Consider the following 203,311-nt stretch of genomic DNA (forward strand, 5'->3'; position numbering starts at 1 on the left):
CCCATCCCTGTGGCTGTGCACAGTTCTTGAAGGTAACGGGGTCCAGTCTTGCAGGCGCTGATGACCATGCATGTTCACTAAAGTAAGCAAATAATATTATTAGTTTTATATGACAGGAATGCTGCAGCAGACAGATTTTACATTTTCTTGCACCAAGCAAATTTATATGCAAAATAAAGTTAATTTGCATGTGTTACCTAGGTGGCACTTGTGTGATTCTGCTTGTCTGGTGCTCATGCCATCTCACGTTACATACAGAAGTGACTTTTTGCTGTCAACTCCCAGGCAAATCAGTTTTGAGGATTTGATACTTGTGGTAAGCAAAAGTGGTTTAGCTGGAACCCAGAACAACTGGGTTCCCCAGGTTTTACCATCTCTGGGTCCTTCTGGACAAATCAAAACCATGGCAACGGATTACTAACGATAAGATACACTGTTTTTTCCAGTGAGGTTCTGGGAAATATCATTTACAATTTTAATTTTATAGCAACAAGTGAAGAGTGAATGAAAAATGCTCTTTCACCCACCTCACAGAGATCAAGTCTTCACCTGAAGCAGTGGTAGCTGATGTCTGGCCAGCTTGTGTTTGACGATGCTCTTGTCAAGAGGCGAGAGAAGCATTCAGACTTGGCAGACTGCTCAGTCCGGGACCCTGCTAGATGGCAAATAATGAAGCCCATTAGTACCTGTTGTGGTTGTGGAGAGTTTTGAGGGAAAAGCACATTATTTCAACAGAAGCCTGAAAGGTCATTAATAAAGGAAGGTTGTTGCCAACTACTCAGAAAAAAAACCCTGTTTTTTTCAAGGGGAGAGAAGTCCTAAAACTCCAGAAAGAAAGAGATGTAACTCACATGGAATGAAGAATGGACAAGGGTCACTTGTGAGGTCACCTCTGAAACAATTGACATCAGACCTGCTTTGTATGGAGAAATATGTGTCCATATGGAATGATAAGACATTAAAAAGAAGAAATCTCCCAAGCTCCTCAAGTCACTGCAAAGGACAAAAGGAAAAGAGTGAACCCCTCTCTTCTGACAAATACTTTGTATGGATGGACAAGCTACAAGTTACCGAAGTATTTAAAACATTCAGGGCTACCAGCAGCTAACCTGGATCTCTTCAAAGGGAAGAGAAAAAGAGAACTGTGGCAATATGACAGTCTGCAAAGTGGACGATCTGCAAGTACATCACCGTCTCTGCTCTCCTCTGCAAGAGAGTCACTAACAATCAATTTATTACTGGAGGCTGGAGAGTAGACTGAACTGGCTCACACAGAGCATATCTTACTTCTAAGTAACTCTGCAGTTAGCTGAGGTGTTACAGCACACGAGGAAAACTGTGAGTATGCACCTAGAAGATGCAAGTTCTCAAACTCAGCAAAGTCAGGAATGTTCACTGGTGAGAAATGCCATGTATTTCTCTCGGCAACAACTGGTGTTGGACAGCATGGTGACAGAATAGTGCTTATTATTGCTCACTTATTCAAAATTAAATTACCCAAGGCATATTAAATCTGCATTACACCAATTTTCAATATTTGAACAAATAAGTCTTCTGCCTAGTAAGGCAGCGATCAATATGTCTTTACATTCTTCTAGAAACCTGGAGCAATTTCTCATTAGTCTGCAACAGTTTCTGGGATCATTTCTGTTCATCACAGCAGCAAAATAACCGTACAAATTAAAGTGCAGCTAGTTTATACAGAGCTTTCTTGAGTTGAGCAAGACATAGTGTCTCCACAGGGTGAGGTCATTCCACCTTTATTTTCCTTGGACTCATTTTATACCTTTCTATATTCAGATTTGAGGGCTCGAAATTCCTGTAAATCACTACTCCAACGCAGCTTAAACACACAGTAGCAGATCACAAAGTGTTTGGTCATGACTCGGTTATTTCTGGGTGCCTGTGTCTGTTTAAAAAGGACAAATTCAAAATTAGCTAACATATCTGAATTTGTTATTATCTGATCTGTCAATATAATTTTTTAAGCATTACTGATTTGAAAAAAAAAAAAAGGGAGCAGTAGATGGTGTTTATTTGGGCTTCAGTGTAAAAGTGGTTTTGCAGTCTGTGCAGTGCCAGGTTAGTTACACCTTTTTCCCTGACTAGAGTTGACATCACAAATGAAACCAGCACACAAACAAACAACAAAAAGAAAAGCTCATACTAGTTTAAAGTTTAAATATTTTCCATCTCTGTGTTTTTAACTAACCTTCGCCAAGTGAAGGACAAAAGTCAGAAGGAAAAAGTTATTTTTCAGTCTTGTAAGGTCAAGTTCTAAAAATAAGTGAAAAACACCGACACCCTCTGAAATGGTATGCTAAGTGTTTTACAATGTTTCTTATATATTTATGGCAGCTGGAAACGAAATTATAGGAAAGATGACGAGTAAGGATTTCAAAAAGCATCTCCTCCCAATACAGGATCAATAGTACCAACGGCACTCTTCACAAAGATCCCTCTACCCTGTCCTTAAATGCTTCAGTGATGGAGACTCCACAGCCACCCCAAGCTGCCTTCCAAGGCTTTGTGTTCCCACTGTTAGGAAAAGTTTCAGAGGGATGCTGTTTAAGCCCATTGCTTCTTGTCTTATTCACCACAGACTCAAAGAGCAGGTTAGTCCCTTCTCTGAAGCAGCACTGTATATTTGAAAACTTGCATTTCAACTCCGTACCTCCGTAAAAGAGCCTGGTGACGTCTGCAGCTTCCAAGTTTGTACGACCAGAGAAAGGTGGGGATGAAAACTGATCACAGTCATTGCAGACTGTCAACAGTCAGTCAGTTCCAGGAGAAATAAAAGTCTTGAAGTCTCAAATAAATCTTAATCAGTCATGATTTCTGTTAATTGTCACAACACAAACCATGACTAAGACGATACATTATCTTTTGTGGCTCAGCTGCGAGATTACCCGGGAAGTTGAACTGACGTGACACATTTATGCAACACTCATTTCTGTTTCACTCGTGAGCAGATCAGTAAGCAGCCAAATACACCCGAATTTCACGGCACAGCTTTTTTCAGCTTGCACTTATTGTGAATGCTATGGTCTAACGTTTGCAAACTCCAATGGTGCACGCTGTGAAAAGCAGCGGACACTGAAGTTTGGGGCCCAGCTGCCAGCAGAATCTTCAGTCTTGTCCTACCTTCTACTGTACGCTTCCAGAGAAAGCAAAAACCTACTTTCAAAAGTTTGCAAAACATTATTTTACAGCTTGATTATGTACAAATACTTATTTCATCCGTTGCTAAAACACAGTCTCAACAAAGAGCATTTCCAAATGATCTGTACTTGGAGCTATTTGCAGTCCTAAGGTAACAAAGCTTAGGTATTCACTAAATCGTGTAAAGCATGGCAGCAACGCTTTCTGGAAGACAGATCCACTATTTGACATAAACACCTGAAGTGATGCAAATACCACACACAAAATCCATCAGTCGGTACCTACGGACATCCCGCTCCCTCCCCGTACGCCTCACTCATGGCAGGATGCAATGCTCCATGACAGGCTGTGGGTTGTTACGTGTTTGAGGAGTTACAGCCTGCTGCTCTCTGCTTTGTGTCTCTGACTTTGAATTCCTCAGGAAAGCAAGGCACCGAAGGTCACCACAGACCTTTTATACGTACTTTTAATGTTTTTTTTTTCATTTAATCAATGGCAAACTGCAATGACAGAGAACCAAGCCTGCAAAATACGATAAATGGACACGGCTCCATTGTGTACTTTTATCATTCATTCTTGTTGTTTTCTGCCCTACCAAACATGTGACTAATGCCAGCAAAGCCATTCACATGAGCTAAAACAGAAGTCGCCCAGCGCGCTGTGGCAAGGGGCAGTGACATAACAATGGGCCACAAGCACAGCAACGGGCACGTGGTGACGGGGCTGGCTGCTGGCAGGAGCCTGCTGCCTTACGCCACAGACGGCGCAGCCTTCCTTGCAGTGAGCTGAGTCCCAGAAGGGTCAACTTTCACACTTTTTCCTCCAACACTATCAGAAATGTGGTGGCTTTTATATTTTCTGCATATGAAAGGCTGACTTTAAAGGGGACATCAGTTTTTACCCCAAACACTGGAGTTTTAGAATGCTACAAAACACAAACGCCGTAATGTTAGTGTATAAAAATAGCTGCAAAATGGTTTCTGAAAAAAGGCGCAGAGATACCTTCCAATGTCTGAGCGAGGAAACCCACAAAAAGAGAAACCAATGGGCTGAGAACACATTCAAACTCTGTTTTCTCCTCAGCTCCTAATCCTCAAACAAAAATAGTAACCAGAACCAGTACGACCCGAGTAGGGGTTTTCCAATATTTTTGCTGTTCAGTAGCCAACACAACGCACGTGCATTTAATAAGTGAGAAACATCAAACGCCTATCAAGAAATTGCCACCTTTATCGCCTCCTTTTTCTTTCTTTCTTTCTTTTTTTTTTTTTTTTTTAATTCAGTGAATGCTGGGGTAGGGGAAGAGAAAGGTGCCAGTCTGAAAATTTCTAGGTTTGTCATCAGGACAGATTCCCTGCACCTCTGGACCTGACCTAGGGAGCGACCACTAAGAGTCAGAAGCAGCTCTGGTCCCACAAGGTTTTTTCTTTGTTGGTGTCTCTAATGAGACTCCCAACAAGATAACCAACTCGTAGCAACCATGAGAGAGCTAAGTGCCCTGCCTTTCTATTGCCACATGACTCTTCTGAGGAAGGAAGAGTCCTGCTCTACGGACACGGAACGGAATTGCTGGGAAGCTAAGCAGCTCGCGCTAGGTCACACCGTGCAAGTAGATTGAAACCTGGAAGCCCAAAGCTCATGCCAGCACTGTAATAACTAAACCGTCTTTCTCTGAAGCAGGGGAATCTTCCTTCACAAATATTGGCAGGGAAAGAGACTAAAAAAACCCCACATGCACGCTCATCTAAAATAAGTGATACTACACATTGTCTGGGCAGCCTTACCACCACTGCAAGCGGCTGATCTTCCTGGAAGTGACATACTCTGCCCACATTGGCGGCGAGAATGATACACGACGACGCGGGAACTCTGAGGAGCATCAGCAAGAAAAGCTGCGCTTTCGCAAGAGAAGAAAACATCAAACAACTACAGCCCTGCAACAAATAAAAAGTGTCTAAGTGTACAGCAAGAGCGCTGCGGTTTCATCACAGATGTGATACCGAACTTCCAGGACTGGGAGGGCAGCAGGAAGCATGAAGGAGGCTAACCTGTCACCAGTGACAGCACTGGTGACAAAGCCACAACATAGGTCCAAGGTCTATCCAGAGACAGGGCTACAAGATCCCCCTGAACATTGTCCTTCATTTAAAATATGGTCCAGAACTTCCCAGTGACTTGCTGAGTTTTGATATCCTAGTTTGCTGTCTCTAGAAAGGTCGCGGTCCTGTCAAATTTCCACACTCCTGGGTCCCACACCGATAATCCTACCCCTTCCAAAATGCCTGAGACATGGTGTCAACACAGTCCTGTCTGAAGAGAACTAAGACACCTGGAACTAAAATGCTTTTTACAAAACTGAGGGCAGGAGGCCAATCGAAGGGCCCACAAATTTCCTATCGGCCCTTGTTCAGTTTTGCGTTACCTCTCATGTAAGCCTGCCAAGACAAACTATGACAAATCAGAAGCCCAAGGGGCTGAAAAGCAGCGGGATGTTCAGATCAAGAAGAGCTGTCTCCCATCCTTCCTTTCTCCTCAAGCAGCTCGCTGTGATGAGGCTTTCAGATGGGGGTGTAAAACGCTGCCAGAGCTCCTTCTCCCCACCGCCACCCTGCTCAGAACTATTCCCCAGCACATGTCGTAATCATACACCCAGAAGGGTTGTTAAAGCCTTGCAGGAAACATCTCACATTTTTTCCTTTACTATTCATGCCATTTTCTATTAGGGACAATAAAGACTTCTAACACTGGATTAAGCTCATTTGCAACAATGAGCTACTATTGCTCCAGGAGCCAGTGGGAGCTCAGACTCATTGAGGGAACTGGGAATAATTAACCGAATTGTACTGGAAAAAAGCAGAAGACTGAGGGCTGTTTTGACCAAGAGAGATGCAAACTGATGCAATGGTTAAGCCATCATGTCTTGCTGGGAATTATTGTTGGGAGTATCATTAATGCTTAGAGTATGCAGGTTTTTTCAGTAAAACTGCTTTGGCCGTGGGCTCTCTTTTTGGATTTTGCTACTAAAAGACACCTCCCAGAGCCATAATGACAATAACATAGTTTTACCGATCGCTTTCACTCGTTGCTCAGTACGCACTAAGTCACTTCCCAAAACTCTTAGGGATGGCAAACCTTAAAAACAGAAGCTCTTCTAAGCAGGCTGGTTTTTATTTTCCCCTAAACGATGTATATAATTCATCTCCGTGGTCAAACGTTCTTATTGTGTAATCCAGGGGTCTTCAGCAAGAGTATAAACAGGAATTGTCTCATTACAGAAGGGACTGGAAGTGCTCAGTGCTCTGAGATCACACAAGTAGGTGGGCAGACAGCATGTACACTTTTTAACGGTCTAGGGAGCTCTCCCAGGGAGCACTGACTGGGTGTGATCATATACCAAGGCTTACTAACTCAGAAATATCTGGCACTGACCCCCTCGCAGGCAGCACACTGAACCTGGGGGGCCCTGGAAATCTACCCTGACACGTTGCTGGAGCTGTCTGCACACCGGCGGTTTGGTAGCTGCACAGAAATGCACACGCTGTCTATGAATAATGCTGGTTCTGTACCATACAGATACAGGTATTACACAGATGAGTATTTGCTGTCCTCAAAACACTGCCTTGCACCCACAAGTTGGCACATGCCGTTAGCCTTTCGCCACGCAGCTTCAAAAAAAGATCAAGCTTCCATCGTGCCTTTCAGCAAGGAAGATCCCAAGGAACTCATACCTAACACCACCAGAACACAGACACCTCTGGGACAGAGAGCACAGCCAAATACATAACAGAGTGCAGAACAGCAGGAAAAAAAAGGGGAACATTTGGCTTGGGACTCCAGAGAAAACCTTGCTTTTTATAGAGCGCGTTAAGGAATGGTTAGCATCCATTCACAGGAGACAGAACTGTGCTTTCTATGGTCGCATCCCAAAGATCCTCAGAGAAAATCTGAACTTCACAGTTTATTCTCCCTCAGAAGTATGAAGCGGTAAGCTACCTTTCCCAACAAGCTGGACCAGCAGTTCTAATAACTGTGTTCAGACAGACCACAAAGCTGGCCTTTCTGCGCACATCTCAAGGGAACATCAAGAAATTTTCCATGCCAGAAGTTATATTAAGCAAACCTGTTCGGGTCTCCTGGATACACACAGCAAAAAGCTGTAGCTTTTTAATAAGTGTTGATTCAAGATTAATGATAGTTCTCTTGACATTTCCTCTCTTACTGACTGCAATAGGGGCCATTTTTTTTCTTCCCATTTGCTCTTTTTCACATAACCTCTACTGCTTACATTAAAAAAAAAAAAACAAACCAAACCCACACCAAAAACCAGAAGGAAGCTATCTGGTGTGATTTAACAGCTGGAAAGAAGCAAAATCAGCACCGCACAATCAGGTCTTTTCAGGACACCAGTGATCAATAGCCCACTGTTGAGGTACTCGGTAAAAATGTACTCTGCAGCCAGCTGTTTGCAGGAGACATAGCCATTTGCGCTGTCGAAAATCAGAGTTAGCTCATACGAAGAGGAAGGAAGGACAGATGGCACTGTACTAATCCCCCTCACCTCTTCACTGGCTATGGGATGCTGAAAGCCTGCGGTCAGAAGCCGCTAAACTCAACCCTTCCAAATACCGCATGGGACAGAGAAAGGGGGAAAAGATGTTGATCACTAAATGCAATACTCTTTGTCGCATCTCAGGAAGAGGCTACACACTTGAGTTCAGTTTTAATACGAGTAGTTTAACACTTGCATGCAGAAATATGACTTCTTCTTACACAAGGGAAACAGGGAAAAAAGCCTTTATGGATTACAATGGAAATTATTGAAGTGTAGGTGCCTTCTTTGATTGCAAGATGACGAGGAGATTCATGGAGGGCACAAAGTGAGAGATATAGGGAGCATCAGCAGATTGCCAAGGCTGGTCTCTAAAGTGGTCTCATTATCCATACGTAAAATGAGAATCTTGAATATGAAAAAAGAAAATGGGTTTATTATTATAGCAGAGCCTTAGTACTCCACAAAAATCATTCCTCCTCTTGCAGCGGTGGTAGAGCAGAACATCGTCTCAATCTTTTTTACTTATACCCCACTTCAACTGACTATTAACTTTAGTTACATTTCGAGCAAACATGAATGAATCTTCCTCCTGGAAACTGTCTTTTATGCTTTCATTAATTGTTCCCAAAATCTTGACCACAAAAGGATGTCAGCTCCTCAAGGACAAGCAGAGCATGACAAAGCCGGTATCTCCTAGACAGACCCCTTTGTATCATGAGGCAGTATATTCTCCAGGCTGCTGTCCCCCTCCCAGCGTTCACCTGAGGTGTTCCACAGGCTTTCTGTCAAAGATAATCACGGCTGTCACAGGAACGAAGAGACAAAGATGTTCACAGGGCCCACGCTCTGGGGGCGGGGAAGGACAGGTATCGGCCTCAGAAGCAGGAGCACTTTGTCTCTCTCAAGAGAGAGATCTCATACAATATGAAGATGAATTTTCAAACAGAAATAATAGCACGGAGCCAGGCAGCTGAGCCCCCATTCACGTTTGGTTAGATAACAACATTAAACACTCAGCTGCTCTCACTCAGAAGTATCTCCCCACTCCGGCCTGAAAACACACCGGTAACCGAAGCGTTATTCCAGTTGCAGCTTTCGCGAAGCTGAAGGGAACATCTCTGCTACCCAGTCCAGACTACTGGGATGTTATTAACAGGTGCCAGTCAAAAGAATCAATTAAAGACGCCTATTATTCTTAAAGTAAACAGTTTCATTTGCGAAACAGATTGTGGAAACAAAGAAGCCACTGGCTACTAAATGGATGCTTTTCCTGGCACACGTACTGTCAGCTCATCTTGTCATCCATCTCTTTTCACATGCACATTTTATTTTCGTAACCTTTCAGACATTACGGATTACTGGCTTTATCCGAAAATTGCGCTTCTTTGTACATCATTTATAAACTCAGAGGAAAATTCAACATCATGCAGACTAGGGGTTGGTTTGTTGGTTTTTTTTTTCACCCCTAGAGAAATGGAAAAATGGCGAGTATACAAGCTCACAAGTGGTGGGAAGCTCTCCAGAAAGATGGAGACTGGAGGCTCATCCAAACCTCCTGAGTTTTCAAGAAAATATCAGGCCAGAAATCTCACAGGAATGAACTGGCTCTGGAGATTTCTGGCAATTCCTTCTGCTGACCCCACCCGAAGCTGAAAAACAGCCACAAAAGCAAATCTAATCTTTTTCACAATATTTTTCAATACCTTAGTCTGTGTAAAGATTCAGAGTAAGTCCTTGCTTAATCTAAACTGCTCTCCCCTTCCAAAGGTTGCAAGGACACATATTTAGCCTAATTGTGACACTCACAGAATTACTTTAATTTTAATTCCACATGGAAACTAGAAGTTTGATCCTCTGTATTTTTGCAATGCTACCCTCAGCAAAGGCCAACTGCTTTTGGCCAGCACAGCGGGCAGTTTCTTCCATTAACCTTTACTGAAGCCAAAACACTTTGGGTGTAAGCGACATCGAGTTCCTGAGACAACGGTGGCCAGAGAAATACCTACCATGAGAGAAGAGTCCGAGAGCTCTCCCTAAGCTCCAGCTGCCTTGTGTCTCCTTGACATCTTTTCAGTCTTTGAATGCTTTCTGCACAAGCCATTACACTCTTCAACGCTTCTTCCAGGAAAGCACACACAATTCCAGGAACCCCACGCCTCAGGTGAATAAATAGCAATGACAAAGGCAACTTTCTACTGGCCAGGCAGGAAACAATGTTGAAACTTTGAGTCTCTATACACAAACACAGTAAAGGCTACCGCAAAGGCCAATATTCCCAAGGAAATAAAATACCAATACATGGTTTGGATAGGACATCTTCTGGAAGAGTAATGAACATGTCTAACCCTGTATACTCAGCAAAATCTGATCTCACCGCCTGAGATCATTTGCTGGCTTCAAGTCACATCTGGGAGTTACTCCTAGCACAGTGGGAAGAGACGTGGTTTCTACAGAGATCCAAGTTCCACTTCTAAATCTCTCTATAAAACAGGAGCTTTTGCTATTTAGTACTGCAGGTGCCCGCCCTTCCCTTCTTTTTTTTTTTTTCAGATGAGGTTTGTGGTGGCCTCTAGCGGAATATGGAACAAATGGTATAAAAAGGAAAAAAGGAGCAAGGCATGTGCGGCCTCCTACAAAGCTGACCAGAGCTTAAGCTATTCACAGCTGAACTCGGTGCGAATGTGTTTAAATCGCAGGTACTTGCTAGTAAAGGGCTGATCTCCATACGCTAGCCGGAGAGTGATCCGTCAATCCAGACCACCTGCAGCACCACAATGGGTCATCCTATAGAGAAAAAACCTGTAACAACACAGTTTTTAAATTATGTTTTTGCTGGTTCCTCATGTTCATCAAGTTGTCAAGCCCACAGAATAATACCCATTGTTCTGTTTCAGCCTTTCTGCTTCCTCAGTAGAGGAGGCAGATGCAGGTTATACCTGGATTTGTTTTGAGCCCCAAGAGAGCAGCTCAAGATCGGGCTGAGATCACAGCCATCATTCACGCTGTTCCAGTGCTCTAGCTAGCCCAAGATTTGGCTTTTGACTTCAAGACACATGGATTAATCATGAGTGAATACCCTATTTGACTAGAGTTCTAATACCTTCCTCTCCTCCATTTCATAGTAAGCCCTCGTACTCATAGAAAATACTGGCTTATTTATCCTGCCACTCCTCAGGATTATTCTAATATGGCTTTTCCATCATGATCTTGCATGCTTTGGACTTTCCACAAGCTCTTTATTGCACTGTGCAAGTTCTCCTGCTGTAGAAGTTCTCCTGCATGTTGGCTAGTGGCCTTGTGTTGCTCTTGATCCAAAGGAGTTCACTGCTCAATGTTTAACGTTACTTTTTTTGTTTAAATGACATCATTACTAAAGCGCTATTTAGAATTATTGCTCTCCAGACCTTCTTCCTAACCTTTCTGCAATCATCTCTTCCAGCAAAGTCACAGACTGACCTGCTGCCAAGAAGGTGGCCTAATATGTTAGTATCTCATCTGCGACTGGAACGCCACTCACTTGCCAGAACGCTTCCCACAGCCCCTTTGCTCTGTCTTCATACTATAGCTGCAATAAAGGCCGAAGGACCTCGTTCAACAACATGTCGTTCTCTTAATAACATTTGCTAACAACTACATAAAAAAGATTTCGTGTTCTGGGTTTCCTCCATGAGCCACAAGGCTCATGGATTTCTGGACCAGAATGGAGAAGCTTTTTGAAAACTTCTGTTTGATCATAAATCAAGCCTAGTAATTACCTTTTTAGTAAAAACAGCCCCAGTTCACAGTTTCCAGACTCCACAACGGGTTCATAGTGTTGTCATGGGCCTTGCTCAGGGTCCAGGAATTCCAGCAGACTCCACTTTCATTATAGCACCTGTGGTAGCTTCTGCAACGTCAATCTCAAATGGCGCCACTTAATAACTGCTGGTCTGCGTGACACTGGAGGGAACAGCATGGAAGGACTCCTTATCTCTCTATCTTTTCAGAGCTCTTCCAGTCCCTTTCCATTTATTTACTGGCTGTCACACTGGCTGCCTTCCACAGTGGGAACTTTGCCTCTGCACATGGAAAAGCCGAAAGCAAAGGCAAGCTGGGCAGTGAATTTGGAAGTGCTGTTGACAGCCTGGTTGAAGGCAGACTGGATCAGGCCCCGAGAAGGTCCCGAGGTGTTGCCATCAGGGTGCTGTGGGTCCCCGGGCAGTTCAGTGTGTCTGAAACTGGCCAGTCTGAGGAAGTATCAGCAACAAGCCCCACCAGGCTGGGGGGAGAGGATTGCTCCTCCTCTGCCCTGGCTTAGCAGCTGAGGAGCAGGCTATGAAACCGTCCCAAGCAAGGGAAAACCAATAACCCTGAGCAAAGGACCTACATGAAGCACTCCTTCACATCACTCTGATAGTGGGAAACCCTGTCTCAAGCAAGCAGGAGCAATTCCACTGGATTTTATGCCCACTGTGTTTAGGAAGTGGGTGGTATAATCAACTGAAACGCTGACTCCCAGGAGTGCTGTTAAAATCTGGGACCTCACTGTCCTCTTGATCTTTTCATATGCCGTTTGATGAAATTCCCCCAGTGGCCTGGGTACATTTCCAAGGAACTCACAACTTCTGGGAAGGCATTACAAAGCTACACTGGAAGCATTCATGACCTGTGTTCAGTACTGGCTTGGTTCCTCCTCAAATCCACAGCATTCTGCAAATAAAACATTCTTTCCACTTCAAGTAAGCTCCTCCATCCTGAAACCAGTCTGGTTCAGGCACCCAACCTCTTCTTGCCCTGCGCTCACCTCCAGACATCAGAAACACTGGGTTTCTAACGGCAGGGCTTCCATGATGGCAAAGCAACTGCAGCACCTAACACATTCGGTCTCCTGCAATTCTAGATCTGTTGTTTTTTTTTTTCCAGGCAAGAAATAAAGGAAAAGCAACTGTTAATATTACTAGTCCTACCTATAGCTGCTGCTACAGCATGGAAGTTCTTACACTCATTGTTTTCTGAACCTTTAATATTTGCAATTAAAAGACAAGGCCTAGCTGCTGAATTCTGCATCTCACATCAAAAGGAACTGAGATGTCCATGAAAAAAAACAGAGAGAGAGTACTTTTCTGGAGAGCGGAAGACTAGAAAATTAAACAATTCGTATTTCAGGAGAAGAACCATCTTGGATGCAGGTGTTCAGTCCAACAGGAATCTGAACCACTCATCTAAGTCATGTAGCCACATCATATGGCTGAACACACACTCCTACATGTGTGTTTAGATACACCCCCCAGCAAAACCCAGAGGGCAACACACCTAATTACTGGGTTGCTTACATTATTTCATTGTTAAGACAAGTGCCAAATTAACAGACTTCTCTCACAGCAGGAAGAAGGATTTACTTGGAAGGATTTACTTCATATGTAGAGAATGCAAGTCTGTTATCCACTTAAACAAAAAGCAAAGAAAAAGACAGGGTGAGACTCAAAAAACACTGTTTTTCAAATGATTTGTTCTCTTAAGACAGTCTTTACAAAAACAACCTCATATTTAACCCTGTGCATGTTACCTTCCCCAAAAGTTAAAAATGTCTGCGAAGCAGGAACACGTTCAGAAGCAAGCAAGCTGTTACCACATTAGAAGTCATGTTGCTAAAACTCAAAGTATTTATAAATCTAAATGAGACACCAGGGATAACCTGAAAATTCACCACTCTTCTGTTTTCCCCACTAAAACAGAGGGAGGAACACCAGTCCGCAAGATTCAAACACACATCAAAACCCTTTGTGAAGTACTGGATTTTACATTACACTGAAATAACCTCACTGCTGCTCCATCTGCCTGGGATAACTGCCAGAAATTAAAACAAAGAAACATGTACACTCTTTGTAGTCAATAAAGAGTTTCAAAATTTGTTTTTAAGCTCAGATACAACAGCATCTGTTTTGAAGAAGTCCCATTTAAAGAAACGTTGATGCCCCTTTAGAAACAGAGTATTTTTAACAAGTCTGCTCCTTCCAGAACTCCTACCAAACACAGATTTAATAGGTAACAGACACTCTCAAATATCTTCTTGAATATATCCATCAATTCCAGCATTTTATTTTCTTGGATATTAGAAACTATGCCTTTGTGCAAGCAATCTTTAACTTCTGTGGCCAGTTAAAGAGAAGTAGATCGCTTCACGTAATACTTTTGCAACCAAAAATCTGCAGAAAGCCAGAAGCTCTGTTCATAAAAAGATTTTTTTCCTTGAATACAGATTCTGTGCTAACGTGGCATTGTTTAGGATGAACACACACTTCAGCTCTTTTCAAGGAGTGGGAGTTACACAGGACTTTAAAACATTTTTCAAGGGAAGGATTTCAAATTTTATACTGAAATACGGTATTTTTCATTAGCATTTCACTATTAAGTTACCTTTTCACAGTTTATTAGCTTTTTCGTATCCACTTAGCTCAGACCCTGAAAGAAAACTGGTTTATAGCGTAGAGTTTGTAGCTAGTTTCATTTACTGGCTTTCACATACTGCTATTATTTTTATGTCACTCATCACCCTAATATCTGAGTACCTTCTTCACTCAAGGTTGCTGAAGAAATGTCAAGATCTTCTCCTCCTTTTCCTTCATTGTTTTAGGGTACCTGCCCGTGACTTGCTTCAGGAATACTTTTTATAGCCACAACTGAACCTGCAGGTAAGTCAATTGAAACAGAAATATTACACAACTTGCTGAAGGATAAAAGTGTTGAGATTCCCCTGGTAACGAGTAATAGCCCTTTTCGGGGAATTTTCTATACCACATTACTCGTACTCCTGAAACCAAAGCTGGGTGGCATTTACTGTTGCACTTCGATTTCTGGCACCTTAGAGAAATTCTTACGTTTACACAACAATGCTTTTCTGATATCCTTTCAGTTTGTGAAAACATTCTGTGCATTAAAGGGCTTTATAAAAACCACCGTTCAATCTAGTACCGTTTGACAGAGACCTTTTGAAGTGATGTTAAAATACCTGTCAGATACATTTAAGCATTAAGGCTGAAGTCCACAAAGCTATAATTAAAAAAAAAAAAAGTCTTTCTTTCCCCCTGACTCAGAACAGCCCTTTCTCCCAGTATTATTGTTCAGATCCCACAAAGCGGCGTGCCCAACCAGTGATGCCTCCGTCTCACCACGGCCGGAGTACGGCTTTACTGACATTAGGGCTTAATAGACTGCAGACCCTTAAACATACACGCTGCGTTGCTTTCACTCGCGGATGTTAGGGCTGTGCTTTTTAATTCCACAACAGCTAAATAAACCCTTCAATATTTACTTAAGGGGATTTTATGGTCCTCTTGTTTCATGAGGGCATTTATATGAGCTCTGATCTTACAACATTTGCATCATCAGCCATTAATTTGCAAAAATTAAATAGAAATAAACAAAACCAGCTCCGTAACCTTTTTCTCCACGTCTACTAAATGCTGCAATATTTGTTGGTCCAATAGCTAGAAATGGAACAAAAATATAGCCAGCCCAACCGCTCCCTGTCCCGACACTACCACAGACATTCCAATGGGAAAAAGCTGAGGAAAGATTATGAAGTTCTGGGAAAAGATCCATTTCAGCTATTAATGCTCATTATCACATTTTGTAAGGTCTGTAAAGCTTTTTAAAGATTATATGGGATGAAGTAAGCTATAGAAATGTTACGATCCCCGAAGATCTTCCTAAACAAAAGGAAAATGTATGTTGCTATGAACCTGTCTCAAGCTGCTCTTCTGAATTTTTTCCCAGCGCTGCGTTAGCTTTCCTTCTACGCCCCTCTTGTGGTACCCGAGCAGAACTGTAACATCTGCAATGGAACAGCTCATTCACAGCCTTCAATTTTTTTTGCTTTGTTGCTGCATTTTTGGTGCATTTTTTTTAAATTAAAAAAAAAAAATTCTTTTATTGAAATTTTGTCAGTATACAAGGGAATAGTTTTTTAAAACAATAACAACAGGTATTCTTTGCTCTTCCATTTACTAGTAGTCAGGGTAAGTAAATTAGGTAGAACTGTATGGAATTTTCATTTTAAGATTTGGGAAGAGGCAAGCAAAAGGAAAAACAGAAAGAGACTGAAAATTAAGAACTTTAAAAACAATATGAGTTATCTGAATATTAAGCAAAAAAAAAAAAAAAAAAGAAATAAAGAGATGTTAAAATGCAGATGTGAAGTGACAGCGCAGAGAAGAAAATAAAGTGATTAAATATGCATAGTAAATTTACTGATTGCATTTATTGTTCTACGAGATGTGAATGTACTGCGAACCACAGCACTGATTACACAGACACCTCCCTCAGGTGGGAAATGTGGGAGCACTCCGTGAGCGTTCTTGTCAAGAACATCTGATCTCCGCTTCATACTCATTTTTCCCTAACCTGAATTGTTTTATCCCAGGATAAAAATATACTTTTTTTTTTTTTTTTAAACCCAAGCCTATCAATTGAAGGAGCAGTTTTGCAAAGATTACTCACCCCCAGTTTGATTGGCTCTGAGCGCCTCACGTCAGGATGACACTTCCAGCGCTATCTCCATGGCTTGGAGTTTGCAGAGACCAATCAGTTCCTTCCTTTTCCTAGCAGCTTGCTTTCAGTCCTCTCCCGCGCAGCGAGTGGAGGATGTTATCAAATCCCAGCGCTAGTGTGTCTTGGAATCGAAATGAGTTTCAAGGAAGGTCCTCTGGCAAAGCTCATTATTTTGAGTCAGGACTGTGTTATTTCCACCACCACCTAAGCTGCTGGATGCACCGGTTTTACACTGACAGTCCTCAGGAGCTTTCACTATCACCTCTTCAAGATAATCACCTTAAACTCTGTAGCTCATGGAAGCAAGCAGAAAGCATCTTTTTAAAAATTAAATTCACCCGCATTTGTCCTCTTGGATAGCTTCTTATAGAGAAGTATGTCCTGCAAATGCTAGCTTCTAACCGTGCATACAAACGGCAAAGCAGCAAGGTTTTCAGAGAACGTGCTGCAGTTTCTGAAGTGTTATCTTTTAAACATTCACATCGCATGCACAACAGCAAAGATCAATGACTCAGAGCGCCATTTCTCTGCGTTGGCCAAGATCTAAAAGAGAATGCTGTCACAAAACCTGGCTTGTACAAAAAATACTGTCTAGGAGCTTTGTAGTGTAGCCTGCAGATGTGCCTCCATGTTTATCTTTAAAGGCACCGAAACAGCCCACAGAGTTTCCAGCACAAGTGAACTACAACTGAGCAATAACGAAATTCAAATGCGTCTGCTCTCTGTTGGTATAAAGGCTAATCACAGTGTCCGTTTTTAAACACGGTACCCAGCTGCCCAACGCCCACAACTAACTGCCAGTTTGATCCCGCGACTAAAGAGGGAAGTGACCCGCTGGCTTTCCACACCCGACTCGCTCCGGTGTTGGTTCTGCCTTGTGTGAGCGGGGAGGGACCGCCCTGCGGCGGGGGATCCCCCGCAGCCTTCAGCAGCACCACCCAGGGGGTGCCTCCCGGCAGGACCCAAATTCCCTTCTGGTGGGGCAGCGAGCTCAGGACCTGCATTTTCCAGCGAGTTTTTCAGACAACTTCCCGTTAAGAGCATTCTTGTTTTCTGTATTACGTAGGGGACGCAAAGAAATCCGGCAGCTTATCAAAACATTGATCAGTTTCCAAAACTTTTGAGGGTTCTGTAAACCAGCCAAACGTTGCCAGTACGTTCTGTTTATTAATAACTAAGTGTTCACACCAAGCAGCCTATCTGGTTTTATAAATTTCTTCTTCAATTCCGCTTTCATCCTCAGGTAGGATTTAATATTTTCTCAGAGTTACGCTTTTCTCTAAAACAGTAAATTTCAGTAAACTTTTATAGAACAGTAAATTTCCAGTTTATTTTAAGGAAGCACCAGTTCAGTTCATCCATGGATGCCTTCCAACTAAACCTTAGGTGGGTTTCAATTCAGTTGTGTTTCACCTTTAGGAATTGAGTCTCAACATTTAAACTGTCCTGCAATGCTGATGACCTCGTGTATGGGTACACGCTGACTTATCTCGATGTCACTGTGTTAAACTGGAGCTGATGTGACAGTCATAACTCAACAACTGATTTTCTAGTCTGCCTTTTGATTTTAGTGGCTCGTTGGATTAACCTACTTTGATCTGAATCCTGAATTAGAATACATTTAGGGTAAACTATTGGCACAGTCTATTCTTCCTAAAGCTTAAAAGTAAAGATTAATTCAAACAGTCTGTATGCAGCAGTGACGATTCCTGTATTCTCTTTACTTGTTCTTTCCCCTCCTCTGCTTTGTGCACAATATTCCTAGAAGGACGCTTCTCAGTCTTCATCTAGATCTTTTCAGCATAACAGCTGCAAATCTGGAACATGCTGTTTCAGTTCCAGGCTTTATCCTACACCAAAAGGAAGAATAAAATTAAAGTCACTTATAAAAGATACATATTTGCATATTATAGTTGAAAGCTTCAGCAGGGACGAGGGACTGAGTATCTGGCCTTTCATATCAATGCTCTTCACAACACACAGAGATTTGTTGTGTGCTAATAAAAGGCTGTTGAAATGAGGGCATGCAAATCCAAAATTTTCTGTTTATTTGTGGGTACAAACATGCACTATTCACCTTCTCTGCACAACCCAGGCACCCTCCTTGACCTCGGAGAATCTCCAGGGCCAACGCTGCTACCCCCCACCTCACAGCAACTCAGCTTCCCATCACACTGTTACATTAGGTATTACAGGTATAATGGGCATTACAGCCAGAGCAGGTATTACTGTAATGCCAGATCCTTCTTAATCGAGATGTCTGTCTCAAAACGCTTAAAGCCCCCGCCTAACTCCCCTACCCAGGCTGCGTCTCTGTGAGACCCTACACGCTCGTTTCACACAGGACCGCCATGCAGGCCGCCCACAGAACCAGCGGTTGCAGCTCCAGGCTCACAGCGGGCACGGGGGGACAGAGGGGCACGGGGGGACAGAGGGGCACGGGGGGACAGAGGGGCACAGGCCGCCTCCGGAGGGGCGATGGCCACCACAGCTCCCCTCACGCAAACCTGCTGCCGCACAGCGCCCCCACCACCACCAAGGCTGCAGCCTCCGCACGGCCCATCTGCCACCGCACGGCCCATCTGCCACCGCAGCCCCCACAAGGGCCGGTAGCCCCCACCGCCCCAGGCCCCTTCGCCACCGCAGCCGCCATCTCGGGGACCAGGCCGCCCCTGCCGCCCGCCACCGCCTCTGCAGCCCGCGCTTCCTCCTCATCTCGAGGACCTACTGGCTGGCAGAGCAGTCAGTCAGAAGCAGGCACCGCCCCCTCCCCGCGGGGCGGGGGGAGCGGGGAGCGGCCAGGTGGCTCGCGGCCCCCGCCCCCCCCCCGCCTCCGCGCGGCGCGAACCCCTTCGCGCCTTCCGCCGGAGCCCCGCCCCCTCGCCTGCCCTCCCCAGGTGTGTGCGTGCGACGTCACCCCTCCCACGCGCACGGGGCGTGCTGGCGTCGGCGGCGTCGTCCTCCCTGCGCTCCGCGTCACCGCTCCTGGCCTGGCGCGCGGCGGCGGTCGCAGCGGCCGGACGGTTCCGCTCGGCAGCGCCTCGGGGCTCGCTGCTCCTCCGGCGGCGCCCGCCCGCCGCCTCCCGCCGCCTCCCTCCGCCGTTGGCTCCGGCCGCGTGGGCCCGCCCGAGCCGCGGCGGCGGCGGGCTCGTTGGTAGCCGCTTTCGCGGGCGCGGCCTGGTGCGCGCGGCGGATCCTGCCGCTCGCGTAGCGCGGCGCCCGGGCTCCCTGAGGTGAGGCCCGGCCGACTCGGGCGAAGAGGGGAGGAGGAGGAGGAGGAAGCGGGGGTGCGCGGGGAAGCGCCGCTTCCCCTCGCCGCCGCCGCCATGAGCGTGGAGGCGTACGGCCCCAGCTCGCAGACCCTCACCTTCCTGGACACCGAGGAGGCCGAGCTGCTCGGCGCCGACACGCAGGGCTCCGAGTTCGAGTTCACCGACTTCACTCTTCCCAGCCAAACCCAAACCCCGCCCGGGCCCGGGCAGGCGGGGCCGGGACAGGGCCAGGGGCCCTCCGCAGCGGGGCAGGGGCCTCCGGGACCCATCGAAGCACAGGTGAGTCCGCGGCCGGGGTTTGGGGGGGGTGCAGGGCGGCTCCGCCACCGGAGGGGGGGGTCCGGAAGAGGCGGGCGCGCCTGGCCTGGGGCCGGCGAGGGGAAGCCCTGGGCGGGCTGCGGCGCTGGGCGCTCTGCCTTCGGCAGCGGCGGACGGGGAAGTGGGAGCCGAGCGTGGCCGCTGGGCTGGCCGGCGGAGGGGAGGCTGCCGGCTCCGGAGTGGGGCCGCACCGCGGCCCCTGGCCGGCGGCGGGGGGAGGGCCTGGCAGCCGGCAGCTTTGCTTCTGCCCTGGAAAATCCGGGAGAGCGCTGGGGGTAGAGCTGGGCGGTTTTGGCTGCGCGGCTGTGTGGTGACAGCGGTGTCGCTTTTCGGTGCGATGCCGAAGAAAGAAATCAGAAATGCTGGAAGTGGTTTCAGTTTCCTCTTTAAAACAAATACAGCTGTAGCTGGTGTTTTGTTATCAAAAGTTGAGTCGTGCAGAATTGCAGCATTACTTTAGTTTCTTTATTTTTAGAACTAAAAGCGAAATATGCTTTTAATTTTTTTTTCCATTCTTTCTACTGCGCGGTTGCTAGGCTGGTTTGTTTTGGGTTTGTATGGGAGTGACAGTCGATATAGCCTGAGATGTAAGTTCAGAGGTCTGGTTCCCTGTAACTTAAAAACGGGTGATTTCTTAAAAATAGTATGTTGATGGTTGGTACGTCCATGAAATTAAGTGAAAGTGGAAAAAAAAGAAGGAACCAGTGTTGTGTGCCCACAAGTGAAGAATTGTTGCAAATGAAGATAGTGCCTGTGGCTGTAGTAAAAATAAAAACCCTGAAGAACTCTTCTGTGTTTTTTAAAAAAATCAAACTTTTCTCCGTTTAAAGATCACAGAACATTCTGCTGAGTTTCCTTACGTCCAGATAAGTACTCGTGTAGTCCTGTTGTTAACAATTACACGATTGTAAATTGCCCACATTTTAGAGGATGAGTTTAGAGAGAGGCTGAAATGTCTCAGACGAGGCTTTATTCCTGAGCCAGTCGTACTTTGAGTGGGCTTGGTTTTTCCTTTTCCTTGCAAAGCCTGAGGTGTTGGGGTCTGTAAACAAAGAGCTGCAGGAACAGGAGTGAGCGAACTGAAGACAGGCCAGTGCGTCCGCTGAGAATCTGCACCTGTGTGGCGTGGACTGTGGCTGGCATTATCCTCTCGGAGCCGTATCGGGTTTATCCCAGGACAGATTGAATGACTTTCTTGTGCTTGGAAGTGCTCGGCGTGCTGGGCGTAGCCGCTGCCGTGTGGCTTGCTCCAGGTTCGTGCGTTTGTAAGACAGAACTAGAGATGGGACCCCGTGGGCTGTTTGTGTCCTGTTTACTAACAGCTTCTGGATTTGGGTCTGGCAAACTTTATCTGGTCTGAGCATTGAGATGTCAGAATTATTAAGTATCATGTCTGTGTACAGTCAAACTATAGATGAACTAAGTAAAAAGACAGTTTTAATACAATATTAGTTTTTAAAGCTTTAGTGGGTTGTGATCGTCCCAGAACTCACAGTAGAGAATATGTGGCTAGAAGAAGAAAAACCACCCCAAAATCAGCCTCATAAGCTAAAAGACCAGACGAGAGGATTGATTTGTCTTTTTGTCTAAACATGTTTGAAAAGCCTTTGAAGTAAAAGGAAAAAAAATAAATCTGGAGAGCACATTCAGGTGCTAGTATGTCTATAACAATCCCTCTTAGCAAGAAGGAAGGGATTTTTTTTTTTTAAACCTAGTGCTTTTATGTGTTTCCGCAAACTCTTATGGTCGTCTTGATCCTCATTTTGAGTCTAGAAATGTAATTTTTGGGAGGGTGGGGAGAAGGAATGGACCTATTGCAGCAAGAACTCTCCGCAGTGTAATAAGTGTAGTGTCCTCCTGAGCTGAAGTACAGCAAAACCCAGATCCGGGATCTGCTTGGACTTGTGTGTTTCAGCGGCCTGATGAGAGATGAGATCACATTACATGGGTTTTTTAAAGATTCCGGGGAAAACTTTGCTGCCTTCCACGAGTAATCTAAACTTGTTATGGCTTTTGGCAGGGGATGTACTAAACTTCTAAGGCCGAAAAATTGATCGCATACATTTTGCTGAATTAAACGTTGTCACTGTGATTACAATTAAAGCTACTTGAAGAAATAATGTTAAATTTGGAGCTGATAAACATTGGAGGTGTATACTCTGCTGTTTCATGTGCTGGTGTCTTTACTGTGCTAGTGTTTAAAAAGACCAGTTGAGCAATACAGAGCACCTAGTTTCTGAAGAAAATGTGATTGATTTAGCAAGTCTATAAGACTTAAACGACGGCAGCTTCCCTTCCCAATGCATATTTAACTAATAGTTTAAGAGGATGTTGTTAGAATTGATTAGTGTCCAATTGACCAAAGACAGCGAGAGGTTAGTAGCGCAGAATCAATATCTGCTGTTTACTCCTCAGAAAGCTGTATTTCTATTGTTTACATATAATTCAAATCAAACGCATGAATAGATTTTTCGAAGTACTTTAAGATAAATTCTGGTTTCTGCCTTATTTTTTCACCCTTCTGGGCAAGGACGTGGTTGTGATGCTGGGAAGCGGTGCTGTGCTGGGCACTGTGGTGGCGTTAATGTGTTAGCTAAGCTGTTTGAGTGCTTGAAGGAGGCTGGGCCAGCTGTTAGATTTCTGGTCTAGACTATGGGGGCTGGATTTAATTTCCAGTTCTGCCAAAGACTTCTTGTCTTAGCAAAATGACTTGCTCCTTGTTGCTCAGGTCCCCATCTGGAAATACAGCTTATACACTGCTTTGGGGATGAATGCTCTCAGTAATAGCCTTCTTCTTTTGAAAGGGAAAGCAAATCAGTGTAAGAGATTACAATAAGGTACAGTGAGTACTCTGCAGCTTTGATGTAAAGAATGTACGAACAACAAATAGCTGGGTTATCCATGCAGGTCCAAAAGTGTATTTTTTTTTTTTCTAGAGCACGAGGGACAATTAACTGAGTCGGGACAATGTGACTGGGTGTCCAGCGGTTGCTGAGCGCTGTTGAAGTGCGTTGCCATGATTGATTGGACTGCAGTCTTGTAACAGGAGTAATACCTGCTTAACTGCAATTATTTTTCTTGTTACAGCTTGAAACGCACTTTAAAGTAGAACTACTTAAGTGGCTGCAGCTGCATTCACCTTTGGATCAGCTGCTGGTGTGGGTGGGGTGTGTTAGCTAGCAGCACCCTGAGAAACTGGGAGGGTAATATTCTGCGACTGCTGCTGTGAGGGCTCTCTCACGTGGCTGGTAGAAGCCACTACAGAAATCTTGTCGTCTGGTTTACTTTTCTGTAACTGAGTCCCTGGACCTTTCCTGCTGTTTCTTGAGGCCAAAAGAGGAGCCAGGGAGGGACCAGTGCCTTGGTGATAGTTTTGGGGCACCTAAGTGTTCAGATTGCTGTTGCTGTTAAACTGGCTGCGCCAGAAGCTTCAGTCAACACTTTTAAAACAGAGAAACCCCCCCTCCCTTATACAACACTTGATGGTGCCAGATTTTTAATCGTATGCACATAGGCTAACATCACAGTGGGTTTTAGAACAATAGTTGACTCACTTCCTCGTTGTGTGCCTGCCAGGGCCTGGTGCTGGCTGCTGGATTTCCGAGTGACAGGTGAGATCATTCCTGCCTGCTGCCCCGCTGTCACCCGGGCACCTGCTGCAGGACTGCAAAGAGCTTGCAGTTGTTGTAGCTTCTTGTTTGCTGCCCTAAAAAAAAAAAGTTTTACAGTTTTATTAGCATTCAGCAATGCAGTTTTTATGATAACCTCCCAAAAATGTGTTAAACTTGTCAGCTGAGTGTGTAATATTGTATTATGGCTGTTTGGAACAGAGCGATAGAGGCACCGCGAACGCCTGGTATTTGTGCTCCTGAGAAATTCAGGTAAACTTAAGGCTTTGGAATTCCGCCTCCTCTGTGCCCAGTGAATAGGTTGTCTTCATATTTTGTAAAATGGCACTGTCTGTTGAAAATGCATATTTATCTTCAGACGTCTGTGGAGATGCTGTTACACGGTGAGCTGATCAGATTTGGGTTTGCCATGCTAATGGGCTGTTGCATGCTACTGCAGTTTCTTTGGGGTTTTGGTTTTGGTTTTTTTTTTTTGGCACATTCTATGCTGATGGGTCCTCTTGGCTGGAGTTTCTGTTAAAAGCCAGTGTTCAGACATCAATAAAAAGTCATACCGTTCAGACCTCGCTTCATTTGAAGGTGATGAAACAAAGCTTGTGCCATTGAGTCCAGCTCCTTACGGATGAGGGCAAATGTAAAGTGTCTGATGCTTTTTTGGAATTTAACTCTCACGGCTGGCTGTTGAACTTTAATGTGCAATACTGAAACTAGCTTGTGGGGCGTCTAAATGACACTTTCAGAGAAGTAAGCTTGTTTTCGTTTGCTTATGAGTTGTAGCTTTAAAATGCTACAGCAACTATTTTTATCAAATTTCCTTTAATAAAGATTTAGTGTTCTCACTGTGGACAGCTTTCTCATCTCTTGTCAAAGCATTAAGTAACAGATACCGGATAAACTGCGTTAAATGTCTAAGTGCAGAAGTTATTAAAATACTGCATTGACACAGGCCTTCAGTGATTCTTATGCTACGCTTACTAGCTAGTTAAAATGTTCAGAAATAAACCTCATCTTGTCTAACCCTATACCTTTAGAAACAGTTGGGGTTTTATTACACCTGATGACTTTGCTGTGAAAGGAAGCTGCCTCCGCACTCATCTCAAAGGTTTTGTAAATGTTGTGCTAATCACTGCAGTGGTCCCTTTCCCACCTTTTTCCCACCCAAAGTTGATGGTGTTTATGGTATGCTTGCCTGTTCTCAGGTTTTAGAGAGATCTTGGCTAAATGAGTCAGAATCAAGTGATTGAGTGAACAGAGTTTGGGGGGGTGGGGACCTAGCCATCTTGGGGGTTCTTGGCAGTGTTGTGTGAAGATGCTGAAGCTCCCCGTGGCTGTTAGTCTGTGGAGATGCAGCAGTGGAATTAAACCAGAGCACCTGTGAGGCCCAAGGGGCAACACCTGTGCTAGCTGTGCCAAAATCTGATTTGTGACAGTCACACTTCTTGATGCTCCTTCCTGATGGGAAGCATGCTGTACTCAGTGTTGCCAAAGAGGAGTTTTCTGCTTTGAGGAGTAGGGATTTCTGTCTTTGGCTTTATGTTTTGGAGTCTGTTTTGATTGTGAAACTTAAGCACTGACCTTGTGTTTCAGGTTAATGGACCTGATGGCATTCTGCAGAATGGAGCTGTGGATGATAATGTGGCTAAAACCAGCCAGCTTCTGGCAGAGCTGAATTTTGAAGAAGATGAAGAAGATACCTATTACACAAAGGATCTTCCTGTGCATGCTTGCAGGTAAGACCTAGTCTTTGCCCCAGGCTTACTATTTCCAGAGGGCAGGAGCACTTCTGTGTGAGTGAAGGGCGTATGCTTAGAGGGTTTCTGGCATTTGAGAGCGACATCCTCGGAGACATCTGTGTACCAGTAGGAAAATGGTGCCCTCTGCTGAGCTCCTGAGTGTGCTTACAGCTGCCGTGTCCCGTAGGTCTTTGACCTCCCTTGAGGAGCAGAAGGCTGAGCCAGCCGAGGGATGGTGGTGGTGGGAAGTGTTAAAATGCTTGTGACTCAGAATAGAAGCTGAGCTCCTGTTGGATACTTTAACCTGTGCTGGTGTTCCCCACTTTTCACTTTGCCTTTGTCATGGTTTAGCCCCACTCAGCTGAAATACCGTACAGTCTCTCACTCACTCCCCCCTCAGTGCTCCCCACAGTGGGATGGGGAGGAGAATCAGGGAAGAAAAGAAGGCAAAACTCGTGGGTTGAGGTAAAAACAGTTTAAAAGAACAGCAGAGGAAAATAAAACAGAGATGGAAAACAAACCCAGAAAATACTTAAGCACTTAATTGACAGTGTAATAGCTCGGGGTTGATCCTGATTCCTGGCTTCCTCCCGAGTGGCAGGAACCTCCCTGCATGTCACATGGTGTGGAATAGCCTTTGGCCAGTTTGGGTAAACTATCCCGGGCGTGTGCTAATGAGTAAACTATCCCAGCTGTGTCCCCCAACTGCAGGTACACCCAGCCCCAGCTCAGGTGAAAGTTATCCTAGCCGGAACCAGGACAGCCTTATTTTTGTATGCTACTAGGTAGTTTAAATCTTGTATTAGAATTTTCCTGTAAGCAAGTAGCCGATCACTTGTTTTTTCTTTTTTAATTCCAGTTACTGTGGTATCCATGACCCTGCTTGTGTGGTTTACTGTAACACCAGCAAAAAGTGGTTCTGTAACGGACGTGGAAATACATCTGGCAGGTAAATGGTCAAATGATGAAAATACAAATGGCAACGTTGTCTTAGAGTGTTTGTTTGCAAGTGGTATGGTGGCTGTGACTTATATTTTGGTGATAATCAAAGTCTAGTGACTTGAATTTGAACCTCCAGCCTCTGCTTTAGCTTTTCCGCTGTTATCAACTTAGACCTTGATCTCAGCAAAACTTGAGTCACTTCATAGAAGTTGAGCGTGTTGCTTCTTCGCCCATCCTGCAGAGCACAGTAGAACTCTTGATTTATGGATGCTTCAGAAAGCTTCTTTCAATTATCAGTAACATAAAAAGAACTTTATACACGTTTCCTATTCTTTCACATTCGTCTACCTCAAAGCATTCATGCACTGAGAAGCCATGGAAGCTGTGTTAGCAGTATCTTTGGATGAAAAAAGATCTTGCCAGTGTCTGCCACAGTGTAAATAGATTTTGTTTGCGTCTTTTAATAAGTGAGATGATATATCAAGTTAGGACTAAATCTGATTTTCCTGTTAAATAAATGTGTGTTTTCTCTGGTTTCAGCCACATTGTTAATCATCTTGTGAGAGCGAAGTGCAAAGAGGTGACTCTCCACAAGGATGGACCTCTAGGAGAGACTGTCTTGGAATGTTATAACTGTGGATGTCGTAATGTGTTTCTCCTTGGCTTTATTCCAGCTAAGGCAGACTCCGTAGTGGTTCTGCTGTGCAGGTGAGAGAATGCCTTTGTTGGCATGCTTCTGTCAAGTCTGTTGCATAACCTTATTTCTAAAGGGCAACGCTTGCTTTCATTTTATACCAAAATATGTTTTCTACTCTCATTTGCCACCACTTTTCCTTTAGACAGTCAGAGACTTCATGAGTTATATACCAGTAGATAGTGTGTTACACTGGGCAAACGTCTTAGTTCTGTAGAAAAGTATTTCTTCCAAATGAAGCAATCCTTAGTGGAAGAAAGGTGTTCTTCCCCTTTTTTTAGACTGATTTTCAGATTTGGAAGAGTAACAGATCAGTTCAGGAAATCACTCTGGAGCCCTGCTGGAGTAGTGCCTCTGTTACACAGTATCTCTTTCTGTCAGCTTGTAGAACCATTTGAAGAGGACACATCAGAAACTGTTCTCTGACAGGTTCTATCAGAAATCATGATTTTATGCTGGTATGTATTGTAATTAAATGCTGTCACTTACTACACATTTGACAGTAGATGTGTTTCTACGGAAGGAGTTCTTCTATTTATTTAAACAACAGATGACAAAATCCAGTGTGTTTTCTGATACGTGTGTACCTAATCTTAATGGACTGTAACCACTTTCAAAGGTGAGGGTCATATTTAATATTTTAGATGCTGAAATGTTCAGTTCTAGAAACACCCAAGAGATACTGCTTCCCATAACGAGCCTTCCTGCTGTTGAAATAGCAAATGCAGGAACTAAAAATTGAATTAGCCCAGCAGGCCAGGGTTGTTTTGGTTTTCCCTTTTAACTGAGATACTTGAGGAGTTTTAAGAGCGTGATAAACTTATTTTTGCACTTTGCACAATAAACTTTTACACTTGTCTAATTTAATAATTTTTTCCAATATTTTGGTTATGCAGGCAGCCATGTGCCAGTCAGAGCAGTTTAAAGGATATTAATTGGGACAGTTCGCAGTGGCAGCCTCTTATCCAAGATCGCTGTTTCCTTTCATGGCTGGTAAAGATTCCATCTGAGCAGGAGCAGTTGAGAGCACGTCAGATTACAGCTCAGCAGATCAACAAACTGGAAGAACTGTGGAAAGTACGTGCTGCTTTTCAAATACTGCTAATGTTTTACCAATTGCTAATTTTCTGGTTTTGCGAAGGAGGGACAATACTGTTTTAGCAACTGCATAAGGCAGGGAACAGATTAAATCGCATGAGGTTTAAATCTCGTGGATTTGACAAGCAATGCAACTGTGAGTTGATCGAAGGCCTCAGGATGTCATTTACTAAAGCAGGAAGGTTTCACCCTTAGGTTCTTCAGCTCCATTCAAGTTGCACTGTCATGCAATCTGAAAAAACAACTTTCCTTCCCCTATCAAGTCTTTCGCTTGTTTCTGCTTTGTGATTGCTAGCTGAGTCACAGGGAACTTGGTATTCAGTTCTTGTTTTCAAGAAATTTTTCTGTACATCCTTCGGTGCACAACAAACCTGACGGGATGTGAGTGAGCGTGACATAAGATGTCTTGGTGTAGTTTTAACAGGTTGTTATACCTTGATATAACTTCCTGTAGTAGTAGAACGTGGTATTATTGCTCCTGCTGCACAATGAGATTGTCACTTGTTTATGGTTAAAAGTTCTAAACAAAATGTTTGTGCTTTAAATTGTAGGAAAATCCATCTGCAACCCTTGAGGACTTAGAAAAGCCCGGTGTTGATGAAGAACCACAGCACGTCCTGCTTAGATATGAAGATGCTTATCAATACCAAAATATATTTGGTCCTCTGGTCAAGCTTGAGGCAGACTATGACAAGAAGCTCAAGGAGTCTCAGGTAATGTGTCTGTTTGAGGGGCCTTCTGATGGGTTCTCTGCTGTCAAACATGTGGTCACTGTTAATAGCGTGGAATGGAGACTCAAGTGAAATGTCTTTATCATAGTACTGTTACATTGCCCTAATGGCAGTAGTAATGGTGATCTTCTGATAGCAGTAAGAGGAAAGAAAAATCCTCAAATTGAGGTGTTTCAAGCTCTTTCTTAAAACGTGGGAACTTCTGTCTTTCCTGTGTTCAAAGTTTATCTTTCTAAGAACCGCGTTCTGTCATAGAACTGCAACTCGGCCACCTTTTATGTTGTTATCCTCATAACCTGCAGTTACCTTTGTCAGAGTTTCCAGTCAAACTTGAATTACATGAGGTCATGTAAGCACCTAACATGTAAAGGTGAGGGGAGAGAATAACACAGGTGGTGATTAGGCCTTTGCTTTGTTTCTCATTAAGGAACTGTATTGTAGGATAGAATTATCTTCTGCGGATGGTGTGGACTCAGTCCATAAGAGTAAATGCAGATACTGTGACAAAGGAACAGCAAGTTTTGTGTTTTCCACTGTTTTGAAGCATAGGACAGGCAGGACTGTGGTAGTTGGCAAACAGCTCTTTAAGAACATAATAGATGCCTTTTCCTTACCATTAGACCCAGGATAACATCACAGTCAGATGGGACCTGGGCTTGAACAAGAAAAGAATTGCTTATTTCACTTTGCCAAAGACTGATTCAGGTAATGACAGCTTGATTGTATGTTTTGTCTGGGGCTTTTTTTATGCCTAGTGATTAACATCAGTGTTTAAAGAACTGTGATGACCTAGCCTGGGATATAAGATAGTACTCTTGAGTTTTTTTCTGTTGGGGGGGTGGTTGATCGTTGGTGAATATTCCGAGCGTTTTTTCCTTCCTTTGTAGATATGCGTCTTATGCAAGGAGATGAGATCTGCTTGAGGTATAAAGGAGACCTGGCCCCTTTGTGGAAAGGAATTGGTCATGTTATCAAAGTTCCTGATAGTATCCTTTACTTAGTGAGCCTTCAGGAAGACTTAAAGGTTGAAGTCTCTCCAAGAAATCAGTAAATGTGTACAAAAGTAATTTTGAGATAATTTCAACTTATCATGAGGATCTGCTAAAAAAAAAAAAATAATTCAGAATTGGGGAAAATAAAATTCAAATTTTTACTATAGATTACTACTTAACAAGGTTCTACAGATTATGGTGACGAGATAGCCATTGAGCTGAGGAGCAGCGTGGGAGCGCCTGTGGAAGTTACTCATAACTTCCAAGTGGATTTTGTGTGGAAGTCTACTTCATTTGACAGGTATTGAGAAAGCACTTCGGAACTTGACAGACAGTGTGTGCGACTGTGTATATCTTTACCTTCAATGGGAATTTCTGAACTGGGAAAGTTGTGGTGTCCTGTGACACCAGCAGTCAGAAATCTCAGTATGCCCAGTGTATGTCTGTGAACACGATACCTGGTTCCCGGAGCAACAGGCCTACCTTTTACTGGAAACTGAGTTAATCTGAATGCCATCAAACTGTCATGTCTTTCTTATTTGGAAGGCATGCTTAAGGCTTGTTGCAAATACATCAAGGAGGAAATTTACTTTGTTTAATAATACTTGGAATATAAGAAGAAAAACTATTTTGTAGTTCAGCTTCCTGAATACTACTCCATCATTAAGTGCTCTTGGATTTTAGTTGGCCTTGCTAAACTTTTTAACTAGCTGAAATTTCAAGGTATTTGAGTTGACTGTGGGATCAGTATGCTTCACACACCTGTACTTAGTAAGATAGGAGTTTGTTATCCTGACAGAGAGATACTGAGAACAAATTTTCTTCAAATCTTGCACCTAAAATTACTATTGCAGGTTCTGTCAAAGGGTAGTGTTTCTCTACAGATGTTTCTGGTTATAGTACTTTGTAGTATTCGCATGGGGAGAAACAAGATCTGTGTTCTCAGAGTCTAATTTTTGTCTCTTAATTCTGTTAGTGTTCTACAGTGTTCTCTTTTTCCCAGGGTATATTTTAATTTGTGTCTGATGCCTAATTAACCTTTGTATAGGACACTTGTGGACAGCTGCATTTGAGGTCATACTGATCTATCTTTTTTTCTGTCCTTCCCTCACCTCAGAATGCAGAGTGCTTTAAAAACATTTGCTGTGGATGAGACTTCAGTGTCTGGGTACATCTATCACAAGCTGTTAGGTCATGAGGTAGAAGATGTAATTATTAAATGCCAGTTGCCAAAGCGCTTTACAGCACAAGGACTTCCTGATCTCAACCATTCTCAGGTAACCTCATCTCCTTTTTACTGTGTGCAAAGAATATGATAAAGGATTTATGAACAGAGGTTGAACAGCTTTGCAACTTTCTGTGCATCGAATGCTAAATAGCAATTAAAAAAAAAAGAAAAAAAATCTTTGTAGGTTTATGCTGTGAAGACTGTCCTGCAGCGTCCTCTGAGCCTTATTCAGGGTCCCCCTGGTACCGGAAAAACGGTGACATCGGCCACAATCGTCTATCATCTGGCCAGACAGGGCAATGGGTAAGAACTGTTCTCTCTGAATCTTTGTGTGAGGTTACTTTATTAATGGTCAACGAATGAATTTTATTTTTAAAATTAAAATAATTTCTGTTAATGAAGTAAAAAGGCTTTTTAGAAGTACATCTTTCTGAGAAGTCTTGTACTTATTTCAGAAAATATTCTTCCCCAGCATATTTTTTGGGAACATGTTGTAACACATGATTTTATTACAAATCTAGTGGAAAAATGTTTACAGCTTGAGACTTATTTTTTTGCTTAATGTTTTTCAAGGCCTGTGTTAGTCTGTGCTCCAAGTAATATAGCTGTGGATCAGTTGACTGAGAAGATCCATCAGACTGGACTGAAAGTGGTTCGTCTGTGTGCTAAAAGTCGTGAGGCAATTGACTCTCCTGTATCCTTCTTGGCATTGCACAACCAGATCAGAAACATGGATAGGTAAGAAATGGTTGAGGGGGGCAGGGGAACAAAAGAACAACTTGAGTGTTGTGATGGTCACAACGGATTACCTGTGTAGTGATGATAGCCTGTATTTGCTCGATGTGATAACCTTTTTGGTTCTATACACCTGTCATGTTTAGTTTTGCAAATTAGTTCCACTGTAATCCTACCAAGCTGTTAATTTGGCTGTAAAGCAAAATTCCTTTTTTTGCAGCATGCCAGAGCTTCAGAAACTGCAGCAACTTAAAGATGAAACTGGAGAACTGTCATCTGCTGATGAGAAACGTTACCGTGCGCTGAAACGAACAGCTGAGCGTGAATTACTTATGGTAAGGTTCTGCCAGTTCTAGCAGCTTAAATACCTCCTTTCTGCCACTTGAGAACTCAGAAGACAATTTAACTTTTGGGGGGATTTCTGGAATGGCGTTGAATCCTCTTCCATGTAGAAATCTTGTCTATTGATATCCTGCTCGATTAATTTCAGTTGCCTTTCTGTCTCAGAATGCAGATGTGATCTGTTGCACGTGTGTGGGAGCTGGTGATCCGAGACTTGCAAAAATGCAGTTCCGCTCTATTCTGATTGATGAAAGCACACAGGCTACTGAACCAGAGTGCATGGTGCCGGTTGTCCTGGGAGCAAAACAGGTAGGAACCGTGGGATTTCCTTAAAGAAAGAGCTTATAAATAGAAGAAGGAGCATCAGGCAGTAACATTCACAGTGTAGGCACATAGGGATACAAGATCCTTTCATTTCGTGGAAGATTCTTCTGCAGTATAGGTCTAAATGACTTTATTTTCTGTTAGTCCTGTAGTTTTCTGTGTCCATGGTGTAATCTTTGTGTAGAACGTGTTAGTCCTGTAGGAACAATCTAGAGAATAAGACTTTGTTCAAAAATAATCAACTGCAAAGCTAGTTGACACTGAAGGTTTATAAGCCTTAGATCTGAAGCTTATAATGAGTCAGACTGATTAGTTCCTAATATATTTTATAGTAGGATATTGGTGTTTTTTCTAGCTATTAGGCAATTTTCAGAAAATAAAAACTTAGGTATCTACAAACTTTCTTTTCCCCAGCTTATTCTTGTGGGTGACCACTGCCAGCTGGGTCCTGTTGTGATGTGTAAAAAAGCTGCCAAGGCTGGCCTGTCTCAGTCCCTCTTTGAGAGGCTCGTGGTGCTGGGGATTCGGCCGATTCGCCTGCAGGTGCAGTACCGCATGCATCCTGCGCTCAGTGCTTTTCCATCCAACATCTTCTATGAGGGCTCACTCCAGAATGGTGTCACCGCAGGTAAGCAAGACTAGTGCTTTCGCAGATTGCTTTCTTTTTCATTCAGTAAGGATCAAAGGAAGGATTCTTTAATCTAGATGAATTTTTTAATACATCCACTTAAAAAGAGAATTGCCACTGCACTTAGTTTTGAGTCTTTAAGGTGCTTTGATATGAAAATAAGTGTTCTTGCTAGTAAAGCATTGCTAACTCTTTTTACTTACTGTTTTTGTGCTCTTCAGCGGACCGTGTGAAAAAAGGTTTTGATTTCCAGTGGCCGCAGCCAGATAAGCCAATGTTTTTCTATGTTACGCAAGGACAGGAAGAAATTGCCAGCTCAGGCACTTCTTACTTGAACAGGTAAACAAATCTACACCGAGATACTTAAAAATACTTTGAGTGTAAGTTTGTATCTCAAATGTAAGGGAGATTGTTAAATGTGTCTGTTCATAATCCTGTGACATCCCTTGGAGACAGTCACAATTATTGAAGTCAAGGGAAAGTGCAAAATACAGTTCCAACTGCAAAACAAATATCTAAGCGCTTCCAAATATTTAACCATTTCTCTATCCTTCAGAATCTCGGCAATGAAATTCATAGTATTCTGTAGTTACCATGCCTTGTGCATCGCTGTGTGAATAAGGGCCTAACAGCTAAATAAACGCTTGTGTTTTTGAAGAAGTTTCCGTTTCTGTGAAGGTTGGTATCTGTGCTTCAAGTGAGCCAACCCGCAGACCTCAATGTGTTGGGTGCTGGGATACAGTGCTTCAGAGCTACTGATTCTTATGTTCTGCAGTAGTTCTTACAAAGTAATAAAATTCTGTTTCCTGTTAACAGCTGTGACAGAAATTGCTTGTGTGTTTTTTTTAATAAAAGCTGCTGTCCAGGATAGTGCAGGCTGAGCTGCGTTTCGGAGTTGATTTGCCCCAGGCTCCCTTTACAGTAAAGGAGGAGAAAAAGGCATCTCCAGGGGGAGCAGTTCAGATCTGAAGTGCATTTGAATTGTTCTGTGGAGGTGCATGTTTTCCTTCACAAGTAGCGTAAGGAGCATCGGACAGTTAAGTGCCTAATGTGTGGAATGAATTTAGGCCAGCAAGTAAGCTGACTGCAGTTGCAGCAGGAAATGCTGAGCAAGTCCCAGTTCAAAGGCAGAATTCCGGTAGCTCCTGAAGCAGAGTCCTAAGTCTTAAATTTTGGCAAAGGTGCAAGAGGGATGGGAATGTTAATTTTCTTTTTTCTGTCCTTTTTTTCTGCACATTCCAACTTCTTTTCCAAAGAGTGAGCTTTTTTTTTTGTTCCTCTTGGTCGTATGCATTTGTTCATGTGCCTGGAAGGGAAAACAGACCAACGTATGAAAAAAACCTGCTGGGGTATTTTTAATCTCGGTCTGTTTCATGAACAGCATGTGCAAGACTGAATGTGGCAAGCCAGATTGTGCACAAACAAATGGCACAATAGTTGGCTGACAGGGACATTGGCATTAAAAACATTCTATATTTAAAACTTCTAAGATAAAGGAACTGAAGAATCTGTTTGTAGAGCAGACTGGAACATTTTTAGTTATCTCTCTCGAAGTGCACGTGTACATTTAACTCTAGTAAGAAATTCAATTTCAGAATGAAGTGGATTTTGTAGTTCCAGGAAGTCTAGTTGTGTAGTTCTGAGAAGGTAAAGGTGTATGTTAAGAAGAAATTTGTGTCATTCTAAGACCTTTTCTGAGGTGTTGGCTTTTGCCTGTGTTACTCTGAGAACACCTATGTATATCTGAAGTGAAGAAGTGATAGTGGTGAATCATGTTCCTGCAAGGCTTAAGCCAAATTAATCAGAGTGCTCAAGCAACGCGGTGTAAAACTTATCCTTTTCCTGAAGTAGCCTTTCTGACAAAAGGCTAGCACAGCATGTATGTTCAAGTTTTTTAAGACCCATTAACTTGCAAAAGGTTATACGTAATGTCTTGATTCTCCTTAGATAAGCACGTCTCTCTTTCTAGGACGGAAGCTGCCAATGTGGAGAAGATAACTACAAAGCTGTTGAAAGCCGGTGCCAAACCAGATCAGATTGGCATTATTACCCCTTACGAAGGTCAGCGATCCTATCTGGTGCAGTACATGCAGTTCAGTGGCTCCTTGCATACAAAGCTCTACCAGGTACGGAGTCATTGCATGAACGAGAACTCTTGGATGCAGAGAAGCCAGAAAAGTCAAATATTGTGAAACTTCATAATGTTTTCATTTTTAGTCTGGCTACTTCGGCATCAGTCTGTGTTTATTCTGTAGTAATTTTAGAGTGCTTTAGTTGATTGTAGTTAAAATAAACCAGGGAGAAGAGTTTGGGAAGTATCAAATGCCAATGAGTGTCAGGGGAGCAGCTGGCCAGATAAAGGAGAAAACTCTATTAAGGTCTCTGAAAGGAAGGCTTCAGTGAGTCCGTCCTCTGAGGGCTCGTTGAGGCACAGAAGGGAGAGGTCATTAGTGCTCAGCTGTGGAAAAGCTTCAGTCAGCTTGTGCCTTAGATAAAAGCATCATGCCAAGAGACATGCGGGAAAGCAAGCTCCATAAATTCTGATGGTCGTACTATTTATTTGCTTGGGAGTATGTTCTCCCATCAGTGAACTCCTCTGCCAAACATGACAATTTGTTGCTACAAACAAGGCAGTTATATGTTTAATACAGTCTGTATGGCAATATTGAAAACTTGGTCAGTGTTTTCACTGAAGGGAAGACTTGGTGGAAATACTTTTGCTTTTGCCAGGAATGATCTGTCCCTCTGATTCAGGTTTCTCGGTAGCTGGGAACAGCAGTGCTAATTTGGAGCTGGTTTACTATGAGGTTTTGGAATAGCCAGAAATCTTTTTGGAAGCACACCTAGAAAAGGGATGCTTTCCACAGTGCAAATGCCAGTTTTGGGGAAATGTGAGAACCCTAAAGCGGTGAACAAAAAGTAATTTGTCCTAAACTGAGACTATCTGTTCTCCTTTAGGGAAACTATTTGTTGACCAATGGAATTACCAAATCATTTGTCATTACGAAAAATAACACTTTTGTCAAATGATGGGAACTGCTAGTGCACAGCCAACACACTTTGTAATGCCTCTTGGTGGCATAACTGTTTTGCGCTGCTTCCATGATTTACATGTTTTCCTCTGTTTCAGGAAGTGGAAATTGCGAGTGTGGATGCCTTCCAGGGGCGAGAGAAGGACTTTATTATCCTTTCTTGTGTGAGAGCAAATGAACACCAAGGAATAGGGTTTCTGAATGACCCCAGGCGTCTCAATGTAGCTCTTACAAGAGCAAGGTAAAGTCAAGTTGGGCAATTTTTAATCTGTTCTAGAAGCCTACTGTGATCTGCTAAAGCATCCATACAGTCTGACTAACAAGAGACCTATGCTTTTTTGGGTAGCAGACTCATTCCCCACTCCACCCAGTTTGAAGGATCCTGGAATGATTTCCACACTCCCTACAATTTACAAGAACAGTCTCAACTTACTCAGTGTTACCATTTGGCATCAGTAGAATCATAGAATCATAGAATGGTTAGGGTTGGAAGGGACCTTCAAAGGTCATCTAGTCCACCCCCCCTGCAAGAAGCAGGGACATCCCTGACTAGGTCAGGTTGCTCAGAGCCTCATCCAGCCTGGCCTTGAATGTTTCCAGGGATTGGGCCTCCACCACCTTTCTGGGCAACCTGTTCCAGTGTTCTATAACTCACATCGTAAAAATTTTTTCCTAATTTCTAATCTAAATCTACCCCCCTCTATTTTAAAACCATTACCTCTCGTCCTATTGCAACAGGCCCTACTGAACAGCCTCTCCCCATCTTTCCTGTAGGCCCCCTTGAGGTACTGGAAGACCGCTATCAGGTCTCCCCGGAGCCTCCTCTTCTCCAGGCTGAACAGCCCCAACTCTCTCAGCCTGTCCTCATAAGAGAGGTGCTCCAGCCCTTTTATCTTCATGGCCTCCTCTGGACCTTCTCCAACTGGTCCATGTCCTTCTTGTGCTGGGGGCTCCAGAACTGGACACAGTACTCCAGGTGGGGTCTCACCAGGGCAGAGTAGAGGGGGAGAATCACCTCCCTCGACCTGCTGGCCACGCTCCTCTTGATGCAGCCCAGGATGCCGTTGGCCTTCTGGGCCGCAAGGGCGTATTGCCGGCTCATTTTGAGCTTCTCATCCACCAGCACTCCCAAGTCCTTCTCCTCAGGGCTGCTCTCCATCCATTCCCTGCCCAGCCTCTATTTGTGCCTGGGATTGCCATGACCCATGTTCAGTGCTTGCCCTTGGCCTGATTGAACTTCATGAGGTTGGCACGGGCCCACCTCTCCAGCCTGTCCAGGTCCCTCTGGATGGCATCCCTCCCTTCCAGCGTGTCGACGGCACCACACAACTTGGTGTCGTTGGCGAACTTGCTGAGGGTGTACTCTATCCCACTGTCCATGTCGCCGACAAAGATGTTGAACAGGGCCGGGCCCAACACGGACCCCTGAGGGACGCCACTCGTGACCGGTCTCCACAGTAGTCTATAGAGGCCAGCGTGTCGTTCTCCTTTTGTTTGCAGGACAGAACTCTTCCCTTCATCTGCTTCTTTATCCCTTCCCAGCCATTTCTTACCATTTTGCTTCTCTTAAAATCGATGTGATTCCTGAGAACGGTAATGTGAGTCAACACTCTGCTGGTTGGCTTCCTTGGGTTCTGTAAGCTTTAAATTGATACAGTGTGGTTGAGTACACAGATGCGTTTGGCAGCCCCGCAAAAGGAAGCTTGTGGTTATTGAGAAACTGGCGGCAGCGATCTCCTTTCAAGTGTTTTGTCACACTACAGAAATCATCTGCTGTAAACAAAACAATTGCATGACAGTCTGCTTCTGTCAGGTGCCTGGATTTACTGCGAAAGAGTGTGACTTGGAGGCTCTTCCGATGTTAATATGTAACATGGCTTTATTTTTAGTTAATTTTGGTTTCTCTGTCTACTGTCGTACAGGTATGGAGTAATTATTGTTGGGAACCCAAAAGCACTGTCTAAACAACCACTGTGGAATCACCTGCTGAATTACTACAAGGAGCAGAAGGTTCTGGTGGAGGGACCACTGAATAATCTCCGGGAAAGCCTTATGCAGTTCAGCAAGCCACGGAAACTTGTCAATACCATCAACCCCGTAAGTTCACCTCTCCTGTCTCGGATGTTTGTGGCATGAAGCAGTTGGGGATTGATTGATCCATTATAAATGGATTGAATAAACCCACAGAGCCTTGGACACCCATGACTTTCCATTTTTGTTGCCTCGCTAATGCAGTGTGATCCGAGAATGTTGGTTCTTCAGCTGCTTCTAAGCTGAGCATTTGTAGAAAAGCCTTTTTGGTGTGCTTTTCTTTTTGGTTTGGTTTTTTTTTGGTTTTTTTTTTTGCCTTTATGTACTGCAAAATTTTGAGGAGTAACTTTTAAGGTAAAGGAGACATCAAGTAACTCTTGTGTGGAAATGGCAAGCTTATTAGGTGTGTGTACTTTTAAAATTTGCGGGTTGAGTATTAGACTTGAACATAAGTAGTCACTTGGGGGTGGAGCTTGTCAGCTGTTTAACTGGATTCTTACCCAAAATAACTTACACTGAAGTTGCAGTGCAAAGCTTTCTGTGCAAGGGCTTTAACTCCTGTAATGCTTCCAGGGTGCCCGTTTCATGACTACTGCCATGTATGATGCACGTGAGGCTATTATTCCAGGATCTGTCTATGACCGGAGCAGTCAAGGTAAAGGAAGCCATCAAAATTAACACCTCTGTAGATTCCCTCTTTTTCCAAAGTGGTCCTTGGGGTGTGGTAACTTTGAGATTTCAAACTCGAAACTGTTTATGATGTGTCTAAATTTTACTCTCTGTACATAGAAGCCCCTAGAGTTTAACTTGATGTCTGCAGAGCAAGTCAAAATTTAGAGGAAAGGCAGTGTGTGTGTGGGCGCAAGCATTGTTGGAATCTTAGAGGGTGCTGTAGAAGAGCAGCTGTGTAGAGATGAACGTGTGTTATCAGATGAGTCTCAGAAATGTTCAAGTGTGGAATAAATAATGACCTGGAAATACTGCTGTTTCTTGGCAGTGGTAGGCTTGTACTTCCAGTTTCTAGTTCTGATTTATCTTGCTTGTAAGTCCTCCCAGTACTGTTAAAAGCAGGAATAGTAATTGATTTTTAAACACTTGGGTTGCCTGAAATCATCGTGGCTTTTCCTGCCCTCCCCAGGGCGCCCATCCAACATGTACTTCCAAACCCACGACCAGATCGGGATGATCAGTGCTGGCCCCAGCCACGTCACGGCTATGAACATTCCTATCCCTTTCAACCTCGTGATGCCACCGATGCCACCCCCGGGATACTTTGGCCAGGCTAACGGACCAGCCGCAGGTACGGGGGCAAGGGTGGAACAGGACGAAAGCCGCATTTTTAGGTCTTTATAGAAGCAATTAATTCTCACATCTTTGCATGTGTAAGACTTCTCACTGTCGGTTGGGATAAATGCTTTTCCAGGACGTGGGGCGCCAAAAGGAAAGACTGGTCGCGGTGGGCGCCAGAAAAATCGTTTTGGGATTCCTGGAACAAGTCAGTCAAACCTTCCGAACAGCCAAGCAAGCCAAGACGTGGTGTCCCAGCCTTTCTCCCAGGGTCCACTGACTCAGGGGTATATCTCCATGAGTCAGCCATCGCAGATGAGCCAGCCTGGGCTCTCCCAACCAGAATTATCACAGGTAAGCGGAATTTGCTGTACAGTCTGCTCTTTTTCCTGGGTTTTATGTCTGTGATGTGTGTGCATGTGCATCCTTGTTTCCTAGTACTGAGGAAAATGGAAACTCAAACCATTTTCAATGACTCAGCCACAGCATTTCATACTCTTCCACTTGGTGCTCTAAGTACACTTGGGCATTTTACTTGGAGTGAAATGCTGCATGTGCAGACTTCCCCTCGAGCCTTAACTTGGAACTGCTTGCCTGTTCAACAGCCACCTATTGCAGAAACCTTTTGTATTTGTGGAAATGCTGCAGAATAAAAGATTAGATCTTAGAGGGGGGAAAAAAAAAATGCAACCAACCAAAAAAAAAAATCCCCAACAAACCAAAACCTCTCAGACTTTATCAGCCTTGGCTGCCAGGTATTCTGCTTTCTAAGGGAGCGCTTGGGCTTGATCATGAGTTGGAGGCTTAAACACACACTTTCATTTTCCAGGACAGTTACCTTGGTGATGAGTTTAAATCTCAGATTGACGTGGCGCTGTCACAGGACTCTACTTACCAGGGTGAACGCGCATATCAACATGGCGGAGTGACGGGACTGTCACAGTATTAGAGTGTAAGGCACCGGAGGTTTACTCCTCTGCTTCTTACTCCCTGATTTCAGTTAATGAACTCAGTGTTTGTCATGAGTGATGTGCCTAATGCAGCTGTTGTTTTTGTTTTGTTTTTTTTTTGTTGCTTTCTTGCTTTCAGGTTGAGGAAGAAGAGCTAAGCTTGTGTGGAGCTTAGTTCATCAGCATTTTATTCTGGGTAATAAAAAAATAAAATAAAATGGATACCTGTTTTCCACTGCTAAAACTGAAGCACCACTGTGTGAGAGCAACAGGAGAAAGAAACCAACCAACGGAGAGGAGAGAGAAAGGAGCGCGCGAGAGAGCCCACTGCTAGCTCACTGAGACAAGGAGACTGACCGGAGAGGAGAGAGAGCACCGAAGGACTGGCTGGCGCCTCACGGGGAAGGCAACTCACCCTGAAATGAGTGGTCAGCTGAGTCCCTGCTCCCCCAGTCAAACAAGCTCGAGAGAAGGGCCTTAAGCAGGTTTCACTTCATTCCATACTTCTCTTTGCGAGCAGGGCATTACTTTTCAGAGCAGATGGGGAGAGGAAAACCCTCATCTCAGAGTTGTTCTCGTTTTAAAGGGGTACTATATTTTAGCAGTAACTGTTTACATTTTAGCAGCAGAGTATCTTGAGAGAGAGAGAGAGTTCCTGACGAAGTGACAGTGAGCCAAGCAGAAATCCAGTGGAACATAGCTGATGCTCAACTCTGAGATGCAGGTTTTGTTGTCCAGCACTGGCTCTGAAATCCTAGTGTCATCATGTTGCCCACATTCTGAACGGGTCTTTCGTGACAAGGTGGTTTTAAAGAGATTCTGTCAAAGGAGCACTGAATTTTTAGAAGTTTGTCGCTGAATTCTTAGTGGTGGACCTGGGAGATCCTTGTTCTGAGAAACTTTAAAAGTTTAAAACGAAACTAAATTAGAGCACCAACCTTGAGAACTTTCAGTGTGATTTAAAGTTGCAGCAATCAGCCTCTTCTTCCTACATCGGATAGCAGTTAGAGTGAAAGGAGCCTGCGCGCTCGAGCAGGAGGAGGGTTTCAAAGTGTTTTCTGTATGCTTTAATTGGCTACTGTCTGGACTCTACTCTGTGAAAAACAAGCCTTTCTGTAAGATGAACTTTGCGCTTGAAAGGGGATGGGTTCCTGTGCCCTTCGGCCCTGGAGGAAAAGATGCTAACAGGCCTGCTTTACTGACCCCCTCAGATCTGGGGAAGAAGTAGTGGAAACTGGGGATTATATTGGTTTTGAAGAAAAGACTCTACGATGTTACTGAAGCAGGTTGGGAAAATGGACAAAGCAGGCAGTTGTTGGAAGGTGGCCTCTGATAGCTGGGTATAATTAGAGATAATGGGTTAGGCTTTTGTGTGGCTTCTTCGGTGACTAACGCAGATAGCTGAGAGAGTCAGGTGTTGCAAACCAAACCCGGAGCCTATTTTTCAGGTAGTGGATGCGGCTGTGCCATCGATGCTGGCTGGAGAAATAGCTGGAAGTCGGAACTGAAAACAGCACATAAGAGAAGCCATCCAATTTCTAAGTTGTACCCGTGTCTTAAGTCATATGGGAACACTGGGAGCATTTTATTTCTGTCTAAACCTTTTTAGAAACAGCGCAGAGAACTGAAAATTCCTACAGACCCATTTTTATTGGATCCCTAAATTAGACTAACCTCTACCTCCTAATTGGCAAAGATCAGTGGAGTGTGATTCACTAACCTAGGTGTTTTTAAAGGTTGCATTAAGTTAGCTTTATACTCAAAGGGCTCCAAGTGTTTCTAGTCTTTTTTTGGGGGGAACTCAAAATACCTCTCATATGAATGTACTCAAACGATGTAAACCCCACTTTTTGTACCTGGGGGAAAGCCCTTTCATTGCTGTCCTTTCTGTAGAGTGTTATCCCGCTTTCATAACCTGTATTTGCTGTAGTTTTGCAGAGTGTCTCTCCCCCAGTGCAGACCTGGCGTAGCATACCCACAAACCGTGAGGAGCGTGCACACAAACACAGAACAGGTGTTGGGAACTTTCGTTCAGTCCTGCAGCAAATGTAGTTTGAGAACTGCAAAAGAAACTTTCAGAAATGAAAACCATTCTTTTCTCATAAAAAGCCTCCAGAGTTTAGACTTCTAAAATGTGAAAGAATGGAGACACAGGCCACCTTCCTTCCTTGTAAGATGGACTGTTTTATTTATTAACATTGCCGAAGGGCTTTTTAATTTTTTTCCTTCTGTAGGCTGCGTAGTTGCATAGACTTTTCCGATAGGTTTAAGCTGTACCCCTCTGTGCAATGCAATCCATTGAGTAACGTAACCCCCTCCTCTCCCCTCACCCCCTTTATTTCACTGATGGGAATGCTTGCCTCTGCTTTGTGCTGGTTTTTTCCTTTGTAGCAGTTACTCTGAGTTTTACAAATCCAGACATCAGTGCTAGCACGGTGTTACTCTTTTTTGATTTTGTCTCAGTTTGTTTTAAACCTGTTTGTCATCAATAAAATATTAATAAACAGCTCTTGCATTCAAGGTGGCCCCTAACTTTCAATGATGAAACCATACAATGTTCATTAAAACTTAGTCTGATTGTATAAACTCCCAAGTTTATTTATTTTTTTTTTAACACAGACTAGTACAAAAGTGTGGTATGTGCATAGGGGACAGGGTAAGCAAATGACCTGTGACAGCTGGCCCCCCTCTGTCCCTGGCAGCCCGGGGCTAGCACAAGCCCTAGGGTGGTGGTCCATGCCCACGCAGGGGGAGCAGCAGGAGCGAGGGGAGGCTGGTGCTGGTGCCAGAGCTGACCAGTCCAGCCTGGATAATCCCCTCACTCCTGCTTCCCCTGCGCTGCTGTAAACAAGGGAACAGCTTTTACCTGGTACAGGGGCTCAGGCAGCAGAGCTGGGCCTGGCTCCGGGGTGGGATCGGAGGCTGCCCTCGGGCTGGCTCCGGGGCACAGGGGTGGTGTTTAGGCCTGGGCTGGGCATCAGCTCCGTGCAGCTCTTCCAGGGCTGCCTCTGCATAACCCACCCCCAGGCGTGCAGTGCTGGGGGGGGACAGGTGACAGCTGCCCTACCCACAGCTGTGCCCTTCAGGCCCTCCATCTGCCACAGCACAGGTACAAAAAAAACTAAAACTCGAATGTTTTCTTAATTCTGCCTAGCTTAAATTTGAAATAAATGGTTCCTGCTTGCTTCAGTTGAGTCCCTACTCTAAGCCCTTAAGTGCTTGAGCCGCGTTTCAGCACAGCTCTTGGTCAGCGGCTGGAGTAGAGCTGGGCGGCCCCGAAGCTCGCAAGACAGAAACAGGAAGGTGAAGACATTAGTACAGCACAACCGAAGGGCTCGAGCGACTCCAGCGTTGGTCTGCAGCTACGCAGCTCGGGGTGTTAGCAGGAACGCGGGCGCGGGGCAGGCAGCCACGGCCTCTGCACACCCCACAGTGGTTAAACCTTGTAGGTAACACGTCACCAGCCCTGACAGCACAGCAGCAGCACACACACAGACACACAGCACTGCGCTACGGTGTCAGGCTCACATGTTAAAAAAAAAAAGACCAAAAAAAAAAAAAAAATTCAAGTCTAACTCAGGTTCCTGGTCTGTTTCCCCCCTTGCCCCTAAACCAAAAGCAAAGCTGCAGGGGGGGTTGGGGCTAGCCCCCAGCCCAGGCTCAGGCAGGGCAGCTGCTCGGCCAGTACACAACATGGAGCAGCAGCAGCTTTGCCCAGGCTTCAGCCCCCACCTGCATCACGCCTGCACCCCAGGTGCTGATGGGGGGGGGGGGGGGAAGCAGCAACTCCTCCCTGGGTGATCACCGTTGCTCGGCGGGGACGGCGCAAAGCTGCCCCCCCCCGCCTCCGCTGGCTCCTGTTAGTGCCGTTCGACAGCGAGAGCACAGCCCCACGGCTGCACGGGGCTGGGTACCGCAGCCAACACCTCATAGTTAAAAAAACGCACAACACCAAAACCCACAAAAACACAACCTGAAAATAACCCTAAAATGCACACCCACGTGAACACGGTGCCGGAGGGATCGGGGCTGTAACACCGCTGCGCCTTCGGAGCTGCCATTGCCGGATGCATGGCTGCTGTCCGGCTGCAGCTGCGGTTCTGCCGCTGAGCGGGGTGAGCCTGGTCTCATCTCTGCCGATGAGGTAAATTAAATCCTGACAGTGCCGGGAGGGAACAAACTGCCACCGACCCCACTGCACCCCCCCCGCCCGCCTCCACACCCCCCCCGCGTCACCCTTCCTCTCCTCAGCCAAAGCCATCCCTCTTGCAGCACCCGGCCCCTCTGGCCCCACGCCCCAGGGGCTGCAGTTGGCTCCCCCCCCACCGCCCCTGCCCAAAACCGGCCCTGTCCCACTCCACACACAAACAGCTCAGGCCTGCGGTCCCACCGCAGCAGAGCCCGCGGGCTCCGACACGGCTGCGGGAAGGGATTCAGTCAGAGCCGCAGCCACGCAGCGCACACTGTGACACCATTCCTCTTCCCGCAGCAGGACCAGAGCCACCGCGTCACCTCCTCCCCGCACCGGGGCACCACCAGCATCCTTTCACCAACAAACCTCGTTTCTCTCCGCGCTCGGCAAGCTGCGGCGTTTAGCCAAAAAACCGAGAAGCACGCGCTCAGCCCTGCATGAGAGGCATCCGGGATTCACGGCCTGGTGCTGCCATCGCCCGTGGAGAACGGAATAGACAACCCGCACCAGAACTCCATCATCACCCCGGAACGGGCTGCTGGCTGTGGCGACAGCCGCGCGGAGGGCCCAGCACCCAGCTTTCACTAAACCACAACTCCAGCAACGCTCCGTCGGCGCCAGACCTCCTCCCCGGCTGCAGGTGAGGAGAATGGCCCAGGGGGAGCTCGGCCCCTCAACGCACCGGAACACCAGCATAGAGGGGTTGGACACACTGGGATTTATTCCATCAATCACTCCCCGCCTCAGCCGGGACCCCGCAGCGCACGCTCCCCCCGCCGCTCCGCTACCTGCAGCCGCACTCGTCCACCACCATGTCCTCGTAGTGCCGCAGCACCACGTTGTCGCTGTTATCGTAGTACAGGATGGAGATGGGGGACAGCCTGACAGGGACGCAGCAGGGCTGGGGGGTCCCCTCGGGGTCCAAGGAGTGCACCATGGTTTGCAGGATGGCGTGGTTGGTGCTGTTGAGCTCCGCTGTCAGGGGAAAGGGGCACTCGCCCAGGCAGTAATTGGCCAGGTAGCCCTGCGGGGCGATGATCCAGTTCTCCCAGCCCACGTCGCTGAAGCTGATGTAAAGCCGCCGGGGCTTGCAGAGGTTGCTCGGCGTGACGGGGGCGTAGCGAGCACTCCTCCTCCTCCTGGAAGCCTTGCACTGCTGCTGGCTGAGGGTCACCACCAGCAGAGAGGTGTCCAGGAAGGAGTCGATGCTGGCGCAGAGGCTCGGCGGTCCCCCGGGTGCCAGGGCTGGTATCCCACCTCCGCCACTCACCGAGATCTCCAGGATCAGACCCAGATTCCTGCTGTGCGTTCTCCACTCCTTCGCCACCTCGCTCAGGTTGAAGAGCAGAGACTTGTGCAGCTGGGCAAAGGACTGCTCCACCAGCAGCTTTCGGCTGCGCTCAGGGGAGGGCATCCCCCGGAGAGAGATCCGGGAGGTCTGGTAGAGCCTCAGCTCAAAAACCTGCCCCTGGCTGGAGGGGTGGTAGGAGTTGTGGCTGAACGAGATCTCCAGCTGAGCCATCGTCACGCGCTCGTCCTCCTCCAGCACGGAGAGGTTGAAGTACAGCCGCTTCCGCAGGCACAGCGGCCTCGGGGGCTGCCCGCTGTGAATGAAGTGGCCTGACAAAGAAGGAGAAACAGAGGTGGCGGTGGTCGAACCCCGTTACGCTGAGCGGGATCAGCCTCCCACTGCTCCAGTTTAAGCTCCTGGCTGCGCAGCAAGAGGAAGACGGTGGCTGACGGAGACGGGCCAGCCAAGCACGCCCGCCAGCGCTGGATCGAGACAACGAGGCTGCAGCCCTGCTGCCATCCCAGCATCTCCTCCAGATGCTACCTCACATCTTGGTGCGCGGTTTCTTGTCCCAGCTGTAAATATCTCCCCCCAGGGTGGAGGGGGGGTGTTGTGGGTGCCGGCTGTCTGGGATGGAGGGCAAAGGAGGGCAAACAGCAGCTCACAGGTCTGGTAAGCTGCCTTTTGGCCAGCCCTAGGTTTCCATTGGAAAGCCGGAATCACCAGCGGAGCGAGCTCCGTGGTGTCACGAGACCCAGAGGACACCGAGCCCACGGTTCCCACGTAACTGGGAGCGGCTCGGAGAGGCCGCAGGCTGAAGTGGCCAGACGTGCCGCATGGTCAGCCGGAGGCATGAGGACAAAAAGGAGGAGGAGGAGGAGGAGGGGGGACCAAACGGCTGAGCATCCCGTCCCCACCCAAAGCTGGGTGCTGGTCTCGCTGCACCCACAGCCCAGGCGAGGAGTCGCCTCCACCACCGCAAGCCCAGTGGGCCCAGTCAGTGGCCTGAGATCAAACCAGCATCTCCAGCCTGCTTTAGGTGACACCAGGACAGAGCCGTACGCAGCTCCCCGCCCTCACCTGCTGCTTTGCCTCATTTCTAAACCGTAAATAATTATCTACAGCATCCAGAGGGACCAGAGCTTGCACCGCAGTGACTTCTCCTGGAGAGTGGTCCTGGCCGCTGCCCCGTCCTCCCCACCTACACCCCAGAGACAAAAGGAAGGACTGGAGCCAAGTCTCCCAGCCTCCCAGAGAGCAGAGGGGATTCCGAGAGGCAGGACCCAAACCCAGCGCTCCTGTACCTTGGTCGGCGAAGACGCGGATGATGTTCCCAGGGACATTGAACTCCTCCACCCTACAGGCGTCCGCCGGGTCTTTGTTTGCAGGAGGCAGCATCTTTCTCCTCTGGAAGATCCGCCAAAGCACAGACGGCACGGGAATGGGGCTTTTTGGGCTGGGCTTGGCGCTTAAACCCAAGGATTTTAACAGCAAACTCTCCTGCAAGCGCAGCTCCGTCCCCAGAATCACGCCCAGGAGAGCCCAGGCCAGGCCGGCTCCGAAGCTGGGGAGAAGCCGCATCGCTCTGCTCGCCTTCCCGCAGACAAAGAGCCTGGGCTGGGGACCCGGGACAGGGCCGGGGGTGTTGATGGCCTGATTGGAGCCTTTGATCTGGTTAGTGCTCAATTAGCACCGAGAGATTCCCAGGATTGGGCAGAGGGTGTGAGCGGGTCCCTCCAGGCCCCCCCCTCCGGGACCTGTTAACCCTTTGAGGCCACGCTGCCCTCCTCCCTCGGAGCTCCTGCCACCTCTCCCACCATCCAGGTCCGACCACAAAGTCCTCGGTGGCAGGGAAGAGGCTGCTCCTCCCCACACAAAGCTCCAGCAAGTCCCTGCGCTGCTCCCGTTCCCGGCGGACACGCTGCCCAGATCCGTGGGGAGCTGCAGACCAGAGTCTCCTCTTCCTCCCAAACCAGCTTCCCTCCCCAGCCCCCATCACAGCACCCAACACCTCTCTCTCAGAGCCATCAACTTCCAGCACACCCAGTCTCCAAACCCCGGCCTCTCCTCCCTGCGGCGCACGCATCGCCCTGCCCGCAAGGCACGCAGCCCCAGGGCCGGCGCAAAAAGCCACCGGCACCCACCGCGCGCCACGTCCCGGCCCCAGCACACCCCACGTCGCACGCACAACGCTGGGCAGCGAGGCACCCAGCTCGACGCCGGTACCATACGATCCAGTTCACCCACACGCGTGCTGAGCGGGCACGGCCGTCACCCCAGCTCAGCACCGCTGCCCCAGCCCTGCTACAGAAAGAGCCCTGCGACATCGGTTCCTTTCGTTCTCTCCTTCCCGCAACTCCTGCTTGACAGGCAGGGAACTAAAGCACCGAGACGCGCCCCTCCGAAACCCCACAAGGCAACGAGGAGCGAGGCGGTGACGGGTCCGGCCGCGGCCCGGGACGGTCTCCATCAGCCCAAGTCACATCTCGCTCTGTTTACCAAGGGACTTTCCCCGTGGCTCACGCAATCAGCCGGGAGCTGAATCAATCCGACAGACCAACCAAGAAAAAACCCCAACAACTAACCACCCTCCGACGCCCGGAATTAACGCCCCGAACCCCCCCGGCCGGGAGGGAGCTCTGCCTCCCCGGGAGGACACGGGAGCGCGAGAGGAGAGCGACCGGACGGTGCTGGTCTGAGGGCTGTAGAATCCACAGGGCTTCCCAGCGGAGAGACGCGGAGCCAGCCCGGCCGCGGGAGCCTGCAAGGCTCAGGGCTCGCGCTGCCTGGAAAACCGACGCTGGGAGTGGAAACCGTTTGTCCTTCGCTCGAGCAAGCGGACATGGCTGGGCCAGAGCCAAGAGACCCTGAGCGAGGGACCCCGCAGGACGGGGACTGGGTTCTTAAGCAGCTCTAACACTTAACATAGGGCTTTTTAAGCACATTAAATCTCCCGGCCCTCATCCGGCAGGACAGGAGGCTGGAATAACGCTCCAGGGCCGGGCTCCCAGGCAGCCCTGCTTGTGGGAACCGTGCCGTGCCTCCGGACACGCGAGGGCAGCTCTGCGGCAGTGACGGCTCCGGCGCGCTGCATCGCCTCGCCAGTCCCTGCCTGGCAGCGAGAGAGGAGCCGGCTACGGGCTCCCCCGGCCTGGGACGGCGATGCCAACGCAGGAGAGGACGTTCCCTCCCCGGTTTGATGCGGAGTCGGAGGACCCTTCACGGGCTGCGGAGGAAGGGTTGGTGCGAGGGTCCAACAACAAAGACGGGGAAATCACCGCGGGACTGAGAACAGCCAAGGGACAGAGTGACAGGAGAGACACCAGGGGACCTAAAGCCAGCTCCAAATCCTACCTGGACCAGCAAAGCCACCAGCCTCTCACCGAGCCAGCGCGGGCTGGCTACAGAAGTCACGCCAGCGTCAGGTGAAGCCTGGTCACAGGCAAGCTCCCACGGGGGCCCAATCCTGCCAGCGCCATCGCTTCCCCGGCGCCGGGCAGCGGATGAAGGGGAATCAGGGATGAAGTTCTCCATGTGCCTCTCGTGTGCTGGGTTTGAGCGCAGGGTCCCGGGCCAGTCCCGGATCCAGCCAGGCTGCCCAGGCTGCCGCAGCCACGCTTCCCTTACAACCGCTTGTCTTTGATGAGTCCGTTCTTCAGGTGCATCCTGCGAAGGGGAACAGCAGGCAGTGAGCCCTGGGCTCCGCACAGACGCTCCCTTTCTTATTTTCACAAATCGCTACCGGGGTCACAGGATCACGGAACAGTCCGGGTTGGAAGGGATGGTAAAGCCCATCCAGTTCCAGCCCCCTGCCCCAGGCAGGCCACCTTCTGCCAGCCCCGGTCGCTCAGCGCCCCGTCCAGCCTGGCCTTGAACCCTTCCAGGGATGGGGCATCCACAGCTTCTCTGGGCAGCCTGTTCCAGCACCTCACCACCCTCACCGTAGAGAATTTCTTCCTTACGTCTGATCTAAGTCAGTCAGATTTTCCAGTTTAAAGCCAGGCCAGACCCGTCTCCACAGGCTCAGGCAGGCGATTTGTCCCCAGAGCCAGAGCTGCTCCGTGGGATGCAGCACCTTGCCAGGCTTTGTGCTCAGAGAGCACAGCCTCAAGCAGAGAGGCAGCCCTACACCGAGCGCCGGGAGGGCCTGGGTGAGGATGGCGGGACAGAAAGACGGACGGGCACACCATCCTTGGCATGGAGACACAAAGCCCTTCCTGATCCCTGCAGCAGTGTCAGGACATCCTGCTCTCCTGCTCCCCAGCCCAGCTGTGAGCCCTTCGACAGCGGCTGCAGAGCCCCGGGAGCTCTGTCGGCACCCCTTCCCCCAGCCCACGGGTGCTGTACAGGCGGTCCCCCCCCACCCACGTACCCTTCTTTCAGAGCGTTGGGCAGCTGGAGTCCAGCCTCTTTCTTCCTGGCCGCTGTGGTTTTCTTGCTGTCCTCCACATCGTACTCGCGCACATCGTTCACCTCTTGCATCTGCCCCATCAGCACCTTGGCCACGAACAGGACGATGTACTGCAGGGAGAGACACCGTCAGCCGCAAACCCCGAGGCTTCGAGCCGCTCCACCAGCCTCCCCGCTCCCCGCTGCTAAGAGGGGCCCTTCTCCGCCATCCGCAGCCCCAGGCGCAGGGCAGACCCCTCCGCGACGGCCGAAGCCCTGGGACGGGGCTGACGGCCTGCGGCAGAGGGAGGCAGCGCTCCGGTAACCACCCGTAACTGATCGCATCCCCGCAGGATGATGAACTCGGACGCTGCCCGGGCTCCAGCATGCTGGCGTGATCCCCCAAGCCCGCCCTTCCCACCCCCTCCCCAGAGCTGCGGGGGACGTGGGAGCATTCACACCCACATCAGGCTCCAGCTGCTGTTATCGCTCCGTCCCGTGGGTCCCGGGGGTGCGAGACAGCCCGAATTCCAGCACAGACGAGCCCCCAGGCACCCAGATGGGGTTTTTCCTCCCCTCCCAGCCAGCCCCCAGACTTCTGAAGCCCCCCATCCCCACCACCCCAAGGCGGGCGGCGGGCGCTGAGCGGGAGCAGCAGGGGAGGGAGAAGGCAGCGCGGGGGCTGCGGAGCTCCCCCCGCTCACCAGGAACCAGTAGATGTTCATCAGCGTGAGGATGAGGAGCAGAGCGTTGAAGAAGAAGTAGAAGGGGATGTTGGGCACCAACTGCAGGCTGGAGTAGCAAGTGGCGTAGAGCACCTTGAGGGGGAACCAGTACAGACGGAACCAGAACCTGCGGGGCAGAGGGAGTGGGGAGGGCTGAGCGGCCCGCGGGGATCCCGGCAGAGGCGCGAGACCCAGCGCAGCCCCCTGCCCCTGCAGCCCCCGCTCTCGGCGTCTGGCCTGGGCTTACAGGCCTGCGCGCCGCCGCCGAAGGGAGAAGGCGATTTCTGAGGGCAGGGAAGGCTTGGGGCCGGGGCAGAGAAAGGGCTTCCGCGGGCGGAGAGGCAGGGCTACAGCGCAGTCTCCCAGCTGGGTGCGGGACAGGAGGGGAACGCAGCTGGAAGGCTCTCAGTCCTGCGCGCCCTTGGTTTGTCACTGCTCTCCTCCCCCCAAACTGAGGGCTGTCGTTGCCACCCCTGCTCTTCAGAGCAGCCCAGAGAGGGAGAGAGGAGACAAAGCAGCGACAGCCTGACAGTTACCCATCTCTATTCTTCCTCTTTCCCCCCCACCCCGCTCCTGCCTTCCCCCACGAGGAACAGCAAGGCTGGAAGCTGGGACAGCCCCACGTCCCGCTGCCTTCTTGCGGAAGCGCTGCTTGCTGCTAAAACCCAGCCGGGGGAAAAGGGAAACGGCTCCTCCGCCCCGGGCCGTTTGTCGCGCTGCCGGCAAGGTTTCACAGGCACTTGTGTGGCGACAGACGGCAGAGCGACTACAGAAGGATTCCAAACCCAGCATGGGGCCAGGCTCTGCGGGAACCTCTTCCCAAACAGATTCCGAGAGGGTTTGTTGCCGCGCACACAACCCCACGGCGATCCGTACCCCGGGGACGGCACAAGCGGCGGGGGCGGCTGGAAGCGCGAGCGGGGCTGGGCAGGCCGACTCACCAGCTGACGCTGAAGGTGAGGCAGCCGACGTTGGAGAGGATGTCGTTGAGGCGATGGTAGACTCCCCCCCGGTGCTTGAAGTAGACGTTGAGCTTGGTGAACTCCAGCTGCACGTCGTTGACGTCGTGCAGGAAGAGCACGAGGATGCCCACGTTGTGGTACCTGCGGGAAAGGGGAGAGCGGGCACGGGGGGTGCGTGGGGCGGCGGGTCGGCGCTAGTACCCGTCACACCGGGAGCAGACTCCAAATAACCCAGACAAGCCAGCGTGGCGTGCCACGGACGGCTCACGAGCGCCGGGATTGCTGCGGCAGCACGGAGGCAGGGTTACAGAGAACCCACAGCAACCCAGCAAGAGCCCTCCCGCGTCCCACCCGCGAGCACAGCAAGGCTGCAGCGCCTGCTGCGCAGCTGCCCGAACGCGGCCCAGGCCCGTCGCAGAGGGGCAGCGCCGCAGCCGGGGGCCGCACCTGAACGCGTAGGAGAAGGCGATGAGGGTCAGCGTGACCACGTGGTGGAGAAGCATGACGACAGAGTCCTTGCGCCACGTGTCCATGTAGGCGGTGGCGTAGATGGAGTGCCCGTAGAAGCTGCACTGCAGCAGGTAGGCGATGGCGATGTCCGTGGGCACATCCATGCCCTTCTTCCAGTCTGGGGTGGGACAAAGACACCCGGGTGAACCCAGAGCCGCGGGAGCACAGAGATGGGGGAGCAAACAGCGGAGAGCGAGCGGCAGGCAGAGCCGCCCGCACAGCCCCCAGCGCCCGCCGCGCGCGCTCCCTCTCCCACATCCCAGGGAGAAGCCTCGAGTCGCTTCTCTCCCATTTAACCGCTGAGCCCCCGTTCCCTCCGCAGCAGCACGGCCTGGCCCCGCCGGCTGCGATAGCCACCAGATGACTGCAATGAGACGAGCGGAGAGCGCGTGGCGTGTCCCTTCTGCGCCCACAGCATCACAGAAAAGGCGATTCAGGGGCTCAGGCTTCCCTTCCGCTCACCCCAACTCCCGTTCCCTTGCTCAACCCAGACGTCCGACGAACCTGGGCACCCCAGCCCACACCCCCCTCTCCCCGGCTCGTACCGTAAAAGACAGAGGGCGGGTCGTGGAAGAAGGGGTAGTCGGTGAAGAAGAGCAGGTAGGCGCCATACGACCAGGACAAGGTGTAGAAAAGCAGCTTCCAGGCGCTCTCAGGCATCTTGGCAGCATCCTTGGGCTGCAGGCGGCACCACTCCCCGAACGGCTGCCAGGAGAGGGAAGAAGCGCGGTCACCCGGGGCACGGGGACAGGCCCTGCGCAGCCGGGGCAGAGCGCTCCGGACCGCTGAGAGACTCGAGCACCGCGTGCGCGCTACCAGACGGGGCAACGCCAGCACCATGATCCCCGTTTTCCCAGCCTTTCCCATTTTCCCGGCCTTTCTGCAGCTTGGCAGGGAACGAGCCGGTAACGGGCCGGTAATGGCCAGGGCACCCGGACCGCTTGCTGTCCCACACCTACCCCTGCTCATCCATGTTCCCAGCAGCTTTTCCAGTACGGAAACAGTGCTGGTTTCCCCCCGCCCCGTGGTTTGCAGCACCCCTCCCTCCGGTTGGACTCAGAACCAGGAGGCAAAGTCCCCCCAGGTACGGCCCAAGCGGGGGAAGGCAGGACGAGCCATTCCACAGGCTGCTCGCGCTCGTCAGAACGAAACTGTCTCACCGCGCGCTCCCCACGCTCCGAGGGCGACGAGCGGCACCCAGCTCTCCCGACACCCCGCAATGCTGAGAGAGCCGGGCCGCCGAGGCTGGGGACAGCCTGGAAACCCCAGCAAAAGCAAAGCCCCAGCGCTGAGCGCTCAGCTTCCCAGGCGGAACACGGAGCAGGGGACGCTGCCCCGCGCCTCGGATCGCGCGCCGCAGAGCGAGCGGCACTGCCCATCGAGCGCGCCCTCGGCTCAGCCGCGGCTCCGGGCACGGATGTTTTCTCTCTGTGGCAGCTGAGCAACACCAGGCACCGTTCCTGCTTCCCATCACAGGGGCAACGGAGCCGTGTCAGCCTAGCCCACCCCCGCGGCCCCCGGCCACGGGAAGCAGTCAACACCAGGGCGCATTGCTCGAGGTCCAGAGGGAATCGGCGCTGCCTGACATGCAGATAACACCCAAAGCACCCCAGGGAGGGACCAGATAAGCTTGAGATGAAAACAGAACACCTACAGAGTAACCGTACCCTGCCCCAGGTCAGCGCTTTCTGCCGCCGGCACTGGGCTCCCCGTGCCCCACGGCTATATTAAGGCCCCAGCTGTCCCCAGGCAGCGGCCGGCCTGGCTTTTTGCCCCTCTCCGCATCAGATTTTCATAGGATTCCACTCCAGGCATTGTCCCAGCCCAGAAGGGCTTTGTTCTAAGCTCCGAATTCCCCAGCACTGGTCGGATCCAGGAGCGCCGCAGAGCTCTGCCAAGTCGCCCGTGGTCCCCTCCGGCTGAAGAGGCCCCGCTCCAGCCTCCCCCGAGGCATCCCGCATTCGGAGCACGGCCGTCCTCGTCGGGACCGGCAACGCGCTGCTGCCAGGGCTCCTTCCAACAGGAGCCAGGGCAGGAAAACGAGGAGGAAGCTTGAAGAGGGAATAAATAATGCAGAGACAGAAAGTTCCAAGCCCAAAAAGCATGAATTATTTGTGTCTCCATACAGCGGAGCGCGGAAGCAGCTCGGATACGGGGCGAGCTCACCACGCCAGCGAGCTGCAGAGCTGCCACCCTTGCCTCCCTGGGCTGGGGCTGAATTTAGGCTGATGAGCTCAGCCTCCCGTCCCCGTTGCAGCCTCGCTGCCTGCCATCAGCCAAGCCACTTTGCTGCCTCTCCGCATCCCCTTCCCTGCCCGCAAAGCGGGGAGGACGCCGCGTTTCCGCCCCAGGCGGGCAGAGCTGATCACCATCACCGCCGCTGCAGGCACTCGCTGCTGCGACAACCGGCGTTTTACGGACACCGGGACCCACCGGGCACCACAGCAGCGCGGGAAATCGTCACCGTGAGCGCGCAGTCACGGCACGGCGGCGGCTCCCAGGCTGGAGCGAGAGCAAAAGGCAGGGAAGGGCTGCTCCGCTCCACTCGTGACTGCCAGCGCTTGGAGGGGTTTTAGCCCTCGCCAGGTGTGTGGCTGAGGTCAGGTCCTGGAGAGAGCCCTCCTCCTCCCCGAAACAGCCATGGGCACCTCAGGCTGTGCCCCCAGCGCCACAGGAACGGGAGCTGGCTCTGGAGCGGGCACAGGGGTCTCCCAGCATCTCCCAGAACGCTGACCTGCACCCGGGGCTGGGGTGAACGACCCCCGAGGAGGCCCCACCAAACCCTGGGCCGCTCGAGGAGATCACGGACCAGGCACATCTGCCCGCTCCAAGCGGGGGATGTCCTCCCGCTACCCGGCTGCCGTTCCCACGGCAACGGTGCAGAGATGCCTGTTGCTAAGGGCGACGGGTGCTGCGGCGGGAACAGCAGATCTGGCTCCGGCTGAAAGAGCCCAAGGCTCTTGGCAAGTGATGCAATGGGGCTTCGCTTAAAGGGCGGCCGGCTCTTCCTCCCCCTCCTCCTCGTCCCCCCCACGCAAGCCCTCGCAGGCACCTTCTGAGTCATGCGAGAGATGAAGCGGAGCGAGGGACGTGACTGCTCCCCCGCAGCATCGCCTGCGCAGCCCGCGGGACGGGAGGGAGCGGAGCAGCGGCTGAGAGCGTGCTGTGAGGGCGGTTTGGAGCTGGAAAGAGAAACCAAATGGAAACTGCCGCTGCCCACACCTCTGCTGAAGTGTCAAAAAAATTACTCGTAGCGAAAAGCAAACACACGCTGTCTCCCTTTCCGCAGCCTCCGGCACGAGAGGAAGGCAGCCAGGCCCCTCAAATCTACACTGGCTACCGCAGCAGCGCGCGGGTCCTTCCGGCAGCGACGGGCTGTGCGCCGCGGCTTCTCACAGAGGCACCGAATCCCCCAGCCCACCCCCATCGCCTCTGCCGCCCCCCCAGCCTCGAGACGAGGCCCCGGCCGGATCCCAGCCGTGCTGCGCCGGGCTTCTGGGCACAAAGAGTTTCCCAGAGGAGCACAAAGGAACGGCTGGCACGAAGCACCCCCAGCCCCGGGAACTGGCAGCTTTTCACCAGCTTTTCCTCAACACAGATGATGATGAGCAAGCAAAACTCCAGTTCAAAGCTTGGCCACCACCAACGGCTCATGGCCCTTCCGCAGTGGCGGCCCAGCTCCCCGCAGCCCTGCGTGCGTCCTCCCGGAGCCGCGCTGCTGCCTTTCCACCCCACGGCTCTACGTCCCCTCCATCCCAGCCCGGACGCTGCTCCTGGGCCCTGCCACCGCAGGGACGGGGCACAGAGCCTGCAGAAGGAAAGATCCAGTAAAGCGTCACTGGTAAACCCAACGGAAGGAGCCTCCTGGAGCCCGGGGACCCAAGGGCAGAGGCTGCCACCCCGCTAGGACAGGGAAACGAAGCGAGCACAGCACGAAGAGCTCAGCTGCCATCGCTCCATCCCCACACCGGCAGTGAGCCCCTCCGTGCCTCGGTTTCTCTACCCGCACAGCAGCGAGGACACCAGGAAGCTGCTTGAGGCTCTGGACAACACTTTCCAAATAAAACACAGAAAAAGGCACTGTGACATCAGCAGCAAACCAACAGACGTTAGTTCTTCCTTGCTAAGCAGTAAAATTTGCCCCAAAAAGAGAAAAGCAGGAGAAGACGCTCTCTGAAGACAAGACAGAGCCGCCCGCGGGGGCTGAACAGCCTCCCCACGCCTGCCTGCTGACACAGCGGGAGCAGCCCCCGCGCACAGACACGCCAGCGCAGCTTCGTCCCGGGGTGAAGAAAAGACCCATTGTTGTGGCTTTCTCCCCGTCAGCTCCCAGGGTTTGCGCTCCCAGCAGCGGGGCAAGCCAGCGGCGTGGCAGAGCCTTCTCCCACCCCAGCTCAGTTGGCGTCCCCCACTCTCCGCGGAGATCGTGTTGGGTGGCAGTTTTTTGTGACAGGGATAATTCCCCTCCAGTCACGTGCCCAGCACTGGAACTTGGAAAAAAACAGTCTTGACAATGCTGTAGGGTGGAGAAAAGTTGCACAAATCCCCAAAAGGGACAAGAGGGACCCCTGCTTTCCAGCTCCCGCAGCCTCCCTGGGGCTATACGCTACCGCTTGCCCCGAAACCCTGCGCTCCAGAGCGCGGTTTTCACTTCACACAACGCTTTTCCTTGCGGAGGGCACTGCAGCGTCCTACAGATTCTGACACCTCTGAGACAGCAAGCTGACGAGCGTCTGGGCCCAAACCAGAAAACGCTCACCAGCCAGCCACTGAGCACAGAGGGGACACCCGATGAACATCACCGGATTCAGAGGCGGCTTTTCTACGGAGGGGATTTTGCTCGCTCGCTCGCAGACTCAGGCTCAGCTGCTCCGGGGACTTTAACTCCCAGCAGCTCGGGGTAGTTCAGGGCTGCAAGCGTCTGCCTAGGCCTGCCGCAGCCACCCTGCATCGTCTCTGAGCACGAACCTCGGGTTCACTGCGCTACTCGGGAAAGGAGGCCGCCAGCACGGGCTGCAGGCGCCCCACCAAGCCCTTCCCGAGCTGAGCTGGTTCCATCCCAGCGGCGCTCGGCCTCGGCGCTGCCAGGCTCAGCTGCCCGCCAGGACGTTTAACCAACGCAGAGACGCTCAGGTTGCTGCTTTTTAATCAAACTCCCCAGAGCTTGGCTGCAGCCGCTCTCCAGACAGGGGACACGGCAAGGACGGCGGCTTTCAGACAGACGGAGCTCAGACGCTAACTGCGGCAGGGGGACAGGGACGCGCTCGAGGGGTGGGAACGCTTGCCTTGATCTTAATTTCCAAAGGGGGTCTGGAGCTCGGGTGAGCCGATACAATCGGCCCCTCCCGAGCATTGTTCCAGCTCGTGCACCAGAAGCCAAGCAGACAAAGAGCAGAGGCTCTCAGGCCAGAGCCCAGCGAGGGTTCACCCCTCAGGCTGTTGCAGGGATGCTGCGTCTCCAGTACCGATGATTTTGGGGTCCTGCCCTACCCAGTAATCCGCATTTGCCCAGCTACCCGTGATGCTCCCTACACCAAAACAACTCCTCTCCTGTTTGCACAAAGTGAGGATTCTGTGAAGAAGAGGCAAAGGGCCTCTAGCAAAAGAGCAGTTATCAATCATCACTGACCCAGCCATCGTAACGGGTGGAAGTCCACACCCCCAAACCCCTCCCGCCACAGGCACAGCCTTCATCACTTCCTCAGCCCGCTCGTGAGAGCGTTCGTGACAAAGATGCGGCAGGATAAACGCTGCTGTGGTCCTAGAAGAGAGCGAGGAGCCCACCTCCCGTTCTCTCCATCCCACCGACAAACCGGGGCCGTGCAGAAGCGCAGGAAGAGGAACACGGCTTAACCACGCGTGTCGCAGAGGGGCGGCCACAGCCGGAGCTCGGCGAGGTGCACTTGTGCTTCAAGGCCTCGTGGTAAGAGTCACTTCCTCTTCGGAGGCGGACAATCACAATGCAAGCGTCAAGATTTATTATTTATAAATAACACGCAGGAAAGTAGCGTTGTCCAGCCACTGGGTTCCTTTTTGTGACCACGTTTCAGTTCTTGCAGGGGACGTGAAGAGATTCACCATGAGGAAGGATGCTCTCCGACTCTGCACTGGGAAGCAGAGCCCTGGGCAGGGGAGCGCCTCCCTCCCAGGGTTAAACAGATCTTTGTTCTCCCTGTCGCTGACTTTCCTCCCATCTGAGGGGCGAAACCTTTCCCTGCTGCCGAACGACCCACTCCATCGCTGCCCATACAGGGGCCACACAATGCAGACCGATTTCTTAAATACTGCCAGACAGCCTCCAGCTTTTCCCATAGCAAAACCAGTAAGAACAAACAGAGGAAAGTTTCAGATCCGAGAGAGGGAGAGGGAGGGAGGGAGGGTTGTCTCTCCCTACAGGTACCCTTCCACCTGTCTGCTGGGAGAAAACCCAAGCCATCACAATTTCGCGCAGCATCTCGTCGCTGTAACACATGCAGATGTAACCGGCTCTGATCACCCCCCCTCGCTCTTCTGCGATTACAGGCGTGACCCATTTCTCCCAGGGAACGATGCCTCGGCACTCGTACACCTGCCGAGCATCCTCCGGGGGCACCGAGCAGGCTCTACAGCTTTTTTCCGCGCTCTGATCACCACTGGCTCTGTAAAGGTGAGCCTTACACAAGGAGGAACTGGAGCACAAAGGAAATTACCTCCAATTTGTTACGACAGATCTGGGGTTTCCTCCAGCCTCACTCATCCCAGTGCCAGCTGCCCATCAGGAGCCCCAGGCAGACAGGGGTGAGGGTAACGGAGAAAGCCAGTCCTACGCAGAAAGCCAGCGCGTCACCTTGCCTGCACGCCACTTCAGCGGCTTCCAGTGACTCCAGAGGACTCAGGCTGGAACCTTGCGCAAGGTCAAGATCCTCTCCGCATTACCGGATAAGCAAAGACGGCTCCGAACAGCAGAGGAAGAGACTCTTAAAAGGCGGGCTCGGCAGCGGATAAGGTGGAGAGAGGACAGCAGTAACTCCCGATAGCCTCATTATCTAATTATGTGATGCAAGGCAGCTGTCTTCAGCCTGTGAAGCAGCCTCTGAGGGAAGCAGCTCTCCCAGGGAACAAGGCCTGTCCCACGTAGCTGCAAAGAACCACACACGCTCTCGCAGCTGCTCGAGGCCTCGTGCCACCGTAGGGATGGGCAGGGGAGAAAAGGGTCGTCCCTGCCTCCCTGAGAGCTGAGGACTGTCCCCAACCCAAACCACCGCATCTCTGCTGCTTCTGCCTTTCCAGTCCTACAAAGGCCGTGGGAATCGCGAAGTGCACAGCGTCTCTCTAGGAAAGCAGCGTGCAAGAAATTGCCTCTGCTGGGACCGAGCCATCGGAAAGGGAAGGGAGATCTCGTTTCATTCCGTACGCTTTTCACAGCAAGAAATTAAACAGAGCTGGTCCTCGCTCTCAGGGACGTCCTGTTCATCTCATCCCTTACAGAGTACCGCATCAACGAGGGGGGGACAGGGGCCAGCAAACCCGCTGGGAGGCCGTGAGGATGGGGTGCTCGCATCCCTGCATCCCCCAGGCTCTGAAGAAGGTCAGTGCAGCACTGCGGTACAGCAGCTATCCCCGCCGCACCGGGGAGGGATATTGTTCATGCAAACCGCGGATGACACGCAGAAATGTGGTCCTCTCCTTCCCCCGCGCAAGAAATACCCTCTAGGCCCTGCCGGGCTGCAGGGACGGGAATGGGGCGGGGGGGCGAGCCCTCCGGTGCGGCGGGATGCTCGGTGCTGCGGGATGCAGCCCCGGGCGAAGCAGCGGGGGATCTCTCACGCATCACCCCCCAGCACGCAGCCCCGCGGGACGGACAAAACCGGTGCCCGGGATGGCGGAGAGGAGCCCTCCCGCTCCCCGCGGCCCCGGGATGGCGGCCCCCCCACCCCCCGCCCCGCGGCCCCGGCCGTGCCCGGTCCCTCCCCGGCCGCACGGACTGACCCGAAAGAGGCGGCGGACGGCGGCCCGGCGCAGCGCGGTCCATCCCAGGGCGCAGAGCCCGCAGAGCAGAAGCTCGCCCCAGCCCAGCTGCGCGTTCTCGGCCCAGGTCCGCCGCGCCAGCTCCCAGCCGCAGTCCCGGCAGCCCCGCACGGCCTGGGCCAGGCTGCCGTAGCCCCGCCGCAGCAGCTGCCCGTAGCCGGGCATGGGCTCGGCCGGCTGCATGGCGCTCACCGCCGCCCGCCCATGGCCCCGCCGCTGCCCGCCGGCTCCGCGCAGGCTCCGCGCGGGGCGGGACGGGGACCGGGCTCCCCCTCCCCGCCGTTACCGGGCCCCGAGAGCCGCCCCCCGCCCCCCCGCGGCCCGGCCCCTCCGGGCCGCGCTCGCCCCCGCCGCGGCGCGCACTGGGCGCTCGGTCAGCAGCGCGGCGGGGGCCGCGGCTCGTTAGCGCCGGGTAATCAGCGCGGAGCCCCCGAACGAAGCCCCGTCGCCGTTTCTCACGCAAAACCCGCAACGCTCGCCCGGCCCGGGAGCGGCGGGAGTGGCGCCCGGAGCCGGACCCGCACGCAAACACCGCGGTCTCGGTACCGGGGGGCGACAACCGACGCTGTAACGGCGGAAACCGGGTGCGCCCTTCGGGGGGCCCCGGGGGCCCCACGTTACCTTTGTGCCGTCGTCCAACAACGCAGAGCTCCCACAGGTCCCCAGGTTCAGAACGCCTCACTCACCGTTCACCCTTTCACGGGTTTTCATTTGACATTCAAACAGAAACAGCTCCCCGGGGCTTCATTTTTTCGGTACCTCTCAGCAGAAGCCTCCAAGCAGCAGAACACACACCCCTTCCACGCACAGGGACCAACAAAGCAGCCAGGTGCTTCCACCTGAGCCCCACAGCAAACTCGCACCTGCTGCGGGTAAGAAGGCTCTGCGACAACGAGAGGCACCTGGACCACGCACGCACAAAAGGTCGCCCCGGTGAAGGACCCGACCTAAGCCTTCTCCAGTAGCAGACCGCTCGCGCTCTGGCTGGCTGCTGGTTCTCAGAACAGAAACCTCGTTATGCGTGTGTTTAAAATTAAAAGCGATGCCCCCACGGTCAGGTGCAGACGGTTGGCTCACTAGGAGAGGCATGAGTTTGGGAGGAAGATTCTCCTAAAAGGCCAACGCTGACGTTGTGGTGTGGTGAGGCACGAGCGGCTCGGGCCCCAGGCTCTGGAGCAGCGCAGCAGTGTTTGCTTTCAGGCGCGGAGCAGTAAATGGGGTTCAGCTCCGCTTCAGCACACCAAAACCCCCGCAGCTGTGGGACAGTTACTACTGGAGACGGGGAATCGTCGCCATCACAGGCGCTCCTGGAGCTGAAACCCAAACCAGGCTGCGAGGGGAAGACGACGGCGTAAACGAGTTTCATCTCATTTGAAGTCATCCCCCCATCCTCAGCCGTTCTGCCTCCAGGCTCTCTGGAAGCTCTCTAATTGGGCTGGGGCAGCAACGAGAAAACACAAACCCGTTCCTCTCGGGGGTCCGAACAACGCGTCCCCCTGTTCCCACAGTGACGGCGCTGGCTCCTGCTATGCCACTTGCTTTTATTGTTTACATTTTTAAGTCAATTTATCATGGCCCATCAAGTGAAAATGGCGGCCCCGGCACACAAGCCCCTTTCACGTCGCCCTCAGACGGCTCCACAAAGGAAACATTCATTCGGGACCGGGCCGCGCATAACCCCTCATTGAAAATAGCCGCTCGCTGAACCAGCCAAGGCGCGGGACAATGAGCCCTTTCAGAGCGGCCCGGCCGAGGGGGGCACGAAGGAAACGCGCTGGACGCATTTACAGTGCAGCGCAAACCCCGCGTCTCCCCCTCCCTGAACGCAACCTGAAAGATAATTCCCATGCCGGAGCTCAGCAGGTCCCGCCGAGGCCTCCCCTCGGCCGCCGGCTCCTGGCAGCACTGACGGAACACAACCGCGACAGGTGCTGCTCCGAGGCGCCAGGCAGAGCGTGAGGCTGCAGCAAAGCACGGCCGCAGCGCGGGATCCCGTTCCGTCCCACGGCACGCCAGGTCCAGCCACCACCACCACCGCTTCCGCGGCGGCCGGCGATGAGCTCACTGCCACGCGCGCTGTGGGCCGCGCCGTGCTGGCTCCTGGACGTGAGCCGCTGCGTTTTACCACCCCAAAGGTTAAGGCCGAGCCTATTACAATGGGCTTATTCTTATTTTGGGGGAGCTTTCCCTCTCAGCAGCAGTAACCCCGGCAGCTGTGCGTGCGTCTCCCAGAGGATGCTGAAGGGAACGGAGCCATCAGTCAGACTGAAAGGAGATCTGCAACTCAGGAGTCATCCGTGCACTGAAAACCGCCCCTCGTGCTCTTCCCGCAGGAACACCCTCAGCACAGACGGCAGGGCTCGGTCCCAGGGTGCAATTACTTGAATTCCAGAAATTTCGGGGCACACAGATCCAGAAAAGGCTTTATTAGGAATGTGTAAGGTACAGTGTTGCCCACTCGATTTGCACGGTGTTTTAAACGGAGCTCAGGACCCAGGGAAGCCAGAAGACGGGCTTTGCAGCTACGCCATTCCAGCAGCCACGCCTCAGGTGCAGGTTTGGCACCGGCTGCTGGACCGCAGGACGCTGCCGCAGGGAGCGGAGCCTGGCCACGGGGCAGGGCGCGTTTTTCCGTGTTACCAGGGAGGCTCTGCGCGTCAGCCCCAGGTCCCAGGGTCCTGCAGAGCAGGGCCGGCCCGCAGCCGCCTCCTGCTCTCCTCACGCACTGGGGGCGTACTGCATGGCTAGCCGCTCAAAGTCATTCTCCTTCAAATCAGAAACAAAGCCAAAATTAGCAAATCTTGAACTTTACCGGAAACGCCATAAAACCCGCGTTAGTGGAAGGGAACGTCACTATCAAAGCTCGCTAGGGCAAAAGCAATTCTAAGAAGCAAGATCACCTGTGCCAGTTCGCAATTTTTCTCAATTTGTTCCATTTTCCCTTCGGTATTATCGTTATCCATCCCCCCCCCCAGATTCTCTCTTGCAGAAGGATGTCTCCACTATTTAAGCAGTGTCTGACGGTAACGAACTTCTGGCTCAGATGAAGAACTCGTATCTCAGGACGTTACCACATCCGGGTGCGCCCCTCCTCTGTTTAACACCTGGCCCGCGTCTCCCAGGGGACAGAAAACGTGCTGGCAAGTGATGCGGCCGAGACGCAACACGGAGCTGCCCCCCCGCACCAGTCATGCTCGCTGGTAAGGGAGCCGCTCGCCCCGCGGGACGGCGGGAGGAGGCGCGGTACGTCCGGCGTGCCCGAAGCGGCCGTACCTTGGCCTGATACTCCTTTATGAAGGGGTGGTTTTTATGGGCGTCCTTCAGCTGCGACAAATAGCGATTCGTAACCTGACGGGAGGAGACAGAGAAGCGGGAATACGCGATAACACGGGGAGCCAGCAGTTCAAAACGCCACGCTTCAACGGATTCGTACAGTGAGTGAACCTGATTCTCCCAGTGTCCCGAATGTTAGCAGCCCCAGTTAAAACCAGTAAGACCTGCGCGTACTCTGCACTTAAAAATTAGACCTTAAATAGCAGCTTCAGGAAAACATCTGTGAGAACTGAACTCAGAGCTCGGGTTTCTTTTTCTGCCCAGCCCTTCCTCTCAAGAATTGTCCACAACATCTGTATTTCCACAGACTCTTCACTGAGCACTGGAGGCGCGAGGTCCCCGCGCCCCGGAGCTGTTCCGCTGAGAACATACAAAACCACAAAGCCCACGCAAGGTTACCCGCCGCGGGAGGAATGCGCGGCCCGCCGCCAGCGGCGGAACAGGCCGACGGCACCTGCTTGCTCAGCACAAGAAGTGCAGCCTCACCTCCGGGGGTTTGCCCAGGTGCTGCGACAGGACGACCAGGTTGATCAGGGTCTCAGGATGGCCGCTGTCCTGGAAACAAGAGCAACCGCGCGACCTGAGTTCCCCCGCCCGCGACAACAACCAGCACAGCTCTGCAAGAGCTCTGCCACTCCCACAGCGCGCTTGGCTGGAAAAGGCAGAGCAGGAGAAGAGGCAGCGTGAACAGCGACCACCCGTAGCGATGCATATCCACACCCTGGTACGGCCACGGCGTTTAATGGTGAAAGCCCTCGCTGTTTCACTGCGCATCCCCGTGCCGGCTAAATCTGCCCGGCAAAACCAGAAAGCACCTTGTCCAGCGCCTCCTGAAGCGCTCCCTCCGCGTCGTCCCACTTGCTCTGCGCCATATAGCAGGCCGCCTGTCCGTTCAGCAGCAGGAGGGTGGAGGAGCATTTGTCCGCCATCTCTTGGAAGATGTAGTAGGCATCCTGCAACTTCTCACCGCCCTGCGAAGGGAGCGCACAAACACCTGCCAGTTCGCTACGTACCGCGAAGCGGCCTGCTCAGCCTCGCCACGGCTGAAGGACCAGGCCACTGAGGGAGCTCCCAGGGTTATAAGCACAGGCACGCAACGCGCCAGAAGCGACGCTAACAGCATGTTGGCACCACAGCAGGTCACTAGCAGACCACAGATGAAAGAAATGCAAAGACGTTAAATATTAAGAACCACTTAAATGATCAAAACATCCAGGTTTCCATTCAAAAAGAAAAAATAAAAGAACAACCGCCTCAAAAGAACCACTTCAGATGTCTGACATAATAAAGGCTTACGAAACGAGGTTTTATAATTAAACCAGGTACGGCCGCCTGGCTTCCCAGACAAATCCCAGCTTCAGAAGGGTTCCACGTGCAGCGGCTGCCACCAGGTAAAGGTGGGATCCTTACCGGAAGCTAAGGTCCTACGGAAAATCTAGCCGCGCGCTGTTGTAAGGCCAGGGCTCCGTGCGAGAGGTTTCCTCACAAAACCAGGCGAACGCGGAACAAAGAACTCCCAGCAGCGCAACGGGTTACCGCAAGCACAACCGCGGCCTTCGCCGAGTTTCAGGAGACGACTTGTTTGCAGTCGCCCAACTATCCGGGCTGCCCAGCGGTGTACGTTTTGGTCTGAGTCACAAATACGCTTAAAGCACAGAATTTGATTTTTTTCTGGGAGTTTATCTGCAAGGCCCGGACGCTGCTGGCGCTGCAGCTTCCCGTTTCACGCTACAGTGCTCCAGGAATTCCTGAGGTGTGGTTCAGCTCTCCCTGTGGGAGCTGACGGCTCAGGAGCACAGAGCAAAGGCTGCCAATCAAAACAACCAGGCGGTTTGTGAAGCCAGCTACCGATATTTTCTGTATACTTGAAGGAAGGGGAAAAAAACCCCAAACCGAAACCCCCCGCGTGCTTTTCTGAAAGCGCGACGTGAAAGGAGCAACCGGGAACAAGGCACGGAGCGGGGTCTCTCGGATGCGCGGGCCGGGAATCCCCCCGAAGACACTCACTATGGCCAGGTTCACCCAGGCGGTTGCCAGCTGAGTAAGAGTCGCGTCCTCGTCTTGCTCCTGCATCTTCTTCAGTTCCTTGCTGGAGAAGCAAAGTTCCTTTAGCCGCACGCAGCTCCGTTACCCCCGCAGCTTTTGCGGCTCGAAGAACAAAGCCATTCTGCAGCACACCCACCCCCCTCTGCCCGCTGCTGCTCAAGCGCCGTGCCCCGGGGAGGCTGGCTGACGAAGATTCTCTGCCGAGGCCCACCCCACCGCAGCGCCATGAAGCAGCAGAGGGACGCGGATGGACTTACCGAGCCAGATCGAGCCGGTCGAGCTTCAGGAGAATCTGTATCATCATGGCTGCGCTGCAATGAACGAGAGCAAAGTGATTCCCCCAGCCGCAGGCTGCGCCGCTCTGCGCTGTGCGCGGGAGCCTGCTGCGCAGCAGAGGGACCGCCAGCGCGCGGGGACGAGCCTCCCCGCTGCGGGGACCCAGCGGAGCCGGTGGCTCTCAGAGCAGCACCGGCGCGGGGAAGCTTGCTCCCGGCTCCCTCGCGGTACCGACACAGCGCCCGTTTCGGCGGTTCTGAATGCACAGGGATCAACGAGCCAGGGGCTTCAGTTTCAGAAGCAAGCAACAGACCCGATGCTGCAGGACCATCGCAGCACTGCGACCCCAAAGCAGGTCTCAAGGTGTTTTAGAGACAAGCTGGAGCCCGGCTGTTCCCTCGGCACTTCTCCCCAGGCAAGAGAGAGGCTTTGACAGCACAGACCCCCACGGCGCCAGCGCGAGCCGCGCTCACCACTCCAAGCTCTCCCCTTGGTGCAGAGTACGCAGAGCTGCGTCGGGATTCTTGTCGTGGAAGTAGATGGAAGCCGCCATCAGCAGGAAGGTAGTGTTGGTTACGTCGACGCTTTTGGCCATTTTCTTGTCCAAATCGGCCACAATTGCATCCCTAAGAGAGGGCGGGAATTCCCGAGTGCTGCGTTACCAAGCAAGGCAAGAAGGACCTGCCCCCACACGGTTCTGCCTTTTTGAGATTCACCGCAAAACCTGGCAGTAAAGACCACGCTGCTACAAGAAACGTTCCGCGTGGAAACGCGCTCCCTGCCAGACGAGGCTCGAGCTCCAGCCTACCATCAGACTCACCTCTGACTCTCATTTGAGAGGTATTCTGCAAACGTCCTCACCGCCTGGAGCTCAGGACTCGCGCTGGCTTTAATTTCATCCAGGACAACACCGTATTTTCTCTGTGGAAGGCAAAGAAGAAACATCTATAATTTAGTCATTTCTGAGAATATAAAAAATAATTGTCTACTTTCTAAAACCTTTCTTACCACAACAGCCACAAGAGACAGCAAATTTCTACTTTATGTCTCCGTCAAACACAGCCAGCCCTCACAGCTGGGGACGTTTCCCCAGCCAGCGTTTTAAAGACGACAAAGCGCCTCTGCAGGAGGCCTCACCGGCTCGCCCCGGCCCCGCACCCGCACCCCTGTCAGCGCGCGCCCCGCGTGCCAGGGCTGAAGGGTGAACTACTACGCAGCCGCGGAACGCTGTGCTCGCAGGGCTCGGCCTCGCAGTGCCCCGCGCTCGCAGCCTCACCTGGGCGATGTAGGCTCGGAACAGGAAAACGTCTCTCTCCACTTCCTTCTGCGGGCTGGACGGCTGAAGGGGCGACAGGAAACGCGACGGCCTCTCAGAAACGCGGACGGCAGCGGCACCGCTCCACACGCCGGGCCCCCCCGAGGAGCAACGCACAGACACACGGACAGGCTTCCACCCCAGCGTCCCCCTGCCACAGCAGGGAGGCGACGAGCACCGAGAACAGCCCGGGGCGAGGCGGGCGGGGAGCCTTCGGGCCCCGGGGAGGCAGGGCCCGGGCAGAGGCCCCGGGCAGAGGCCCCGGCCCGCGGCCCGCCCCCTCCTCCCTGCACCGCCCCTACCTTGACGCGCTGGGCCTCGTTGATGGCGGCCTGGTAGGCCCCGATGTAGAAGCTGTTCTTCACGTCGAACAGCTCGTCGGCCTCGCCGCCCTGCCCGGCCGAGCCCGCGGCCGCCCCGGACGCCATCTTGCCGCCCCCGACACGTTGCCGGAAGCAGCTGAGCCCCGGAGGCTGCTGGGAGCCGCGGTCCCCATGGAGACCTCCCACGCCAGCACGCCAGGAGGGGGCAACGTCACTCCAGCGCCGGAAGTGGCTGCCGAGCAGAGCATGCTGGGAGGGCGCCGGGCGCGGGCAGCCAATGGGGGCGCGGCGCGGGCGGTGACGCGCGGCCGGGAGCGGCGAGGGCGGGCGGGCCGCGGTCCGGTGATGGCGGCGTTCCGGGCGCTGGGGCTGGCGCCGTGGCTGGCGGAGCAGGCGCGGCAGGTGGGGCTGAGCCGGCCCACGCCCGTGCAGGCCGCCTGCATCCCGCCCGTGCTGCAGGGTGAGCGCTCCCCTCCCGGCCCCCTCCCCGCTGCCCCGGGTACCGGCCGCTCACGGTCCCCGCCCGCCCCCCCCCCCCGCAGGTCGCGACTGCCTGGGCTGCGCCAAGACCGGGAGCGGGAAGACGGCGGCCTTCGTGCTCCCGGTGCTGCAGGTGCTCTCCGAGGACCCCTACGGTATCTTCTGCCTGGTGCTGACGCCCACCAGGTGCGGAGCGGCCGCGGGACGGCCCGGAGCGGGTGACCGGTATCGGAAAGCCCCCGCCGTGGCGGCCGGTTCCCCGCTTTCAGCTCTCTCCTCCCCGGCAGGGAGCTGGCGTACCAGATCGCCGAGCAGTTCCGAGTCCTGGGGAAGCCCCTCGGCCTGAAGGACTGCGTGGTGGTGGGCGGCCTGGGTGAGTGGCGCTGCGGGGGCCCTGCGGCCCCGGCATGGCCCTGCGGCCCCAGCACGGCTGGCCTGGGCGAGGGCAAACCCCCGGGCCGGTTCTCTGTCCGCGCGGTGTCTTCGCTCCCTGCTGAGGAGCTGCTGCCCAGCGCCCGGGGCAGCAGCGGGTGGTGGAAATAAGGAGAGAGGCATTTTCCAGACCAGACCCCCGCAGCGGGTCCGTGTTCGGTCACGCGTGACTCGGCTCTGTGGTTCTTGGCGCAGACATGGTGGCGCAGGCGCTGGAGCTCTCCCGGAAACCCCACGTTGTCATCGCTACACCCGGCAGGCTGGCCGATCACCTCCGCAGTTCCAACACCTTCAGCCTTAAAAAACTGAAGTTCTTGGTGAGCCGGTTTTCCAGGGTTTTTTTTTTAAAAACGCTTTTAAGATTTTTAGCTTTGTAGGTATGCATGCAGATGACTCCTTGCTTTTCGGCTGTGCCTAGGTTTTGGACGAAGCCGACCGGTTGCTGGAGCAGGGCTGTGCTGACTTCACGGCAGACCTGGAGGTGATCCTGGAGGCTGTTCCGGCACGCAGGCAGACGCTGCTGTTCAGCGCCACGCTAACCGATACGCTGAACGAGCTGAAGAGCCTGGCCGCGAACAGACCCTTCTTCTGGGAGGCTGTGTCTGAGTAAGCCTTCCTCCGGTCCGCGGAGCAGATGAAGAATCCCGCTTCCTCTCTGTTACCTTGTCTCCTCGCTGTCTTTTATCTCTCTTGTGTTCGGTCTTCGCTTGCCCAACTGCTGCTTCTTGGTGCTTTGCCTTCCCCTCCCGACAGGGTGCGGACGGTGGATGAACTGGACCAGCGCTACTTGCTCGTCCCCGAAGCAATCAAGGACGCGTACCTTGTCCATCTAATCCAGACCTTCCAGGACGAGCACGAAGACTGGTCTATTATCATCTTCACCAAAACCTGCAAGTGAGTGGCAGTGTCCTCCTGATCGCGTCATCTGTGCGTGACCTGACATTGCTAGTTGAGATCCCGCGTTCCCACCTTGCTGGGTGTTAGGCTGGCGTGGTATTTGCTTCCTCCGTCTGTTCCGAAATTCGGTGCAGAAACACCTTTTCCTTGGAGCAGTCGCGGGGGGAGCGGGTGCGGAGCGGGCGTCCCGTCAGAGCGCTTCGGTAACGAACGGCGTTGTGGTGCCGGTAGCGTGAGGAACCCCTGACCCACCAGCTGGACATTTCCCTGTTACATTCTGGTTTTCATTATTTTTTTTTTTTATTCAAGGGACTGCCAGGTCTTGAACATGATGCTTAGGAAATACAGCTTCCGTTCTGTAGCTCTGCATTCCATGATGAAACAGGCGAGTGACGGACGGAGCTGGGAGACGGATGCCTCCAGCTGCGCCACCGAGCCCGGTGCCTGTCCAGCTCCCATGACCGCAGCGCCCCTCACACGGGCTTTTCTCTTTGCAGCGGCAACGGTTTGCGGCGTTAGCAAAGTTCAAGTCCAGCATTTTTAAGATTCTCATTGCCACTGATGTTGCTGCCAGGTAAGGGAAAACCGTGGTCTCTGCTTTGCCAAAGGTCTTAAGCCTGCTTTTTGGGCACCAGAGCCACTGCGGAGGTGAGGCTGGGTTTAGCAAGAGGAGAGCTTTAAACTCCCCGTGCTTGGGCGGGACAGGGTTGTTCACTGCCGTTGTACAACACCGCCGAGCTGTGTTTTGGAGCCCGCTCGTGTGTGACGTAGCTCCGGTCCCGACTTCTTCTGTTGCGGCAGCAGAGGCGTGTTCTGGCAGGAGAACGACTGAACGATTTCCGTGGGGCTTGGTGTGTTTCTGGGTCTGGGAGGAACGGCAGGCTGCGAGGCAGCGTTGCATGTTGTGCCTGTTGGAGAGCTGCACGAGGAGAGAGTTTGTCCTGGAACCAGCCGGAGCCAGTCAGGGCTGTGTTTGCGAGAGCAGGGGGCTCCTGGAGAGGGCAGAGGACAGGAACTTAAACTGCCGCTGTTAAAACGCTGTTTCTCAACTTCTGTTCTCTTTCCCTGCATCCCAGAGGTTTGGACATTCCTACGGTACAAGTCGTCATCAACCACAACACTCCCGGCCTGCCAAAAATCTACATTCACCGCGTTGGCCGGACAGCCCGTGCAGGTGAGCAGGGAAAGCCGCGTGCCGTTTGCGGCTGGCTCAAACTGGGACCGCGGCGCTGGGGCTGAGCCCTGAGCGGGTGCAAGCGGGCGGCGTGGCAGCTGCAGCGCCGTCTTTTCCGTCAGCGCCGGATCTGCTCCGCTCGCTGGCTCGGCGTCCTGCCTTAAGGTTGCAACGATAGCTCAGCTGGTCTGGCCTGATCTGCGCCGACGGTTACCTGATGTTTCAGAGCGAACAAGGGCCCCGCTGAGCAGCCTGCCACCAGAATGCATTGGGCTGACTCTTGGGGATGGATGGAATTTGGCATGGGTTGGTCTTCATCTCCCTCTGCTTGTCAAGACTCACGTATCGCTGTTTCCATCGTCCAGGTCGGAAGGGAATAGCGATTACGCTGGTGACGCAGTACGACATCCATCTCGTACACGCTATCGAGGAGGAAATCAGTAAGTGGAGCACCGTTGGTGCTGCTGAAATGTAGGATCGTGCGTTTTCCTTTGTGCTGGTGGCACTCGCAGCCCTGATTTCGTCAGCACAGGATGTATGATCCTGAACATCCGCATAAAAATGTTTCCTCTTCCCTCTGTGGCTGAGGCTTGGAAAAGAGCAGGAGCATGTGAATCCCCGTCAGCTTTGATTCCGCTCTTGAGCGTGCCAAGCGTGAACGTGTTTTTTCTTCCCGCTGTTTCTAGTGGAGGAGAAACAGCGTGCCGAACTCTCTCTGTAACCTTCTTACTAAGCAGCCAGCGGCTTCCTTACTCCCTGGTACTGCGTGTGCTGAGCTGGACATAAAGAACAGCTTGCTTTGCATAGGTTCAGACTTTTTTTTTTTTTTTTTTTTAGTAATTAACACATCTCGTGCTATGGGAGTTGTAGGCAGAGGGGAGGAGTTAACCCCTCGCAGTCGGGTGAAGAAGTCAGTGATCATAGCGTGTGACAACAATTCACTGGTCGTCGGTGGAGTTCCGCTGGGTTTTTACTAGCTGAGAGTCTGCCCCAGGATTTTGTAACCAACCGTGCTCTGTCAATGTCTTGCCCTGATTTAGAACTGAAGCTGCAGGAGTTCTCTGTGGAGGAGCAGGCTGTGCTCGACATCTTCACCCAAGTGAACGTCACCAGGAGGGAGTGTGAGATAGTAAGTGTGCAAACACGAGGCCCCTCTGTTCAGAGGGCTGCAGATCTTGGGCAGCTGGGTGGAACCAGGAGATTCGCTGCAGTCTGACCTGTGGCTCCGGACACGCAGCTTTGCTCCTGAGCACATCAATCAGAATTTTTTCTTTTTCTAGCGGAAGCACGTAGACCTATGCCTGGGGACGGTTGTTTTAGTTATGTTCCCTAGGTTTGCTCTGTTATTGCACGTTTTTGTGCTGCTAAGTGTTGAGGCTGGTACTTTGGGGGGGAGGTCTGCGGGCTACCAGACGCGTGCACGCTGCTGAGGTCCTGCTGACCCTTTAGGGCTGCGCTGTGTTTCTCCGTGTCGGACTCGGTGCTCGGTTACTGATTGCCCTGCTCTATTCTTGCTTTGACAGGAACTGGAGGGAACGGATTTTGACGAGAAGAAAGAAATAAATAAGCGGAAACAAATGATCCTTGAAGGAAAGGTGAGAGCTGCTGCTGTATGAACTACTTTGATCAGTAGCTGGTATAATGCCGTCGGTGTGGGAAAGGAATGACAGTTCCCCCCGCACCGCTGTGGTCTGTCCGCCTCGCTCCGCTTCGGGGTGGTGACGTTTTGTCATGCTTTGGCTGATACTAAAAAGAGCCCGGAGTAGCGTCTGGCTTCTGCAGCTTGCTCGGCCACAGGCCAGAAAGCAGCGTGGGCATCGAGGAAAGGCGGGGGGGCAGGCGCTGTCCCTAGGCACGTCACTAGCATCCTGGCGTTTGCCATTGCAGGATCCAGATCTGGAGGCAAAACGGAAAGCAGAGCTGGCCAAGATCAGGAAGAAGAACAAGCAGTGCCGTGAAAAGATCCAGCAGATGCTGCAGAAGAAAAAGCAACTGCAGCTGAAGAGGAAACTGCAGAAGAGGATGGAGCGGCGGAACAAACGGCGTGCTGCGGAGGAGAAGTAACATCCTTTGGCCTGACCTGCTTGGCTCGGGCTGCCCTGACGCTGCTGCTGCTTTGGGAATACTGGGATCTAACAGCTTTGAACGTGGACACTTCTGACCTGAAATCAGTGTTGGAGAGGATGGGGAAGGTGGGTGAGGGGAGAAGACACTTTGATAAACTGTCTCCATTATTTTTCCTTCCTGCGCAACGCTGCTGGCTTGGGCTGTTCCTGGCAGGCTGGATCAGGCTCCCGGAAGAATATCTTTCAGGAGCGTGCTTCCTTCCTCCAGCAAAGGAGAGGCCACACCTGAATTCTTGGTGATGTGAAGGGAAGTAAAGATCCTCTCTCTTCCCCCTTCATGCAGTCATTGCTCTTTCCCTTTCAAGGGCTGGTGCTTGCCACTCACACTTGTTTTTATCAACAGATTCTCCCCTGAGCCAGATTCTAAAAATACTGTGGCAAAATGAGCTCAGCCCTTCTCCGTGCCATCGCCCAGGCTTTTCTGAGGGGAGAATTCCTGGACCGTGTGGGGAGGTTGTACTCTGCGGCTGGTCCTGCGGTGCTCTTGGGATAACTCTGCTTTATATGCGTCAGTGATCCTTTTCCCTGCCGTGGCCTGCCCTGGCTGCGGCTCCAGCCCGGGCGCTGTCCGCAGGGACAGCAGAGTCCTGGTTCAGAGGCCGGGGCTGCGGGGGCTCCGTTCCCTGGTGAGCGCTCAGTTTGCAGGCCGTTTCTGGAGCCCCAGGAGTAGCATTGCCTTGTTTCTCGTGCCAGGCAAGGCGAACAGAGTGGTTTGTGTTTGGGGCTGCTCTGCAGGTTTCTGGGCCTCCCTGTGTGGCTTTGCATCACGTGTGTTTGGCACAGGGAGTGGGTGAGGCCAGAGGGGGCTGAGCTCTCCTACGAAACAGCTGTGCTCCCCACAGAGCTTAAACTGCCGGCGTTAGCTCAGGCCAGGGTTTGGCAGGCTCTGTTCCGATGCCAGGTTTGATCCACAGTGCCTTCTTTAATGTTCAGAGTCTTCTATGACTTGAGACTGAAGATCTGTTATTTCTGTCCTCTGGCTTACAAAAATAGTTTCTACCGTTAGTGCCCAAATAAATATTTATTGCAACAAGTGACTGGATGTTTGACCTTCTCCAACACATGGGGGAGTTGTGAGATCTTAGGGGCGGGGAGCAGTACTTGTGTGGGCAAACAGCCCGGAAAGAAAATCGATTTTGTTTCAAGAGATGAGCTGGGTGAGGTTTGAGGTCCTTGTGGGTGTTACATCCCCCTGTCCCTTCACGCAGCCTGAGCCCAGCTCCTTCCTGGGAGCAGGCGGTCGCTGTGGCTCCTTTGCCTGACTCGGGCGTGGTCTGTGCGCAGCGAGGTCTTGCACAGTGAAGCTGGTGCTTCCCCCGGGGAAACTCCTCCAGCCCTGCACGGCAGGGACGCCTGGTGCCCCGGTGCCCCGGGCCGTGTGGGAGCGCAGCGCTGACCCAGCGTGGGTCCAGCTGCTGCCGAGATGGGTGTGGCACCCTCTCTCGGAGATGCTCCAACCTGTTCCTCCTCGCTTTGTCCTCTTGGGTGCCCTCCAGGAAAGAAAAATCACTCAATAGCTTGTCTTGCAGCGCAGCTCGCTGTCACCAGAGGCAGCTGCTGCAGCAGCAGCAAATGGGTTTGTACCAGACCGATGCTTTCTGAACACTACATGCTCCTCCAGCTGTAGATTAAAACGACATCCTCTCTGGGACAGGCTGCTCCTGCCTTCCTGGGGAGGGGGCTGTACTGCCTTTGAGTGCCAGTTGTTCCCCCCTCCTGCAGACACGTCTTAACCCGCTGTCTGAAGTCTCTGCTTCAGCCTGGTGGGGGCTTCTCTGTTCGCCTCCTTCCACGTGTGACATGTGGGGTTTGATCAAGGCTCTTGTCTTGAAGCTTTATTCAAAATTCCTTTTAATACATCCCTTGTCTTTCTTGAGCAGCCTTCTCTGTGAGCGTAGGACACGTGCTGGAAATAAGAGCTCTCTGTGATGCTGACTAGATGTTCTTACTTCAGATAATCAGTTTTGGGAGTGGCCAAGTAGAAAAAGAGGTTGCTGTGCTAGTGGAGATGGAGAAACACGCCTTAAATTCCCAGATCAGGACCTTACATCTTGCCCAGGGTAAAAGGACATCGGTGGCATTTCTGTACGTGCTGTCAGTGCTGCCCCCCGAGCAGGATATTCCGTTCTGGGGTTTCTAAGCATTGTCGTAAACCTCGGGGATCCCCTAGGAGTGCAAGGACTTCCTTCTCGTCACAGCCTAGATTGTGTCTTGGCTGTAAAACCACCCTCCTCTGCACAGCTCTGCCTGCCAGTCCCCCAAGCAGGCGCTCGCACGCTTCCCTGTCTGTGCCGTGCTGGAGTTGGCCGGAGCACGGCTGCCTTTTTACGCCCCGCTTGTGCCTGAGCGTGCCCATGGCCTCTCGTCGTGTGCCTTCCACACGCGCTGCTCTCTCCCCTCCTTCAGCCCATGCTCCCCAGCTCTGGAGGGGGTTTCCCTGCCTGGGTTGCCATGGAAACTTCTCAATTCAGCTGCTGCTTCTCCCACCCGAACAGCGTGCAGCTGCCGAACACCACGCTGGCATGGGGGCTGTGCGCGAGGGGAGAGTCCTGCCCTCCTCATTCTCCTGTCTCACCCAGCCTTGCTGCTCCGAGGGGCTCAACAAGCAGATCCTCCTCCGCCCCCCGCCTTGCAGGGCGATTCTGCCTGACCTTTACACTGGCGGGTCTGCAGGCACGTGCCAAGGCTGGCTGGTTTGTGTGTATTTAAAGAAATATTTGTTCCTGGAGCGTTTCCCCCAACCTCTGCTCCTCTTACGGAGGAAGAAACATCTTGGAGGAGTGCTTCCCAGGAGTTCTGCAGGGAGGAGGCTGGGACCTTTCTAGGTGAGCTATACAATATTTGCTAAATCCTCCCCGCTGGCAGTTCTGCTGAGCGAGGAAAAGTGGAAGTGGGGCCAGGTTTGGTAACAGCAGTCATCTTCAGGAGCGGGCACCCCCTTCATCTGCGGATGCTGCAGGCAGGAACGCGCTGCATCTCCACAGCGACGAAAAGGCAGCTGCAGTGAAACAGTCTGGGGTAATCTCTGGGCCAGGCTTTCGCTTTCTCTCTGCTGAGACAGCAGTGCTGCATTGGAGCTCGTGTTCCAGCTCTGCTGCTGCAGGCGCAGCCGTTTCCAGCTCTGCGCTCGCAGGGAATGCGCTGGGTGCACGTGCACCGTCTCTGCGCGTTTAACACGACCGTCCCTCCATGCATTCTTCACGCTGCCCGGAATCTCACTGGTCTGGCCTGCACCGTACCAGGGAAGTTTTGGGTGCTCTTTGCAAACACGAACTCAGGTGGTTTAAAAGCCTTAAAAAGCTGCTTTACCAGCTTTTCTACCGGGAATGGCCTTTTCCCCTCCCTCTCCCGGGGCAGCGCGCGTGCAGCCCGGCGGTCCCCCTCCCCTGCCCGCTCAGGTGGTAGATGGCAGTTGGCGTGCTCTGGATGCCCTCGCTGGCTCTGGTCCTTGTTCAGAGGGAAATCTTGGCTGGGCAGCTGGATATTCAAGATTGAGCTTGAGAAAGCAGGGAGACAGCGGGGGGACAGGGCTGCCTGTCCCCAGCCCCTGCGCACGCAGCAGTCAGGCCCAGCTGGGTGCTGCTGCTGGCGGGATCCTCCTAGGTCAGTGCTCCAAGCCTCAGCATCTTCCCTTTGCGTGCAGGGCAGGACCGATCCCGAATCCCTGCAATGCTCCGTCAGAGTTCTGCTGCCCTCTCCGCTCCAGGGCTCTCCTCGCACGTCCTTTGTTGAACCTTCACCTTCCCTGCTGCACCTTAAAGCTCTTCCCTGCCAGATTTTGGTGATTAAACTCCTTGTTCGTGGCACGCCCTCCTTCAGGGCTTGCCTGCAGCTGCCTAGACATGTGGCTCCACTCTGGGCATGACATGCTTCACGCTGTGGCTCCCCTAGTTCCTCCCTGCCAGCATCAGGACTCCAAAAACGCGACAGAGGGAAGGAATACCTGGGATTTTCTTTCTTGTGTGCTACGAAAACCTCCCTGCTGGCTTTGTTTGATTCATACCCATCGCTCACTCCCTGCAGCAGCTCTGTCTCCTGGGAATGCATCCCTGTGCGTTGCTTTGGATTCCTGTCACCTCTGGGAGGGAGAGCAGCTGTCAAGGAGCAGAAGACTGAGCTCCAGCACTGCAAAGAGAAGCTCTGAGCAGAGCACTGGCCTCATCCCCATCCCTGCTCAGTACCTCCCGGTGTCATTCTTGGATTCCCAAGCCCAAACATCACAAGCTGTGCTGCTCCCACGTCGAGACCACAGGAGAGGTGGCACTCACACCGCCAATCTTGATCATGTTTTCATCTGCCCATAACAAGGTCTGGACACTAGTAACTCAGCCGGCAAGGCTACAGTGAAATGTTTTCTGTCTGTTGCCTGCTGGGACTCGAAACCCTGTTAGCACAGCATTGACGGAAACAGAAGGCAGAGACTACACACAGCATCCTCTCTCGCTTGTTGTTCTCTACCCCTCGGGAAAAATAAGCTAGCAACAGGGCGAGGAGCTAGTGCTGAGGCAGAGAGGCTGCCCTGTGCTCTCCAGAGCACAGCGTCACATACGTGCAGACTGCAGGATGGGGACCATGAGGAGGGGGTGACAATTCAGGTGTGGCAGCCTGTGCAGGTCCCAGTGAACCCCTAAGGGGACACATCCCTCGGAACAGCTGGCGCTGCAGCCAGCAGAGCCCTTCCCGCACACCACGGGGACAGAGACGATACCAGCCTCCCGCTCCTTCCCGCTTCGCAGCTTCCTACAGCTCAGCTGACAGCAGATGGGAGGAAACGCAGTTTGGTACCTGCCATTCTCACTTCCCAGGCTGGCGCCCAGCAGAGCCCAGGGAGCCGAGCAGCTGCAAGCGGTGCTTTGGCTGTCAGCTGGCCGGAGCGCGCAAGCGCGGCTCCCTTGGATTACCTGCTGCTGGAGCTGCCGCGTCTCTTGTGTCTGGAGCGCTGCTTGCTCTTACCACAAATGTCTCATTTCCAGCATCATTCCAGCTGCTGCTTTTTGGGTAGGGTGGAGGGAAGCTGACGGAGGAGGTAGCACTTGGGCAGATGATTAGTGCCGTAGCTCATGGTCTTTTCCTTGGGAGCAGAAACTGCCTTTGCACACCACAATCTAATAACGATAATAATTATAAATTACTCTGGGAAAGGGGACTGCGAACCTCACAGGGTTTTGGGGGCTTTATTATGTGTTCACGGACATTTCCCAAAACACACGTTTAATTGCCCTGCAGCGTGTGCATGTGTGCGGGGCGTTACACTCCGCGTGCTTGCCTGTGCTCTCGAGTGTAAGGAGACCATTTCTGAACTAAAAATAACCTCCCCTCTGAGTAACGGAGCAGCTGATCGCTGCAGCCCAGATGCAGGAGCTCAGAAGGGTTAGGTCACCTATTTTTCACGAGTGGTGCTATTTAATTCCCAATTCCCCCCAGGCTGGATCCTTTGGAGATTTAAAACAAAGTGCACAGTTGCTTTCCCTCCATCGAGAACTTGCTTCAGTGTGTTCTCACAAAAATATAGATATAAAAGACAATCGGTTAGGTAACTTTGACAGAAGGCTGCCTAACAACACAACACACATTACAAGGGGGATTTGCAGTGGCTTTTGGGGAAGAGAAACATTTTTACCTCATTTAAAATCACTCACAGACTTCGGGCATTAACCAGCCTGCTCTGCACTAACCTTTCTTCTCTTGGATATCCAGATGTCTTGTAGATGCTAGTAATCTAAGTCCAACAGTCCTTCAGGGAGGGTAACTATCTGCTTTGTGGAGAAGGAGGAGGAATCGAAGGCCAGAGAGGTGAGGGAGTTTCCAGTCGGTGGCAGAGCTGGTGGTGGTCTGCCACTCTGGCTGCCAGGCCAGCTCTGCGTCTGGACCGGACGTGCGTTCCTCCTCAGCCTGGAGGGTCCATAGTGGCACCCGTCAGATGGACTTTGCATGAGACACCTCCTTTTTCTGAGGCTCTGTTACTGGCACATCCTGTAAGAGCAAAGCTTCGTTTCCTCCTGCTGAGCTGGTCAGGGGGACCTTGTCTCGGGTCTGGATTCAGAGCAGAGAATCACACCTCGCTGCTGTTCACCAGAACGCCGTGCGCAAAGGGGAAGGTCGCAGGATTTTTTATTTGTTCACCCTGATCTCATATGTGAACCATTTTCCTCATGTTCCCTTTATTAATGTTCTGACTAGGCTTTCTATGAATAATTAAGATCCTAATTTGCCAGAAGAATTAGGTCTCTCAAGGCACCTGCAATCAGTAGCATCTCTCCTCCAGCAAGGAAGCTGCTGTTATTGAGTTGCTGACAGTAATTGTTACCGCGAGACAGAAGCAAACGTAAAACTGCAGCCTCGCCACACAGCGCTGGCTTTTGTAACACGGGATTTTCTCCTTTTGAAGCAAGAGAAGCATAAACTGGGAAGGGGCGAGGGTTGGGAAGTGCATGGTGGGGATGTGCCGCTGCTCGGAAACTCAACTGAAGTCCTTTTTGAATGGGGCAGATGGAATTACTGCTTTGCTGCTGACCAACCTACAGTGGGGTTGTCTCACTGCTAGCCGCAGATCGCGGGCACTGTGGCATGGCCGGTGATGAACGGGTTTTCATTAGTTCAGAAGAGGGGAAGGCTGCCACGGAAAGCGCCTCCCAGAACCATCCATCACACCGCCCTGCGAGGCCCCAGTAAGAGACTTCTAACAAATGCTGAGCACAGGACAGATCTCATCAAAAAGCCACCATTCAGATTAATCTGGCACGGAAGAGGATCGCAAGCACCAGCCGCGGGGAACAGCGTAAAGGCAAACGGCTGCTGCTGCTGGTTCCTGACAATGGGAGAGCAGAGCAGCACAGCCAGGGCTGGCGTTAGCTGGCAGAGCGACGCGCAGCACAGACACGCGAAGCACCGCTGGCCTCAGGGGAGGCTGTGCACAGGGAAACAGCGTCCCGCGCCCTGCCTGGGACCGGGCAGCTCCCATAGCAAAGCTTCCAGGCGCAGGCAGCACCACTTTTTTTGTCATGAATAAGCTGTTCAGAAAGTTCAGCGAACAGGCTGCTCCTGCTGCAGAACTGTGATTTCATAAGAGCCGAGTGGAGGAATTTGAACAATAGGACTGGATGTAATCCTTCCCCCACCAGACAGAAGTACGACTTCCAGGGGTTAGACCTCCTCAGGACATCAAGGCTGCACAGCCTCAAGAGGAGGCACCATTTCGGGACGACCAGTGCCCAGCGCCCCGCTCTTGTTGGTACCCAGCTACCCCGTGCACAGCGTGAGCTCAGCAGCACGCTCCGCACACACGACAACGAGAGAACAGACCTGGGGGGCTGGGACTGCCTCCACGGGCACCTTGTGCGCAGTCTCACCTGGGCTTTGGCTTCAGAGGGGACATGAGGATAAGCAACAGCCTAGAACTTGTGCTTTTTCATAGCATTACGGCTGTTTCGTGGCATTGTTTTTGAGTCTGGCCCTGGCTGACGTGAAGAGGCTGAACACTGTGAAACAAGGAGAGCTTCCTGCAGGAAGACCAGCTGCAGATTTCCTCCTATCTGTGATGTGTTGCGTGACTTGTAGACCTTCGCGCACTCAGACGAGGCTGTCAGTGCACCAGTTCTCCCTGCTGTAGGTCTGGTGGAGCTCTCCAGTGATGCTAGCTTGTGCTTTGAGGGCATAAAGGATGAGAAGAGCCTGAAACAGCAGACGAGCTGGGTCTCGCGCTGTACTGCTGCCTGAGCCGGGTCAGAGCAGGTCCTGGGGAGAGCGGGAGGCGGCATGGCGCTCCGCAAACCGTCGGAGCTGCTGTCGCAGCTGAGCACCACGCTGCAGCTGGCGCCTGCCTCTCCCTCACTCGGAGGGAGCCCCGCTGGGATGTGCAGCAGCGTGACTCAGGTTCTCCCTCGCACTTCTTGGGCACGGCCTGAGCCCAGGAGAGACGACTCACCCAGGCGTGGTACACACGGGGCCGGTCAGCCCCCATCAGCGACCAGTACAACACAGGCACTGGCCAAGACGCTGGGCTATGCAATGGTCACTGCCAGAATTTGAGGATCCGTACCCAGCTCCACCTCGTGGGTCCCAGCCACAGAAGAGAAATTTGAGACGGCAGTAGCACAGAATATAAAAAAACTTTTGCTCAACTTTCTTTCTCCCAGAGTCCCAAATCCCACCCTCCTCCCCCCATATCACAGCGATGGAGATGCAAACCAAACACACCCTTCTTGGAGCTGATCTCTATTTCAAAAGAAGGCTGCTCCCGTAGGAATAAAATACGAACACTGGCATGGGGTGGTAAACAAGTTCCTAGAAATTTCTGCCACCCAGTTACTTCCTTCCCGTCTTAAATATCCTGAAACAAGGATTGCTACAGTAGCTCCAGCCCCATACAGTTGTGAGAACACTTCATGCAAAAAAAAAGGAAAAAAAAAGTAAAAACCAACAAAAAAAACCCCAACCCCAAAACAGAAAAGTCCTTCCCCCGCTACGCAGGTCTGGAAATCTCGATGCTTCCCCATCCCCCTGGGAGCGGGAAGGGCTTTGCCTGGACACAACCCAGCACCGAGACACCAGCAGCGCTCCACTCCAGCAGACTCCCAGGCTGCCAGACCTCATCCTGCCCTGACTTGCAGGCCGTGGGTGGAAGCTGCGGGTTCCTCTCATGGTCACTGGGTGAGGGAAGGAGAGGCAGCCCCCGGAGCGCCACACGGCCTTTCCACAGCTCTGCTGAGGTCCAGCGGGGCGCGCGGAGGGCAGCACTCGGCACGTACCAGAGTTTCTGCAGACCTGTGAAAGGCTCTGGGGATTACTGCTGTCTTTACCTAACTTACAGCAGCAAAGAGGGCAAAAAACCAAGAAAATCCAAATCCATCAACACTCCTGTAAGGTTAACTACTTCTACACAGACACGGCTTCGTCATTCAGCACAGGGCTAAGCATGCTCCTAGGGAACTACGGGGGTGCAGCGGGCGCCGGGGGCACCACCCAACTTTTCAGGTTGCTGTGGTGCCTCCCCCAGGCCTTGCTCCATTCCTATCACAAGACAACACCTACGAGAACTCACAAGCTTCCCACAGGCCCCGCAGGGCACCGGTCCCAGCATGCTCCAAACGCCTCCTGTTCTCATTTCACCTGGCCAAGCTCGGCAAGCTGGGACCCGTACCCTTCACAAGGAATACTGCTCGGCTGACACAGAGCAGGACATCTCTGTGGACTGTTTCCCAATAAAAAAAAAAAGAAAAAAAAAGAAACCAAGAGCAACTGCGATTTGCTCCATTTAATTTCAATTAACTGCAGCCCTCAGAGGCCAGGAGAGATGCCAATCTAGCAGTCTGCTGGCGAAGCCCTCGGGGATGTCCCATTTCTCAAATGCCCCTTTCTCAACCAAGCCTCTACTCTTCTCAGCTTAACGTTTTAACAAGTCATCCAATCCCACTGCGTTAAACTAATAACAGCTTTAAAACCTGCAGTTCTTTTTCCTCTGGAGGACGTGACTGAGCAGTGCAAAGGACACAGGGGCAGGCCAGCACGCTGCTCTGCAGTGGGGACACTGCTACCTCTGGAACCTCCTGGCAGCGACCAGTGTTACTGGATCCTGTTAGAAAGACACAGTGGAGTCAGGCTGGGAAAGGGAAAAAGGAGCAGTTGTTGTCCTCAATCCGCTAGAACTTCTCCTCCCTCCCTAGCTGGGGAAACAGGCAGCTTATTTGCAAAAGGCAAGTGGTTTCCTAAAAAACTACTGAAAAAAAGGCGAAGGCTGCTCAGCCCCTTCCCCTAGAAAACTGTAAAAACGTTGGAGACACAGTGTGGAAGCAGGGAGGCTGGGAAGGCAGCACGGGGTCAGCTGCCGTCTCTAGACCGTGCCACAGCCATGGCAGGGTCCAGAGAGGCCTGGCTGGGACCTGTAGAGGATTCGGGAGCCCCGGTCCTCTCTGCCCTCCGTCTGGGTGTTCAGCAGGCAGTACGTGGCTGTGGCTGGTCTCCACGCTGTCCAGGCAGCTGCTGGTATGTTGGTGTATCCTGCCCGGACAGGCCTGCAGGCTGTTCCGTGACTGCCGTCGCTGTCAGTGACCAGTCCCAGCTCGGGCTGCCCTCCTCCGGAGGTGTCTCCTCGGAGCATGCTGCTGCTCAGTTGCTCTCTATCAGCTTGGCTAGTCCCTGCCGGATCTCGCTGAGCTCAAATATCTTCACATCCATTATCTCTGCCACCTTGGTGACCTCATTCTGGATCTTCTCCCTCTCGGCTAGGGTCTCTGCCAGTGTCTGCTCGGCCAGGTGAAGGCGCTGCTCCAGCTCTGCGTTGCGTGCCTCCAGCTCCTGCCGAAAGACACAAGCACGGTGAGGCGGCTGCCCCAGCACTGATACACGCTGCTCACAGACCACCGCCCTTATCTCCACAGAGCAGCCCTGCCAGCATCCCAGCGCCAGGCGACCCACGCCCAGCCAGCCCGGGTCTCCACCAGTTCCTTCACCGAGCGACGTCCCTATCCTGAGCCACAGCACTCCAGCGGGCACACGCATGCGAGCACACGCTCCCCAGACCCAGGCATCTCTCCACGGTTTGCAAAGGTGCTACACACGCAGATCTCCTCGCGTGCCTGTCATCTCCAGGTCTGACGGCATTTGATGTTTGGAGATGTTATGCTGCCATGAAAGCCCGTGCCTGTGTCAGGGGTGAGCTCCGCAGCAGATCTCCTCGTTCAGTAGCTCAGAGGTAAACACAGGCAGGCAGTGCCTCCAGAGACTGCACAACAGATCGTGCTTCCATCTGTGTCTTTGCCCTGCGGTGCAGAGCAGCTTGCATCCCTCCTGCCAGCCAGCCAGAGTCAGAGCTCTGTTCCTCAGCCATCCCCAGCCATGCAGCAAGCTAAGCAGGACCCCAGGATGTCACAGGACATCACGGGTCCCGCTCCAGTCACACATCAGGGATTACGGCAAGCACTGGAGGAGAGCCCATGAAGGCTGGTTTGCTATTGCCTGCTGATTGTGCCCCATGTCATATCTCCAGGAGACAGAGGGAGGGTGGAAGGAGGCAGAGACATAGGCAAGGGCCTGTTCCCATCATCCAGAGGCAGAGATAGGCATGGCAGCTCTGCGGCATTCAGTTTTCGCTTAAAGGAGAAACGGGGACAGATCCCTCTACTCCGAGCGCAGGGGTGCCCCAGATCTGCCATCCTTACCTGCAGCTTCTGCAGTGTCTCCTCACGCTCGCCCTCTGCTTCCCATCGGCCACACTTCTGGCTCTTCAGCATCTGAATCTCCTAAAACACGAGGAGGAAGAGCACTATGTCAGACCCACTCCCATCCCAGTGGGGCCAGTTTCCACCACATATCCCAGCCAAGGCCCCTTCCCTCACTCCAAGGATGACATAACCACACTCAGCTCCAAATTTTAATACCTCCCTTTCTAACCTACTGCTGCTGCACCTCCTGCCTCCCTCTGAGCACTTAGTCCCTAACCAAGAGCACCGGCTGACTGCCAGCAAGGCTCAGTGGCCGCTGCACCCTGCTGCATCCTCGCTTAAGATCAGATCCCAGCTCTTGGGGCTGAGCAGTTGGGGGAAAGCCTCTGCGTGCTCTTGCTCCAGCATTTCTCCTCTAGCCTGAGCAGGTCTGGGGAGCAAGGGAGAGATCTTTTCTCACTAAGGATCAGGAACCCCAAAACACCTCCCCTCCCCAGTCCTTGCTTCGTGGCCCCCACCCGAAGGCTCCGGCCAGCCGCCCTCTGAAGCACAGCCGCCAGAGAGCCGGCAGACGTGCAAATCGGAGAGATTCTCTCCACATCTCCCCTCCTTCACAGCCTCTGTAATTAAAAGTCTGCTTTACATTATTCATTTAGGTGCAGTGAAAGTGGGAAGCAATTCCTGCACTAGAGGCTACCCACAGCTGCAGATGGCTGGGAGGAGAAGGGTAAGACACAGCCCTGCTGCTCGTGCAGGGCTGAGGTTCTCCACTCAAGGCCGTTTGCATGGCAAACTCCCCGCACTCTACTCTCACTCAGCTTTGCTTCTCTGGGGAGAGAGACCACCGAGGGGGCTGCGCTGGCTTACGGACGCTCCTGGCTTGAACAGGCAGCTTGTGCACCAGCACAGGTCCCCTCTGCTCTCATACAAGCTGTAACGACAGGCTGTTGGTGACAGGCCCCCCAGCTTCAGGCTGCACTCTGCTTTTGGGGTGTTACCTCATCTTTAGCCTTGATCAGTAGTTCCAGCTCCTCCAGGGTTTGGCTCAGCTCTTCCTTGTTGTTTTCACTGGAGGAATCGTGAGCCCCCTGCGACTCCAGTTCTGCTACCTACACAGAAGCAAGCACAGGGAAGGTGTGCTCAGGGACACAGGAATGTCCGACACCCTGCACCCACAGTCATTCTCTGTCATGTTTTGGCTTCCTCGCAAATCCAGCCGGCCTTACAACAGGCTCCAGCCCACTCTGGGGCTGTTAGGAAAAAATCCTCTCCTGCTCTGCCTTGATCACGCACAGGAACACACTGCGGCGAAACTCGGTCCAGAGACTCTGTCTCTGCTTTCTCCCGCAGTTTAGCGCGTCCAGCAACGTCAACTGCCTCACGTCAAGCACGTGAGCCTGCAACCCAAAGCCTACACCCAGCTCCATCTGCACCCCTGCGCAGAGACTGCCCAGGACAAGGAATTTCCTGCAGCTCCACCACAGCGGATCCAGGAGGAATCACAGAACGGTTTGGGCTGGAAGGGACCTTCAAAGCCCACCCAGTCCAACCCCTCTGCAAGGAGCAGGAACATCTCCAACCAGATCAGGTTGCTCAGAGCCCGTCCAGCCTGGCCTTGAACGTCGCAAGGAAGGGTTTGCCCAAACGTATTCCCCATTCCTGAAAAATTCAGACCAGTGGCTTAGATTATTCATGAAGAGGATTCATTTTTAAAAGCCTATCAGAAGGTCTGCAGCAGCTATTTCTGGGGCCCAGCCTCTCACGGGGCCCACACTGAGCTCTACAAGCGACCATCTCAGTATCACCCAGCGATGAACTCCTGCACGCAGACAGGGTGCGGACCCTGGTGCGACACTTCCCCATGAGCAGGGGCAGCAGGGGAACACTGGCTGGATTTGGCCTCTGCCGGGGTCCACGTAAACAGGGGTTGAGGGCTGTCAGGCCCACTGCGTCATGGCTAGAATCAACCAGCTCTGGTCCCAGAATGCTCCGGTTTAGGGACAATAATCTAGATGTTTCACTGAATTACAATATCCCCAGTGGCTGCCCTTCACCCAAGGCTCACAAAACCCTCGCTCCCAGCTCCCGGCTGTGAGAACAGCCACCAAACAGCTGAGTATGCACACAGCAACAGCAGGGGAACAGCAGTGCAACCCAGCCCGCCCCAAAACCACACGTACGCATATGCACAGCCAAGATCTCTGCTCTACCTAGGGCAGGCTCCTGCTGCAGAGGAGAAAATTTGTTCTGTGCAGCTCTTTTAGAGTCTGACTGCAGCACTGAGAGCGAGCAACGGGCACAGTGAATCCTGGGGGATAGCTGTCTACTGCACAGACTGGCCACACAACAGCCATCAAGTGGAAACAGCTGTTAATTGCTGTAAATCCCTGCTGTCTTTTGGATGAGCTATCTCAAAGTGAAATGGCTTTATGCCACCTTCTCCAGGGCTCCAGAGTCCTCTCCCAGCCAAACCCCAACTGTCCTAAAACCCTTTCCCAAGTACTCTGCAGTTCTTCCCTCCCAACAAACCCCACCGTGTGACTGTCACTCCTCTGCCCAGACGCACATAGGCCTCCTCAGTCAGCCTGTGACCTCTCTGACATTACGGAGGTCAGAAGATCCTATTATTCCAGCGGAACAAGGGCTTGTTTGTGCTGCGCCACCCGGGTTTCACAATGTTGCAGCTTAGATTCAAGCTAATTATAGCAGATAGAGCAATCGTCATCCTTCCTGTCAGCAGCCAGAAGATTGCCCTGCTGCCCAGCTCAGAGCGGGCACGGGCCTTGCTCAACATTGCTGGCAGCTGGGAACGACTCCCAGGAAATCTGAAGGGAAGCTGGTACTCTGCTTTTGTGCTCTGGTTTCCTCCCTTTATCCATGGAGACTCAGCACGCTCCCAGCTCGCCCTGCAGAAAACAGGAGCTCTTGTGAGAGCTCCCTCTTTGCATGGCCTTATTCCTTGACACGTTTTCCCTGCCAGGCTCATGCAGCATCTTGGATTTCCATCCCATCTCCTGCTGACACCTGTGGAAACTGATGGGGTAACGGGGTCAAGGGCACCATCTGGCTCTGGGACAGGGCTTCCTCTGCGCTCACCCGCTGCCGCAGCGTTTCCGTCTCCTCCTGATAAGCAGCCAGCTGCTTCTTCCACTGGTCCACGTTGGCGTTGGCTTCATGGAGAGCAGCCACGAGCTTGTTGTTGTTGTCCTGGAGGCTGAAGAATTCAGCCTCCCACTGGACCTCACTCACCGAACTGTGCAAGAGAAAAAGAGGAAGTGTGCAGGAAAGTGTAAGAGAGTCTCAGCACGAAGGTTCCTCCCCCCACTGCTAACATGCACTGAAACCATGCGCTTGGAAGTGCTGGGCAGTTCCCTGTTTTCTATTTGGCTTTAATATCACTCTCCAAATTTAAATGCTTCTTCCAGTCTGAATCTGCATTTCTTTCCTTTATCCCTGGATAATATTTGACTTCGAGGCCATGTGTGCTTGCTTAAAACTGCAGAAACCACGCTGAGACTAATGGGGTGGCAGAGTGGGGGAGATACAGCTACTGTAAAGGAGCTTTGCAATGTGGGACTGTGAATCCATTTTTAAAATCTTTGTTAGATCTGAGTTCGCTTTGAGTAAAACCCTACCACCCTAGACTCAAGAGAAGGCAGCAAAAGACAATTGGTTTTGATTTAAATTCTAAGTGTTCAGCTGGGAGCTCAATGCGAACCAGAGGGCAGAATCCAGCCCAGAGTCTTTTGAACAGACAAAGAGCGGAAGCAGCAGGGACTTCGCTGGAATCATCAGGGGAATTAACACAAATGCAGCCCTGGGCCAGCTGGAAAAGTGCGAACATCTTCTGGTGTCACAAACTACTGATCTGTAGACAACTGGCATCAACTCATCCCCGCTGCGAGCACAAAGCATTCTCCTTCCCACCCCACCTGAACAGCAGACTTCACCTCCCAGCTGGAATAACTTTCTAGTGGGGAAGAGGGGAAATTGGCATGGTGGAGGGTTAGAGCAACAGTGGACATGAGGCACTACTCAGCTTCCTAAAGGGTAGCACTGGGTCAAAAGCATTTGGAATGAGGCCCCTCAGTCATTCAGGGTCGCTGCAAGCACTGGGATGACAGGGACATGCACCGAATCCTGCCAGAACACACAGTTTAGAAGCCAGAACAGACAGCATTTGTGGCAGCCTCACCCTTCTGAAAGCATCTTCTTCAGCCGCTCCTTCTCTGTTGTTATCTCCACATCAGCACTTTGGCTGCGGAATAGCTTATCTTCTCCTGGCCCATTGGAGCTGATGATGGGGCTGGGAAGGACCTGGAGGGCGAGGAAGAGGTGGTTACCACAGAGCAGCGCAGACAGGCCATGTGGCCACACGGTCTCTGGAAACTCATTTTCCCAGGGCTGGTTCTTCAGTCCCTGCGCTCCTGAGGGAAACGCTGGCTGTCTCTTAGGTAGCACTGTCTCTTAGGTAGCGCTGTGCTTCTCTACCTGGCAAAGATCCTCACGTGTGGCGCAGCAGCACCACTCATGGCACAGCGATGACTTCGGAAGCTGTGCAGATACAGGGCTTACCCTTGGATCGGCAGGTTGGTGCTTAGCTCTTCCAGCAGCTGCCCTGCTGCCCTTTCCCCATCTCCAGGCTATGCAGGGGCAGCAATCCCAGTGCACAGACGCCCAGAGCAGGCGGGCTCGCAGCTTGCACACACCAGCCATTCCCCTGCCCCGACCTCAGGTACTGAATTCTCTGGCCCTCAGCTTCCCCCTGACAAATGCCAGCAATGTCGCAGCCTGTAACGCGAGTGCCGCGGCTGGGCACAACGCTCCGAGCGGCTCGAGCTGGCTGTTTCAGGGGTTTGCTGAATTCTTAACAGGATTTTCTTGCTGGTTCTCAGAGCAGTGAAAAGACTTAACAAACTCTAAACACAGACCTGCCAGGCCACCTGGGTTCAGTGGCAAGTTCATTCTGTACCATGAATTAAGACACCAGGTGCCATTGGGGTGGTGTTTCTCAGGCTCAAGGGAGGGAAACTCTCTTATTGCTCAGGTTACTCTGACACCCACTTCCAAAAGTGTGGGAAAAGAACCTTGCAGCCGCTGCACCGAGGTACACCCTTCTCCACAGCTCCATATTCCTGCGTGCACCAGGGCTGGCACAGACAAACAATGCGTCCTTTCAGGCGAGGGGAGCCAATGGGGGTGCAGAGATGAACACGCAGGAGCCAAAGAAGACTTCACACTGTCCAGCCCCTCCAGCAGACCCCGCTGCACAGCCTCCTCTGGCAGCAGGGAAGGAGCTTGGCACTGACAGGACAAACCGAGCTATAAAAAGCCTCTCTGAGCAATGAGTCTCTGGGATCCTAAGCTGGGGGCTGCGAGACCAGGTGGCTGGTGAGCCTGCTGGGGTTGATAGCCCTCAAATGCCCATGGTAAGGACAGCCACCTGCCTTTGGAGTCGGCTGACACCTATAAATAGAGCCAGGCAGGGCCATGAGATGTACTGAACACCAGCTTCATGAAGCCTTCCAGAGAGTGACTGAGAACTGGGACCTGCAAAACACAATGCTGCCTCAGCTTTACCACAGGGTGGGGAAACTGAGGCAGGGAAGGGGCAGAAGCTTCCTGCTCTGGTCTGTTGAGGCCCTGTGAATCCAACTGAAACTGATAACAGTCGGAGATGCTCCATGCTGGTTTTTGCTTACACAATACTCTGTGATGGGGACGCTAAATGGGATGGGGATTGGCCATCTAGGGTACTAGAGGACAGAAGAGAGCTGCTGTCCTGGGATTTCCCCAGCTCTGAGCATCTGAAGCCTAAGTAAACTAACGCAGATGCAGAAAATGAGGAAGCTCCGATTTAATTTCAGGAGACAGATCTGCTCTCTGCTCACTTGCAAACAGAAACACAATTAATTATTGAAGGATGAAGCTCATGCTTGAAGCTCTACTAATGTAGACACCGGGAATCAGCAGTGGGGCAGCGGGAGAAGGGATGATGGGCTGGCGTGTGTACAGGCTGGGGAAGGCAGAAAATGCAGGACAAGATCTGCATGCCCACATGGCAGGGGACGCTGCGCGTGTCCCCGTGTCCGCATGCTGGCTGCCATGTGTCTGAGCGAGAGACGAGGCAGGCTGAACGGCAAGAGCGAGCACGGGTTCCCATCGCGGCAGTTTTAGCACTGCTGAGTCAGGTAAGAACGCACAGAGCCTTGGGTCATTTCCCTGATCCGTGTTTAACCTTCACTTCTAACCTCCTCATCCTTTCTGTTGCAAGTTGCCACCACAGCACAGGGGAGATGAACGTGTCCTGTTGTGGCACCTGATGAGTTCTGCCTGGTGGAAACAGGACAAGAGGGAGTATCTCTACTCCCAGCCTCCATCTCCTGGCCAGGGGAGCTCTCATGGCTGCAGCTGGCCACAGATCTCTGTCTTGGGCAATCAGGTAAAAGACTCTGGTCAGTAACAAAACCTTGGTTCTGCTATGAATGCTCTACTCCACTCCCTTCTTCATTTGCCACACATTAGGATGGGGCTTAGAGCAAGCAGGAGCCCAAAGCTAGGCAGATTCTCCGTTTTTGCACCCCACATGACATTTCCAGTCTCTGCAGAGCCACTGCCTCCGCCTCCCTCTCTTTTCCCTGCAGGCCAAGGTACAGTTCACGCTCCCTCCTCCTCTGCTGCCACTCCATCTGCACACAACCCAGAAAACACAGTGTCCTTCATCCTACAGCTCCCCTCCTGCTGCCAGGAGCTCTGGGAAACGCAGAGTTACCTCTGGAGTGAACTGTTTGGGAGGGCAACTTCACCACCAGCACTGAACTGCTTCACCACGGGGAAAAAAAAAGCAGGGTAGAGTTCTCCACAGCTTATCCTCTTCCCCTCCATCCTACTGCTGCTGGGGTTGGTTTAGCTACACGGGGAGAAAGGTAACAAGTGCAAGTGCAACACGTGTGAGAACGATCTCTGATGGGCTTCAGCTTTCTGGCTTGGTCTCCTGGGGGAAAGAAAATTGAATGTCTGGTTGCCATGCACACAGTTCTACCTTAGGGAGAGCTCCCAAGGGGGAAGAGTGATTTCTACTCTCATAGCAGCGCAGCTTCTCTTCCACAGTGGAAACATGATAGGAACAGAAGTCTGGGCAGGACTCCTCAGCCACCAGCTCTAAGACAGCAGTTTGTCTTTCCATGGATGCCCATGGACAGCACCATCACCTATCAGAGACACCTGGAGAAGAACCCCCCGCAGCCTCAGAAGAGGAAAAGAAATGGTTGGAAATGCCACGTGTCTTCCTTCCTATGACCTTCTGTCAGGCAACACGTACTCCTGCATGCTGTTTGCCTATTATTGTCATGCTGAGTCCAGGCAGCGCCAGCAGCTCTACAGAAAATAAAGAAATAAACCAAAAAACACTAAACCAAAAAACCCACTCCTTTAGCATGGCTTTATAAGATATCCAATGGTTTTGATAGTTTAACTGGCAAAGAGAAAGGAGCGTGAGCCTTCCCAGGAGCTCCACCCGAGCACTAATTAGTTAATCTACTTCATGTGTTTCAGCAGAGGGACCTCAGGACCACAGCTGTCACCAAAATATGAAGCTCCAACCTCAGTGAAAGGAAGCTTTCAGGGAAAAAGGGATGAAAGCAAGGGTTACTGGAGATCAGCACAGTGGCTGTTTTCCCTAGCTGCCACAGCTCTGCAGTGAGCTTTACTCATGCCTCTCTCCAAGCATTACCTGGTGAGATGTGATATTCAGGGCAGGATTGGTCAGCTCTGTTTTATCCTGGGACTTCTCCCTCGCCAGACGGGCTGCTTCCTTCACCTCCTGGAATTTCTCTGCAAACTAGAGGGCAGCAGAAAAGTCACCCTGGTGCTACATCGCAATGCGGAACGAACTAGAATTGATGCTTGGTTACTCCTCCCTTTGCAACTTCATTCAAGTTGCTTTTTAATTTCTCTCCAACGACAATAAAATTCAGGGAATAGCCCCTTCCTGCCTCTACCCACGATTCTGGCACTCAGGGCTGTAGGGTTAGCTAAATAGCGATGACAGAAATCAAGCCCAAAGTCCTAATTCAATTTACGATGCTCAAAACACTCTGAAAATATTATTTTGAAGCTCTTCCTAGCATCTTTGCATCTTGCATTAGGTGTTAGCACAGTGGGAACAGCATTACATCATGTTCCCACAGTCTTTCCTGCAGAGGCTGACCTCCCCATCAGGGTTTCAGGACATCCCCCCTGGCTAGGATCAGGTTTCTGCAGCGCCTGCAGCGTTACCTGGGAGAGATGCTGCTCTGAAGCAAAGCCCAACCCATACACCGTGTTGGCTCGGCTGTCTGCCCATTGTCCAAACTTCTGGGATGTCTTTGTGAAGGTCATGTTGGGGGTAATAGTGCTGTTGATGATTGCCTGTAGAGAGAGGCGACAATGAGTCAGAGGAAACTTCAGCCTGCTGCCCTGGGGTGCTGGTGTGGGACTGATCGCTGCAATCCCCGTGCACTCTTGGAGCTGGGGTAGAACGTCTGGCTTTTCATCTATAAGACAACAGTTCCAGCTTGTGGCCACCAAAAGTCTTTCTAGTCTGGCTACATGACATGAAGAAATCTCAATTATCTTGTCTACTGAAAAAGGGAAAAAAAAGGGGGGGGGGGGTCAGGGACAGCCTCAGTATCATCAGCTTCACTGGGCCTCCATTGCTGGAACGGAAGGTAAGAGACAGTGTCCCCGGGGACTGAACAACTTTGTTCTCCATTTTCATGGCAAGCAAGAAAAAAAAAAAAAAAAGGCTTAAACAGCAGTCAGGACTAGCTATTACAAAACACTCTCTGCTGGTTAGGGTAGCAGCAAAATAAATTGCCTGGAAAGACTGCCGAATCTCTACCACTGAAGGCCTTCAAACACAAGCCAGGAAAAAGCCTATCACGAACGGCTTAGGGACACTTAACGGCGTTTTGTGGAAGTGACTGAACAGACCACCTCTGAGGCTCCCTCAGCCTCGGTCTGTCATTTCAGTACCTCTACAGGGGCTGGTTTTAGCACAGGACAAAGGCTCTCGGAAAAAGCTTGTGTTTTGCTTGTGTGAGGGGTGAGAAGAGAGCGGAGCAGGGAGGGAGGACATCAGACCCTAGGGCACATTTTTCATCAGCAGGGATTCTAGCATCTAACACTCAATGCACCTGAGCACGGAGGCAGTGTTTTACCTTCCGTTCTCTCCGTGAAGATGCTAGAGTGCCTGCGCTGAGAACTGACCAACTCGACACCGAAAACATCAACACCAGGACTGACTTTGGCGGGAGAGAAAACCTGCTGCCGAGCTGTGTGCCGCTGTTGGGAAACGCCCCCTACCTTGGTGCCCCCCACGCTGATGATGCGGTACACATTGCGCGTGGCATCGTAGAAATAGGAGACGGTCAAGGCGTGCTTGCTGGCAGGGATCCAGTTCCGTTTGGTGGCAGGGTCGATCTGGAAAACGTGGGCCCTGGTGCTGAAGATCGGCTGCTCCCTGCAAGAGAAACGAACAGGGCTGTCAGGGCAGAGGGGAAGCGGGGCAGCGAGGGAAGCGCACCGACTTCCTGGCGTTCGAGTTGCGTTACGCGCTGCCAGCAGCACTGCTGCTATCCCCCTTCCCTCTGGGGATCCGAGACACGAGGCGCAAAGCGCTGCAGCCCCCAAGGACGCAGCATCTCTCCACCAGCAGCCCTTCCCTGAGCCTCTGTGCAGGGAGTAGCAGCTCCCTGCTGTCTGGGCTGGTGTCATCCACTGTCCCTTCTTATTAGGAGAGTCAGGACCCAAATTCTCCATCATTCCTGTGAGTTGCTTTTCCAAGACCTCCGGGCTTCTCCGTGCTCTCCCCAGAAGCCCTCCGTGTCCTTGGCAGTCTTCTAAAGCCCATTTTCAGAAGCTGGGGGACCACTGGCTGATGACTGTGTAATGTAAAAGCCTGAGGTCGTTTAGGCTTCCTACTTGAACATCAACCAGGTGGCACAATGGCAGCGGCTTTTGCTGCACACTAGTGACCTTGGTCCACAAAAATACCCTTGACACAATAAGAAAGCTACCAAGGGTGTTCAGCTACAGGTGGAGCTTTCTGCCTTCCTCTAGAGCTCCTCTGTCCTCCTCTGCAGTCTTCAGAGATTTTCAAAGACCACGGCCCGGTCACTCCAGCAATAACAGACTACGCCCTCAGGTGAGTAGAACTTATACGCACGTTCAGCCAGTGATGGACATGAAACTGGCAAGCAGAAGCGCCAACAGGACATCACAGCCTCCCGTTTGGAGCGTACCAGATGGCCCCACACAACACCGCCCGTGTGGCAGAGCTATGCTCATCGTTAGGGGCTGTATTGTTTTCAGCCTGACTTGAAGCTTTCTTTCACCATCCCTCGGCACCTTAGTGGTCAGTTCACGGCGACTCCCAGGTGTATGATTTCTGTGGTTGCTGTATTATTTGTACTTCACAGGACACCTCCGAGCTGGAGCTCTAGGGAAATGGATGGACGGAGGATGTGTTTGGGATGCGAGCACAAAAAGTGCCTTCCCCTCAGCACAGCTCTTCCTCCCTTGACGCACGCTTGGGAAGCGCATCCTGCAGCGAGAGGTCACACCACAAGATTAAAAGCAAGTCACCTAACAAAGAATTAAAGGAAACACTTCACCGCACAATGTGCAGCTGCTGCAAGAAAACACCGATCCAAGCGCTCCCTGGATTTCGTAATCAGTAATATCTGATCTGAAACACGGAGTTGAATCTCAGGCACCAGGATGTAACTTGAGCATCCTCGGAGGCAGGAAGGAATGTTTCCATGACACAACAGTCCAGGTGCGTCAGGGCTTGGGGGGCCTTCGTCTGACTTTGGTTAAAGCCCAAGGCACTGGCCACTGCCACACTCCTTACCCAAACCTAGTGCGATCTGACGGGACTGGAAACACCCCACGCCCCAGGACAGCTGCAAACAAGGCACAGTCACAATCCTGCTAGGTGCGAGCTCCCAAAACCCAGATATTTGTATTTCCTCCCCATTCCAAGTCCTCACAGCTGCAGCGAGCAGATCTTCCCATCAATCCAAAGACAACTGTACCAGGTGCTTTCTGAACCCACCACCAAAACTTAGGAAGGAAATAAACTCCTCCCTGCCACCTCCTAGTTTCCGGCCTTGTTCCCAGGTTCCAGCCCTGACGCAGATCTCTTGTGACCGCGTGAGGGTCTAAACCAGCCCCTTCTCCGCATCCTCCCTGCCTGGTTTGATTCAGCCACAGTCTGTTTTTGGAATGACATTCAATTTTTCCAGGTTCCACTAACAGATACTAAATTGTACATGGATCACAGCTTATCCTCTGAGACACAGAACCTACAGAGTCGGGAAAAAGTAATGTTTCTGGACCTTGACCCCCAAGTCCTGGGCTAATGTCGGAAAGAACAGAGGAAGGACATTACCTAGTTGTTGACATTTGTTAGTAAGAAGGGTAAGACAGACTACAGGCCAGTGGAGTTCGTATGCGTCTCTCCTCTAACAGCTTCCTTCTCAGGTCTCCTAGCTGGACTGAGGCTCCTTTTTGGTTTTGCCTCCACAGTGATTCATTTCCTAGCGATGGAAAAGTCAGCTGTTATTTATTACACAGGGCACAGACAGAGCGTTCAGCCAGGCAGCGTTTAGGGGCTTCGTTTGTCCCAAACTCATAAAGCTTGTGATTTGTAATGATTTCTCATCACTGAACAAGTTGTCTTCACTGTCACAGGAGATAATTGGGTGAGCGGTGTAACTGCAGTAAATCCCTTTGGCAGCAGGCGCCGGCTGTTGGGAGAGGGCCACAGAGGAGCCTGGAAGGCTCTAGTGTTTCCAGTCACGCACACGTGATGCCAGCTGCATGACGGAAAACCCTCCTCAGAGATCACCCCTCACACGCACGGCAGCTATTCCTGTGCTGGCTGCTCACCAGCGAGGTCTGCACCCAGAGTCAACGGAAACCATCCTGCTGACGGCAGCAGCTCTGGGACCACGCGCTGTTCCAGCCAGCCCCCTGCCACGCACCCTGACGTTCCCAGAGAGAACCCTTCTCCGCCCGCAGGGATGGGGTCTGCGGCTGCACCTGGGTGCGTGCCCACCATGTGCGCTCCCTGCCCTGTGCCCCACGGGGCCGGGCGCAACCCCAGACCCCAGCAGCGAGGAGTCCCTGCGGCTGCCCTGTCTCCTTGTGACATGCGAGACAGCTGTGCTAAGCATTTGCTTTGTAAATTGGTCTCTCCATTAAACGGTCCCCACCCTGCTCTCCCCCGTATCAACTGAGGCTGCGTATCTCAAAAAAGGAGCAAAGGGTAAGAAAGTTAATTTGCATGATGAAGGATGCCTGTAGAAGGGGTAGAGAGCTCAGATCTCCCAGCACCTCTGCTGAGTCTTTGCAAAGGTTGTCCCTGCACCTTGCAGGGGGGTTGGACGAGATGACCTTTTAAAGGTCCCTTCCAAGCCAAACCATTCTGTAATTCTACGTCTGCCTTCAAGCAAGTCGAGTTAGAGCATCTTAATACTTGGAAAACCCCACTGCCTTCCTACCGATCACCTGGAGACAGGAGAGGCTCAGGAGGCCTCTCAGATGTCAGCTGTCCTGTAATTACAGTGTCACTAACCACAAAAGCCAGCACTGCTTTCTTTCTGAGCACCAGCAGGAAATAAAATGCCACGGGAAGGTCTGCAGACAGGAGAAAAGCCCATCTTCACAGGGGTTGGCAATGCTTTACCTACTCGCATGAGGCTGACTCGGCGGCTCTCTCGCCCAGCACGCCGCCTCGGGGCATGCACGCTCTTTCCTGGTCGCAGGTACACCGAAATACCGCCGCTGAGGGCTGTGGATCAGGAAGGGTGCTCTACTTTTTGTGCCTTCACGTAACCACTTCTGTCTCGACACTCCTCATATATTTGTTCGTGCCCTGCGGTCTTCCCTGGAGCAACAAAACTTCACGCTGTCTGTGAGAGAGGCCTATCCCTTCCAGTCAGGAATGTGAAAGCCTTGCAGAGGCCCGCTGCCAGTTACACCAGATGTGCTCCGCTTCCAAAATGGCACCAACAGCAGCGGGGCTTGTCAGCAGCTTCACCTGCCTGCCTGGTGCCAAGGAGGGAACTCCTGCACCTACCCGCCTCTGAGGGAAGCGAAATACGCAGAATCTGCTGAAGTCATCCTTCACAGCTCCCCTTTCCTCACTGCAGATGGGAACAGCTGCTGCCAACTTGCACGTCCCCAGTAACGGTGACTGGAGACCGCTTTATGAGGCCAGCACGTTACTGCCTTCTCACAGCTACCTGAGTAGAGTGCCAGCCTGGCACGGGGACAGGGCTTTCTAGGAAGCTGTTGCCTAAGCTCCGCAGGTAATGCTCAGGAGAGCGTTGTGCTCTGCTTGGGAACAGCACAGAGATGTTCATGCTCCTTTCACAGTGCCTGTGCAGGGAAAAAAAAAAAGTCTTTGTTTGTTTTAAATCTGTCAAGTGATGCAAATTGTATCCAGCCAGTACAAGAATTTCATTGTCAAGGATGCTGGCTAGCCTGGGAACCTGCCTTCAGTAGTCACTTGTCTGACAAGGTTACAGCAAACACTGCAAAAGAAAAGCTCTCCTAGAGTTTAAGTGGTGGAGCACAACAAAAACAGACAGAAAGAGTAGGCAGCAATGCAAACCAAGGGAGAAGAAAAGCAAGAAAGTCTGCAAATCTGGTGGCACATCTCTAAGAAGTCCCAAATGGCTTATTAAACGGAAAACGGCTCTACCTCACCCTTTCTACACTTCCTTTAGCAGCGAAGAACCACGGCAGGGCTTGACAAAGATGGGCACAGCAGGGTGGGTTAGCCAGGGAGGGACACAGGCAGGACCGGGGGGCGCTGGCATACGCGCTGAGGGAGGTTCCGAGCTGTGGAAGCACAGGTGCTGAAAGCCAGAGCCGAGATGCATGAGTGGAGTAACATCTGAGGAGCGCTCCTCTGCGTTCAGCTCGCCTCTGGCCAAGCTGCTGACCTCTTGTCTCCAAAAACACTACAAAGCACTTAAAAATAATCCTGAAAGCGCCTCGGATTCAAACCGTCGTGTTCTCTCTCCCGCTACAGCCCTCTGTTTTAAGTGTACATGCTGGATACACCACGCATCCCTAAACGCTGACACTTCTTCTCCTGCTCCCAGCCAGGGGTCCCCATGACAATATAGACATGGCAGTGAAAAGAGCATGTGTAAATAAAACCACTTACAGCCCCCCCAGGGCTGTCCTTCGCAGATAATTAAGAAAAAACAAAGCAAATGACTGAAAGGACAAAATCTGGCTGAGACACAGACAGGATCAGCAAGCGCCCGATGGCAACTGGAAAGGATCCAGCTCTCATCGCTGCCAGAGCATTTGTTCCCAGCCTGGGGGGGAGGGTAAAATTCAATATCCCACAACCTGCCGATAGCTCCAAAATGCCCTCTCTCCCACGAACGCTCCCCAACACGCCAGCAGCAGGCTGCCAGCTACCAGGCAAAACCAGGCAGCTAAAAATGAAATGCGTTAACTCATCTAGCTATTCCTAACGCATTCTTCACATCAGCAAACCGCCTGTAAAGACCCAAATGCCTCTTTTTGTGGCTTCTCCTTAAAGAGAAGCTGGAAGAAGGCCGCTGGGAGTTTGGGGAGGACACGTGGATGTGGGGTACGGATCAGTCATTGCCGATGTGCTCACTGGCTGGAGTCTCTGACTCAGTGGTCATTAAGACGACACGTAAAACTGCACACTGGCCTCATTCCCACCTTGGTTCTTCTACTATTCCTCTCTCTACAGCCTCCAAATTGATTTCTTAATGAATAGCCGCTTATTTCGCCACTGCCAGGAAAGCAAATCATTATTTGTCCTCTTAACTGATGGTCTTAGCAGAGTAGCAGTGGACTGAGCAGGCCAAAGGGAGCGGGGTCGCCAAGGCTGGATGAGCGACCTCGCCAGGTTAGGACACACGACGCGCTGCCAAGAGCCTGGAGGAGAAGCACGCCCCGCAAGCACTGCCCGGTGCCACGGAGGCACAGATGGCATCGGCTCAGTGCCTTGCACCAGCGCCACATTTCACCCAGCAGGGGAACAGTGGGCACGAACGGTGCCAAAGTTTGGAGAGGACTAAAACCAGCGCAGCCCCCTCTGCTCTGTGTAATCTGAACACATATGGCACTGGATGCAGGGACTGTCCTTGAGTGTCCTGTCTGGACGTGGGCTCTGGGCACAGGGACCTCCTCCTATGTGGGATCTTCTAAAATAACCCAGTGCTGCTAACAGAGAGAACGCAACAGAAAGGGAGACGAGCCACTCCCCAGGGAGGGACTGCAGCATCTCGGTAGGAGACAGCACCAGGGACGGGCGCCAGGATCGTCCCGCGACGCATCTGCAATGCGTGGGACCGAATGGATGGGTACGTACACAGGCGTCACAGGCCCACCGCGCCGCAGCAAAACCACCTCCAGCCGAAGCAGAGCTGCTGACACCGCGCTGCTGGGCTCACCTGCCCTGCCTGCAAGCCCATCTCGCGCAGAGGGTTCCACACACACATCTACCTACGCCCTGAGCAAGCCGCCCGTAATCCCTCTGCTAGGCATGTCTTTACAGACGACTTCGGAGTCCTCTCTTTAACCCTCACCAGCAAAATACTCTCAAACCTGCAGACCAGTCTAACAGCGGAACAGAGACAAAAAGGCAAAGAGATTTTTGGTTTAAGGCACAGGAGTCACAGAGCCGGGAACGGGGCACGTTCCCCACGGCATCCTCCAGCCTCCTCCTGCAAGGTAACGGCAACACAAGCCCACAAAGGAACATCTCCCATTTCAAGGAACAGCCCAGCTTAGCAGAAGGGACAGAGCGCCTTTGAAAGAGCTGTTTAGCAAAACATTTATCTTTATGTCTAAATTTCAATAGCACTGTCGGAGCTCCAGTGTGTTTCAGTGCAGGCTTGCTCCCTTCTCTCTTTGCCGCACCCCAACTTCAGCTGCCTGGTGGGGTCTTCATACCTCAGAGAAACGGCGTTTTATTGCCTTTTCCTTCTCAAGGTATTTCCCATGCAAACAGCACCTCTTCGGGAAAATCCTGTTCGACAGTTACAGGCTCACTGTCTCTTCAGCAGGTTTCCAAACCAAAGGGCAACTGCTAAAACACAGTCCTCTTCAGGGAAAGGATGAAATCAGGGTTTATTGTGTGCTTTAGATCTTTTATTGCATCCAGCGATGCCTTTGCTCAACAGCTGCCACACCGGGTGTGGGGAGGGGTCTCTTTCTGACTGCACAGCTGCATGTGACTTCTGCTTTGTCCTTATTCTTCTCCGATTTTCTGTGCAATCTGGAAGATTTTTCCCACTGAGATCCTCTTATTTTTTTGCTCTCAGTAATTCTCACCTCCCCATCCTGGCTGCCTGCCTGTGACATGCCCATTTAGTTAACTGAATTACTTACCACATCCTGCTCACCTGCCCCCACCCTCTGCTGCATGACCAGAGAGAAAAAACCTTACGTTCGCTGTGGAGACGGAAGCCTTTGGCCACCATTCCTTGGATTTGAACTGATGTTTCTGTCCTGCTTTCAGTCCCACAGCAAGGTGTGTGATGGAAGAGCGGGATTCAAACCTAGACATACGTATAGACTTTTAAGAGAGAGATTTGGTGGGGGAGTCCGAGTTCAAAGCAGTCCAGGGACCTAAACGGTGAACAGGGCTGAGGTTTAGGAATAAAGACTTTTAAGGCAGCAGCTGGAATGTGCTCGGGAGGCCGAGCTTGGTCCTCATTAACTGTATTTGCCTTGGTGCTACTGGATGGGGTTCAGTCAAGGGCATCTCTAGGAAGTCCATGTGCTGCTCCCAGGCCTGCAGCTCCTCTCGCTCGCTGCAGTGTCTCTTTGCAGGGATATTCATTTACTTGTCAGAGAAAGGAGCCTCTCTGCACTTGGACGCAGAGAAGATAATCGCTTCAAATACTTCGCTCTGCATCTAGGCAGTCTGTGGTTCCCCTGCATCCAAAAACCAACAACAACAAAAAAAAAGCGAATTCCAAGGAATCACGACATGCTAGATCAGCAGAATAATTTCTTCCTGTGGGCCACGGGCACAACAGCACCCAGGCACAAGGACAGGGAAGGGCCCTGGGGGTGTGATGTTCCTGCTGACAGCAGCGGATACCTTCAGAGCACAGACACCTAGGAACGCACTTCTGCACTGTGTCCGGGCTCAACGTGCAGCCACAGTGAGCAAGCTCCCCAAAAAAGAGGTTGTCTCCTGACAAAAGGCCCATTGCCAGCCACAGTAGGAGGCCAGGATTTCCCGGTTCTCACTGCAATCTTCCCAAAAGCTCTTTCTCTCTGCACGGTCTGGTTTCCTGGACAGGCGCTCGCAGGGCAGCTTGTGCGGAGCAGAAAGGGGTACACACGAGCACGAAGGAGATGTGGCTCAGCTTTGGCGCTCAGCCCACCGCCACGCTGAGTCAGCTGCAAGGCTGTGCTGGCTGCATCAGGGCTCTCCCTCCTCTTGGATCACCAGCCAGAGAATCGGCTGTGAGAAACCCTACGAAGCAGCACGGTCCGGGATAATTTGAGGGAGGAGGATGGCCAGGACGGAGGTGGGGAAATGCTTTTCAGACAGACAGAGCCCAGTATTTCAAAAGGCAGAACTGGAGCACAGAGAGGGCATGAGAACCAACCTCCTCCTCCTCCACTGCTGCCTGTCTTTGTTTCCTTTCATCTTCCCCCAGCAGCCTGAATAGCTGCTGACTGCGTGTCAGTGCTGTTTGGGGAAGAAGGGCGGGTTAATGAGTCAAACCTCCTCTCTCTCCCTTTGCCTTTCTCCCCAAAGCCCGGCCCTTCCTCTGAGCCAGGGACCAGGTGTAACTCCCTCCAGAGCCCACGGACTCCACCGCCTCACCGTAAATGGGTGCAGAGAGCGCGCTTTGACACCCAGGATGTGGGCACAAGCCCCCAGGACACTGACCATTAGACACCGAGCTGCAAAACTGCTTTGGGAAGAAAGTTTGGGGGGACCGATGCCCAGCCCTTCGCTCTAACCGCCAGGCAGGTTTTCAGGCCCTCTTAGCTGCAGCTTTGCTTTCATTCGGTGCTGCACAATGTCACCTTGGGGAAAATGCATAGATGCTGCTAGCGTCCAGCTGGGATGGAGGGAGGCCAGGCTTCTACCCCACAGCCACAAAGGGAACGTGGAGCCACACAGCTCCAGCAACGGGAGCTGGTTAGGGGCTGCTTTCCCTTCTGCCTCCCTCAGCTCCCAAGGGATTACCCAGCAGGGCTTAGCCCAGGAATGAAAAGCAGCTGCCTCACAGGCTGTCTGCAGATAAAGGGCAGCAAAGGAATCCTGGCTGAATATGCTCGTGTTGGATCAGCGTGGGGAACAGCGACAGGCATGCAATGTCAGGCACAGAGACAGAGGATCAAGGGCATTTAAAGACGCAAAACAGCTGAGATTTTTTCTTTTTTTTTTTTGTTTTCTTTTGGAAACCAGTCTCCATCTACAGAGCATCTTGGCTGCTGAACACTATGCTACCGGGTGTCTACAACACAATCTGCACATTCACCTTCCTGTGACAACTGTTACTTCTGCTACTGAGCCTCAGCAGCTCTTTCTTTTGAGACACACAGACCATTGCTGGAAGTCTGCTGGGTTTTTAAACGTTAATTGCTGTACAGAGCCAGACTGCAGCTAAGTAATTCTTTATACATTCCAGAAAATATGTCCAGTAATAAGTAGAACCAGAGAAGCAGAGATGCATGCACATTTCAAAATGGTCCGCGCCTCCAACACATTCTGCATCTTCAGTATAAGCCACAGGACACATAGCACTTCCAGGCACGGATGCCTCCTCAGCTTCCCTAGAACAATTCCCTAAAGATCTGCTGCTATTTTCGACCTGCCCTTGCCAGAGCTCCAAAAGCACAACCAGCAGCCCCTCTGACAAGGCCAGTTCAAACTGCCTGTGCAGCAGGGGTCAGCGGGATGACAGTATAGATAAGAGTGGGTGAATTCATCTGCTTGATGTACATGACAAGCGCGTAAACTCTACACTGCTCAAATTAGAAGCCGGTAAATCACATCTACCTGTACTTCCATTTGACAACGCCATCAGCAGAGTCAGAAAACACAAGTCAGTGTCCACTGAAGACTCAGCTAGGGCCTAACTAAATTCACTTCCCTCAGGATCAAGTGTTATTTACAAGTGTCCTCTTCAGAAAGGAAGTGCTAATGCATTAATACCTACAGCACATGGACACAAAAGAGTCCACGGAGAATTCATCCACGCAAACCAGAACACGATGCTACAAAGAAATCTAATATGGGGGAATGAGACCAGAACCCCTGCTTTAAAAATAAGTTAACTAAAATCAGCTGCCAGAAAGCGATGTAAGAGGTGATGTGCCTTCAATTTCTTCTGTATCCAGAGTAATCTAGGTGCTGTTGAAAGCTACTCCATATCCCCATGTGATCGACGTACAAGCAAAAAGACACTTTCATCTCAGGAGTTAAGTGGAAATAAGGAATTTTGGGTGGAAATGTCGTCTCTGGCTTAACAACACTTTTGCTGCTACACCACTTAATTACACAGTGAAGTCTGAGCAGACCGAGATGGTGACCCCATCTCAGCATTTTCCGTGGAAGCTGCTGACCCTCTAAAGAAAACAGAGCTGCTGGGTGCACCCGTGCTGGGTGCAGCAGAATTCATCCACTAACCCCGGAGAATAAAGTGCTAGTCCCAAGCTGTCTGCCTGTTAAACCCTTCCTGGCAGTTCTAGAAGTTTTACAGTAACTTTGTAGATCACAGGAAAAGTTACAGGAAAACTGGGAGACTTTCTGATTTAACCTGATCATCACATACTCTGTCAACTTCAAAGGATCCGTGCCAGATTCACACTGCTGTCACTTTTGATTCTTCGCCTCTACCTTTTCTGCTTCTTGAATCCGTGTTTGACTGTTCAATCATTTTATCTAGGTAGTCCAAGAGGAACATTAGCAAAAGGAAAACAAGCCCCTAAGAATGTTATTTATTTGTCTCGCATTGTCAAACCCACACGTCTGGGGGGAGTTGATCAGACAGGCTTCCTACAGACCCATTGTGATTTCAAACAGCCACGAAGAGCTCATTGCGCAAGGAACTCACAACAACATGTCAGGTCCTTAAAGTTACATGATTGAGACTTATAACCAGGACATAAACTAAATACCAGACTAAGCTGCTATTTCCATGCCAAAATCCACTGCCACATCCATGCAGCCTTATCTCACCCTCGGAAAATCTGAGGGGGATCACAAACTAAGTCACCAGAGATTTCCAATCAGCTATCTATTCATTTAGAAATGCAAACAGGATCCATTCAACTGAATGCAAAAGTCACAACAGCCAAACAAAATCCCTAATTTCTAACTTCTGGAAAAGTTTGTGAACACAAGCCGGCTCCAGTCCTCCCACCCAGCCTCCCAGTTTGGATTTCACACAGTATAGATCACTAGAGGCTTCCCTTACACACGAGTTTATTTCAAGAAGTTGCAGAGACTCGCAATTACCTACCTTCTAACCCATAAAATAAAAGGCAAGTCTAAACTCTAAAGCTTGCAATGTGGAAAAAAAAAAACCCAACAATTTAAAGCCTTCATTTCTTTTGCAATTACCTTAAAAATAGCTCAGTGGCAGCGAATAATAAAAGCAATTCAAGAATAATAAAGGGCCAGTCTCACCCCATCGCTGCCTGCGTGTCCGCCTCTTTCTCTCCCGTCCTCTCCTCAGCTGCCCGAGATTCTCTCCACGTTTTGATTTATTTCTCCCTTCCTCTTTCTTTCTGTCTTTCTCCGGATCCGGATGCTCTTTAAATTTCCTCCGGAATTTCACTTTGCGATCTTGCTAGTTTAGCCGTCGTCTCGGACCGCCCAGCGATCCCCGGGTGTGCGGGGCAGGGGCCGCCCGGACCCCCCCGGGCCGCGGGCGCCCGCACCCCAGCTCCCCGCGAACTTCGGCAGCCCCCGGCCGCTCCCGCTCCGGCGCCCAGGCTCCTTCCCCCCAGCACGGGAGGGGAGCGGCAGGATTAGGTGGTGCTTTCGCAAGCCCGTGTAGACAAAGCCGTCTGCTCCTCCGGCAGCCACGCAAGTTGGTTTTTTTTTTCCCTCGCAAGTCTGGCTCGCGATTTCTTTGTTCTCTCTCTCTCGCTCTCTCTTTTTTTTTTCCTCCTCTTCCCTATCCGCTTCCTCCCTCTGCCAACTGCCCCATCTCGGTCACATTTCTCCGCTTCTTCTCCCGACTTTATCGGCGCGGCCGGGCCCGGCTCGGCGGCACCATCTGTCGGGCAGCGCCGGCCCTGCGCCCGCCGACCGGCACCGCCGCATCCCGGCGGGCTCCCCGCGCCCGCGGAAATGAACCCCGCTCCTTCGTCCTAGCCTTCTGTCAGAAACAGGCCGCGCCTCGTTCTGCTGTCTGTTATGAAGCCATTTCTACAAGCGCAAAATGGCCATAAACCACGAGGACGTTTTCACAAAACGGGGAATGCCCTGGGAAAAAGGGAGGCTTGGGAGCCGAGCGGGTAACTCGCCATCGGGCAGAGGAGCTCACGCACCCCGCAGCGGGGATGCCCGGCACGGAGAGGAGAGGAACCTCTGCTCCCCCAGGGAACCCCCCTGCCCAGGGCTGGTCCCCCCGCTCCGGGGCGCTGAACAACTGCAGGGGGCTGGCGGGACAGAACAAAACACGCTCTGCACGGAGAGAACAGGGATTCCTCTGGTCATCAAAGAAAAGGATATGGTGTGACTCGATCACAACCATAAAAAACTTGCTGGTAGAAAGGGCAGCACAGGTGTACAAGCTCCGAGGGCCGGGAGGAGACACTGAACAGGTCAGTCTAGGAATAAGACGCATTTTTAATCATTCAGGTGGAGATGCACCTCAGGAAGACAACAGGTAGCCAGACCAGGAATGGATCTTTCCATGCCTTCTCCTTTCCAGCATCCATATCCAACAGTTTTGCACTAGCGATTTTGCAGACGGCAGCGGCTCCAGGCGCTGCTCGCACTCTGTTCTGTAGGCCAAGCCCAAGGTGTTTCCACGCGTAACAAGGACAAGGATGGGGACCTGCTCGTGAACACTACCTATCCTAAAGGACTTGAGAAAAAAATCAGAGTGGGCAGGGTGCAGTTATTCTGGGCTTTAAGTCAGTGGCTTTGAAGCTGTAGAGAAGTTTTACACAGTTTTCAGAGCAGACGATAACTGGGCGAGCTTCTTGTACAAACACACCTAGTAAAGGACCTGAAGCTTAGCTTTGGCAGGAAACGATTTCCACATTTCCTCCCCGGTACCAGTGCACTCAAATCCTGACTTAACACCAATACTCCTCACTCATTTCCCACGTGCCTCCGCTTTGTCTTAAAACATGCCACTGCCCTAACACGAAGCTTCCCACAAGCGGACCCAGTGGTGCTGATTTATGTTGCCACTGCATGATCCCAGTCCCCCTTACTTATCAGGACACTTCAACAGGAAATCTTCCCAGGAGAGATTTTGTTAATCCCAGACAGTGCCGCACATTAACTTCTCCATGTGTTAATAACTTCGGAACTTGGACCAAAATAGTAAGCTCTGAACTAGTAATTTTACAATAAAAGGCTGAAGTAGCATTCATAACTTAGCAATATTCATATCAGAGTCCAGTACCAGCAACATAACACGAGCGATAACACCGCTTCTCACACGCTGCTTTCGGCGTTTCACCTCCGCCTTGTTTTGCAGTGTATTTATAGGAGGGAGGTTTACTGAGACAGCTGTAACTCCTCGTCTCCAGTGTCCCCACTGCTATCGCCCCGTGCCGGGGGTTACGGCTCGCTACCGGTAATTTTAAACGTGTCATCAAGACGTGCTCTGAGCACACGAAGGTAATGCTCCATTTGAAACAATGGCAGCAGCTGTCAGCACGGAAGGTTTTTGGCACAAGCGAGGTCAGAAGCAATGGGGAAGGTTTGTGTTTTCACAGCGTACTGCTGTACACTCAGGAAAGTCATTGCGGGCTGTGCGTTGGAGCAGCGTGGGCTGGCTGCTCTCAGCTGGCAGCTGAACAAGCAGCTCAAGGACTACCTGGCTCTGCCGCAGCGCTGAGCACCAGCAGTCCTCTTGCCCCATCTTCTCCGTCCTTCCTACGTGCAACGTGGCAACCAATGACAAAAGGGCTAAAACTGCCCCAAAGACATGACAGAAAGTAGGGCACAGCATCTTTCATATCGACCTGTTCACTGTAACTTATCTACGGCTTCTCTTAGAAGCTAATTATTTTACACACTTAAATTAGGGTAATTAGATCAGCAGGAATTGAACCAAAACCAAATGCTGGTAGCCTTGTGAGGATTTTCTGAAATGGGGTTTTGTATTCCATCTGTACTTCCTTCCACTAAGGGAAGAGAGTCAGTGTCCCCAAAGAGAAGAATGGAAATTTCGCTCACTTCCGATGTCATTAGTTACACAGCACAAGCCAGTCTGCATCATGAATTTCCACACAGCCCTTTGCATAGGGAGCAGGAATACAGGTAAAGGAACTCTGGGAGGAAGGAGACTCCCTTTCAAACTGAGACAAGATAGGCACTCTGGTCTTGTTTCTGCATTGCACGGACACAATCACTGCAATGCAGCCAGGCAGGCCTCGGCGTAACGGTTTGCCAGCAGCTATCCAGTCGTCTAATTTCAGACGTCCATGTTATATCATCCTCTTGTCCACACTTCATGCCCACAGTTTCACCTTGCTAGAAAGGCTGACGTTGTTCCCACCTTTCCATCCCTCCATGGAAAGGGCAGACACTGCGGTGCTGGAAAGTAGCAGCGTAGCAGACAGACATGGTAATCCGTGACTCCTTCTTGCAAGTTCAGCACCTGGCCTCACCTTCCTCCTGTGGTATTGCACACAATACACAAGAACTTGCTATGAAGCATAAGAGAAAAATTATTTGATCCAGGGAGAAAGAAGACAAAAAAAAAAAAAAAAGAAGAGACTGTGACTTTGCTCTGATTTAAAGAGGCTTAACCTATTTGCATTTTAAGGGAGAAAAAGCACTGAATAGCTGCTTATCTGCTCTTTCTTCTTGCCCAGGTATCTATGTCATACACGTTGTCTTCATTTCCAAGCATTCCTGTGTAACTTGAAAAGCAGACGTCTTACTACAGCTGGTACAGACTTCCACACAGGAGAATCCGCTCCTAAGCAGGTTTCTCCTTCCACAGCTATGTGAAAACTGGAAAAAAAATGTGCTGTGTCCAGAAGAGCATCAACCTTGTACTTTATGTGTCTGGCAAGAGACTGAGTGAGGCAGCACAGCCTTTTGTTCCGGGATTTCTGCGATCAAGAACTTGTGTAACTTTCCAAACAAGAAAACATAATAGAACACTTATTTGAAAATGAAGAAAAAAGTATCTCAGAAAAAATGCTCAACTTTCCATGGCCTTTAACAAAAGGAGCTACAATGTCTGAGTTTTGGCCACACCTCAGAAATAAATTCAGAACAATGGTGCAGTACACCAGTTGATTCATGACATTTTTGGACAGAGGAAGGTGTATCATGAAGGTCACTAAAAACACCTTAGAAAAAGAAATGTGTGGAAAGTGTTTTGGAAGCTTAAATAAAAGGAAAGGAGAGGAAATAGAGGAAGATAAAATATAGGAAGATGACTCAGGAACTTCTAACAAAGCACGAGATCTGAAACCAATACTCACTGTGGTCAGTGACAAGTAATTTAACCTCACATGTGAAATGAGGATAACAGCAACCTCTTGGGGCACTGGGAGACTTAATTAGTTGCTATTCGTAGATTAAACAGAAAGTCTGAAGGTGAAAGCACTAAATGCTAAGTATTATTAGCTTCTGAAGTATTAATTTCTGTAATTGGGCAACCCCAACGTTACAAAAAAGTGGATCACTGTCAATTTTTGAAAGAAATTTATTCTTATGGTTCTATCATGTCAAAAAGGTACGAAACAAGGAATTTTGCCTTTAGCTGGTAACACATCCATGTAATATCCAATGCAGCTTGCAATCTGCAATTCAGAGCTCCTGTCTCCTACCCAAATTTACATTCCACATTCCTTAACAGGAAACACCAAGTCATCTTAACCCAGCAGCTCTGCCAGCTCTCAGCTCCCTGTGAAACTTGCGCTGCTATGCATTCCCACTCCACTCCTTAAGACAAGCTGGCAAGCATTGAGCCATTAACAGCAGACACGTTCATCTGTGTGGCTGAACTCCTCCTGTCACTGCCTGATGGCTCTGTAGCCAGTGCTGGACTTCCCAAGCCAGTTGTACCCGTGCTTTTTGAGCTGGTTTCTCTGCTCTTCCACGGCAGAGATAAATGACTCTTGTAAAGTTCCAAGCCGACAAGAAAAAAAGGTCAAACCCAGCCCCAAAGAGTTTTAAAACAAGCCTCTCTCTTTGGCTGTCCACAGACCTCTGGTTTGCTGCCTCACTCAGTAAAGAAAGTGGTACTGACAACTGAAACCCCTCAGCTTCTGCTTCATTATGCTCATTGGCTGTGGCAAGAACGTTTGCTTCCTCTGTCTTTCCTTGGGCATGAAGGGCAGAGCGAGCCACAGTCACAACAAAGTCCTTCCCTTTGGATCTCTCTACTGAGAGACAATCATAGAATCCAGCCGCGTCCATCGCCACCTTAAATACTGCTATTCCTCCGTCACAGAGGAGATACTTGGAGTCCTCGGCCTGAAGTCTGCACCCATTACACTCCCACACTACGCTTGCCAGATTCCACAGAGGAACACATGTGAGATGAACATTGTTTCCGAGGGCAAAGAGACATTTTCTCACACTATTTTCTGAAATTATGAAGATAATTTTTAAAAGTAAGAAGAGGATGTAGTTGAACTTACAAAGCCAAATACATATTCAAATAAATATAAAATTTAATTCGCCAGTCTGCCAGGGGGTAATGAAGAGGTAAAGGCAAAGAAATCCATTACTAACAGGTCTGACTGTCAGTGACGTGCTGGTCTAATTCCCACTGGTGTGTAACAGAATGAACATAGTACTAGAAGTTTAAGACTCCCAGACTTTAATCTGGTTTTGCCTCACCTGTATACACAGCCACACATAAATAAACGCACTTGTGTGCCTCAACTTCTACACTGGTTAATGACATCTCTTCACAGAAATGCTTTGATGTCTGCACAATGCTGGTATCAGCTGCGCAAAAGGTCCTCAGCTGTCCCACTATTGCCTTATTATCATCCGCAGCGCAGTCCAAAATACACGAGACTAAAGACAACTCTGCCTTTAAAGAGACGTAAGTGGAGGTAAGAGATACATCTTGTGTCACAAAGAAAGAAATGTATTTTGCAGCTCATTATGAAGCCACTGCATAATAATACCAGATCACACACACCTGCAGTTCTACATTAAGAGTAATTCATTTCCCAATTCCACTAAAAATAATAAAAATAATTTTAAATGGCTGATAACAAATCTAGCTGAAGATGTCCCTGCTCCTTGCAGAGGTCCCCTCCAACCCAAACTATTCTATGACTCTGTGACTCCAAAAAGTCTTCCTTTTCAAGTGTACTCTTGAACAGTATGTCACGTATCTGCAGATCAGCATCCTGAAGCAGTGACAGATTTAACAGGACAGCTGAAGTGCCACGTGACTTCTGCAGAGTGGGTGTGGGAGGGACACCAGTGACTTCAAATGGGTCACATTTGTGCTTCCCTCAAGATGAAGAGTTTCAGCCTAAACTGAAGTAGTCTGACATTTAGACTGAGAGGGTTAAGAGCACTACGCAAAACCAGCTCAGTGTGGGCTTTTTGGTCTTAGTTCAAAAGTCATAATCAACACGTTTTTAACTCTGTGGTTTTCTATAATGCAAGAACTCTAGTGAGCACAAATAATTTTGATTGCATGAAGTTAACACACTCTTTCTTAAAGCAAACATTCACATACCTACACTAAGGCAGCTGGAAGCATCCCCGTATTTCACACTTTGAATTAAATTCCTGAGAAAAAAAACCCAAACAAACAAACTAGAAAACCCCCAAACCAAACAGATGAAAACACAGATGAGAAGTGTTCCAGCTTGTGCCATTCCATTTCTAGGAGCCACCCTAGTTTTGCGTTACAGAGATTAAGAGTGCACTTACAAAGCAGTCTCACATGAGGTGCACAGCTGAAACAACAGCTTTTCACTTACTCCGTACGACCAGTTTGCTGTGCCAGTAGAACACACTCGTTAGCGCCCCGAGACCGCGCGCAGTGAGGACCCCTTGCCCAGCTGCAATCCCAGCAGCACTCGTACCGGTGGCACTCTGAAATGGGAAGCTGTGCGCCCTGAGACGGGGACCCTGCAGAGGGCATTCCCTAGAAATGCAGGCAGGAGGTCTTTTACAACAGCGAGTGAGATTTTAAGCTGTTATTTTCTTATATGGATTCTAAGATTTTCTGGGACTTATTGAAAGTATCAGTAAACGAAAAACCTTGTAAGAACAGATGGTGACATGAATGAGAAAAAGCCCTAGCTTTCATAGCATGTAAAATGACAGAATTCCCTCCCTAATTTTTTAATGAACATAAAGGCTTGTTTCAGTTATATTTTGACACAAATTCTTCTTCTGCAGAAAAAAAAAGGTGTTTGTGCTTCTGTTATTAATGAATACATGACAGGAGTACAAATACGATACATTCACAGGCTATTTAAAAGCCAGAAGAATACCACAAGAGCAAGGCCTGAGGCAAGCTACTACAGCAGTCGCTTTCCATGCGGAGGGGCAGGAGCTGTACCTTCTCAGAAGACAGCTGGAGAAATCGGACCGGCTCAGGAGACAGAAACAGCTGTAGCTCTTCCACAGTGAACACTTCCCCATCACAACTATAAGCTTTCCGCAAATATCCATCATAAAATGAAACATAATTCTAAAGATAAACTTGTTTAAACACAGCATAACATTTTAGCCTGGTAATTAACGTTGAAATTAGATAGAGATTTAGAAGGCATTCCTGGGCATAGGGAATTTTTGAAATTCTTCAAAGCAATTCTTTTTTTTTTGCTTTCAATAAGAAAGAAGCAATGATTTTTTTTTTTTTCAGGGGGATAAAAAAGACCTCGAGCAATCCCTGAATTTGCAAATATTATTATGTCAAGTCTCCTTTGATATGGAAAGTTTCTAAAGAGAGCCTTTTAATGTCCAACAAGACAAACACATTTAATCTAACTGGGATAAAAATATTAAACTAGCAAGACAGCTTCTGAATGCAAAACTTCAAATGGAGCTGATGAATGCTTTTACTTTTTTGAAGTCTCAGAAAAAAAAAATTCTGGAATAAAATACATAAAAATGTAGTATCTTTTCCTAAAATAAAAACACTTACCTGTTCCTGGAAATATAACGTCGTGTGTTTGTTTATTGAGACTAGTGACTCTGCCTGCAACAATCCTGGCATAGTCTGAACATCTCTTCAGCAGCACCGGCCTGTTACCAACTGGATTTACAGAATTATCCATTAGAGGGTGATCTCTAACAAACTGCAAAACTTTGTCAAGCACGTCAGAAGAAGTATTATACCCAATACTCCGGGAAAAATTGTCAGTGCCCTAGAAACAAAACATAATATGATTACAATTGCTTTTACATTTTACCAAGGCATGTAAAAAAGATACACCTCCTTCTAAACATTCAGTTATTTGTACTTATTTTCAAGAGAGAAAAATCACTCTTCTCCTCACGCTTCATGCACTAGCTAATAACCCCACATCTCTTGTGGGGCAGAACTGTAAGCCAGGCAGCTTTTCCAGGCACCATCCTGTGATGGAATGAGAAAGCAGGTATGTTTGCTAATCACAAACACCGCATTTATATTGGTAAACCAGGAGCTAGTGGTTTGCTACCAAAAAAAGACAATCCAGAGCCTGTTCTTTAATTCGAACATGTAAATTCGTTATTTACAGCAGCAGAAGGTGGAACTGGCACTTCTCCCCTATATACCACCCACCTAACAGGGGAATGTTCCTCAGGTACTGGTCCTTTCTGGCTTCCTTTGGAGAAGACTTCCTGAATATTTTTCATACTGTATGCACAAACAGCTGATAGGTCTGTCAGAAGAAAAAAGAACACAAAATAACACACAAAATAACAGCAAGTTTTATTGGCTTTTATATAGAAAGAAATACCCTAAAATAACCCAGTCTCCACAGTGCACGTTGCTGTATCTTTCTCAGGATTAGTCAAGAGACCCAGCACTAAAAATACTTCTCTGTTGTAGTTTTCATGATTCACTAAGAAGATAATAAAACAAAGACATTCATAAAAGATGGTATTAGATATGTTTTTGTTAAGAATCAAGTAACCGCCCTCAAATAAACTGAAACAACTTAGGGAATGAGGACCTTTTGACAATCGTTCTTTATAAACAGATGATCCCAGGTATTACGGTAAGCAACGTTTTCACAGGACTCTCCTCCCTTCAGCTCCACACTTCTGCCACAGACTATTCCTTTTCTAATCCTTTTAACCCATCTTTATTGAAAAACACAAGACTTTTCCTCTTTGCCTCCAATTAGAAGATGTTTCAAAATGATGACTGAAAACTCACACAGCCTTTTAGGAGTGTCTGGATCTGATACTGATGTGATTGCAGGTCCACCTGTGCATACCAAGTCTAAGTCTCTTTGCCACAACCAAAGGAATAAACTTTCTACAAACTCCTGCCTGAGGACACATGGAACCCAACCCGCCACAACCAGAAATAAAACTCACACAGGCTCCAGCGGGTGTACATTGACGGGTAAACAGGGGGCAGCAGGTTCACCTGGACAGTGCTGACTGGGCCGCATCCTGCTCATTCTGACGCTTTTCTAAAACATAAGAATTACCTACTCATGGCTACTTTGTGATTGGTATTTTTTGACATGTAAAGTTTTGCTCACTTTGTCTTGTTGTTCTTCATTAGTCAGAGTATTAAGCAAAAGCTCGTTAAGCCTAAAACTGGGAAGGTATTTGTTTGGAGTTCTGTTTTCATTTTCACAGAACAATACGTGAGACAAGCAGGCCATGACAGATGCTTCTTTTGGAACAGGAGAAGAATCCTGCACCTTGAAATGTCAGCCATTTCCTCCAGTGCTATAAAGACCAGAAGAAGCCAAGGCTTTGTGTATGTAATTATGTAATTTTCTGTGTAATTAGTTTTAATTGCCTCACCATCCGACTAGAGAAAACAACTCTAAAAACTTGGCTTAGGAGAAGCTTTTGGTTAGTCTTTAATTGAAGGCTTTGGCCCAGGAACCAAAACCATTTTCAGATGATAACTTTTGCTCAGTTGGATCAAGCTGTAAGACAATCAAACGTGGTTCATTAAGACAGGCAGCGTAAGCAGCTGGTAGCTACTCACTGTAGTGGCATAGGCTGTACTCAGGCTATTAATACCGAAGTGAGAACCTTACTCAGTTCATTACAAACTTTAGCAGCATATATAGCCCTCTATCTCACCATCATTGGGAAAAAAAACCCATAAAATATGCTGTTCTGCCACTTTCTTCTCCTAAGCAGAAAATGTCCTGGACAATACTGAAATGGAAGTTTAATTCTGGAATGGGATTGTAAAAATGACGACCATCTTCTTTGCAACACGCGTTTTCCACCAAGATCACCCTAAATGCAGGAGTAACATCAACACTGTAGAATGCATCAATACCCCTAACTTTCACCCAGTAGTGCTGCCGTGGGGAAGAATATAGTTAGCCTTTCAATACAAACCTCAGTTCAAAGACAAAGAAAAAAGGTTTACACGTCAAATGCAACCTGAACAGCTGGTTCTGTTCTGGCAGGAAAAAGAGACACTAGTTCAGAAACAAAAAGTATATGACAGGATTTTGTTTGGTTAGCCAGTGCAGACACCACTGTTAATCACTCGACTACGAAACTTCATCTGAAATACACTAAACAAAATCTTTATACTACAAACACTAACTCTGCAGATACGGGCAATTCCGGACACCAAAATCTTGTCATAGAATTCAAATTCAGCAGCTGTTGCAGTGAAGAACATGTAAATGTTATCATCATCTCCATTTGGATTAGATTCACTTCCATGCGCTGTTTCCGTGTCGACAAAGCTTGGTTCTGAAACACAGAAACAGACAAAACATTTTAAGCTTTTTCAAAAAAAAACCCACAAAACATATTATTTTAAAATTAAGTCTAATGGAACTTTTTTTTTTGTGGACTAGTGGACAAGGAAAGGGCTGAAAAGTATCTATGAATCTATCAAACATTAAGAGAAGGAACTGTGCTTTCATAAATGGAAAGGGGCTCATCGCTGTAGTCCATAGTCACAAATTTATTTTAAATTCTGTCCTTAGTTTAAAAGCTCACACTACAAAATCAATACATAACATACTATTACATTCCAGAGAGAATTCATACACCAAATTAAAATTCAAGAAATGGAAATACATTAAAAAACTTTCTTACCATTGAGCCATGATGTTTTAAACTCTGCTCTTATAGGATTTCTCATACTGCGAAGTATTACAGGTTCTGTTCCGAATAAATTATTTGAAGTAGCCAAATAAAATTCCCCATCTATAAACATTTGGAAGAAAGAAAAACATATAAAGTACTTATTTTTAAAATGCAAAGATAAGATATGAAGAACAAGTGTTTATATTTCTAGCTCTAAAACACAAGAGGTAAGTTATTTTAAAAATACTTATGACTAGAATCACAGTGTTACATTATAAAAACTCCAGATTGAAAACAAATGGTAACAGAACAAAGGTAAAAGCTTATACACATTTCCAGAACATTTCCTAAATAATATGAAAGTACTTGACTAAATGCATGGGTATTCTTTTCCTAGTTTATTACAGGAAAATAAACATTATTATTATTACCTATAAGCCCGACTCTCCAGCTGCAACTATTGTTCAGACATTCCTCAAAGTCATTTGGATGAGAGCATCCGCAACAGTTGAGGTGGGAGTTCACAGCAGTCTTTCTACACCTGGTAAAAAATAAACTCCCAACACTCTGCTATGTTTCTTTCTGCTTGTGAAATTACTGTTTTTCACTTACTTTGGTATTTTACTGTTTTTCTGGGAATGCAGTTCCCAACAGATGCGTTTGTCTCTTGTGTTAAATGCAAAACAAGATAAAGGACAACAGCAGTGCTACGCATTTTCGGAGATTCAACTAGAAATAAGTTATTTCCAGTTTTTATTCCTTGCTGTTAAATAATTGCAGGCAGCAGTTTCTTCATGGTTCTTGAAAACGTCCTGCGGAAGCCCTCCAAAGTAAGTATCTGTAGTTGTCAGAATCAGGTACTCTTACGCCTGGAATTTTGGCAGTCCATCTAAGTTAATGTGCCCTCCAGCCAAGACTAGAAAAATGCGTGAAATTAAAGCTAGGTAGTTGTCATCGGCAACTACAGAAACCACAAAGCCAGCTTCCAAATCTACTTTCATGAAGGGAATCTCTGCTTTTTCTGCACTTTCATCTGTAAGCAAATGCCAACAGCTGAGGAAACCGTTTGCATTAGCACAAGCCAAGTAAAATTTTTGGGGGGTTAGAATACTTTTAAATGAGTACATCAGGTTGGAAGCTTCAGAAGACTGAAATAACTTGTGTTAGCCCGTTTTGTAGCTGCGGGTGCGGGTCTGCACATGCGGACGCTGCCTGCGTGCCAAGGCGTTTCCTAGGCCAACAGCACCCATCCCCTAGCCCACGACCATGGTATCTGAGAACAGACTTTTCCCACTCTTCCTGTAAACTTTACCTGGGACGGCTGGTCCTGGCAATAACCGACACCAGGAGACTGCAGCTGTCCTGTCCCACCACATCCTCCTCTCAGCGGACAAACCTTAACTTTGACGCTGGATCCCCACACCACCTCTTGCCCTAACCCCTTCCCCGACGTGCACCTCTGGCCCGCACACGCGGTGCAGCAGAGCAGAGCTGGCCCAGGCCCCGCGTTCCCCCGGCACCGCCCCACTGGGGACGCCCCCCACACCCCGCCGGGTCCCGCAGCCCCGCTCCCCTCAGCCCCGCACGCCCCCAAAATGGCGGCGCTCCCCTCCGCCCCAGGAGCGGCCGTTGGCGCCCCCCGCCCGCGTGCCCGGGGCCGCCAGCGCTGCCGGGGAAGGGCCGGGCGGTGCCGGAGACTCGCGGGAGGCGGGGGTGCCGTGGAACGGCGGTACCGGCCACCCCGGGCGGGGGCTGCGGAGAAATCGGAACAAAATCCGGCTCCTCGGTTCCCGCAAAGCCCCTCCGGCCCATCACCGGGCCTGACGCTTGGCTTCTCGCTGGGTCCCCGCGGCGGGACCAGCGAATGGAAGCGGCCGCCGATAGCGGGACCAACACCGAGCGGGATTTCTCGGTGCCAAATTACACCTCCAAACAACCCCTCTCACGGTACTGTCGTTGATTTTTGTGAGACGTGCCCGTAAATTATACAGGCATAAGAACGGATCTGCGCCCGCCTGGTGACTGGGATTTAATTACCGGGACTGAACGGTAAAATAACCCGTGGATTTTTCTGTGCTCACTGTACACAGCAACTGGGAGCCTGGCAGAGATCCCTCTGCGCAGCCTCCTCCCATCGACAGCTGTCAATTACATCAAATAAAGCCAGAACTCACGGACTCTCCTTTCATGTTTGTGTCATGTGACCTCTTAATGATCTCTCATTTTAATCCTTTTTCAAAATTCTCATTTCCTTTCCAGCAGTAGTTCCGGTTTCTGAAACAGGTCTCGTAAACTGTTCAAAGATAGAAGTTTTGTTAACGCCACGAATCGATTGTCTATCACGAATTTCTGCCAAAGAACCAGCTGTTTTAAAAATCAGATTTTATTGCTTTATTACCTAGTGGCAGGATAATGAAATATAACTCCCCCTTCAAAGCAAAAATCTTGCTTAGGAAGTAATTTTCAAGCAAATGAGCACAAACTTCTATGACGTGAATGAGGCACAAAAAGCTGAAGAGAACACACTGTGTGCTAGTGCTTTCTTAAACAGCAGTAACTTTATTGCCCACAGATAATGCAAACATTTTCCACACTTGCTGCAATTCAGCAAGTTACCTACTTAACAAGGTTCACAAAAACGATGTTTGTCAGAAGTACCCTACGATTCTTTGAGCATATTCTCATTTAAGGTGTTTATTATTGCTCAAATCTACAGTCTGGTTGTGATTGGCCACTCAGTCATGAGATATGCAGAATTAAAGATGACTTTCAGGAATCCGTTTTTAATTAGAAAAGACACCTGCTTGTGGGTAGAAAACAATCCAAAATAACAATATTTGAATTTCTGAGTCCAGACTTTCCTTGGGCACAATACACCAGGATTAACTTTAAAGCAGAATGGAATATCACTAGAAAAAAAATACTGTACATTGATTTTGAGAAAGAACATCTCAGCGCAGATTAAGTGTTCACACTAAGGACGCTGGAGTGTCTTTAAAAAAAAAAAACAAACACACACCAAAAATATAAATAGGAAAAATGTCATTGGTGTTACACCAAAGAAAAGCTTTGAAGGCAAAAAAAAAAAAGCAAACGTCTCTATTAGTCCAACAGAATTTACCCCAAACAGTGTATTACTGACTGCAGTTCTCTTACTCTGCCAGGGCACCTCGCCCGAAACAGGGATCTCCTCATTCCTCCCCGGCGAGAGCAAATGCCCTTTCTTCTAGAACCAGGTCCTGACAGATAATACATTTTTGAAGGAAAAGGAGGAAAAAGGTGTAGCCAGGGCTTGAACTTGCCTCTGTAAAGCTTTTCCTAGCTGTCAGTATAAAAGCAAGGGACGGGAGACCTGGCTGGTATCTTTCGCAAAGGAACGCTCACTTTACCTCTCCATAGAAGGCAGCTGCACAAGTGTTAAATTTCAGCTCGTTGCAATTTTCCCTCATATCCTGTCTAAAAAAAGGAATTTGAATTTAAAGGCAACAGTAAACCACACACATATGTAAAGAGAAAGTTTTGCTGCTTTAAAGTCAGTACATCAAGAAAATCAGAGACAAATTAATTCCTAGAATATGTGAATAACAGGTAAAACTCTTGCATTCTGACTGGGGCACAACGGTTTTGGTGTTCATGTGGAAAGTAACACTGTTGTGTACGGATTTAATGCACTAGAAGCCACATGAAAAAGTAACTAAGAACTGATTTAGTGGGTATTCTCAACAGAGACATTTAGCAGCACAGAAACAGAGGGACCTTCCTTCCCCCACACACTATAAAATCCTGCTTTACACTAATAGAACACTGCATAATCTCAATTCCACTTGTTAGTGCCAAAACGATGCATATCTCTTACAAATGGCCAAATTCACAAGCAAAACATTTAAACCAGAAATTGTTTAGTTCTACATTTATTGCAGATATTAAAAGATTAACAATGCTAACATGTTTACTTACACTAAAAAGAAATGTCAGTTATCCCAAAACAGAAGCATCTAATTGTCACTAGCTCAGCACTGCTGCCCATTTGCACGGAACAGAAACTAGCAAATTGCTCTACAAGATTAATGGCAAAAACCAACCAAAAGACAGTAGACACACCACTGAAGTTAGTTAAAATGTTCACTGAAGCTTGCAGTCTTCATGGAAGAGAGCCTGGAACTAAAATAACAGAAAAGAAGCTAGTAAACTTCACACAAGGCAATGCATCTGCATAACAAATGTTTCAAATGTACAAGTATTTTAAAAATTCTCAAATCAGAGCTGCCTGCAAAAGCAGGTCAAAATAAAAGGGAATTCCTTTTGCAAAAGGAGCGTAAGGTCATCTCTTGGTAAAACAAGATAAAAGTGGCCAGCAGTAACCCGCTTGAGAGCAGCACTGGAATTCAGCACCGGTACTGCTCTGCTGACTTCTCGCCCAACATTCAAGTTTGGCAAAGAAAGACAGACCATACTACAGTCATCCAGGGCAGCAGATTAAGATTTTCCCAATGTTCACCTTTATTCTCAAGACAGCATTATACTCTAAATCGGTGTGCACTCAGAAAGGACAGTACCATTTTCCAGTCTGGGTACCAGTTCTCCCAGACTGGGTGAGCGGGTGCTCAGCAAACGCACCCCGCGTGGTACCGTGCCCAGCACGCTGGGGTTAAATCGGAGCAGCGCAGAATGCTGCTCTGGCTTCCAGAGAGTGGGTTTCAGTCTAGTGCGAAACTCCGCTTTGCCTTGTGCCTTTCTGCAAATAGTGTAACAGACAACGAAGAACCCTTCCAAAATGTAAATGTGAAAGAAGTAGTGAACTGGAAGTTTGCGGAGAAATACAAACTGTGAGCAGCAACACTGGCAGCTTCAACAATGAAACTAAAAGAAAAGCTAAACCCGTTCAGAGGGTCTGAGAAATCAATCAGAGGCCAACAATACTGATTCCAGAGCATCATTCTAAACCAGGCTGTGACTGACAGATCTCCTTTTTGACAGCCTCAAGTTTTACACTGCGTAACTGCTGATTAGGCACAGGAAAGAAAGAGGGGCAGCGCGGCACACACCCAAACAGGAACTTAACAGGTGAGCGTGCGCTGCCAAATGCTGACATCGATGATCTTTCACGTAGCCTGTAGTCCACAACGTTTAAGGATTTTAAACATCTCCAGGTAAAGCCTATGAAACGTCTGGGCTATCGCGTGTCTTTAATCAGGTGTGACAACCAGATAAACTTATTTGTATTGATAGCCTTCATGCTTCAACTTCTTGTGATGTAAAGGTGAAGACACATGCGATGTTTGTGGAAAAACAGAACTACCAGCATGTTTTTCTATACCTGCCATCACGGGTTTATTTATCTGCTTCAAGGCAACTAAAATCGAGCGACCAGGAAATTACACTGCCACATGATTTTGTTTCTCATGGTTTCGAAGACCCATACAGTAAAGAAAAAAACCCCTTGCATTCACAACTAAAACTAGTTGTTACAAGCAAGGAAAAGTTTGTTGCTATAGAAGGAAAATGAAGACACTCCCTCTGAACTAGCACAGTTTTTAATGGAGAAAGAATATAATTTTGTTCTGTAAACAGCAGGCACAGGCAAGCTGATAACTGAAGAACACATTTTCTTGCGTATTTGTCAGTTAGGAACTCGAGGTGCTGCCGCATTACTGTGGGGAGCTATTAGTGGTGGACCACAAGCTCTATGCTCTACAAGAAGCATGGTGCAGGATGAAACCATCAGCAGACAGCACTCACTCCTAGCAAGCAAAACATGTGTCAGCTCAAGATCAACGCTTTAAAGAGAACTTCAGTGAAGTGGGTTTTGGTGCGGTAACACTCCAGTGAAGACTTCTGACTGGTTTTAGAAAGGTAATGACGGAGAATGAGTACACTAAGAAGTGTGACATTAAATTCTGTCACTTTCAGTCATCCAGTCACAGATCCCTTACTGACGTGCAAGTAGGAAAAAGATGAATGATCAGACCTGGAACGTTTATTTGTGGTAACACTGTTAAATCTTTCATGTCTTCAGAACTGCTTCACCAAGCAGTCAGGTAATGCTTTTTGTTGAAGCACAGTCTTCTCTTTCAGCAAGTTCTGGAATAGTTCCTTAAAAGTACAAGCTTTTTGCCTTATTTCTTGGGATTTTTCAATAAAAGAACTTCTGCAAAGCAAGTATTCAATAGAATCAGGAATGACTCCCTAAACTGAGGGTCTGATAAAACTGGTGATCCAGATGATTTCTGAATATCTGACTTCCAAGTATTTTCTTCAGAATTTCCCGCAGATACATGAATTACATATGCTCATAGCTGAAACTTCTTTGAGAAGGAAAGAAGTTATTCAAGAATTGTTGGAGAAGAGCTGCAAATTCATGTGAAAACCAAAAAGTATACTTAAAATACGTACTGCTTATTCATTACAATGCAAAACCTTAGCAGCCGAGGTTTTCAAGGAAGTTTAGTGTTCTCAGACTCAGATGAACTCAGTTATTCATCCTACATTTAAAGTCTAGAATTCTATACAAAATAAGCACGCAGGTAGAGACTCTTCTTAAAACTGGCGTATGGAGGAAAGGAAACTGCTTTATGCAGACTCCAGAAGTAGATCAGAAGATTAGCCCACAGATAAAATGTAGTCAAATAAAATGGGAACTGCTTTGCAAGAAGATTTGAATTTAAGAAGATTCTTGGCTTCAGAAAGGATCAGAGCCAAACCAGGCTAGTCGTATGTTTCATGTTGCTTATTCCGTTTTTTTGGTAAGCCATCTCATCGCAAAACAGGCAAACTTGGCCAAAGAGAGAGGTAAACAGGCACTTCCGAGAACAAAGTCAGTTGTTTCTTCCTCAGAAGATGACATCCAAGTTGTTAGCTTGCACAATTAAATACAAGACTAACTTTAATCTTGGAAAATATTTTAATACATTAGTATTCAAGTCCACTAGTATAGAACAAAGCGTTCTTCATACTGGCATACTCTGCCGAAGATCGTTCACACAGTAGCCTTTGCATATCCGTGCACTTTCTAGCGAGCGAGTCTCTTATGTCAAACCTAGAAAGTAAGACTTGGGGTAATTCAGCAGTTCAAAGCAGTTCAGCGGAGGTCTGGATTTTCATGAAATGTTAAGAAGCCAGATATACTAATGGAAACAGTAATATTTTCTTGGCAAAGGAAGACTTAAAAACCCCTGGTATTTTAATGTTTGCAGGAATTCAAAAAGCAGACGTGTCCATTGCACATACCTATTTACTTGCTCTTTTCTGCCTGTACATTTGTATCATTCTTTGACGGAAAACATCAAATGCATCTTCTTTATTTTCTTCCCCTGCAACACCCAAGCCCTCCCCTGCAGAGGTAGCACCCCTAGGGAGTAAAATGAATAGTTAGAACACTGTTTCCGTTACATTTGACAATGTGCAGAACAGATCTAAACAACAGCTTCCAATACAGACACAATTCAAGTGGAAAGTAATTCTGCTTCATTAGGGGGCGGAGGGGAGCGGAGGCGTGGTACCTGGCATGCCAGATCAACTATAAACCAGGTCCCACCTCCCATCGCCCATGCAAATACCCGCCAGAAGAAAATGCTCCTATGATGCTAAGGGAGCAGTGAAGATAGGGTCATCTAACAGATCGAATTCTTAAATGAACGCTTGTGTTAGCCACTTTATTCACGGTAGACAGGATCCTCTGCTGAAGAGATGGCAAAAATTGCCTTGTTTCTTGCATTTAAAAAATGACAGAAGTCAGAGACTTTGAGGAATGAGGAGGAAACACCACATAACTCTGCATAAAGGATTAAATTTTTACCAAGAGGACGTAACGGTGCTTGCTTAAAATTTCTAGCACCCAAAGCCAGCTGAATTCTTGTAGGACACACAGCATAGCCAAACCTGGAGCTCCTGCGCTTCCAAGAAAAAGGAGTCATTAACGCACCTCTCTTCACCCAAACACGCCAACAGAAGCAGACAGGCCTCAACAACATCGGCGAGGATGACCCGCAAGAATGCAGAGATACAAATAATTAAAACCCATCTTCTTCTCCAGGCTGTGTGCATAGAACGCAGACATTACAAAGCTCAGATTAATGAAACCTCTGCCACCGAATGATCCTCTGGGCCGGACTCAGCCTCCAGGGCGTTTCCGTTAGTGTTGTCTATTACAGATTTCAATACATGAAGTGAGAAAATGCAGATTGCCCCCTGTACTGCAATTGAGACTGCCATGCTATCGGGGTAAAATCTGAGGACATTAAGTAGAATAAAGAAAAATTATTCTTATGCTATTTCTGTAATAATCGGTCCACTTAAGCCAGGCAGATTGTTATGCAATTCTAAAAAAATATTACAGATTCTAAAACGCAAATTCAACTTTACAGGCCACAGCAGAAACCCTGGGTGCTGTTTTTAATTCCGAGCGGTACTAGAGCCTGACTTGGAAGCTTTGCTTTTTTAACCTTTTATAGTATGACCTGTTTGAAGCAGACTCTTCATTCGCTGTTTCCATTACACACCAGCTGCTTCATACTTCCAAACAGGAAGAACGGATTTTTTTTTTTATTTACACCACAGTTGCTCTTCTAGATTACTTTAAGAATAAAAAAACTAATCAAAGACAAAGGAATTACTCAGAGGAGGGTCTGTCCTGTAACAATGTTTTGCCTTTGAGTGTGTTTTGCTGGTGTTTTTTGGTTTTTGTTTTTTTTATACATCTCTTGAACCGCAGAATTTATCAGACCCGTAGCTGTAACAAATTAGTTCTCAAGACAGGGAACAGCTCACAAGACTGACGTGAAACTCCATTTAAAATTTCTGGACTCATCCTTTCCATAAGGAGTCACCATGCAATTAATATATCTTTGACAGTAGCATACATAAAAATCTCCTCAAACGTGCAAATATGACTTGCTCTCGCAGGCAAAGACAAGCTTTAAGCTTTCCTAACTAAAAAGGGCCTCAAGTTTCTTTGTGTAGCAACCAATGTGCTTGAATACATCAGTTTTCGATATCAGTGTTAAAAAATGATCGAGATGTGCTCTACATTAGAACTGGAGTGCCTCCAATTCTTAATCCATCCCCTTTTGCTCAGGGAATGAGATCAGAGAGCACGTGGACTTTTAAACAAGTCACCAAGAGATGAGCTGGTCGTTGTCAAAGGGGGAGGAAGCAGTACAGGCTGCAGATTACTGAATGAAAAAACCACCCCGCGCTGTATCAAAGGAACTAGCAAGAGAAAGCAAAAATATTAAGCTGCACTGGTTTCATCCTTACTGGGGTTGTCCCAAAGCATTGTCCAAAGATACAATCAAATAGCTCATGAGTAACTGCAGTGACACTTGTGCCAGGAACTACAGAAACAAAAAAAAATTACTCGTATATTTGGTCCCAACAAGTTTTGAGCTCAAGAATCACGGTTTTGACACGGCTGAACACAAGAGCGGTACAGGTGAAGTAAGCTGCTTCCTCGCTGTCCGTTTGCTGCTTAAGAAGGAAATACAGAAAATACAGTGACGGCCACTGGACCGCAGGGCACTGAGGAAAACAGAAAGCAAACAACCAGAAGTATCCCACCAACTGAAATGACCAGTACTGTCCAAGACACGAAGAGCAAATAGAAATCCCTGGAGAAAGCAGACCGTTAAACCACAGACTACGTGTGGGATTAGAAAGCTTGTCATCTGGGTTCAGAGAGAAATAAATAGTTTCTGCCTCCTTATTCAGTCAGGGAGCTGAAGGAGGTAATATTCATTCTCCGTGCTGGCAGCAGTGGACACTGGATACAGCAACTTTAAAAAACAAAATGAATATTCAAAAAGAAAAGTATATTTTAAAGGAAAAAGCACACTTACCTTCTGGCAGATGCACTTAACTCTTTCAGTATGCAGCAGAATAGTTAGAGTGAAAATAAACGTGTTGCCTAAACCTAGGAGCTCTGTGCACGACATTCCTAAAGCCTATTTATAAATTATGTACCCAGTGTGGCAGCAAGGAGATCCCCAGGGTGACACTACGTGTTAAAATACCTAAATACACCAACCAACAAAAAACACCTCCTGAAGAACAGGGCCACCCACATATCCTGAGAAAGTGTCCGCACACTGCAGCATTCATCCTGCAGCCCTCAGTGGTCAAGTGGGCTGGCAAGAAACAGCCACCTTCCAGACCAGACTGCACCCAGTCTGGCCAGAAAAACGCACAAAGTCTCCATGCTCAGCTTTGCTGAGACCAGAGGCCAGCGTCAAGAAGGAAACAAAACACGGAGCTGGCTGCATCTAGGTGGGTTAGATAAACACAAGTCAGCCTTTTCCAAAGCCGCCACATTTCTGTATCATGCTCCTGTTACATACACTTTTACAGGCTCTCTGATTCCTTTTCCTCGTGTACCAAGGCCGTGTCCTTCTTGCCAGCCCATCTTCTGAAGCATCTGGAAACCCACGTTCCTGTTTGTCAGCTTCTTGTGTGAAAATTCTAAATCTTTTGGTTTCTAGGGACAGGAAAAAAACAGAAAATCAAAGGGGTTTTTTGTTACACAGGGAGATAGTGGATTAGAAATCCCTCAGATTCCTCCATCCCCCATAAACTAAGTGTGTTTGAATTTCTGGATATACGGAAATATCTTCTAAGCAGCACTTCACTAGCTACACAGAAAAAGCCTATCAAAGAGTAAATGCCTGCCTTGCCAATTTAAAAAAATATAAATACATTTCAAGTTCTCAAACTGTTTAATTATGTTATTAAAATAGCAAAGAATACACCTAAAATACCCATTTTAAAAGGTAGTTATGTTTTCTAATAACAACTACTGAATGATGTGATGACTGAATCCCTATTACAAATACAGAAGCAGTCAACAACATTAACCAGTTTTGGAAAATTACAATATATTCTTTTCAGACAGCAATGCACTGATTCCTTTATTACTTTTTTCTAAATAGAAGACAAGATTACCACACAGCTTCTCAGCAGTGCTCTAATGATTAAGTGTTTAATTTTGACACAGGTGGTTAAAAGACAACAGGACCCACGTCTCTCCTCAGTCAGGCTCTTCGGGTTTTAATTTCATTTTATGACAATTACGCATTTTCAGAGGCTGTCTCTTGTAAAGACAGTTGATTCTCAGAATGCAATGGCAAACCAGAGGAGTTCTTTACCTTCTTCTTCTTTGTAACTGGGCAACCACGAGGCCTATCATAAGCAATTCTGACAGGTTCATGCACTGCAAGTCAAATCAAAGACAAAATTCAACTGTAAAGAAAACTGATTTTAATAGAGAACTCCAAAAGTACATCAAGTGGGACTCTAACTCTATGCCGTGGACTAAAATCAGAATCAACAAGAAAGATCAGAATAAAAAAAAAAAGAAACAACAAAAAGAAAAGAAACAGTAAGACCTCCTTCCCCTCTCCACCACACAAAAGGCAATTAGTGCAGGCAGGTGATGAGTTTTGGACACAGTGTGCCAGCAATACACTAACGGATGACAGAGTGCAAGACTCCAGATCTTTCCCTTGCCTGAGCTTCTGTAATACTCCGATAGAAAATTCAGACTGCACTTACTTTAGGTTATTGCCTGTCATTTTCATATCACAAATGACAACCTTCCCCAGTAAAAGCCATTACACAAAGACACGACATTTGTTGAAGCAGCTGCAGAGCACAATCAGTTTTAAGCTGCTTATCTCGCAGCCCTTAGCACATCACGGCCCAGCCGTGCTGCAGCCGTACTGGCAACATTTGACAGGCCAATCCAAAGCCTAAATATATTTAGCCAAACACTCGAATCATGTTCAGTGCTGCTGTACTGAAGTCTGTTCAACCTTCCACACACCAGTAAAATAAACCCTACAAAAACTACTACTGCGAGTTTTTTACGCAGCAGAGAGAGGCTACCATTCACTCAGAGAATATTTGAGGAATGATGTTTGATACCAACTTTGCTTTTGCACCACAATACAAAACTTGTTACACAATTTATTTAGATTCTCCTTTGTAAGTTGGATGAACTTTAAAAATGAACATTGTATTCATTCCTGTATTAAAGAAATGTAATTCAGCCAGCAACGGCCAGTAACAAAGCACGCAGAAGTCGGGAATCCTGTACTGATACCTACGAAATATCTTTTAAGTAACACTCACCTTTCGGTTCCTCTATGAGGCAGATCCTTTTAGATGCAGGAATCATACCAACTTTCAGAGATTTGCTGCTGATTCGCTTGCGAGGAAATAGGGTACCAGGAGCAGGAGCTGATGCCTGTGTCGACAGATTTGGTATAGCACCATCAGATGATGTGGCTAGCTGCATTTCACCTGCTGACATTTCCTCTCCTGTTTTGGAAATCATCTCTTCAGCTAGGTTTTCCACACTTCTACCTGCTGACATGTCATCCTCTTCTCCCTCCTCTGCTTGCTCCATTTCAGTTTCTTCCAAAGGCTGGGAGATATCCTCCTCAAACTCAGCTTCCTCCTCATTATCTTCTTCCTCTTCTTCTTCTTCATCCTCTTCCTCTTCTGAAATATCCAAATTTCTCTCTTCAGGTTTAGCGCTTTCCCCAGCATCAGTTGCTTCCGACACAGCACTGAAGTTAATAGATGGACACAACTCATAGACTTTCATTCGGTAAAATTTGAAAGCAGAACTGTTTCGATCCTGTAGAAACCTGAGCAAAAGTTACAGAGAAAATAATATCAGAAAGATGTTTTCTTTAGCTAGCGTGAAGCAAGATATTAGAAATAAATCTCTTGTTAATTTTTTGAATAGTTATTCCAGGTGTGATTTTGTAGAACCGTCGCATTCCCCAACAACATGTACCAAGAACAGCAGCCATTCTCCTCAGTTCTTACGGACTGCTTTTTACCAGCACTTCTCAAACCGTGCTGTAAAGAATTCAGTGGCGTTATCTTCACTATACAGGTGGAGAAACTAAAACAAGGTGCTCGCTGCGGAGGACCCTGAAGGCAAACAGCAGACCTCAGAAGAGAGTTCAGGTCTTCCAAATTTCAGTCATGCAGTCTACGTGGAAATAGATTTATTGATTCTGAGAGACGGAAGAGATAGCAGGGCTCCATTTTTGTTGGCACAGTTTGACTAAAAGAGAAAAACCTGCGCTAATTTACACCAGAGCACTTAGGCCGTTGTAATCAAAGCCTCACTTAACAACAACAACAAAAAACCAAGATTGAAAATACTTTGGAAGAACACTGTTTCAAGATGCAAGCTGATTACTTAAGGTATAAAAGAAAAAACACATACACCAGTGTTTTTTCTTTTATACGCAGTTGGGAGAAGGGTTTCTCTTTTAGATATTTCAAATATTCACCAGTAATGGAAACGCTGAGCCGGACAACAGGGATTATTGTTCAAAATCCTCTGTTCCTAAACACATCAAATAAAAACATACATCTCAACGCAAAATAAAAGGAAAGCTCTCTTTAGTAATTGTGTAGGTGTATGTTGACTTTTCTTACTGGCCCATCTACACAGACAAAGGTGGAGGTCACTCACCAGAGGTCTGGGTTGTCTGCACTGTTGTCTATGCTGAACTGCTCAATTTCTGGTCCTACCTGGGCAACAAACTTGGCAAGCTTCTCAGCAGTTTCCATCGTTTTAGCATCCACTGCAAGAAACAGAACGCTCGTTATCTATAGCTTTGTACAAAATCCGCGTCTCTGGAAGGTCAAGAAGCTGAGAACTATCTACTTTAGCAAAAGAAATGATTTTTAGAATTTCCAGCAGAACATTCTGTGCATTTTTTTTTCTCATGTAACTTACTATTTAAAATCGAATCTTGAATCTTCACTTACCATCAGGAAACTGAGAGGACAATGGTGGGAAGAGTTCAGGTGGTGCTAATAAATCCTCAGAATCCGCCCTTTTTTCTGCTGGCAGCGAGGCCTCTGTACTGGTGGCACATAGCGGGGATGAGGTTGTGTCGAGGGAAGAATTCTTCTCAGACAGGCCGGTTTCCGACACATGAGGCCTTGACTGGACTGGACTTTGAGGATGCTTGTCCTGGTGCTTCAGCACTGTGCCAGCTGAAAGCATGGTCTGCGTCCCGATGGTCACTCTCCTCGCCTTCCTTCCTCGCATACCGTGTTGTGTGATAACGCCGAGCCTTTTTCTTTTAAATAGCCTTCTCTTAATGCTTGCGACTTTCCTCGCATACAGCATGGCCCTGACTGATTCTGTTGCAGATTCTTCTAGCATTCTGCCCTCAGCACCTGCTTCCTTTCCAGATGATGTCCGCCTCTGCATCTCTGATAACTTCAGTCTGTAATACTTGTATTCTAGACTATCTTCATCAGACAAGAACCTAAATAAAATCATACAAATAAAATGAAAGCCCAGGCTGAAAGCACAACTAAGCCCAAATATTCAGGTCAGAAACTCAGTAGCAATTGATCATTTTTTCCAGGGGTATGCCCAAGTTGTGACACTACCGTTAGCCTGCACAGGTGTTTCTCACAGTGACAGCCAACTCCACTTCTGCAGCAGTAAGTAGAGTACGCCAAGCAAATAAATGATGGAGGGTTTTGACAGAAATCATTTGGCTAGTGATTAGTCAGCTATACTGCAATTCACACACAAGGAAATACCGGCATATTATAAGAACATTACACTTGGAAGGGTCCCGCTTTCCTTTTCCAATAGTGCTCACAGAACACCGGACCCGTAAGTCTGTTACCTGACTGTACGTTCGGATTAACTACATCTGCTTACTAGTTCCATCTCGCAAACGTAAATGGCCTTTAAGGTCTTGTATTTGGATTGACACACAGTCATTATGGACAGATCGAAAGGAACACGACCTACTAGGTGAAACAGAAGCAGCAGGACAATTTCCAGGGATATCAGGAAGTACAATTAGCTTAGGAAACATTTTCAGAAACTCTGATTAAATATACAATAGGCTTTGACCTTACACCCGTTGAATGAAATTCTGAATTTAATTAAATATACTCCAAATCCCTTCAGCAGAGAGTAGCATTCCCACACACTGCTCAAACACACCTACCAATAGTCAGGGGAGTTCTTTTGAGCATTTCTCTCTTTGGCAGACAAGGTTCCTGAAACAATGCTGTTCACTAGTTGTTCAATTGTCTCCACCACTTTCCGATCAGCTCGCTGTGGGGCTGCGGGAAGAAATAAAATACAGCCATTTCATTATTCTCATCAAGAGTATCAATATATTGTCTTTGTTATTCTTTGACACACTGACGTTGGCAACTTTTCAACATATTAATACAAAATGCCGCACTTGATACTAGAGTAAATTAAGGAAACCTCAGAAACTTTCCAGCTGTTTTCTCAACTCAACCTGGATTCTAGAACAGTTTATTACGAGAAGCACTGTAGTTTAAGACACTTATTCTTTGCCATCCTGGGCAAGTTAAGCCATCCTTTAAAGGGCAATTACTTATTACACCAAAAGGCTTTTGTGCAAAATAAGAGCATTTGAACAGCACTCTGAAGGAGCGAGTTCCAAATTATTAGCCATTCAGCGTCAGTGCTGCGAGACCTCCCTGCGAAATACGTGAAGCTCGATTAGAAAAACCAGATGAGTGTAGCAACGAGTAAGAAAGCTCTAGAGGGGATGAACTGGATGGGCTAACACAGCAGAGGAGACAGCACTCCTGTCGATGGTACTAGTGAAACTTTGGAGAAATACGCCTGCATCAGATAAAGCGGTGGTGGCAGCATCTCCAGCTTTGCTTACGTGCAGATCCTCACTCTGCGGTGCAGGCGGTCACAGCCGATCCTCACTCTGCGGTGCAGGCGGTCACAGCCGCCAGCCTGGCCTCCCTGCCTTGCAGTTGTGAAGCGGGAGGGCTGGGCAGCTGAGCAGCCGAGGCACAGGGTGAAAATCCCGCATTTAAAGTATAAGCGTGTGCAGGAGAGGGGAGGAAGGAGACATGCTTTCATCCACAAAGCTGAAGCAATTGCTACAACAGACAGTGTTTACTACCGGCCTCAGCACTGCTAGGGATTTACATGGAATTCCCAGAATTAGAAATTCTTCACCTAATCAAACCATAAAAATTAAGATAAAATGCTAGCGACAAATAAATAAGTTATATACTGCTAAGTATCTTACAGCAGTTGACTCACTTGTAACTTCTGTGTCAGGAGAGGGTTTTTTAAGCTGTGCTGTGGACTCTGGTTCCGTTCTTTTCATCTGAATTGGATACCCACTCTTCTCCAACCAAGCCTTCAAGTTTTCAATGTACTCTCTTCCAAACAACGTTGAATCATCAAAGTTTGGGAATAGTGTTGGTGCTGGAGCCATTTCCTGGAGCCCTACAGCTTCAAGTATTTTCTCTTGCCTAAAAACCGATGCTAGCGCGAAGGTCTGACCCAGAAGCGCTAAAGACTTACGACAAAGAGAAACGGTGGTCTCAAAAGCACTTGCCATTTCTCTGGGATTACCAAAGCCGCTTGTTTTAACGCTCAGTTCGTACGCATTGCAGGCCATAAGCAGCGGCGTGACACCTTTCAGGAGGCGGTCCTGTAGCCTCATGATGTATTTATCAAAAGGTTTTATTATTTCAAAGAAGCAGTTCTTTGTTTTCACAGCACCCTTGTCCAAGAGCATATTTAAAAACTCATTGTCCACTTTGGGAGTTTTCAGAGCAGCATGTTGTAAACTCTTGATAGTAAAGAAACAATAATCTCTGTGTTCTGGCTTTAAGGAGCATTTGAACGAAGCAAGCATTTTTGCACAGGTTTCTGTCTCTAGCTCAAAGAGAGCTCCAAAGAGCCGGGAAAATTCTGCGTCGTTTTTTATCGCATGAAACCCAGCCCATTTTATAATTTCTATTCCAAATGTCGAAAAAATGTCCGATTTGTCCACAAGGTCAAAATTTAGATTTCTGAAAACATGCGCAGGCTTTGGGAGCCTGAGAACAGGTCTCTGGGTTGGTACAGCTGGCCTCTGATTAGGTCGTGGAGGCAGCTTCTGGTTAGGGCGCTGGATGGCCACCGGCCTCTGGCTGGGTCGGTCGGCAGCTTCTGGCATTTGATCAGGCGGCATAGCTGGCTTCTGCTCAGGGCCCAGCTGCAGTTTTTTAGTGTTCCATTTCTTTAGGGGAGTTTTGAGATCTCCTTTGAATACTTTCGTTTTAACAGCGCCCCTTGCAATGCGCTTTCCTCGCAGAGCTCTTCCCCTGCCGATGGCACCCCTCCGTACTGGGGGCCGGAACTCGCTGTCAGACTGAATTCCAAAGTCTGCGTCGTACTCCTGGTTCTCCATGTTGCCATATTCATCTTCCATGAGTCCCGGTGATCGAAAATCACCTAAAACATCTGAAGAACTGAAGTCTGTTTCATGTGGTCCGGTGGATTCCCAAGAGTCAGGAGGGCCATAGTCCTGGTCGTGAGAAGCCAGGCCCCCATACTCCCGGTCATGGGAAGCTGGGTGTCCGTATTCCCGGTCACGAGACGCTGGGCGCCCATACTCCCGGTTGTGCGAAGCCAGGTGCCCGTAGTCCCGATCGTGTGAAGCTGGACGCCCGTACTCCCGATCACGAGATGCTGGGTGGCCAAATTCTCGGTCACGAGACGCCGGGCGGCCAAACTGTTCGTGGTAGTAGTTATCCTTCCGTATGAGAGGACTAGCAGATCTGTAAGAAGGTCCCGCGTAGTCATCTCTAGGATCTTCAGTCCAGTCATCATGTGGATGGTCATGAGCATATCGTCCATCGCCATGAAAACTGTCTTCGTATCTTGGTCTTGGGACTAGCCTTGAATGAGCTGTAATGATAAAAACATAACTACACCAATGCACTGCAAGTAGTCTTAAGAAAAAAAATAATAAACACATCTAGACACTTACAAGAGCCAACGCATGAGAACTTCTGAAGAACGGTATACACACCTAACCCATTTACTCTCTTATGTACGTTGAACAATTCATAACAAGCAAAAAGCACCAAATTATTAACAACGCTTAAACACACGTGACAAAACAATCTGTTAAAACTTCGACTCTCACTAAAGCTAAAACACAACTTCTGCTGCAAACCCCAGTTTCTATTTGCTCACAACTTTCTCAGTCCAGGAAGATGCTGATGTGCTGCTCATAATGCTTCCACTCAGATGGCTCAGACGCAGAAATACCACAAGCATGCACTTTCTGTTTCCACCCCGGGTGTCAGAATTCCACAGCTGAAGAGAAGATCATATTTTCTACAAACTCATACGCAGTTATCTGAGATAACGTTCAAGTCAGAAACACTAGAATTTCCTGCAAAGCATCCAAGAATCCCTATTCCTTAATCCTAGTAGTTCAATTCAGAAAGTAAAGAATACTTGAACAAACCAAGTATTTAAAATAAATTATTTCTTCGGAGCTTATACAACTTTAAGAAAACAAAAGAGATCTCATTTTAAAACTCTCAATTTCCTATGAATGCAACCCAAGTTATTTTTCCTACACATTTTAAACACCAAACTTAGACAATAAAAGAACTTGCAGATGATGTTTGGTGTATGTTCACTAGATTAATGCCTTGCTTTTGGCTTTTTCTCCAAAAATATCATGAAATACAGAGACCCAAAGGCTCCAAAATGCACTCCTACATTTATTTAACTTATCAGACATCAGCAGAATTCCGTCCTGCAGCGATGCCTCTGGAGACCTCCCTGAAATTGGACCCACTCTCTGATGCAGCCTGAACAGAATTCCTTTGTTTGAAATTCGTTTTTTTTTTTTTTCTTGGAATTTGCATTCCACGTCGAAACAGTGTCAGTCATAGCAAGCTATTAGCCTCATAAATAAAAATGGACGTGGAAAAACACCAGCAAAGGTCCACGTTTTAGGCAAATTACATAAACGGAAGGCACAGCCGTGACCACAACAGCCGGTACGGCCCGCGGCACGCCGTGCCCGGTTCCGTTACCTTTAAAATGATGGATCGCGTCCCCTGCGGCATCGCCCCGCTCCATGCGGTACCGTTTAACTTTCTCCTGCACTACAGCGTCAAACGTCTCCCGTGTGATCCGCCGAGAGGCCATTTTCACCCTGCGGGAAAGCAGCACAATGCCGTCCCTCACCGGGGCCGGGACGCGGGGGGGGAAGAGCCTCCCGCCGCCGAGCCGCCACCTCCCCGCCGCCCCGGGCCCCCCCTCGCTGGGCTCGTGGGGGTGCGGGCAGCTCCCTCCCCCGGGTCCCCGCGCGGGGCGGCCCAACCGGAGGTAAAACCGCAGCGGGAGGGGGGGGAGCCGCGGCCGCCGCCGCCGCCGCCCGCCTTTCCACCCCGCACCGGGCGACCCCCGCCCGCCGCCCCGCGCTGCAACAGGCGCGGGCACCGGGAGGTGGGGGGAGAGGAGGAGACGCCCCCGCCCCGCCCCGCGGCCCGCCCCCGCCGGGAGCCGGCCCTGCCCTCACCGAGGCGGCGCCCCCGCCCCGGTCCCGCAGCCTCCCCGCCACACGGGAATCTCCCAGCAGCCCCCGCGGGACCCTGCTCGGCCACACCCCTCCCAGCCCACCGCGCCTGCGCAATGCGGGGCTTGCCGCGACGCAGGCGCGGCCTTCTCATCCCCTCGAGGCGGGTGGTTCCGGGGCAGCGCTGCCTCGCCGCGGGCCGGTACTAACGGTGAGGGCGCGGTCCCGGGCCGGACGGCGCGGTAAGGAGGAATGGAGCAGGCGGGAGCGGCCCGCAGCCTCCCGCTCCGTCGGCGGGGTCCCGCGGCACCCGCTGCCCTGCAGGCGTGCCTCAGCAAGTCCCCGCATACTGCGCATGCGCGGAGGACTGCTAGCCGCGTGTGTGTGGCCCAGGAGCACGTTAGGAGGAGGACGCATGCGCACTTGGGCACCCCGGGTTCTTTTTCGCCCCGCGTTTTTTCTCGGGAGGGGGATTGGCGTGAGTTCTGGCCGTCGGTGCATGCGCACTGTGAGGGCCCAGCCGGCGGAGGGCGGGGTCGCAGGCGGCGGTGCCCGCCGGTTGCGTACGGCGGCCGAGTAGGGCCGCTCCGCTCAGCCCGCCGCTCTTTGTCAGGCGGGAGGAGCCGCGCTGCGGGCGGCGGGGGACGGAGGTGGGTCGTGAGGAGAGCCGAGGCCCATTGTGCGACCAGGAGCTCCCCCGGTACCTGCGCCCGGTTCCCCGGCTTTGCCGGGACAGGCCTCGCTGGAACACTGAGGGACTGGGCTCGCCTGGCCGGCCGGGCCTGCTGAGGGGGTGCTGGGGGGAACTGGGCCCCGCTGCGGGCGCGGAGCAGTGGCGGGCCGAGGGGCCCCGGGCTGTGTTGGCCATCGGGTGGGGTCTTGGGGCCGTGTGTGCCTGGGCAGGCTCCCCGGCGTGCCTCTCTGGCAGGAGAGGTGCAGTGAGAGCCCTGTCGCGGTGACACACCCATCCGCAGCAGAGAGCAGGGCTTCCTCGTCCAAACTGTGGGCTTCTGGAACTGCTCCTTCTTTTAGTCATGGGCCTATAAGAAAGACAGGGAGAAACTTTCTAGCGGCGCCTGTTATGGTAGGACAAGGGGTAATGGTTTTGAAATAGAGGGAGGTGGGTTTGCACTAGACAAAGGAAGAAATTTTTTACGCTGAGGGTGGTGGAGCCCTGTCCCAGGTTGCCCAGAGAGGTGGTGGGTGCCCCATCCCTGGAAACGTTTCAGGCCAGGTTGGCCGGGGCTCTGAGCAACCTGATGTGGTTGGAGATGTCCCTGCTCCTGGCAGGGGGTTGGACTGGGTGGGCTTGAACGGTCCCTCCCCACCCAAACCATCCTGTGATTCTATGATATGTTTCTGCTTGTTAAAAAAACACAACCAACCAAACAAAACACAAACAAGCATCCCTTTGACTATATATTTTTGGTTTCAAATTCTGTGCTTTTGTTTTGGAAAAGAACAAGTCACTTCCTTTGTTTCTGATTAACCTTAGAAGGTTTTGCACTAATTGTGGACTTGTTAATGGCAGGGCAAGGAAGCAGTTTATCCTGTTTGAGTAAAATGGGATCGAAACAGATTGCGCAGGAAACATTTGATGATGCAGTGCAAGAAAACATTACAGAATTTGAAATGGATCCAGAAGAGGCTGTGAGAGAAGCTGTGCAGCAGTTTGAGTCCCAAGGTATTGTAAATTCATCTGCTTTGCGGTTCGGGTTATTACTGACTGAGGCTTTACGTATCTTACAGTTTGAGAGAACCTCCCACAAAGATTGATCATCTGGTGCTGGAAGCCTTTGTGAAGTGGAACACAGACACCGTTAATGCTAACTTAGTTTCGGGGAGTAATTATGACTGAAAAACTGCGTTGAGTGAAACTGCAGGGTGCAGTTTGGTCAGTGAAATTAGACTATTTTCTTTTTTTATTTTCTTTTTTTTTTCCCTCAGTTGACATTTAGCTAGAACTGGTGCTTTGTTCCAGGACGTGTTTGGCCATTACAGTTGGGCAGAACTTTGGCAGCCTTTCAGCGTCTTTGTGCATGGATCCACACTTTAAATAAGCTTATCTTTGTTCACTGCGGTTAACTTGGGAAATTTTACTGAAGCTCCTGTAACTAATGTTAATCTTGTTTCTGTTTCTCCTTTTAGGTGTTGACCTAAGCAATATTGTGAAAGCTGTGCGACAGCCTGCCTCTGAAAATGGCCAAAAGCAAAAGCATGAGATTTTGCTGGTAGGAGCACAAATTTATGTTGTCTTCTAAGGATCAGGGTTATGTAATAGTTTAAGTAATAGACTAAGAATGATGAGACATACCTTCTGCCTCTGCCCCATTTCTTCGTGAGCTCTTCAACAAGCCGTTAATCCCATCTATTCTGCAAACTAGGAATATTATAGAAGTTCAAAGAGCTAGCTTGCACTTCTCAGTGGAAGTATCTGTGAAAGTGCGAAATGCCGGCATTTCCTGCCCAGGAAATGCAGAGACGGCCTTTCCTAACTTAGAGGCAGGTTCTGCAGTTGTCAGGTCAACTCAAACCGCGGAAGAACCGTAACGAAAGCAATACACGTAACCTAAGCGGTACCTGTTACCTCGCCCTTCTGAGGAGCGATGAAAAGTTTGAATACAGTCCCTCACCAGTAAGAATATAGAGATACTGCTGCTGGACCCAGTTCACCCGCTGCTGGTCAGACTGCTGTACAGTGGTGGCGTGACATCGATGGCAGAAGTACAGAGAAGCCTCCAATCCTCCGAGGGTCCTGTCCATGAAGGCAAAATGCTGCTCTTTGAGACAGCCATTTGTCAGATATGCCCAACTCATTTTAAATTTCAAACAAGGCTGCTATTACAAATAAACAGATTTGGCTGTAAAGAACTGCTCTTGTTCCTTCACAATTCAGACGGCAAATCAGCTCTTGTTCTCTTCTTTAGACTTTAGATTCCCTTGAGAGAGCCATTGCCGACTCCGATCTTGCTGAGATGGCCGAACAGCTGGTGGTCTTCACTGATCAGTGCAAAGAACAGCTGGCTTTCCGCTACCTGGCTGGGCAGAACGGTGCCTATTCTGTGGTGTTCTCTGCCTGCCAGTTGGCTTCAGGAGACAGAAGTTTAATGCTGAAAGCTTTTTATACTCTGTCTGCCATCCTGGATGGGCAGCCAGACCTGCTCGACTCCGCTGGCCAGGATCTGCTGCTACAAACTCTGACGGAATATCGGGAGGATGCAGAAATGACGCTGGCTGGGATCCGATGCGTTCGGCACGCCTGTCTGAAACACGAGCAGAATCGCCAGGACTTTGTGAAGGGCGGGGTTCTCCCGCTCCTGACGGGAGCTATAGTCCAGCACGGAGACAGTCCCGACGTCGTCCGCACGGCCTCCTCGGCGCTCAGGATCATGACGTTTGACGACGACATCCGCGTGCCCTTTGGGCATGCTCACGATCACGCCAAAATGATTGTGTTGGAAAATGATGGATTAAGAGTCCTCATTGAAGCTGCAAAAGGTAAAATTAACCCCATGACTGCTGATCCTAATTTTGAATCATCTGTGCTTTCTTATCTCAAAACCGTACTTGAAAGCTCCCCAGAAATTATTCAGAGATTTGCCACTGAAATGATGTTTAATTCTCTTGATGAAATGTGCCCTGAGAGAGAAAAACACTATGACTGCTCCAGAGGCTGTCAGCGGCGCCAGGGTGGCAGTTGTCAGAGCTGTTTGTCGGTCTGTCTAGGAGCTGTCGTACAGACTGGTGCGGGTTTGCAGGCACCTGCTGAGGTGCTGCGTTCTTACCAGGGAAAGACATGCTGTCTCGGTCCAGACACAGAGAGAACAAGCTGTCGTCTGTGCTGATGTGTTTTAGTATATAAAGGGAAATTCCCCGTTTCCTATTTCTTTTATTTTTATTTTTTTTACGAAGCAAAGTAAAACACCTTGACTCTGCAGCGCCGCTCCTTGCTCACAGTTACTCCGTTCATCGTCTCTCCTCTGCAGCGTTCACAGATAACTCCAGCGTTCTCAGTGAACTGTGTGCCACCCTTTCTCGCCTCTCTGTCAGGAATGAATTCTGTCAAGAAATTGTGGACCTCGGCGGCTTAAATTTGATGGTGTCACTCCTGGCTGACTGCGTTGACCACCCGGTGAGTGGTACACAGCGTACTGGGAGTGGAGCTAGTGCGGCAGGGCGTGCTTTTCAGTGTGAAGTCCTGGCTGTGAACGGGCTGTGGGTTATTTTAGAGGCAGTTAGGGTTGAAACCCAGCCGCTGACCTCTGTTTGCCTCCCTATTTACGGCCTGATACGCAGAACCAGGTTACATGTGCTCTGTCGGATTAGAACGCGGTAATTCTGAGCCCCTCGCTTGTAGTTACTGCCTCTGACCTCTGCAAGCAGAACTCTGCTTGCTCCCAGAACAGCTGAGCTTCTGGTTTTCCACCATTCTAGCTAAAAGACATTCAAGAGGATTTAGATGCTTGGGTTCCAGAGGACCAAGTTGAAGTTTGATTCTTTAAGCTTCTTTGAAAACCTTTGCCAGGCTAACAAGGTTCGTTATTACTCGGCCTGCCAGGAACGTGTGTCTGAGAGGTGAGTGACTGAGAACAGTGTTGCCGTTCGTAACTGGGAATTACAGCTGTTTGAGTGGAGTCACTGGGGATGTTCTGGTTGGCTTTCCAAAGTCTGTAAAACTTTCTGCAGCTTTCTAAGCTGTTTTTTCTCGACGAACGCAGGACGTGGTAAAGCAGGTGCTGAGCGCCATCCGAGCGGTGGCGGGTAATGACGATGTGAAGGACGCCATCGTTAGCGCCGGGGGAACGGACCTCATTGTGCTCGCCGTCAGCCGTCACCTCGCCAACCCTCAGGTACGCGCTGAGCTGGCTGGTGCCCCACTGGGCTGGGAGTGGAGATCAGGCTCTGGCTGCGTAATGTCTCTGGGTTATCTCCTCTTGTGCAAAACAGCGCACCGCGCTGCTCTGCCTTGTGATAAACAGCTTGTGCTGAGAGCAGATACGTTCTAAGGACAGTTGCTAAATGACTGCAGCTGAGCAGCGTACGAAACCTTTTGCATGCAGTTGTTGTGGAGTGGTTAAGTGCATACTTTGGCAGATATTTGTGTAAATGTAAAGGTCTGTCCACCTCACTATGTTAGGGTTTTTTTCTTATTCCTGAATCAAATGGATACTGGATACAGTGTTTTACACCTCTGGGGTATAAAACTTGGTGTACATGCCAGAGAAGCAGGATGTTTCAGTGGAAGAAACTTAACACCCCCCCCCCCCCAAAAAAAAATTAAAAAATTGTCCAAAAAGGAAACAAACTCTGAACACTTTTTTATTCCTTGAAGCAACATTTTCAGCCAGTGAGTGTTTCTTCCCCCTTCATCTTGCAGATCTGTGAGCAAGGTTGTGCAGCCCTGTGCATGTTGGCTTTGCGCAAGCCTGAGAACTGTAACGTCATCATGGAAGGCGGCGGGGCGTTGGCAGCTCTTCAGGCTATGAAAGCACACCCACGAGAAGTGGCTGTACAGGTATTTGCCTCCGAGCACCTGATGATTTATTCAGGGTTGGTGTCGGCTGCGCCAGCTGCTTCATTGGGATTTTTGTCCTTCACTTGACAAATACCAACAGGTTCTGAGCCTGTTGGGAACGCAGCATCTAAATGCAGGACTCCCTGCGTCTGCCACCCTGATGTGATCACAGCAAAACTCAGTTTGGGTTTCAGACCCACCGGAATCCAGGTTCAAGCAGCTGTGGAATGCTGTGCTTCTCTTCCAGGGATTACTTCTCCTCTTCCTCGAAAGAGGAGGATGAGGATAGGCTCTTGCAGACCCAGCCTGTGCTACGATGTTATCTGTCTGTTACACACAAGACGCTAACATATCTCATTTGCCTCTCTCCTCAGAAACAGGCTTGCATGCTGATCCGCAACCTGGTCTCCCGGAGCCGGGACTTCTCTCAGCCCATCTTGGAGATGGGAGCTGAGGACCTCATAACAGAAGCTCGTGCAGCGCACAGGGATTGCGATGATGTGGCCAAAGCTGCGCTGAGGGATCTTGGCTGCAAAGTAGAGCTCCGAGAGCTGTGGACAGGTCAGAAGGGAAGCCTAGCTCAGTGAATTGTCACTCCGCTAAGCGGCGGAGCTTCGAGACGTCTATGTACGTGAAATCTAAGGGGGGGACAAAGTGGCATGGATTAATTTGCAGTTACGTTGAACTGGAAAATCTGAAGCAACTGCCTGGCTTGTGAGGCTGCAGTGAACTTTCTGTTGGGAGCTACAGCTGAAATGGCTTTGTGCGTTCACAGGCTGCAGAGCAACTCTGTGTAGTAATCACTCCCCGAATCACCTCATGCCTGAGGATGATCTGCCCCCCGCTGTTGTTGTGTATGTTCCTTTGCGCAGAACGGGGCCGTTCCCATGTGCTCGGTGTACAGCAAGAGCAAAAGTGGATCTGTTCCGGTAGGAGTTTGGTACGTACCGTGGCGGCCGGTTCTGGTGCAGTCCTCCGCTCTCTGCCGATGGAGGCCAGCGGCCTGATCTGGTCACGGGATGGATGAGGAGGAATCCCATCGCTTGTGAATGTGTTCTGTCCTTGTTGTACGGTTCTACTAAGTTATTTTACTGCTGCCCATATTCTGCGTTGCTGCTTTGTTTTGGATTTTCAGCCAACACAACATCTTAAACAAGAGGAAAGCAAGGATTTTGGATAGTATGGCTCAAAGCAGCGTACTTTGGTGTTGCCATTTGCATCCAGGAGGAAAGTTCATCTTCTCTTTCAGTGAGATGAGCGAGCTAGGGACTGGGAGCGAGGTTGGTAGTTTCAAAGTGGGGACGAACAGGCTGGGGAGCCTGGGCTTTGGTTACGTCTTAGTAGGGCGGTGCTTCCCTGGGTCCGTAACTGTAACGGAGAGGCTGTGTGCCTTGTGGACTGAAGACAACTGTGTAGCTGGGGGCAAAACAGGAGAGGTGAGACATCCAGAAAGGTTCTGAAGTCTCAGCTGAAGGCTTCTGCGTGCCCCAGCCAAGCGGTTCCTGTTTCTTGCTGGGGTGTGTTGTTCCCAGCCCTGCTCCGCGTGCTGAACCTTCCTCCTGCGCTGCTGCTGGTGTTGTGCCTGGGTGGATGTTTTCTGTTGTGATATTCTCTGTAGAAATGCTGACCCTATAAAACATAAAAATGTGAACTTGCTTGGCTCTTTATGGAGCCTTTTTGAAAGAGAAGAAGGAAGGTGATGGAAGCGTCTTGGTGATGAGTTTGTCGTTAAAGCCCCCTGCAGCCCTGCGCTGTCGGCCGGCAGATAGCAAAGGTCACCGCACTCCTCAGAGCGCTTGCGTGGGGAGAGACTCCTGGCTCTCCTCTCGCTGCGATTCTCCGGTGGCAGAGCGGGCCAGAAGAGCTGATGAAGACGCCCCACGGTCCCAAGTCGTGCGGGGACCCTGTGTTGGAGAGCGAGCGCCTGGTCGCTCTGGGGAGCGCGTTTGGTGCAGCCTGGTGCTCTGGGGCGTTGCCTTGCTGGCGGGCCTGGGGGGTGAGAGAGCTGGGACGGAGTCAAACGTGGGCTGCTCCTGCCGTGGCAGGAGAGCTTGGATTTATTTTCCTTCTGCGTAACCACGCGTTGATGTAAGGCTGAGCTGCGTGTCGCTCCAGTCTCCGTCCCTCATGGGGCCTGGGGAAGGGGCCGCACGCTGCCGGGGTCCGGGCACGGCGCGCTGTCCCTGGCGGGGAGGCGGGGGGAGCCGGGCAGGCCCGGCTGCGAGCGGCAGAGCCCGGGCGCTGAGCGGGTCCCTGCGCGGGATTTGCGCGCCCCCAGCGCCGGGCGCAGCCCTCCTGCCCCGCCCACTCCGTGCCGACCCGCCGCGCCCCGCCCCGCCCCCCGGCCGCGCGGCCCGCCCCTTCCCTCCGCCGGTTGGCTGCCTCCACCGCCTGTCAGCGACCGCGCAGCCACTCCTTGCGCACGGTGCTGCCCCTACCGCGAGGATTGGCCGTCCGCCCCGGGCGGGCCCCGCCTCCCCCGGGGGCGCAGCGGGGGAGGGGGAGTCCTGGCGGCCGGGGGGGAGACAGCGGCTGAGGCGGCGCCGAGCGCGGAGCGGAGCCGGTGAGTGCGGGCCGGCCCCGGGACCCCCCCCCCCGCGCCCCCCCCCCGCCCCGCGGCGGGCGCTGACACGGCCCCGGCGCGCCCATCGCCGCGGCCTCGCGCCTGAGGGCCGGCCGGGCCGCGTGGCGGCGTTGCGGGGCCGGGTGACATTGCCGCGGCCTCCCGCGGGGTCACCGCCGCTTCGCCCCCCGCACTCCCCCCCGCCCCCCGTGCTGCCCCGGGGGCCCGGCGGGGCTCCGGCTCCTCCGGCCGGGCCTCGCTGCCGCCGCCGCCTCCTGCCCGGGAGCCGCGCCGGGAGCCCGGCCGCTGCTGCGGGAGAGCGGTCCGGCCTTGGCCGTGGTCACGGCCGCGCTGCGGCACCGCACCACAGGCCCGGCCCCCCCCGGGTCGCGCTGTCCGGTTGCCCCGCGCCTCGCCCTGTCCGGCCAGCGTGTGGGGGGCGGGTGGCGGTGCCCGGCCGCTCGGGCTCCTGTCCCGGCCGAGCCTCCTGACCAGAGCTGGGCTCGGGCGAGCCCGCGTCTCCAGGTGCGCGCTTCGATGCGAGCAGCGATTTTTGTTTGGTTTTGTTCTGGTTTCTAAGTTGAGAAGAAGGCAAGCTGGTGATTCTCTGCCGGGGGCTGGGCACCGGGGGCGGGGAGGCTCTGAACGCAGGTCTGGGTGTCTGCTGCTGCCGCCCTCCCTCAGCGTAAGCAGAAAGTTGTAGAGCGGCGCTGACTTTCCTGCTTCGCCGTCAGATGTGGAAATGGAAGAAGCGTCTCGGGCTGCGTTGAAACCGTAACGTAAAAAGGCACATGGAAAATGCTGGAAGTGACTGCGCAGGGTTAATACGGGCTGTTCCACCTTCTCTGCTGCATGCAAACCTGTGACCCGCTGTACCAAAGCGTGGCACTCGGCGCTGCAGTCGCTTTGGTGACCTTAAACCTGAAGTTTGGGGGAGCTGAAGATGTGTTTGCGTTTGCTGACTGTGTTTTTCCTGTGTTTTTCCTGACTGTGTTGGCTGTTAATTTAGCAAACTGCCTACAGTGGGTTTGGAGTCTGCCGTCACTTGGCTCTTTTTTTGTGTTGGGTTCTTATGCTTCGTGGTCACATTAACTGCAAAGCTGTTTTTCTGGAGGTTGTGTGCCGCTGCGGTGTTTAGCTGTGGTTTGATGAATTTAGAGTGTTTTGAAAACATTCTGGTTTTTAAACAACCCCGGTTTGGGAGAAGGGTGCGCATGTAAAGGAACAGAAGAGATCTCTGTGGGTGTTGGAAAACAGCTGAGGGAAGAGAGGCTGCGTAAGAAGGGTACTAGAGGTTTGGCATAGTCGTGCCAACAACCTGTGGGTTATTTAAAGATAATCGTGTGTTTGGGTGCCTAGAACACCAGGGCTGGATGCTGGGTAACTCTGAGCATCCCACCTTACTGGTGAACGCTCAACCCTTTTTTCTTTTCCCTGGAGTCGTTGTTTAGGCGCTCCGAACGCTGCTGCGGAGGGAGACTGGGGCCGTCTTTGGTGTGGATTTCAGCAGGAGCTCCCTCTGGTCCCAGCGATTGCTTTAGGCAGGGGAACTGCAGCTCTTGATAGCACAGCAGTATGAGTCAGGAGCTGCAAGAGTTTTTCTTTTTGCTTGACCTGCAGCTGTAGCTAGTACCCTGACTTAGGCAGTCCCCGCTGCCAGCCCGCGTGTCAGGTGTGTCTGGTTGTGTTAAACTTTGCTTCAGGAGTTACGCAGCCCGTAAGGTGAGCACCAACGCAGCCGTGAGTCTGCGGTTACCTGGCGAAGCAGATGGGCTTGGTACAGGTCAGACAGGTTTGCTGTTTCAAAAAAGCTCAGGAACCAGGAATATTTTTTTTTTTTCCTAGTAACTTTGCTGCTGATTGTAGAAAGATGCATTCAGGTTTGTACCTTCCTTACGTGAAACTCAGACCGGTATGTCACGCTGCAGCGCTGTTCTCTGTTTTCCAGGTGAGTTGTACGTATTCCTGGTAGCTCTCTTGCACAGGGACGTTACGTTTTGTATTGTGTGGAAAGGTGAACTGAACTGCAGACAGCTTACTCCAGGTCGCAAAATAAATTCGTGTTGGAGGAGTTCTTTGCTCCCTCGTTTTGCTGTAAATCCGCTACTCCTTGCCTTGTGCAGTTAACGGTGAAGGTGTGTCTCCAACATGTGGTAGTGCTGCTGGACTCCAGTTACCTTAAGGTAATCAAATTAATCAAAATCTGCAGTGCTGTGGCCAAGCTGAGTTGATGCTTAACTCTGTATTAATTTTTGTACAATGCAGAGCAAGTGTGACAAGGCAGCGGGGTGGGCAGCTCGTGGTACAGTCAGCGTGGAAAGCATTGCTGTTGGGAAATGACACCTGCTTGGCACACCTCTGGGTCATTCGGTTTGACGACGGAGGATTTTAGTTCTTTATTTTCCTTTTTTTTCCATAGTCAATTTAAAATGCCAGGGTTTTAGAGCAGAGACTGTAATTGTCTGTTATTGTGTTGAAATAGTTCTTGGCAAAGATCGCTCATGTATTGACTGGAGGTTGCTTACATTCCAAATAATCTTAGTTTGAATTTAAAAAAATAATCTGTGCTGGGATCAGTCACTCTGGGGCCTCGTGTGTGCAAGTGGTGATGTTCAGGTGGATGTACCTAGGATCCACTGGTGGAAAAGCTTGCTCACCGAAAGGTCACGTATAATATTTTATTGTCATTTCTTTATGACATTACCTCTGAGAAGTAATTTTTGAGAGGAGTAGTCAAGCTCAGAGGATGCTTGGTGTTTTTTGTTTGTGTTTGTTTTTCTGCCTCCTGTTCCTGAAGGAGGGAGATTGCTGTCTGACAAACGGCCTGCGTTCAGCAGGGGCCCCTGTGGTTCAGCCCCCTTGTGCAAGTGCTTCGTTCTCCCTCGGATAGAGCTGTTGTTTGTCTTGCAGATAAGAATCGATCTTCAGGTTTTGGCTGTGGAAAGCATAGTGAGGTGTTCCCAGCAACAGTTGTCTTTCAGCAACTGAAGAATGAGGCACAGTTTTTTCCTTGTCAAGATTTTCTCTGTTCTGTGGCTCGTGCCTTCCTTCCAAGCTGAGCTCGGAATGACACAGCTGGCTTTGCTAGTAGAGGTTGAGGCTTGGCCATTTCTCAGTGTTCGGCAACTGGCTCAATTCAAGTCAGATAATGTAGAACCATGCAAAGAATTTGTATCCTTGTCCTCAGTGTTACTGGCAGACTTGAGTTGTGTCTGGCTGAGGAAGGCAGGAGGAGCGTTTATTTTGTACTTTGGAGCTAAGAAAGCACATACAAAAATTAAACTCTTCCGTAGATTCTGATTTAGCCAGTCTTTTAGTCAATGGTTCTTTAAAACCATGCTAACAGCTTCTGTCCAGATCTCTAAACGCAATGGACTATTCATAGCTGACGTTCTGCAATCAGATTTGTGTGAGGAACGCACACAAATCCTTTTGCAAGAGGAATGGGACTGAAGAGAGCTGAGTCTGCAGGGCATCTCTGGTTTTGATTTTTAATGGCTTAATCAAACTGGAAGGCAAAGATGGACCTCGAGGGGCCATCTAGTTATAGTTCATCCCCCTCTTCTGAGTGTTTCAGCCCTTTTTTCTGCCATGCTTTTGCTCCAAGGGTGAATTTAAGGCTGCAGTAATCTCGGCTCTTACCACGTCTCTCTCTCTGTCAGGCTCAATTGCTCAGCTTAACAATTGAAGGAAACCTAATTGAGCAACTTCCCTGGGTACTGCTTAACTTCAGCCCGCCTGGGAAAACGTGTGAGAATTTCTGCAGGAGCTCTCTTGGTTTTCTTTTTTTTCCTAATTTAATTATATGCTTTCATTGGTGATGTTAACAACACAATGAAAGAAGAAGAATTAGGAACTGGATAGGTGTTGAGTCATGAGGGAAGCTGGCGCATCCGCACGGAGTTACACAAGTGACTTTACCTGAATGAGACAAGTTCTGCCCCAGAGGTGAACTGTGACTTCATCCCCGTTCGGGCGACAGTGATATCTGCGAGCTGTAAGTGTGGCAGGAGCTGGACGCAGCCCCCAGCTATTGAATGAAGAAGTGTTCTGAGTTCCTGTTCGCGCCTTGTTTTGTCTCCTCAGAAGCAGTTATCCAGCCTTGGTTTTGTCAATGCTTACCAATGCAGTGCGCTTTGTGGGCACGGTGTCGCAGCAGCTCTTGCCTGCTGACACTATGTGGTTTTGCCGTCACCTCTCTTCCAGGACACCCCCACGTCCAGGGCTCTGGACGGCTTTTATAACTGTCACTGGGGTTGTCCGAGGGAAAAGCAAACATTTCTTAGCAAATCGCTGCCGTTGGAGTCCGATAGCTGACAGTGCAGTTTGCTTTGCAGCATATCTGCTGTTCTTGCTGGGCAGATGACATTCTTCCAGAAATCTTAGTGGTTTGTGACAGGTCTAAATTCCACGGGAGAATACCACACAAACTTGTTTTTCAGTAATGACACGTTGCAAGCCGGTCTCTGGGCTAGGTGCCCGGGCTTCCGCTGTGCCCTGACCGTGTCACGATGTACAAACTGTAACGCCTGGCTCTGCTCTTGTAGGTGAGGTGTTTTTCTATTAACAAGTAGTTTCGGGTCTGCCCGGGGATTGGCGGAATGGGAGCGGTCAGGATGTTGGTGAGGCCTGGAGAGGATGGACAGTGTGATTCCTGCCTCCATCAGCTGGGAGCTTTGTGCAAAAGCCGCGCGTTCTCCTTCCTGCTGCTCCTGGGAGCTGGTGGTGGTGATCTGCCACGGGGGAGCCTGCGTATAGCTGGCAAATTACGTACAGGGGGGATTTCAGGCAGGTCATGCTGTAGTGATGTGAAGTCAAACTTAAAAATAAGGTTTCATTTTGAAATACAGAACCATGTAATCTGCAAGCCTTTACTGTGCGAATGTCATTTTAATTGTATACACGTCCCAACTGGAGAACTGCTTATTTCTTAGCTGTGATGCTGGTCTCTGAAACTCATTAGCTCTTCTACTGAGGAACTAATTATCTTAAGACTGTGATTTGAAATATATTCAAATGAAATAGCTGAAGTGCAGCACCACGGCTGGAGTCACAAGGGGCTTGGACAGCTAGAGCTGTTTTTCCGCTGAACCCCCACCCTGCTTTGGGCAATGAACTGGCACCTGCCTGCAAGAGCGTTGCTTTTATCGTCTGAATAACTCGATTCTGTCTCGCCTGTCCTTTTAATCAAAATCAGCACCAAGAAAAGCAGGACGTCTGACTTGTCAGAGAGTCGATTTGACAGCTTGATTGAACTTGCTCAGGTATTCATTAAGTGCTGCCTGAGAGAGCGGGGAGGACGGAAAGGCAAGGCTAACGATGCTCTGGTTCTGAATGTGCGGAGCGCGTTCTGGTATGCAGGGAATGGGCCTTGTTTCAGCGCACAGATGTTTCTGCAGTTGCTGAACACGGGCAGGATACCTCGAAAGAGTCCCAGGCCGAGAGGCCCATCACAAAGCCGGCCGTTGCAGCTACTTTCACCGGTTTGTCTCAGATCTGCTGCCAGAAACAAGGGGCCCGAGCGTCCCTGTTTCACAGCTGGGTACGTAATCCACGAGCTGTGGCTGTGAATTAGCAGGGCTGAGCTGCAGGCAGCGTTTTCTGGTGGAATTGAAACTGGGTGCCAGAGTAAGTGCTTTGTACTCTCGATAAACTACGGTGGATTTTGTTGTAAAAGCACAGTGTGTGTTACTCATTAAACCTCTTTAACTTTTGAACTCGCCTTCGCCAGCAGTTTTGCTTTCTGATTGTATGTTCTCGTAGGGGAACGGTGAGCTCTGCAGCGTGGCGCGCTGAGGAGTCTGGATCCAGATGTGTGACAAGGACCCGAGTGGTAACTAGAGTATAAATAACACAGAAGTGCGTTATTAAAAAAAAAAAAATCTAATCCACAGCTATATTTTTTTCTTCTTTCCTGTGGCTTTGTAAACATAAGTAATGACTGTACAGAGCTGTACGAATTACAAGGATTTAAAAAATATCCAGCTGCTGCATGCTGGGTTTCAGCGGATTGCTTAATGAGCGACTCAGATTGCTGCATACGCAAAACAATATCTGGCTTCTGATGGCCAGGCACTACCGCTTCACACCGAAACCTTCAGGAAAGCTTGGTTCCCCGGGACTCCAACATGCATTACTGGTCGTAACATCTAGAATTCAGTTAATAACTCGCCAGCATCAGAATCCAGCCCAACTCCAAAATAGAGTAAAGCTGCATTGCTTTGCAGTGAGCAAATGTGAATAAAAATAATAAATGCTATTTTTACATTTAAGCTTCTGCAGGTTTTGAGCCTATATTTATGTAGAGCACGTGGGCAGGTTTAATATGTAAATTTGAGCATATAGACAGGTGTTCATAAGATGGGGGCATTGGGCACTAAAAATAAAGAACACCTCTGAATAGCATCAAAGAGAATATTGTTGAGTAAATGGGTATCATCTTTGTGCATGTGCATGTTCTAAAATAAGTCCAGGCTTAGTAATACCAGTTTAGTTTTTGAAATTTCCTTTTAGTCATCTCTTTCTCAATCACTTTTCAAAATCATATTTTAAAATAAAGTTGCATATTGCATTCCTCAGCTCTTTAGCATGATTTCTATTTTTGTGGGTTTATTTTTGGTAGAGATAAATCCGATGTTGTGACCTACATTTCTTTGTTGAGACAGCGAGGGATAATATCAACACATCGTTTCTTTCATGCTTTTGCTGAAAGATGTTGTTTTACAATACATTTTCCAGGTACACGAGATAAGAAGGAATAAGAAGGGAAGAAAGTAACTGCAGATAGCAATGATAATACGAATAATCAACAGCCGGTGTTCTTCACAATAATGCACTGAAGTGCTCTGCTCCGTGGTGTTACGCATCACCTTGGTCTTGATCCTTACGGGAGGTTTTGTTCCCACAGTCTGGTCTGACCAAGCTTCCATGACAGAACCTCTCAGGTGCGAATGTGGATGCTCTTTGCTGGTTAGCTCGTACTTTGGACTATCAGGTGTTATCTTTCATCAAAATGTTGAGTTATTACTCTCTGAGCAACATCCTGCGAGCTCCTCTTTCAGAAAACGCCCTCAGGGGTTGTGCACACCTTGATACGTGTCTTCCCAGAGCTCCAGCAAGTGATGTCTGGCACTGAAGATCCCCAGGTGTGTTTGTGCTCCCCTGGACCGAGTGCGCGGGTCGAGCGTAGCTTCATCATCACAAATCGCTCATGCACAAATACCGGCAAGGCTGCTCTGTCTCTGCCTTGGCATTAATATCGCTGCGGCAACCGAGGGGCTTTGAGAGTGAAGTCTGGCACTAATTTATGAGAGCAATGTGGGGAAAAAAAAATAGGTCAGCAAATATGAAATGTGCTGACAAGCATATAATATCTAGAGATTGTTAAAAAGGGAAAAGAAAAAAAGAAGTCTTGAGACGGCATTTCCAAGGAAGCGAGCTGTTGTGCCTGAGGTTTCCTAGGCATCCGAGAGGGGCAGAGGTGAAGTAACTTGCTGGAGGACACATGAGAAGGCTGCGGCAGAACTGGGGAGCAATTTGGGAGTTCAACTTTCCTAATAGCACATTCTATGAAAGGAAGCTAACAAAATGGAAATGCTGCTGTTTGAGCAGGCTTGTTGCTTAGAAAGCTGATCTACACCCTGTTTGTGAGTAGATCCAGAACTTGGAGAGGCCGCCTTTCTGTGCTAACTCGAGTTTTTCAAACTTCAGCTCTTTCATTTCTGTATATTTAAGGATGAAAAGAATTGCACCATAAAAAGCAGAAATATTGGAAAGTTAGATGCTAAAGTGATGGCTTCTGTTTAAAGCATTCTCTCAGCATTTACACTCTCAGCTAAGGTTAGACTGACCTTGCCCTTCGTGAGGCAGACGAGAGCGTGTATCACAGCGAGAAACATCTGTGCAAACCGCAGTGATTCACTAGCTCCAAGCACGTGTGCGTTGCGCCTGCGAAGAGAGGGAGTTCTGAGATCACTGACGTGCTGCCTTCAGTCAAATCGCCAGTGGCATCCCAATGGCCTTTATGGCACGTGTGAGGCATTGGATCTGTCTGTTCCCTAAAATAACCTCCAGTTGCTTACGGCAGGCTTTTGGGACTACTGCTGTGACTATTTTTTTCCATTTTCTAGGGCTGGGTTTTAAATTTCTGTATGCCTTCTCCAGTATCTCGATGCTCAGCAGTCAGACTGAGCAGCAGTCCAGATCCTCACCGTGAGCTGCGGAAGAGGGCAGAGCGGGATCTCATTCTTCTCTCCAGAAACCACAGTTGTTTTGATGTTGTAACTTGCAGCCGAGTTCCTTGTGGGCTGAGAGGAGTGAATATGGTTAACACAGTTTTTGCGTAGCACCAAAGCACCCCCCACACACGCATACAGTTGCACCTTCGAGGAAGGAGATGGTGCTAGGGTTCTGGAAAACCTCTTCATCTGGGAGCTTGGGATTGAGGTTTTCCTGCTGAAAATGGCCCCGGAAGTAGGTTGCTCTTCCTTTTTGTTACCTGCCTATTTCCTACGTTTGACACTAACTCTTGCTTTGTTCTTGTTTTCAATTTAGGAGCCGTAGCTCTTCTGCACACTTGTAAGTGCAACTGGTATGGGTAATGGTGTGAGAGAAGGTCAAGTGGATTTCAAACGGCAGGATGTGGAGCCAGTCCTATCACCCCATCTCCCACCAGAGGTAAGAGCTGGACATTGCTGGATATATGTGATGTGTGTGAGAGAAGAGCTGTGTGGCTGCTATAGAAAGTAAGTAGCTCGGCAGCATTTGAGGTGTGGAGCCCTGAAGGAGCTGTAGTCTGTGTGCAAGCCACGTAACCTGTTAACTTCTGCTTTCTCTGAGGCCAGCCAAGCAGCTCAGCCCTCTGGGAAGAGGCTGGGCATCGCTCACAGCCCACAGGCAGGCACGGCTGCGTTCTCTGTTCAAGGTTACGTCGTGTTATGTCTTTAATAGCAGAGCTGGGAAGAGAGCCATAAGTCCTGCTGTCCCTGCTCTTGCTGCTGTGACTAGACTCCTGCTAGAAACACCGGAACCTTGATCTAATGTAGATGAACACTCAGGCTGAAGTTCACACAGTACTGCCGTTGCATGGCTGCCCTTGCATTTAGCACCAGACAGGCAAAGACTGGAATGGCAAATTGAACTGGACCATGTGTTTTGGTAATAAACATTAACTTTTTAGTGGTGAAACATTCTGAAAAAATAAAAATGTTAACTCTTCTCCTCCATTAAAACACAAAGCATATCAAAAGTTAACATTCTTAAGCCTTGTCTTGACTTGTCTTCCAGCCCGTAACCTTCACGGTGTTAGGTTTCAAGTCATTTACTTGCTTTCTGCCCATGTGTTGTGAGAAGATAGCTGCTTTATATATATGAGCTGTGTCAGGAATGTCAATAACAAAACCACTTCCATTCCATTTATCATAGTAAGAAACCTGTCTTGTTTTATTCTTAGGATCTTGGGAACAATGTGGAAATAGGGCTTGTGTGTTACTGGAAGGACAAGAGAGAAACTTGCCTTCTGTACGTGGCTAAATCATGAGGAGGTAGTGGCTCAGCTTTTAGAAATCTTAACAGAGAAAACAGTACGTGTAAGAGGTGGCAGACCGGGGAACTTTGCGTCTTGGCAGACAGGTCTAATCTTTGTTCTTCATGATCTGACTGGGAATTTACTCTGCTTGAAATTTTGGAGAGAATTTTACCCCAGGCCCTTGAGAGGGGGTAAATGCTGCAGCACAGGTAAAATATTACGACGTTTGCTTGGGATTGACTGTGTCGTACTGAACAATGCTTTGTTCCAGGGTAACCAGGAGAAAAAGAAAGTACTCAACTCCCTGATGTCTGGTGCATTGGCTGGTGCTGTTGCTAAAACTGCAGTGGCTCCACTGGATAGGACAAAAATCATGTTTCAAGGTGAGTCCCGTTGGCTTTTGCAAAATGCTGTTACTTCATTGATAGCAGGCTCCAAAACAGCCTCTCGGATCTGCTCAGGCAGCCTGTTCTGCAGAGCTTTGCCCTGCTTCGCCATGCAGTGACCTGGCAGGGTGCAGACAGAGCAGCGGCGTTACCACAACGAATCGAGTCTCAAAACCTCCCGGTGTGTGCCTGGCAAGGTTACTGCAGGTGTCGGTCAGCCGTGGCTCTGGCCGCACTGCCGAGTCTCACGGTGGGCAGCCAGAGTTGTGCCGTTTCGGTGTAGCGCAGAGCGAGAGTAAACAGACCCAGTAAAGGCAGCGTCTGAGGGGATGGCTGGTAACGCTCTGGATTTCTGTCTCTGTTCAGCTCGGGTAAATAAGGCAGGGAGGGGAAAGAAGCAATATAAGATGTGGTGACACTGGAAGGAGGGAATTGAGCTGTGTGAGTTTCTTGCTAAAGGCTGGGTGCCAGGCTGTGCCTGCTCAAATGTACGCAGTCTTTTCTGCTGCGAGTTGCACTGTATTCCAGCTGAGTTGTTTTGTTGAAGTTAATTGTGAAAGGTGCTGGAAGAGGCATTGCAGCTGGCACGCCTGGCTTTGTATCGCAAAGCTCTCTTTGGAACCCGTAAAGCGCGTAACTGAAAACGAAACGCATCTAACTGGAATAGGAATTCTCACGCGGTCAGTGGGATTTGGGATTCAGCCCCGTCGCGGGCTCTGTTCAGCTCCCCCAGTTGAGTGCAGGAGCTGTCAGCTACACGAGTTGTCCCAGAGGGAAGAGTGCAGGCAGTTAATACGGTGCGAGGCCAAGAATTTTAAATCTGGTTGACATCCCAGATTAAATGAATTGGGTAGGTTTAATCCAATCCCTGGATGAGATTTAATTTTGAATTGACTTTCATTTGACACGATTTTCATTCTCAGCGTAGCAGGGGCTGAGGGCTGGAATAGCAGGGATAGAGATCAGGGGGTTCAAGCTGCCGGGAGCTAAAGCCCGGGCCGGCCGCAGGGGCGGGATTGCGTCTGTGAGCAGATGCTCGCGCGGCAGCGAGCCCGCGCTATGCTTGCTCACCAGAACAACGCTCTGGTTCATCTAAGGTTGGAAATGTCGGGATCAGAGGTGAGGTGGAAACAGCAGAGGTGGGGTGAGTCAGTTGAGCTGTCTGTATACATCACCTGTAATTTGTACAGGGCTGCGTTTATACGAAGACCTGTTTGGTTTGACCCGTTAAACTCGCTGGGAAGGATATGGTTAAAAATTGCCCATTCTGACTAATTTCTTGGTGTCTAATGGGTTTCTTAGTCTCTTGCTTTCCTAAAACTTTTTACTCTAGGACCTCTTCCCTGTCTGTGAAGAGGGAAAGCATCTGGGGCTCATGAGCTAGGAAGGTTGTCCCTTGAACTAGAGACTGAAGAGTTGGGTTTTCCTGTGGGAGAGGGAAAAGAGCTCTTTTCCATTGCAGAGCCAGCTGCAATTGGTTATTGAGATGTTTTTATTTCTTGAAAAACAAAGTGTGGAATTGCATAAAGGAGCAACGTGGTGAAAATATATTTGCATGTGATTGTTTGATACACTTGAGAGGTTACAAGTCTCAAAGGAGTTTGAAAGAACCTGCGATAGACACTTAATTGGACCCGTGTTTCATTAGCGTTGCTTGTTGGGTTTTAGACTGGGTTTCCTTCCTGCTGTAGGAAGGTTACAAAACAGAGCTGCTGTATGCCAAATAAACCTTGCTTCCAAATGCCTTGTGTATTACATAGTTAAAGAGATGCTGTCAGTTTGAATGGATGCAAGCAAAGAAGCCGAGTGTTCATTTGAGTTTTGCTAGGATGAAACCATTCTTGCGTGGAGCCTCGTACACAGACCTGTTCTTGGCTGGATTCTGGCATTAGGCTGGAACCTGGGCAGACAGTGCAGCTTTGTTTGTTTGGGGGTTTTTTTTGTTATTTATTTATTCATTTATTTTTAATGCTTTAAAGTAAGAAGCATGACACACACTGACCGTTTTCATAACAGTGGGTAGAAAAATGAACTTGTCTGCTAAGGAGAGTTTGGGAGCGCTTACCTGTGGAAAGTCTTTGTTTATTATAAAGAATGCCTATTTTCTCTTGCATTAATTCTTTTGCTTCTATTTTTATCCCTTAGATAAAAAGCCTCTATGGTTTATCTGATCCATCTAAAAGTATTGCGAGACCTAATGCTCATTTTTTCTTTTTAGTGTCTTCCAACAGATTCTCTGCCAAGGTGAGGTGATGTGTCTGTCTCCCGTTGACCTGAAGTGTTTGACTGATGGTAGTAATAACCCTAACAGCATCTTTTGTTTGTGTGTATTTAACTCTCTTGCATGGGTTTTATTAGCAGCAGTCACCGTGAAAGAGCATAGAGGGAAAGACTGGAAGCAGCACTGTTTATAATGCTCCTTAGGACAGCGCTTTTCCGTGTTTCTGTCCAGTGCCTGGAGCAGAGGGCTCAGTCCTCGTTGTTCTCCAAGTTCTACCTGTGACATGCCAGTAAATGTTGTGGCGTCGCTCAGAGCTTCGTTTTGTCAGGCCCTCTCCTCTAGTGGTGGTTTTCTTTCCCTCAGCCACCACTGGAGTTGTTTCAGAGTACACAGGAACTTTGAGTTTGGGAGCTGATGGCTGCCGTGGCTTGCTGAGTGCTTTGTCGCATGCGCATTACGGATATCACGTGTGTGCTGTGCTAATGTCTGTAACCCAAATGTTTCTGTCTTACACTAAGAAGATTAATTTGGGTTGTGAAATGGTTTGTGCAAACAGCAGTCCAGCTCTGTGCCTTACCCTGGGAGGGAAAATGAAGATGTCTTGGATGTAAAACTCTGTCTTCCCGGCTTTGGTTGTTTTTTGCTCTAATGCATCTGATTCGGTGTCCCCAGAGAAGACGTTTTAGTTGTCTGATTCTGGAATCAGGGTTGTGAGTGTGAACAGCTGATACCAGCTTACTGTGGTTGGGGTGGGAAGGAGGATTTGGAGAGGTTAAGCCATAGGGTCACCTTCCCCCCCCCCCACTATTGTTTGGCTCTCTCTTACCATGATCTCCCTGTCTAACCTTTGATCCCTTGCCTGCAGGAAGCCTACAGGCTGATTTATCGCACCTACCTCAACGAAGGCTTCTGGAGCCTCTGGCGAGGGAACTCAGCCACCATGGTCCGGGTGATCCCTTACGCTGCCATCCAGTTCTGTGCGCACGAAGAGTACAAGCAGCTCCTGGGGAGTTACTACGGCTTCCAGGGAAAGTAAGACACAGCGTGACTTTGATCCTTGCAGAGGAGGATGGAGCAGTTTGTGGGACCGTAGGTTGTAGAGAGGGAGCACGTTTCTCTGCTTTGGGCAGGCCTGCCGAGCTGAAAGCTCTGTCGGTACAGAGTTGTGCCAGCCCCTCTCGTGGTGGCTTTGTGGAACAGGGTGTGTGAGGGGGCTAAGCAAAGGGCTGGGCTTCTAGTCTTGCACAGGGGAGATCTTTGTGAGAAGAAGACTCTGTCTTCTAGAGGCGTGAGCAAGAAGTGGCCTAGACACTGAGTTAGCACTTCCCTGTGCTGAGAGTGGGCAGGCAAAACAAAGCTTTTCTTCGCAGGAGAGGCAACAAGATCCAGCCTCCACTGTTATCTGAGCCATAGGTGTGGCCTGAGCCTCTCGCTCTTGGTGTGAGGCACCCCGGGTCAGGCTTGCTGTCCTCAGCAGATTTTCTCTAAGCCTCTGTCTTGGATGGCTGTGGCAAACCACAGCTGCTGCAACCCTCACCCACCCAACTCTTCAGTACACAGGCAGGGAAGGGATTCCGTAGCTGGTAGAGTAGAGCCATCCTCCAAAGCCACGTAGTATTTCCATCTCCGGGTGATCTGTTTGGTCTCTTCTCTCACCTTACTTTAGAGCGCTGACACCCTTTCCTCGATTCATTGCTGGCTCTCTGGCAGGCACCACGGCTGCCATGTTAACCTACCCCTTGGATATGGTCCGTGCTCGAATGGCTGTCACGCCGAAGGAGATGTAAGTGCCTAACAAAAGCAAGTACAAGCACCACCAACAAATGCAGAACTTTCTTTTAAGGTCAGATTTCTTTATTCCCGTTTTCTGGGTCACTTCTTGCTCAGAGCCTTTGGTGTAATAAACCTCTTACTGCTGGGGTCTGAGCTCTGATTAAATGACCAGCGCCCCGGTTAGTCCAGGGGCTGGAAGGAGATCGATACTGGAAGACCTCGCTAGTAAAACCGGTGTCAGCGTTGGTTCTTCAGGAGGCCAGCTGGCACAATGCCTCGAAGAGACCTAACAGACAGGACAGCGTGTTGTGATAGGGCTGTAGGAGAGCTACTGACCGGCTTCTCCGTTTGCAGACGGGCTTCTGAAATCCCTTCTGAGCTGCTTGATGAGTTCAGAACCAAGTTAATTAATTGCTGATCCTTCAGAAAGTCCTGTTGGAGGTATGACTGGTTTGTGCAGTCACTAACTAGCACAGATTTGGTTTTCCTGTGTCCTCGTGCTAGGTACAGCAATATTGTTCATGTCTTCATCCGGATTTCCCGAGAGGAAGGATTGAAGACATTGTATAGGGGATTTACGCCAACCATCCTTGGAGTGATTCCGTACGCTGGGCTTAGCTTCTTCACCTACGAGACGTTGAAGAAACTACATGCAGGTAAAGGCAACTCGATCTGCTCTCAGATGAAATGGTGTAGGCTTTTGTGCAATTCGAGGTGTTGGAGTTCAGTGGTACAAGTCCCTTTCCTGGCCTTGTGAAGCCTCCAGTTCCAGACTGCGAAGACAAGCTGCGGAAAAGCAGTGTCTCTGTCTTGCAGAGGAACAAGAAGGGGCAAGTCCTGGGTGCAGGAGGACTTGGTTAAGTGCTAAGTCAGCTGCCAACCAAGTTGGGGACAAAATCTCAGGAGCTCTGGCACTCTGTACTTTGGCTCTCAACCCACTTGACCTTAATCACGTGTTTATTCCAAGAAGCTTTCTACACTCTGCTATTTTCTCTTTCCCAGATCACAGTGGGAAACTGCAGCCATCCCCTCCGGAGCGGCTTTTGTTTGGTGCCTGTGCAGGCTTGATTGGCCAGTCAGCTTCTTACCCCCTGGATGTGGTTCGCCGACGGATGCAGACGGCGGGGGTTATGGGACACACGTACAGTTCCATCCTTCTCACCATGCAGGAGATTATACGAGAAGAGGGACTAATCCGTGGCTTGTACAAAGGACTCAGCATGAACTGGGTCAAAGGTCCAATTGCAGTGGGAATAAGCTTCACAACCTTTGACCTGACGCAGATCCTTCTCCGTAAATTACAGCACAGCACTAACGGTGAAAGGTAGTAGCTTAATCCCCACAGCCCTTGCTGGGGAAAAGTACAACACGTGTCAAAAGAGCAGTGCTAGCGTTCTCTCACTTTGTACACGCTCTCCTGCAGCTGAGAACTTACATTTCTTGGTTTTTTGTTTGGTTTTTTTTCTGTTGTTGTTGGATTTTTTCTTTTTAATGAGCCTCTGAGTTACGTGGAAGCCTCAACCTGAAAATAACCCTTTCCTAAACAAAATTCTTTCTGTGATTCGGCAGAACTGAGTCCTCTAAAGTAGCTGCCTCACCCTTCAGTTTTACTCTCTGATACCAGGAGTGGAGCCTCTCAAACAAACGTGTGCTGCTGCCGGCTCCTCACCTGGTCTCTGTGGGCAGACGAAGCGGTGGATGATGAAAGAGAAGGCTCGGTGCTGTTGGAATGAACCCCTGAATCCGAGGAGTTACTGCTGCTCCTGGTAGGCAGTCCGTAGTTACTGAGCACGTGTTAGCTGGAGGCAGTCTGCCAAGTGCAATATTCCAGTTAGTCTGTAGGGAATTCCACATTCCTCTGACCTGTCAGCATCGGTCTCTGTAAAACAGGACACAGCAGGATTTAACAGGTCCAAGTCACTTCTTTTGTTCTGGAAGCTGAATGTGAGCTCCAGCTGGAAATGCTGCCCTTTCTCAAATGTCCTTCCCATTTCTGGGTTCTGTTGCATAAAATATCCTTTGCTTGCGGTGTCCCTCTGAGATTACCAAAGACTGCAGACAGCAGGGGAGGACAGTTCTGGGCGGTCTGTAAATCAGATTCTCATGTTTGTTGTCAGTGTTGCTGAGTGGGGCTGTGCCTGGATTCACAAACTGGACTGAATCGAACTGCAGTAGCGCTTTCGGGCTGCCCGACCGCTTCCGTTGTTCTGCCACTCTGAAAGGCGGCGTTATCCGAGGGGCTTGGCAGACTGCAGTGTCGATGCACTAGAAAAGGAAGTGTTACGTACTTAAGATTTAGGCAGTTTTATCCTTCAGTATTATTGTTGCTGCGTTCTGCGCGCTGCAAGAACAAACATCTCGGAGATGCTCGTGTGGTTAGCTGTCCTCAAAGGCTGTTCCTGTGTGCTGAGTGCCGCCTAGCAGTTGACTCAAGCTGCTGGCCCTGCTTCTGAACAACCTTGTTTTCTTTTGGTGCCTGCTGTGTAGGTTGTGTCGCCTCCGTTCGTTAGTCCACACCTAAGCCCGCTTGCTTTTATTCCTAGAGTTCTTCTGGACCAACTGGGTCCGGGGGAGAATGGGCTGCACAGCCAGTACTGACCCTTCAGAAATGTTACGTAGTGCCAAGCATTTCCAGTTGCAATTTGAGAATGAATGGTGAAGTACCTTTCAGTGTTTCCATTTCAAATCGGTCTTCAGGGAAATGGAAATCTGGGGGTAGTTTTGTTTCACGTTCCATTCCTGTATTAAATTCGGAGTGCAAGAGAGGTCAGAGCGAACTTTGGACTTCTCTGAGAATCAGATTCCACAAGCCAAGATTAAAAATCACTTTCCAGCTGATATTGCTGTAATGTATAAAAGAAAAATAAGGCGTAATTTTGAAACTGTCCTTTTCTGGTGTATGCATTTTAGCTGTTGTAGTTGGAGCCTTGTGTCATGGCTTTATTAATGAGCATGGAGGTAATTGCACAATGGGTAGAAATAGCTTTCTCCTTTCCTTTGTCTTTGCACTTGTTCTTTGGAGCATAACTTGCTTCTAATGCCAAATATTTCCCTAGGAATTGAGCACCCACACTTCCATTTTGTGGATGTGGCGGAGAGCCAGCGTACTGAAGTATTAGCATGCGTGTTGTTCCCAGAACATGTGGGATCGATCACACTTTAATGGTTTGTGGATGGGCGCGGTATTAACCTCAGTAATTTCTGCCTCCAAGCCCACAAATAGTTATTTCCGTTGTGAAACTTGACTGCAGTCACTGATTTACCTTGCAATTAAAGAAATGTTTGATGTTGTTTTAAGAGCCTTTAGAGATGATAGCCATGAATTCTGTATATTTTTTTGCTCCCATTGCTAATGGAAGATGATCAGCTGTTCTCTTCGTTCGGGTGGGATTTTGTTTAGTCCTTTGCGAGAGCTCTGATTTCTTTTCTCCAATGGAGAAGCCAATTACTTCTGCTCTTATCTTGTACCTTGTCTGGCCCAGGGAGGAAATACTGAGGCGGTTGCATCCTACCACAAAAGCGAGGTACAGACTAGCAGGTGCCTGTGTCAGCAGTTGGCTGTGCGTACGTGTGTCTGTGTGTGACTGACTGTGTGTACAATCCATGCCAGCTCCTCGCTCAGCTTGGAGGCTGCCAGTTCAAAGCGCGATCCTTTCTGCACAGCCGATGGGTGCTGTGTGAAGACGAGAGGAAGCTGAACTGCGGCATCCAAGTTAGAGCGTGCTCCTTTGCTCCGCGGTACGGTAGGTCGTCTCAGAGGCGAGCGCAGCACACCTTGTCGTAGGAGACGCTGGGCATCGCTGAACCCCTGTGGCAGGAGAGGTGGCTGAGTTCCTCCTGGGTCCTGACTGAGCAGGGATTTACACTGGATGACTAGCCTCTTGTTTGGGACTGAACGGGAGGGCAGATCTGCACAGCTAGTGTCTTAAACGAGCAGGAGGGCTGTGGAGGAGGCAGCTTCTGGCTGCCTGACCCTGGCATCGACCCCCTCGCAGCTGAATTGCGGTACGGGCAGCTTGTCTAGAGCGTGGGGCCTCTGAGCTGCCAAACGGGGCCCGAAGCACAGCCAGACTTGGAAGCACTGGGCTTAGATACCTTGTTGCTTAATTAGCAGCTGCACCTGATTCTAATTCAATGGAATCTTAGCCAAACAGGTTTTTTCCAAGTTGTGCAGGCTGAGTGTTTGTTCAGGGACAGGTCTTTGAATTCAGTCTGTAATGGTTTGCGAGCTTTTGTTTCTTGGGCAAAAGTGTTCAGAGTAACTGTGTGTTACTGCTTTGGGTTGTTTTAAATAGGGTTTTGGTTTTGGTTGTTGTTTTTTTTTTTTTTTCCTTCTCTGATTTGAATGTAGAAAGGAGAAACAGAGTGTTCTCTTCCCTTCTCTTAATCCTTGCCTGAATGGAGACGCATTTCAGATCTCTGCTGCCTGGAATGATTGCCCGAGGAGTTCTGGGCGTGCTGATTTGGAACGGGAGGGCGCCTGGCCAGGAAAGCCCATTGCCTTTAGCTCTGAGAAGGAAGTCTTAATGGAATATTCTCTAGTCCTTCTTCCCTTTAGAACTTCTTTACTACCGCAAATTCCCCAATTCTTCATTTTATTCTTCTCAGATTCTTTGCTTTTATTTTCAACTCATGCTCCTCGTTGTTCTTTAACGTGTTAATGCCAAACATGACTTTGTGTTTTTTTTCCTTGTCTACTCTCCCTCCCTCCCTGCTTCTGCACCTTTACTCCTGCACTAGCACTTCGAGAAAATCAGGTCCAATGAAATGCATCCAAAATGACAACACTGCAGCTTTGATAGCAGTACCCAAACAACCCAGCTCCCAGGCGAGGATGCTTGTGTGTGGGAACAAGAAGTTAAAGGCACTAGATGATGGGCCAGAAGGTTTTTTTTAAAAGGTTTTCAAGCTACTTGTCCAGCCTAGCGCCTTCGCTTCTCCTGGCACCCTTCCTTCACAAGCTGTGGAGTGCTGCTGCTGATTGTCCTCTCCCCTTTCGGTACCTCCATGTGATGCCCGCTTGCTCTGGGAAGGTGGCTGCTGCCTGGGTCAGTGGCTCGGGGGAGCTTGTCCTCCTGGGAGGCTCAGAGGGTCCGGTAGGGAACTTGGAATACGTGAGAAGTGAAACCTGAGGTGGCTTCTTGCAAACGCCTTTGCCCTGCGCGCCCTGTGCAGACCTCTGCCAGCTCCCTGGGAAGGCAGAGCCGCTGAAGAGCCGGCTGGCGGTTGGCAGGACCGTGGTGGAAGGATCAGGAGGGGACTCAGGGCCTCCTGAGGTGTGAAGTCGCTGGGAGCCACGGGGTGGGTAGTGTGGGGTGGCACTGGTGCTCCGTGGGAGTTCCATAGCGTCTGTGGAAAGTGGTGGTGCTCCTGTTAACTCCCCGCCTTCCCGCAGAGCTCGAGCGTCACCATCCTTACCCGCTGGTGTCCTTAACACAACAGTAGATGGGGCGCGAAGGGAAACTTGAGCAGAAGCGCTGTGGCAACCCGGAGCGAGTCTGTGCCGGTCTGGGGCGGGCAGGACGGGGAGGAAATGCGGTGGGACGCGTCCCAGGCCGTTTCCCAGTGCCCCAGGGGCTACTGGGGCCAGTGCAGAGAGCCAGGGCGCGTGTGCCGCCCTCCCTGCCTGGACTGGGCCCAGGGAGGAGGTGGCCTTCCTACGAAACAGCCTTGTTTGTGTAGGGGCTGGTTCCTCCCGCTGCCCCCATCTTCCCCCTTCCCGGCCGCACGGTGCGGGGTTTCGCAGCACTGCGCACCGCCTCTGTGGTCCGTGCAGGTGTTGGCACAAACACCGCTCAGCGCCTTTGTCCAGCCGCGTCCTTGCCGTCAGCGCGTGCGCGTCGGTTCCGACGGCTTTTCTTGGATCTGGAGTTCTATTTTATTGCAGTGAAGACACTTTGTTATATGATGTTTATATATTTTAAGATTGGTGCCAAGAGAGGATGTATATTTAATAAAAAATATAATTGACTTTGCAGGCGCTCTGGGCTGTCTCCTGTCGCACGCTGCTGGTGAGAAAGGGGCCTGGCACTTCTGGTGGGTTTATTGAGGGACTGAGCGGGGGGTGGGCTGGGGCTGGGGGTGCCTTTTGTGGGGCTGGTCCGCTGTGCGCAGAGCCCCCCGCAAAGCGCGCGGCGGGGCGGGTGTTTCGGGCGTTGCGTGGCAGCGGGGAGAAGCCTGAGGGAGGGAGAAGGGCTCTGGAGCTGGCTCGGAGCCTTTGCCCCGCTGTCCCCGGCGCTCGGCGCGGGACGGGGACGGGTGCGCAGTGGCAGCAGGTGGCACTGTCGGCTCAGGCATGGCCCGGCGGCGTCCCCAAAGTTGGGGGGCCCCCCGGCTGCCGCTCCGCCGTGCGCAGCCCCGGGGGCTCGGGGCGCTTGCAGCCGCGGCTCGGGTGCGGTGCGGGTGCGGCCCCGCGGTGTGCGGCCCTCCCCGCCTCACCTCCCCGTCCCCACCGCTGCTCCCTGCGTGGCAGGGCGGGGCTGACGGCCCGAGAAAGCGGCACCAGGGGCTGAGCCCGGGCCGGAGCGGGTCCCTGCCCCCCGCCCCGGCCCCCTCTCAGCCGAGCCAGCTGGGGTGGCGTCTCTGCCTTTGTCCGGCTCCCCTCTGTGCGGGGCAGCGTTCCCCCCAGGCTGCTTTGGGCTGCCAGCCCCGGAGAGCGCTGCGATGAGCCGTTTGCCGCCGCTCCGAGCAGGGCGCAGGCAGTAAGGAGGGCCAGGGGATCTGGGTTTGGGTGGAAGCAGGGTGGGAAGGCAGGGCTCGCTGCTTCCCTCCTGCCAGGGCACGAAGAGCTGCGGGAGCTGCAGCCCAGGCCCTCTCCCCAGCCCGCGCCTTCCTGCCACGCTGGGCTTGGCGGCCGCCGAAAGAGGGTGTGGAGCAGGGGCGTTGCGAGGCCGGATCTGGGTCGCAGCAGGGACTGGTGCCAGTCCGAACCCTGGTGCCAGCAGAGCCCCCGCAGCCGCACAGCCTCGTGGTCCCGGCCGCTCCCCGCTCTGCAGAGAGCCTGAGCGTGGCCCTTCAGAGCGGAGCCCAGCCTGTACCCTCTCCTCAATAAAGCAAAGATACAAAGAGTAAAAATAATTCTGGGGAGAGGAAGATGGGGGGGCGCGCTCATTTTATTTGATGTGACCCAATTTCGGTGCGTGTGGCTCTGTCTCCTGCTCTTGGCTAGTCCATCAGTCATTGTCCCCGCCTGAGAGGGTCACGTCTGGGCAGATCTCCGGGGAGGAACTGTCTGCATGTCTGAATGCAGCGCAACCCCAGGCCCTAGCAACCGTCCTCCTGCCGCGGAGGCTTCCCTGCCAGCTCAGTCCCCGGCTGCTTCCTCCGCATGCTTCAGGAAAATTAGATAAATGAGTCATCAAGGCCGTCGGACTAGCTTTTAATGGGACGGCGCGGGCTGGAACAAGTCCCTCTGCATCCTGGCCCTGGGGAAATCGCATTTTCCTTGCACCTTTCCACCCGCGTCCTGGTGCCGGTGCTGCTGGAGCCAAACTCCTCCCGGCCCCGCGCTGGTTAACGGTGCTGCTCTGGGCTCCGGTGTCCCCAGCTGTTTGCTGGAGGGGAATTTCCCCATCGTTTTTCTCAAAAGGGCTTTTGCTGCGTCCGAAGGTTGGGCACTGCGGACCCAGGCAGAGGAGGGCTGTCCGGATCAGCCCCGTTAACGCCTGGCAACGGGCAGCCGCCTGATCTCGGCCCTTGGCAAGCGGGAATTAAGACCATTACAAGGCCGTCAAACAGGATCAGAGCCCCTCTCCCTTCTCCGGGCAGCCCAGACCTGTTAATCCTTTTTCACGCAGCTGGACCAGCACCCACCGTGCGCTGGGGAAGAGCTCAGCAGAGATGGACGAGGGGCCGCGTACCCCGGCCGTCCCCCGCGGCCGCTGCCGGGCTGAGCTGTGCATTACCCGCCCGGTGCCACGGGGTCGGGCTGTGATGGCGTGAACGTGAGGGGGGCTCCCCCAGCACGATGGGGCCAGGCGGTGGGGTTTGTTCAAGCGCTCAGCCTCTTCCCCTCGCCGCAATAATGCGTACGGGGGCTTTGCTCCTTGCCCCCCTGCCCAAGAGGGGCTGCTCCTGCACCACGGGACGCCCTGCCCTGCCTGGGGGGCTTCGGGGCTGCAAAGCGCAAACAAAAGCAGCAGCTTTCAGCCCGGCCAACAGACTCCGCGTTACTTCTTTATTTCTAAACCAGCCAGCAGCCGAGGCTGCAGGGCTCGAGGATTTCACACGAAGCAGAGGGGCGACCCCAAGGAGCTCCAGCCCGGCTGGCCAGAGCTGCGACCCTACGAAACACACTCGCCCTCAGCCGGCGGAGGCGAACGCCAGGCAGAGCAAACCCCAAAGTCTGTGCTGGCCACGCAGGCTGTGGCTCCAGCCTGGCTGCGAGGTCTCCACCTCGCAAGGGCAATCCCCACGAGTCTTCTGCGCCCGGGGCCGGCGGGAGCCACCGCCCTCGAGAAAAACGCCGCAGCAGAGCCTTGGGCAGCAGCAAACCCGGCTGCGGGGCTTTGGCTCCCCCGTCACTGCGCAGGGCTGCGAAGGGGAAGCGGGGCTGGCGGGACGTGGTCCAGAGCGGCGGCAGGGCCAGAGGAGGCACGGTGGTGATCGGCGGCAGGAGCAGGCGATGCCCACGCCGGCCCGGATGCATAAAACCCGTCGTGCCGAGAGCTGCTGGCAGAGATGTCCCCACGCGCGCGTCCACGTGTGCCACGGGTACGTGCAAAGGTGGAAACCAGCCGAGGCAGGAGCGAGGGGACCAGCAGCCGGGCATCGACGGTGCCCTGAGGCACATCCCAGCTCCTCCCAGTCAGGAGGCTGCCAGGTACTGGTGGAAGTAGAGGCCGAAGAGGCTGGTGACCACCTGGCAGGCGGCCACCCACCAGGTGAGGAAGGCGAAGAGTCCGCGGAAGAAGAGGGGGGTGAAGACGCTGCCCAAGACGCCCGTGATCTGCTCCACGGCGGCACGCACGTCCTCCCCATCCTCGCCGCTGGCACGCGGCAGTGCTGCAGTCGCTGCTGGAGGGAGGGGAGGGGGCTCCGGGTACAGCCCCCACGAGTGGTGCCCTGTGGGACAGAGGGGACGGGTCTGCAGGGGCCAGTCCCCGCGCTGCCGCCCTGTCCCCGTGCTACGGAGGTGCCGGTGGCTGAGTCCCAGCACGCTCGCCGCGAGCATTAGCTTCACGCCGACCGCAAACCGTGTCCTGAGAGCCTGGGGACGCCTGGGAAGCCGATGGCTCGACGACGGCTGCCAGGTCTCATCCTGCCCCTCCCGAGCCCCCGCGTCCCCCCGCCGCCTCCTTACCCAGCGTCTTGAGGAGCAGAGTGCAGTGGAGGGTGAGGATGACGGGGCCCAGGTACTGCAGGCTGACCACCGAGACGTAGCAGTAAATCCTCGTGATCTGCGGGCAGCGGGGATCAGCAGGAGGCTGGCGGCCGCGCCCAGAGCCCCGCTCCCACCCCAGCTCCCGCGCCCGGACCTTGCGCTGGATCTCCAGGACGGCGATGCGCCCGGCTTCCTTCCTCATCTGCTCCACCCAGCGCTCGGCCAGGCCCAGGTAGGCCTGGAGATGATGGCGGGTGACGGCCAGGCGCAGCAGGCAGAGGCCAACGATGGCCCAGAGGCGCGCGGTGTTGTAGGCAGAGTCCGACATGCTGGGGCAAGAGGAGGGGGCTGTCGGGAAGATCGCGGGGTCCAGAACCCCCCCACGCCCCGCAGAGGGCGTCTGATGGGAGAGGTGGTGGCGGTGGGGAGGATGAGGCGGTACTGGTGTTGGAGGAGGCAGACTGGTGTGCCCGCGCCTCAGTTTCCCCTCAGAGCAAGGATGCCGGGACACAGAGTCGGGCCCGCTGCCGGCGCCCCACTTACATCTGCAGCGTCTGCTTGCCCAGGGGCGCGTGGAGCAGGAAGTCCCGCGAGATGGGCTTGATCCACATCACCACCACGAGGACGGGCGCCAGGAAACTCGTGTGGAGCAGGACCCTGCGGCGGAGCCGTCAGACACCCCCACGCAGCCTGGCGCTCGCCACTCCCTCCATCCTTTTTCAGGACCAGTCCTCACCCACGCCCCCGTGACCCCCTCCTACCACCAAACCTCACCGCCCTGCGGCCAAGGGCGGGGGTCCCGGTGCCCCAAACGCCAGCGCCGACCCCCTCCCCTCCTTCCCCACCCACAGGCTTCACCCAACTGGGTCAGGGGCTTGTCGGCCGCCATGCGGAGAGCGTCGCGGTGCGTCTGGGCCAGGCGCAGGCCCGGGAAGGTCAGGCAGGCCCCCAGGAAGGAGCACAGGGCCACCAGCCCCAGCTTGAAGACCAGCTTGGCGAGGGGCACCCTGCAGAGAGAGAAGGTAGCGCGGGGAGGGGGACAGGTTGGCCCCATCCCCGTGAGTCCCAGAGGGGTTCCCAGCCCAGACTTCCACGAAACCTCCCCAAAACCCCACATCCCTCCCCGCCCTACCGCCAACTCACATCCACTCCCAGCCCCGCTGCTTCAGGACGCTCTCCAGGTTGCTGCTGACGCCGGCCAGCCCTGCGGGGAGCGACCCCCCGTGAGCAGGGTGCCTGTGGCCCCCAGGGACCACCTCCCTGCCCGCCTCTCCCCGTCCCCCCTCACCCACCGGGCTCGAGGCCGAACTCCAGGTAGTCCTCACGGATGACCAGGGCCACCATGGCGAGGAGGAGGAAGAAGAAGGCGAAGGTGAGGCAGACGGAGCGCTCGCCCCCCTCCTCCGAGCGGAAGTAATGGCGCATCACCATGAAGAAGACCTTGCTGCGGGTGAGGGGCGGCCGTCAAGGAAAGCGGGGGGGCTTTGCGACACCCTCCAAATGCCAGTGGGACCCCCTCTGCTCATTAGCACACCAGAAAGCTTCCGCGTCGTTAGGCCACTGACACCTCTGCGGGGAAGGACCTCGTTAGGCGCTTCTGCAGCGCGTCAGCGAGCGGTTTATAAATCCATAAATCTAGGTTTTCCACCTCAGCTGGCTTTTAACGGGGAAAAACCAAGCATGGCGGGGTTCCCCTCCCGCCCGCCCGCAGCCTGGACCCGGCGGGTGGCCGCAGTCGCACCCCGAAAGTCAGCAGGAGGATACACGGAGAAGAAAACAGTCAGCAGGCACCAGAGCACCCCGATGTTCGTCTCCTTCCGGGGGTCCGCCAGGCAGTAGTAGCCCTCGGTGAAGACGTACACGGCGGTGGAGCAGACGGCAAAATCCACGAACCACTGGTACTCCAGGAAATAACGCAGCACTGGTGCAACAGAGGGACGCGTCACCGTCCCGCGGGGACCCGCGGGGGGTCCCGGGCGTGGCCGAGGGTCCCGCGTCCAGGGCGACGCCGGCTCCTGCGTGCAGAGGGAGCGGTGGGTGCACGGGGGGGTTACCGAGAGCATCCACGGCGGTGATGGGGGTGGCGTCCAGGCGGAGGTCGATGTCCCGGGGCACGGAGAGGGGCTTGTCGTCTGTCACGCCGTTCACCCTCCTGCAAGGGAAACCTGGGCTCGGGATGGCAGGCGAAGAGCCGGCTCGTCCCCCGCATCCCCCGGTGCCGAAAGCCTCATGCGTGGTGCTGGCACACCCCCACCCCGGAAGGGTCCCGCAGCACGCCGGGATGACTGCCGGTGGCACCAAACCCAAAATATTTATTGTTTTGAGACCCCCCTGCCCGCCGGAGCCGAGCCGACCTGTCCCGCTTGGCCTTGGGGCGCTGCTTGCCTGCCAGGGCGCAGAGCTCCTCGTCCGAGGGGTGCTTGTAGCGGTGCAGGCTGGAAGGGAGCGGGCGGGGGTCAGCGGTGCCGGGGTCCCCGCCGCCCCCCGGGCCGCAGCGGGCAGGGACGGGCCACGTACCTGCCGTTGCAGAGCAGCCAGCGGGCGAAGGAGCAGTGCGGGGCCATCTTCTGCAGGAGGCTGGCTGCCAGCAGGCTCACCACCAGCTGCACCCCCATCACCGCCTGCGCGGGGCACCCCGGGGGTCGGTCCCGGCACCCCAGCTGGGGAGCCCCCCCCTCCCCACACACACACCAGCCTGCAGCGCCGGGGCTGCCTGCTTGCCCCCGGCCCTGTTCCCTGCCGTGGGACAGCCCGGCCATGCACGCCCCCCCCGCCCCGGGCGTGCGACACCCCGAGACACCCCGGGCACGCACATTTAGGCACGCACCCCCCACCCGAGGCAAGCACCCCCCGGGCATGCAACCCCTGGGACACCCCGGGCATGTACCCCCCCCTCCCAGGCATGCACCCCCCCGGGCATGCAACTCCTGGGACACCCCGGGCATGTACCCCCCCCTCCCAGACATGCACCCCCCCGGGCATGCAACCCCTGGGACACCCCGGGCATGTACCCCCCCCTCCCAGGCATGCACCCCCCCGGGCATGCAACCCCTGGGACACCCCGGGCATGTACCCCCCCCTCCCAGGCATGCACCCCCCCGGGCACGCACATTTGGGTGTGCACGCCCCCGGGGAAAGCACCCCCGGGGAAAAGCACCCCTCGGGCGTGTACATTTGGGCATGCACCCCCCGGGACAGCCCGGCTGTGCCCCCCCGGGGGGGGGCTGCACCCCCGGCCCGCACTCACCATGCCGGGGTCAGCGCAAAGGCGGCCGCAGGAAGCCTGCCCGCCACCGCCTCCTCCCGCCGGCCAATCCGCTGCCTGTTTCCCGTTGATTGGCAGCTTCTCGACCAATGGAGAGGCGGCGCTGGGCTGGGGCGGGCCCTCCGCCGTGCCCGGTTCCGCGGGCGCTGCCTCCTGGGAGCTGTGGTCCCCGCGCAGACCGTGGGTCGCGGGTTCGAGCCCCGGCCGCGCCGTGCGGGGCAGCGGCACGGCCCCAGCAGCGACTGCGTGTGTGTATACAAACTAAATCACACGGGTGTGTATGCCTGCACCCCCTGTGTGTGTATGCGCGCACGAGTGGCTGTGTATTTGCACCTGAACGGCTGCGGCTCTGCGATCCCCATCCCTGCACGCAGCCCCCGGGCGCTGTATTCTGTGGGGCAAAGGAGGGCACAGAGGTTGGGGCAGTGGCAGCTCGATCGCCGTGGCCTCCCTGTCCGCCTCTGCCCTGGACCCGGGGCTGGCTGAGCTGGGACCTTCCCTCCCCGGTGCCCCCCAGAGCAGCGATGCCGTGGGGCAGGCTGTAACCATCTTGCCTGCCGTGTCCTTTTGCCCACGTCTTCCTTGTGGGATGAACGGGCTCTTTCCTGCACTTATTCCCCCGCTGCTGCCCGGCTGCATCTCCCCTTGCGCGCTGGAGGAGCTGAAGGCAGACGAGGCCGGGGCAGAGCCCGCGGGGTGCAGCTCGTCCCAGCTGCCGGTGGGCACAGGACCTCAGGGCCCACAGCAGTGCCAGCGTCTGGGTCACGGCGGGGGTCTGCAGGCGTTTCATCAGAGCCTGGGCCTGTGACAGCCCTGCCGTGCGAGGACCACCCGCTCACCCTGACCCGGGGTCTCCGTGGGTGCTGGTGGGTGCCCCTGGTCCAGGCTGGGTGCTGGTGGCCCCGAGGGGTTGCCATGGATATCGATCTCCCAGGCAACCGGATGCATTTCCCGCTAGATGTCGCTTCCACCCCAGCATCCCCCGCGGGTTGGGGTACCCAGGCTCTGGGGGTGCCACATCCCACCCCCCCGGACCTCCCCAGGCGGCCTGGGCCCACAGCCCCCGGTGTGCCCCCCGTGCCGGCTTTGGCCAGGAGCCGAGCAGCCCCTCCGCAGGTGGCGGGGAGAGCTCGGGGGCTGTGATGCCAAAAAATCCCCCCAGCTCCCCCAAAGCAGCCCAGTCCTGGCTGCCGGGTGCCCCTGGCTGCAAGCCGAGCCGCGGCCCGAGGCAGCAACCAGCTACATCACCTTTGCTGGCCATGTCCCGGCCCCCCCAGGCCCCCCAAAACGCCCGGGCCTCGCACCGGGGCGCAGCATCAGCCTCTGGGGCTGCACGAGCGGGTGGCTGCTCCCCTCTGGAACGAACGCGGGGCCCCCGCGTCCTCGCAGCCCCCATGGCGTCGGCTTTCAGCTCCGCTGAGACACAAAATAGGAGGGAAAGGTGGAAGATGGATGCTCGGAGCACCCCCAGCCCGGCTGCGCTCCCCTGGGACACAAAAGCCCCTTTGAGGGCTGATTTTACACCGCTCCTGCCGGGATGCCCGAATTAGCATCAGCAAAGGGAGCTGCCGCCACGGTGCTGCTGTGAAGTCATCGAATTAACGGGGTCCCCGTCCCGCGCCCAGTGAGGGGGTGCCAGGCCCAGTGCTTCCCCGAACGCGCTGGGAGCATGTTTCCTCCATGGGCCGGGGCTCGGCTGCCACGCGGTGCCCACCGGAGCCGATCCCCGGGCAACCCTGCTCCCAGCCATCCCGCAGCCGGGGGATCCCACCGGCACCGGGGACCAGCTCGGGGACTTTCCATCTCCGGATGACGCCGGGGCAGCTGGCGGGCCGGGAGCCAATCTGTGCCCGTTCCCCCCGCAGAAGTTTCCCATTTTTGCACAAAGCCGGCGGCGGCGGGCATTGTCCGGGCTGCATCGCATTACCCAGGGCTCCCGGAGAAATCACTTGTATTTCACGCTCCATTGAGCAGCTGCCTGTATATATTTTCTGTGTTGCACTTTTAGCATGACAAAAGGAGAGGGCCTGTGAACTCCTTGCTCTTCAGACCTCTCCGACACGTCCCCCGACGGAGCCCCTCGGTTAGCATAACAAACTGCCACGCTCCTTCCACCCCGCTCCGGCTCCCCGGCCCCTCTCCCTGGGATAATTTCGCGGATGGCTCAATATTTGGGCGTCTGGGTCGCCGGCGGCGGCGGGCGAGCGCGTGCTGGGTGGGGTTGGGAGGCAGGGATTCTGGCGAGGACGTCCTTCCGATGCGTTCGCAGGGGAGCCGTCCCAGCCCCGCGTCACCCACCGGTGTTTAACCGGTCACCAGAAACACGGGTGGCACCCCGCGGCCCCGGCTGGATGTGGCGCCGGCTCCGCAGCTCCGACGCCGAGCGAGCAACCGGAGTCACCAACCTTCGCAGTGACGCTGTGCGACGGCCCCGTCTGCTCCCGGGGCTGCGGGGCTCCACGTTCTGGTTTTCCCTTGAAATTTGACTTAAAGACAGAAAAACGGGGGCTGCGGGGCTGAGCGAGGTGCGGGAGCAGCCGCACCAGCTGGGGCCAGAGTGCCCAGTCAGCGCCCGGGGCGCTGATGGTGTTGGCTGGGTGTTTGCGGGTCCCCATTTCCCCAGTCTGTCCCACCCGCCCACCCATCCGGGCCACCCCAGTGGCGCAAGGGAGACCAGGCTGCGGCGCGGCTGGAGCTCCAGCACCTTTAATGCGTGTGATTTTTTTTTTTTTCTCCTCTGCGGAGCCGCAGACCTCGTCCTCCCGACGCCTCGGGCTGGGCGGCAGCGGCTCTGTGTCCCTCCGGCTTCCCGGGACGTCGTCTCGTGGTGCGTGCACCCTGGCTCCTGCCCACGCCTCGCGCCCAGCCTCGGCTTTCCTCCAGCCCCGCGGCGTCCGCTCGCCTCACCTGTTAATGGGAGAAACTGGTGTGAGTCCTGTCCCAGCCCGCTGAGAACTGGGGCCAGGTCCCAGCAGGATGGCCGGGACGTGACCGTGCCCAAATAATTCCTTCCATCCCTACAACTGCAGTCCCCATCCCGCCAGGCACGTGGGGACGTTTCTGCTGGGGTCGGGCAGCGGGGACAGGCAGGATTTTGGGGCCATGGTGTATTTAAGCGACTGGTGTCCTCCTGGGACAGCAGGAGCAGGAAAACCCACGCTGCTGGCATGGAGCAGGGAGAAGAGCTCCACTTGGATAGGAGAGGGGGTTGTGTCCTGCAAAACTCATGCGAAACCTTTAAGGTGACGCCCCCAGAGCAGTGGGGGCTCTGCGGGGATCTGGGTGCTGCCGCGGGCCTCGCGGGGTCCCCACCTCCCGCCCCACTCCCAGCAGCTGCTCCAAAAAACGCTCACCTGAGAGCTGCGCTTCGCAGCGGGTCCCCTGGGAACAGGCTGCCCCTCACGCCGTCCCGGGGTGCACGGTGCCCCCCCTTCGCTCACAGCCTCCTCGCTGCCGGTCGCTGGCGGGGGGTCCCGCAAAGCCCCCGTCACGCTGCTGGGCAGCCGCCTGTGGACGGACGGACACGACGTTAGCTGTGCACGCAGCGCATGCCGCAGCATCACAGGCGCAATGCACGCACCCCTCCCCAAATTCCAGTCTCCTCCTGCATCTTCCCCCTCCGCCCCAGGGCTGCACCCCTCCTCCCCCCTCTCCCTTCCGCAGCTTTGCAGGGCCCGAGCCCGATTTTGCTCGTTAATTGTCCGGTCGGGGCATTGTTGTGCTCTCCCTTCGCGCTCAGCCCTCGGCGGGGCTTTACGGGGTGCGAAAGCGGCGCTGACGAGAGCTGCACGGCACAAATCCCCGCGCCGCGCCGCGCCGCCTCGCTGGGCCCCGATCCCTCGCCAGGGCTCTGAGGCGGCGCGCTGAGCCTGTTTTGGGGGAGGAGGAGGATGGGGGGCACCTTCCTCTCCCTGCATCCCCCCTTGCTGCCCTCCATCCCCCCAGTCCCAGCTCCGGGAGGGGTTTGAGCCCAGCCCAGCGCGCGCCCAGCCAGAGGTGCTGGTCCCGAGCTGGGGGAGTTTCCAGGCTGCTGCTTCCCGTTCCTCTGCCTTCATCCCTTCCTCAGCCCCGAGATTGCTCCCGCCGGAGCCGGTTCTCCTCCACGATAACCACGGCGTCTGGGTACGCTCGGCCCCTCGTCTCCAGCTCCTGATGACAGCAAAACTTCCAAACCAGAGTGACAGCGAGCCCAGAGTTGGCGTCGGGCGGCCCGGAATGCTGTCAGGAGGGAGAGACGGGGCGGGAAGAAAATCCACAGGATTTGCCGCGATCGTCCCGGAGTGGAGTTTGCCCTGCGGACTCCTGACCCGCGTCCTTCTACACCAACAATCCCCATTTCGCCCGCTGGCGCTCCAAAGCCGCGTGCTGGCGCCCGGGCGCGGGACAGCGGCGGGGCTGGAAGGAGCAGGGGTGCGGCGGGGGCTTCCGTGTCTGCACCGAGGGGCTGCGGACCCGGAGCACTGGTGCGGGGCGGAGGCGGGCGATGGGGACGCCACCAGCCATTCGCACTGCCCAACGCTCCCGCCGAGGAATTCGGCCCACGGGACCTCCGAGCTCCACTCGCCCTGCTCAGGATCTGGGATTCAAAGCGCGCGACAGATTCGAATAACGAGGGTAAATAAATCCGGGCTAGCGAACGCTCGGGAGCAAGCGGAGCGGTGGCTATTTTTGGCTGTCGGATTTGGGAGGTTTTAAGGCTCCTTCAGGGCAGCAGCCGCTGCCAGAATTGGTTATCGCTGCAGCGAAATGAAAGCGCGGCGAGGAGGGAGAGTTCCCCTCTCCGCCCGGGGAGGTGGAGGCGGGCAGAGCCAGCAAGGCCAGGTCTGCGGGGTCTCGCACCCGCGGGAACGCTGGTCTGGGGCTCTGGGGTGGAAAATGGGGACCCTGGGCGATTCCTGGAGGGAACGTCCCTGCGGAAGGTCTGTCCCGGGAGCCTGCTGTCGCTCCCAAGTGGAGTTAATTCTGCTGAGGACGGAGGCAGCAGAATTAAACCCATTTCTTTGAAAGTGCCAAGCGCAGCACAGAACGCCGCTGGGATTTTTTGAAAAGTAAAAAACACCCTTTCCGCTTGGATTTTCCACAGGATTCCCAATTTTTTCCGTGGCCCACACGCCCCTTTGGGACAGCGAGGCTGCTGGAAGGGCAGCTCTCACCGTGTGGTGCCGGCCCCCGCTCACCCAGGGCTTGCAGGGGACGGGGACCAACTTTTTTGGGGTGCGCAGTGTGTCCTGAGCCCCGCTTTTTCTGCAAGAAGAGGCTCTGGATGCCGCGGAGGAGGGAAAACCCCAGGAAACCCCACTCTGTGTCCGTCCCGGGGCGGGTGGCCCCCGGGGGTGCTGGGGACCCGGCCGCGGGGCAGCCCCCACATCGAACGGGCTGAATTAGGGTTCGTGGCAAAGCTCAGCGTCGGCGTGGCGGTTCTCTGCTCCTTGCCATGGAAACCAGCGTCGCTAAGGGATTGCTTAACAGGAACTAAATATCCTAAAAATCCAAGTTTACGGGGCAGCAGGACTGAGCCCTCGCTCCTGGGGGTGGATGGGGCCGGTGGGGGCTGCCAGCGCCAGTTGTCCATCCACAGGGAGAAACCCCCGGCACGGGGGGGGACCGGGCACAGGGCAGGGGTGCTGGGTGATTTGGGGCGGGTACGCGCTCCCCGCTGGCGCTGGCGTGGTGCTGGGGCTGCTCCAGCACGGAGCTGGGATGCCAGGTCTGCGGCCCTTTAGGCACAGACGTTATTCGACGGACTCACGGAGGGGTTCCCGAGGGATACAGGCAGCGTCGCAGCGGGTGCAGCGCTGGGCTCCTGCCCCTGCCTCGGTTTCCCCTCCCGCAGCACCGAGGCGATTGCTGCCATCAGCACCCGCTTCTCCCAGCACACTCCGTGGGCACGCCGAGCCGGCGATGCCCGGGTGACGTTATCCATTTTACGGGCGTGAGGAAAGGGGCTGGGGAGGGGGGGTGGGAAATAATCCAGGCAGGGGCCACCTCTGACCTTGACCCCCGTCCCGGCTCCCCGCGGCAGCTGGGCCGTCGCGCCTCCGCCGACAGCTCAATGGGCGCTTTGTCTGCGCCCGCCAGCCCCGCGCAGCCCCGTCGCCCCCAATAATATTTATGGAGTTGGCGGTCACCTTCTCCCCCGCTCCCTGCATCTCAATAGCAGCCAGGCCGGTGCGATCCGGGAATCCAGGGATTTATGGCCCGGGGAGCTGCCGCCCCTCAGCCCCGCGGGGTGCGGAGCGAAAACCCTGCCCCTCCGATGGCTCCCGCGCGTGAGCAACGCGCCCCGCCTTCGTCTGGGTACCGCTCACAGCCCTGGAGTTGGTTTCTGGGTTGATTTTTTATTTTTTCCCCTTAAAAAAAAAGCCTGTTTAAAAGCAAATAAGTGGGGGAATTTTCTGGCTTTTCCCAAGCCCTGCGCAGCCACCCCGCTCCCAAACCAGAGGAAGAGGCAGTGAGAGCGCGGCGCTGATTTATTTCACCGTGTTTCTGCTCACCGTCCAGTTCCTCCAGCAACTAAAACAACCGAGAGCTCCTTTCCAAAGCTCCAGCAGCAAATATTTTAAGATCCTTTTGCTGGAGACGCTGCAGACGGGTGCAGCCCCAGTACCCGCAGGTGTGCGGGTTTCGGGGTCTGCCCCCAGCCTGTCGAAGTTCCGGGGAAGCTCCTTCGGCATCCTGGGCTCCAAAGGCGGAGATTTATGCAAAGGTGCTGGTTCGGGAAGGGATCGACCGGGGGAACCTCAGCTTTGGGGGAAGAAAGAGGAGGATCGGTGAAAGCGCAGGGCGCAGCGATGACCTGGTTTGCTGGGGTTTGGAAAATCCTGACAAAGGGTCACTTCTCCCTGAGCAGTGATTCAGGGCAAGGAGGGAGCGGGTGTGGATCCGGGATCCCGCGGAGTTATCCCAAACTCTGCCGAACGCAGGGCCGCAGCAGTGTGTCTCTGTGGGTGGGAAGTTGTGACCATGCGGGCTGTTCCCGCTGTTTCCGGATGCTCCGGCCACACAGGCATCGGGCGTTCGAGTCGGATGCTCCCGCTGCTGTTTCCGCACGGACGGGAGCGGGAGCCGCTCGGTGTGGGTGATGGGAACCACTGAGGCTCACGTCCTCCTCCCCTTCTTGGGGGGAAACCGGCCCAGAGAGGAGCCAGCAAATCCCCAAACGACACGCCGCACACCCCGGGACCGACACCCGCGGCTCCTCCAACAGCCAGGTCGGATCCCCGGGGCCCCTAAATCCCCCCCCGTGACGCGGAGCTGCTCCCACGCGCCATCCCCAGAGGCGCGCGCTGCCCTGCCCTGCACAACCCGCGTTTTGGGCTGTTTCACCGGACTGTGGGAGACGCCCCAGGATAAACGGATCAAGCTGGTCCCTTCCCAGCTTTGCCGTCATCTTCTGACAAATCCTCCAGTTGGGAGCAAACCAGCCCCCAGCTGATCCTGGCACGGAGCGCTGCGATCCAGCGCCGACGGGCGTTCCCGTGCCGATGGGTGTTCCCGCGCCGGTTTGTCGCTTCCTTCTGTTCATGGAGCTGGGAGGCAACGGGCAGAACTGTGCTGGGACGCCGTGTACGTCCACAACCCCCCCAGCATGGAAAACCCTCCTTTGGGGCCATTTGACCCCGGAGCTGCGGGCAGTGCAGAGCTTCAGGCAGAGTTTTCCCCGGGGCTGACCTCAAACACCTCACAGGAGAGAGGAGGAAGAGGAGGAGGAGGAGGAGGGAGAGCAGAGCCGTGAATCCCACGCACGCTGAGCTCCCTTACGGCCGATCTATTGGTGGACCGACGACCTCGGACCCCCCTGTCCCCATCGCACCAGGAAACACGTGCATCCCCAGCACCCCTCCCTGAGGAAACCCATTTATTTCCTTCCTCTTCCTCCGGATGCAGGCGGGAAGGCGCGGTGGAGCGTTCTGCCCATGCTTGACGCCGAGCCGTCTCTGCGCAGCCCCTTCCTGAGGCCACGGCGCGGGGGCTGCTCCCCGCCACGCCGCAGGGCATCTCCCGTCAGCCCCACGCGCTCGCAGCCCCTTCCCTTTCCCCTTCCCTTCCCCAGGGCTCGCTCAGGGCGATGCCCACCCAACGGCTGCCGCCGAGCCACTTGAAGGGCCGGCCCCATCAGACAGGGTCCAAGCGCGGCCCCTCGCCGGCCCCGTGCTCCCCTCCCAAGGGCGGCTGCAGGAAGGCGGGCGCAGGCGCGGCCCCCGGGAGCGAGCTGCGGGCGAGCGACGGAGAGTGGCTGGAACGAGCATCGCTGCCGGCTTGCTGAGCTCGGCATAATTGTGGCAAAAACCGCCGCGCACATGCTGGGCTTCGTAATTATCAGCCTTGTCTGCCGGGCCCTCCCTCCCCCAGCGCCGCGGCACGCTTGATGATGATTATGGTGGCTAATTTTGTCTGGAGCATCTCAGGCATATGGGCCCCCACCTGCTCTGAATATGCAAACACCGCTGATTTGCTCCTGGGCGGCCGGGACCCGCGGGCAGGCGGGGAGGGGGAACCTGCCCAGCGCCGCGAACAAAGAAATCCCACGCGGCGGCGCGGGCACAAAGAGCCGCCGGCGCCGGAGCTGCCCATGGCACGGCACGGCGGTGCCCGCGCTCGCCGAGGCCTCCGGTTGTGTTTCCTGCGGGCGAGATGGAGCGCCGGTGAGCGGCGAGAGCGTGCGGCGTGGCACACACGTGCAGCGTGGCACACACGTGCAGCGTGGCACGCACAGACACCACGGTGTGCACGTGCACACCCCTATGCCATCAACACCCCACAGACAACCCCTGCCACGCAACCCTCAGCGCTGGCCTGCTTTCCCGCGGCGCTGCCAGCCGCATCCGCGCCCCGCAGCCTCGCGGAGCCGTCCCCGCCCGCCGTAGCGCGTTGTTTCCGTGCGGCACGCGGGCGGGGTTTTGCCGGCCGGTCGGTAAGGGCGAGGGGCGCTGAGGTGGTCTCAGGGCGGCTGCCGGGGGCTTTGCCACGCGAACAGATAATGAGGCAGGCACAGACGGCGGGATCCGGCTGGACGGAGAGGTGCCGCGAGGATCCGGTGGCAGATAAGCAGGCGGACGCTAACGGGCAGCAACAGCAGCTTAGCCTCCTGCTAAGTCCTGCTGTAATTTTTAAGCGCTCTCCGTCCCCCTCCCCTTTTTCCCCCTCTCTCCCCCCCAGCGCACAGCTCCCACCAGCGCATCCATCACTTGCATTTGTGTTAATTTTTTTTTTTTTTGCACAGAAGTAGTGGAAGTGGCTGGTCAGGACTGTGAGGAACAAGGAGCAGCAGCGAGCTGAGGTGGGCATCAGGCGGGGGCTCGGGGAGGCGAAACCCCTGGGACCGGCCAGCGCCGGGCTCGGCTGCCGGGGCGTCTCCTTCCCCCCTGCCCTGGCGCCGCAGCTGCGCCTCAACACCCGTTCACCTCTCAAATCAAGAAAGAACCACAAACCAGAGGAGGTTTGTCCCTTTTCTTCCACCACAGGGGTGGGAAGGAAGTTGTGACCGGCGGGGAAGGGGCCGAGGTGGAGCCGAGCCGGAGAGCCGCGGCCGAGCGGGTGCGGGAGACAAAAGGCAGCATCCTCGCTGGCCTGCCCTGGCCGCGGCGAATCCACGTGGCGCTGGGGGCAGGCGGGGAAAGCAGGAAGGCGAGATAAATCCTGCCGGAAAGCTTTCGGCAGCGCCCGCACCACGCGGGAGATTTACAGCTCTGCCCGCCGTGGGTGCCGCTCACCCGCTCCACCGGGCCGGGCTCCTCAGCCGGGCCGCTGGCTAACGGGATACGGGATACGGGGATGCTCGTGTGGCTGTGGACCTTCGGGTCCCTCCAGCTTGGCAGGGATGCCACCGCCACCGCTGCCACCCCCCGTCCCAGCCTCAGAGGGGCTGAGGCTCGGCGTGATCCGGAGCCTCGCGCATCCTCCCGTGGGTACCGGCCCTGCATCCGCCACGCTCTGCGTCCCGCTCACCTGCCCCCCTCCTGCCCCATCGCCCCTCCCCGACCTCGCAGCCCACCAGCCCCTCCATCATCTGCTCTTTCTCCCACTCTGCCCCTTTTCCCCTCTGTGCTTTTTATTGTTTTTCCTACAGTTCTCTCTCTCACTGGTTTCTTTCGTCTCCTGTTCTTTAGATTTCCTTCCTCTTCCTCACTCTCTCTCTGCTCCTGCTCCTTTTCCCGCTCTCCGGTGTATTTTCTCTCCCCTCTGCCATCCCAGGAGGGGTCGGCAGGACCGTGGCAGTGGGGACGAGCACCCTGGGCCAGGCAACCCCATGGAGCTGGGAGAAAAACGCCGTTTCGCCCTGATTTCACCCAAATGGAGGGTGAGGGCTGGGGACGGGGAAGGGCCCCAGCCCCTCTGTGTCCGTCACCGCAGGCGCGCCAGCCAGATCCGGCACCCGCTATGTAGGTCAGAGCCGGTGCCGCGAGGGAGCGGGGGGGGGTGCCAGCCCCTGGCCGCCGCGCTGCCGGCTGGGAATAAGCCCCGGGAACCGCTCGCCAGCACCACGTGTATAAATATACACGCGTGTATATGTATGTATGCATACACACACATATATTCACACATGTACACCCCCCCGTATGGCCGTATATACCTATGCACATCTCTGTGTAACACGTATGTGTCATCTCGGCCCTGCTCTTGCGTCAGCTGGAAGCAGCTTGCTGGTGCAATTAAGAGTTTTACCAGAAACGACCCCGCTGCAAATATTCCGGTTTTCCAAGCAGCCGGCTGGAGTCCTCAGCAGCCTGCTGAGGGAGCGCCCGGGGGCTTTTCTGACGAGCTCCCGCAGGTATTCCCAGCTCCCGTCGTTTGCTTTACAAGGTAAGCGGGAAAACCAGAGAAATATTTTCCTTATAAATATAGATGCATGTATAAAAAATATTTAATTTTTTTTCCCGGTGCAGATCCCTCTTTCCGGGCGTTTTCTCGCACCGTCACCTGGCTCAGGTGGATAACGACCCCACGGTTCCGGGTCAGGGTGGCTGTGCAGACACGGGAGATGGCGAAAGCGTTAATTCCCGGTTCAAAAAAAAAAATCCTCTTCTGGGCACAGATGTTGAACGCAGCTTCAGTTCCCGATTCCTTCCCTTTCCGTCACAAACTGCCCTGGGGGAATCCCCCAAAGCAGCGTCACCCATCCCCGCGCAGCAGCCAAGGGCAGCACCCCAGTGACACCGGGACCCCCGCAGCCCGTGGCCATCGGAAAAAAAAAGGCAACATTGGGAACGTGAGGATCAGAGAGGCTCAAAACACGTCCCGGCTTTGGGAGAATGAATTTTGGGCCCATTTCTTGCTGCGGCCATCGCCTCCCCAGATCCCACTTTTCCTTTCGGGTCATTGCCCCCGTCTCTCCACGAGCACCTGGCATTTTTTGGGGGGGATAAATGGACACACACGGGGCACGGACACGGCCATCGACCGAGCCAGACGGGCGCCGTCCCCGGGACGGATGGGATCTGGCGCGGGAAAGGGCGCGGCGGTGGCACTGCCCGGACGTGGGGTTTAATTAAGATGCAGGAGCGGTACTTTGGGTGCAGAGAGCGGAGGAGGAAGGGTTAAGGGGCGGCGGGGGACAGGGGTGAGAAGAAAGCCCGAAGAAAAGAAGGGACCTCATAGCACCCGGTGGGGCTTGATGGCTTAATTACCATATTCAAATCTAATTAATTCCCCTTTGCATAAAAAGGCCACGGCGGGCGTGGGACCAGCCTTGCAGATGGCGTCTCATGCTCAGCACCATTTTGGGGCCGCCGGCCATCTTAGAGCGAGGAGGAGGAGGAGGAGGAGGAGGAGGAGGAGGAGGAGGAGGAGGAGAAGGAGAAGGAGGAGGAGGAGGAGGACGGCTTCGCCCGCGGCGCCGAGCATCTGCTCGGGGCACCCGTTGGGCACGGGGCTGCGCAGGGTGCCGGCACCCACGAGCACCGTCAACCATCGCTAATTTTGCTCTGAGGGAGAAGAGGCAATTTAAACGCGAGGGAGGAGAGGGGACGAAGCAAAAACGGATGGGGAGGGGGGGTTCAAAGCGACAGGGCGTCATAATTTGGGAGTATCAGTGTGCCACGCCCTCAGCTGGGGCTCCCCGCTCCGTCCCCGCATCCCAGCGTCTCCAGATGGGATGGAGCCGGTCTCCGCGGGGATGGAGATGGATGGTGGACGTGGGGATTAGCGTTCCCAGAGAGGGTGGGCGATGGGGACCGCCACCGCCCCTCGCTCCCCTAAAAAGCCACACCGACATGGCCCTGTGCCATGGGAGCACCCCAGACCCATCTCCGGAGGCGCGATCACCCTTGGGGTGCCGGCCAGCAGGAAAACCAGCAAGAAAATCCAACCTCAACCAGCAGATCTCTCAGATCCCTCCCACGCAGGCGGTGTTTTGGGGGAAAACGGGAGAAAATACCCCTCATCTCCCCACCGCGCATTCGGGGTGAGCCAAATCCCTGCCCGAAAACCAGCCCCCAGTGCCTGGGCTGCCGATGGGCACCATGGCAGCGCCCGTACTGGCTGCCGGGCTCACCCCGAGGAAGGTGAAAGTTATTTTTCTAATGTTTCGGACAGCTTCGCCGTCATGTGAGACGCTCCGAGCAGCGACGGCCACAGGGGACGCGGTTTTTTCTCCCTTGACCGACTCCCAAGGATGTGACGCTGTGCTCCTACCCACCCCCTTCCCCGCGCTGCTGGGGGCTGGGACGAGCGCGTTACCCCAAAACGGGCTCCCAGAAGGAGCTGGAAGCCAATCAGGTGGCCAAATCCCACGTCTGCGAGCAGGAAAAATGGGAGTTGGGGGTTCTGGATGGGGCAGCGCAGGAGGACGGTGAGGGAGGCTGCGTGCCCAGCTGGGGGGCAAGCGAGAGGAGGGGGGGAGAGACCCCTTCCTCTGTTTACTTCTAGAAAAGGATGGTTTGGGTCACAAAGAAAAGATTTTTAGGTGTTCATTAAAAAGGAAATAGGGGGAAAAAGTCCATTATTTGGCAACCAAGAGCTATTACCGACAGCCCGGTCTTCCACTGCCTTTGAGGGGGGAATCCAAACATTTTTGAAGAGGAACACAACTAAAATGGGGATGAAAGCTGGGATTTTTTTTTCTCTCCTGAAACAATGAGATAAAAACCAGCACGGCACCTTGCTGTCTGGCAGTGGCAGCCGCCTGCCCGGACCCGATGGCGAGGAGCTGCCCAGCCGGGCGCAGAGCAGCCGTGGGTGCCCCGGCCCCCCAAATTCCCGGCTGGAGAGAGCCCAGGGTGCGGCTTCACAGGAAAAACCCGGTGCCGGCCGTCTGGGCTGGCAGGTGGGGAGAGGAAAGCAAGGAAAGCCCCAACTTACCCGGTCCGGGCGCGACGAGGGGGTCTCCAGCGTCCTCGGGGGAGCGAAGCTGACGTGCCTCACCCTTGCTGTGGAGGGACGCGGCCAAACCAGCCCGTCCTCACAGCCATGCACAGCGATGCCACCGCGAACCCGCGCCGACGGCGGCCTCCTCACGGCCTGGCGGCTCCCGCGGGCAGGAACGCCCGGTCCACGGTGCCCCGCGGGGCTGCTCCGTCCTTCGACGCCCGGGGTGAGGGTGCTGCGGGTGGGTGCTCTCCCGGGGGCTCTGCCCGCGCTGGCCTGGCCGCTCCCCGGCGCTCCAGCCGCTTTGCCCCATCCCCGCGCCCTGCAACGGACGCTGTTGCACCGCGTCGATCAAAGCAGGGTGGGGGATTTCTCCTCTGCAAAAAATAAAACGAGCAATGCCGTCACGTTCAAAACCACACCAATCGCCCCCCAAACCACACTGATCACCCCCCAAACCACACCGATCGCCCCCCAAATGACACCAATCTCACTCTACTCGCCACCGAGCCATCTTAAGCGTGCTGCAGCCATGCTGGGCAGGTCCCCGTGGCCAAGCCGACGCTTTAAGGGGATCGGGAAGGTTTCCCGCGGCACGGCCGGAGCCTGGCGAAGGGCCTTGAGGTCTCCGCGCCCCCCCCCACGTACAAACCCCGCTCTGGGCACCCGCATGGTCCCGGCTTAGGGACAGATTTCTGTCTAGAGAGCAGGTCGAGCAGCTCTGCCACCCCACGGACCACACCCTCGGCAGCGTCCTGCATCCCGTTCCACAGACGGGACGGCATCAGTGGGGAGAGGAGCCAAACCCTCCGGGGAGCCGGTGGGGAGGGAAGCCTCTCTGTGTCCAACAACGAGGGGCGAACCCCCTCCAGACGGGCCCCCCGTCATGTCCACCGTCCCCCAGCTCCCGCTGCCAGCGAGCAGACTCCTTGGGCTGCCCCAGATCAGCGTTTTTATCATCCAAAACCGCAGGGTCCGGAGGTGAGGACTGCAGCCCTCGCTGGCCCCAGCGCCCATGTTCACCCCGCGCAGCCCTGCCCGGGGTGGGGGGCACCCATGGGACGATTCATTTTTTTCCCAAAACATCAGCCCCTCCAACATCCCCCCGGCACTCCCGAGGGTGTCCGACGGGACCAGAGGACCCCGAAAAGACCCACGGTGCTGCCCCAGACGGGAGCAGGGGGGGACGCACACCCCAAGGGGACTCCCGGGGGGGCGCAGACACAATGCTGCCATTGAGGGGGCTGCGCCGTGGGTCCCGGCCCTTCCTGCCCAGACACAATAGGGGCGGCCCCACGCGCCACTTGCGCGCATTGTGCGGCGGCGGCCCCCCCCCAGCCCCTCCTTTCTGTCCCCCATCGGATAATGGATCCGCTTTGTGTGCTTGGCTGGACAAGGACTTTGCGGCGGAGAAAGAACCGGTGTTCGTCTGTCAGAGGAGATCGGCCAAGAAAGGGATGGGGAGGAGCGGCGGCTGCAGCGGGCAGCGGCCCTCGCCGCAGCATTGGCCTTGCACGGCTCCCGCGCTGCCGCCGATATTCCCGGCGACGTCGAGGGGGAAAAAGCCCTTGCTGGGAACTCGGGGAGGTGTGGCCCGTGGCCACGGTGCCGCCGGACCCCTTGCTCAGTCCTGGCGAGCATCCCACCGGACGGCAGCTCCCCTCCCAAATCCGCGCTGGCAGAGGGTCCGTGCCCCCCTGCCCCAGCCCCTCCGAACCCCCCCCACCCCCACCCCCACCACCATTCCTGGGGATGGGATCAGCAAAACCTACAGGAGATTAATTCTCCAGCCACCCAGCTCTTGCTGTACCGGCGCGCGGGAAGGCGGACGGGATAATCCCTGACTTCAACATCCACAGAGCCAAAGAGCAGGATTAGCAGGAACCAGGCTTTAATTTCGGCCGCCCTGACCAGGCCCCTTTTCCTGCGCCATCCCCAGTTCCGGCATGCCGGATAATTAAGGGACGGGAGAGCTCGGCAGCCGACAGCCGCGTCCTGGCTGCTCCAGGAGGGGAAAGCCAGCCCTGGCACCGGCTGGCCGGGAAAACCGATGGATTTCCGCCCAGCCAAGCGGCAAGCGCTGCGTGTGTGGGCACACGCGTGTGCCACGCGTGCGCCACACGGCCCCACGCGCTCCATGGGGGCGAGTGCAAGGTCCCTCCGGCAGCGAGCCCTGCGCAAAGCGGGGCTGAAATCTGAGATTATTTCCCGCTGAAGCAGCTCAGGAAAGGGTTCACCTTCATCCTGGGGGCTGGGGCAGGCTTGTAACTGCAGAAATTCTGCATTTTGAAATCAGGTCTGTGCGAACACCAGCATTAAACGAAAAATGTACAACTGTGTTTCCCAAAATGTTACCCTGGTCATCGGTTTCTCTGCGTGCGCGCTGCCAGGCGCCCGGGGGACGTCGCCAGCCCAGACCCGTCCTGAGGGGGCCAAGGCGGGGACGCGGCTTCAGGAAAAAACCCCAAACCCATCGCACCAGGACGAGCTTCATCCTACACAGGGGCTGCCAGCCCAGGCTCAGCGTCCCGGGACACCCACCCCGCACCTCACACATGGGTGGCACTTGGAGGTGACGACACTGATGGGGCTGGAGGTGGCACCTCAGCAGCACGCCCCCCCTTCCCCGGGACGTTTTGCTGCCAGGGTTTGGGGTCCGAGTGCCCGCGTAGGGTGAGCGTCTCTGGCAGCATCACCCCGGGGGACCCCGAACCCACGTCCTGGGCGCTGCGGGGCTGGAGGGATGGCCCGTCAGGGAAAGTGGCTGGCCCGGCGGGATGGTTCGGGTGGCCTGTGGAGTAATTATCTCATTGGGCAACTAATACCCTTCAGCGGGCGCGGGGTGGGGAGGCATTGTTCGGGTTTGGGGATTACATCAACCGGCCGGAGCAGACAATGTGCTCCCCTGGGAAGAGGCAGCTCGGCCGGCAGAGGAGGGAGGCAGAGGCGAAGCTGTCTCAATTAGCAAGGAGGAAGAGGGTGGTGGGGGCTCCTGGGGGGACTGGGGTGTTTAGGGGGAAGGAGAGCATCCTTAACCCTTCGCACTCCTCCCGTGCTGTCCTTTGCTGCCGCAGGGGCACAGAGGTGCCAGGAGGGCCGGATGCGTCCCCTCCTCCCTGCGACGCTGCAGAAAGCAAAGCACGGCCAGTTTTCTGCTTTTTCTGACTTTTTTTTTTTTTCCCTTTTTGACAGCCCAGTGCCATCCTCTCCCAGCCTCCCTGCACACCAGCGGCACATGGGCCACTTCGTCCTCGTACTGGGGACAGGCAGCAACTGGGGACAGCGGCCAGGGCCAGCGGAGGGGCCAGCCAGGCAGCGAGCATCCTCATCCCAACCCCAAAAAGCAGCGCCGGGGAGGAGGGGGACGCCAACCCCAGGCACCCGCACCCAGCGCCGCGCCGCATGGCGGCACAGCGGGTCCTGGGCGTCCCCATGAAACACCGGCTCCGCGCCCACCCTGCTCCGGCTGGCGTGGGGCTGGGGGTCCTTTTGGCCGGGTTCGCGGTAAATCAGGCGTGAGGCCAGCGGGCCAGCGGCTGCCACCACGCCAGGTTACCGGCGGAGCGAGGGGCCGGCTCCACCTGGCCCTCGCCGTCCGCGGGGTGATTAAACATGGGGCTCCCAGCTGCCATACATTTTTAAATAAATGAATAATACATAGTGGGGTGATAAATAAATAACGGCCGTACATTTGAACTTAGCCTCTGAGAAAATCCTTTTAGTTCAAAAGGACCGGGGCGCTCGGAGAGGGGAGCCCATGCATTTTGAATGGGCTGCCATCGAGTGTCAGGGCCTGGCGAGGGAGACGAGGGGGGAGGGACGCCACCGGCTGCCACGCAGGGACCAGGGTCCCTGGGCATGGCCACGGGTGGCTCCGGTGGGAGCCGGCGGCGACAGGACCCTGGGACGCGCCCACCGCGCTGCCAAGCGTCAAGAGCCCAGCGCACCCTGAGACCTCTGGCAAGGAGGAGGATGAGGATGGAGGGCACTGTGCCAGGAGGCGAAGGGCAGCCCCCCGAGAAAGGCGAGCGGCACATGAAAGGTGCGGTCCTGCCAGCCCCGCTGTGCCGAGGAGGAGCCCCCGTTCAGCAGAGCGAAGGCAGCGTTCACTGGGCAGTGGCCCCGTGAAGAGGCGGGTGGCCCTGGAAGGCGGCCCAGGCAAATCCAAGGGGATTAGAGAAGGGAAAGGTGCGAGCCGAGGAGCAAAGGGGAGCAGGATGCTCGGGGAAAGCCGCTAGCGGGGCCGAACGAGGCCCCCTGAGTGGGGACGGGGAGGCAAGACAGAGGCGGGTGGGAGCGGGATGGAGGGAACCGTGTTGTCGCCTTTTCGGGGGGGCATCCAGAGATCCCGTGCCTGAGGAGCTGGGATTTGCCGCCCCAAGCTGCTGCACGGGGCGGCTGGTGGCACACGCTCACCCTAACGTGTGTGCCCACCACGCACATGTGTGTCCTGGCCATGCACAGCTGTGTACGCACGTGTCCCAGCCATGCACACGCGTGTCCCAGCCACGCACACGCGTGTCCCAGGACAGGGCCCTGCGAGGACTCGCTCCCTCGCCCTTCGCGAAGCCGCAGAGCCGCCAAGGCAACTTTAATTCCTTGTGCAAACCGCTCTCACTGGCTGGCATCGCTAAGTGGGTATTGATTTATTAGGCTGTAATTTAAGGCAGAGCATTTTAAAATGAACCCACACAGCGAGCCCAGGCACGAGCATAAATAAGCCCTGATTTATTCGCCGCCCGTCGCTCAGCAGACGCCCACGGGGCGAGGTGGGACGGGGAACCTCCGTGGCCGGACCCCGGCGTGGGAGGACCAGGAGGGGAGCATCCCCCTTGCCCCCTGCACGTCCCCCTGCGAGGGCTGCGGAGCCACCCCGGCGCTGGGGCGCGGGGGCCGGGGGGGCGGCAGCGGGGCCTGCCCGGACCCAGGCGCGTTGCCCCGCGGGATGGCTGAGCCGAGGAGGGCTCGCTCCTGGCGTCGCCCGCGCCCTGCGCCCGCGGCTGCCGAGGCATCGCACCGGGAGCGGCAAGGACCCGCCGGCGGCGCCGGAGCTGCCGGGATCGCTCGCTGCTCAGTCTCTGGGCGCTGCAGCTGGGGGTTGCACCCACCTTTGCATTTGGCCCCAGCGAAGCCCCACAGCGCATCGTCCCCACAAACAGCCCTCCGCCGGCGTAAATCAGCCGCGCTCCTGTGAGCGCCCAGGGCCGGGACGGGGGGGGGGGTAATTTCACACACTGCACCCCCCCACCGGGCTCAGCATCCCCCATCCACCCCTACCAGCTGAGTCCCGCGTGTCAGACCCCCGCCAGGTCCCATCTGCGGGAGCTGGCCGTGGCGGCGCATTCCTGCGAGCCGGCCCCGGCGCAGCAGCTGCGGGACAGAGCCGGCGGCCGCCGCCGCGGCGCGGGCAGCTCGTCTTGACCTTGCCGGTCAGGTGTTGGGAGGGGGGAACACAGATAATTTAAAAAACAAAACAAAACCAAAAAAAAAAAGAAAAAAACCAAACCCCAACCCCCTCGGCGCGGCCAGCCGTCGCCGGGACACGGGGAGGGTTTAGCGCGGCGGGGACCATAATGGGGCCGGCTGGGGGAGCGAGGGCGAGGAGAAATTAGTGTCAGTGTGTGCGCGCCTTAAACAAACCTGCGCCGGGTGACGTGAATGGGGGCACAGGCTGTGTATATATTAGTGACGGGATCTGACCTCGCTGGGAGGGCTCCTTCCCTCGCTCCGCTCCTCTGGGCGTGGGAAAAAGGCCTGGGCTCTTTTCACAGCTGTTCTCGCCGCTGCACTGAGCTAATGGAGGGGCTGCCGCGCTCCCGCCTCCCCCCGCCGCCTTTTCAGGCCTTCAGCAAAAACCCCCCTTTCACAGTCCCTTAAAAACACACCTCATTGTTCCCGCCCGGATCGCATTGACATGCCGCTCGCACCCCGGCTCCCCGAGCAGCCGGCTCCAATGCCGGCCCGGCCGCGCAGGCACACGCGTGTGCGAGCCCGGGCACGAGTGGGAGCATGGCGGGTGCCGCCCGGCCGCTGGGTCGATGCGTGGCAGCTGGCGAGGGGTTTCACCCCCAAAGTTGGTGCTGGAAGACGTGGCTGGCGGTGGGGGGAGGAATGTGGAGCCAGCCCAGACCCCTCCCGTCTCCCCCTTTTATCCGGATGCTTCGATTCCGGTCTAAGAGCGAGCCAGGAGGTGCCAGCGCCCGTCCCCGATTTGCGAACCCGGCTGCTTGGCGGGCAGAGGGGTCACGGCCAGTGGCCTTATCCCGCCGACCACAACCCAGCCATGGGGACCGACGGGGACCCCAAACACCCCAGCACCGTGCTGAGCTCCTCTGCAGCCCTGGCCATGCCCAGGTTTCAGCGTTCGATGCTGTGGGGGCAAATATTCCCCGTTAAATCCCTGCCCGACACACGAAGTGAGGGGATTCCCCAGGGACGGGGTGGTTCGGGCGCGTCGCGCTTCCATTTCCCCTAACACAAGCCCGCGGGTTGCCCGAAAATCCTCTCTGAGCGCGGTGGCAAGCCAAGATTTATAGAAAACAATGAGCGGCCGCGCGAGGATCAGCCCTCGCCTGGTTTCCCGGGGAATTAGGGCAGAGAAAGTCTGGGCTCAGCCTCCCGGGGAGCCGGGGGTCCCGCTCGCCGCGCAGCCGCCGTGGCGTGGGGGGGCTGCTCCGGCACAGGCACGGCCCCCCCCCCGCCCCAGCCCCACCACCTTCCCTTGTCTGCCAGGGCCCAGCCCCAGAATAGCACCGGGATCGCACTTTTCATTAAAAATAAATAAACACATTTCTGGTGGCGGCGGCGGACGGCACGAAAACGCCGTCCCCAAAGGCTCGGGAACCAGAGGCGAAGGCGGGAACCTGCAGTTATTATTTTTTGAAGTGGCCGGGGTTTTTCAAGCTGATCTGCTGCTGTTCTTGGGGAGGGGGCACCGCCGGCTGGCGCCCGCAGCGGGACGGACAGATGGACGGGACCACGTCCTCGGGGCCCGCACGTGCCTCCCCGCGTGCTCTCCACGCTGACCTTTCCCCGTCACACTGATAGATCGTTTCTGACAAAAGCGGGGACGTGGCACACCTTCCGCCCTCGCTCCGCGCCTGGCGCAGGGACATGGCCACCGGCGAGTCCCTGACACCGGCTATTAGGGGGACGAGGTCTCCGCCGCTGCCCTGTGCTTTCCGCACGAGCACCAGTGCCGGCGCCGGGCAGAGGGGTCCTGCCGACCCCCCGTACGTCGCACGTGTGCCCCGTGGTCGCCATTTATAAACAACAAACCCGTGCGAGCGCCACGCGCGGGTTTGTGACGGGCGAGGACGAGCCCCCGCTCTTTGAAGCCAGCGCACGTATACGACGACACGCACACGCGCGTGACCTACATTCGGGGCCGTAGCGCGTCCCCCACGCGCGTGATGCCCATGCGTGCCCGCGGGATCGTCAGAGTGTTCCTGGCGCAGGGAAGGGGAAAGGCTTCGGCTGGAGCATCCTGAAAAGCCACTTGCCCAGGAGCCTGGCCGAAGGGTTTGGCTTTGCCGGGAGCGACAACGCGCAGCCACCAAGGCCATGTCCTCGGCAGCCCGAGCATCGCCGGCGCGCGGCGGGTCCCCGCATCCCTGCTCCGGTCCCCACATCCCGGCGAGCACCCGCCCCGCTCCTCGCGTGTTCAGACATTGCCATTTCCCTGGCTGGTTTTGACTCCTCCGCCCAGCGCAGCCATGGAGTTTCCATAGAAACATGAAGATATTAAACTGTAAATAATAATTTCCCCATTTAATAAAAAAAAAAAAAAAAAGAGAGAAAGCAAGGCTCCAGCGCATCGCGTGGGGCTGGGAACGGACCCCGACGTCCCGGGAAGCCGGCCCTGCGTGTGGGGTCTCGTCTCACCCCCCGGCTGGGTCCCACAAGCGGGGGTCCCACACACACCCCTGAGCAGGACCCCCACATCCTTCCGGCGCCGAAGCGGGGCTGAGGGCCGTCGCTCCCTCTGCCGCCAGCACCCGGTTTGTCCAGGTCGGAGACTTCGGCCTGACATCGATAAAAATCTCAAAGAGCCGGCCAGGCCGTCCTGCGACAGCTTTGGGGACTGACCGGGCGCCTCACCGCCGCAGTGACACGCACCTGACGGGGAGGAATCGTTAATTTACTGTTGCCTGTGGGACGGTCATTTTCAAACGGCCTGAAGTTAAACACATCAGCGTGTTCCATTTTCTCCTGCTCGGGGATACGTTTCTGTCTGGGGCTTTTCACCCTTTCTGTCTATTTAACTCACACTTTTTATCATAAATGGCTTTTTTTTTCCCCTCTCTGCTATCAAGTTGGAAAACCATCAGCTCACAGCGGGAGGAGGGAGCGGTGCAGGGGTCGGGGGGACGGCGCGGGGACCCCCTTGCCCATTTGGGTTCAACATCCAAGGTTGGGAGCTGCGACCTTCGGGCGCACGCGTGCACGACGCCGGCGGCCAGGACGGCTGCGAAGACGGCTCCCGCCACGCGTCCCCAGTGAAAGCAGCCGACTGCCACGCTGCCGTGCGTTATTTTTAGGGCTCCGGCGGCAGGCAAGGTGCCGGCCCCGCCATTTCGTGTTTCCTGGCTGAGCTCGGCAGCCGTGGGGCCGAGGTGGAGCTGCTTCCCGGCCCCCCAAACCCCGGCATCGCCCCCGGCTCGGGGCAAACCCAGCTCCCTCCCTGCCCCACACCAGCCATGGCCCAACGGGCTCCTTCTGCCCCTCGCCAAGCCCGGGGCCGGACCCCGCTCCAGCCGGCACAGCCGACACGGGGCACGGGCACGGAGCCGTCGGCTCTGTTCCCACCTCTGCGGCCGGGCCGGGATTGTGGCAAGCGCCCCGCTGCCCCCAGCTCGCTCTGCGGTGCCGGCACTGGGCTGCGGCCAGCGGACCCCGGGGGGTCCACCCCCCCCCCGCCCCAAAGTAGCCGGGCTGAGCACCCGGGATTATCTTCAGCATAACGTCCCCCGGGAACGAGATTGCGGCTTAGGGCCTAATGGAAAAGAGGAGAGAGATGGGATTAAAAGGAAAATAATGACTATTTCTTTAGCGAGGCCGGGAAATGAGACGGGGATTAGCATCCTCTTTACCAGCAGCCCCCAATCCCGCCCGGCGGTCCCGGATCCGCATCGCGCTGGGCGTTGCTCGCCAGGGCGACATCCGAGCCGGCGGCATCAAGCCCGGAGGGACCAGCCCGGCTGTCCCGAGCGCGAGGCCAAATCGCGGGCGCCGGACGCAGCCCGAGCACCCGCTGCGTCCCTCTGCCCGCACGCGGACGGCACGAAACAAAGGCGATTTTGCAAATATTTGCCAGGGCAGTGATTTTCCTCTCCCCTCAGATTTGCCAGGAGAAATTATAAAATATTCTGCAAGGAATAAAATATTGAAAATTAAAACTTCACTTGCAAAGGCAGAAGCCCGAGAATAAACCTGAAAGGCTCCTTTCTCTCGCCCTCGGTTGCACACACCGCACGGCGCAATTGGCTGCTTCCCTGGAATAGATTCAGTTGCTATGATACCAAGTTTGCTTTTAACGAACCCCAGAAAATTAATGGCATTCAGCAGATAAGTCCTTAAAGTGGAACCTATTTTAAGAAATTCTTGCTGAATGGTTTACAAGTAGTCGGGAGGGAGGAGAAGGTTTCCCGAGCGCGGCGGAGCCTGCGCGGGTTCTCCCTCTGCTCCCAGCCGGGATATCGGGGCTCTGTTGTGTTTTGGGGTGCGCCTCAGCCTGGGGTGGCGAGGGGTGAGGGGCGAGGGCGGGCTTGACGCGGGGCATCATGTCCCCGCGCCGCGCAGCGTGCATCCCTCCCGCCACCGCTTTGCGTCCTCCCGCCTGTCCCCATGCGGCCTCGCCGCTGCCCCGAGGCTTCTCCCGCCAGCCGGCGGCTTCCTCAGCCAACGCCAGAGGGGATCACGGCTGGTCCGGATCTCGGGGCGCCCGAGGCGGTCCAAGGGTCGCCAGCGCGTCCAGCATGGAAAGCCGGCTCCGAGAGAAACCTGCCATCCCTTGGAGCAGCTCGGGGCAGAGGAGCGAGGGGCCGGGGAAGGCCTGGCCACCCGGCCCCGCGAGCAGAGCGAGGGGTGGCATCAGCCGCCGGAGGGGTGTGTGGCCCCCCAGAGACCTGCGTCTCACCAAGGACCCTCGCCGGCGGCTCCAGACGCCGCAGCAGCCCTGCATCGAGCTGCAGCCAAGGCTCTGGGCACCGCCACGGCCCAGGCACCCACGCTCCCATCCCCGTCTCCAAGCCGCAGGTGGGGCAGCTCCTCTTCATCCCACACCGTATTTTGGGGTGTGCGGGGGCCATGCCCACCTCATCCCACGCTGCCTACAGCGTCCTCCCTGAGCCAGCCTGGGGTGTCCGAGCAGGGATCACAGGGATCCGGGACGAGGAATCCGCCCCTCTCCTGCCCAATCAAAGCGAGACCGAGGAAGGGGCACCGCTGCCCCTCGCACCTCGAATGCCCCCAGCAACGTCGGGTGAAAGAGGAGGCGCAGCCCCGCGCAGCCCAGCAGCCCCGGCTGGGAGAGGCTGACAGGGCGAGGGATGGGGGCCTGGAGCTTTTCCTGCCGGGAGCCAATGCTCTTCCCTGTCTTGTTCCTCGACGCCCACCCAGCCAGGGGACCGACGACCTGAGCAGCGAGGCGGGGAGCGGGCACGTCCCCGTACCACTGCCCCGCTGCGCTCCCTGCACCCCGCCTGCCTCCCGCGCGAGCGCAGCGGATGGTCCGGCGCGGTCAGGGCCTGATCCTGCAGCGGTTTAAGCAGCTGGATACCCAGGTCTGTCCGCGCAGGCTGACTGCTGACCGCGCGCGCAGGGCCTCCCTCGCTGCCCGCTCCGAGCTTCACCCCAAAACACGCTCCTGAAAGGAGGGAGATGGCTGCACCCAGCACCCCTGTCCCACAGCGGGGGTCCGGGAGGGAGCGGGGGGGGAGGCTGAGAGCGGAGCACCCTTGGAGTGATGCTCCCAAATACCCCTCTCCAAAGAACAAAGCTGCAGCCGCTCTGCGGATGCAGAATAACCGACGAGCGCTGATGATTTATTTCTCTTCCCCAGTAGATAAACTGGCCTCGGCAACGGGTTTGCGCTAAATTACAATTTGCATGCGGTAATATATTTAAGCAACTTTCCCTCTACTTCGTTATAAACAGGGTTTCTCTGGAGGTTATTTCTGAGCTGGCCTCATTTCTTTTATCTCCGGCGCACTCGGCACAAGCGAGCTTAATTGTCGACACGAAAATTAAAACCACGGCAGGAAAAAAAAAAAATTAATAAATGGAGGGTGCAGGGTTTGTAGGCAGCCTGAGGAACTCCGGGCTGGAATCGAAATAATCACCCCGGCACAAGCGCTAGCTCTGGGCCTCAATAAAAATTATTAAAGACAAAAAAACCCCACTGAAATTTCCACTCCACAGCCGCGTTCGACTTCCAGCCGCTCTCTCCCCTCGCAAAGGCACCGGGGCCAGTGGCTCGGGGAGGCCGGTGGCCACGAGCCCCTCTCCTGCTGGGAGGGCAGGGCTCTTCTCCCGGAGAACAGCGAGCGGGTTTTTACATTCGGTTCTCTAGCTTTATGATATCACATACACTCATACAGCTAGATAACCAAAGAGAAAAACCGGCCCAGGTCTTTACCAAACGCCTTGGCCCGCGGGTGACGTTGGGGACCCCAGGGTGGCCGCGATCCGCGTCCCCTCGCCTCCAGTAATGAAGGAACCCCACCGGTTTCGGTGGGGGAGCAGGAATGCGCCCCAGCACCTTAGGACGCAACGCGCCACGCCGGCGCTCCCTGAAGCCCACCCGGGCGCCCCGACCCCACAGCCGCACCCCAAAGGGGACCTGCGCCCTAGCGCGGGCTCAGCCCCAGTGTGGCCCAGGGCCCGTTGGGGGGCAGGATGCTACCCCGGGATCCAGCCCCGTGGCCCAGTGCTCTGCCTCCTTCCCGACCCCAAACTGGCCCCCAGACCCACCCTGAGCCCGCTCCCACTCTACAATTACTGTAAATTACGGGCAGGGAACTGCTGAGTCATGAGAGCGGCTGGGGAAGGGATGGGCCCAGCCGAAAGGGCCCCCCCGGGGGTTTGCACCCCACTCTGCCCTCATCTTCCTCCTCTTCCTCCCACACCTGCTCCCCGCAGCCCCGGGAGGGACCTCGCATATCCTGGGGGTCCTGGCGTGAATCTCCCGGTACAGGTGGGGAGGGATGGACACCCTGCATCCCTCTGGGGGGCCCCGTCCTCACCCACAGGGGCGCCCCCGCCCCGGCCGGGAAGCTCCGGACACCGGTGGGGGAGCTGCCCGAAGCTGGGGGGGCTCCGGAGGGAAACTCGGGGCAGGGCGGCTGCCCCCGGCCCGCTGCGGAGCAAAGCTCCCCGGGCAGGGGGGAGAGAGGACGGCAGTCCCGGGGAGGAGTCCCGGGGAGGGCTCCCGGGGAGGGGGTACCTGCTCGCCCCGTCGGGGCCGGTGCTGGCCGCGGTCGCCGTCGGCTCCGAGTGGCCTCATCTTTCCCAGGCTGGCAGGGTAGGAAGGGGGCTCGGGGCCGGGGCCGGGGCCGGTGCGGGTCCCGCTCCCACTCCCCGGTGCCTCCGGGACTCTGTCTGTAAAGTTGCGGCAAAGCCGGCGGCGGGGGGATGGCGGGAGGGCGGGGGAGGGCGGGAGGAGGGACGGGGCGGCCGGCGGGGACAAAGCCCGAGCGGCGGGGCTGGGACAGCCCGGGCGTGGGGCCGGGGCAGGGGTCACCCCCCACGCCCCCTCTTCGGGAGGAGGAGCGGGGAGGCGGGGGGGGGCAGAGCCATTCGCCACGGCCACCGCTGTCCCCGGGGGCTGGCCCGTCTGCTCGCCCCGACCCCCCTGCCCCCGGCCCGCCCCGTCGGGGAGGCGGCGGTGCCCCGGGGGTAACCCCACCCCGGCAGGGCTGCGGCGGGGCCGCCCCCCCACCCCTCCCGGCAAAGGCTGGGGTTAACCCGACGTGCCCAGGGCGGGGGGGGGGGGGCTGCGGAGGAGGCGGACGGACCCTCCCGTCGAGGCTGAGCTCACAGCTCCCGCTTGCAAAGGGGAAAATTTGCGGCTGTTCGGGAGTAAAACCGGGCTTAACCCCCCCCGCCCCGTCCCCGTTTCCCCGACGGGAAGAGATCCCCTACCCCGGGACAAAGCGTGGCCGGGGCTCGGAGGGGTGGCGGGGCAGGGCCAGGGGCCGGGGTCCGGCTCCAGATCCCCCCCGTGCGGCCGCCCGGGGCCGGGACCGATCCTGGTCCCGCTGGGCCCCGGTCCCGGTGCGGGGGACCCGCTCCGCTCTCCTGGTAACGGCGGGGCAGCCCGGGGCAGCGGCCTTTCCCCGGCCCCCCCGCCCCAGCCTTGCCCCCCGCCCCCCTCCCGAGGCCGCCTCTCGCATCTCGTTCCGGTAAAACGGTGGGGAAGGAAACTAACGGGCGGCCCGGGCAGAGCAGCGGCCCCGCGCACAGCTCAGTACCGGTGCCCCGGCTCTGGGCAGCAGCCGGTTGGACTCTGCTTCCAACGGGAGCGGCGGGGCCCGGTTCCCACTCACCGCGCTCCGGGTTTTGTGGAGGGGGCACGAGTCGGTCCCGGCCCCGGCTGCCCCCACCCGCCGATTTTGTAGATAAACGATTATGGAGAGAAAATAAATGAAAATCTGCGACTGAAGGGACTGCGAGCGACGCACGGCGGAGGTGCCCACCCGTCCGCACCGGGGGCTTCCCGGGAGCAAGGGGGCTCTGTGCCCAGCACCGGGGACCCCCGGGAGGTGGACCCCTTGGCAAACCCCCCTCTAACCACCACCACCTCCGCGAGCGGCGGCCGAGGATGCTCCCGCCGGCACCGGGAACCGGTAACTGGGCACCGGGCACCGGCGGCGCCGCTCTCCGTGGTGCTGAACGGCCGCCGCGCCCCGGGGCCGTGCCGGGCCGGTGCCCGCTGCCCGGCCGCCGCTGATGAGTGATTAGTACTATCGCTGTTAATTATTCTCGTTGTCTCCCCGGCGGTTCCCGTCGCTCCGGTGCTCGGCGGCATGGCCAACCCTCCCGAGCGGGAAGATGGTGCCAGCGAGGGCAGCCGGTTACCGAATTAACGGATCGTCTTCCCTGCAGACCCCCGCTAGCTGCAGCCCACGCTTCCCTGCTCCCCCTCTCCACCTCAGCGTGGGCCCGCATCGCGCGTGGGCCCAGCCGGTGCCGTTACTTCCCAAATGCCCTCTCCTGCCCCGGTCCCGGTGGTCTCGCTGGTCCCGGCGGTCCCGGCCCCGCTGCCGTCCACACCGCCCCGGGTGGGTTCCCGCTGCCGAAGCCGGTCGGGCCCGACCGCGGTCCTTCCCCGCAAAAGGGTAAAACCCCACCAATGACCGCGGCTCCGCCGAATGGAACGAACGGAACCGGGGGAACGGCTCCGCCGCTCCGGGAGCACCCTGGGGCCCGGGGCCGGCTCCGGAAAGGGGCCGCTTCGGGCATCGGCGGGGCCGCGGCTCAGCATCCACGCCGGCCCGCTCCTTCCCCGCCCGCGGGTCCGGTAGCCGCCGTGCAGGGCCCGGCCGGGCCGCATCGGCCCCGGTTCTCCCCCTTCGCCGGTTACCGGTCTCCGCTCCCCACGGCTCCCTGCCCCTGGAGGAGCCACGGAGGAGGGGAGGCTTGGCAAGGCCGAGGAGGCAAGGGCGGCCGCCCCACGCGTGTCCGCGGCGGGGGATCCACGGGGCCCGCCCGGTCCCGTTTCTCCCCGGCACTTACCGAGCCGTGGGCCGCCGGTACCCCTCGCCCCGCTGCCTCCCGTCCCCCTCGCCCTCCACCCTGGCGTGAATCAAATTCCTCCACCGCAGCAGCCATGTTGGGCTCCGGTGCGAGCGCGGCGCTCGCCGCAGGAACCACCGGTCGCCACGGCGGCGGGGGCTCGGCAGGCAGCGGCGGGGGGACCCCGCATCCCGCCGGAGAAGGGAACGGGACCCCGAGGTGTGTCCCCTTCCCCTTCCCCCGTCACACCGAGGGATGGGGCGATGCGCCGCTCCCCGCCAGCCTGGTAACTTCCCACCGTTACCGGTAAAACCCCCGAGCGAGGGTCCCGCACCTGCCTCGCGTTCCTCCGGTAGAACCGGCCGCATCCCGCGGCTGATTTTGGAGAAGAGGCGATGGGGTGGTGACGGTGTGTGTGGGGGGGACGACACGCACATGCCCGCGGGTCCGCCGTTACCTCCGCCTCTCCCGGTGCGCCGGTCCCCGCCGTGCCGCTCGGCCGAGCCCACCTGGGGAGGGAGAGAGAGAAACGCGGGTGAGGAGGAGCCGCGCTCCAACTTGGAGCAACTTTCCCGGTGGTGCGGGGGCGGGAGGGTGGGCGGTGCTGCAGTCCCTGGCCGGTCAACCGGGGCCGGTCCCACCGACGGGCAGGGCGTGGGATGCTCTCCCTCTCCCTCCAAAACCGGCCACTTCCACTCGTGGAGTGGGGACACCCGCGCGGAGCCCCGGCCCTGCCCAACCGGGACATGGCCTCCCGCAACCGGGGAAATACGAGAGACCCTCGCCGTGTTCGTCTGGGTCCACCGAGCCACCTCCCCCGCGCCCCGGGCACCGGCTGCTCCCCGGGCACTGGAGCCGCTCGCCCGCCTGGCCCGGCGCCCCTCGAAAGCAGAATTTTCATTTGATTTTTTTTTTCTTTTCCTTTCACCGAGATTTTTTTTCTCCTCCCTTTCTATCCTGCCCCGTTTTTTGGTTGGGTTTTTTCTTTTTGCAATATTTTTTTTCTTTTTCTTTTTTTTTTTTTCCCGTTTCATTCCAACGTTATAGCTGGGAATTATTCGCATTTAAAATACAACGACTCGTTCCCCTGCACATCGCTCCACCGCTCACTTCAACCAGCACGGGAGAGAGTGGGACAGACCTCGAGGAAAAGGGGTGCCCAAAGCCCCGGCCAAATCCACCCCAATTCCTGCCCACCTGGAAATATCGATGCGGGCGAAAACTAAAGATTTCACATATTTGAATGATTTTTCTTTTTGCAGCCGCTGTGGCAACAAAGAGCGGGAGGGGATTTGACGATCGTATTTTTGGCCTGTTCCCGTGCAAAAAAAAAATATTCCCCCGGACGCTTTGCAAAGATTGATCTAAAAAAAAACCAAAAGAAAACAAACAAACAAACAAAAAAAACACAAACCCACCACGTCCTGCCCTGCCAAGCGCTTCGAAAGAAAAATCTGATTTTCTGCTCATCCCCTCGTCGCTGCTGCGCCCGTCGGAGGACACAGACCCGCTGAACCTGCTAGTGAGGAGGGGGCTTAAAATGAACCCCCCACCCTCTTAGTCCAAACTGGGGGCAAATAGGTTCCCCCGCCCGCTCAGGGCAGAGATTTCCCCACTCGGGAAACAACAGCGTGGAAATCCCCGCCGTGCCCGCTCGGGCAGATCCAGGCGCTTCAGCACAGCCCCAGTTACTTTTTTTTAGGGGGGGGGGAAATAATAAACCATAATAAAACAAGATATTTTTTTCCCCCTTTCTCTAGAAATGCCGAATTCAGACGCGGCCCTTTGCGCGGGGATTTTTTGTTTGTTTGTTTGTTTGTTTGTTGGCTGGTTTTTTTTTTTTTGTTCCTCCCTAGGTTTTGGCGGCTGGGATACAGCCTCGCCCCATCGCAGCGCTGGCAGGGGACGGGAGGGGATGCCCACACACTACACACAGCACCCCCAAACCCCCAGGTCCCTCCCTAAAAAAAAAAAAAAGAAAGAAAGAAAGAAAGAAAGAAACCCAAACCCCAACCCCAAACGCAGCCGCCCAGCCCGAAGCCGGGCTCCGGCAGCCCCTTACCTCGGGCACCGGGCAGGGCAGTCCGTCCAACCGGCTATAAACCCCCGGGGGTGGCTTTTGTGAGTTTGCCGGAGTTTCCCCGGGCTGTCCCCTTTTGTCCCCCATTGCCATCTAGAGGCCTTGATTAATTAATTTCACACCGGAGCCGGGGAGAAAATTTTTTCCCACCAAACAAGTGGCCGAGGAGATGGTGAAACCCCCAAAGAAAAGGAGTCAACATCAAGTTCAACAGCACGGGGGGGGGGGGACGGGGACGAGGGGGGGGGGGAGGCCCCGATTTCCATCACAATCGCGGCTGAGCGGGGGCCGGGCGGGGGGCAGCCCCCGCGCCCCCTCCCCGCGTTCCCAGGCCGGGAACAATCGCGCTCTGTTTGCCTCGCACATGCCGGCGGCCGGGCACGGAGCCTGCCTCGGGATAACGGGAATAATGAGGGGGAAGGAGGGGGAGCGATGGAGGGGTCGGGAAATGGGGGAGGGGGGGGGAAGAGGAGGAGCGCGCACCCGGGGACCGTCCGGTACCGACCTGTTGAGCCCCCCGGGGCGGGAGCGGCCGGCGGAGTTTGCGGGAAGAGTCGGGATGGGCAAGAGGGAATCGGTGGCCTCGACGGGGCCGGGGGGGGGGTCCCCAAAGGCGGGAGGCAATGAGGCCCCCCCCCCCGGGGAGAGATACGACTTTTCCCCAAGTTTCTTGCCCCCTCCCCGCCCCGCAACCCTGGCCACGCATTTTCCCACAGCCCCCGACGGAGCAAGGGGTGCGGGGCCCGGGGGGGTGCGGGGCCAGGGGGGTGCGGGGGGGCCGAGGCGGTGGTGGACGTGTCCTGCAGCCCAAACAGCTCGGCTCCGCCGGGCATTGTCCCCACGGAGCCCGTGCCCATTGTTCCCGGCGCTGCGGGAGCTGCAGGGAGGGCAGCTTTCCACGCCCCCCCCCCCCATCCCACACCTCACCCCACACCCCGGGATCCGCAGCCCCTCAGCCGAGGGGAGGGAAAAAAGCGAAAAAACACCTCCCTCCTCCTCCTCCTAATAATAATAATAATAATAATAAAAAAGGCGCGGATCTCCCCCCCGGCAGACTTCTTCCAAGTTGGGAGAACCGGGGGGGGCGGCGATGCCCACACAGCCCTGCCCCCTCGACGGGCAACACCGGCAGCTGCCCCGGCCCGGGGACTTCAGCGCTGGGCAGGGGAAACCAGCGAGCGAAAAAAAAAAAAAAAAAAGCAAACCAACAACCCAGAAAAAAAAAGGGGGGGGGTATTTACCTCCCTCCGCACATCTGCATCCGTAAACGGCTTAGCGACAACGGGAGCGGGGGGAGGCAGGAGCCCGCAGGGATGCAGGGGGCTGCGGGGGGCGGCGGGACCGGGATGCGGCTCCCGGAGGGGGCAGGAACGGAACTGGGGGGCGCGGAGCCCCCCGTGATCACCTTGATTTGCCGTGGGGTTCAACGGATAACGGCGGCTCGGGGCTTTAACCCCGGGACCCCCCCCCGACCGGGCCCGGGGGGGCGGATTCCGCCCGAACATCCATTTTATCCCTTTTGGAAATTGAGATAGGAGAGAAGAGCGGGGAAATGCGTTGCTTTTTTTTTTTTTTTTTTTTTTTTTTTCTCCTCCTTTCTCCATATTTCACTACGTAAGGCATGACGTCCTCACGTCGGGAGCAGGATAGGTTAGCTCTGCGCGGGGGGAATGCACCGGACTGGGCGGGGGGTGGGGGGGGGCGGCTCTGGCCTAAAACCTAAAAATAACGGGGATTTGATTATTAAAATCAATAATAACCCCAGTGACCCCCCGGATGCGGCCCCGTCCGGGCAGCGAGGGGCAGGGCCGGATCCGGACCTCCCCCGTGTACCCCCCCCCCCCCCCGGCTCCATGCTCTCCCCTGATGCGTTTTCCCCTCCACGAATTTTTCCCCTGGGGTGGCTGGATGAGGGGGCGCACTGCCCCCCATCGCCCGTCCCGTCCAACTGGGGCTCGGCGGGGGCCCTGAGCAGTCCTTCCCGGGCCGGGGGGGGGGGGGGGGGGAAGGAAGGGGAGGGGAGCAGGAGGCCAGGGCTGCACGTCGGGCACCCCAAACCCTACTGAACACCCCCGGCGGCAGGGGGCGACCCCCGGGCTGCCCGGCCCCACCGTCGAAGCCTCCTCTGGCAAAAGGGGGCTCGGCTCCTCCACCCCCGCGGTCCTGGCGGCCCCCCACCCCCCACCGACGGCGGGGGCGGTGTATTTTGTCTTCTTGATAAGGTTTTGATCAAAAATTCATTAAGAGGCGCTCGGCGCAGGGCCATGAATATTTCAGTGCTTTTGCAAAACAACAAAGTGGGTGTTCGGGGGGGGGGGCGGTGCCCCCCTCGGCCCCGATTTGCTGCGGCGAGGAGGCTCCGCGGGGGCTCCGGGGCTCGCACCGCTTGGACCGGTGGGCCCGTCCCGTCGGGTGGCTGCGGGGACACGCGGTGCCCAGCCCCGGCTTCCCCTGCACCGCCCTCCTGAGGCTGCTCCGCGGGCACGCGTGGGCGTGGGGCTCCGAGGGGCCGCATCTCCGCCGGCTCCCGCAGCCCGGGCAGCTCTGCCGAGGGCAGTGTGGGGAGGACCCCATCCCCACGCGGGATGTGCCCCCGCTAGCACCACGACCCTGAGGCACACGGTGGTCAGCCCACCCCCCCCCCCACCCGACTCGGGGCTGGGATCTGACGACACGGGCCTGCTCGCCCCCGCCCGCCCCCGGCTCTGGGGGTCCCCCCAAACCACCCCGTCTGTGTTTTCCCCAGCAAGGGAGCACTGCGACTGGAAGGGTCGCAGCCCCCCCAAACCGGGGAGCCGAGCCCTGCCAGCCTGCCCCCCCACAAGCCGAGGGAGCGGTACAGGTACCGGCCGCGAGATGAAGCCCCACTGGCTCTGCGGCCCCAAGCACCAGAGCCCAGCACCCTCCCGGAGCAGTGCAGCCCCCCACCCACCATGCTGTGCCTGCAGGTAACTGGGCTTTACTGGGGCAGCCCCCCGGGCCAGCTGGGAGGGGGACACAGAGCCACAGAGGTGAGGAGGTGGCCCAGAGCCCTCCACCGTGGCCCAGGACCCCCTAGGATGGGGGGGGGGGGGGGAGTGCAGATCTCTGTGCTGTCCTGAACATTGTCCCCCCCCCTAAAAAAAACCCGTGGGTCCCTCAGTGCCACCTTTGGGTCCAGCGCAATGGGGCAGCCCACCGTCTCTGCCGCGCTGGGGGGACCCTCTGTGGGCAGGCAGGGGGCTGGGGGCAGAGGGGCCTCCCTGCAAGGCTGAAGAGGGACTGGGGGCACCCCAGGGCACCGTCCCCCACCCCAGTTTAGGCCCTGTCGCAATGGGGGTATTACTGGACCTGCAAGAAGCTGGGGGATGCACGGCTCCGGTGGGTTCCGGGTCTCCGGCCGCTGCCCTGGGGGGGTCCCGCCGACCGCTCCTGTGTCCCCAGGGTGGGACTCGGCGAATCTCCCCGCTAGACCCGGCTCCCCCCAGGGCTCACCTCGCCCCACATGTCCCGGCGCTCCTTCCACGCTGACGGGTTGCCATAGCGAATCTAAATCTTACAAACAAAATGAGGAGAAAAGCCTTATTAGCATATATTCAAATGAGCCGTGCAATAATGCAAACCATAAATCATGCAGTCATTGCTATTCCGCTGGCGTCGCTTACCCCAGCCCCCACGCCTTCCCCGCGTGTTTCGCCTCCTCGCTCCACGTAGAAGCCCCTTCCCAGCCCTGGGGTGGTCTGGGAGGGGACACACTGGCCGGGGGGGGCCCTGGGCTCCCCGAGGCCCCTGGTCCCAGCCGGTATCGCCATCGCTCTCCAGGCTCGGTTAAACCAGGCGAACTCTTCCCGGGATTAATCTGCCGCCCATATTTTAATCTTGAGGCTCGGCCACCCGTAATCCCCCTGCCACCGCGGGAAGTGGCCCCGCTGGGGAAGGGGACCCCCAGCCCCGTCCGAACCCAACCTGTGGGCGCCCAG

The 203,311-nt window shown here is 53.3% G+C and overlaps 11 protein-coding genes and 1 long non-coding RNA gene across 27 annotated transcripts; 5 read left to right on the plus strand and 7 right to left on the minus strand.

The window, feature by feature from the left end:
- The first annotated feature begins 19,524 nt into the window (after nt 1–19,524).
- Nucleotides 19,525–42,729, plus strand: UPF1 (UPF1 RNA helicase and ATPase). 2 transcript variants are annotated; one of them, XM_086767065.1, is made up of 24 exons: nt 19,525–19,794; nt 25,050–25,192; nt 26,055–26,144; nt 26,678–26,845; nt 27,728–27,908; nt 28,481–28,642; nt 29,281–29,365; nt 29,548–29,646; nt 29,836–29,953; nt 30,770–30,929; nt 31,065–31,183; nt 31,454–31,618; nt 31,836–31,950; nt 32,123–32,266; nt 32,696–32,909; nt 33,131–33,248; nt 34,879–35,035; nt 36,040–36,182; nt 37,864–38,038; nt 38,546–38,627; nt 39,111–39,272; nt 39,396–39,613; nt 40,089–40,211; nt 40,349–42,729. In XM_086767065.1, exons 1-23 carry the CDS (start codon nt 19,570–19,572, stop codon nt 40,206–40,208), a joined length of 3,363 nt encoding a protein of 1,120 aa, XP_086623191.1. In that variant the 5' UTR covers nt 19,525–19,569; the 3' UTR covers nt 40,209–40,211; nt 40,349–42,729. The 2 variants fall into 2 exon arrangements, with proteins under 2 accessions (XP_086623191.1, XP_086623192.1); XM_086767066.1 differs by having other exon boundaries at nt 29,845–29,953.
- Nucleotides 42,730–45,098: 2,369 nt separating this feature from the next.
- GDF1 (growth differentiation factor 1) lies at nt 45,099–47,273 on the minus strand. Its single transcript, XM_086767302.1, has 2 exons — nt 46,997–47,273; nt 45,099–46,021 (listed from the first exon to the last, which is right to left on the minus strand). The coding sequence occupies exons 1-2, from the start codon at nt 47,271–47,273 to the stop codon at nt 45,186–45,188; spliced, it is 1,113 nt and encodes a 370-aa protein (XP_086623428.1). The 3' UTR covers nt 45,099–45,185.
- A 1,946-nt stretch (nt 47,274–49,219) lies between these two features.
- CERS1 (ceramide synthase 1) lies at nt 49,220–60,506 on the minus strand. The gene is made up of 7 exons (XM_086767301.1): nt 60,247–60,506; nt 52,824–52,983; nt 52,216–52,396; nt 51,748–51,909; nt 50,786–50,933; nt 50,065–50,213; nt 49,220–49,358 (listed from the first exon to the last, which is right to left on the minus strand). The coding sequence occupies exons 1-7, from the start codon at nt 60,466–60,468 to the stop codon at nt 49,316–49,318; spliced, it is 1,065 nt and encodes a 354-aa protein (XP_086623427.1). The 5' UTR covers nt 60,469–60,506; the 3' UTR covers nt 49,220–49,315.
- On the plus strand, nt 55,835–59,709 carry LOC147597603 (uncharacterized). Its single transcript, XR_015261159.1, has 2 exons — nt 55,835–58,201; nt 58,801–59,709. It is a non-coding gene; the product is annotated as an uncharacterized LOC147597603 (long non-coding RNA).
- Nucleotides 60,507–62,696: 2,190 nt separating the features above from the next.
- COPE (coat protein complex I subunit epsilon) lies at nt 62,697–67,717 on the minus strand. The gene is made up of 10 exons (XM_086767126.1): nt 67,558–67,717; nt 67,217–67,279; nt 66,761–66,861; nt 66,414–66,566; nt 65,922–65,975; nt 65,626–65,707; nt 64,434–64,589; nt 64,105–64,173; nt 63,559–63,633; nt 62,697–63,051 (listed from the first exon to the last, which is right to left on the minus strand). The coding sequence occupies exons 1-10, from the start codon at nt 67,681–67,683 to the stop codon at nt 63,004–63,006; spliced, it is 927 nt and encodes a 308-aa protein (XP_086623252.1). The 5' UTR covers nt 67,684–67,717; the 3' UTR covers nt 62,697–63,003.
- A 171-nt stretch (nt 67,718–67,888) lies between these two features.
- Nucleotides 67,889–73,724, plus strand: DDX49 (DEAD-box helicase 49). The gene is made up of 13 exons (XM_086767125.1): nt 67,889–68,038; nt 68,121–68,244; nt 68,346–68,431; nt 68,686–68,807; nt 68,909–69,096; nt 69,244–69,384; nt 69,697–69,772; nt 69,885–69,961; nt 70,464–70,561; nt 70,927–71,001; nt 71,602–71,690; nt 72,085–72,156; nt 72,449–73,724. The coding sequence occupies exons 1-13, from the start codon at nt 67,924–67,926 to the stop codon at nt 72,623–72,625; spliced, it is 1,440 nt and encodes a 479-aa protein (XP_086623251.1). The 5' UTR covers nt 67,889–67,923; the 3' UTR covers nt 72,626–73,724.
- Nucleotides 73,725–80,885: 7,161 nt separating this feature from the next.
- Nucleotides 80,886–105,109, minus strand: HOMER3 (homer scaffold protein 3). The gene is made up of 9 exons (XM_010125008.2): nt 104,557–105,109; nt 93,192–93,348; nt 92,124–92,255; nt 91,579–91,686; nt 88,042–88,163; nt 86,943–87,099; nt 84,845–84,955; nt 83,844–83,924; nt 80,886–82,980 (listed from the first exon to the last, which is right to left on the minus strand). The coding sequence occupies exons 1-9, from the start codon at nt 104,559–104,561 to the stop codon at nt 82,792–82,794; spliced, it is 1,062 nt and encodes a 353-aa protein (XP_010123310.2). The 5' UTR covers nt 104,562–105,109; the 3' UTR covers nt 80,886–82,791.
- Nucleotides 105,110–117,829: 12,720 nt separating this feature from the next.
- SUGP2 (SURP and G-patch domain containing 2) lies at nt 117,830–134,979 on the minus strand. Of its 4 annotated transcripts, XM_086767068.1 has the most exons (11): nt 134,871–134,979; nt 134,176–134,297; nt 131,387–133,027; nt 130,293–130,410; nt 129,082–129,590; nt 128,783–128,894; nt 127,417–127,937; nt 126,432–126,496; nt 125,628–125,764; nt 122,524–122,644; nt 117,830–122,332 (listed from the first exon to the last, which is right to left on the minus strand). In XM_086767068.1, the coding sequence occupies exons 2-10, from the start codon at nt 134,288–134,290 to the stop codon at nt 122,524–122,526; spliced, it is 3,339 nt and encodes a 1,112-aa protein (XP_086623194.1). In that variant the 5' UTR covers nt 134,291–134,297; nt 134,871–134,979; the 3' UTR covers nt 117,830–122,332. The 4 variants fall into 4 exon arrangements, 3 of the variants coding, with proteins under 3 accessions (XP_086623194.1, XP_086623195.1, XP_086623196.1); XM_086767069.1 differs by lacking the exon at nt 134,871–134,979 and having other exon boundaries at nt 117,830–119,457; nt 134,176–134,327; XM_086767070.1 differs by lacking the exons at nt 122,524–122,644; nt 134,871–134,979 and having other exon boundaries at nt 117,830–119,457; nt 134,176–134,327.
- On the plus strand, nt 134,832–141,875 carry ARMC6 (armadillo repeat containing 6). Of its 3 annotated transcripts, none has more exons than XM_086767072.1 (8): nt 134,832–134,902; nt 136,192–136,344; nt 136,809–136,891; nt 137,588–138,158; nt 138,647–138,792; nt 139,379–139,510; nt 140,038–140,175; nt 140,550–141,875. In XM_086767072.1, exons 2-8 carry the CDS (start codon nt 136,224–136,226, stop codon nt 140,760–140,762), a joined length of 1,404 nt encoding a protein of 467 aa, XP_086623198.1. In that variant the 5' UTR covers nt 134,832–134,902; nt 136,192–136,223; the 3' UTR covers nt 140,763–141,875. The 3 variants fall into 3 exon arrangements, with proteins under 3 accessions (XP_086623198.1, XP_086623199.1, XP_086623197.1); XM_086767073.1 differs by having other exon boundaries at nt 134,856–134,871; XM_086767071.1 differs by lacking the exon at nt 134,832–134,902 and adding an exon at nt 135,194–135,310.
- Nucleotides 141,876–142,673: 798 nt separating this feature from the next.
- SLC25A42 (solute carrier family 25 member 42) lies at nt 142,674–162,614 on the plus strand. Of its 4 annotated transcripts, XM_086767220.1 has the most exons (9): nt 142,674–142,738; nt 151,292–151,414; nt 152,536–152,647; nt 154,869–154,894; nt 155,737–155,903; nt 156,538–156,654; nt 157,149–157,300; nt 157,647–157,968; nt 158,214–162,614. In XM_086767220.1, the coding sequence occupies exons 2-9, from the start codon at nt 151,331–151,333 to the stop codon at nt 158,260–158,262; spliced, it is 1,029 nt and encodes a 342-aa protein (XP_086623346.1). In that variant the 5' UTR covers nt 142,674–142,738; nt 151,292–151,330; the 3' UTR covers nt 158,263–162,614. The 4 variants fall into 4 exon arrangements, with proteins under 4 accessions (XP_086623346.1, XP_086623347.1, XP_086623348.1 ...); XM_086767221.1 differs by having other exon boundaries at nt 157,647–162,614; XM_086767222.1 differs by lacking the exon at nt 156,538–156,654.
- A 2,691-nt stretch (nt 162,615–165,305) lies between these two features.
- TMEM161A (transmembrane protein 161A) lies at nt 165,306–169,245 on the minus strand. Of its 2 annotated transcripts, none has more exons than XM_086767588.1 (12): nt 169,214–169,245; nt 168,484–168,587; nt 168,321–168,401; nt 168,021–168,118; nt 167,731–167,887; nt 167,259–167,410; nt 167,110–167,170; nt 166,830–166,973; nt 166,510–166,623; nt 166,121–166,295; nt 165,946–166,042; nt 165,306–165,656 (listed from the first exon to the last, which is right to left on the minus strand). In XM_086767588.1, the coding sequence occupies exons 1-12, from the start codon at nt 169,214–169,216 to the stop codon at nt 165,451–165,453; spliced, it is 1,392 nt and encodes a 463-aa protein (XP_086623714.1). In that variant the 5' UTR covers nt 169,217–169,245; the 3' UTR covers nt 165,306–165,450. The 2 variants fall into 2 exon arrangements, with proteins under 2 accessions (XP_086623714.1, XP_086623713.1); XM_086767587.1 differs by having other exon boundaries at nt 165,306–165,707.
- Nucleotides 169,246–171,921: 2,676 nt separating this feature from the next.
- LOC147597605 (uncharacterized) lies at nt 171,922–202,879 on the minus strand. 6 transcript variants are annotated; one of them, XR_015261188.1, is made up of 4 exons: nt 194,982–195,122; nt 182,531–182,913; nt 172,585–172,738; nt 171,922–172,138 (listed from the first exon to the last, which is right to left on the minus strand). XR_015261188.1 is itself a non-coding variant. In XM_086767600.1 (4 exons), the coding sequence occupies exons 1-3, from the start codon at nt 202,871–202,873 to the stop codon at nt 172,631–172,633; spliced, it is 330 nt and encodes a 109-aa protein (XP_086623726.1). In that variant the 5' UTR covers nt 202,874–202,879; the 3' UTR covers nt 171,922–172,138; nt 172,585–172,630. The 6 variants fall into 6 exon arrangements, 2 of the variants coding, with proteins under 2 accessions (XP_086623726.1, XP_086623727.1); XM_086767600.1 differs by lacking the exons at nt 182,531–182,913; nt 194,982–195,122 and adding exons at nt 197,607–197,781; nt 202,827–202,879; XM_086767601.1 differs by lacking the exons at nt 182,531–182,913; nt 194,982–195,122 and adding exons at nt 197,607–197,781; nt 199,335–199,488.
- Nucleotides 202,880–203,311: the final 432 nt, after the last annotated feature.

The sequence above is a fragment of the Chlamydotis macqueenii genome, chromosome 26 (genome assembly GCF_036417535.1).
Source record: "Chlamydotis macqueenii isolate bChlMac1 chromosome 26, bChlMac1.mat, whole genome shotgun sequence".
Taxonomy (NCBI): domain Eukaryota; kingdom Metazoa; phylum Chordata; class Aves; order Otidiformes; family Otididae; genus Chlamydotis; species Chlamydotis macqueenii.

Coding starts and splice junctions, on each gene's coding strand:
- UPF1 (XM_086767065.1), top strand. CDS start 19,570: ATGAGCGTGGAGGCGTACGGCCCCAGCTCGCAGACCCTCACCTTCCTG. Junction 36,183..37,863: donor GTAGCTCTTACAAGAGCAAG/GTAAAGTCAAGT, acceptor ACTGTCGTACAG/GTATGGAGTAATTATTGTTG. Junction 38,039..38,545: donor TTGTCAATACCATCAACCCC/GTAAGTTCACCT, acceptor TAATGCTTCCAG/GGTGCCCGTTTCATGACTAC.
- GDF1 (XM_086767302.1), bottom strand. CDS start 47,273: ATGCGGCTTCTCCCCAGCTTCGGAGCCGGCCTGGCCTGGGCTCTCCTG. Junction 46,022..46,996: donor CCGCGTCTTCGCCGACCAAG/GTACAGGAGCGC, acceptor CTTCTTTGTCAG/GCCACTTCATTCACAGCGGG.
- CERS1 (XM_086767301.1), bottom strand. CDS start 60,468: ATGCAGCCGGCCGAGCCCATGCCCGGCTACGGGCAGCTGCTGCGGCGG. Junction 52,397..52,823: donor CCCGCCCTCTGTCTTTTACG/GTACGAGCCGGG, acceptor GTCCCACCCCAG/ACTGGAAGAAGGGCATGGAT. Junction 50,934..51,747: donor CTCACCTTCAGCGTCAGCTG/GTGAGTCGGCCT, acceptor TCTGCCCCGCAG/GTTCTGGTTCCGTCTGTACT.
- COPE (XM_086767126.1), bottom strand. CDS start 67,683: ATGGCGTCCGGGGCGGCCGCGGGCTCGGCCGGGCAGGGCGGCGAGGCC. Junction 65,976..66,413: donor CAAGGGGAGAGCTTGGAGTG/GTGAGCGCGGCT, acceptor CGTTCATTGCAG/CGCAGCCATGATGATACAGA. Junction 64,590..65,625: donor CCTGGGTGAACCTGGCCATA/GTGAGTGTCTTC, acceptor CTCCCTTCGCAG/GGCGGTGAGAAGTTGCAGGA.
- DDX49 (XM_086767125.1), top strand. CDS start 67,924: ATGGCGGCGTTCCGGGCGCTGGGGCTGGCGCCGTGGCTGGCGGAGCAG. Junction 68,808..68,908: donor TTAAAAAACTGAAGTTCTTG/GTGAGCCGGTTT, acceptor GGCTGTGCCTAG/GTTTTGGACGAAGCCGACCG. Junction 71,002..71,601: donor CGCTATCGAGGAGGAAATCA/GTAAGTGGAGCA, acceptor GCCCTGATTTAG/AACTGAAGCTGCAGGAGTTC.
- HOMER3 (XM_010125008.2), bottom strand. Junction 87,100..88,041: donor AAGAAGATGCTTTCAGAAGG/GTGAGGCTGCCA, acceptor TCTCTTGCACAG/TTCGGTGAGTGAGGTCCAGT. Junction 82,981..83,843: donor AGACACTGCAGAAGCTGCAG/GTAAGGATGGCA, acceptor GTCTTTCGGCAG/GAGCTGGAGGCACGCAACGC.
- SUGP2 (XM_086767068.1), bottom strand. CDS start 134,290: ATGGCCTCTCGGCGGATCACACGGGAGACGTTTGACGCTGTAGTGCAG. Junction 129,591..130,292: donor AAGAACTCCCCTGACTATTG/GTAGGTGTGTTT, acceptor GATTTTATTTAG/GTTCTTGTCTGATGAAGATA. Junction 128,895..129,081: donor GTCCTCTCAGTTTCCTGATG/GTAAGTGAAGAT, acceptor TGTTTCTTGCAG/TGGATGCTAAAACGATGGAA.
- ARMC6 (XM_086767072.1), top strand. CDS start 136,224: ATGGGATCGAAACAGATTGCGCAGGAAACATTTGATGATGCAGTGCAA. Junction 138,793..139,378: donor CTGACTGCGTTGACCACCCG/GTGAGTGGTACA, acceptor CGACGAACGCAG/GACGTGGTAAAGCAGGTGCT. Junction 140,176..140,549: donor CACGAGAAGTGGCTGTACAG/GTATTTGCCTCC, acceptor CTCTCTCCTCAG/AAACAGGCTTGCATGCTGAT.
- SLC25A42 (XM_086767220.1), top strand. CDS start 151,331: ATGGGTAATGGTGTGAGAGAAGGTCAAGTGGATTTCAAACGGCAGGAT. Junction 151,415..152,535: donor CACCCCATCTCCCACCAGAG/GTAAGAGCTGGA, acceptor GCTTTGTTCCAG/GGTAACCAGGAGAAAAAGAA. Junction 157,301..157,646: donor GTTGAAGAAACTACATGCAG/GTAAAGGCAACT, acceptor TCTCTTTCCCAG/ATCACAGTGGGAAACTGCAG.
- TMEM161A (XM_086767587.1), bottom strand. Junction 167,411..167,730: donor CTGACTGTTTTCTTCTCCGT/GTATCCTCCTGC, acceptor CCTCACCCGCAG/CAAGGTCTTCTTCATGGTGA. Junction 166,974..167,109: donor CAGCGGGGCTGGGAGTGGAT/GTGAGTTGGCGG, acceptor CTCTCTCTGCAG/GGTGCCCCTCGCCAAGCTGG.
- LOC147597605 (XM_086767600.1), bottom strand. CDS start 202,873: ATGGCAACCCGTCAGCGTGGAAGGAGCGCCGGGACATGTGGGGCGAG. Junction 197,782..202,826: donor GCCGGGACATGTGGGGCGAG/GTGAGCCCTGGG, acceptor CTCCCTCCCCAG/GTGGGCTCGGCCGAGCGGCA. Junction 172,739..197,606: donor ACCGGAGGAACGCGAGGCAG/GTGCGGGACCCT, acceptor GTCCGTCCACAG/GCGGCTGCCCAGCAGCGTGA.